Consider the following 288,358-nt stretch of genomic DNA (forward strand, 5'->3'; position numbering starts at 1 on the left):
AAGGCATTTCACTATATGATCAGGAGAGCCATGCCTCAAGACCACCCTTCTCCCCCAGTTTTTGCTTTTTCTTGATTATCGCTGCTTCCAAGAAGGTATGGTCCTCTAATTGAAGAAACTGAATTCCCTCTACTCAAGGATGCCTTGTGCCAATTTCGGTTGAAAATTGATGTTCTGGAAAAAAGTTCAAATATGTGAAAAGTTTACATTGACAACAAAGGACAAATTTCAATCAGAAAGGCTCACTTCACTCTTTGCTTCAGGTGAGCTAAAACAAATGAATGCTAAAAATTACTTCAAACATGCTTTTAAAATGTAAAAATTAACTAATTAAGTTCTCTCTGGACTGCAAATCTCAGGATAGGGAAATTTGATATAGATTGGCAATAATCTGAACGGATGAAAGGAACTCCTCGCTTAACAAAGCACATGATCCTGAGATGAATTCCTGCACTGCCAGCTTAACCAGATGAGCAAAGGCCTAAGGCAAAAGTCTGTCTACCATTGCCAACCCGCTACTGGACTTTATGCACAAGATATAGGTCCGTTTCTGAGTGCTTCTGGGGTTGCACACATGAAACGAAAAAACAAAACATATTAAAGCATCAATCACCCTCATTACTAAAGAAATGAATGATAATATTTAAGAATTTTTTACTACAGGAAATGCTAATCATAAATTATCCATTCAATATTCTAACTTTCTAAGCTGTATATTTTGCTTTCATAATCAACAAGATGTTCAATAAATTAAGATTTCTTCTGCTTGAAGCCTTTTCTAACTTTATAACCTAATTTAAGATTAAATTCAAAGATTAAAAGAATAATTTCACAAAGCACTTCATTTATTCGAATTAGAGTCTCGTGAAGATTGTTATTTGCATAATATAAGTGACTCCATTAACATGTGTAGTGAATATCAAGACTAAAGTTTTACCATCCTTTGTCTTCAATTTGATTCTCCTCCCAAATTATTGCAATGGTGGCATTCTCACCCTCTGCTGGAATCCAAGCTGACCATTTACCCTGCATTAAAACACACACAATCCCGAGCTTACTTTGACCTCAATATCAAAAGGAATCTTTTGTAAGTCATAGGTAATGATTTAAATCTCACATTAAAGCTAGTTTAAGAAGACTTTTAGAGATATCATTTAGAAATTCAGGTATTATATATGTATATATACATATATATATTTTCAATTGCAAATGTTTTCCTTTGTTTAACACTATTTGAACAAGACATACTACATATGTAGTACTTAATTCTGTATACAAATAGGTTTGTCATATGACCATAAATTTTAAATTGTCATAAAGGATTGACATAATTTTACAGTGATGTCATAAGCAGTCAACTTGTTCACACATTCAATTTATGCTATTGAAGTTTGAAAAAATAAATCATTTCATGGATTTAAAACTATAGTGTGCAAACAATTGTTATAAATCGGTCCAGAATGTAAAAATAAGTAATAAGGTATCATTTTAAAATTTTTATCATGATGTAAATACGAGTTGGTATATGATCAAATCCACCATAAAGGATTTGATCACATGACCAATCCATATTTACATTATGATGAAAATTTTAAAACAATGCCTTTTTCTTAAGTATAACAGATAGACTGACAGACAGATGGATAAACCCATATTAATATGCAATGCTTTCAATAAAATCATGTGACAATTAGCTGATTTTAATGGCCTTTTCAAAGGTATTGCTGGCAAAAAAGAACCATATATTAGACATTATTGAATCTCAATTCAAATCATGTTCATAAAAAAGATTTATAATATCATGATGATACTTTTTTTTGAAAATGATCATCAAATTGTCTTAAGTGCAATAATTTCATTTTTAAAATAGCATCAATAAATTTCTAAATAGAAAGCAATTGGGTAATTTCTATAGTAATACTCCACTATAGATGCCAAAAAATTATTAATATGTTACTATATAATTATGTACCAGTAATATGTTTTAATAATCCAGCCTTGTATTTTCCCCAATTTTTAGATATTGGATTGAATTTTTATGCCCCCGGATCGAAAGATCCAGGGGGTATATTGTTTTTGTCCTGTCTGTCTGTTTGTCTGTTTGTCCGTTTGTCTGTTTGTTTGTCTGTTTGTCTGTCTGTCTGTTGTCAACTTTAACCTTGCCCATAACTTTTGATTGGTTGGAGCTATGACTTTCATATTTCACATGTGTATTCCTTGTGACAAGACCTTTCTTTGGGTACCATCATATTTGACCTTTTGACCTTGACCTTGGAGTTTGACCCACTTTTGCAAAAATTTTATGAGACTTTAACCTTGGCCATAACTTCAGAACAGTTGGTGCTTGGGGTTTCAAACTTCACATGTGTATTCTTTGTGACAAGGCCTTCCTTCGGATACCAACAACTTTGACCTTTTGACCTTGACCTTGGAGTTTGACCTACTTTTGAAAAACTTCAACCTTGGCCATAACTTTTGAACAGTTGGTGCTTAGGGTTTCAAACTTCACATGTGTATTCCTTGTGACAAGACCTTCCTTTGGATATCAATCACTTTGACCCTTTGACCTTGACCTAGGAGTTTGACCTACTTTTGAAAAACTTCAACCTTGGCCATAACTTTTGAATGGTTGATGCTAGGGCTTATATATTTCACATATGTAATCCTTGTTACAAGACCTTCCTTTGGATACCAACCACTTTGACCTTTTGACCTTGATCTAGGAGTTTGACCTACTTTTGAAAAACTTTAACCTTGGCCATAACTTTTGAATGGTTGATGCTAGGGCTTTCATACTTCACATATGTAATCCTTGTGACAAGACCTTCCTTTGGATACCAACCACTTTGACCCTTTGACCTTGACCTAGGAGTTTGACCTACTTTTGAAAAACTTTAACCTTGGCCATAACTTTTGAATGGTTGATGCTAGGGCTTTCATACTTCACATTAGTAATCCATGTGACAAGACCTTCCTTTGGATACCAACCACTTTGACCCTTTGACCTTGACCTAGGAGTTTGACCTACTTTTGAAAAACTTTAACCTTGGCCATAACTTTTGAATGGTTGATGCTAGGGCTTTCATACTTCACATATGTAATCCTTGTGACAAGATCTTCCTTTGGATACCAACCACTTTGACCTTGACCTTGACGTTTGACTTTTATTTAAAAAACTTTAACCTCGGCCATAACCTTTGAACAGTTGTATCTAGGTCTTTCAAATTTTACAGGTGTATTCCTGGAGACAAGACCTTTCTTTGGGTATCAACATTTTTTATCTTTTGGCCTGGATTTTGACTTGCATTTGAGAAACTTTAACCTTCACCATAAGCTGCCATACGGGGGCATCAGTGTTTCACAAACACATCTTGTTTTTTCTGTAAATATACTTTCTTTCTTTATTGAATAACTTTAAGCCATACGACCCATCAGCATAAGCAAAATGAACAATAATTGTGAACACATGGCGAGAGTCTGCATCTGTCCAATCTAGGATGAATTGAATTCATATATTAGTTGCCTTTGAATTATGAGAGTAAACTGTGCTTTGTAAGTTGTGATTTGGATATTTTAGCAACTTACATCAAAGGAGAGGTTTTTAGGTCGACATAGTCATTCCCTCCATTACAACTGTTTGCAGAGTATGCAAAACTCCAGCTCAGTATGAGGACCTGGAGAAAAAGGCATAATTCATTAATATGACAATTTTTAGTGAACTAGTCTTGGAGCAATAGGTCACCATTCACAGAAAACTGGATTGAAGAGATTCCTGTGTTTTGATTAAAATGTTTGTCAATTGCTATGATTATTTTACCAAAAATGGATGAAATAAGTTCATTTTTTTATTAGCAGCAAGTGAATACAAAAATTTGAAAGGTGAAAAATTTACATTGTACTTTGTACTTGCCTATTTATCTTTACATGAACTTGCCAACATTGAACCTAGTAAAGGGGTCCACATCTATGGTAACATACATGTATGTTACGTCTTCAAAAAATAAAAAGAAAGAAATAAAATTTTAAAAAAATATAATAAATGTTATTCCTCAGATTGATACATGTAACTAATATACATGTGATATTACTTAGTTCAACAGCTAGTGTCAACATTGAATTATTTATTAATAAAATAAAAAGAGATAAAAACAAAATTATTCATTGCATTATATATGTAAAACACTCTTTTGCCAGATTTTTCACCAAGAATTCTTTCCTAACCCTTTCTTCTTCCCCTTTACATCATCCTAGCTTTTTACAAGCCCATAGTTTGGGGTTGTGTGTGTGTAGGCCTGGGGAGGGGGGAGGGGTCATCTTCACTCTTTTTGAGAAAAGTTAAGACATATTTTCACTATGTAAATTTTCATTTAAAATAATTCTCCCCCCCCCCCCCCCACACACACACACTCAATAGGATTTAATACCTGTATTGTTTTCAATAACAAATATATTTAACGTAAATAAGAAACGATTTTACTGGATAAGAAGTAGGAATTATTCACTTACAATCAGTCTAAGAAGAGCACACATTGATTGATTGAGCTGGACCCGGACCACTATTAGATTACATATAGACTTATATAGTAAAAACACGTGTTCTATTTTGTTTGTAATATTTTTATAAAGGAGTATTCAATAAAAAACAAGTCAGCATGTGCTTAAACAATCTGTCCATTACACATACATAATAAGAAAGGGGGGTGTTCATAGGCATTTTTCTTCTGTATTAATAAATTTGTGACGTCATGTTCTTTAATTAGCTATGCACGATGAAAAGAAGTGTAAACAAGCCTGATGTCCGACCTCTGACGCGATAATGCAGCGATCTGATTGGTCAAAATTAACACACCCACATAAGAAATGGATCGGTGTATTACTACCCAATTCAATACTCATCTAAGTGCATAGTTTATCCTTTAAAACCATGTTATTGCATATCATTGTAAACTTAAATCAATAAACAACCATTCTATGTTAATTAAATTTCATTTATTTGCCATTTGTCCTTCCTGTCCTTCCTGTAGTCAATGAAAATGAGACATGTCAATTTCCTACATGCAATTTAAGGTGGTTGACCTTCACCCTTTTATTGTGGACCGGGTCCTAGCTTTCTTCTATTCATGGACGCAGCCATGTTGACTCAGGGTCAATCTGATTAAAATAAGATCTTTGTTACGCTCCGAAATTCTGATGGTCGCTGTACAGCGACTCTGGGTAATCATTATCGGTTTGAGGTTTAGAATTTTGCGCATGCACACTTATAGTTCTGGAGAGAATCTAGCCTTAGTACATAAGTCCTCGAACCGCTTCATGCTTCACCGGATATCGCAGTGGAGTAGGCTGTGACGTCATAGCTAGAGTGAATCTATATCAATCTTCTACAATACCTCATAAATATTCATAACTGCGCTAGCCACGTGATAAAGTATGCAAAATACTAGTATGGGAAAACAATAGTGTCACCTTCTTTTTTTCATTTTTGCGAAAATAACAATATACATTTATCACTGTTTATTGCATTGCTGGAAACATGAAGATTTATTCAGCAAAGGAAAATCACATTCCCCAAGGACTTCGCCCGAGACGAATATGATATTTCTTGGCTGAATAAATCTTCATCATGGCCATAGGAACCGGGAGGGGGCACGGGGGGCGTGTCCCAATAATTTTTTTTTTTAAATTATTTTATTTTTTCAACACAATTCATTATATACAAAATGTCCAATATCTTTTCTTTAGCAGAATTGTGTGTGTATATAGAGAGAAAGAGAGGGAGAGAGAGGGGGGAGAAAGAGAGAGAGAGAGAGTTACAAAAATAATTGGTTCTACCTGTTCCATTGATTGTCAAATTTCTCTTTTTCACCATTTTTATATGATATATATTTTTGTGTTTGGTAAAAATAACTCAAGTGTGATATCGCAGAGTGCACATTTAGAGGTTTTTCAGTGCATCTAGAAGTATAAATATAATATTTCAAGTGTCCCAATAATTTTGGCGATATATAGAATACTATAGAATACATAGCTACTATATGCTTGTGCCCCCTCAATAATAACGTCTGATGACTTTTTTTTTTTTTTTTTTTTTTTTGCTTGTCAAGGAATTTTTGTTGATAGTGCCCCCTCCCTCAAACTGAAATTGCTTCCTACGGGCCTGTTCATGTTTCCTGATATCAATGCAATAAATTGTTAATTATACCGAAACAAGCAAAAACTTGAAGTTTTATGGCCCTGTCACGTGATAATCTAGAACCAACCAGATAACGCGTTGTATAGAATAATTATAATGAGGTATAATAATCCGAATATGCATCCAATTTCCAACACATGCATAACTTGAATAGTCATTTATAATTAAAAAAAGTTGTTAGTTGGTATTAACGTTTATAGACAGTAAAACATCCAAATAGGAAAAAAATGAAGGAGACTCTTTGGTGTCCTTCATTTCGAGATAAATTCGTTGGGATATAAATCGAGTTGACATTCCAAAGAAAATAATTAATGTGAATTGATAAAAGGTTGATGCAAAGAAAATGATTAGTGTGAATTGATAAAAGGTTGATGATATATCAAAATATTGAATTGAAAGCCATATTGAAAGAATTGAATAGCAAGAGTTTTCTTCTTTTCATGTAAAAGGTTTGGGATAACCTCTGTTTCATAAAAAAAAGATGTATACAAATTATTTTATATATTTATTATACATCGGAAGCAAATTAAAAGTATGGAGATAGGGGAGCGTATCTTCGTTGATCAGTATATTTTTTTTTTCGTCAATTAAACAAAGAATCAGAAACTTATATAAGTGGAAGTGAGGCAGTCTAGAAGGGGTTAGTAACTATTTCCTCCTAGACAGCCCACCTCCACTCACCCCCCCCCCCTCTTTCCCGCTTAGAGGTACCCATACATTAGCCGCTATATATTCACCTAAAAATTATAAAAACATAGGCGTAGTCACAGGGGGGGGGGGGCAGCGGGGGCACTAGCCCCCCCCCCACTTTCAGATATGGGGGGCAAGAGTATGTCTGTCCCCCCCCCCCCACTTCATCTAGAACAAAACCACAGCTATATATAGAATACTACGGAAAACATAGCTACTATATTGTGCCCCTCCATAATAACGTCTGATGACCTTTTATTTTTTTTTTTTTTTTGCTTGTCAAGGAATTTTAGTAATTGATAGTGCCCCCCAACTGAAAATATTGATAATATATGGTTGTGTCCACTCAAAGTGAAATTGCTTCCTACAGGCCTGTTAATTTCTTTATATTACACGTTTTAGATCTTTCTTGGATTTGAGCCCCCCCCCCTTTTAAGTTTGTGACTACGCCTCTGAAAAAGAACCATTTCCGTACAAAAACTTCGATTTCTGGGTTGTTTAATTGATAAGCATATCTTTTATTTTCCTGAGAGTATGTTGCATAAGCAATACTATAGTCTGTAATCTGGTTCCCTTAAAAAATTGATTCCATTAAAAAAAAATAATTGAAGCGAAACGAAATTCAAATGAACTGTAACTCAATGTAGACTGACAAACCGGAAAATGAGCTAAATATCCACAAGTGTGTGTGTGTGTTGGGGGTGGGGTGGGGTGCGGAAAACCATGTTGGACAAGGCAAATACGCGTATTCAAAGAAACACCATATATAAACAGATTTAAAAAAATGAATTATCATGTAAATTACAAGAAAGAGAACTTCTATTCCAAATAAATACACCAAATGTTTTAACAATTTTCTAAACGAGCAATCTTTATTTTGTTAGTTCTATTTTTTCCTGGGTGAATCAGGGGGGTGGAGTAGGGGTAGGTGAACCCCACTCCTTCTTCGGATTTTCAGTGTTATTTTGAAATATTTTTTCTATTTTAGATACTGACCCTTCGACCCATCTGCCATGGATAATAGCCCAAAGACCGTATAGATTGTTACACAGTTTATTTTTTAAAGAAATTTTGATGTTGAAAGTTTATTTTTACTTGATCAGCTGTTGATATCATGCATAGGAAATAAAATCGGCCCTTGAGGGTAAATATGGATTTTATGAGGGGATATTCATTTTTTGACATTTTTTCTCTCCATACTTTTTATTTGTGTGTAAACATGGAGTAGCGGACAAGTTTAATTGGTAAATTTGATATTTTGGAGTCAGACAAAACCATGAACAGGTAATATTTCTAACTTAATTTAAATAATAATAATAATAATAATAACCGTTTGATATCAATCAAAATGACAGAACGATCGAGGTTAGTGCACATGAATAAGGACGAACACACGTGGATTCAGGGTTGTCCTGTGTCGCTGTCAGTTTTGCTGTAGCCGTTAGGTAGTTGTAACTTGAGTAAAAATTTTTCAAAATTCTATTTTGACGAAGGTCTAATTAGGGATCTTGAAGTTCCTCAAATGGTACATTGGCATGCATGTGAATTGTTCAAAATGTGAAGTCTCTGTACACGTGCCTGTCTGTCACTGTCTATTTGGATTGTTTTGTTTGGTTGCATGGTTTTTTTAAAATCAATTTTACATATTATTTAGTACTTGTTTTTAAATCAATTTTACATGATATCATCTAGTACTTGAGAAAGCCCAAGATATGTAACATTTTGTTTTGATACAACGACGGCAATGTAAAATTTTAATGCGCCAGACAGAAATGTACCAGAGCCTATTTAAATCAGGGGGAGGAGACATTTAAATCGACAGTTGAATAATCTGATGGTGGATCGTAGGGCGCGTTTGCCAAATGGTACTGAATGCGTTTTTATCTATAAAAAAAATCGTTTGTAATATAGATGAAGATAAGTTTCTTTATCATTTAAGTCAAAAAATTTTAAAGCTCAAGAAGGTATTGATCTCGAGATGCAAAAGGGCGAACTGTTTTACTCAAATTACTGTACACAATTTAATTTTTTGATATCAATGAAACTAGAGAGCTGCATGTGTCGGTAACACTAGATGTGCAAATCATTTTCATTTGGTGCATGGTGTTGTAACGAAGCGAATCGGTTTGTTGTTACATCGTGCACTCAACCTACATGGTCAAAGTTCCAAATGTTCTTGGTTGTTGCTTAATTTGTATTCCTATGCTTTTCAAATAAATGGTTTCAAAATTCCCAAAATATGAATGGTACTGGCACACAGATGTCAATTACAACACCTCCCTATTTTCCTAGTTTCGAATTAATTTTTCAGTATCGAATCAAGCCCTCCGCTATTGCTGACTCAATAAATTAGATCGATGGATCGAAATTATTGTAGAAATATGCCTTCAAGAAAATTCTACCTAAAATATATAAACATCACTTGCTGATCTAAATGATTTCTTTTTCTCTAAAGCTAAACAGTATGAAAAATGTGCATTTTATGATAAACTTTTCGTGATATGCAATATCAAAATTAAATTGACCATCTCTGAGACACAATTTTTAAGGAATATCGTTGCTTGTGATTTGTTTTGGTAGTATATTCACTTCTGCCAGCTTTTCAGGTTTTTGCATCCCATAATACGACATTTCTCCAACATCGAAAATTCATGATTCGAAACTAGGAAAATAGGAAAGTAATACGTGGTTAGTTAGGATGTTGTAATTTCATTTAAAAGTCTATTATTGTTTATTTTAAAAGTCTAACTTGTTGCAATTATCCTAAATATTGAAGGCATACTCAATCTGGATCGACAAGGCACTGAAAATTTTTATTTAGACGCATTTGTTTACACACTTTCGTTTAGTGGAGTGACAAAAATTTGAAATTAATGCACCACAAGTTCAAGTTCAATTTATTCACCCAAACCAAAATATTGGTACATGGGGTACATTAATAACATATATACAATATATTCAAAACTGGTCAGAGGTACATATACAAACAAAAAACATGACAGAAGATTGAGGAAATAAATAAATAATATAAGAGGGGAAAATATGCCCTACCCTACAGATGATTTGTGCTTTTTTTGACAGATATATTATCAAGCAATTATTTTCGTCCGGTCGTAGAAAATTCTATGGTCAATTTTAAAATTATAGGACCCTAAAGATCAGTGATTGAAACCTGACCATAATAATGAACATATATAAGGAATTCATAAATTTTCTCGGATTTTGCAATCTATATCTAAGGAAATTTGATTTATACATTGAATATATTGATTTCGTAGGAAAGGAACAAAAATTTGAACGACACATGTATAATGTTCGTTTGTCTGTCTGTAAAATTAATAGGCTTAAAGTAGATTTAATTCTAGAGGTTCAATGCAAATGTACACCTTTTTTTTAAGTACAATCAGGCAATATTAAGACACATACATGTATATACAGTAAGGAAAATCAAAATTGGACAATCCCTTTCACTTTTATTCGCAATTTAAAAAAAAAAATTGACTTGAGAAAAGTCTACGACCGGGCAAAAATGTATGAGAAGGGGGGGGGCTCTTTTATAAAATATAACTTTCAGCCGTAGGATATGTCGGTGCATTAAACTCGAAAAATAAGCGTCGTTTTCTAGGTTTGTCACTCCACTACGTTTTCTATGGCTTGCATTTGTGCGTGTTCAAATCTGGGTCATTGTTTCAAATACTGTAAATACTGTGGAGAACAATCATGCAGATGTTACAAAATTACTACACTGGGGTAGAATATTCATCCTTTTATTGTATTTACCTAGTAAGAAATTTTTAAATCCGTCAGTATGCTTTTCAAGAATATTTGAATAAAAAAAAATTATTCGATACTGGCAAATATTCGTTACTGGTAAGCAATTAGAGAACATTGTTTCTCTCTCTCTCTCTCTCTCTCTCTCTCTCTCTCTCTCAATTATTACGTTTTACATAAAAGTCTTATTAGATAAACATTAATGGGTAGTTCTAGAGGGTATATTAGGAATTCATGTACACATCACCGTTGTAATGCGAGGTAACTCGTACGCACTTATGGAGAGATAACTCCTGTCCGCCCTCCCTGCAAGCGGTACCAGATAGCTCAACCTCCGTGTGCACCACTGACGCGACGCGAAATTTCGTTCGCACGCGTGCTTACTGAAAAAAAAAAACAATGTGACAAAGAAAACACATGTCCATTGCTAAAAATAATTTTCTCTTCTTTTGAATTTCTTTTCCCCTCTTCAGAAAAATTAAAATTGTTGAAAATTGAATTCTGGAAATTCAAGTTCCAGAATTTGATGATTGCTAAGTCAATTTAAAATGATCGCCAATTCTATTGGTCAGGAGCGGAACAAAAAATGTTAGAATTATTGCTGATCAAAAATGAATAAATATAAAGAAAAAATCCATGAGTAGAATGTTTCTGGTTGACCTTAGTTGCTTACAGTGTCCCGTGAAGGAAGATACACTATAAAATATACTTTTATCTTCTTATATTTTTAGTTAGTTTTTTGACATAAATAGGGAATAATTCAAGATATAAAGCCAAGTTAAAATGCTTTTATGTGTTTTAACCATAAGTATTGGACTATAAGTCTTGCACAATTTTGTTACCACTTGATGTTGCCAACACTTTTTTAAATTTTTGTGTTCTATCACTTTGACATATCCATGGTATTCAAGATATTGGTGTTCGAGATACCGAAGTTCAATTGTACAAGGAGGGTAAAAAATTCAAGCGATTTTGGTGCCTGTGTTGGCAATGCATTAGCCATATTGCCAGATTTTACCCTATAATTTTGTGTGTGTGTGTGTGTGAGGGAGGTTGTGAGGGTGTGTGTGTGTGTGTCAAAACTTTTGCAAAAATGTCCCAAAACACTGATATTTCTACTTTGTGTAGTCCTATTTTTGCGATTCTATCAGTGGTTTAATGGAGTTATCTATGTAATCTACACAGTCCATAACTGTTGTAAATTTAATGTGAATTTATTTTCTTGCGATCAAAATATGGGAAAATTGAATTATTGTTAAAATAACCCATTATGAGGTAATTCTCATCTCCTGAGCATAGATTATGCTATTGTAAACGTATAGATCTTGACCATAAATGATACAAGTCTTTGGGCAACTTTTCACTTGTAATTTATTACTTTTCATCAAACAAGTCAAGCCATACATCATTAGAGACATCTGGTTAATGTTCATATTTGTATAGAATGATGTATATTATGTTTTTTTTATGTGGTACCTCTTGTTTTCTAACAGGCTAATATTTACCTCCCTTGTTTTTGGAATTGTCATTCCTTCCACAACAACAGATCCAATCAAGGAATTTATATATGATACTTTACAATTTGTTCCCGACAAAATGGATGAGTATGAGAAACTATGCCCACATCCTCTGACACCTCATGTTGTTTTGAATCAATGGGGCAATGCTATTCTCATTGGTTGTTTCATTAGAAAACGAATTTCGGGATATTGTTTAGAATACAATGAAGGGATAAAAACCATTCAGGAGCATTATGGGAAATGTGGGGATTGCACCAAATTTTCTCACCCATGTCCCTCTGTGTATAACTCAACTGACAGTTACCTGTATAGAGAGTGCTATACTGGATGTGGGGTGTTAAAATCTTCAAAGGAAATGTACCTGTTGCAGCAAACTCTCACTCATCAGGTGCAAAATCTCACTCATCAGGTGCAAAATCTCACTCAACAGCAGCAAAATTTCCTTCAGCAGCTAAAAGAAAAGACAAAGCAAATTGAAAGCCTTAAAAAGAAAAATAAATCCTTTCAAGATGGACTGATTGCAATGATAGTGCTGTTTGCTATACCAACAATAGCATTAGTTGCTATTCATTAACTTTACTGGTCAGAGACCTGAAGATCTTATTCAATGGCAGAGTGTTCTATTTTAGGCGCGTAATGATTTTGTATCATTTGTTTTTAAATATTAGCCTCAAATTTGGAGTTGTCAATAATCAATATTGTTTATGCCGAATGGAAAAGAAGACCAAAGATATAATTTGTAATAACATGTCATTGACATATAGCAAATGTCTAATGGATTGACTATGACTAAAAAGGCTTAAGTTGTGATAGGTTAGGAACAATTACATGTATATATTAAATGTACACAATTTTATTTATATTCACTTGTGACTAAAATTCAGTTGTGCAACACTTTACTCAATATTATACCTGTATGTCAATCATTACCTACATAGTACATGTTATAATGTTATTTAAGGAATACAGTTTTTATTTAAGGAATGTTTTTAAAAGTTTTGTGTGAGTTATTCGTGTGTAAATCACACAGACTTGCACGTAGGCATATTTCATGAAGCGCGCTAGCGCTTCATAAAAAATATGCCTACGTGCAAGTCTGTGTGATTTACACACCAATAATTCACACTAAACTTAAAAACATTCCTTATATTTACATTTTACAAGTTTAAAAGAACCAATGATATTATCAATATTTAAATTCCTTGCTGCCCTATATCGTTACATTTTTATTTACATCTCTGTAGCCTTATTGTGACGTCACTTTAGCGCGTGTTTCACCATGTTTATTTCTACGCATGAGTATACACAAAAATGACTTTCAAATCAATTTCACAGTTGGCTTAGTAGAAAACACAGCAAATGTAAATATTGATGTATAAGAGACAATATTTATCAGTATCAATATTGTTTATTTAATATCAAAGTTTTTTGAATATGATTTTGGAAATAATGTGGATAGCTTCAGGATTTTACAACAGGGTTCACAGGAATAAGCATTAATTAGGTCACCTGAGTCATTCAGGTGACCTATTGCTATCTGCTTTTGTCTGCTGTCATCTTGCATGAACTTTTACACATTTTCAACTTCTTCTCAAGAACCATTGAGACAATTTCAATCAAACTTGCCACAAAGTATCCTTGGGTAAATGGGATTCAAATTTGTTCAAATGAAGGGCAGTGCTCCCTTCCAAGGGGAGCTAATCAAGAAAAGGCAAAAGTAGCATGGGGTCATTTGTAAATCTTTTTCTCAAGAACCACCGGGCAAGAAGAATGATTATGGAGTTCTTTTCAAACTGTAAAATGTATGTGTTATAAGATGAAGCCAATGCCAAGTGGGCCCAAAGTGGTCATAGCTTGAAAAAAACTCGTGATATTCAGGTGACCGTTAAGGCCCATGGGCTTCTTATTACATATTTGTACACTCTTGATACATGTTCACCTCCTCCTCCTCCCCCCCCCCATTTTTTTTTTACCATAAAACTGTTTAAAGATTTTGAAATCTAACATCTTTGTTCTTTGTTCTTACATTAAACATTCTTTTCTATTTTAACAAAGGTTTTTACTGACTTGTGTGAACTCTTGTTAGTCTTATCACATGGTTAGTTTTATATACTGTAGATTCCTAAATATACGCGAGGAATTTATTATCGCGTAATTACGTGAGAAGCCCACTCGCGAAATAAAATTACACGCTTTTATATTTATGGTGCTGAAATCAATGTAAAATCTCTTGATTAACCGTCCACTCACGAATTATTGTTCTCGTGATTTGACGTCAAAGAGCCATTTTGCGAAATTAAGTAGGCCTACTCACGAAAAATAAGAAATCTACAATATTACTTTGTTAACAAATCCAACTTCATAAATGTACCTTTCGCATATAGGTCAATTTCTAGAGTCGAAAAAAAAAGTTTCTTATTTAGAAATGGCAAAGCAGTAATGTATGTGTTTGTACATCACAGAAAATTGTGTCCTTTCTTATGTTTACAATTGGTTTTATAATTCCCTTGCAACAAAGTTGAACTGGAATATAGTAATGTTATTGTGCTTCTGAGTGTTAAATGGGTGAGTGAGTTCTTATGTAGAAGTAATAATTTATATCTAGATCAATGTGCTTTGTTATTGGGGATGTTCTACATTGCCTTATTAGTTAAGAATTTTTTGTTTGTTATGTCTTAATTATACATGCACATGTATATGGTTTTTTTTTCCCAGATGAATTTGAGGAAGCTCTAAACACTTCTCACTGAAGTATTCCAATTCTGTGGTAGCTTTATGCTGTTGAGTGATCTGCCCTTTAATGTAAAATGAAATAAACAAAAATATATAGTAAAAAAATGAAAATAGATAAACTTAATCTGTGCATCTTTATATGATACATTTTCCTCAAGTACAAAAATGTAAGTACCAAAAAAAAAAAACAAAACATTTTTCAATAATGTTTAGAGACCGATCACTTTGCTGTTGAAAGAGGGGTTGTAGGTGACGTACATTCCAAATTTGTAAAATAATGTATATATCTGTTTTCAAAACAAATATTTAGTTTTTAAAGAGTGGATTGATAGAATAACATTTAAGTATATAGATTTTCCATACATTATGTACATAGCAACACAATTCAGATACTGTTTTAGAAATTTTTATCATATATGCAAAAGCTACATACATTATTTGACATTTTATATTCATTAGTATAAATTGCTTGCATTGCTTCATTTGTATAAAATATATGAAATTAAGTGAACATGCATCATCAAAGATATCTCCATATTCTTTTACTTCTGAATGAGGATTATAATCATAAGTATATGTCTTATATTTAATAGGATCGGACTTTTCAATTTTTTTTGCTTTTTCCATGTCTTTCTTTAAAAGCTGGAACAATTTAATTGTTGTGGCTCTTTATTTTCTTAAAATTTATATTTGTACGTATGCACTGATTGCAATATTCTCCTAATGAATTTACAGAGCTTGCATGTGACAGATTATATTTTTAATCGGATTATTTTATATTGCTTTTGTAGATTTGACTGTTACTCTATAAGAGGTGCATTTTGACTGTTATACTATAAGACAATTCATGTATTCTTGTTCAGCAATAAACTTAATCATCTCAAATTCACATTTTGTCTTAATTTCTCCTTCATGATTTTAATCACCTGCAACATATACAAAAAAATTCTTCTTAGTTTCACATTCCATAGGTCTTGTTTGCTTTATAATGGTGTAGGAGAGAGAGGGGAGGCATAATTTGAGTTAATTTGAGTACAGTGTAGGAGGGTACGGGTATAATTAATCATTGAATAGGAAATGAAGATATATTATATTAAGAAACTTATAAGGATACTCGGAATTTTGCCTGGTACCGTATTCAATAATAAATATTTGTGTTAGTTATGCTCTTCCTTTAAGATTCTTTTCCTTCTGCAAAACACAATATTGGGACATCACAGTCAACCAAATAAAAGGAAATAAGATGTTACCATAACTTCTTACTTAAAAAAATATAATTTATAAAATATATAATCCTTCAACAAATTTTTGTGGTTCGACAAAAAATAAATGGTTCATGAGGAATAAATGTCATGGATGAAGTTGTTTAGTTATGAAATATTTAAACTTTTACAGATCGTTGGGGACATGAATTCAGGGGTCTCTTCGTATCACGAAATCCCCCCTCCCTAAGTACTCATTATAATCCTGCAGAAAATGTGTCTGCTAGATGTCCATGCATGAAAAAGAATGCATGTTAAATATAATACCAACTTGCCCCACTCTTGCCCTGAACCCTGTCATAATTTTTGCAATATTTGTAGACAATTTCATGCTAGCTTCCAAACAATGCATTCAGTTTTCCTTCAAAATATGCAGGAGTAGAGAAAATGATTTTCTAATCTTATGTTCCTTTTTACTGTATGACCATTTAGGCCCATCTTTGAGATAGAATCCCTGATCAAGGGTTAAAAAAAAAACTATTTAGATAGAGAGTTTCATGCTCTTCCTAACTACAGATTCATGTTTAGCTCATCTGAGTGGAAACCGCTTTTCCGATGACATTTTTTCCAGAGCAGTCTCCTGGGGGTATACAGTAGGCTAGAGCATATCATGATATATCATGATACACTGAGACTGTATCATGTTACATGTGAAAATATTTCACCATTAATATTTTAATAATTAGCTACCGCGCTTCATGAAATATGCCTACGTGACAAGTCTGTGTGATTTACACACCAATAACTCACACAAAACTTAAAAACATTCCTTAAATATTTTCCACAAAAAATTAACTTTCAGTCTTTGGTGGAGAAATCTTTAATCATTTTCAAACCAGGGAGATATTTGCAGACTTCAGACATCATATGTTAAATATGATGTCAAGAAAATGATGCAAATTCAATTTTTCAATGAATTTGAAAGAAAATTGTGTATTTTACAATATTTTGATTGGAAAATATGGTGCACGTCTGCTCAGACAATTTTTTTTATTATGCATTGAAGAATACGTTAATATTGTACCTGAGCAAGTGTTCGTCGTTTGTGCACATTTTAAGCGATTTTCAAAAACATACAGTATTACGGGGGCAGGAATATGCTTTTACCAAATATCGTTCTTTGGTTATTTTTAGTTTTGCCCATCCATATTCCTAATAGGCTCCACATCCACATAAAACTATTAATGAATGGCAGACAAAGACCAATCATAAAAGGTGACCCAATAATACACACTGAATAACCTTCAGATAAACAGCAGTGGCAAAGTGGCTAAGGGATTATACCAACTGAACAGCTCTCTCAGCAAATGGCTCAGGTGAGCTAAAACCATGTTCTCTACTTTATGGATGTTTTCTGTTTCATATATAATTTGCACCAATCCTTCTTCATCATTTCATGGTAATAAAGAAGTGTTTGAGAAAAGCATTTATTTGCAGAAATGTTAGTTTGATCAAATTACATCATACAACAGTGAATTTGCAGAGACAACAATTTTAATCAGAACTGCATTGCTTAATGGTAGCATACTTTTATCCCAATCGAAACTTCTCGGGCCTTTCCGACAAGCGGAAAAACAACCTCGAATGTGTTACGTAGGTGTCCATTACAACCCCCCTTTTCATAAACTTTGCAATAAATGGAAGGAGGCCTCTTATCTGTAGAGTTTGGAGCTTAACATTATTGAATGTAGAAATATCACCTAAAATATACTACAGGAGTGACTTCTCTGTCTTTCTAATGCTTTAATAAATAGGAAGCGACTCCATCTTGTATAAATTTTTAACATCCGGTGATGTTAATACATTCGAGGTTGTTTTTCCGACCTCTGACGGAAAGACCCCGAGATGATGCGATTGACTTTTATCCCTCATATAATGTCCAATTGAATATACATTGTAATTTCACTGATATCATTACACATGCTATTTTTCAATAAATTTCATAGACTAGTTTTGACTTAATGTTATGGTATAAAAGTTGAGGATTTACAAATTTTACCAAAATTTTGCTTTTTCAAGATTGTTCATTTAAACATTTTAAACAACTGTATCAGATTTACACATTTTGCAAACTAAGACTATACAATATACATATGAATGTATACAATGAAAATCAATCTATTGTTTAATCATACACTATAAATCAAAATACAAAAAATCAAAACAAAAACAAACATATAGCACAGCAGGGACCTACTGTAAGAGAGAAAGTCTTATTACTTAATCTTTCTAATTAAATTTTCTGAAAAGCTGTTTAAGCCATGTAACTTCCATCAGGGGTAACTTTAGCCCTGTTCTGAATGGCATCCAACACTTGGCTGATGTTGCCCTCTTTTTCCTCCAGGAGGCGCTGTAACCATCCTCCCTCATTATGGAAACCCATCCCCAGCATCTGCTGCAGGGCAGTGGCAATCTTGGGATCTGTAAGTAATGTTAGATTTTTGTTTTCAGTATCTAAACATAAATTTCCGTCATGCATTATTTAACCTGTAAAATGCAAAATCATTCCTTATTTTGTTGAAACCAATTTAGTGTATTTAGCAAATATTTTTAATTACCTGTCGGAGGATAGATCAACTGGGCAGGAGGAGGCTGCATGGGGGCAGTGGCCTGAGGGGGTGGAGTTCTCCCCGACCCATTACCATCCTCCAACAGGGTCCATGCCTCGAAGTCCTTGTTGACAGCCTCTGTAGTGTCTTTGTTGACGTCAGTGTCAGTCTTGTTCCCACTGCTGGTAGAAGGGCCATCAGTCTCTGGCTTGTCGGCATTGTCGGTGGCCATGGGAGTCGGTTCTTCTGGTGCTTTCTGGACCTCAGGCTCAGCCTCTGGTTTGTCAGAATCCATTTTCTCCTCCTGGTTTTCCTTCTTTCCACATTTCCCTTGACCACATTTCCAACCTTTTTTCCCCCTACATCCACTGCCTTGTCCACGGGCTGGGCGTCTCTTTCCACCGTGTTCCACATCCACTTGAACATCTATTCCTGAATGAGATATTCCAAAGTCATTTTTTTTAAGGTTTACCAGGTACTTGCACATTTTTGCTATAAAATCAGATTTTGTCCCCAAGGAACATAAAATTCCTGCTCCCTCCAATCAATGTTGATGACCTTTAGTTTACATATTATACACTATTTATGGCAAACACATAATGAATTCAAGCTTACAGCAAAGTCATTTTCATTTCCAGTAGTTTTTATAAACAAACTTATGTACTTAATTATTGGATTATAAAGGATTATGTTTAATCTGAATCCCATGTACTTTGCTCATGCAAAACATGTTTTACTGTAACATGAATTTGTAAACAGAAATGTATTGATGACTCACCAAATGGATCCAACATGTCAGCCACAGACTGACCAACAGATTGCAGGAATGCTTCAGGGTTGGTTTCATCTGGAGTGGGAGCCTCATATTCCTTCTGTCCATTCCATGGACAACCAGCATTCTGTCTGTTCTGTTGTCTTCTTGCCATTCTCTCCATCCAGCGGAAGAAATGTGGTGGTGCGCACTAAAATGAGGAGGCATCATCAATAAATGGTAATGTTGCTAACTCCGTACACATACAATCAAACTTTGTTACTTCACACTCGATGAAACCAAGAAAAAAACTTTGAAATATCCAAGGATTTGAGATATCGAGGGTAACATATACTGAAAGAATAAGTGGTTGGGATTTCCAAATCAGTTTGACATATCCATGGTATTAAGATATATCAGTGTTAAAGATACCGAAGTTTAACTGTACTTCTAATCATCATGGTAAACCAAAGAAAATTTTCTACTTTCACTGTATTACCAGTACCAGTGATTTTACTTTAACCTATTTTGCCATCTTACTTGAAATGCCAAATTAAAATTGCTAATTATCACTGAAAGGTAATTTCTTTGGGACACACTTACTGGTGGCCCTTGGCCTTGAGGTCCATGGGGTCCACAAGGTCCATGTCTTGGGGGCCCCCAGAAGGGGAAACCAAATCCTGACTGGACAGGGGTTTCATACATGATGAAGTTATGCTCAGAGTGAATACCCTTGGACTCGCAGGACTGACACAGGTCATAATCCGGACAGATGGTACATTTGTATCTCTTTCCAATCACTTTTCCATCGCAACCATCACAAATGATACCAGGGTGTTCCTGGGGTGGGACATTTCCACTTGGTCTGCCAGTGGATTGGGAAGCTATAAAAATAAGTTCACCTCTAAACATTTGTCTGGAATAATACGATTAAACTATATGAGTAAAAGACTTAAAATTCTTCAAACATGCAATTTTTCTAAATTAAATTTTACTACTATGTTACACATAATAATTTAAGCAAGGGCATACACTCCTTAGTAATATTTCTAAAATAAATCAATTTTGGTTTATAAATACTCACTAGGCTTAACATATACACGGAAAAGGCCATTCTCAACAAATCCCAAAGCCTCCAGAAGTTCCTCTCCAGTAGAAAAGGCAATCAAATCTCCATCCTCATCTAAAAATATTTAAATTTCCTTTCTCAAGTTTTCCTCAATATTGATTCTATATATAGCTGTTAATGTTATAAAACAGATGTCAAAATTTGGAACTAGACATTCTGCCAGAAGAATATAAGAAGATTATTTCCTTGTGATGAAGACTTGCACTAATTATATATTCAAATTGCAGATTTATTTTCTATATTATAGAATAAATAATTTATAATTTGAGATCAATTTTTCTGACTGAATACATAAAAATTCAGAGTTAGTTAAGGACGTAAGGGAGATCGATAAAATATGGAAACAAGGTAAAAAAAAATCGCCAGGTAACATTACACAGTTAATTTTGGGTTAAAATTTTAAAATTTGTAAAAATTCAAAATCTTACCTTTCCAATACAAGGAAAAATTGCCACGGGCAAGTCCTGGGAAAATGTCGGCAATTTTTTTCTGCAGGTAATCAAAACTGTTCGATACATCTGTCGGGACTGTGAAGCGCCTGATCTCGGCCTTCTCGTCTCCTCCTTTCATCAAAAAGGCTTTCACTGTCAACGACATCTTGAGTCGAGATTCTCTCGAAATCAGCGGATGACAACTGGTGTGTTCTCCACAACAGCTTCTTTGGACTTCCTTGAACGTCTTCCAATATTCTACTTAGCGGAATTTATTAAATATGGTGCGCGTTGAGCTTTATATAGGAGCCGTCAAAATCACAATATCACGATCATGTGACACTTTGCAACCAAAACATTTCGTCATGTCATAGCTATTTTTAGAACTCCGAGAAAGTTCCCTGCATATCAGCATGACGAGGGTCATTTTGGGAATTCCGTTTCCGCTACAGCTGCATATCATGAAACTTTCTTGTTCGGAATTTATTGAAAGTCTGTACATAAACTATTTTGACTGACACCCCCCCCCCCCCGAAAGAGAATTTGATTGATGCCAGAGACAAAGTATTTATGTTCTGTTGGTGCTACAGTGTAACCATGGTAACCCCCTACACAGAACAGAGTTTTAAGATATACATGTATATTTATTGCTTGTCATATTATTCTAGTGAAGAAAGTCAATTAAATATTCTGTCCTTTGTGAAGGTATGACACAATAAAATTGGTTCGAAAAAAGTATGCCTTGCAGTCCCATCCACAGGTGCTTGGGGACGGGACCCCCCCCCCTTCCCCCGTGTTCCGTACCCCAAGGGTTCTTTGACTTTTTTTAAATAAAATATTTTTTTAATGACAAATTCACAAAGTATTACAACTGAAAAATCCAAAATTTAACCAAAACTAGCCTTCTAAAAAAATTCACTTTCTCTGATACTAAAAGAGAACTCTTTAAAAAAAAAAGTCAAAGAACCCTTGGGGTACGGAACACGGTGGGAGTGGGTGTCAGAATCAAATGGTCGCCCCCCCTGACTGTCCATGTTAGGGCACTCACATTGGCACTTGCTGTCAGGCAAATTTCAATTATAGCAGTTAACGTAAGAAAAAAATTACCACAATATTTGACATCTTTAAGGACTAAACAAGACAATTACATGTGTACATACATAAAACTATGAGATACACCTCATGTGATGTGAACATCTAGATGTACATGTATATATATGCATTAGGTGTGTTGTTTCTGTCTGAAATGTTAGATTTTGCTTGGGAAATTACACCAGAACCACTAAATTGAAAACAGTATCAATTTATTTTAGGGAAGGGGGTATCCTCTCCAGACTCTCCCTCGTACCCCCCCCCCCCCAACTTAGTGACGACCCTGATTTCAGTCAAAAAGCACGAAAGGTTATTTACACGGGTTTGTGCATGGAAGGTGTTGATAAAGGAGGGGTTTTTCCCCACAATTTATTTTCAAAATCTTAAGGCAATTTGAAATATAAAATTTTAAAGTTTATTATTCAAATGTTTGAAAAAGATACCTGCGTGTTTGCTGGCTTTTTCAAATTATGTTGACATGCGCACCTATCAGCTAGATACATGAAAAAATACTTCATTCTTTCAGTACATTACGTAATGTGGTCATTTTTTTCACTTTCATCAATCACCGGTTGAAGGGTAAATTTTAAAATATTTACTTCTTCCTCAAATCTTTTGCATGCTTTTGTTCATGATTTGGCTGTATTATAATTGTTCATCACATCCCTTATAAATACGGAACCAAAATTTGGTTCATGAGACTAGATGGATTATGTACTTGTCTGGGTTTTCGAGAAAACCAGAGTGTTTCTGTGTCGATGTACAAGTCGTGACAATTTCAAATATTTTGGAAAAATTCCAGTCGAACATATGCCCTCTATATTTGTATTTAATTTGAAAAAAAAAATGAGTTCAAAGTAATATAAACATATGCAAATATTTCTAAAACAAGTTAAACAGTTGTCACTAGTATATATACGTATGATTTTAGCCAAACACAACAAATATAATTCCACTTTAATTTCCTATCGCTTTTCCTTTGTTGACAGTCTATTTACATGCATATATTGATAAAAATACATTTTATAATTTTCATCATGATTGCAAACTTATATAATAAGAGGAAATACTGGGATTTTTCAGCTATTAAAGCCTGCGTTCATCAATAAATAGGGAAACACTTCATTGATAGACACGGTCAACAAGATATCTATCAAGTTAGCAGGGTGAAATGGCGTGCTGGACGGTGAAGGCGCAGATGCTGGGAGGCGATGGAATGCCAGAAATACGGCGATTTTCGTGTTCGTCAGCCACTACCTTCCATCAACTGTACCAAAAGATAAAAGTCATGTTTCCTGAACTCCTCAACAGGCATTTTAGTCTTCATTGGAAAGGTGACATTTTTTTAATATAAAAGTTGTGCATGAGAGAGAGAGAGAGAGAGAGAGAGAGCAAAGGCCTTCAAAATACCCCGGTATGTCAGTGTGATGAAAGCTATGTGAAGTATACTAATGGAAACCATCATTTTTAAACCTCATATTAATTAGAGATTCGGTCAATATACGCAGTTAAAGAAACTTTATTACATTTACAATAGCGAAATACCATCATTTGTTTGTTGAATAAAATCGACATTTTCAATTTAAGGTGTTTAGATTTCCGAAGTGTGAAAATAACAACCGTAACCTTTTTCTATTTCTTTCACATGTATTATCAAATCACTTTTTTATATTGTAACGTTAGAATATTACCATATAATATTATAATTTTAAAGCGTCTAATGTTCAAACTTTTAAACTCATTGAGTTAGAACTTTATCTTCTGTTACTCTTATGAACTTACACTGCTCGATATTGTTTTGAATTTCAATTTAAAAAATCTAGAAACCGAAGAAAACGTAAAGAGTAATAAACAGAAAATTTAATGCTTCGCAGTCATGAAAAGATTTATTTTTAAAAAAATTAGAAAAAAAGATACCCATAATATATTAATTCCACATCCAAAAAATTAATGTCTCAATGTATTTGATAAATGTGAAATTAACTTTTGTGTACTTCAAAATCTTACTGGCAAGCGACACAGTAACAAAACTTGCAAATCTTAAAAACGATACACAATTTTTATTAGCTAGTTAGTTAAAACTGTCAAATCACAAAAATTATTATGTCAAGCTGTTAAGAACATTTTTTGATCTCTACAAAACTTGTGTCTTGCAATTAATCGTTGGAAATACATGTAACAGGCACGTAGTGTCGTTTTTTGAAAGGGAGGCGATATCTTTAATATCTTACCTGAAAAATCTTTGACAAGGAGAAAACAAATGTAAATTGTCCAAAATTCGAAAATCTTATTTTGCGCGCGCGTGTATGGGTGTGTGTTTGTGTGTCGGGGAGGGGGGGGGGGAGTGTTTGTAGTTTGTAGGTTCCAACTTTTTCCACAAACAAATTTATTAATACATTACCATGGAACGATTTGATTATATTGCAACAAAAAGGGGGGCTGCCCTTTCAATGAAAAATTTTCAGCAGTAAAAGGTTACGTTTGGAAAAAGTGGGGGGGGGGGAGGGGTCCCCACCCCCACCCCTTCCCGATACTACTTGACTGATTATTTAATAATATTCTAGTACAATTGCGACTTTACTACAAATATACGCATATGATATGAAATTATGGATTTAGAAACAGAATAGCAGGGAAGTATTTTTCAAATGAGAAAGGAAATCTTCCTATCATGAAACAACTAATTGTAATACAGGATATTTGTAATGGAATTCACAGATTATTTTGGTACTTCATGTAGCTAGATATGGCATTTGAAAATTACCAGCTCAAGTGGGAGAGAACACTTTACAGTCGTTGTGCTTAAAAACCAAACCGTGTTGGTAAGATTTTGTAATTAAGTGGGATGTAGTCCCTATGTCAAGGAGTCGCTGTACATATGCATATTCTTACAAATAATCCCGTGTATTTATTATACCTGCAATTTCCGAGGAATGTTTTGGGGTACATGGTTGTTATCCACGTCCGTCTGTCTGTCTGTACGTTCGTCACACTTCCTACTGTATTAGAAGCAACACATTATTCCTGTAATATGTAATATAATTGTATGTATTATGTAATTGGTTATATCATCTAAAATTGAAATAAGGTTTTGAAAATTCATATTCAACCTCATGGATCCCTTAGGGCAGAAAGAGGAGCTTTGTTTAACAAATTACCTCAGCAATGGTATACTCCTTTTAATATATGTATTAAGGAGGCTGGGGGGTCAACAAATTAACCATCAGATATAATTTAATTTTTTAGATATTATATCTTAAGCTGTCAACTATCATTTGGCAAACAAAAATTTCATATATTTTAGTTTTAAAATTTGATCATTTTTGTATATCTTTATTTGGAGCTCTTCTTCTAAAGGAGATCAATATAGTCTGAAAATGGCCACAACCACCCAGCCCTCTTAACCATATGATTATGGTCATGTCGAGTAAATGGACAGTTACAAATAATTATTATCACTCAAGTCCTAAATAATTCGAAATTAAATATTTCCTGAAAAACAAACCCTTGTTATTCAAGCAAAGTAAAATATAAAAAATTATATATATTAAAATATAATTTTATTTTTATGACTCCTGACACCAGATAGGGTATTATAGCTGTTATTCTTGAGTTTTAAGTTCCAATTGGTTTCTTCTCCAATCATACGCTTGGGGGGATATTCTTGGTTTCCGATTTCCGTAAACGTCTTTTAAGTATCTGACTTTGCAGCATTCGAAGATTTAAGCTGAAGTATGAAAACATTGGTATTGATTGCCTTCATTGTTGTTTATATATTTACCGCATTTCTTCTTTTATTTATTTTTTTATTTATTTATTTATCATATAGATGTATATATTTTATTTATTAGATGAAGATGGGGATTTTGTGTCCTTTTCCTCGGACGAAGAAATGTCGGAGTTTTCAAAGAATCTCGTTGACGGTTACTTGAAGATATTCGTGAAAGGTACAGCCCTGAAGTTAATTCATTTCACAATGGAATGGACTTTCTGGGTGTTTCTTTTAAAGCTAGATTTTGGTTTTTCATTCTTCAGTACACATTCCGTTCACCCAGAAGCCAAATTTTGGGCCAACTGGATCAAAGCTGTCTGAAGTTGAAAGAGTAGAATTTATGCAATATGTTGCTGCCGGCTTAAAGATATTTCTTGATTATATGACAACACTTGGTAGTATAAATATACATTTACTTTTTAAAAGCTTTATTTATACAAATATCCTTTAATATCTCTGGGAAATGTACATATAAAAACGACATTCATAGGAAAGAATGGCAGCAAAGTTTCAAGGAACGGTGGTCAAATGGAATCTGATGACGTCATATTCCACAGTACTCCTGGAAACGAAAGCGAAAAATCAAATGAAGCAGACTCTGAGGCTGCTGTCCAGGATCAAGATACTGATACTTTGGAGCGCAAACACGACTCAGGTTCTGAAAGCGAGGAGAAAGAAACAATGAAACAACAGACAGACCACAAATCATCATCACCAGAAGATACTCCTAAATCAAGTAAGCTTTTCGAACGTCACTTTATATGAAAAAGTTGCATTTCAAGAGTACTGGTAAATCTATAGTTCCATTAATTTAGGTAGTCTGGGGAGTGTAGATAAATTTTACATTATTCGATCATTTTGTAATTTATTTGCTTGATTTAGGTGGTCATATTGACGAGGCCATGCAGCAGTTGATATCCATGGGCTTCCACAATGAGGGCGGATGGCTCCTTCGTCTATTAGAAGAAAAAGATGGCCGAATTGATGACGTGTTGGAAGACATTTTTTCTGAGGAATATATTTCGAGTACACAAAATCTTTATAATCCTTTCTTTTGATCTACATGTATGTTGAACATTTTAAGAAACGCTTAACAATAGATATTTTTGGGGGGTATGCCCTACCCTTTCGAAAATGCCTAGCTTTTTCTGCTAGAGATAACTTTTTTGTTTGTTTGTTAAAACTTCATGTATGCATAACGCATGGCTGCAGGCGCCAATAAATCTTGTGCTTAAAGCACTACTTCACGGAATGATTTTGGGATTTACTGATACAAAAATATATGACCCCCTCCCCTTGTTTTGCCGTTACTTGATATATTTTGCCCCCCCCCCCCCATAATTCATAACTCATCCCATGCGAACTTTCTGATGAAAGAGCTTCAAAGGCAAACAGTGTAGAACAAGAATGGTCTATAGAACAGTTATATCTTATATATATATATATATATATATATATATATATATATATATATATATATATATATATATATATATATATATATATATATATATATTAGGGATGGCAATCGATTACAGAATTTCTAATCGGTTAACCTCAAGACGTTTCGACCGATTAATCGGTTAATCGTAATATTATACACATTTTTTGACATTCTATTTTTTCAAGTAGCTCTTTCATATACACAAGAAGACTGATATAAAGACGCTAGAAGTTAGGAATATTCTGTTTATTATCTCGATCAGGAAACATAATATGTACCTATCTTTTATTTCAATTTCAATAGACAAGAAAAATTATAAGAAAAACATGAATTTTGCCTGAGAAAACATACGCAGATAATTTTCCAGTGCACACACAAGTTCAATCTGCATTGACACCATAATCACAACTATGCCTGAACTTTCACTGTCCAATCTTTTTCTAATACTATAATTTAAAAGATAACGGCAAAAGAAAGGCAAACTAATTAGCTCTACGTTGTTTTATTGAATATCATTAAAGGATTACAGGATAGTCTGGTTAAACGATTTGATGTTTTTAAAATCAGTAATTAACTCACCACAAACTGACCAATTAGCCGCGATCTCAATCCAGAAAGCCATAATTACCTCCTGACAAGCTTTATTAGGTGTGTAAAAACCGTAAATGATCAACTCTTATGTGTTGAAGTTTCCTTTCTAAAAATGAATTTTAAGAAAATTGCGTTCAAATTTGAATATATTTTATTTTTTTCCGATTAACCGATTACGGATTTTCTAACCGAGTACCATCGTTTCGACCGATTAATCGATTAACCGGTTACAAATTGCCATCCCTAATATATATATATATATTCGAAATGATTGAAATGTTACATCTAACAAAATAATTCATTGCAAGAATGCTCAAAGGTTATAAAAATCAATTTACAATGCATTCCTTATTCTTCAGCAGAAGTCAAGTTACATTACTTTTAGATGTAATATGGTTTTTTAAAATAATTCTTCAAATCCCTTACACTGTCCTGTGTTACTTATTATTTACCAATCTTAAGTTTTTACTCGTCTAAACATTCACAGTGTTGGACTGAAATATGCTCTCCTATGGAGAAATATGCTCTCCTATGAAGAAATATGCTCTCCTACTTTCTATTTATAAATCAGAAACAAGGCGACAGAATCAGTATAGATCAGGACTGATGTGTACCGGTTGTTCGGACCACTTGTCTGATGAGGAAGTTTGGTACCGATGCCCCCTGCGTCCTGATGTCAATCTCTGCCAACATTGTATGGAACGAGGAGTCCATAAAATAAACAAGTGTTTTTGGGAAAATGAGGTATACTTGACCGAGCAACCTAATGATCTACTTAGTAAAAGGTTAAATGATTTAATTTTCACTGAAATTTTACATCTTTAAGTTGTAAGACCAGGTTATTATTGTATATATATACTCGCCTATAAGTCGGTGTTTTGGGAGTTAAACTTTGGTCCAAAACTCTATATCCGACTTATACGCGAGTTATAAAAAGATTGTTATTTTAGCAGGTCAATCCCTCTAATTTAAACTTAAAAAATACAACCGACTTATAGGCGAGTATATACGGTATACAAGTGAATGTATATGAATTTTTTTTAACCTAATTAACAAAAACGGAATGCTCTGCAAAAAGATTTCAATATTCTTAAGGTGAACCGAATCGCAGGGCAAAAAGGAATTGGAGATGGACAGAACATTTGTATCATGAGGCTATTTTCAGTTGAATTTAGTTATACATTGTATTTCAATTTAACAGAGTATTCCATTTAAAAAAGTTTTTCAACACTTGGGAAAACACTTTGATGAAGATGGCGACAGACACAGCAAAGAAAAGGATGAGAGTCGCAGTTATGAGGAAGAATTCATGAAAACATTTAGCTATGTTTTTAAGAACATTTCAAAAGTATTTCCAGGTACACCCTACTGAAATATATACCGGTACTAGATCGGGCTTTGTGAAATTTTGTCATCGCTGAAAATGCATTTAAATATTTATTTCTCAAGTCCACAATCTTTTTGTTTGATTGGTAAGCAATTTCAAATTATCAAGTGTAACTTCAAGGTTATAAAGTATAACATTGCAATCATTTTTTAAACCAACATGGCCACCTCAGTTTTAACCAAGGCAAATTTGAATTTCTTTTCTTTCTTTCTTTTTCTTTTTTTCTTTTTTTGTTGTTGTATTTTTGATAGGAATGTTTGTATCAAAACCGAAACCCGAAAACGCAAAACCAAAATCAAGAGAAACCCCTAGATCGTGTTCGAAACAAAAAGATGACGACTCGGAAGAAGTTAAAATGGAAACAACTGGAAATTCTGACGTAGATGTTGACGGGCCTGCAGCAGGGACAGACTCGTCCAAAAATGACGGACAGTGGACTTTTTTAGAGGACGACATTCTTCAAACTGAGCCCAAACAGGAACTGGAAGGTAAAACGGAAACGGAAACAAATGCTTGCCAAGCCGACAAACCACAGAAGGCTGAACAATCTCCGGGTTTTGAAATGATGGAGCCACCAAGTGGTAAGCTAAACTATGTATTCATGATCATCATGTTTGTAAGTTCAATTATTCTAAAAGCATAAAAATCTAGAGATCAAATATTCTATTTTGGGTACGTGTATTATAGTACAGTTTTAGAGGCCAGTAGATCAATATGGACATTCATGCTTTTATCCTTTATCTATATGAAATTTGATAATTTTGCATAAAATAACCATGTTGAAGTATTCTGAATTACAGGATGTACCAAATTCTAAAATAGAAAAAACACTAAAATAAATCTCATGGCTTTTTAAATTATGTGGGCTTAATACATGTACTATATATAAAAATACTATAAATGACTGTATGATATATAAGTGCTAAATTAAGTAAATATTGATATATATATAGATCCAATGATTGCCGAATCCCTAACGGAAATGATGTCAATGGGTTTCCACAATGATGGAGGATGGTTACAGTGTCTGCTGGAAGAGAAGGATGGTAACATCGAGAAGGTACTGGACATCATACAGAAGAGTGCCAAAGAAAACAAATAAATGGATTTCATATAAGATTATTTTATTTCTATCTGATTATCTCGGTATGATATAAGTGTGATAAGTTTGGATATTAAGGACTTTGTTTTAAAGTACAATGTATTACATGTATTTTGTTTGCTTTATCTGGTTCTTGTTTTTAATTCACGTTGTTTTTATTTTAAAATTTTGTTTTGTGTTTTGCTGTTGTTGTTTTGTTTTCATTTTTTTTTTTGGCATTTATTTAAAAAAAAAAAACATAATTATTTTCCTCCGTCTTTAAACTGAGAAAAAAAAACAATGAAAAATCATTTTAACCAGATCTATAGCTCTTGAATTTTTTTTTTTTTTTTTTTTTTTGCGTTTACGGTAATATTTTTCTTTTCCTCCGTCCTTCTATTTAAAAAAAGCTATGGACTCCATTTGTAAAAACTAAATCTAGTTCCTGGAATTTATTACATTTTATTGAAAGAAAAATATAATTATTATTGAACGCCTACGAAAAGCAGATACAAATCAGGAGAAAATATTTGATATATTGACACAAAACAATCTAGCTGCTAACATGATTTTAAACGGGTAAAGGTCTGTATTGATTCCGAAGGGGTACTGTAACCGTATATATATATATATATATATATATATATATATATATATATATATATATATATATATATATATATATATATATATATATGCATTGTATATACATGAGATCGTTTTGTTTCAATTTTTGTACATATCTATTATTTTGTATTCCGATCCTTAATAAGCCTGATATTTTTATATAAATATATATATGTTGTACAACAGTTTAAAATCACGCTCGGAAAAGATCACGATTTGCTCATACATGTATATATTTTGTTTTGTTTCGTTTAATTTGATTTTTTGTCTTATGATATTCATTGTGTTATTAATTTGTACTGTTTCTGAATATACCCGCTACATTGAATATCAATTTTAAAAAAATCCGAATATGTGTATATGTTAGGATATAATTTGATTTTATATTAACCTGTTGATATTATATCTATGTCCTTGCTAACGGTATTTATATCATTATTTCGTTACGGTTTGTGATTTAAAATACTCAGTTTTCTATTGACATAAGAGCGGGTTTCGTCTATATTGTGCACTTTAATTTTTATCATATGAAAAAGAAAAAAATGCGAACACTCGTATGTTCGTAAAAGCATTTATATTTTAAAGGGAAAATATTTATTTATAATCAGTGTATATAAAAAAAAAAGTTTATTATAAATGTTAAAAGCAAGAAAGAACGTCTTGGTTCAGTGTAAAAAGGGGTAACCATTGCTATTATTTTCTGTTCAGTTTCAAGAATGTGGTTACAGCAATTCCTGTGCGAATAAGTAAGCTCTTTGTGTAGTTGAAGTGATCTAGAAAATATTTGACTTTCTGATTATTGGCACCTCTTTAACACACACACACACACACACAACTTGTCAACTTAAAATAAAAAATATTGAATATGAGTCCGTTTTGTTATTTTAGTGTTGATCACTGTAGCACAGTTTAATATTGCGTCATCTTTTCTTGGTTATTGTAAAGAAAAAAATTAAGTACAACCACACTGCTTACACCAAACCACTGATCTGACCGACGTATTTCAAATCCAAGCGATCTAAAGGCCTGTACACCAAGCTTTGATTGGTTATATTTATATGGAAGTATCCTCAGGTAGATTCAACTTTGTTCAACTGACGACCACTGGTGTAGGTGGGCTATGATATACATAGGAATACAGGGGGAAAGATCTGCTGATAAAGAACAGTGTCATAGTGACATGTGAGCGTTATGGCCCATGGGCCTCTTGTTGTTATCACCTAATAAATCTACACAACCTTTTATCACTTTATATGAAATTATGAAGAAAATTTGAATGAAAAATGAAATTGTATTCGGCTATATGCTTATTCAGTTTACTTAAAATCTATTTAGTTGTTATTTTCATGATTTTTGAGAAAAAAAAGTATGAAGCAACTGTCCTTAAGTTCAATTAACATCAATAAAACCTTACAAATAAATGGATTCGATACGATATATCCTGGTGAGCTTGAGATAAAAGATACTACAGAGTCTGACACGTCTGTTTCATTTTTGGATATTTTACTTGAAAAAGACGTTAATGGTAATCTAACAACCAAGCTTTATGATAAACGTGATGACTTTAACTTTTCAATCGTCAACTTCCCTTATACTTATGCATATATACCTTCATCACCTGCATACGGGGTATATATCTCTCAGTTGATTCGATACGCAAGAGCATGCTCTACGTATGTACAATTTCTAATTATACAATAAAATGCTTTCTTTGGTTGTTAGTACGGGAATTAATGTCGCAGCTGTTGCAGAAAAAATACATAACCCGCGTAAGCGGGTTATGTGAATTTTTTCTGCAGTAGCTGCGACGTTAATTCCCGTACTAACAAACAAAGAAATACATTTTATTGTTTATATTTATATCTTATTTTAAAAAAAACATTCAAAGTAAATTAAATATGTTAAATATTGTATTATAGATGTGTATATCATTGTATGCATAATTGATGGAACAGCCGTTGCTTAAGAAATCTATGCAGGTGGCTTGCTTAGTGTTGTTTATGGACTGATTAACGGCAATGGTTTTTATAAGAAATAAAGGAAATAATATCAAGTGGATGTAAATATAGCGGGGTAAATTATTGACAAACAAGTTGATGAAACAAGAATATCAGCTGTCTCGTTTAGTCATCATTTCGTAAGTTCTTTGGTCGATACCATGACCTTACCAGCAAATACAATTTATCATTGAGTCAAATGCTGACTGACGTTTTTCATACTAATTGTTAGGCCATTATTTACACACTGAATTGTCGACGGATTTTTCCATTATTTCCCGATCATGACAAGGAGCACATGGCGGGTGTGACCGGTCGGCAGGGGATGCTCACTCTTCCATGGCACCTGATCCCACCTCTGATGTTTGGAGGTCCGTGTTTGCTCTGCTCCTATTTTGTATTGTTTAATGGACTTTTCAGCTTGAATACTATTCGTTATCTCCATATATATCATTCGGATTCCAAAATTCGGGGGGGGGGGGGGGGGGGTGAGTGTTAAATTCTAAGATATGAAACAGCTAAATCACCACATTTCCGAAAGATTAATAAAATCTTGTTTTAGTATAATGTTGACTTAAGAGTAAATAAAAAAGTAAAAAGTAATTTGTAAGTAAATTATTTTTTTTAACCAAAAATGTTGAACTTTTCGAGGTTCATTATTTTAAAAAAAAATTGTTGAGCATGCGCGATTTGCATGAACAATATTCGATGGTATGTTGCCTCATATCTATCATGTGTTGAACGGATTTTTGAACCAGAGATATAAATAATTTATGTCTCTGGTTGAATTATTAAAAAAAAAACAACCGTAAATGCATGTGTTGCCAAATTTTAATTTAGCTCGATCACTAGCAACTCGTATGTGTATAGCCATAGGACACAGGCCTTTGTATCGCTTTATTCCCACTTACCATAGGCACTCCCCTGCTTAATTGTTAGAAAATATATATCTACTATACTATAAACATAGTATAGTAGATATATATTTTTTAACAATTAAGCTGGGGGGTGCCTATGCCACTTACAAAAAAAATTGGGGTGTGAAAAAAAGATATATTTTTTACACCCCATTTTTGTAAGTCGGACTAAAGCGATCTAAAAAACCTGTGGTAAAGGATGGGCTTTTTTCAGTTAATCACTACATATCATAAAGATTAATAAAATCTTTTTTTTTTAGAATAATGTTGACAGTAAATGAAATACTTTAAAAAGTAATTTGCAAGTAAAATATTTTTTGTATGAAAAATGTTTAACAATTTAACATTTCGAGTTGTGTTATTTTCCAAAAAACAAAACAAAAAACAAAAACAAAAAAAATCTTAGACCCATGTGATCAACATGCGCAATTTGCATGAACAATATTGGATATGGTATGTTATTTATCACGTGTTGAGCAGACTGTTGAATCAGAGACATAAATAATTTATGTCTCTGGTTGAATTATTTAAAAAAGAAAAAGTACTTCTATTGTAAATTCATGTGTTGACAAGTTTTAATACTTGCTCACTCGTAACTCGTATATACAGAACGAGCTTTTTTCAATAGTATCTGATTTATTATTTTCGTCTTGTTGATATTTTGTTTGTTTCCCTTCCGGGGTCATTTTGAATAAATTATGCAAATTACAAAAACATGCCATGACGTAAAATCAGCCCATCTCTTTCGTTGTTTTGATTGGTTATCGGTCTGTGGTGTTACCGTACTACATCCAGCTCATTTAGACATGGAGAACGTGGATGGCTGGACGATTCCAGCCGCAGATAGTTTAGTTGACCATGGAAATGATTTTTTGACTGCTAACGATCTAAACAGTGCAGCTCTTGATGATATCGATGGTAAGTCCTGATGGAATTTCGCGTTTTTGAATAGAATAGCCATCCTGAAAAGTCAGTGCATCTGACACATTTTCTGTAGAAAACAACTTGTCAAATAAAGATGAATACATGTATTGTTTATTAAAATATACTAAAAGTTAAGATATTCAACTCTGAATTCGTAAATCGTCGATTTTTTATTACGTTTGTATTTGACAGTGTTGGGGGGGGGGGGGTGGGGTGGTTGTGGCGTGTGCGCTATGGCTGTTTGCAGAACTGTAGCTGTCTGGAACAGAAAATCCCATCTCTAGGCCTATGTCTTTCCGAGTTTTCTGTCCCGGAGAGTTACAGTTTTGCAGATATGTAGAAGTGAATAGGTAAGAAAGAGTCATTTCATGTTAGGCCAAGATGATGAAAGCATTTAACTACATGTTTAGATAGACTTATTTAAAAATGAATGTTCCTATGAAACTTGTGTTAGTTAGTTGGAAGTGTTTCTTAAATTTTAATTGCCGATAGACATGAGGCTTGCGAGTGTCTATTGACATTTAAAAAGTTGAGAAACAAAAGGGAGAAAACCGGTAATGAATGAGCACACATTATGGAACCATTTTCTCCCTTTACTAAAATTCTTCAAAATAGTTTGAGCATAATTGCTGCATGAAACACAGATATTACTTAAGCATGTGAATCCATGATAGGTGCTCTCTAACATGTAAGAGAACCCAAAAAAGAATCGTTGTGAGAGGGTGATGAAACACATCGGTAATTATAGAACGTGTAATTATGTGGTGTATATGTGCCAAGCTATTTTTTTCCATGTACAAAATATAAATAATATGTATTGGGGGTTGACTTTTGTCTTGTTTTACAGATATTGTCCAGTATATGTTATCTGACACAAGTTCAACCAAGAACGATTTGTTTGATGGCCAGCTGAATTTGTTAAAACCAGAGGCAGAGGGTTTTGTGGACAGCCATCCCTTGCAAGACCCAGTGAAACATGAATTGTCCTTTGATGAGCAGTTGGATTTGTCAAATCTGAACAGTAATAACTCAAGTGTGTTATTAAATGATGCAAACTTTAGTGCTGATAGTTTAAATGGATTAGAGGGCGTGGACTTGTTAGAGACAGTGGGAGGGGATACTCTCAAATCACCCCTTGTTAACATTTCGCATTTCAATAGTGCTCAGAATCTTCAACAGGCTGCATTAAAACTTCAGAAACAAGTCCAACTTGTTCAGCAGCAAAAACAGTTGTTGCTACTGCAACAACAGCAACAGCAGAAGCAGCAACAGAAGCAACAACAAGCCCAACTTTTACAACAGCAGTTAAGACTAATTCTGCAACAAGCAGCCACAAAGTCACCACCACCAGTTGTTGCACAGCCCCAGCCACAGGTTCAACAGCAACAAGTGAGCTTACAGCAACTGCAACAGGTAATGGATCAAAAGCCATTTTAAAATCATGAACAGACCAAGAAAATAATAAAATCAGCATGTAAACATGATGTAAAGTTTTATTAAGAATTTTGAAGATATGATGTTTGAACTGTGTCTTTTATTTCAGCTTTTACTACAGTCACAAGCTTTGAACCAGTCCGTTATATCTGCCATCCCTGCTTCAACATCATCATCACCAGCGACACAGACTGCACAAGTCATCAAAGCACAGAATGTCACCACACAGTCACAAGTGGTATCCTCGACACCTAACATTGTCACTTTGTCCTCCCTCTCTCCAACCACCTTGACCCCCCAACAAACTGTCACCACCACTGTTCCCCAGGTACAAACTGTTGTAACTAGTATTCCTATTCAGGTGGTGGACAGTGAAAAAGTTCCTATAAATCGCCTCAACAACCCCAATAAAGTGCCTAAGAAGGGAGAGAAGAGAACATCTCACAATGCCATCGAAAAGCGTTATCGATTAAGTATAAACGACAAAATCACAGAGCTAAAGGACTTGGTTGCAGGCACAGAAGCCAAGGTAACAAATCTTTTTTTGCAGCATCATATGCAGGTCTGAAAGAAAAGTTCTTAATTAAAGTCATGGCTTATTAGCTATTATTTATTGAAAGGTTCATATGGGGATCTGCATAAAGTTATGTTGAATACTATGCAATGCCCATTTTCACTTTCTTGCAATTTTTTTTTGTTACAGTTGAACAAATCTGCTATTTTAAAGAAAGCAATTGATTACATCAGATTCTTGGTTAATACCAACAACAGATTAAAGCAAGAGAACATGGCTCTTAAATTGGCTGCCTCAAAGCACTGTAGTAAGTATATAAATCAAGTCATCCATTTCAAATTTTTGCAGATGGACCTATGAATTATCCAATCCACAATTATATGCACAATGATTCTTTTTAAATTTTAGACATTGAGGATTTGTTGAAACAAACTCCACTAACACCCCCAAGTTCTGAGAAAGGATCCCCTATTCATCTAACTCAGTTTGGAAGTGATGGAGAATCACCACCTAATAGCCCCATGTATGAATCAGGTCAGTGAAATTGTGAAACATTTCAGATGAATTATATACAGATAGATACCCATATCAACCCGTTTCTATATTGTTTGTAATCTGTGTTTCATTATCTTGTAGATTCACAGTCCGATTCTAGTCTTTCTGGAGGAAATGTCATGAATACCATGCGAGATCAAACCAGGATGGTGTTATGTGTGTTCATGTTTGCAGTGTTGGCATTCAATCCATTTGGAGCCTTGATTGGTTCAAGTTCAAACAGTGATGGATACGCTGGCCAACATGCTGGCAGAACACTTAAGAATATCAATGGTAGGTACAATACCCTTTGGTTTCAGCCATGTTAATGATACTCAACTTTTGCATGTTTAACAAATATTATTTTTCAAGAAACTCCTGGAAAAGTTACTTTTGGTAATATTCACGTTAATTGATCTGACAAATGGTTCTTGTAGATGGAGAGACAAATGGTTGGTGGGACTGGATGTTCCCCACTCTTTTGATGTGGGTTCTTAATGGTGTCATCTGCATTGGTGTACTGATCAAACTTCTGGTCTTTGGAGAGCCTGTAGTGAAAAAGAATACAGAGGCAGCAGTGTCCTTTTACAGACACAAAACTCAGGCAGAGGCTCACCTTGAAAAGGTAGCACATTGTTAATTTTTGCCCTTACCATATTAATGTGAATGCTGTTTAATATAATTTGTAGGAGAGAGTTGTGTGACAATGACAGTTTGATTCATTTCACAGGGTAATTTTTCCTGGGCAACAGATCAGCTACGGAAATGCTTAGCTTGCTTGGGAAGACCTTTGCCAACTTCAAAACTTGAATTAGTATCTGGTCTCTCATGGAATTTTCTGAGACATCTACTACACCGACTTGTTGGGAAGTGGTTGTTTAAGCCCACGACAGTGTGCAGCAAAGACGATGCCAACACATCAGCCAAGAATGCAGCACTTGTTTATCATAAATTGAACCAACTTCATTTGTCAGGTAATTTTATGAATTGTTGAATTTTCATACAGTTGGAAAAGGTTAATATCATTACTTAACTCAAAATTAACTTCTTATGCTTAAAGAAAAAATTAACCATTTTTAGGTCATATTCCTGGTAGTCCTTGGTGGGGAGTGAATCTGAGTTTGAGTGCCATTAACATGGCCGAGGCTGCTGGAGAAGCCCTTCCTTTGACTCAGTTAGCCGAGATTTATGCCACATGTGCAATAAGAATCCAATCTACTTTACCATGGAAACTGAAATTCTTATCAGTAAGATATATCTTTGTCAAACATTCTTCTGTTAAAATATTTCAACGAGATCACATGGCAAAATTTTCTATTTTTTCAAGTTTAAAAAAAAATTGAGTTGTGCCCCTTTTCATACTTATAGAAAGACATTGTTATTATTCTTATTAATTAAAACAGTATTTTATGAAAGTGTTTGGAGTAACAATATATAAAGTTAAGTTATATTTAAGAGTACAAAAAAGTAAGAAGCGGTTGATAGCATCATTTTGTTATCTGACAAGAGAAGAGATAAACCTGCTTCCCCCCCCCCCCCCCCCCCAAAAAAAAAAAAATTTGAAATTTTTGGCTTGAGAAACAAATTTTTTTTTTAATTTTTGGACTAAAGGGTTCAGGTATCCAAACTATTGTTCAAGATAAAAAGGTACAGCTGCATGTAATCTCTTGTAGAAATACTTGCTGAGTTGTGCCAGAAAAGCTTGTTTAACAAGTGGAGACCGTCTACCTCCCAGTGTCCAGTGGCTTTCTCATCCAGAAGGTTACAGGTTTTTCGTCAGGGGGAAGTGGACTCTAGGAGGGAAGAATAGCCTCTTTACTACTCTAGGATGTGAAGGTATTTTAAAACAAATCTGTAGATGAGTTTGAAAGCTTTCTTATTGAATTTTCAAAGATGAGTAATGAAATAAAATTTTTGCCGTTGACTTTTCAGCTGATCCTTTGGAACATGTTGCTCAGATGTTTAGAGAATACATGCTGGAAAAGGCTCTGTTTTCACTAGGCAATCCAGCCAGAAATAAGGAGGGACCTACACAGTCTGCAGAGGTGTTATTGTACACACAGTTACTGACAGACAGTGCCACCTCCACAACCAAATCAGTCAACTTATCAGAAGGAGGCATTGGCACCACCGCAGGTAAATAATGTTGATAATGAAATTGATACAAAGGTCAAATTCTGTGTTTTAGGAGTATTGCACTTGACATGTGAATTGATCATGAGTGATTTGGTTTGATTACTGGGAATTTCAGGTGGTGATGAATTGGGTCAATGGTGGTCAGCTGTTGTTACGGTTGCTATCAACTGGTTAGTCGGAGATGAGGAAAATGCAGAAGCTCAGTACCCCATGTGTGACTCCTTCCCTCAGAAACTCCAACAGTCTGAGTATGTAGTGTCTCAAGTTTCGCAATATAACCTCGGCCAAATAATAGTTAAAACAAAAATGATAGTGCTAGCAAATTTATATCTTATTTTGCAGTGATCCTTTGCCAAAAGCCGTGCTGGTTGCTTATCGTGCCAGGAGAAACATGATGACAAATACTCATGGATATTCTCACTGTATCCGCCAGTGTGACAGAGCAGGTCGTCTGCTAAGAGAGAGTCTGAAGCTATCGTATTCCAAACAGAATGAACAAATTGTACAGGTAAGGCCATTCAACTATGTTTGTCTAGAGTTCTATTTCAGGTTACATTTGGACAAGAAGTGAATTGGTGTGGCCATAGTGCATTGTAGTTGCATTGCATTTAAATGAAGTGTGCAATGCATCTGCAAAGCAAATATGGAAATACCTTATGTCAACTGGTTACCAATCACATTAAAGGAGTTGGGATCTTTTAAACCTGTTTGTTAATTCTGTCAATTTTTTTTTTGTCCGGCATGTAGTAAAAATGATTAATTTTCTTTGTAGTTTCTTCAGCTTCTTGTTTGTGACTGGCTGTTGACTACAAGAACAGAGCTTTGGGAGAAGAGTTGTAAAGAGGAATCCACCACAGCTTCACAAACAGAAATGATAGCCTTCCAACAGGACCTGAACAGCTTGAGAAAACTGGCCCAAGTGCATAAAAACATTTTACCAAAAGTAAGTTAGATCAGTAACTTTTGAATCACACTGTATACGAGATCAAGTCTTGTGAGTTGATATGAAATATTATGAAAAGATGATTAAATTAAATCTTAAACGAGATGATTCCTGTTTTTAATCAGGTGTTCCTGCATGAAGCCACAGCTCGACTGATGGCAGGTGCTAGTCCCACCAGAACTCAGCAGCTCCTGGACAGAAGTATCAGAAGGCGACACCCAAGTAAAAATGATAAAGGTAATGCAGCTTTACAGGAGAATTTTTAATTTATAAAATTCATTAATTTTGCCTTTTAATTTCTGCAGTTAAGATTTCAATTTTATTGCTAGTGAATTAAAAGTAATTTGGTATCTAGTTACTTAAAAATATGATTGTATTGATTTGGTTTATAAAAATATGATTGTATTGATTTGGGTTACAGGAAGCACTGAGCACTCTGAGAGTGACACTCCAGATAGAGATCAGGCTAAAGCTTTAATGATGGCAGGCAAACACCTCCCAGAAAACATGCTGCCATGTAATGATGACAGAATAGCCTTGATATCTGAAGCCAGCAAAATGTACGAGTTCCTGGGTGACAAGAAATCCCTACAGAACTGTCGACAAATGATCATGCAGTTTGAGGACAAGGTGTCTCAAGCTACGGTGTTGTGTTAGTGAATGTAAACTGTGATACCTCCACTCCCCATTAGGATGAAAGGGTTATTTATTTGGTCAAAGATTTTGTGAAGAGTTTTGTGTATGAAGTGCTTTTGTTTCATATTTCATCATGATCATGAATTCATTGAGTATTTTTAATTAAAAAAAATACAAACTTGATTTAAATTGTTCATCTTATTTGCTGTATGGTATGGTATCTGATTTTAGATTTCTAATTCAGCAAGCCTTTGCAAACTTGAGTATTCCTCATTTCATTAGTAATTACTTCAACTTGAGTACAAATTTAAAACCAGATATTGCACCATATACTGAGGAACTGATTAATTATGGAAGTTTTGAAGGAAGCATTATTGGCATACATAGCCAGTGTTATATAATTTTCAACACTTGTGGGTGGAGAGCTGCAAATTTTAGAGCTATACTCGGCACTCGGGGGGTATTGAGCAGTGAGGGATCTTTATTGTGCCAGAACCTAATGCGACATGAGACATTGGTATATCTGGTCTCGTCTGAAGGACCGGTCTCCACTTAAGGATCAATTCCTTCCCCTGGGACTCTATAGCTAGAGCAAATGCCTGCGCCATGCTGGTGACCCCAAATGAGAAGTGATTTTTTAATCAGGGCTGATGGAGTTGGTGAATGGTTTCATATCCACATGGCCCTTGGATATTTTATCCTCCCTGAGTGATGGTCTATTGATTGAATTGATGAAAAGGCACAATTCTTCTAGACATGAACTGATTGGTGTAATATTGAATAACTCGATAAGCTCCATCAGTTAATAAGCTGAGCCAAAGACTTGAAGAGCTAATGCTATGGCCATTTGTGCTGTGTGGTGAATTTTTTAGAATATGGGCCATATCTCAAGAACCTTTTCACAGAGTATCCTTGACCCAAGGGCCCTCATTTTTAGCTCACCTGAGCTGAAAGCTCAAGTGAGCTTTAGTGATCACATTTTGTCTGTAGTCCCTCTGTCTGTCTAGCTGTCCGTCCGTCTGTAAACTTTTCACATTTTCGACTTCTTCTCCAGAACCACTGGGCCAATTTCAAGCAAACTTGCCACAAAGCATCCTTGGTTGAAGAGGGTTCAAGTTTGTTCAAATGAAAGGCCACGCCCTCTTCCAAGGGGAGACAATTAAGAACTGGTGAAAATTTGGTGTCATCTTTTAAAAATCTTCTCAAAAACCATTGGGCCAGAAAAGTTAAACTTATGTGACACTTTCATTACATAGTGTAGATTCAAGTTTGTTCAAATCATGACCACCGGGTGTAGGGTGGGGCCACAATGGGGGATATAAGTTTTACATAGGAATATATAAGAAAAATCTTCTCAAGAACAACAAAGCCACAATTAGTCATATTGATATGGAATCATCCTCAGGTAGTGTAGATTCAAGTTTGTTCAAATCATGACCCCCAGGGGTAGGATGGGGCCACAATGGGGGATAACCTAGGAATATATAGAAAAAATCTTTAAAACTCTTCTTCTCAAGAACAACAAAAGCACAATAAGTCATACTGATATGACTTGGTAGTGAAGATTCAAATTTGTTCAAATCATGACCCCCGGGGTTTGGGTGGGTCCACAATTGGGGATCAAAGTTTTTCATAAGAATATATAAGTAAAATCTTTAAAAATCTTCTTCTCAAGAACAACAAAGCCACAATTAGTCATATTGATTTGGAATCATCCTCAGGAAGTGTAGATTAAAGTTTGTTCAAATTGTGACCCCTGGGGTTAGGGTGGGGCCACAATGGGGGATCAAAGTTTTACATAGGAATATATTCATGTAGGTAAAATCTTTAAGAATCTTCTTCTCTAGAACAACAAAGCCACAATTAGTCATATTGATATGGAAGCATCCCCAGGTATTGTAGATTTAAGTTTGTTCAAGGCATCCTCCAGTGGTAGGGTGGGGCCATAATGGGGGATCAAAGTTTTGCAAAAGAACATATATAGGAAATATCTTTAAAAATCTTCTTCTCAAGAACAAAAGCCATGGTGAGTCATATTGATATGGAAGCATCCTCAGGTAGTGTAGATTCAAGTTTGTTCAAATCATGACAGGCGATCAAAGCTTTACATATGAATATATAGGAGAAGAAATCTGCTGACAAAGAACAACAGGGACATATTGACTCAGGTGAGCATTGTGGCCCATGGGCCTCTTGTTTATTAAGTCTAGGGATGTGACCCTTAAACAAGGGGAGATAATTAGGAAACTAAAAACAAAAGTACTGGATGCTAGAAAAATCTTCTCAAGAACCACTGGGCAGATTATCACTAAACTTATACACAAGGATGAGGATATGTTGTAAATTGAAATTATTCAAGGCATCACCCTGTCATGTGGCAAAGGCTGTGACCTCAAGGTCTCTTCAAAGTTGACCAAAAATTATGTTTTTGTTAAAATTTTATATTTTGCTTACTATAAGAACAAGGATCATCAAATCTTGTCAGTTGATGCATCTTAGGACCTTACATCGTTGACTCAAAAATATGTCATGGTGACCTACTTTAAGAATTTTACATGTATTCATTTTCAATCTGATTTTGATGCATATCTTGGACATTTTGAAACCTATGATCATCAAAACTTGTCAGTTTATGCATTTAGGGCCTTGAAGTGTATCAACAAAAAAAAATAGGTCACCATGACCTACTTTGTGATTTAAGGTCATTATTTCAGATACTGAGGGGTTTAGAATTCCCAAACCTTGTAAGTTGATACATCTTGGGGCCTTCAAACATATTTATCAAAAAGAAGGTCATAGTGATCTACATTATTAATTTTGTAGGCATTCATTTTCGAATTGTTTAAGACGCATATTTTGGACATTTTGAAGCCTATGATCATCAAACCTTGTCAGTTGATGCATCTTGGATCCTTGGAGTACGTATGTCAACTGAAAAGTAGGTCACCATGACCTACTTTTGGAATTTTATGGCTATATTAACATATTTTCAGATAATGATTGGCAAAGAGTCATCAAACTTTATCAGTTGAAGCATCTTGGGCTTTGGGAGTATGTCAACTGAAAAGTAGGTCACCTTGATCTACTTTTGAAATGTTACGGCTATATTTAAATATTTTTCAGGTACTTATTAGCTTGGAATCATTAAACTTTGTCAGTTGATGCATCTTGGGTCCTCAAATGTGTTAACTAAAAAGTAGGTCATAGTGACCTACTTTTGAAATTTTATGGCTATATTTCACTATTTCAGACTCTTATTGGCTTAGAATCATCAAACTTTGTCAGTTGATGTTTCTTGGGTCCTCAGAGTGTGTAAACTAAAAAGTAGGTCACTGTGACCTACTTTTGGAATTTTATGGCTATATTTCAATATTTTAGATAGTAAGGGGCTTCAAAACATCAAACTTTGTCAGTTAATTCTTTTTGGGGTCTCAGAGTGTGTTAACCAAAACGTAGGTCAAGTCTTTATCTAAATATATAGGAAACTAAGAGGCTTCAAATAGAATGATAGACTGCACAATTTATCAGAAAAGCTATTCAAGGCCCTATGGCATCAATGATAGCAATGTGCTATGTTGACCACCAAAAGGGCTAGGTAAATTAAATACATGGAGATTAACAGTAGATTTTATTAATTGTTTTCAGTTTAGTTTTGTTTTTTTAAATTCCTTTTGCTACCAGTGCATGAATGTTGTATCTTTTGGACTTGCACCCCCCCCCCCCCCCAAAAAAAAAAAAAAAGCGAAAGCAAACTCACTAGACATATAAACACTTATGAAGTTGTTGTAAAATTTAAACATAAAACTTCTAGGGTATTTTTGGAGACTTTGCACTCAAGTTCTGCTTCAAACGGGCGCATCGATTTGATCGGGTGTGAAATACGTTTATAGCGAACACACAAACGTCTGCATCACCTTGATCTGACATACGGCGCCAACTTGAAAACGGGCAAGGAGCAGAAGCTAAGAGGGAAAATGTTAAAACAGGTGATTTTTTCATTCATTGTGTAAACATCTTTAAAATATTCATCAGCACAGAATATTATCTGTTAACTTGTACATGTGCAGATATCTGTGAAAATTGTTTTTCCTTTGACAGAAGATTTGAAAACTTTTTCCTAAAAGAAAGTTCAACAAATCTTATATATTTTCCCTATTGTTATTTGAATGTACTCATACATCGTCTTAATAACTCGGCAGTTACATTATTACTATACATATATAAACACTTCTCAGTTCTTTTGCCATTTCATTTCATATTTATAATTTTCATAATTGATGCAATGATCACAAGATTCAGGTGGGTCTTTGACAACTCAATAGAGACAACTCACCGAAAAAATTTACAGACACAACAACTCATCAGTACGAAAACTGTAGATAACACAAGTTAGAGAATGGACATCTCATAGATGTGACAACACACTACACTCATTGAACAGTCTAGACTAGTTAGAATAATAATCTAACTGTGTCTCGGGACAGGCCCTCACTACAGTTAGAATGCCTCCCATATACCCGTAATGTAGCAGAAAATTGCAGAATTGCTCCGAAACGATTTTTGAGAAAATTAATAAAGTTGCATCGAAAATAACAGTCAAATTAATCATAACAAACCTTTTTGAGACTGTAAATACCTTTCATCTAAAAATTTAATCCATATAATGGAAGAATTCAACACTTTTTCACCACCGTTTTTTACTCGTTTCAAATTTACACACCGTGTTGACATTCGGAACTCTTGGGATTTTTCATAGTAAATGCACTGAGTTAGAGTTATCTCCCGTATTTTCTTTGCTACATTGAATACACGGAATGCATTCTATCGTTAAACTTGTCCATAGGACATTTATCATTTTAACGATAGAATATTCTATCTAAGTTTAGACAGACTCCCAGAAACAGAGTGGAGTGAACACCCAAAACAGTCATTGGTTCCATCGTGCATCGTACATGGCATATCTGATGTAAACAAACAATCATGGATTCTTGTAAGCTTTCTCTAAATGTATGGCCACATCATGGCTCTATTTAGTACATTGTGCCTTTATTTTAATTTTTGTTGAATAAATAAATATTAAATTATATTTATTATAAAATGTGACGTTTTTGGGATTATCCGGATTATTCTCTAGGAATCGGCCCCTAATAAATGACTGTGCACAACGTCACAAAATATTGTGGATCCTGTGTTTTAAAAAATGAACTCTATATCTTTATAGATCTAATACAAAAGCAACCCCCCAAGTTTGTTTCAGCAAGTAAATTAACAGTATCCAAGCATAGTTTACAAATCAAGTACAAACTATCTATATTTGTTCATTATCTCTCTCTCTTTATGTACCCTTTCTGACACCTAATGTCATTAGGGCACCTGTTAGGGCATTAGGCTACATAGTTAGAGCACCTGTTAGGGCATTATGCTCCATAGTTAGAGCACCTGTTAGGGCATTAGGTTCCATAGTTAGAGCACCTGTTAGGGCATTAGGCTCCATAGTTAGAGCACCTGTTAGGGCATTAGGCTCCATAGTTAGAGCACCTGTTAGGGCATTAAGCTACATAGTTAGGGCACCTATTAAGGCACTAGGCTCCATAATTAGGGCACCTGTTAGGGCATTAGGCTCCATATTTAGGGCACCTGTTAGGGCATTAGGCTCCGTAGTTAGAGCACCTGTTTGGACATTAGGCTCCATAGTTAGAGCACCTGTTAGGGCATTAGGCTACATAGTTAGGGCACCTGTTAGGGCAGCTGTTAGTGCATTAAGCTCCATAGTTAGGACAGCTGTTAGGGCATTAGGCTCCATAGGTAGAGCACATGTCAGGACATTAGGCTCCAGTAATTATGGCACTTGTAAGGGTTTAGGCTTCATAATTAGGGCACCTTTTAGGGCATTTGGCTCCATAATTAGGGCACCTGTTAGGGCATTAGGCTCCATAGTTAGGGCACATGTTAGGGCATTAGGATCCATGGTCAGGGTGCTTGTTAGGGAATTAGGCTCTAAGTATTAGAGTAGCCACACCTTCGTTAGGTGTCAAGACACCTAATACATTTATGGCATCTGTTAGGTGCCATGTTTAGGGCACTAATTAGGCTCCAACAAAAACATTTCATTAAATTATTTTTTGGATGTATTGACTTATTTATCGTTTCTGACCTTGGCATAATCATGATTTAGATATTGAATTCCATACTTTTAAAGAAATGTTTTCATAATTTTTTGTCACCTTGATTTGAATTTTATGCAATTTCTGCAATAAAGATGTCAGACTTTATAATGTTGTAGACACCCAGAATGTAATTTAATTTAAACAGAAAATGTGTGGGTTTTTTAATTTATTTTTTTTTTAATTTTTTTTTTTACCACAGAGCAGATACATTAACAGGTTCAACTTTAGAAGACCTGTCCAGAATTAAGATATTATAATATATTTTTTTCTTGTTATTTACTTGTAGGATGAAAAAGTGTTCAAATTGTTTTTAAATTTTACTTTAAATTTATTCAATACATGTGACATTAATATTGTAGAGTTGTTGTCATCCACAAGTTGTCTTTCTGTGACTTGTTGCAGAAGCATGAATTTTAGGGAAAAAACAAAACACTGTTCACTCTGACAAATCAAAGAGTGAGTTGTTGAAGTAGCATTACTTGTTAACTCGGCAATCATGAGATTTGGACTGTATAGCATCCTTGCATGAGAAAGAGCCCATACAAGGGATTAGTACATTACTCTAAATAGTTGCAGTTAAACATAATGAACATCATGTGTCAGCGGAGGTTGACAATGGTTTTCTGAGGGGTGTCAATTTTGACTGGTACCCTCCAAAGCACTATGAATACATGTACTGCAGTCTTTAAAGTCAAAATATAGGAATATCTAAGTACATCTTTATTACAGTTTTCAGAAAATTTTTATGATTGTTTATTTTAATAGTAAGGCCATTAGTGTTTTCTATGTTTAGCGTCCACCCATCTTTCAAATACCTACCTACCTATTCGTTAAAAACACACAAACCAAAAAGTAAAACACAAGTCTTTATAGTCATAAAAATGATGTCATCCAAAGGATTTGATTCCATTTATCTATTTTTCTATATCTATTCTATAGATATATCTATTCTTCAGCAAAATCAAGGTAATAAATGCATAAAATATTCCAAATATGACATATTGTAGACAAATACTTAGAGAAATTGACAGAATTCAGTGATTTCGACCAGGATAAACATTTTCAGAACTCCTGATTTTGTTTGTTTTTTCTGATATGGAGTGTCAAAAACCAAGGTGCACGCGGACGCTAAGCATAGAAAAAACTTGGAATGGCCTGATTAAATATTGCAAGTAAAAAATGGGATAGTTTCAAAAATGAGAATTTAGGTGTATTTTAGAAGGAAACTTTGCAAGGCTGTTTTTGATGAAAGGATGTTAAAATTAATTATGTAATCTGACAGAGTGACCAAAGAGCAGAAAAACTTTTGAGATATCGGTGTTTGTTCACAAGAGTTTTATTCACAGATTCAATTTATGGAGTGGAAATACCTTTTACTGGGAGTGTTTGCTTTTAATTTTTAAATCAATTTTTACCTGTGCTCTACTGATACACGTGGACTATGGTCACAGCAAGACCTAGTTGTTTTAGAGCTGGCAGATATAGTTGACTTTAAGATTTTTGTAAAGAGGGGAACTTGATTTTTGTAAAGAGGGGAACTTGAAAGATTAATCGAAAAGGTAAGCTGAAAATAATGAATTTTTAACTGCATTAAATCTTCTTTGTTTAAGAAAATTCAAAAACAAAGCAAAAAAAAAATCCCCAAACTCCAGGAGAACCAAATCATTTTTATCGACATAGACAGGTGAATCAGATTAATACCTGGAGATAAACAGCTATAGTTGCTTGCAAACATCGTTTTTTTTTTGGACGGAAGTTTGCAATTAACAAAGTTAATAAACACCGATAAACAGATAGATGCATCAGCAAGGAATTTGTTGTTCCAAAAAACTCTGACCTGCTGTGTATAAAAGGTGGCAAGTAATAGTCATTGTTTTTCCCTTCTTGATGTTCAAGGTTAAGAGGTTGCTTTTTTTTTATTTGATGGATATTCCAACAACTTGTTATCTGGAGAAATAGAAAGAGGGAGCAAATAGGCCGTGCAGTTAGTTTTAAATAGGAATGATACTTCAAAGTGACTTTATCTTTTTCTGATCATTTAATTCAGTAAGTATGTCATCTTTATTAGGTCTTTCCACCTTTCTGTGGAAAGACCTATTGAAATTGTTCTGTTTATTATTATTATTATTATTTTTCCGCCGAATGGTTTTTTGTTTCAAAAGTTATCGAAAAGATTTATAGTCCATAAGAATGTACTTCATAAAAGATTTTTGCAGTTGACCCTGCGTATATGAACTTTGACCTCTTAAGGAGTTACAACCCCTTTCGCAATAAAACCTTGTTATCGCTACTCCTTCAAAACCGTAAACCATAGAGGTACAGAACCTTCACCAATGTCTTCGACTAACTGAGGGGACTCTTCAATCTTTTCATTGCGAAAGTATTCGTGGACCCCTTTTATGAGTTATTGCCCCTGAAAGTTTTTGATGTGTACGAATAATTAAAAATTTTCAAAACGATAAGTCGTAGAGACATGGGACCAATTGCATAAGATTCACTGACCTTTGACCTTAAAATATATGCAAAGGTCAAAGGTCAAGGTCATTCAAAATGTGAGAAATTAAGCTCTTTTTATATCTCTTTTGTCTTTCAACATATACTAAATACCTTTGCATCATTAATATGTCCTCTTAAAACTATTTCAAAGATTTCATACTTGTCCCCTAAAATTTACCCCTTTAAAAGTTATTGCCCCTTTTACTGAAAACCTTGTTATCGCTACTCCTCCGAAACCGTAAACCGTGGAGGCACAAAACCTTTACTAATGTCTTCAGGGTCTTTAGACACAACTTCAATCTATTCAGTGCGAAAGTATCCGATGACCCATTATATGAGTTATCGCCCTTTAACGTCTTTGTGCTTACTATTAAACCTTATAACTTTAAAACGAAAGGTTGTAGAAGCATGGGGTCAAGTGCAATGTGACCCTTGGCCTTTGAACTTGAATATTTGTTCAAGGTCAAAGGTCAAGGTCATTTCAAAATTTTTTGAATTTTCATTTTTTTCTATCTTTCAAGCCATTTATGGATTCTTTTTGTATAAAAATTAAATTTAGAGAGTAAAATATAAAAAAGTATTTGAAATTTAAAGAAGGTGGAAAGACCTCTAATTGTTCGAGAACAAAATGATTTGTCGATCCTTTCAATGAGTTATTGCCCCTGAAAGTTTTTGAAGTTTACGTATAATGAAAAATTTTCAAAACGATAAGTCGTAGAGACATGGAACCAACTGCATTAGATTCTTTGACCTCAGACCTTAAAATTTTTGTCAAGGCCAAAGGTCAAGGTCATTCAAAATATGAGAAATTAAGCTCTTTTTATATCTCTTTTGTCTTTCAACATCTACTAAATATCTTTGCATCATTAATATGTCCTCTTAAAACTATTTCATACTTGTCCCCTAAGATTTACCCCTTTAAAAGTTATTGCCCCTTTTACTGAAAACCTTGTTATCGCTACTCCTCCGAAACCGTAAACCGTAGAGGCACAAAACCTTCACTAATGTCTTCCGGGTCTTTAGACACAACTTCAATCTATTCAGTGCGAAAGTATCCGATGACCCCTTATATGAGTTATCGCCCTTTAACGTCTTTGCGCTTAATATTAAACCTTATAACTTTAAAACTAAAAGTCGTAGAAGCATGGGGTCAAGTGCAATGTGACCCTTGACCTTTGACCTTGAATGTTTGTTCAAGGTCAAAGGTCAAGGTCATTTCCAATTTTTAAAATTTTTCATTTTTTCTATCTTTCAAGCCATTTATGGATTCTTTTTGTATAAAAATTAACTTTAGAGAGTAAAATATGAAAAATATGAAATTTAAAGAAGGTGGAAAGACCTCTAATTGTTCGAGAACAATTAGTCTACTAGTTTTTGTTATTTTTGTTATTTTTTATTTCTTGTTTAGATTTAAAATAGATAAAGTGTTAATTAAATTTAATACTGGACAAAATACTTTGATCAGATTAGCCCTTTTTTTTCTTTTTTTTTTTTTAAATGAATTTAAAATGTTGATGTAACTAAATTTTTAATGTATGTCATAATTGGAACTTATTAACATGTATAGGTTTCTTGAAAAAAGTTCTGATGCAAAATCAATGAATTAGTCCCCTACCAGAGACTAGGTTTCCTCCTCGTCTGTCCATCTGTCTGTCTCTCTCCATCTGTCTGTCAGTCTCTATCACTTAGTTTTCTGCCCTTTTATTCTAAATGCTTGGAGATATTGAACTGATTTTTGGTATGTGAGTGTACTTTGAAGATATAGAGAAAAAGTGTGCATTTCTTTGCACTTTGATAATTTTTGAACAGAATTGCAGCCTTTTAAAATTTTTTAAAGGGAATCACAGATTCTGTTCTTTTCCCCTAAACGCTTGCATATATTGAGCTGATTTTTGATATGTGCATGAGTCCTTGATAAAAGTTATAGTTAAGTCAGCATTTTATTCCACTTTGATGATTTTTCTATGGAGTTATGGACTTTTTAATTTTTTAGGGGTATCAGATTACATTTGCCAGTAAGGGACAAGTATTGCTCAGAATGCTTGTTTAAATTGACATCCAGTTGTAAAATGTTTGGTCCAAATATTTTCTTTGCAAATAATGCTAAGGTATCTACACTTTCAAGATAAAAGCAGCTTGTTTATTACCTGGATACAGGTTAGAATCTTAAAGTGTTACATGAAAATCTGAAAATATATGTGTCTGCATTTCCCCCTACAATACAGTCATAAAAGCATGGATAGATTGATGTTTAAATTTTGAATGTACAAGTATTAATATTAGCTATCTGTCAACATTTTAATGTCATTAGGCACAAAATTGCACAAGTCATTGGTAAGTTAGGTAGATTATAATATGAAATCAATACTAGTAGAGCACTGCAGTTCACACACTTTCATATTTGGGAATTAAAACAGAGTTATATTATCTGAATCATATTGATATAGAGATAGCTAGATTAAGATAAATGTTCTCAGTTTGGATTTGACCTTGAAAATCTGTAAAGAGAGGGTTAATTAAAATTAAATGTAGCTGATTTCTACAAGCTGTAAATTTACAGTATATACCGTGAATTATATAACTGAAATGCAATTTTGGAAATGAATTAAATTTCAAAAATATCTTAATTTTTATGCACTTGTATTTGAAGATTTAGGGGCATATAGATTTTGGTCTGTCTGCCTGTGTGTCTGTCCTCAAAAACTTGCCCATAACTTTTGAACACTTGGTCTTAGGGCTTTAGATTTCACATGTGTATTCCTTGTGACAAGACATTTCTCTGGATACCAACATTTTTAGCTCACCTCAATGAAGTTGGGGGAGCTTATGTAATACCCTCGGCGTCGGCGTCCCAGGTTAAGGTTTTTGGAGCAGTTTTCTTTTCAAGTACTTGTATGGCCTATATTAGTCAGAGATGCATGGAGGATGCTTCTAGTGTGTTTCATTGTACCAGTCAAGGTTTCAGATGTTGCAATTTCAGCTAAAGAATGACCAGGTTAATGTTTTTGGAGCAGGTTAAAGTTTTTGGAGCAGATCTCATTTCCAAGTAACTGTAAGCCCTATATTGACCAAACTTGCATCGATGATACGTCTAAGGATGCACACTACTGGACTTGCTTTGGATGCTGAATCTGACCTATATTTTCCAGATGAGTGACCAGGTTAAAGTTTTGGAGCAGATGTCATTTCCAAGTATCTATAAACCCTATATTGACCAAACTTGCATGGATGATACATCTAAGGATGCACACTACTGGACTTGCTTCGGATGCTGGATCTGACCTATATTTTCCAGATGAGTAACCAGGTTAAAGTTTTTGGAGCAGATCTCATTTCCAAGTAACTATAAGCCTTATATTGACTAAACTTTTATGGATGATACATCTAAGGATACACACTACTGGACTTGCTTCGGATGCTGGATTTGACCTAAATTTTCCAGATGAGAGACCAGGTTAAAGTTTTTGGAGCAGATGTTATTTCCAAGTAACTATAAACCTTATATTGACCATGGATGGATGGGCATGGATGATACATCTAAGGATTCACACTACTGGACTTGCTTCAGATGCTGAATCTGACCTACATTTCCCGGATGAGTAACCAGGTTAAAGTTTTTGGAGCAGATGTCATTTCCAAGTAACTATTAGCCCTGTATTGACTAAACTTGCATGGATGATAAATCTAAGGGGGCACACTACTGGACTTGCTTCGGATGCTGGATCTGACCCACATTTTCCGGATGAGTAACCAGGTTAAAGTTTTTGGAGCAGATCTAATTTCCAAGTAACTATAAGGCCTATCTGAACCAAACTTGCATGGATAATGCATCAAGGGACGAACAATCTCAAACTTGCTTTGGATGCTGGATTTGACTTACATTTTCTGGATGAGTGACTAGTTTTAAGTTTTCAGACAAGTCTATTCCCAAGTAACTGCAAGCCCTATCAGACCAAAATTGCATAAATGTTGCATCTAGGGATGGACACTACTAGATTATTAGTTTAGTGTGGGACTTTGCCTTACTTAAAGACAACATTCGTTGAGGTGAGCTCTGTAATCTCTGATTACCTATGTTTTATCTCATGACCTTAACCTAGGAGTTTGACCTACTTATGAAAAATTTTAACCTTCACCATAACTTTTGAATGGTTGGTGCTAGGGCTTTTATATTTCACATGTATATTCCTTGTGACAAGACCTTTCTTAAGATACCAACACTTTTGACCTCATGATCTTGACCTGGAAGTTTGATCTATCTATGAAATTTGAACCTTCACCATAACTTCTTAATGGTTGGTACTTAGGGCTTTCATATTTCACATGTGTATTCCTTGAGGCAAAACTTTTCTTAGATACCAACATTTTTGACCTCATGACTATGATCTTAGCATTTGACCTATTTTTGAAAGACCTTATCCTTGGCCATAACTTCTGAATCAATTGTGCTAAGGCTTTCATATTTCACATGTGTATTCCTTATGACAAGACTTTTCTCTGGGTATTAACGTTTTTACTGCTTGACCTTAGAGCTTGACTTTCATTTGGGGGAAAAAAAACTTAAATCTTGACAATGAGCTGCCATATGGGGACATCAGTGTTTTGCAAACACATCTTGTTTTTTTTTTCCTTTAGATTAAGTCTTCAACTTGATTTGAAAGTTAACTTGCATTCAGCAAAGTAAAGGAGGAGGAGATATTTTCACCAATTCAATTCAAAGAGTTGTGCCAGTAAATGGATCTCTGAATCCATAATTGTTGAAATAATTGTGCCCTGACAAAAGAAAATTTTATTTAGATTTGAGGTAGACCTAGACAGAATTGAAAGACGAGGATGCTATAGCTTTTTTTAAGTCCTCCAAATAGGTGTTGGCAAAAACACTCAAAAAGGTAGTTTCCAAAAATATTTTAGGAAAGAGAGTTCTTCAGGGTATTAAAGAGGATTTGTTAGATTTGCAAGTGGAACAGGTAAAATATATCAATACAGAGTATATAATACACTTGGTTTTTTTTTTCTTTTACAATTCCTTGAATGTTGCATTTAAATCAACATGTCACAACTGAATTAAAGAAAGATAACTCTAGCATGCACAGTCAGATTTTAATCATAACAAAGATATAAGTGTTGTTTAATTATTTTAAATTGTTTTTCATGAAAATGATAGGGAAAGAAAAACAGGATGTCTATGAAATTTTGGTAAAAAGCAAAGGATAATTTTTTCACCATGCATGTTTTTTTTAGGGTTAGTGAATCTCCATTATAACCACTAAAGAGGATTAATGACAATTGAATTTATGACTTCTCAAAAGAGAAAAGGTCATTATCATATTTTTTTCCCATCCACCATTTTTGGATAATTTATGTTGCAGTCACTTAAGATAAATAGGGTGAAAGAAAGGAGAGATGCCACTGCATGTATTATACTATATAGTATGTGCATTGTAGTAGGAATTTCTTCATTCAAATTTTTAAAAAAAAAGTTAATTAAATTGACATTAAAACAGTTCCTTGCTTCCTACAGTTTGCAGCATTCCAGAGTAATTGAGAATAATGGAGAAGTAAGTATGCCAAGTCTCGGAACAATTAAAAAAAAGATGACCACACACACAATGCAACAAGTAGGGTTTTGAGGTGATTAAAAAATTTAACTCCAGTACATTTCTAAAATGGGACATGATCAAAGCTTGATAAATAAATGAAAGCTCTTATTTACTCTCCTAAGTATGAACTCTTGCCAAGTTTTCCTGTATAATGTTGATGCAATGGTAAAAAAGAAAGGGAGTAAAGATGTGCTTGCAGGTAAACAAAGTTAATGAGGAATGAGAGATGTACAATGTAGTATGTACTGTGGAAGCATTTAAGTAATATGCTGCTGAGCTGTGCTGGTATTTAATGCAAACTAAGTGAAAATCCATTATGGTGTATAACTGATGGTAAGGTGTTTTACATTTTGAATTTTTAATAATTATTACTTCTCAAACTTTCAGAAAAAAATTAGTTAATCGATCTTATGTGGAAATAAGTTATGGCATTTTTTTTTATGAGGAAGATTAGCATTTTTGCGGATTTTTATCTATTCATTCATCTGTTGTTTCCATACTACACTAGCAACCACTGTCATATTAAATCATGAGATAAAGGGGAGATAAGTCATGTGCATGCACAACAATGCTTCATTAATGTTATATAAGATTCTTGTATGTATGTTTAATATCAGATGACACAAAGGATCCAAACTGAAACACTGAGGTTTTTCAATGTTTTAGGATTTAATAGTATATCTGTGACTATTGTGATAAAGGGAGATAACTTAGACCTTTGAGAGCTATACTTCTTAAGGTGTGCTTAATACATTTATGGACTATTTATACCACAAAGATAATTGTTATTTTGCATGCAGTTTATATATATTTTAGGCCAGTCTACCTGTCACCTGGCCTGGTGTGAAGACAGGTGAATTAAGTGAGGTATGGTGTTCCTTTCTGTGTATAAATTATCCCAGCTATAGCTCTCTCTCTCACTCCATCGTGGCCTGCTACTGTGTGTGAGGAATGAACCCTCTTGTGTCCTGGTCTACATGTTTAATATGTTTTATAGCCTTTCTCTGCCAGGGGCTGACACGACATTCAGACATATAACCTACTGGTTTTTCACTGGTGTTAATTTGAAATAAGTCATCCCACCTCATTGCAACAACAGAACACCTACTGTGGAGGGATAGCAATGACACAATGTTTAAGTGTGGAAATACATATTATATGTATATATAACTTCTGTCACTTTGCAGGTATGTTTTTAAGTTGAAACATTGAATTTCCTTTTGAATTAATATAATTTGATTTTAAAATACAAGCTTCCATATTATTGAAGTAATTTTTTATCTAATTTTTAGGCAAGATCCTAATTACCTTAATTATTATTTAAAAAAAAAAATTCTCTTATATTACGCAGAGGATGTTAAAGTAATTAACCAGATTAACCTATGCAACAGTAAATAGAAATGTTTATTTCTGGAACATGGGAGCTGACAATATGTTTTTTTAGTGAAAACACCCTTGTAATGTTTGATTCTAGTATTCTTTCCAAGTTTATGTTACTAACCATGTTAACATTCTTTGTAGCTTAATTTTGAGTCTTTACTTGTTTCTTTGGTCTTTGAAAACTATAGTTTTCATCTGTGTGTGATATATAACTAGATTTGGGGACTGTTAGATCTACATGTATGACTCATGAATTAGACTGGTCCAGAATTGCAGTGTTTCTATTTATACTGGATATACTTGCTTCTGTGGACTATATTGTCGGTCCTGTATTATAAGATGGACTTAAAGTAGACCAAAAGCTTTTTGGGGGGTTATTTTATCTTAATCAGAAAACTTAAAGGAAATCATTTATTACAAAATTGGCTAAATCTTTAAGCTAAGAGAGAGCCTTACTCAAGGTTTTCTGATCCACCCAATAGACCAATATGCCCATTTAACAAGCCCACTTGCTCAGAAATATCTGCCGATTACAAATAAATAAACACTGATACCTGTATGATTGACAAGATTACTAAAGATCAAATTGGATGATTATAGTAAATGTTGAACTTGTACTGCTTTGGAACATTAGAATATTGATCAGAGAAGATATTATATCAGCTAGCTGTGAGAAGTTAACATGTTTCCATTGTTATGTGTATTGGAGTCAAGACAGATCATATCGGAAGCACCTCTGTCATATTAAATGCATGTGTATTGGAGTTCAAGAGATCCTATCACATCTTGTTGTAAATATTTTACACTGTTGAAAAATTTATTTAGCTTAGATGATTATGTGGTTTTCAATTCAATACAATGGGATCAGAGATCAAGATATATTATCTGAAAGAAAAACATGAACTGCAGGAACTAAATTTAATTTGAAAGACACATGTTAGGTGTTTCTGATCAAAAAAAATAATTAAATGTTTTAAAATGATCTACTGATTTGCTGTCACGAGAAAGATTTGTATTGTTAACATCGATCAAATTTCAATGCTCTATTGGTATGACCAAGAAAAACAATGATGTGTAGTAGTCCAAAAACTTGAGATTTAAGCAAACACTAATTGCCTGCCGAATATTTACATTGGTCACTAAGTCTGTGGAATAGCCGTGGATGTTGGAGACAATTAGTGTATTCCCTATGAGAAACTCTTATGATTTTTTTTTTCTTATTCGTAATATTGATCATTTGTCAAGAAATCAATACCAATGCGCCATCGTTACAAGAATGTGAGGTCTATAGCCATTTCGTCATGTGCATCCAAAGGAGAGATACGTGTTGATTTCGTGGTGCAATCTCCTATAACATGGATTTGCCTTTGTATCTGAATAATACTATGTTATCTCATCAAGTAAGGTAGAAAAAAAGGCTTAAATTGGGGACAACCTCAGAACACAGTGGATCTATTTTGTGGAGACTTTATTTTTCTCACAAGAGTAGTTGGATAATTGTTAAAGTATAATGATGTGTTTATGAGATGCAGAATTTTTCTTCAGAAGGGATTTTGAATTCCTCAGTGGGTTTCATGGAAAGTTGTTTACTGTTTATATAAGATTTTATGTGGATGCATTCACTTCGATGAAGAAAAGTAAGGTGTAACGTTCGACAGATCAATAATTCACTTTTCTGGCTGTGCTTGTGGGATATATGTAACGAATGTGAAAAAAACATTTGTAACTGTTCAATATGGTAAGTTTCTTTTCATTAATTTATTTAAATTTATTTATTTCATTGCTGATGTGAATGCAGCCTGAACTGCCAGATGCCAATGATTCTAAAAGTATTTCATAATTTATGTAAAAAAATGTGTTCAGTGAAGGAATATGCCAAGACAACTTGATGTAAATTTAAAGAGCAAGTAATTAATTAAATGTCATTTTTAGTCTGACAGACAGGTATGCCTGTGTTGTACTGTTAGATGAGGTCAAATAAGAGTTGAGCTTTAACAAGGTATATTCCTCATGTAATGGAAGTCATATCCTGTCCACTGACACAAAACAGTTGATTTTGTTAGGTGTGTCAATGTAAATACACATTTCAGGTATTTTTCCATTCAAATCTGTTTATTTAGCAGATATTACATAGGTTCTCATCTCAAGCAGTAAGCAAATATTTGACACTATCTAAAACAGACAATTGTCTATCATTATTGGACTTCAATATGAAACTTTATAACCTCTTCAATGACAAGCACAATCAAGTATCAAGTTTTTGATCTGTAGATTAAATGAATTGATTCTTGGATCCACTCATGAGATCTGTTATGTATGCACCATGTAATTTGCCTGCTACATTTGTTTTACTTTTACCAACAGAAAAATCAATGTAGATGCTGCATTGGAGATGGGTTGTTCCTTCAGTCTATACATACAATGTCTATTAAATTTGATAACACAGTGCTGCATAGCATCTTATTCTTAGATGTTTGTGAGATGCAACTTCTTTCAAGAATAATTATGTCTTTGTATATATCTCTTTTTAAAACTGCTTGTACATTTTGTGTAATAATTTGACAGGTTTTGAAGATTAATGGTATCCCATTATCACATCTGTAGACTTTGTTTGATGTGCCAATTTAGGAAATTGGGGGGGGGGATAATTTTTTTTTTTGATTGTCTGTTTCCAGCTCGGGAGTTTTCCACAATTTGAAATATTGTCATCTTTGTTAAACTTCTTTAAGTTTAATACCATTTATCAAGTAGGTGGATATATAATATTTCACTAGTGACTGATCATTACAAGGATAATGAATAGCCAGAGCAAACAAGAAGTGGGGAATTGCATTTGATTGATTAGGTAGGGCTCAAATGACATGTCATCTGAGCAAAAGTTTTTTTTTTATCAATCAAACCAGAGTATAACAAAATGTGACTCAGCCTCAAATCCATTTTAATACAGCATATTTGTTGCCAATTTTTATTTTGATTATTACTGCCCATTTTAGAACTCAAGGGTAATTGAATCTTTGAAATATCATTGTTTATTAGAAAAAGAGGTAGTTATTTTTCTGATCTTTTTTTTCTGGCCCTACCCTAACTCCCTGTCCCATTCTAAATCCCTGCCTTCTTCTACCCCTCCCTTTCTAGCATAGCTTTTCTGCAGATATTTTTGTGAATTATAAATTATGGATATTAAAGAAGCTGTTCTTGTTTAGTATTCAGATTATTGTCTTAAGACGTGTACAAATGAAGCCAAAGTATATATATAATAGGCAATACATCAATATAGCTCTTACCCACTTAGCAGCTGTTGCTCTTTTATTATTACACTAATGTGACCATGAAATGTGTTACAGTATCAATACATCTACTGGTCATTCACATGTATAAATATAAGTTATACCCCCATCACCTGAAGAATGTAAATGTTACATTAATTGATGTACTTCTAAAGAGTTTTTATTGACTTAAAACATGCAGTTTACTATTAGTATCCTTTATGATATAAAATGATGATATAATTTTATAATCAAGTCTTAAGATATGAAGGCAAAATGTTCATTTAGATATTGTTGAGAATTATGAATTTTATCTATATGGCAAGATTATGGCCTGATGTTCTGTATAAATGTGTGGATGTTTAAGGTGTGATTATATATGCACATTATGATGCTAATACATCTCTGCTGTTGTTGGTTCAAAGTGATCTCATAGTATTGATTCTTAGCACAACATAATGCTTCTCTGAAAGGGCTATTGGAATTGATTGTCTTCATGGTGCAATAAAATCTAGTTTATTTGTTGTGGTTAATTGTATACATTTTCCTCTTTAGAGCACTCCCATCTGAAAAATCAATTCTTGTTTCAAATTCTTTTTACCGGAAATGAATCAATGGGTAAACTGTATCCTGAAATTTTGATAAATATATAAATTATTCAAATATAAATAATTTTGAATTTATCGAATTTGATGTATCTTTTCAGGCAAATTTTGAGAGAAAGCTTCCTGTTCCGGAAGGAAGGCATAAAGAAAAAAGACGCTCCTTCCTTCCAACTCCAAAATCCTTCACATCAGCCCAAGACGTGGGCCAAGACCACACTAAGGCATTTTCGATACAGGAAAAAACAAAACCTCACCTTCAAGTTGGAGACAAAATCTGTATTGGGGGAATCAAACTTGGTGAACTGCGATATTTCGGAAAAACACACATTGCTGCTGGACTATGGTGTGGAATTGAGTTATATGAAAAGGAAGGGAAACATGATGGTGAGGTGGAAGGTGTGAGGTATTTTACTTGTCGACCTGGACATGGAATATTTGCACCTGTTGACAAAGTGTCAAAAATAGAACTTGTACCTCATGACCTGCATGGGGACGTAATTGAAGAAGAAACTGAAGTTCCTCCCGAGGATGTACCTGAACAAAAAACTGTAATTACTAGACCACAGCGACGTCTGCTTCCTCAACCACAGATTTTTGCAAGAAAAGATCCAAAAGAAAAAATTGCTGTGCCTACGAAAATTGATGAACAAAATGAAGATTTCGATGAAGTAGACTTTTTGGGCACATCTGCTTCTCAGGAACCTGTAGTGATTCCTGGAAAAAGGAGTTTACCAAAAATCGACCCCAAAATTAGAACACCGAGCTCCAAGCTTTTCCCAGAACTCTATAATGAACAGGTGTGTAATTTGTCTTCAAAAGATTCAAAGCAAAGTGCTATTTATACAACTTCTTTAAGTGCAGATGCTTTAAATGAAAATAAAAACTTAAACAATTGCATTCCCCATGAAAATAAACTATCATCTACCTACACCTTGCCTCAATCTTCTGCTGAACCAGGGTTTGCAGCCTTTTCCAAACCTAGCAAATTACCTGCTCCTTCCAAACTTCCACAAGCACCTACTCCTTCTGTCACAGAAAAAAATTGCACAATGTCAGACAACAAACAGTTAACCACTGAAACAAGTGTAACAGAGAATATTGGAAACAATACATTTTTGAGTGGGAATTTGAACAAGACATACAATGTAGGTGAAATTCAAATACCTGTCTCCACAGATATTCACATGACTACACAAAGTAGTGGGGAGGACTCTATCAGTGGGGAGGTCCAAGAATGCTTATCATCTGATCATCGCCATTTCCTAAACTTGACCTTTGACATGGAAGGTGGTGGTTCACCCCCTCAACCCACCAGCTCTACCCAAAATCCCCAGAAAGTTTTTGATGACCTCCAACCATCATCCTCAGCAGATGCCACTTTTGATATCAGTCATAATTCTAGTCTAGGAGTGTTGGACATTCATGATTCTCAGCTTAATTCTGATTTGTTGCAGGGAGAAACAGAAAATGTGTTGGCTGGTGAGAAAAAATCACTGCTAAATCTAACCGATTTGGAGAAGTTGTCAAAGGTTTCAATTTTGTCCAGAAGACAAGACCATGTGGCATCACTCGGGGAAACTTTTGAGGCTGAAAATGCTATTACTTCAACTCCAAATGTGTCAGGTGGTAGACTCAAACCCAGTGTTTTAAGTTTCAGTGTTCAGGCAAAAGAAAGTCAATCCAAAGACAAGAATGCGCTTGGAGATGAGGATGTAGATTTTGACATTCCTCTTAACTATGATTTGAATGCGACATATGAGGTGTCAGAGGAAGGAAGGCCAGTGGAAATGCTGGGGGCTGATACTCTGGACTGGAGATCAGAAGCTTCCGATGGGGACGAGCCATCTGCCAGTTCTGAGGACAGTGCCGAAAATAAACAAATGAACCGGACACAAGACCAAGATCAGCTCAGGGCTGCTGCTCAAAAAGAGATCAACCAACGGGTGGATAGTCTGACGGAAAAAATCAGCAGTTTGGGGATTACCTCAGATACTGGACTTTCTCAGTCCTCCCTCAGTGCACCCAAACCAAAGCTTCCCATGGTCGACTCTGGAATATCTGAGCAGGGTGACATATTGACGCTGGAACAGGGTAGGATGGCCGATTCTTGTGAGATGAGACAGTCAATGACAGATGAGAAGCAAAACTTGTACAAACTCATGGAAGAGAAGGAGGAAATTCAACTACAAGATGACCTTATTGCTGGACATCTGAAAAACGAACGGCCATTGTCTCTTGTGTCTTCCATTAGTGCTGATACAGGTAAGATGAATGGATGATTTGGTTTATGCTTGGATGTTTAGAGAGAGCTTTTTAAAGATACAGTAAAACACTCTTATGACGAAATGCCAGCAACAAAACAATTTTGCTTCGTTATAAACATAGTTTATTAAAGTTTATTACAATATGTTTTAAAAACCACAAGGAGAATAAAGTTCACTCCTCTGTAAACATGAATTCAATATATAGCTTGTACACTATAATAATTGTGTATAACTGTAATTTGGTAGGTGGATGTAAAATTTTACTCATGAAAAAAATACGATCCTAACACTACAGTGAGCTTTGATGACTTTGGCAATTTGAATATTTGTACCTCTAAAGATAAAAAGCATTTTTTTTTTTTAAAACTGTGTTTTAGACCAATATTAGTTTTAGCCATTAAATAATCTTTACTGAAGTATTAAGCACTATATCAACAAATGAAATAACATGCTATTTCCAGAGGAGGATTATGCATGTTTTCTGTATTTAACCCAAAATTTGATAGATATGCTTTATTTCAACATCTGCCTCTTCACACCTGGGATTATCAGATGGGGTGAAGCTCTCAAAGATGTGCATATATCTAAACAAAAGGAATGTATTAATACAATGCAAGCAAGGTGGTACTTGTGTTTGTAATTGTTTTTGCAATAATAATACATAGAAAAAATTGAGAACATTACAGTTGTATGGTGTAGGTGTTTATTCTGACATGGGATTGTGACCTTGAGGGATTATTTTCTTGGAATGGGTTCAAGGTTATGCAGACATAATTAGAAGTAAGAAATTTGGAATCCACTTTGATGCATTTTGAATTATACATGTATAAAATAAGCAAATTATTTTATTTTTACTTGCTAGAATATTTTTAATTCATAAGGTCCTAAATTAAATTAAAATATGAATTATATATTTTGATTTTTTTTTTTCACATACTGACATCTTTAATCTTTACTTGTAAAAATACCAGAAATATAGCTACCAGGTAGGTGTATTTACTATATTAAGTAAGTTTAAATGTGAGATCTAGATAAGTCAGGTTGAGAAATTTTTTAAAGTGTGTATCCAGGTATATTTACTTATGACTTGGGCAAGATCTTGCATTATCAATGTTTGCTATTTAGGGCCATTTCACCTCTTTAAAACCTTGCTAATAGCTTAATATTATTGAGAGTAAATAGGATACATTTTCACTTTTGAATTTCAGATGACTTTAAAATTAAAAACTTTAGAAAATTGAAACTACTTGAATTTTTTCTTTGTGAAATGACATTCTGAAAAAAAATTAGCAGGTGAAATGTTTTAATTAGTTGAAAGGTTTTTATTTAAAGGGTGATATTTAACTTTAAGTTCAGTCAATGGACAATAAGTGGCTTTAAATTTCACCTTTGAAAAAATAATGGAGAGTCTGTAATGAACTTACTGATCCAAAGCCACAAATTTATCGAAAACAGTAGTTGTCAGAAACGGCACACTCGGTGACACCAATCAAATTTCTTACTTATTGGGAGGTAAGTTGCAAAGGTGTTTGAATGTAGACTGCTAAATTTGACAAGTGATATTGCATTATGGAAATGATTTCTCTCAGGTAAAAAAAAAACTGATAATTCGTTTATGCAAGGGATTTTTAGAGCAATTGCCATAAAGTAAACATTAACTGAAGTCTGCTCTTAGTTGGCATAGCACATAGTGAAAATTCCTTGCACTTGGTTGTTTAGAGCTTAAGACTTAGGAAGGTAACACTTTATTATTGAAAATGAAGGTGAAGTTTATTGATTAAAATGGGAAGGGTTAAAATTCTTTTGGAATTTTTAATTGTATGTTCAAAAGGTTTTGAAACAAATTTCATGGTCAGAACAAATCCAGGTAGGACATACAAGGAGTCACTATAGCTATCTGGGGCTGATAACAACGAATTAGGAAGGAATTGGGAATGACCAACAGTAAGATTAAAGCATTTACTTACTGGTCTATTCACACCAGTAATCGCAGATTTTTAATATTGACTTCTAAGGATTAAGGCTAATAAGAAATCTGTATATTGGAGTAAGTATTTGTAAGTAAACTAGGATATATATATATAAGCTACTGAGAATAGGATTGGTTAATTATGACCTGAAGTACAACGGTTTTTCTCGGGGACAGTATTTATCCCAGTCCATGTTTACCTAACAAGGTCACTGTTGGACAAGTCAGCACAATGGACATTTATTATTATTACTTATTCCTCTCTCTCTAATTGACTTTGATGGCTCAATCGGACTGTTAAGTCTGACCTATATTTGCAGGCTATGTTCCGGACACAGACTCGGAACGAGGGACCCTGACCATTAATTCCCCCTTGGACTGGGCCGAGAAAATGGCACAGTCGTCCGATTCCATGGCTGGGGTGGAACTGACTGATCTTGACGCTGCTTATGCACAGTCTTTTAAGAACTTCCAGACAGGTAGGTTATTTTCTTTATTTCTCTGACAAACTAACTGATCACTACGTAAGTACAAGTTGTTGAAAAATATTATATCTCTTTGTAATAACTTAAATTGCTTTTTCTTTAAATGCACAAATTATATAAAATGTACATGTAATATGTGTAATTTAAGGGAAAAAAAGTGAAGAAAAAATATTTTTCCAGATTTATTCAGTGTGTTTAAAAAAATCATCATGTTTTTTTTTTTAGTGAAGTATGAAAATTATAAACATGTGTTTGATATAAATAGAAAAACCAAAGTTCACTCCCTGAAATATGATAATACCCTGGTACATGTAAGTGCATGTGTGAATAATTGCATGCAAGTACGGTATACATATTGTGATACATGTAACTACTACTATGTAGCTGCTTCTATGACAAATAGAATGAGTCCAGGCATTTAATGGAACTCACGTTGTACAGAAAGATGGCATACTTGTTGATTACTCAGGATGAATGCTACAAGTATCTTTTTTTGATTCATATCAATGTTGAGTGGTTGTCTTGTGAAATATTCATGACATTATTCCATAAGATAGTGCTTAGCTGAGCTATTGTGGTGCCATAGTGGCAACAGTGCACTGGATTTTGCTCAATAATCCATTATTGTGTGAAGGGAATTTTTTCTGTCAATTTATAATCAGAATTCTCATTGCCTGTAATTTTCAGCTGTTTTGAGAGGGGCAGGGCAAGTCTTGGAGGAAAGTGATTCAGATATCTGTAGTGACGGAGGAACTGTTTTAGCGGACAACAATGACCTGGGAAAAGAAGATTCCGAATTGTAAGTATTTGTTAAGGAATCTTTCAGTGTATAAGATTTATGTGTTCTTAAAAAAATTGTTTGAGGAGGGAATACTGTACATGTGAATGGATCTCACATATGTTAACTGTTTTATCAGTTTAACCATGTGTCAGCTGATGTCTTCATAATATGCCGTAAATTTATGAGGATAAAATGCATTTGAAAACTTGCATTGCAGTAGGTCTCCTGTAGTTCTTAAATTTCTTGATGTTTAAAAGGAGGGATTACCGGCAACAACATTTGTGGAATTATTAATGAGATATCGATTTTGATGTAACACAGAGAGAGATTGACACCTAAGTGTTAACCCTTGACATTTAAATTAGTTTAAGCAAAACACAAAACATGGGATCTTTTATGAATTACATGAAATATACGGGTAGGTAGAGATTACAGCTGAATACACAAATCGGGCTTGATTTCAAAAGGCTCATTTTCACATTGTATAAACACTTTTTTTGTGGGTAACAGCTAGCTATTAAGAAAAACTCTCTGTTTCAAAATTTTACAAGTTTAGGGTGACAGCAAACTGTTAAGGAAAAGACCTTGCAATAGAATTTTGTAATTGAAGTTTTTGGGGTCCATTAGATTTTGTAATATGCTTCATTTGGATGATTGCTTTGTGCATTTCATTCTTGAAGAGGTGAAATTGTCCTTGAAATGAATATTGATGATAGTACATACTTTCTTTACTGTGTATGACAAATTTAAACTCACAGTATAGAGGCCCTGAAAGAATTTATGCAATTCAAAAACATATTGGTTACTCTTGCATATACACTGTAAATAAAATCATAAATGTTTGGTAGGTTTTGAACTCTTATTGTGAAATATTAGTGCCGGAGGACTTGTTTCTTTTACTAGTAGTGGACCTCCAATAGATAAATAAGTCTTGCTGAGTTGGAGTGGGCTGTATACACAGTTTATCTTGTTTTGTAGTGAAAACATGTCAACCCTGCTGAGAGACGTGAAAGGAATCTCTGCTGATGATATTTTACCCCTGAGTAGCGAGGATAAAGACACAGAGCCTCTAGTAATAGGGGTAGGTATTCTCAATTCAACGATCTGAGGTGTGAAATCTTCCCATAAGCTTTATATATAAATACACAATGAAATTTGTTTTTCTCTTTCCTCTCTTTTTATAGGGTAGAATTTTTATGGGGCAGTACACTGTAATAAGATATTCTGGAAATAATTATACCAAATATTTGAAAAGCAGAAAAAGTGATTTTCATCTGCCAAAAAGTCTTCCAAAATAAAAAGAGAAAATAGCATAATTTTGTTACCTGTGATAAATTTTGGAACCTTTTCTCTACTGGGCTGACTTGCTGTTGTTATCTCTTTATACAACATGACATGATAAATAGAAATGATGATAAACAAGTTGCTGCTGTTTGTAGGCTGATGTTCAGCAGACAGTGTCAGATACAGTTATTGAGGATGAGAGGATCGAGGCTGACCAGCAACTAGACAAACTAAATGTGACAATGGACATCGTCAGGGAGAGCTCCTCTGAGGAGAAAGAGGCTGAGGACAATGAGGAGAAAAAGGAGGAGCCTGATGAGGAGAATGAGGTCACTGTCAAGGAGGTTTCTGAGGAGGAGAGTGCAGATGAGGGCAGTGTCACCATAGAGGAGACAAAACCTCAAAAGAAGAAGAAGAAAAAGGAAGCTGAGAAAGTGGAGCATAAGAAACCTAACATTAAGGTGGGATCACGGATAGCAGACTACATCAAAGCACCAGTTCCAGTAAAACCTAAGGATGAGAACACAGAGGCTGCAAAAAATAAGCGTAACATGGGACCAAAAGGAAAGGCAGCAAGACTAAATGACTCAAAGACAAAAGGAGGGAAGGAGGAGGGCAATGAAGAAAGGAAGAAAAAGGAAAAAGTGGAAAAGGAGCCACCCAAGATTATAAAAAGGACACCTCCAAAAAGTAAATGGGACAGTATCATGTCACAAATTGAAGCTGATAAAAATGTGGCAAAACCTAAAAGTGAAGTGAAAAGTAAACTGGAATCTTACCTCAGCACTCCTCCACCACCTTCTTCCAAGAAAGAAACAGCTCCAAAAGAAAAGCCTAAGAAAAAACTGCCTACTGTGCCCACACCAGATTTTAGCAAAGTGAAAAGCAAGCTGAACCTGGGAGCACCTGTGGCCCTGATTAGGAGGGAGTCATCTCCAGCAGCTGGTAAGAAGGACTCTCCCAGAGGTGGTGTTAGTGGGGAAGTCATGAGGAGGCTGTCCTCTGTGGCTTCCAATGGGAGCTCCAAGGCCCCTAAACTGGATCTAAATGACTCAGCTAGTAGCAGTGTACTAGGGTCAGCTATCAGCTCTGTCCGGAGCAGCCAATCGGATCTGGCTGGTGTAGATGGGGGAGGGGAGTCTAGTGTTCCAAGTACTCCCAAAACTGTGCAAAAACCTTCCAGTAAGTGTTTATCCAGGCTATGTGTGTGAAAAGCTTTTTTTGAAGGAAAAGAATAATTTCTTTGTATCTGACAAATATCCTGTAGACATACTTTTTTCCGCATGGGATTAATTTACCCTATGTATGCAGTCACAAATCTTCCAAGGAAATTTGTCTCAGCATACTTAAGGTGCAGTTAAGACAAATAATGGCAATCCAAGAAATCTGCCTAATTTCCTACTTGCAGATTGAACTGAAATTGGGATTCTGCAGAATTATGACCCCACAAAAAAAGTACATCTACAAAATTTAAAAATTTTGTAATTTAAAATTTCATCCATAAATTATTCATGGTTCAGTTGCATTTGTTGATCAATAGTCAATATTTTGTTACAAAACATTTTGCAAAAGTTATTTTATCAAACCACAGAAATTTCGCAGCTTTTATGCTAGAGACAATCAATAAAAGTCTATAGGCGTAAAACGTCAGCTTGCTTAGCTGAAATCCTCCCTGGTCATTAAAAGCTAAGATTACCTACCCTTAAAGGGAAAACCTTGTTAAACAGAGCAATAAAGTGAAATTACCTCCCAGTAATGAGATGTCATTGGTCCGCATTTAGTCACTTTGTGATGGGTAGGAAATAACAGGGTATATCAAGATAATTAATGTTAAGTAATGTGTATGTGTAAAATTGTCCTCATTTCCCTGTAAACTTGTCTCCTCCCAGTCACATTATAGAATCAAGGTTTAAGAAGGGTTACATCTCTATTGGCCTTAATTAAAAGAGATCCATTCTTGCTGATACCATCAAAAAAGGGACGGAGACACTATTTGATATTCAACATAAAATATTAATTTATGTGAACTTCATTACTCCCGAGGAAAACTATAGTGATCAGCGGGGAGCAAATATATCTGGGTAATAAGTATTGATTCTTCACTTATTTCATATATAATTTGATTTTATTTGCTATCAATGTGCAGATGGTAGTTATTGACTTGTTGAATCAATGTTGTCACAGATAAAACTCTAGGAAGAATCTCCAGTCTTCAGGAACGAGAGAGACGGGCCAGTACATCCAGCACCATGTCAACAGCTTCTCAGGTACGAACACAAAGCAAAAATGTACCATTTATTTGAATTAGTTTTTTCAAGGCCTACAGAGTTATCTTCCTTAAACACATTACAGATACAGGTGTGTCTTTTTTCACTTATGAAATTATAGCAACAACAAAAAAATCTTTATAATAATAATAAAAATTTAATTGTGTCTTTGATTATGCATTTAGCAAAATGTACAGATTCCCTTTCTGTAAATTTTGTCAATCAAAGAACAAGATAGAACTCTTGGATTCTAGGAACTCTCTATAACCCCCCCCCCCCCCATTTTGGAGTAAAAAAAAATTTTTTCTTTCTCACAGGGATCTGTAAAGGCTTTAAATGCAAAGAATTCCAGGATTTCTGATATTGCAGCACCAAGACGAAAGTCTGTCCCAGCAAAGGGCATAGTTCCTGTAATGAGTCGTAAGTTTTATTGTATTATACTGTATGATAACAACTGATACTTTATATTTAGTGGGTTAGATTAGAAACTCTACACTTAAGTAATCGATGGTTGAAGCTTTCCTGCAACATGCATTTGTAGGTGACATTTTCTCTCAAATCATTTCCTGAGAGGTAGCTTAATTTTCATTGCTTCATCTTGGTTAGGGATCGAGTCATTCATCATTGATGTTCATCTATCCTAATATGATTTCTAATGTCTTTTGGTTTGTTAGCTTTTAATGAAACATTTGGGAAATTTATGCAATTCTTATAATATTCTTATGTTTTTGACATACACCAACAATTATTTACAAACATTGTTAAACTTTGTCAATGTTTGAAGAAGAGAATAATTGATTTTAAGAAAAGATCAGACTTTCACAATATCAAATATGAAAAAAAGGAAAAATGTATGAATAAAAGCAAATTTGCAAAGTTTAACAATAAATAATCTGCTATTTGAATGCATGTCTGCTATAATAAGCTGAAATTCACTCCTCACAATAGCATCTTGCATGCCTAATCTTCATGTTAACACCTCACAGCTTCTGTCAGAAGAACAACACAGGTTTCTAGGAGCCTGGACTCTTCTCCTGCTAACAGACCTCTCACAAAAACTAATCTCACTGGTGACAGGGCTAAAATCAGTTCTCCTCAAGAAAGTAGAAACACGGTCAAGAAAGATGGCAAAAAATCAAAGGGAGATAACAAGCCCAAATCTCCACCATCTACAAAGAAAATCAACAGTAAGTAATGTTGTAGTGTGCAAGCTGGATATAGCTGCAAGATTCAGTTAAAGTCCAGAAAAAAAAATTATTCTAGTTCTTGATTCAGTTGCCAACAAACTAATTTATGATTAGGTATTAAAAGTAAAGTGCATGTGCATCAGTATGGAGAAAAAATAGGAAAAAACTATAAAACATTTTGATATCACACCTTTTGTATTTTTTAACATTACATAATTCATATAATGTCAAAATAAGTTGGTGAGTCGTCATTTCAAGGTTATTTCAATGCTGATACAAGCATAAAATGTAAAGGATACTTGATTTTGTGTCAAAATTGATTTAACTGAAAATGAAGATAAAACTGCAATGAAAGATGAAATTTCACTGAAATTAGATTTTGAGAAATTATTTACTGCAGTGTATTAAAAACTCAGACTTTGATCTTGACATTGAGTGGTTCCCAGAACAGCTGTAGATATCTCGTTAATGTTGGGAGCTGGTAATTCTTTGTGTCAGAATTATAGACAAAATGGAAAAATCTTGTTTTTTCCTATAATTGATACTGGAAATAGAAAAAAATCTCCCTGTTAATTTGGGAGCATCCCTTTCATTTAATTGCAAACAGAAACCCCCCTTTGTCTAAATAGAAAGTTCATGGTTGGTTTTCATCCTAAGAAAAAATACAGCACTGCCTGAAAATTTGATGATCTTTTTACTGTGTGATGGTTTTTTTGTATATAAATCTTCATACACACACTGCTAGCTTCACCACTTGATTCCTTCAGCTATAGACATGTGTTATTAATTTTGACCAAGAAGTTTGGGGGAGAAGATTGGAGCTTCTTCACATTTTTCTGTCTGTCAATTTCATGCCTTGATTATGATGGGCACAGAAAATTGATGTTTCTATGGTAAATAAATGACTGTATTTAAGGGCTAATGAAGATTTAGATGACCAATTTATTCCATGTATGAGTTGCATGGAATCTCTGGTATGTTAATTAATTGGACACTAATAGCAAACAAACTGATATGCAAGTCATTTCCAATAATGTTCCTGTGTACATTGTAGTATTTGATCTAGTCAGAAATAGGAGTATTTTGAACTTAGGTAGGAATGGGACACTGAGGGATATTGATATGGGAAAAATAGTTCCTATTTTAAATATTTTTTTAAAATAAAAAATTATCAATATTTGCCCCCCCCCCAAAAATGCATTTATAAAGTTCTTAGAAAAGTACAAACCTGTGTGAGATTTGAACCTGTGACCCACAGACAAGTTATAATAAGTAAGTTAATTTTCTTATTTATTTTGAAAGGAAGTATGTCACATAATAAAGGTGTTACATTCCCTTTATGACACAGTGCATAGGTAAAACAGTTGAATATTGGATTAGATAAGGCATCTAAATTGGATTAATTAGGTTTAAATATTAAACTGGGATTATACATATTGAAACAATTACCAAAGTTTTGTGTATTGATAGTAGAGTTTGAAAAGCCTAAATGAAATTGATTACCTGTCAGTGAAGATGATTTATTGGTATATACACAAGAAAGACTGAATTGGTCTGATACCTTCTATAGTTAATAGTCACTGAAGAGGGTTGTTTGGAAATGCTCATTAAAAACTTCACAAATAATGAACATTCTTATGTCAATAAATCTCAGTTTCGAGATGTGCCACATGAATTTTGATCCAAAGATTAAAACACACATTTGCTAGGGCACCTTTGATTTTAATTTGAACTCTTAACAAGATATTTTGACAATATATCTTTTGAAGGACATTTTTTCGGTACATGGGATTTTGAACCAGGCATTGACAAAAGTTTCACCTGAGCAATCTTGAAGGGTTATTATCTCGAAGTATTGAGAAATTTAACACCCTTGCAGTGTTGCTTCGGGTTATAAAGGAGATATTGTCATTTTGTGTGATGTAACTGTGAAAGATTTTATGTGGCATCCAGGATGTGGTGGACCTCACTGTGGCTTCTGTGGCCAGCAGTGGACCCTGAGTGGCTACCTTGGCCTGTGGTAGATCATGTGGTGGTATTCTGTGGTGTCTATTTTGTGGTGATTTTGGTCTGTTACTGGTCTTCAGAACTCACCCTCTATGTTCTGTGGGTCAGTCAAAGTCGACAGTCAAAAGGTAAACATTATGAATATATATCCAGAACTTTATGTTTTCATTTGAGTGCAAACACATTAACCTCCTGTGTATTGTATTTTTCTCCAGTTTTAAAAGTAAACATCACCAGAGGAAAACGGATATTCTCTCAAGGGTATTAAACTTCCGTAGGACATGAGCCATTTATTAATTTCACTTGAGGACACTCTGTCTATTGAATTGGGATCAACCTTAACACCCCACCCCTTCCAATATATATATTTATATATATTGCAGTAAGGGTTGTAAGCTATTATTATGTTGAAGATTCACTACCTTAATTAGAACAAATGACAATATTAGACATATCTTTGAAGTGCTTTACTTAATGTGAACATGGCAAAACTTCACATTGTCACTGGACATCTCAGCATTGTTTATTTAAAAAACCTAAACCAATGTGAACTAAGCATATACACAAAGATTTGTAAGGTTTAGAAAATGTTAACTAAGAGATTAATAGTCTTAAATTGTGAGATTACTGTGAACTTTTTTGTTGGGATTACTTTTGACTGTAATATTGAAGGTTAATTTGTTTCTTGCACCACATGGTTTTTCCAAAAAGGTAACAAATTCATGGCCAAAATGCTGGCAGCAATGCTCAGGATGTGTCTGAAGCAAGGTAAATTTTTATTACACAGATGGGTCGATGTTTTAGGAAGTATTTATTGATAATTGTCATTTTATAATTCCATAGTTTGTTAGAGTTATTCATATATGCCAAACTGAATGTAATACTTTTACTTGAAACTCATTTTAAAATAGAACACACTCATCACTATTATTAATCTTAAAACTGATCAACATCTGAATTTTTTTTTTTTCATTTTTGTATAATATATAGTATGTTTGCAGCATTGATGAGGGTGTTATAGAATAGATCATATGTTCAGAGACTGTGTTGTGGTGATGGGTTCATACAGGGCTTGACCTTTTATAATAATAAAGGTGCTCAGTTCCTCGTCTTATTTTTATTTCCTGATTTAATCAAGTTTCCGTTTTCCTGCCCATTGAGGTTGTTACATGTATATTGTATAGGGAAGTATTGCAGTATTGCATACTTGTACATATGCATGAAGTTTGTTACCTGGTAATATTTCCATCAAAGCATTACCTCAAATTACATCGAATGTGCAAATCAAATTGGCAGAGAATATTCTCTTTGGGATGCTCAAATCCTTTCGAAACAAATCATCTATTAATCTCGGAGTGGAGATGGAAAGAACAAGCTTTTTTTTGTGTTCTTAATGACATTTCTTCAAACTGCAAATGAAGCAGCGAAGGCTTTTTCTGTGTTCTTAATGATATTTTTTTCATGTTCATCTCAACTCCTCTTTCTTCAAACAAAGGATCTTCTGAGAAACATTTAGAAAGACCTCCATTTGTTTTGATTTTGAAGACTGCACAAGAATGCATGAAGAGGGTTTGTTCCTGGCCATTTCTGCCACTTAATTTGCATGACGGAGATCTTCCTACCACATGTTGAAGTTATTTTACCTCATGCAGTTTTTTTGAGATGCTGTGAAAAATGTGAGGAAGTTGGCAATTAAATAGCATCTGCAGCAGTGGTCATCTTTTCCTTTGTTATGCTGCATTCTGAAGTCTGCCTCTCATGGAAGTTCGCTCTTCTTTGAAAAAAGAGAGTTTTTTCGGATTTGTTTTATATTGGGGGATTTTGTTTCAAAGAGGGAAATCTGAGTGGCAAGTACTTATTCTTTATCTGTTGTTTTGATAACAAATGAATTAACATACAATAATTGCAAGTTTTATCGATAATTGTAAGTTTTATCACATTTTTTAAAAATTGCATAAGGCAAGTTGAAGATAATTTTCAAAGGAATTTTCATAGTTTCCTCAATTGAAAATTGATGTCAAAATGAGCCAATTTAAAAGCTTTTCAAAGTTACTCCAGGTCTGCTCATTATCTGAAAAGTCTGCTTCATGGTAGCATTTAGTGCCCCTTGACTCCAGAAGTGGCAGACAAAAAGTTGCAGAAAAAGAAATGTACAATAGCATTTTCATTTTGATATCCCAGGGCGATTAGAAGTAGAAACGCCTCTCCTTTAACTTGTTGTAACTGTGATGACTGGAAACAGATGCCTGGGGCCAAGTCTCAATTTTTCAAAATTTATTTTTCTTACATGTATACAGTCATTTGGTGCTTGGAAGTTCACTGACTAGGAGACAGTCGTCATATGACTCGTAATCAATTTTGGGAACAAAATTGTATTTGCATCAGGGGACAGAAAGTCACAGATGTTTATTGGGGCAACCCCCAAAGAATCAATATGCTGATGATAGATCAATAGGAGCTGGTGTTTTGTATGCGTGATTGGGACAGGACAGTGGTCTTATTAGTCACTTTATTATTGACCAGAGGGAAATATTTTTCTCAATAATCAGTGATACATTTTAACAAGAGAGAGACTGGACAGCAATGTCGAACAAAGGCTCCAGGCCCAGTAGACCCAGGTCCCTTCTTGTTAGCTTTGAAAGGCTGTTCTCCAGGGGAGGTAAGCAGTGAAGAGGTAGACTTGATCATGTAGATATCTAATACGGGGTTGATTTTGTGCATTGTCTGGCATGGTTTGCATTTTGAGGTTATTTCAATATTTCTGCTCTCATATTGACAAAGATTTATTTAACATAACTCATTCACACCATTTGTCCTAGCTTGCTGGTTCAATATTGCTTATGTATGTTGTCTAAACTTTGATTGGACTGAATAAGTGCAGTTATAATAATTGTAATAATTAATGAAATCATAGATATATAATTTAATGGAAGTTTAGAGTATTGTTTTAATGATTTTTGTTTTTTGTTGTAAGACTTTTAAAAAAAATGAGAAAAATTATACAAATTCTAAATCAAGCTTTCTGCAAAAAAATTGATGAAATCTTGCATTGCATAATTTTAAGAACATGCAGTTTGTGCAGCTCTAAGTGTTGTTTTTTAATTAAAAACCAGTCTGCTATACTGTGAAGAAAATTAAACATGACTGGCACTCAGTTTTAAATCATGCATGCTTTATATATGAAGATTTAAGAAGCAGATCCAAGCAATATGGTAGCCATATGCATCTCCACAATTTGTTGAAAAAGTTTCTCTGCATGAACAGCAAATAGAATATCACACTAAGTTACTTTGAATAGTAAAATAGAACATCACATTTTAATGGCTTTATGATCAATATATTGGTGTCCAAAGGTAGTAAATTGTTCTTTCATATACACTGTGCATGGTAGCAAACTTTAATTTGCTATCTTTAAATTTTCTTGTTGTTGGTATACTTTTGTAAATTAAGATCCATTTCCAAGATCAAACTTGTCCTATGTCTTAATGCAAACATACAGTCAATTTTCAAGAGGTGTTTTTATCTGTGAAAAAGGTGGGTCCGTGTCTTTAAATTGGAAATCTCGAGAATATTGATTCTGTTCACCAAATTTTAAATGTTGAAAACAGCATGGTAACTTTCTCTTGCATTTATGCACAGTGATTACAAGCACAATTTATGTAAATCTGTGGTGATATTTAAGTTGGTATCAGATTTTACATGACTGTAGGGTAGGTTAATAGGTTGTGTTGGGAGATGATAACGTTGGCTTTCTTCATATTTCATACCTTTTCAATTTCAGGTAAGCTTTAACAATAAACCATGACAATTCATAAAACCTCATTGTATTTTAAATCAATGCTGAAATCCATACTTGTGTCTTGAAATTGTCATCCCATTTAATTGTACTCTAACTAGTATGTGCATTAACCCATTATCTATTTATGCATGTTTCCTTCAGTGTAGGTATATTGAGAAACAATCAGAATTTCTTTAAATATTTGTTTAAAAAGAAAAACTGATGTGTCAGTTTGTTGATTTTTTATTTTTGTTTTTTGTTTTTTGGCTTGATCTTGAAAAATTATACAACAATATAATATTGATTTAAGATTAAAACTATTCATTCACAATTCTTTTAATTAGTAATTTACCTTTCAAACTCTATCACACATATTGTGAAACATGTGCTTTCTTCATTAAGGCTTAATTTGCTGTACTATCCTTACTTTCCAGACCAAAACAGAAACAAGACCAAGACAAAGAACAACCAGAAACCAGCCAATCAGCAATCAGATGTCATCAGTCTCCACAACAAACAGGAAGTCACCCGTCTAGAGGCCCTCTGCGAGAGTCGGACTAAGGAACTCAACTATGCCAGGCTGCAGATGAAGAGTAATCTACAGGCTTTCGATGCCATGACAGTGATGGTGCAATATCTCTCTCAAGATGTAGGTATTCTGGACTAAGTCTACTGTCATGACATGCATATATATTTTGTTTTCTTGATGGAGCACTTTGCAAATTATTGACTTAGCTGATTTGGTGCACTACTCGATTGCAGTCGTTAAATGTACTGTACACTTCACTATGTTTTGCTTTTTCCCCCCCAACATTCTGAATTTGTGATTTCTTTCTCATAAATTATTAATTCATTATAGTTGTTCATTCTCCAATTGCACCATAAAATAAGGTTGTTTACCATATTCAAAACTGCTGAATTTCTTTATTACTTTAATTTTGGTTAATTTAGGAATGACTCTAATTCTTGGCCAAATTATTCGAGTATAACCTGGTTTGGGTCAGTTTACGCTTTATAATCCGCGAAGCGGATTATAAAACAGCGTAAACTGACCAAAACCAGGTTATACTCGAATAATTTGGCCAAGAATTAGAGTCATTCCTTATAATTTAATTCTAAAATCATTAAACAACTGTGGGTGTAAAATTTCGTTGCTTTTTATTAGTTCAAATTTGCCGCTCAATAATACAACCCTAGTAACGGAAGTGATGGGAAGCAAGGGGAGGTAAAAACTGATACATAGTCCTAGCAGCCATGTTTTTTGTTTGCATGTGGTAAGATCCGAGTTACTGTTTGAAGCTAAAGGTACATTTATTAAATCTGGAATTTTCCATGAATCCCGAGGACTGGAAATGAGAGCATTGCATGGATACAGACGATTCAGCTGGTTGTCAGGGGGGTGTGTCCCCATACCAAACCAGGTTATACAGAAATAATTTGTGTTCCTTTTTGGATATTGACCAATCAGAGGCTAGAATACAAACAAAATTAAATTATACTGAAGTATGCTTTTGACATTCCCTGATAGGTTTCACTATATTCATTGCAGTTGGATGCCTTTTCGAATCCAAAGTTGTCCTCTCAAGTGAAAACATTACAGACACAGCTTGAAGAAACCAAGCAGCAAATTGGTAAGATAAACAATATATAACCCAACATGATTCCTGTTTGAAAACTTTTGACAAATAAGTTTTTATAGATGTTTTAGTGTTTGCTTTCTAATAAAATTAAACTGCCTGAGTATAAGCAATTTGATCACAAGAACTGAATTATATATATGCATAGTATGATTTACTTATGTGATTATAGATTTGGCCAAACAAATTCAAACCAAAATACATTAAATGTTATTCTCATAAACAATTAACAGTATCTGATTCCCTTGTGTTTTATGTATTGATCATAACTTAAGTGATGGCTGCAGGTTTTTCAGCGGAACCAAAATATAACAAATTATATTTCAGAAAAAGCCCCTTGGGGGGCACCTGATATTTATCAGCTGATGTTTACTTCATTTTATTAGATTATATACAGAAGGTCTTTGATTACAGAGGAACTTCAAGCACAGAAGGGTAAATTAGATGAATCCATATTGCAACTGAATAAAGACCATTTGGACCAAATCAATGCCCTCAAAGTGGAACATGAGAAGCAGATATCCTGGGAAAAAGAAAAACATGAGGAAAACTTGACTAATTACAGACAGCTAGGTACAACACACAAGTTATTCCAAGTCAACAATGTTAAAATCATGCATGCACTGTTTCTTTTTCCAAAACAAAATTTGAAAGTCGGCAGTTTAAAAAAAAATGTTAATGTAGAAAAATGCAGGCATAATTTTGTTGAAGGGAAAGAGTTTTTAGGTCATTTTAGTCCCTCAAGTCACCTATTACTATGTGTAACTTTTTGAACATAAATTTCATCTGTTTCTACGACGCCACTTCAACCCTTATTTTAACCAATTATAGTGGAACCATAATGTTCATTTTTGGAGCATATTTATATTTAAAAAATTGTCTTTATATCCCAAGAAGTTTGAGGGACAAACATTGTATTGTGATAAAAACAAATGAGTACTCTAGAACTTTAAAAACATGCATCACCTGAGTGCAGAGATGAGGTCCAGGTTGGACAATTTTGATCATAAGAAAAACTTGCAGCAGTAATCTGGTGACTGTCTCATTCTATAGGACTCTTTTAGAAACTGTGAAATTGATTGTGTTTTATTCCAAGTATTGATTACAGTTTATTAATTAATATGACCTTATGTACAATTGTTAATTCATCATTTAAAATAAGTAGATGTTACAAGGATTTCAACAACCTTGTTTAAAATCAGCATTTCCTAAATTCTATGGTCGTTATAATGTTCGTGTTAGCAAATACAGCCTATCATTTAGTCCTATTTTGACTGACATATTTCATAATTGTTAGGCTTTTGTTTTTATACTAAAGAATGAGGGATTACAAGGTCAGCACAATCCCCCACTTTGAGAGAACATTACTTTCTGATTTTCAAAATTCATGGAAAAGTTATATTTTCAATAATTATGTTGTCAGTAATGGCATCTTTCACACATTTGATTCATTTATTGTATTGAATAACTAATTGATTGATTAATGTTTTTTTGACAGTTATTTAAGCATATTTAGTGGAAAATGGGTTTATTGAGCCATAAAATGTGATTTTTAAATACCGGGTATGAATGGTCAAATCTCCAGTCTACATTAACATTTAAATGATGGAAAAATGAATGTTAAAAGTGTTTTATGTGTTTAAAAAAATGGAAATCTGAACCTGTTCTATATTAAAATCAAATATTTCTGGAAAAAAAGTATGCTACAACAAACTAGTTTATTTAAACCACACTGACACACTGCAATAATAAAGAAGACTTCGTAGAGAAGTGGTTAACATGTTAAACATGACTCCTATGAGCTTCAGAAAGAGTTTGAATCATATATGAGGCTTAATTGTGTTTTTTTTCTCTCTCTCTTTTTACATACCTTAAAAACATAACTGAAAAAAAACCCACATTTTTTTATCAGTAAGTAAATCAATGAAATAAAGAAATCAAATGTGTGCAAAGATGATACTGACAACACGTTTTTTGAAAAATATAACTTTTTTATGAACCTATAAAATTGAGAAATATTTTGTCTCAGAATGGGGGATTGTCCTCACCTTGTAAGCCTCCATTCTTTGAGTATGGATTACTCAGTTTACCTGATCAGCACATATAGCTCATGGCGAGTGTGACTGATCGACAGGGGATGCTTACTCCTCCCAGGCACCTGATCCCACCTCTGGTGTTTCCAGTGGTCCATGTTTTTGTCTTGTTTACAATTTGTTTTGTTTACTGTATTTATGAGATTGATCACTGTTCATTATCTTCACCTATTTCATTAAATAACACAGTATTTGGGAAATACATGTATAAATAACATAAACATTGCAACACATTCTCTCTGGATTATTTTTATTTTGGCTTTTGAAAGACAACATTTTTTTTCTTTTTGCAGCTGAAGAATACCATTGTAAAGAAATAGACCATATAAAAACAACTCATGATGAAATGGTTAGTGTAAAAAGGGACATAACTCTTGAAAGTTTGTTTTTCATTTGTATGCCTCAATGTAAGTAAAATTATGTAAAATGCATGGATTTCTTTGTAGATTGCTGAAATGAAAGCCGACAATTCACTAATAATTCAGAAGCTCAAAAAGGCTCAGGAAGTTGACATTGCTGCACTCAGGAATAAACATGAGGAACAAATGGAAGGTAAAGTCAATTCATTGATGACAAATAATGGACACTCTGTAGTGCTTTTTTCCTGCAATTCTTGTAGAATAGATTCCAAATATTAATGCTGTAGTTAAATTTATTCCTGTATGTATAAAGAAAAAAAAAACAACCAGACTCTCTAGAGAATAGTATCTTTAAGATGAAATAAAAATTGATAAGGCTTAGAAAAGCAAAAATAACATTGCAGTAAAAATTCCGGTTGTAAAGGTATAATTTCATCATGACAAACTAAGTTGTGCTTTATTTTGCACAAGATAAACTTTTTTAATAGTGTATTCAAGGAGAGTGAGTAGGCTAGAGCTTTTTTTCTGTTTTAGAGAAATCTGTCTGCAATTTTTTTTTAAATTTATTTAATATTTAATATAATATAATATTAATATTTTATATATATATATATATATATATATATATATATATATATATATATATATATATATATATATATATATATATATATATATAATATATATATATATTAATATAATATTATTATTATTATTATTTTTTTTTTTTTTTTTTGGAAGATTGGAATGTTGCATATCTGGAATACATTGTATTTAATGAAGGACTAAACATTAGGGCCATACTAGTACTTTGAAAGTTATGAAGAATTTTACCTCCTAGAGGAAGTTTAAAAATCTGATGAACAATTGAAGTTATGATTGAATTATTTATGAACATGCAAACTATAATAATATTACCAAAAGAATTACCGTAAAAAATAAATAAAAATAATTTTCATTGTTATCATAAGGTTTATAAAGCTGAATTTGATACTGTAAGAATTTTCTACTGAAAATATTTGATAATTTGTTTAAGCTGATTAACTGAAGTAGATACCTGTACAAGTATACTTTGGACTAGTTCCTGGTAGGGGGATTACAAAAGCTAGTAATCTGGTTCCCAGTGTGGAGGGTTTTATTATGCCGTCTTGTGTTTGAAAACTATCAGGGCCCTTAAAGGAGATAGGCGTATTGACACAGGAATTTATATGTTATGTTATTTAACACTGTGAATGTCAAAATTGATTTCATTCAGGGCTTTTCACAAACTTCAAAGTTGTGGAGATTCTGATTTAAAAGATGGTTTTGTTTATGTTTTGATTTTGTTGTATTTAAAAGATTTTAAGTTAATGCAGTATATTTTAGGCAATTTATCCTGATTTCTAAAGAACAGTTAGTCAATTCTCATAGTTTGATTTTTAATGGAAATACATTATTCTTTTGCTATTGTATGTTAAATGATTATTTGTTCCGAAGTCATTATACCCAGGTAACCCTCTTGGTCCATATTGAGCTGCAATCAATAATTAAGCATATCGTTTTGTTTGGGGAGAAGAAGTGATCATAATGTTTCCCTTGTTTAAGTTATGAACAAGAGTAATATATTGATCCCATGCCTATTAGCTCCAAGAACTGATGAGGTTAGGCTAAAACTCAGGTGAACAAATGAAAAGGTTGTAGATGAAACCCAAACAGGCTTCAGTCTGTTGCAGTAGATGTATCGGCATGTCGGAAATCTTGTCTGCTCAGCATTACAGAGATTCTATTTTCAGTTTAGCTTTGTGATAGGATGTTTAGTTTTTTTTCTTTCTCTTGTCAAGTTTTACACTGCACAACAGCTGAAAATGTGCATCACAAATGGAAATGCTATGCTGTGCATTATTATACTGATAAAGATGCAGAAAATTCCAGTGAAAAGCTTGACTAATTTGCAAGGAGTTTAATTATTGTTTTGCGTATTCAAGTGACTAGTTTCCTCAACAAATCTTGTCTTATTAATACCATGTAATTAGACATGGTAGAGAATCAATATTAATGTATACCTGAGGCCTCAGGTTAAAGGAGCTAAAAATATTAGCAGTATCAGATGTTGATGGGTATCCAGAGGTCAGGTGAAATGTGAAACGCAGAGAAAATGTGGAAAAGGGTGTTCTAACGAGATTATTGGAATCTTAAGTGATTGAACTTGATGATTTGTTTGTAATGGAATGAAGTTTATTTGGCATTACTGGATAAATACTATTTGCATAAAATTATATATAGGTTCTTTGCTTCAGCTTTTCAGATTTTGCTCTTTGAAACTTCTTTCAGATGAAAAGCATTTATTGCCTATCTAAAGGTACCTGTAACCAGGTTAGAGATCGCAAAATGTCAGGAGTCTATATAAACAGTTCTGTGAAAAGGACAACTATTTGTCATTTTATTCTTTGAATCGAAGATAACCTTATCTTAAACCATAAGGATAGTCAACTTATTATTTTGGCAACTCTACAAGATTCCAAATCTTAAAGCATGCAATTTCATTTCTTGCGATATAAAAAAATTTAGTATTGCATTTCACCAGACTTTCAATTGCAAAGGTAGTTATTAAAGAATATGTATCGGAAACAATTATTAAATGTCTCCTTTATGGCATTCAATAAATTTTAGTTCTGTTCCAAAAGAAAGGAAAAATCAAGTTTATAAATTTTTTTTAAAAAATTTGAGTGCATTTGCTGTTTTAAAATGCATGTAATGGATTGAGGGAAGGTTTTTAGTTTTAATGTAGGTGTTGTTTTGAATTTCATCAAATTTTGTCTGCAAGGCAATCTCACGGCAGCCAACATTTTATGGCTAAGCAAATCGTGCAACCATTCAAGGGCCTTTTGAATTCATTACCTGAAATCATCTAGTAAATATGTAGACAAGTGATCTAAACTGATCAATCTATTCATGAACATTTCTTCCTTTCAATAAGTAATCAATGAGATTTTTATGGAAGAATTTGGCAAGGGTAAAAAGTAGCCGCCCGCTGTGGGATTTAAGGAGCCGTGAACACTTACATTATTGTCATTGTACAAGATTGATGACTTGGGAGACACCATCAGACCTAACAAGGCTTTATCTACCTTTTAAGACTACACACTGATTACAAGATACAATTCTTTGGGTGTGAATGTTTCAAGACTAGGGTAGAAATTTGAGCTGCTTTGGTTTACAGCTTAATAACACGGGAATAAAGATATTTGGATGGTGGGACACTCATTCAAGGATCACTTTTAGAGTCCCAAGAGTTAATAGGATATTGTAAATCCTAAGATAATGCACAATTACAGGATATTTTCATTAAGGAGTACTACTGCCAAGTCAGCTGATCAAGATCGAGACTTCTTCATAGAGTAGGATTACATTTTTTAAAGTTTGGAGTGTTTGGACGATATATTGACACCCCGATTGTAGACATTCAGAGATATTTATTGATGATTGCTGAAGACTTTATATACTATTGGTTTTTCTCAGTCATAGTTTGATCAAGGCTTTTCAATAGTTGATATTTACTGTGGGAGAATCTTGCTTACTTTTCTGTTATTTTGAAAATATCATGGAAAATCAGGAGTCTATAGTGATGTTGGAAAATAAAGGGCCGGTTAATGGAAAGAAAAAACGTTTTTCTACTATAATAGGTGCTATGAAAGGTAAGTTAATCGAAATCGGACATTCCTGTTTTGAAATAAGAAAAATCTTTCAAACATTTTACCCTTGAATGTTTATTTGTTTTTAGCTCACCTGAGCTGAAAGCTCAAGTGAGCTTTTCTGATCACATTTTGTCTGTAGTCCGTCTGTCTGTCTGTCTGTCTGTCCGTCTGTCCGTCTGTCCGTCCGTCTGTAAACTTTTCACATTTCCATCTTCTTCTCCAGAACCACTGGGCCAATTTCAACCAAACTTGCCACAAAGCATCATTGGGTAAAGAGGATTCAAATTTGTTCAAATTAAGGGCCACGCCCTTTTCCAAGGGGAGATAATAAAGAATTAGTGAAAAATTGATGATATCTTTTAAAAATCTTCTTCTCAAGAACCACTGGACAAGAAAACATAAAACTTATGTGGAATCATCTTCAGGTAGTGTAGATTTAATTTTGTTCAAATCATGACCCCCGAGATTAAGGCGGGCCCACAATGGACCATCAAAGTTTTACATAGGAATATATAGGAAAAAAATCTTTAAAAATCTTATTCTCAAAAACAGCAAAGCTATGATTAGTCATATTGATACGGAAGCATCATCAGGTGTTGTAGATTGAAATTTGTTCAAATCATGACCCCTGGGGATAGGGTGGGGCCACGTTGGGCATCAAAGTTTTACATAGGACATAAAGGGGGAAAACTTTTAAAATCTTCCTCTGCTGAACAGTAGCATTATTATGAGTTTTACTATATGTGGAACCATCCTCAGCCAGTGTAGATTTAAGTTTGTTCAATTTATGGCCCCAGGGTTAGGGTTGGGCCACAATAATGAATAATAATTAAATGAATTAAAGCTTTACATAGGAATAATTTTTAACTTTAGGCCACAAAAAATGCTTTAAAAAACAAGTAAATATGACATTGATTGATGTCTTCTTAATTAATGTATTTGAAAAAAAAAAAGAACGATAAATTAATCCGTAAGTTACAAATATATTAATATATATATGAAGAATATTATATTTGGATCGGGTTCGATATTTCGAATATGAAAACGAGGTTCTTTGTTACACGCCATATTGAAGAAAAACAAAGGAGTTAATTTGCCATATATATTGTCTACTTAAGTTGGGTTTAATAGAGTTGATTTCACAAGGTAATGTTATCCGATTATTGATGAAAGAAAAATGCACTGTCTGTTCTTTTAATTCTTTTACGAGATAATCATGGAGAGGAAGTAGATATTACCGAGCTCGGATTCAGACTACGCAAAAGTACGTAATGATCTGGGACGGAAAGAAAATCTGAAATCGATGGGAATAAAATTAAAATATTGCAGTTGAATAAAATATAGATATTTTTCTTTTTTATTTCATAAATTTTTCGATGTAGTTTTAGAAACAGTTTTTCAGCCAATTGAAATCCAGACAATAATATGCTGACGGAGAGTGGTGCAGATACACAGCGTGAGCGTGTAAAACGCGTTTACAGAGATAAATTTAAGAAAGTGTTTTCAGAGATAAAACAAAGACAGACATGCCATACATTGTTTTCTAGATAAATTTTCACATGAGAGAATGGGTTTACTACTGTGTTTTCTTCGAAAGCATCTGGAAGGGTGGATATTGTATTTAATTTGGAGTTAGACTATACTGTTTTTGCATACTCTGGGGTCAACAAAATATTATAGAAACAAGTGCCTCTAATAGTACCTAGTTGTAGTTAGTTAGGTTTATTTTTCAAAGTTCATCTGTGGAGATGTAGCTAAGTAATGTACAAATTATGCCTGGGAATACACATGAATGGCATGGCCTGTCAAGGAAACATGAAATGTATTTGTCTTGCTTGTCTATACTGAAGTAAAAGTGGAGACAAGGAATTTAAGATTTTTTTCAGTTTTGGAATGCAGCAGTTGTTGTACAGCAAACCTATCCCCTTAAAGAAGGAGAGGTTTATATGCTTTAATTTGCAAAACAGTAGTTTCAGAATATGATGCTTGTGCAGGGATTAATCTAGGTTTTTTGGGGAAACTACCCTTTCTGAAGAAACTGGGAAAATCAGCCGGGGGTCTGGGGGGCCCAATTGAATTTCAGCATTTTAATGACCATTTAGAGTGCATAAAATAGCAAAGTAAAACCATATTTCCCATTTTAGAAAAAAATTTACTTCAAATTTCCAGTTCTTATGAAGGGAAAAAAATCATTAGAGCTTTTTATTATTGTAAGGGAAATTTTTTACTCAACAAAAGGGGAAAAAGGGATATTCAGGGGAAAATTTCTCTTGGGGAAAAATACCTAACATCGGTAATAAATATGCCCTAGATTAATCCCTGTTGTGAAACTCTCAGTTTAATAAAGAAGATGAATAAACTTAAAAGTGTTTTGTGTGTTTTTTTTTTTAAAATTTGCATTTTAGATAATGTTTAAACACAATTGCATGCATGTTTAAAGAAAGTTTAAGCCTGCTGAAATCAGGCATCCAGTGTCCTTTACACACTCCAATATGGAGTACAGTGTGCACAAAACACTAGCACAATGCCCAAAAACGAGTAAAAATTTGGTTGAGCAGGGCTAGTAGAATGCAGGTCAGCAATAGACCGATTGGACTAGTATAATTTTCAATTGCATTTATCTATTACCTTCCCAGTATTTTAAATGATTGTCAAAAAAAAGATTTTTATGCCCCCGGATCGAAAGATCCCTGGAGTATATTGTTTTTGTCCTGTCTGTCTGTCTGTTGTCAACTTTAACCTTGCCCATGACTTTTGATTGGTTGGAGCTATGACTTTCACATTTCACATGTGTATTCATCATATTTGACCTTGACCTTGGAGTTTGACCCACTTTTGCAAAATTTTATGAAACTTTAACCTTGGCCATAACTTCTGAACAGTTGGTGCTTGGGGGTTTCAAACTTCACATGTGTATTCTTTGTGACAAGGTCTTCCTTTGGGTACAAACAACTTTGACCTTGACCTTGGAGTTTGACCTACTTTTGAAAAACTTTTACCTTGGCCATAACTTTTGAACAGTTGGTGCATGGGGTTTCAAACTTCACATGTGTATTCCTTGTGACAAGACCTTCCTCTGGGTATCAACCTCTTTGATTCTTTGACCTTGACCTAGGAGTTTGACCTACTTTTGAAAAACTTTAACCTTGGCCATAACTTCTGAATTGTTCGAGCTAGGGCTTTCATACTTCACATATATAATCCCTGTGACAAGACCTTCCTTTGGATACCAACCACTTTGACCTTGACCTTGACATTTTACTTTTTTAAAACTTTAACAGTCGCCATAACTTTTGAACTGTTGCAGCTAGGGCTTTCAAATTTCACAGGTATATTCCTTGAGACAAGACTTTTCTTTGGGTACCAACATTTTTTATGTTTTGGCCTGGATTTTGACTTGCATTTGAGAAACTTTAACCTTTGCCATAAGCTGCCATACGGGGGCATCAGTGTTTCGCAAACACTTCTTATTTTCCTTATTGAAATTTTTGACTTCTATCTTTGTGTCCTTATTTTTTTATTTACAATCTCCATATGGTGAACTATTATTACAGTGTGATAGATATTTTATATTAAAAGAGAATCTTCATGTACACAATTTAAAAAATAAGCAGTCAAATCTTTATATCCATATTGGCATTTTTTATTTGCTTCACTACATACATTTAATGATTCTGCAAATCCGGGGAAGGGGGAGGGGGTTCGACCCCCCAATCTGACAATCTTTCTCTTTTTTCCTTAAGTGGGGGACACAAAGAACTGCGAACGATAGTATTGTTCTCCCGCCTACCTCCAAGTCAATTTTCAAAAGTTAACACATATGAATGATTTTTCATATCTATATAGGTATTAATATGAATTAGCATAAAACATTACTTCTTTGGGAAAAAAAGAGAGATAACTCTATAATTTTGATGAAAGTTGTGTTTTTCACCATAGAAATCAACGGAAAACGGAAAATATTTTTAAAACATCCCCCCTGGTATTAAAATTATCAGTCAATTACCATTGAACCCTTCCTTGCATTCAACACAGATTTTATGGCCAAATTGCCATTAGTGTTGAATTAAATGGGTGTAAAATGTAGGTGGGAATCGAGAGTTAGCGTGCGTAGTTCTTCTCTGAATTAGCTTGTTAGAGATTTGATTAAGCATCGAATGAAGGTGGGTGACCCCTATTAAAGAGGCCTGAGCATAGTTGCATTGTTTACAATTTTAAATGTCTATTTTCATTCAAAAAATAACTTCAGTTTAATGATGAATATTTTAAGAATTAAATAACAACAACATTCTTAATCACTTGTGTTTGTAAACGGGAAAGGAGCTCTATGCTCTAGCAACATATATATCATGAGATTATTTAGAAAATATAAGATTCAAGTCTGTTTTCCAGCCCCTTTAATTTTTGGGTCTGAAAGGGTCATTTGTTAAACACTGCAATATAGAAAAATTATGGCTCTTTACTTGAGATATCAAGAATTTATACAGAGACTCTCTGTCAATGACAGATCTAGAAAAAGTAAGTTTTCATTTAAAAGAAAATTGCACTATGTTTTCATGTATTCATAGAGTTCTCTCTCTCTCTGTCTCTCTCTCTCTCCATTGCTATAAATGATGATGACCCTAGTGACATTTTTGGAACAACTTGGTACACTGTTTCTCCTTATGAATTGAGTAGATGACCCCTGTTAATTTTATGGTTAAAAGGTATAGGAAGAATTGTCAGCTTAGTCTCTTGAGAATCATTTGCTTCACAGACATCAGCTTTTGTTCACTGTTACCCCCTAAGAAGTAAATTATCTTTAATGATATTGAAGTCTGATAGAGATCAATCTTAGTAAAATGTTTGTCCCTCACTAGTCAATATTCTTGAAAGTTGTTTTGATATTTCCACATTTTTTGGGGGGGGGGGGGGGAGTTATATGTTACCCAAGCAATTTTTTTAATTTGCTTTGCTTTTCCAGAAATTTTAAATTTTCCTTGCGGATTTTTTTTTTTAAATTGTGAACCCACCAGTATTTTTTATAAACAATGTGATTTCTTCATCTTAAATAAAACATGATCAAAAAATTAATTGTTACCATTTAAAAGGAGTATTATAAATAATAATTTTCTTTCTTTAATCTCTGAAATGTTGTTTTGTAGATGCCACGTAGGAAGTACTGGAAGAAGAGTACGGCCAAGAAAGAGCTACAGACTGACGAGACTGAGGAGACTGGCCTCATGAAAAACAGTAAAACAATGTCTGACCTGGACTTGACTGAGGAGACTGGCCTCTTTAAAAACAGTAAAACAATGTCTGACATTAGAATGACTGAGGAGACTGGCCTCGTTAAAAACAGTAAAACTAATGTTGACCCTGAGGAGCCTGCCCTCAGGTTACAAAAAAACAGGAAAACCAAAGAAAGTTGTGAAACAAATTTGTGCAATGAACTTTGTGAGAAAGATTTGCTCAATGAACTCTGTGAAAATCTGCTCAATGAATCTGCTGAAATGATTTTGCAAAATAGTACTGTTGAAAAAAGTTTAGCAAGCAAAATTTCTACCTCTGAATCTTCACAGTATACAAGTGGCAATGTTGGAGATAAAACCTTTCAGAATGATTACAAAGGTAATGAGGTATGTACCAAAAAAATAGTATTTGGGTCATTCCATCAAGGGGACATTAGATTTTCAACGTTCTCGAGAGGTAGTCAATGTACTTGCAATGCTCTTACTATGCTGATTAAATGTTATGAAGGATGTTCATTTACTTCAGAATTCATGGATAGAACTTTGATATCAGGAGACCAAATTTATGGAAGGACTGTTAGAAGTTTGCAACAAAGAGGAAAGTTTCTCAACAAACTTTTAAACTTCGATGAATTACCAATAAATGTATCATTGGGAGAGAATCATCATGTTATTAAAATATTTGAAACCATTTGGGGATTGGTTGTCTCTGAGGAACAAAATGGGCAAGTTAAAACATTGCATTTGGCTTTAGAAGAGGCATTTCAAATTTCAAGATATTTATTGATAATGATGGGAGCCATTTGTTCTGCTATGTATAAAGGGTCAAACAATGAGTATTACTTCTTTGACTCGCATTCACATGATGGTGTTGGCATGTCTTCGTGTGATGGTAAATCTATATTAGTGCTTAACAGGAGTATTGATGACCTAGTGTCTTTTATGTACAATATGTATAACAGCATGCATATTGATCTTGAAATGCAGTTTGAAATTTTACCCATCTCAATCACTACTTTGTATCATAGCTTCCCAGAAAATGATCCATTGCAGAGAAAGTTTTACAGAATGGATGAAAAGCTAACAGCAGAGATAAATTTAAAATCCCAAATTGAAACCAGGAAAACATACATGAGAGAATACATGAAGAAAAAGAGACAGAATGAAGAATTCAAACATGTTGAAAGAAACAAAGATGTTAAGGCCAAACAAATTAAAAGACAAGATTGTGATACAAAAAAGAAAGAAAATGAAAGGGAAACAACTGCAAGAAAAATGAAAAGACAAAAAGTAGAAATAAAAGGGAAAGAAAATGAAAGGGAAACAACTGCAAGAAAGTTGAAAAGGCAAAATGTAGAAGTGAGAGGAAAAGAAAAAGAACTGGATAAAGCTGCGAGGAAGTTGAAAAGACAAAATTATCAAGTTCTTGAGAAAGAAAATGAAAGAGAAACAACTGCTAGAAAGTTGAAAAGGCAAAATGTAGAAGTAAGAGGAAAAGAAAGAGAATTTGATAAAGCTGCCAGGAAGTTGAAGAGACAAAATCATGAAGTTAAAGAGAAAGAAAATGAAAGAGAAACAACTGCAAGAAGGTTGAAAAGGCAAAATGTTGAAGTGAGAGGAAAAGAAAAAGAATTGGATAAAGCTGCAAGAAAGTTGAAAAGGCAAAATGTTGAAGAGAGAGAAAAAGAAAAAGAATTGGATAAAGCTGCAAGGAAGTTGAAAAGGCAAAATGTTGAAGTGAGAGGAAAAGAAAAAGAATTGGATAAAGCTGCAAGGAAGTTGAAAAGGCAAGATGTTGAAGTGAGAGGAAAAGAAAAAGAATTGGATAAAGCTGCAAGGAAGTTGAAAAGAAAGAATGTTGAAGTAAAAGAAAAAGAAAGAATAAAGGATAAGTCTGCAAGGAAGTTGAAAAGATTAAGTAATGAAGTAAAACAAAAAGAAAATAATATAAATAGAATTTCAAAACAAAAATATAGGGAAAACCCTTTTGTTCTTGAAAAGCAACGATTAAAAATACAAGCTAGAAGAAATGACTCTTCTTATAGACAATATGAAAGATTGAGCAATAGACAAAGGAAACAAGATAAAAGAATAAATGAAGAATATTGTAACAAAGAAAATGAAAGAAATAGACAAAGGCAGTTTGGAAACCACTTACAGGATTGCATCCAAAAATTTCATGAAAAGATTAAACATGGTCCAGTTTTTCTATGCTCATGTTGTCATCAAACATGGTTTAAAGAAAGCGTTTTAAAAGTGGAAAACACAAATTTGGATGACACAAGTAAAACCAGATATCTTACTGGTATTATTTCTGTTGGAAATGCAGAATGGATTTGCAATACTTGTTATTCATCAGTAAGAGAAAGAAAAATCCCCAAATTATCTGTTTTAAATGGAATGACATGGCCACCTAAGCCAAAAGAATTAGATTTGTATCCATTGGAAGAAAGATTGATATCACTTAGGATACCCTTCATGCAAATTAGAGAGTTGCCAAGAGGTGGACAATATTCTGTGAAAGGAAATATTGTGAATGTTCCAGTGGATATTCAACCTACTGTAAACAGCTTGCCTAGAAAGATGGATGAAAATATCACAGTTCCTGTGAAGTTAAAGAAAAGGTTGTCTTACCAAAAGTGTGATTATCATGAAAATGTACGACCAACAAAAGTATTGATGGCATTACATTGGCTTTTAAACAACAGTGACTACTATAAGAATGCAAACATCAATGTTGACGATAGTTGGTTTCAAGAAATCACATCTTCAGCAAATGAAATCGTTCAAGAATTCGTGCAAACACAGATGAGAAGAGATCAAGATAATGATAATCTTGAGACAGATGATGATGATGATGATAAATTCTGTGAAGTAGATGGAGTTGGTATGGATGGTAATTGTGATACTCTGTTAGATGACGTTTCTCGAGACATGAATCAGATATACACCTTTGCTCCAGGAGAGGGACAACGTCCCCTTAGTTTATATCAAGATCAGTCTGCAGAATATTTATCATTTCCAACAATATTTTGTGGAAAGGGAAGATTACAAGATGATGAAAGACAAGTTCGTGTTTCTTATGCAGATATAGCTAAGTGGGAATTGAGAAGTGTTGATAGACGTGCTGCCCAATCTGTTCCAAATTTGTTTTTCAAGTTGAAAAAAATACAAATGAAGCAAGTTACAGATAAATGCAATCTGGCACTTAGGAAATGCAAAACCAGAGGAAAATCCATGACAGCAAATGAAATGAAAAATCCCGAAAATGTGAATAATCTTGTTAGACACAATGAAGGTTTCTTTGTGTTCAGGCAGTTACGAAATTCACCTGCATATCTTGAGACTAGAAAAAAAGATGTATTTGCTATGATCAGACAATTAGGATTACCAACATGGTTTATGTCACTATCTGCAGCGGATACAAGATGGAATGATCTCATCAGAGCACTTGGAGTGTTAAATGATGGAAAGGAATACACTGATGAACAAATTGACAGCATGACATGGTTTGAAAAATCAAAATTAGTTCAAAAGGATCCTATTACATGCACTAGGTACTTTGATCACAGGTTCCGTTTGTTTATGAATTCAGTGTTGAGGAGTGACCACCATCCAATTGGTGTTGTAAAAGACTTCTTTTATAGAATTGAATTTCAGCAGAGAGGATCACCACATGTTCATATGATTGTTTGGATAGAAAATGCACCAAAATATCATGAAAATAATGAACAGGAGATAGTGAATTATGTAGATAATTACTTGAAATGTGAAAAGAATGAAGAGGATGATTTGACAGGCTTACAAGTACACAAACATTCACAAACATGTAAAAAGAGAGGTAAAGCTGTATGCAGATTTGGTTTTCCCCTTCCTCCTCTTGAAAAGACTTTGATTTTGGAGCCACTAGAGTGTGATGTTGACAAATACAAGAAAATGTATGATGATATTCAAAAACAGCTAAATGATATGAAAAATGGATGTGATTTGTCTTACAAGGAACTTCTGAGCACAGTATTAAAGATTTCTGAGGAAGATTACATTAAATGTATTAGAAGTTCACTGAGAGGTCCAAAGGTTTTTCTAAAGAGAAAGCCATGTGATATGAGGGTAAACTCATACAACAGTGTTGTTCTTGATGCTTGGAAAGCTAACATTGATATTCAGTTTATTTTGGACCCATATGCATGTGCAATGTATATTGTTTCTTATATAAGTAAATCTCAAAGAGGGATGAGTGATTTACTTAACAGAGCTGCAAAGGAAGCCAGAGAAGGAAATCTTGACATAAAAAGACAGGTACGCCACATTGGAAACCATTTTCTCAACAGTGTAGAAGTTGGAGCACAGGAAGCAGCATATTTAGTATTACAAATGCCAATGACCAAGGCATCAAGAGATGTTGTTTTTATCAACACAAGCCCATCAGATAATCGAGTAATTCTCATCAAAACAGATGCTGAATTGGAAAAGTTAACACCAAATTCTACAGATGTTGAATGTAGCAATGTAATTAAGCGATATGCAAAACGCCCAAAACAGCTTGAAAACTGGTGTTTAGCTGATTATGTCTCACAACTAGATGTTGTATTCCCTAAAGATAATGAAAAAGAGTTAACTGCACATGAAGTGAATGATGATGATGATGATGATGATGATGATCAGGACAAAATGCTAGATGACGGAGATAATTCAAATCTTGATTTTAGTGAAAGTGATGCACTTCTTACTCTGAGAAATGGCATAAAGATCAGACGACGAAAAGTACCTAGGGTAATTAGATATGTTCGGTTTAATATCAAAACTGATCCAGAAAATTACTATAGAGAAAAACTAATGTTGTTTATGCCTTGGAGAAATGAATCTGTTGACCTAATATCAGGAACTGACACATTTGAGAGGTCGTTTTCTCTGAAGAGGTCCTTTCTTACACACAAGGTCAAGGAGTATGAATTTAATGCTGAACAGCTTGATGCAGCTTTGCAAATGGCAACTGAGGATTTTTCAGAAGCTTTTGATGAATTGGCACCAAATGCTCAACAAAGAGAAGCAGAAGATGAAAGTGAGGGATCTCTTGAATCTGAAAACTTTTTTCAGTTTAATCCTGATAGACCAGTTGAACAGAGACAGTATGATATAGGGTCAGATATTGGCATTCCATCTACAAGACAAATAACTGAAGAAAGTTCTGTAAGATTACCAGACAGTGAATACTTGAAAGTGTTAGGAAGTCTAAATGTAAAGCAACGAGAATTTTTCAATCACGTCTTGCAGTGGGTCAAAACAAAGACAGAACCTATTTATTCATTTTTATCTGGGGGTGCTGGTGTTGGCAAATCTGTTTTGATAAGAGCACTTTATCAAGCTCTGCACAGATATCTATGTTCCATAGAAGGTGAAAATCCAGACGACATAAGAATACTTCTTTGTGCTTATACTGGCAAGGCAGCATACAACATTGGAGGGGCAACTATAGCATCTGCTTTCCATCAAAAAATTAATCAAAGTCAACAAAGCTTGCACTGTGATGAATTGAATACTTTTCGTACGAAGTACCAAAACCTAAAATTGATCATCATTGATGAGATATCGATGGTTGGCAATAGGTCATTAGCACTCATTGATAGTCGTTTGCAACTTCTTACAGGCATCAAGAAACCATTTGGTGGCATTAGCATCATAGCTGTTGGCGATTTCTTTCAACTTAAACCTGTGATGGACCGTTGGATCTTTCAGGATTTGAATCATGATGCTCAAGCTCTTGCAAACAATCTTTGGAAGGAGCATTTCTGTATTTTTGAGTTGGATGAAATAATGCGCCAGAAAGATGATCTTGAGTTTGCTCAACTTCTCAATCGTCTTCGCTACAATGCAATGACAGCAGAAGATATGAATGTAATACACAGATGCATGATAACGGAAACAAGTGACAATTATCCACACCATGCTCCTCATCTCTTTACACAGAATTCTAAAGTAGATGCATACAACAATCAGTTGATTGAAAAACTTGAAGGAGAAAAGATCACAGTGAATTCAGTGGATTCTGTTATTAAGGATTATTCAAAGGAACTTAAGGAAAAGCTGCTCAGATCTCTATATAAAGCTGATGATGTTAGCAAAACTGCCAATTTGATGCAAAAATGATATACGATATCTCAGTCAATGTCGATGTATCTGATGGTTTAACAAATGGGTCATCATGTAAGGTAAAATTAATTGAAAGGAGAATGGAAGGCATATCAAGGCCAAGCATTGTTTGGGTAAAATTTTTTGACTCCGCTATTGGAAAAACAACTAGTAAGAAATACAAACATTTGTTTCATGATGGAATTACGGGGGACTGGACACCAATTTTTGAAGTTCAGCGGTCTTTTGTATTGAATTACAATACTTTTCAGAGGATTCAATTCCCATTACAACCAGCTGCAGGGAAGACAGTTCATAAAGCCCAAGGTTGCACTGTAGATGAAATTGTAGTTGATTTGTCTCAGACTAAAGTAAGGAAAAATCCACATATTCACTATGTAGCACTAAGCCGGGTACGTTCAGTAGAACATCTTCACATCCTAAACTTCAATGAGCAGGCATTAGCTATGGATGAACAAGTGATAGAGGAAATGGAAAGAATGAAAAAAGATGTACCACTACAACTTTGTTATGTCCCATTATATCAGGTTGACTTGTGTTCTTTCAAAATTGCTTTCAACAATTGTAGATCCCTTCATAAACACTTTCCACAAATTCAAAATGAACCAAATATTGCCGCATCAGATGTAGTTGGATTCTCAGAGACAAGATTAACTAGTGCAGATGTAGCTGAAAATTATCAACTACAGGGATACACTGCAGTATTTAACCATGAGGCTACAGCTAATCTGGATAGACGTCCGCATCATGGAACAGCTGTATATGTGAAAAATGTTTACAAAACAACCTGCATCTCAAAACTGAACAGTGGTTCTATGGAGTTCATCATGGTAAATGTACAGTTAAACCAAAGTAGAGATGCCCAAGTTGTAGTTATTTACAAATATCCATCTTGCTCTTTTGGGGATTTTAAACAACATGTGGAAATGCATATAAAACCCTTGATTGATGACCAGAAAGACTTGGTATTCTTAGGAGATTTTAATTTTGATTTGTTTACTGGGCATAAAGAATTTCTAACATTTATGGAAAAAGGTTTCAACTGTAAACAAATTGTGAGTAAGAGTACTCATGACTCTGGTTCTCAACTTGACTTGATTTTTACTAACATATCCCCATGTGAAACAGATGTGATTGAAGCATACTGGTCAGATCATAAAATGGTGTACTGTGCATTTGATAAGACTATGCGTTAAATACAATGGGGCACCAAAGTAAAACATTTCAGAGGGAGATGCTTAAGAATGCCCCCTCCCTCATCCCTTTGTTCCAGTGTTTTATTATGCCCCTCAAACAAAGTTTGAGGGGTATACTGGAATCAACATGTCCATCTGTCTGTGGCTTTGTCAATATCTGAAACTTTTTAAAAAAAATTTATGATAATGTCATGACAATTAAGAAAGGTAATTTGAGAAAAGATCAAGGTCACAGAGTTCAAATGTGTATAATTCTGACAGACAAAATTTTGGTTTTGGATTAAACAAGGTCAAACTTTGGCAAATGTTGCTCAGAGGAGAAGAGGAGGTCTGTCATAATCTCATGCTATGATTGTATATATAAGGTCATTTTTCAATATGAAGGTAGAAACTATCATGACCCTCAGCAAATTGCAGTCATCTCAACAAGATTAAGGACATGGGATTTGCAGTATGATTTATGCAAGATTTCAGAGAAGCATGTCTCCACCTTACCTTGACGGGGGTATCAGTCCTATTTAGGCATCCAGTGTTAGTTGTAAGGCACCTTATAAAATATATATTATATTTTTTTATTATAACATAAAGCTTTGAAAATGTGAATTTTTTACTTAATCTTTGTTTGCATTATTATACAGTTGTTTTTGAGACATTTAAATTTTTAACCCGAGTGTCTTTTGCATATTTGTTTCTTATTGTGTTGATGTACATGTATATATGTTCACTTGGATAGGATTTCCTTTGTAAAAATTATTTTTTTTTTTAGCTGCTTTTACAACAAGTTGTACTGAATTCTTAATGTAATCAAAGTAAGGTCATATTCATACAATACATGTAATTACATTTTCACCAATTACCAGTACATCTACTGTTGAAGTCTCAGCTTATTTTTAAGATATGTAAAATTTTGAACAACTCTTCATGTATATATAAATATATATATAACAAGGTATACTTTCGAATATAATGTTTGTAAATTTGTTGAGATTTTTCTTTATACTTCCATTATTGTTACATGTAATCCTGTATATTCATTTTGTAGTTCATTTTATAGGATATATCTTATCTATTCTGAATACATGTATATGTATTACAATTTATAGGGTTAGTGTCTTAAATTACAAAAAGTATTGATGTTTCAGAAGTCATGCTCCATCTGTCCCTTGTGACATTTGGATTATATTTTATACTGAAAACTGAATTTTTCTGTTGGGAGCTTTTCATTTTAATACCTTGTGATCTTTCTGCAATTGAAGGATATTCTTTCATAGACTACAGTGATTGTGATTCTTAGACCATGCTATTAGCTGTGAATCTGACTCTTTTGAAGCTACTGTATGTGATTTTGACACTCCAAGCAGTAATTGCCAGATATAATATACATATATTACTGAAATGAATATGTGGCACCTTATAGAATCTGGAAACCACCGAGTTGGATCTCTTCATTGACAGACTTGTAACTTTTGCTCAAATATTTTGAACATTTAATTGCATGGATATATGTGCCAGTCAATCTTCTAACTTGTTTGCTAGAAACGAATGATAAAACTAATACAAAATAGTAATTATAGTTAGATTTCGTCTTATTTGTATTGTGAACTTCTTTTAAAAATATGCCTCTTGAAAATAACCTTTGTGAATAACAATTTTAATGCTTACAGTTTAATAATTACATTATACAGTAGGTTTTTCATTGTGAAACCTCAGATATGATTCAAATGAATTCCACCTACCATGGATCATGTAGATTTTTGTGATTATCAAGTAATTAATGATGACTTTCTTTAAATCAACTTTGTGTACAAAATGTATAATTTACAAGTAAGTATGGAAAGAGGAGGTCAATGGCCAGCCCGTAAAGGGAGGTAAACCTACCTCTTTCTGAAAAATATTGGAAAAAATGCTCTCAAAAATGATAGCACATGATTTTACTACAATTAGATTTAAAAACTGAAGAAGAAAAAAAAGCTACCTTATTTTTTCAATAAGATTATTTGAGTCTGAGGTTCTGGTATTGCAATTATCTATCCAAAATAAACATCATTATTGTCATTTAATATTACACAATTTAAGGCAAATTTTTATGTATATAGTAAAACCTGAAATTAAGCTTCTTTCTTTCTCTAATTCTCATTCAGTTCCACATAATCTTTCCCTTCTTTCGTTTTCGTAGGGAAAGGTTATCTATATTGAGTGATTATATTTCGTAAGACACACATGCATATTATGACTGAATTTTCATGTGAGCATACTCAAATTTTTCCATGCTGTTTACTTTTCATTTTTTATTTATTGTCATTTGCAATTTTTAAATTCATATTTAATTACAGTGATTACTATAAATACATGTTTTTGACCTATTACTTCAGATGTATATACATGAAAGTACATGTAGTTTAACAACAAATGAGTAATATATTTCAAATTATATTTACTAGTCTCAAATGTGTCAACATAATTTGATTTGTACCAGCTTGTCTAACATTTTATCTCCTATTTTTCCTAAAAAGTTGCATAGTGTTACATTCAGATTATCCTTAAGACTTGCATAAATTTCTTGTAAATGAATAAAGTTTTTGAACACAATCATAATTATGTGTTTTCCTTATTGACTGAAGGGAGTTAAATAACTGATCGAACTTCTTCAAGCAAAATATGTCTTGAAGAGTCTTAAGGTCATGAAAGAAATTATTGAATATGCATGTCCAAAGCCTTAAAACTTCTACATGTATGTATAAAGTACACATTTCATCACTAAAAATTATTATTATTGTGTGGATTTAATTTACTTGTGTCAGAACACATTTGGTCTAAATTTCGATGAAGCCAGGATATTAGGTCATATTTCATTTTAGCTGGGCCAAGATGACTCAGGTGAGCGATGTGGCCCATGGGCCTCTTGTTTGTTTGTTTTTTTGTTTTTTTGTTGTTTTTTTTTTTAAATTATTTTAATTGATTGATTGATTGATTTATTAACATTTTTATTATTTTTTTGTTTTGTTTTTTGTTTTCGGCTATTTTGTCAAGATTTGGATTCCAAATGAAACACTTTATAGTTTATAGTGCAGCCTCTCCCCCAACTACCTCACCACTGGTATAGCCAGGATATAATATAGGTTCTTGTTTTTCAAGAAATATGATTAAGTTTCACTAGAATTCGAGAACCCAGGTTTAATACAGAAATATTAGATAAATATGAATTTATAAATCAGTAAATGAAAAAAAATATGATAATAAAAAATGAATAATTTGGGTTTAGATGATGAAAGTATGAATGATGAAATTGATTGTTCTAAATATTCTCAGGTTTTTTATTGTTATATAAGTTTGTAAAACTGTAATGTGTATTTAACATGTTTAATAGCATCTGTTTAGAAATGGTCTTTGCATTCCTTTCCAAGTGATAGAGCCTTTAATACCACCAATGTGCATTCACTTGTAAATTCCCTCCTGAGTGAATTGAATTGATTATCTACATGTAGAGATTTAATAAGTATTTAATGGTGTCTGTTTAGAAATGGTCTTTGAACTTCTCTCCAATGGATGGAGCATTATCTTATACTTAATATCAGCAGTGTGCATTCACTTGTAAATTCTCTACCCAGTGAAAGGAATTGATTATCCTATAAAATAACTTATGAAAGGACCTGAAAGTTTCATGACTCTAAATGAGTTTGTTAGCCCAGTTATTGATTTGTTTGGAACACTTTATATGTAGGAGTTTATATTATACTCATGTCATTAACTTTCTATTTAGCTATGTCAGATAGTATCTATGTGTGACCTGGGCTAATTGTTTGGTCTCTGTATGATTAAGATCAGAGTAACTTTATATATATGATACTTAAAATCCAAACAAAACTGGGAATTTTAACAGTCTTAACATTTTAAGACATTTTAAAAGCAAACAGTGAAATTAAGAAAGGTCTGTGAATACACCCAGTAAATGTTGAATAGAATTGAAACTTCATTACATTAACTGCATTTAATGTTTACTATTTCACATCTTTTAAAGACACCCCCCTTCCCCCAAGATTCATAATGATTATTTATTCAGCCAAAACATAAGAAGGTGGACTTTAGATTTGGTTTAAGCATATTTGTTTTCCATTGCAGAACTTCACAAGCAACACAGAGACAGACTCGAAGAAATAACACACAGATTTGAAAACATTAAAATGGGACTCTCTGTAAGTTCAATTATGTTTAAAAATTTAAATGCTAATAAAAAATGAAAATGTTGAAAAGCGCATACCATAATTTTAGGTTACCTGATATGAAAGCTTATTGGTTCTGATCAGCTTGTCATTTGTCAAGCTTCTGATATGCTGTTGTTGTTGACTTTAACATTTCTGATTTCTTCACAAGAATTCTGGACCAATTTTGACCAAACTTGCCATAAATCTTGTTTTCAAGAAATCCAGGGATGAATAGTTGAATACATATGTGGTCATGCACACTTCTGTTTAAAAGGCAATGAGTATGTGCAATATTACTAACACAAACATTTGCAAGAATTCTATTAATATGTATATTTGCAGGAATAAATTGATACAAATCTATTCTTGTAATGGGATGTGACTCATTACTTATTTGTGTGAGGTGCAAATACACAAAGATAACAGGTACTTGATGTTTTAGACATTTTCTGTATAGGTAAAAATTCCCATTCTATAATAATACTATAGTATGGGATTTTTTTTTAATTACATGTACAGTATAAAGAAAATGTTTAAAACTTCGAGTACCTGTGATAAAAATAAACAGAACTTTATTATAAGATATTTACACAAAAATATATATTTCAGTAAGTTACTTAACATCACATTTTATATATTTGTGTTTTTTTTTTTAACTTTTAAAAATTGACCTTAACAAAAATCCACAATGCATTATTACCGGTACATAATTTATCTTACAGGAAAAAGTGGAGACCCTTCGTGGTGAATGTGATGATTTAAGAACTCGAGCTCGGGCCAGTGAGGAGGCCCTCTTACGGGACTCAGATGTCAAAGTTCAGGTATTTTACTTATTATTTAAGGCCTCAGGTCAAAGCTAATGAAGAACACTTTGTTTAAAAGGGAAAAAAAATTGAGTTGAGTTTTTCTTTTCAAAGTTATCTAAGGTTTAATTATCATCCCTCTGTTCAATCAGATAAAATTAATGACAATGATTTTCTATTAAAAATCTTATCTATAACTGAAATGCAAACAATATCAGCATATCTTAAAGGGCTATATTTGACAGAAATCACCTTTTAACTTGAATTTTTTCATAGGAATATTAATCAATAATCCCAGTAAGAGTTACTTCTCTTATCAGAGTACCTTCATATGGTAATGAAAAATGTGTGACATTAATTTTATTAAAACAATTTATATAAGAGGGATCCTGAGTCTAAAATCATTACATTATATTTTACAGATGGCATTATCTCCCTACAAAAACTTGCCACAAGAAATTGAAAGTCTGAAACTTGTCATTGAAATCAGGAACGAGGAGATACAGAAACTGAAGAACAGAAATATTGAACTTGAAAAACAGGTTTGTTCCTTAATACTGATTCTGATTTGTATATTGATAGAATGTTTTTAGTGAATATCTGATTATCTGGTCATAACAAATAAAGTCAGGACAAAAATGAATTAAGAATATATTCAAGTGATGTTTGACAATCTGTGTTTACCTGTTTATTGGCCTTGATTTTTATCTTAGGCATTGGAATACATGTAATAGAATGTGATTTCTATGAGAAAAAAAATTGGATGCCTTACATGTTTATATACGTTTTTGTCATTTTTTACTCAAAATCTTCAAAATGCATGTATGTATTTGATAGGCGGAAGAACTCCGGAATGCAAAAGAGAAGATTATTGCCCAGCAGCAGAAAATAGAAAACTTAGAGGCAATAATAAGCATGAAGACTGATCATGAAAAGTAAGATAACTAATGATCAAATTTTTTTTGGTGCTTTTCATTTAGAAGGAATTTTTCTTTTATTTCATCAGAGGATTGTTCTGAAAGTTACTAAGATGATTTAGATTATATAATACATTTATGGTGTTCAATCAGAAGTCAACTATTTAATCATCTAATGAACTATATGAATTCTGTCATAAATTGAAATTTGAGCAATAAGTAAATGTGCCCATGTCAACTGTTTATTGACTCTTATTGGCAGATTTAATTCCTCATATTCTGCTTTCAGAATGCAGTAGATTATGACCACTTATATTTTTTCCAGGCAACTTCATGACAAATGTCAACTGCTGATGAGGAAATGTGACAAGGAATCAAAGGCCAATAAGAGATTGTCTATGGATTTCGAAGAGCTGATCTATAAGGTGAATTTATCAGATCCTGGGTCCCTGGAGAATCTGTCCAAAATTGGAGGATCCCCCTCTCACAGTGCAAACAGTTCTCCTGCTGTGAGGCGAAAGAACAGATCACCAGCCTTTGGCGATGTAGACAAGTCCCCAGCAAGTCAGGTTTACAGAAGATCTCTTTCTTCAGTAGAAAACTCTGCTGAAAAGAAAATGAAAAGACGTTCAGCTAATTTCCTGTATGAGAAGGATGGTACTTCTCCAACAGGAAGCCCCCGACACAGGGTTAAGACTTACTCAGACTCTTGTTCCCCAACAAGAGGACTGCATACTCACTCAGAAAGTGATAGAATGGTGCATTCTTGTGAGGGGGTGCCTACAGACAAGCCTAGAGACAATGCAGCTCGCCTCATCCAGTCTTGTAATGATGCAGAGGTATTTGAGGCACCCCAGGGCCTCCCTGCACCAGTGACTCCTGACGATATAAAAGGGGGCATGGAGGAGGTCAACCAAAGCAGCAAAAGCACTAGTGCAGCAAAGACTGAACTTGTGTCAATGAATAATGGTCAGTCTCCTGACAATCTAGGACAAGGAGGAGTGGATCTTGAAGAATTTGAAGGTGAGAGTCTACACATTGACACAAAGGAGGACACATCTGACCTGTCTCACTCTACTGAATCCTACTGCCCCTCTGAAGTGACCTCCGGGACTGGAAGTTTGATTTGGGACTATGAGAAAATGGACTCCATTAAGTCCATGGACTCGAGTCAAACAAGCCAGACTAGTGATTCCATGCTGGACAGTTCCACATTAACAGATACCAAAGTGGACAATAATACTCTCACCAACATCAAAGACTTGACCACTGAGGAAAGTGACACAAGTTCTGGCTTTGTGGAAACTGGAGAAATTCTAGTCACTACCACAAGTCCTTCAGACTCAAGAAAGGAGTCTACTGTCTAAATTTTGTGAATGAAAATTTTTGTTTGGCATTAAAAGATTTCATTTTTTTTTTCTTTTGGGAAAAAAAACCTGTTCTTTCATTAGATTGTGGTAATTAAGTTTTGATTAAAGCTATTGTAAGCAAGTTTCTAGTCAGAATTGCCACTACATCCCATCTACTTAATCTCAGCCTATGAAATTATTTATTATCTACCTCGTGTATGCAAGGTAAAATTTCTGCCGAAGTCTTTGACACTGTATTCAAAATGGTACTTAATATTGTGATTTGAAAAAAGGATCGCTGGATTTCAATGTACATATTTATTGATTTAAAATGTTATTTTGATGTAATTTGTTCTGTGATACATATATAGTTCTAGATATTTAGGATAGAATGGGCTTTATCTCATCACTGTGATTTTTGTTTTGCATATCTTGTAAACTTTATAAAATTGATTTAGATTAAAGGGAGATCACTGACATAAAAGGAATAGTCTTCGCAAAATTTTATTGACATGCTGAATAATACTTACAGCTGTAATTGGTTAAAAACTATTGGCAGGAATTATCTGCTTTAGAGAGATGTCGAATTAATGAAATCCATACAATTTTGATCTCAATGAACAACATTTATGTTATATATCGGTTGTTTTTCACATTATTCTGTAAGATACATTGTGAACTTTGTACAGAACATCCTGTCATTCATGCAGTTAAATGTTGGTTCGTATTTATTCATTTTATGATATGAAGAGGAACCCTCAGGATTTAGACATCTCATATGAAGAATATTTTATCATCAATTTTAGAGATTTTGTCATTTACCAGTATATATATAGGATCATTTTGTCATCATATAAGCTGTAAATAGTTTCTTAATTGTTGTAACTGTGCTATTTCACTTCATCCTTTTTGCACTGCTTAGTTCTACTGCCATACATTCATGCCATATTGTGTGTTAATCGATTATCCTGTATGTTTGTTTGAGTTGTATTTTGTCATTGATATCAACATTTACTAGAATTTCTAAAAGCAATAGATGTACTGTTCCTCAGCAAGACATTAATATTTTCTATCATGAATATTACTTTAGATTTATATGGGATTTTAAAGTCATGATAGCATGATTTGGCCATGAAGGGTCACTTTCATTCAAACTAAAAGAATGGAAAATGAATGCCACCTTTATAAAGACATCTATCAAGAACTAATACATTTATACTACAGTAATCTTCAGGATTTTTACATAAAACATTTGACACAATAAACAGTGCTAAGAACTTTATTTGAAAAGAATTTATTTTTCTTTCGAAAGAAAATTGGATGCTTATTACATTGTGTCAAATGTATTCTCTCGTAGGAAAGATATAAATGTACCATCAATTCTTTTTTTTAAAAATTGGAAACTTACCAGAGGCTGAGTTCAGAATGAACCATATTGATATTTATGTATGTACAAATTTGAATCATTCCATGTAAGTATTTATTAATGTTGTAAAAGCAAGTAAATATGTGTTCAGATGACTGAAATGCCATCAGACTTTAATATTGATAAAAAGTGCTTTTTACAATGACTTGTTTGTTATTTTATAAACCAGGGGTTCAAATACAGAAAAGCAGGATTTTATTTTCAGGAGAAATAGATGGTATCAAATGGAGAATGACATAAATTTATACATGTATATAGTTGGATGTTAAAAGTGAATTATCCTAGAAAGCATTCAAATATCCTATCAAAAATATGGGGAGCTACTTAACGGCCTTTGTTACTTCCGTATTCATTTTTAGATTACTGAACTTTGGTCTTTTTCACTGACATATGTAGTACTACATGTTCATTTTATTGAGCATATCGGAATTTATTTTTCATGGTATTGAAAAAGATATTCTATTTCTATTACACTGGAATGAAAATAAATCTCTAACAAAACTTTAGATGGTTAAAATACGTTCAAAATTATTTGCTTTTATGCTCTGAATTTGAAATGGATCTGTCATTATTCTGTACTGGATTGACTGGAGTGAGCCAAAGAGACTTTCTAAGTAGATTTTATATAAGAACTCCTCGCTCATGGACAAAGTAGTTTTTGGAAGATGGGTTTCTTTATTGGCCCAACTGACTTTAGACCAGAAGACATGGTATACATGTGAAAGTGTCTATTCTGTCTGCGTGGTTTGTGTCGACTTTTTTTCATTTGAGTCACTCAGCGTACAGTACTCCTGCTCTCTTGACTCAGTGTGCTGAGAGGTGTGGCTAAAGTTTATGTAATCTTAAAACTTCTTTTTTTTTATTCTTCCGGACAATTCAATTCAATTAGTTTAGTTTATTTACCAATTAAGGGCCCTCATGGGGCAAAAAGAAAGTACATTGTAAATTAACATTTATATATAGTCATATACATGTAATACAATATACATACACACAAGAGAGAAAGAGTTGCATGATTGATAGGAGAAAGACATAAAAAGAAGGAATAAACCAGATAGTTTTTATACATATACATGTACATAAATTCTGCACAAATAATATCATACATCATATATATGCAAATTTACATATTTATATCATACACATATTAAAGTACATATTTTTTTTGCATAATTTATCATAAAACAGTTCACATGCCTCAGACTTGACTTATGGTAATGCTTTTTGTAAAAATCTTCCAAGAGAATTCAATATATCTAATTCCTCACAATTTAGAATCGAGAATTTTTTTTTTTTTTAATCAGGCAATTTTGTAAAATGTTTTACTTTGGATGAGATTAAGTTAAATAGGTCTTCTCTTTCCTTTGTGAATTTGCTACAGTGAATAAGGAAATTTTCTTCATCTTCAATTTGATTAAGCATACAATTTTTACATATTCTTTCTGTTCTAGGTGTGTTATTATATCTGCCTAATTCTATAAAGAGTCTGTGTGCTGATACACGTAATCTACAAATTGGCTTTCTGTATTCAGGTTTTAATAAAATTAGATATTTTTCTAGTCTAAAATTGTTCTTCAAAAACAAATAAGTGACAAGTTTACCCTCTTTTAGTGTTTCATTTAAGTACTGCCAATCCATAGAGTATTTCTTTTTTTTTTATCTGGGATTGTTTTAATGAAGTTACAAATTTAGTCTTAGTATATGACATAATGTTGGAATATCAAGAATTCTTAGTAATTTTTCTATTGAGGAATACCAAGTTGTTCTTTTGGTGAGAGGAAGTTCCTTACTACATATGAATGCATCTTTTAATAAAGGAAAATCTGATGTTAAAGTTTCTTGTCTGTAGCAGTATTTAAGTAATCTATTGACAATATCATAATGTAAATGATATCTACCCAGTTCTGAAAGAGCATGGTTCATACTTTTGCTATTTAAACCTAATATAGTTTTACAGAATTTGATGTGTAAATTTTCACCTATAAAGTTTTTGTAGCATAGTTGCATCAATACATCATCAGATTGCTTTATTTTTGAATTATTAACATTAAATATTCCCCATATTTCTGAGCCATAAAGTAATATAGGTTTAATAATGTGATCAAAGACATTTAGACTGGTGTGTGGCAACGCACTTTGAAAAAATTACGCACTGTGAAAAAAATTTCAAAGTGCGTTAAAATTGGGACAAAATCAACACACTTTGAAAAAATTTTTCAAAGTGCATTAAATTTAGGACAAAATCAATGCACTTTGAAAAATTTTTTCAAAGTGCGTTAAGAGTGTACATCAACATTTTTTTACCATGGAGACACTTAACGCACTTTGAAAAAATACGTATAAAACAAAAAAATTCTGGACTTAGATTTTAATAATAGACAGTATTAATTTGTTGTATTTCTTCCGAAAAACTTATGAATTGATCTACCCTCATCGAGAACGAGGAGAAGACAGGTAGAAAATCCCTCAGCCCAACTCTCTATCTTTCATACACAAATATATGTATTTACATAACTGGTATGATATTGATATTATTTCTCTCAATAAATTTGAGTTAATGTAAAATAGATGAAAAAAATTGAGATAAGCTTTCCTGAAAAAAAAAAATTACGCACCCTTTTATATTAAAGAAGAGAGCCGCAGAACCTTTATTCAAAATGTATCCACAACGATTCCTCAGAAAAAAGGCATTTACATGGTAATTAAAACTATTTGACATGTCTAGCGTTTCTATGATATCAAATTACAGATTTAGAAGTAATCTGACTGCATAACTATTTTGAGAAAAAAGTTATTAGTGAACGGGGTATAAATTTCAGTCGAGTGAGTAATGTGGCTAAGGTTTATTTTCTTACTAGCAAATAAATGAGTCAACCAATTTTTCATATATGTTCACAATAGATAGATAGATGAGTATGATAGAAAAATAGATGAGAGAGAGAGAGAGAGAATTTTCATGGTATCGAAAAATCATAATTGCTCTCTTTTCCCTAAGAAGTCACTTATCCTACATCTACCGAACTTATTAGAGACTGGATAAAATTTAAAAAAAGAAAAGGAAAAAAGAAACGAAATGCTGCCATAAAAAATCATTCCTATATTATTTCTAAGACCCATTTCCCTTTTATAACAGTTACGAGAACCTTTGGAAACAAGACAACTCCTAAAAATCTTTAAAACGTCTATATCTCAGATCCTGATGTCATCACCGAAAAGTATCCAACCAGGTTCAAATAATTATTTATCATACCTAAAATTTGCAAGAATATTGTCCAAGCCGTGCACATTTTTTTTTCACAGTGCGTTAATGTGGTCGATATTAACGCACTTTGAAAAGAAATATTTTTTTTTTCAAAGTGCGTTAACGTGGTCCCAAAATTAACGCACTTTGAAATTTTTTTTCAAAGTGCGTAATTTTTCAAAGTGCGTTGTAACACTGGTGGATATCCCAGGATTTAAGCTAGGGAAATCTTTTCGTAGTTTGAAGAACGCTTTTAGTCCTTTTTGTATAACTCAAGTTTAGCCATTGAGAAAGTCCCAAGGCTGTAAAATGGATGCCTAAGTATTTATAACTTGATACACATTCAATATTGAAATTTTTGTAATGAAATTTATGTTTATTTGTTCTCCCAACTTTATCAAAAATAATAATTTTTGTTTTATTACAACTTACTTTCATACCCCAGTCATCACAATATTTCTCTAAAGAGTTTAATCTTTGCTGAAGTCCTTGTGGTGATGATGAAAAAAATTACTATATCATCTGCCTACATTAAACAATCTATATTTTTTGAGTGTAACTAGACAGAGTCTATACAACTTTGCAAATATGATGGCAAATCATTTATAAACATTTTAAATAAAGTAGGGCTCAAGTTATCTCCCTGACGTACACCTAATTTGATAGGGAATGAGGAAGTAAGGTGATTACCATACTTGACACATGCTTCACTTTTCATGTACATATCATTAATAATATTATAAAATTTATTTCCAACATTATATTGTAGTAGTTTCACTTTCAAACCATTATGAACAACACTGTCAAATGTCTTATGAAAATCTACAAAACAGGCATAAAGTCTACCTTCTTTTGTGTTACAATATTTATCGATTAAACATTTGACAATAGCGCAATGATCTGACGTTCTGGCATGTTTTGTGAATCCAACCTGGCAAGGGTGTATTAAATTGTTCTCACTTAAAAAGTTATCCAGTCTTTTATTTAAAATATTATTAAAGAGTTTACCAAGATTACTTATTATAGTTATTCCACGGTAATTATTTGGATCACAGGGATCATTCGATTTAAATATAGGAGTAATATATCCTTTTGCCCATGTCTCTGGGTAATAACCATAAGAAAAGCATAGGTTAAATATATTCAGTATACAGGGTAATATTATTGTATGCCCATTTTTCAGCCTTTCATTTGATATCAGATCTAGTCCTTTGGCTTTTTTATATTTCTTTTACAGTTATTCTGTTGTCTAGCTTATTAAAGATGATGTACGATTCCATTTGTTCTGATAGTAAGGAGTCTAATTTTTAAAATCTATTCTCAAAATTTTTATCAACTGTTGTATGCAAAGATTTAAAATGATTTATCCATTTGTTAGGTTCAACTGAATAGTGAGTTGAGTCAACTTTTTCTGTCCATTTAGCAGGCAAACTGTTTGCATGAGTATATTGAGCAGTAACTTCTACCCAAATTTTGAATCAAGATGATCAGGTCCTGGGTGGCGCAAAATTTATCTTATATTGAAAAATGCTGTACACCTTCATTATTCACATGTGATATTTGTGAAATATTCATTAGCCCCACCACTTTTACCTCATTGGTCAACTCCAAATAGATAACCAACTACCAGGGTATACCCTGTTTTTAATTTTTCAACAATCCAGTTCTTTTTTTTTATTAGATACACCCTCCCCGTTTACACAAGTAGCAGTATATAACTGCCAGTTTGCATGCTTTCTTCAGCGTCTATAATAAATGATCCAATACCACAAGAAATTAATTTTCTTCCCAGTGTTCTTTCAAGTTACAAGGGTCTTGAATTTGTCCATTTACGGTACCACTTTCCTCTCTTAAAAAGGCCACATTTAGAATCCACTAAATAAAGAAAACCATCAAAATGAAAAAGGGCTGCATTTTTTTTTTCTTTTTCCTATTTTTTCTTTATCAAGACTCAAGTCCAGAAGTCAAATGGAAAATTCGAACGATTGTCCTGCAGTCGGTAAATATACATTTACACACATAGCTGTGCAAAACCGCGGGAAACCCTATTCCATTGAACAAAGTCAGTCTCTTATATATTTTAATTGCATTGAGTTGGGCTCGGAGAACTTACGTTGTTTTAACATGACATTTGTCAAAATGACCTTGGTTCACAGCATAAAATCTATATGACAAGCGTCAGGGTCCGAATAAGTTCCCGCATTCTAGCGTACACGTTTTAGTTTGCCACGTTCACGACACTCCCTCATTCCCTGTATTCTTTTGTTCCTTTCATTATAATATTTTTTTAATCATCTCGTTCAAATGAATTTGACCTTCATTATTTCCATCATTGACAAAGCATGTGACGGATTGGCCGGCAACAATTCCGCAACTTTTATTTTATTTGCGGGAATAAAGAAGGGTGCATGCCTGTGAATATTCTCTTTAGAGAAGTGGACAGGCTTTCGCCTACATCCACTTCTCTTCGCAAGCCTTCATGTTTTGAGTCTGGAAAACGTGTAAATCTCGAACCGGTGACGGTCTACACTTCAACTGACATTTCGTCTAAAATACGTCTGAATGTACGTAATAGACGTGTTATATTATCAATTTTAACATAAATACACACAATTGTCACAAGAAAACTGACCTTTAAGTATTGTTAATCCATTTTCACAAGTTCTCCATCCCGGATTTAAATTATGTGCAAGTAACTCTTGAAGTATTCAAAAATCTCTAATTCGGATAAAAATGGAAACTATTTTTACAAAATAATAATGAAACGAGAGAAATCGTCTACTCTGTTTAAACTAACGAGACAGTATTTCCTCAAGTTTCGTTCAAATTCTTTTGATCTTTGTTTTAAATCTTTTTTCATTTCTCGGGAAAGGTAGAGTTAATATCGTTTAAAAATAAAAGAAAATATTTTTTAGTATTGTCAGTGAGGAAGTAATGAAGTAATTTTTAAGCTCAAATTTACATTTAAATTGTACTAAAATAGTAAAAATAAGTAAAGGTAATAATATTAATTTTGAATAATATGCTAAATCAAAAGTGAATTGTCCAAAACTTTTTTTGAACATTAAAATACGTCTTCGCCAATTTTCCAAATTATCCGACTTAAAATTTTCAATTTTTTCTAATAAGCTGTGGTAGATAAACATTAGTTTAAATCCGGGATGGAGAACTTGTGAAAATGGATTAACAGAACTTAAAGGTCAGTTTTCTTGTGACAGTTGTGTGTATTTATGTTAAAATTGTTAAGACAACACGTCTATTACGTACATTCGGACGTCTTTTAGACGAAATATCAGTTGAAGTGTAGACCGTCACCGGTTCGAGATTTACACGTTTTCCAGACTCAAAACATGAAGGCTTGCGAAGAGAAGTGGATGTAGGCGAAAGCCTGTCCACTTCTCTAAAGAGAATAGCCTGTGAACAGTTGTCGGTAACTTCCTAAATAATATAGAAAAATATGAATATGGAAACTAAAGCTCAAAGAGACGGCCTGAATTTCCCACAAGTACATGAATATAAATATACCTATCAGGCCCGTAGGAATTCAGCAATTTCACTTTGAGGGGGCACAACCATACATTTTCAGTTGGAGGGGAGACTTTCCTTGACAAGAAAAAAAAAAGATCATCAGACGTTATTATTGAGGGGGCATAAACATATAGTAGCTATGTTTACTATAGTATTCTTTATAACGGCAAAATTATTGGGGAGGGGGGCACCCCCCCCCCGTTCCTACGGCCATGCCTATTAATAGATAAAACGAGGACTCTTTTTACATACTAGTATCATAATTGTAAAACAAAACCAAAGTACCTGTGGAATTTCCGAGGAGATTAAATATTTTCATTATAGATTTTTCATTATAATTGATTATTAGAGAACTTTAAAATCTCCGTGTTTTGATTAAAGAGAGAATTTTTACCAGCTGATCGCACAGTTCGCAACGAAATCAATCCTGAAAATTCATGCTACAAAAAAAAAATATTTAAAATTTATAATAAAAAATATCAAGCTATGAATTTTGACACTTTATTTGTAAAAGCAATGAACAGGAGTATTGTGTGACTCTAACGTATGGACATATAATATCTAATACACAGGTAACAATTTTCAACCAATGAAATCAAACTTAACCGCAGTTGTTGTATTTGTCCCAGAATCAACAGCCTCAACCTCCATTTCTGTGCCATCCAGAAGGAAACTCACGAGAAAATGTCTTTTGTCGTTGCACTGTGATTGAGACTTCGGAACCATGATGACTAACATACCCAAAGAAACAACCCCTTCATCTGTAACAAACTTAGGATTACTATTCTTCGTGGCGAAAATTTCAAGATCTAACTGGTCTTGGTCGTCTCTGTTTAAGAAGTACTTCTTTGGAGTACCCCGCTGTCCAACACGAACAGTCTCATTTGCTCGAATATGAATGTTAAAAACGTCTTTTGCAAGCACTCTCTGCCCTAAAACGATCTTTTTGTCTGGAGGAAAACGTTTTTCGTCAAAATCAACTGTTGTGCAAATACCGTATGTGTAACGGCAAACACGCGCCTGCAGAACTTGGGGATTTCTTCCAAATAAAACTGCTCCTTTCAGCACTGCAAGAACAGGGTCTTCTGGTACTATTATTCTAGTATCCGGAAATGACGTTCTAAACGTCGATTTCAAAAGATCGCTTTCTGCAAACCCACCAACTAGAACTATACTATCCACATGGAGATGGTGAGACTCTAATATTGCAACCACATGTAAAATGATTTTCTCAATTGTTCCTTTCAGTAAATGGGTAAAAGTTTCGTTGAAAATATACATTTTATCACGCTGAAATTTCACTTCCTTTGTTTTATTAATTTCTTCAATATGACTTTCAGGCGATTTACCAAGTTTTTCACTCATTATATCGCGAATGGATTGTGGAACCTGAAGAATTACCCGTTCATCATCTTTTGAGAAAACCCTCTTCTTGTTCTCAAAAGCAGACATGAATGAGAGGAAATCATCGGGATGGGTTCGCCTGATAATCTCCATAATCCCGGGAACAGTTAGATTCTCTAAAAAATTCACGAATTCTTCATTGATTGCCAAGGACCCCCAGTTTCCACCAGCCGCCGCCATGACTTCCTGTAAAGCCCCATTAGGTAAAATCTCGTGTGCGGTAATGTCCACCGTTCCACCTAGCACAAAAAGATGAAGATTACACTCTTTGAAGTAATAAAGTCTATATAGTTATGACAAGGAAAAAATTGTACTTAATTTTCAATTTCATTGAAATTTCAAATCAGTCAACCACATAACATACCCCCTAGGTCAACAATAAGATACTTTGCACCAGGTGAGAATGTCTTCAGTTTGGCTTTTCCGTCACAGTCCTCAGATCTGGTGAGTCTCTCAACCGGAAGATAACGGCAATAGAGAGCTGCCGCTTCCGGTTCCAATGCAATTGACAGTTTATTGTTTAAAATTCCAGTCTGAAAACATTCCATATATTTTTTCATATTTTTTTTTCAACATTAATCAAAATTAACAAGCTATGCATTATTTTAATCTGGATATTGATGATTGCTTCATATGACTAACCTCTTGTGCCGCAACTCTCATAAATTGTTTGGCTTTTTCATCCCAAATTGCAGGAACAGTGATCACCCAATGGATGTCTTCATTAACAGAGTCTGCTCCAAAATTACTTATTCTTTCCTTCAATCGGGTTGTAAAATCGTCCTTTAAGCCTTTAATGATCGAGGAAAATATTTTCAACGCTTTTTGAGGCTTTCCTTTCACATCGTGTAGAACAAGATTTCTGGAAATCTACAAAAAAAAGTTCAATTGGTAATTCAAAACTACTTTCAATTTATTAATACGAGATAACATTTGCATAAAGTTGAAGAATGCTGTGGGTTCACTAGCCCATAGCCCCATATAGTTTATCTGGACTCAACACTATGTCAGAACTACATATATTATATATAAATATTGCATGTAGCTGAGGGCAACAACATTTTCACCCCCCATGCAAGAAAACCATTGTTGAAAATGGTTTCCTTGAGGTGAAAATTTTTAATGTTTCACTCAACTATATTCAATATTTATTACATTATACTGAATGTTTTATACAAATACACATAACTGAACTGTGAGCGCATAAATTCTGCGCAGTCAACATTTTTTGGAATATCAGCCGTTGTCAAGCAATGTTTACTGTTGCTGGGCTGGAGGGTGTCGTTTCATCATTCAGAGGGTAATGGTGTTTTTTTTTTTAACAAAATTAATGTTTCTCGGGGAATCATATTTAAATAATTTACATAAAAGTATAATATACTCGAATGTTATCCTCATACTACAGAACTGAAAATCTTTATAAGGGACACTTTGACGGACCAGTAGACGGAGACATTTATTTGATTTTCATCCTTTGTACATTTTTAGAACTATGATTTTGGGCCACAGAAATGTAAATACTTTTTATTAACAAACATTTTCATACATATCAAGTAAATTATTTTCTGTCTCCACTCTACTTAATTCTTTTCAATCATATTAGAGCCGCACATCACATACATCTATCCTTTTATGTATTGTATCATCTACATGGGTTATATCTTATATTTTTAGAATTAATTTTGTTGAACACCCTAATAAAATTGCACAAAGTCATCCTAATTTGATAATGAAAATGAGTAATGCAAGACATTTAGAAGCTAAGGGGTCCTGAGTCCACTAACCCTGATGTAGATGGACATTTAAACGTTTCAAGATTGGTGAACTTCAGATCCTTTTACAGAAACCTTGGAACGTATGTTACACGTACAATACCTTTTGATCATAGAGCCTCATTTTGAAGTGTTGGAAGTAAAACCATTCCTGACGTTCGTCCTCTGACAAGGAATTAATATAATGATATTCAGCATCGTAACCAATGCTATGAAGCTCTCCTTTCGGGTTCAACAGAACAGCAGACAGTGTCTTGAAATGCTGGAATCCATCCGTTCTGGACCTCCAGCTGAAGGTACTGATTTGTAGAGGGTCCCTCTTGTATTCGTCGTAAACAGAGATCGCGTACCCGGAAGACGAAGTTCCGATATCTAGAGCAACTACAAATAACTCGTGCCTGATTCTTAAGTGTTGAATTTCCTCGTAGGTACCCCCAGTTGCCAAATTGGCATACTCCCCGTCATCATCTGGTTTCGAATTTACAGGTGTATTTTCATAATAAGTAGATTGGGTTGATCGGGGACGCCTGACATTAAGTCTATGGAAAAAAAATAACACACCTTTACAAAAAATGAATTAGGACGTGTATGCATATCAGATGTAAGATAATTGCTGTGGAAGGTTTTTATTAATGCCTACACAATCCGATAAATATACTGACCTCTTTTTGGTTTCTGTCCATCGCTGTTTTATGGGTTTGTTACCCATTACCTAGACAGCATACCAAAGTGTAAGTAATTAGATACTAAACCGAAAGTAGTTCTTTATTATTTACCTGTATAAAATATGTTACACCTTTAGAAAAGTTATCTATTACGCCCCTTGCTCGATGACTCAACGAAACGATTTATTTTGATACTTCGTTTCACATGCTTATCTTAAACTTGAAAGTGGAAAAAAAAATATGTACAACATGTTTATTTTTTGAAGAAACTATAAGCATTTTATTTGCAACTCGTGTCTGAGAAATTAAAAATTTTAACAAAGAGTGAATTGTCGGTTTGGATAGTTTAACAGTTATACAGTGGGGAGAGAGGTTATAAAATAGAATTTTCACGTAGAAAAAAAATGTTACATTTAATGGAAACATATACTTTTTATTTCCACTTTTGACAGGTGCAAAAGTCTAAATATCGATGTAATGTCTTTGAGAATTTTCTGTTTCCTTTTACAAGTACACATATTAAAAGTCAATTAACATGTTTAATAACTGAAACTTATAATAAAATCAGATACATGTATGTTCCTGATGATTGAAAAATGAATCTTGTGAGTGTCTAATTTTGTCAATTTTTGGAACCAACCTCTTTCCCAAAAGACGCAATATACAGGAAATTTCCATAGCTAAATGCATCATCATTGTATCACACTAAATAAATTAAGGGGGACTGTTCGATATATTTGGCTTCGAAGACTGACTACATTGGCACTCGGCACACCTCGGCCGATTCGTACCTCATCTAACGTTTGATGAAGGTGACGGAATCAGCCGAGGTTTGCCGAATGACTATATTGGTTCTTTTACAAACACGTCATCAAGTCCGGTCTCTCCACTTGGAAAGTGTCACCGAGTGCACTGGTTAGATCCCTTCCAAGCTGTCTTTATTTGGTAATATTAAATATGTCAGAAGGACAATACATTGCCTTGGCGCCTTGCGTGTGCCACAGCTCACGCATAAAGGGAAATAATTCTAGTTCAACTCTACTGTCTGTAGTACATTGTATCTATAGATATAGTGTACTGTTACCACTTAAATAATTAAAAATTTGAACACCGTGCCATGATGTACTTTACAACAATTCGTCGCCTAAGAATTTAAAATGTTCTAAGTGCCAAAATGGTCAAAAATGAGTTATGCATATCGTTGGAATCGGCTCGCTGAGATCTATCTACCTATGAAATGGACAAAAATAAAGAAGATATTAAGAGTAATTGGTTTTTCTATCTCCACTTGTTGTGAATTTATAAATATTAGAGTGTTCTATCTTCATAATGTCCAATCATAATGCTAACCTTTGGTCACATGATCTGATCAATGAAAAACTTGAAAGGGGGGGGGGGGGGAGGGGGTTCACTGTGAAAGTAATTAAACTTAATCACATTTACTCTAACAGTTTAATAATATTATAATAAACAAAGAAGTGTATTTCTTAATTTAGTGCGAGGATTTTATAAAAAGGTTGCTGAAGCATGGGATGACGGTCACCTGCGTATCATGAGTTTCTAAAGCTATTACCATTTTAGTATAAAAAAAAATGGACCTCTGGTCTCTCAAAAATAGTTTTGAGAGGCTTTTATAATCACATGTATATAGCTTTCCTCTTAGAAAATCAAATCCAGGCACACTATAATAAATTTCAATACGTGACCAACATAGCCACCCTGGGGCCTGCGAGCTGGATACAGATGACATTGATTTTAAAATTTTAGGAAAGGAGTTTATTACTTATTTTAATGACAAATGGCCACAGACTTGGTCCAAATGCTGGGACCATGAGCCATGAATTTTACAGTTTTGGTTAAGATTTACATGTGCAACATTTGTCTTGTACATGTACATAGGTAAAGAAGATTTTTCAATGTGATGTGCAATGCATTTTCAATTTACAACCAATTTAGTCCCACCCTGGGTTCTGAACCAGGGGGGTAATATATTCTTTAGGGCCAAGTGTTTATCATATTGAAAATCATGTAAAAAGTTGCCTGTTGATGCTCATCATGTAAAATATTTTCAAAATATGACCAATTGACAACCATAAGGCCTGAAAACATGGACCTATGTGACTTGGTTTCCAGAGTTCTGATAAAGGACTGAGTACGAATTATAATTACAGTAAGCAAACATTTGCTTGGTAGATGTCAATTGGGAAAGAAGAAAGGTTTTGAAGATTCTTTAAAAACCTTCTCCTTCATCCATTCCCATCGGACCCAAGGATGTCAGAGCCCATGAAAATTCGCAATTATATAAAAATATGATTCAGTATACATACATGCAAATTATTTTTTATTCATTAATGATATACTAATACACCAAAATTTGTTGAAATTGGTATGGCTGTTTTGGAGTCATCGTCGGAACCCATGAATTTTCTCTCCGTTACACTGAATTCAATTTTCAACGTAGTGTAACGGAGAGAAAACCCGTGGGTTTCGACGATGTTCTGGAGTAGAAACTGAAAATGTTTAACAGTTTATGTTTGGAAGTTACGGAACAATGGAAACAGCAAAACGTTCCTAAGAGTCTCAGGTGACTTTTTTGTTGTTGTTGTTGAACTTACAGAAATTATCCATTTTAAAATTACTTCTTTAAAGGTACTTGTACACAGATTTGAAGTTAATATTTTCTCAAGTTTTCGGTATAATATCATGACTTATATATTTTTATAGCATTTCACATGGAAATAAAATAAAAAAAATATTTTATCTGGAAATTATTGAAACTACAAATTTCGGGACGCGTAATAAATGTTCTATATCCATTAGCATTTTAATTTTAACTAAAATGCACAAAAATATTCGATAGAATATTCTATCTCCATTTTCAATGTCAATTTTTTTTACCTCATATTTCTACTCAAATTCACTGAACATTAAGTTTATTTTACCGTAGATTAGCATATTCTAAGTTTTTATGCCTTATGTCTAAGTCCAAAAGGCTATGAGTAAAAAGATAATCGACCCCTGAACTTAAACTTCAATTTCCCAAAATTTTGCAAAATTCATGATCAGTTAGGACATCATAATTCTCAGGCGACGAATTGGTAAAGTACATGTACCTGTAAAGAGTCAGTCCAGGGGGGCCTGGGCATATGCACTAAGTCTTGTTTCTCTAAATAATATTTCAACCCATAGCATAATACAAGGTATCAACTCCGAATTTCATCAGAAGCACAGTCATATACACTTTCAGAGAAAGTGTACTGGAAATTAAACTGTTCTCTTCTACGATCATTTATCTACACAAACATATATGGCATGCTTGTCTTTATTAGGGTCCCGCTCTGCGGGCGCCCTATAGTAGTCAGTCTGTCCGTCCGTCCGGCTGTCCATCTGAGATCTCTTGTCCAGAGCATATCTTCTCTCTCCTTGGCCCAATCTGTCCCATACTTCACCCACAGAGTGTCTTTGGGTAAAGGGTGTGCAGTGACCTTGAACCATGTTTCTAGGTCTAAGGTCAAGGTCATAGCAGAATTATATGAAAAATCCTTGTCCGGAGCATATCTTCTCTTCTCTAAGTCCAATTTGACTCGTACTTCGCTCACAGAGTGCCACTGGTCAATGGATGTGCAGTGACCTTGAACGAAGTTTCTAGGTCAAGGGTCAAGGTCAAAAATAGCCTCTCTGTTTAAATTCTTGTCCGGAGCATATTTTCTCTCTCCTTGGCCCAATCTGGCTCATACTTCATCCACAGAGTGTGTTCGGGTAAAGGGTGTGCAGTGACCTTGAACCATGTTTCTAGGTCTAAGGTCAAGGTCATAGCAGAATTATATGAAAAATCCTCGTCCGGAGCATATCTTCTCTCCTTTTAGTCCAATGTGGCTCATACTTCACTCTCAGGCCAACATTTTTTTATTTTCTGTTTTACGGGAATTTTTTTCAAAAATTTGAGTCGGGGGGTCGAAATAAAAATAAAAGCTCGAAATTTAAGCAGTCGGTCAGAAAAATAAAAATAAAATGAAAAAATGCAATAAATTTTTTTATTTTTAATTAAGGTTGGAATTTTATTTGTATGACCTTAATTTGTTAGAAAAACAGTGCTATTTGAAAAACTTATGTACACAAAACACAGAATTGGTACTGTTAATGGATCAATGAACTATTTAAAGTTTAACTTTCTCTTAGATATTTGGGGCAGGGGTGCATTTCTAGTATAAAGCTTGCAGTTTCTAACATTAATGCAAATCAAACATACAAATCTATAATCTTCTCTCAGTTGTCAAATATCATATTGTCACCACAGTAAACCTATAGGACTTCTGTCACACCCCTCATAAACTTTTCAGAATCTTTTATTTTTCGGTACTGGAGTATTCAGCAAATTACAAGATCTGAGGATTTTGGACTAGTTCTGGCAAAGTTATGGAGAAAATACAGTGAGACATTCAATGGATCAGCTAAAATAAATTAATTCACAGAAGTGCACATGAGACATGAAAAAAAGAAAAGTTGTATAATATTTTTTTTTCAGCGCACTTCCAATTAATATATACGTAGGTGGAAAAAACGTACTACAATATCTCTATTGAAAACATATTCAAACTTCCTCAATCTGTAGTATATATATCTTTTTATCCTTATGTTTTCTTTCTGAGCATGCTAACTTTCAATATAGAAAATACACATCTTTCCCATAGTATACACATATAAAATACACATGACAATATTCTGTTTACTGCAGAATTTAAAAATTTAATTGTTGAAAATGGTTCTAATCCACAACTGTTGAATTCGAGACCTGCATTGAAATAATATTTGTAAGGGCGTATCATTTACAACAATACTTTTCCCTAGTGGTAACAGGGACCTATATACTAATATATAGTATATAGGTCCCTGGTGGTAAAAAAAGTTGATTTACTAAACAAGAGCTACACATATATACACTACATCAGCTGATATGAATACGCTGATTAATCAATATACATTAATTTGTTACATAGCACGCAAAATTCCATAAAGCGATAAAAAAGGAGATAATGTCTTGTATCAATCAAGCATATATACTGATATATCTTCGTAGGTAATTCTGAATTCCAATATTTGTCATAAAACGAGTGAAAGTTGTGACTCGAATTTCCTCAGTCACGCCACTTTCTACCAGTTCTACATAGTTCTAGTGTTCTGTCGTTACCTGTAAAAGAAAACATTTCTGTCTTAAAATTAAGTTTAAAACTAGAAATATGTCCATAGGACATGAATGCCCCGCCGAGGGTATATTAGTAATGCAACATTTTAACACAAATTGAGAAAAGTGAGGTCAAGGTCAAAGGAAAGGTAAAGGTCAAAAAACATTGATGCAGTTGAATAGCTCTCATCGGTATGTATCAGCATATGAAGTTTGACACTAATTTAAGAAAAGTGAGGTCAAGGTCAGAGGAAAGGTCAAGGTCAAAAAATGTTGATGCAGTTGAAAAGGTTACATCAGAATGTATCAGGATATGAAGTTTGTTAAAAATATCTTGAATGGTTTCATTAAAACTGAGCTTAACACTAATTTAAGGAAAGTGAGGTCAAGGTCAAAAGAAAGGTCAAGGTCAAAAAAATGTTGATGCAATTGAATAGCATACATCAGTATGTATCAACATATGAAGTTTGATTACACTATCTTGAATGGTATCTTTAAAACTGAGCTAAACACCAATTTAAGAAAAGTGAGGTCAAGGTCAAAAGTAAGGTCAAGGTCAAAAAATGTTGATGCAGTTGAATAGCTTACATCAGTATGTATCAACATATGAAGTTTGATTACACTTTCTTGAATGGTATCTTTAAAACTGAGCTAAACACTAATTTAAGAAAAGTGAGGTCAAGGTCAAAAGAAAGGTCAAGGTCAAAAAATGTTGATGCAGTTGAATAGCTTACGTCAGTAGGTATCAACATATGAAGTTTCATTACACTATCTTGAATGGTATCTTTAAAACTGAGCTAAACACTAATTTAAGAAAAGTGAGGTCAAGGTCAAAGGAAAGGTCAAGGTCAAAAAATGTTGATGCAGTTGCATAGCCCTCATCAATATCTATCAGCATATGAAGTTTGATAAAAATATCTTGGATAATTTCTTTGAAACTGAGCTTTGAACAGAGCTAAACGCAAAGTGTGACGGAAGGACAGACGGAAGGACAGAAGGACGGAAGGACGGAAGACGGACATGACAAACACTATATGCCCCGGCCATATTCATGGCGGGGCATAAAAATCTTCAAGACGTATTTCAATGTATTGAAGCAATTGTCAAAGATAATACGTACTCACAACCTTTCAAAACAAGCGGTTGACAGAACCTCGATTTCCACGTGGCCCTCCGCATGACATTTGATCAAGATCACTGATTCGTCTATTTCATTCAATCTTTCATTAAAATTTATACTTTTTCTAATATATAACATTGACACGCCACTTATCAAACCGACTAAAAACACGTGAAACCCGACGATTCTGACATTTTGGCGCTATGCTGTGCAGTGACTCTTCACGCAACGAATACTGTGATTGGATGAATCTATTTACCTCAGCCAATGACAAATCGCATTTTGAAAGGCTTGTAAAAAGGTTATTTATATTTCTTTTATTTTTTCAGAGACTATAAATAAACTATCGGCGGGAGAAATAAAAATAAAACTTGAATTGGGGACTTTTATTTTTATTTCATTTTAGCCCAAATTAGGGTCGGCGCTCCCGTAAAACAGAATATAAAAAAAAGTTGGCCTCAGAGTGGCACTGGTCAATGGATGTGCAGTGACCTTGAACGAAGTTTCTAGGTCAAGGGTCAAGGTCAAAAATAGCTTCTCTGTTTAAAATCTTTGTTCCATGCATGGTTTCTTTCTTTTAAGTCCAGTCAGCCTCAAACTTTACCAATTGGCTTAGGGTACAGAACATTTCTGATTTTCCTTCCATATTTTGATATATTTGCAACAGTTTTCAGAGAGGATATGCAACATTTGTGATTTTTGGGCCGCTTTTCGATAGAGGGTATGGAGCACTCGTGATTTTCGTGCCATTTTTTATTGTAACAAGGATGACATAGAAGCCCTTTAGACTCAAACAACACATCCCTTAATAGTATACAAGTGTTCCTCTTCAAAATAAACCCTTTTCAGCTACCTTACATTTTCATGTTCGTTGCTGAAAGCGGGGCCCTTTGAGATGGCCACCATCTCAATGATATCTAGTTTTCTTTTATCTCCGTAAACAGCATCAAAACCCTGCTCGCCGATTGGAAAATTTGTCTCACCTGAAGTGGTATTTCAACCACATATATGCAGGAATGGAGTGTTGTTTTGTGAATGGGTATGAACTGATGAATAGATGTGGCAAGTTTCTTTGTAATGGTTTGGGCTGTATGATAATGGATCGTGGATATCGCATTCGGCCTGTACGTTACATGTTAGAGCATTGGTCTCAGGTTTGATTCCCGCGGGCTGCCATAAATCTATTCCTTTCAATTATGGAACACAAATTAACATATATTCAAATATTTGAACCTATCTTTAAATAATTGTACTTATCTTCAAATATTTGAACCTATCTCCAAATGAATTGAAGATAGGTGCAATATTGAATTAAAGATAGGTCTAAATGTATTAAAGATAGGTGTAAATAATTATACCTATCTTAAAATAATCAAACCTAGGTTCAAATAAATTATACCTATCTTTAATGGAATTATACCTATCCTTAATTCAATTAAAGATAGGTTCAATTGAATTATACCTAGCTTTAATATTCATATAAAGATAGGCACAAGAAAGGATTGGAAGATAGGTACGTTTTGTTATTAATAGAAAATAATGAAAGCTTCCTTAAAGAGCGACTTGAATATGGAGGGAACCGAAAAAAGCAATTTTATGGGGAGTAGTTGTTATTGTCAGTGTCTTTATAATTAAAGATAGGTTCAATTCAATTGCACCTATCTTTCAATCAATTATACCTATCTATATAATTCATGGCATTTGTACCTATCTTCAAATCAATTGTACCTATCTTCAAATCCTTTGTACCTATCTTCAAATGAATTAAAAAAAGGTATAATTGAATTAAAACTTTAATTCATTTAGATTTGAAGATAGGTACAATTGATTTGAAGATAGGTACAATTAATTGAAGATAGGTTCAAATATTTGAATATATGTTAATTTGGCGTTCGATCCATATCCAATTCCTATCACATTTGGTGCCGTGACCAGGATTTGGAGTGTATTTAGTGGATTTGGTCGTTTGGACCGCGGGGATACCGGCCTTGGTGGCTCGGTGGTAAGAGCACCTGATAGTAATCAGGTAATGCAGGTGTCCCGGGGTACGTCCGATTACCAGTCCGCATGGATTTTCTCCTTTCCTGTTACATTTGGTGCCCTAGCTAGCTGACCTAGCTCGTGATTTTGCAGGTAAAGTTCTACCAGGAGCAAAAGAATCTGGGCTGTAATTGAACACTGTTGAAGGGGGGAATGTAGTGGTTAGTACTTTAATTATAGACGGGGATATCGACCTGGGTCCAGATCCATCCATTAATTAATTCTCTCCTTTCATTTAAAAAAAGAATCTGCAATAAATTGATTAAACATACCATTATGTTATAGCAGTAAGTCACCATTACATACAAGATTTTCAAGAAATATCGATAAATTAAGAAACGGGTTCCTTAGTCCGAAATATCTGACGTTTTCCAGGCTTTTTCACGATTTTGATATTTTACGTGCCAGGAAAACGTCAGAACCGGCGCCATTAGGAAAACTGGGAATTCGCCGCCTCCAACCGGAGGCGGCATTCTCGGGCTGATTTTCGATACTTCCGAACCGAATTGAATTTCAATCTCAAAAGTTATCAATTGTACAGTACTTTTAATACTCACCAACATCGTTTTTATGGTTCGTTTATAAAATATACAGACCGATGAAAACATTTTATCTGTCGAGATTTTTTTTTCATTTCGTGCATTTTAAAATCTTTCAAGTCCTGTATTCGAAATGTGGATTGATGTTTTCTTTTCATCGATATTGATGAGTACTGGAAGCATTGTACTATTGATAAATTATGAGTCCGGCATTTAATTCGGTTTGCAAGTATCGAAATCAACTCCGGTTGGAGACGGCGAAATTTCCAGTTTTCTTAATGGCGCCGGTTCTGACGTTTTCCTGGCATGTAAAATATCAAAATCGTGAAAAAAGCTAGGAAAACGTCAGATATTTCGGACAACGGGTTCCTAAGATAAAAATTTTAGAATTCTCCCCATTGGTGCCCCAAATACCAAGTTCCTGCACGGTAGATAACTCTATCATCAAGTTCGGACTGGTTTGATAAATTTCACTTTACATGTACAAATTATAAACAGGTAGGTATATTTTCTGCTAGTATACTGTATATGCATGTATTTTTTAGCTTTTGTAATTTATTCGAGTGATAAACAGGGGGATTTTCAATGGTGCCACATTTTTTTTACTTGGAGGCGAAATAATTATCAAAATACTAACTTTAAGGAAGTGTAAACAAAACATTGATCTTTACGTATGTATCTCTTTACAGCTGATAAAAATGGCCGCTGCCAACACTCCAAAACAGTCCTGCTGTACGAGGCTTTTCGTGGCTGCCATCGATTTTGGCACCACATATTCTGGTTATGCATTCTCTGCAAAACATGAATGGACCAAAGTGAAAACCAATATATGGCCATCATCGAACCAGATGTCATCGAAAACTCCAACTGCCCTGTTGCTGAATCCGGACAAAACATTTAACTCTTTTGGATATGAGGCAGAGAAGAGCTATGCTGATTTGGCCGAGGAAGATGAAGATGAATACAAAAATTACTATTATTTTCATCGTTTCAAAATGCTTCTGCATAACTGCAAGGTGCATACATAGCTAACCACGAAAACGAAAGTAGAAATATTTTATCATTACAGTGATTTCTGATAATTTTTAAGGGTGTATTTTTTTTAGTCTTTAATATACAAATATACAAATTTTTCAGTAGAAATATTTACAATAATATTTTTTTATTGTATGTTCAGCTCCAATTTGACTATTTTAATAATTTTAGAAGGTTTTTATTTCGTATCACTTACTGAATATGCAAGTGATAATAGACTAAACAAAGGGCTGACTGAAACAGAGCATTGAAAATTTCACACAATAAAAGTGATACTATGATTTCAGAATCTGCATCGGAACATCTGCATAGATGATATGACAAGAAAGAGGATGGAGGCACACATAGTTTTCACTAAGTCCATAAAGTACATTGTAGACCATTTGTTTGAGGAACTGAAGAAAGCTTACCCAGACATAGTCCTAGATGATGTCCAGTTTGTACTTACAGTACCGGCTATCTGGGATGACCCCTCCAAACAGTTCATGAGGGAAGCAGCAACTGCTGTATGTGTAAACTTTGACAGTATTTATTTACAACTACTGTAAAAGCAGAAATCAGTTTGAAAAAGTAATATCATTGAAGTGATCTCAAGACTGAATTTTAAAAATTGATATTAGGATGGTGAAATGATACGAAGCAATATATCACTGGTGATAGACTGAATTCTCTTTTATGTTTAGTTCACCCAAGCAAAAAACTCAAGTGATGTAATTTTTCATACTAAAATCCATCATGAATCTAAATTTACATGAAATACTAAACATTCTTCATAAATACACGATTAGCTACATGGTTCCGGTGAAAAATATTGACAATGAAAAGAAGTTCTTGCACAGTCAAAAAAAGTTGGTCGACATTAAGTGAATATCTTGAAGTATGTGTTAAAATGTAGGTTAGGGAGAGGCCACAAAAGAGGTTCATATATTGGGTTAAAAACTTATTTTTGAATTCAGCTCAGGTTATAATTAATACTGTAAACCAACTCTTACCCATGTGCAAGAAAGATTTATTACAACCTTTTTATGATACTCGCTAATATTTCTCACCATAAAACAATTATACATGTACAATATTGTCTATTTGTGGAATGTTTTCCAGTGGTGAAAATTTATTGTAGTCACAGATGAATTTTAAACTGATGAGCAGACCAGCCCACTCTCCTGATTTTTCCTGTAATTTTTATAAATTTTGACCCCAAATTATGTTCTATGATTCAAATGCCAAATCTTGAGATTTGGGAATTTCCAACATTGTCAGTTTAAAATGATTGCTAAGAATAACAAAGCAGTACAAATGTTTGAGTAATATTAGAAAATCTACATATGATTCTCAAGCATCTAAATTATGAGTAGCTGTCCAATGGTCATACATTCACACAAATGCCAAGACTGAAATTTACAGACAGGGTAGTTATTGAAATAATTTGGCACCTCTACTCCTTGCTCAGTTGTTATGTGTATGTTGAGTATCATATTAAGGTATGTCATCAGAGTACAATGGTACATATCTGTTTTATGTGAATTCAATGATAAATTCTGTGTTGAAAGTGGAATATCTTCTGCATATTAACTATGGATAACAATTGTATGGGATAGACAGGTCTGGATTAGCTACAAGCAATAGCCACTGAAAAATCACATATTTTAAGGGGGGTGGGGGGGGTGGGGGGTAAATTTTCGTGGTTTGAGGAAAAACTGTGAGCTTGTGGGGATTTGATTTTGTGGATGAAAAATTGTTGAGTAGTTATGTATGAGACATTTTGCATTTGGTGGTGGACACAAATTCGTGGGTCTCTTCATACCTTAAAATCAAAGAAAATTCAACCCCATGAAAATTAGTGATTCCACAGTATTGCAGATAATAGTTAGTTTTACTGTATATAAACAAGCATCTCAAAGCTGTGTAGAATCAGTTTTGTTGAAATACAGTTGAACTTTGGTATCTCTAACACTGATATCTTGAATACCATGAATATGTCGAGATGATTTGGAAATCCCAATCGCTAATTCTTCAAGTATTTTACCCTCAATTTCTCGAACCCTCAGATATCTCGAAGTTTTTCTTGAACTCCATTGAGTTCAAGATAACGAGGTTTGACTGTATGAGTCTAGGGGTTAGGAAAGGGGTAGAAAAATTTTGACTTTGATATACAGAAAAACAAGATGCTTCTAAATAACAACAGTGTAGCAATTATATGTGCTCTACATTTTGGCTCCTGGGGTAAGGTTTGGGCAACAATTTGAGAGTAACGAAATTTTATACAAAAAATATACCAACATTTAATAGAAAAAATCACCACAGTTTGTAGTGTGGACACTAAGCCTCCATTGGTATACTGTAAATGATACAGCACAGAGAGCATTGCAATAAAAAGTTGTACTTTGTAATCTTTTCAGGCTGGAATCAATGCCAACCAGTTGTTAATAGCCCTTGAGCCTGAAGCAGCTTCCATCTACTGCCAACACATACCAACAGAGGTGGGCGTGGTAGGCACCAGCTCATTCCTAAGAACAGCCAAACAAGGAACCAAGTATATGATTGTGGATCTTGGAGGTAAGGAAATTTTGTTTCAAGAATTATTTCAGTTCCCCCCTTCGAACATGACAAAGCTATTGACCTTTTTCGACAAACCTATGAAGACTTAAATTCAAGCCTCAGGGTGGGGCTAATTTGGTCATATACCAGATACATGTATATACTGAAAATTCATTGAATCTCAGAAAAATTTTATTCTTTACTCCAGGGCAACAAGTAGTCAAACTGTTGGAATGATTTTAATAGGCAATGAGCCTTTTACCAAAATTGTGAAGTTCATATTTTTTGTCCTGGGGGGTTCAGGCAAAGTGTTTACATGATTATAATGAGTACAAATAAAAGTGAAATTCATGATTTTATTAGGTCACCTGAGTCACACAGGTAACGTATGGCAATCTATTTTCATCTGTCGTCATGCAACGTGTGTCGTCAGGCTTCCATGAACTTATGAAAATTTTCACTTCTTCTCTGGAACCACTGAATCAGTATCAAGCAAGTTGGCATATAACATCTGCATGTATGGGTGAAGGGGAACAAAAATATAAATTTCATGGTTCCACTCCCTAAGGGATGGGGCAAAAACCATTAAAATAATTACAATCTTTAAATCTTCTTCTTTACTCGTGGACATCATGCAGTTAACTGTCGGCACGGTTGTAATAAGCACTGAGCCCTGTACCAAAATTTTGAAATTAATGGCACAAGGGTCAGGAGTTCTGGAGTTAGGGTGGGCTGTATTGATCATATAGTGAAAAAAGCACAAGTTCTTTAAAAAGCTTATTCTCTCCCCCTATATATAATCATTATGCAAATTAGCTGCATGGTTATAATGAGCAAGGGTGATTCTTTCAAAATTGTGAAATTCCTGGCCCATGGGTTAGATGTTATGGTGTTAGGGGCGGGACTCTATGGATTATGTGGTGAAAATGCATCAATTCTTTGGAAATCTTCTCTGCTCAGGGTTGTATTATACTCAGGTGACCTTTAAGGCCCTTGGACCTCTTGTTATTTGAACTGATAGTAACATTTTCTTTATTAAGGTGGCACAGCTGATATCACAGTACATCTCAGGTCTGGAGAGGGGGTATTGGATGAAGTGAGGCCGGCCAGTGGGGGGCCATGGGGAGGAAAATCAGTTGATGACAAATTTGAAAAGTTCATGAAAGAGATCCTTGGTGAAGAAGTAATGGACAAATTAAAAACAGAGAATATGGAAGATTATCTGGACCTCTTTCGAGAATTTGAGAGCAAGAAAAGAAACATTTCAACTGTAAAGACTGGGAAAGTTCACATGAAAGTACCCCTGACTGTAAAGAGTCTGGCAGAGAAAAAAATGAAAAAAAATATGACAGAAATATTGAAGGAATCTAACTATGGGGAATCAGTCCATTTTGCAAACATGAAACTACACATGGCAATAGATGTATTTAAAGACCTTTTCAAACCTACAATTGATGGCATTGTAAAACATTTAAAAGAGGTATTCATGGAAAAAAATGTACATGATGTAGAGACAATATTAATGGTAGGTGGATTTTCTGAATGTGAACTAGTTCAAACCGCTATAAAAAATAATTTTAAGGATAAAAGAGTGATTATACCAGAAGATGCAGGACTTGCAGTTTTAAAGGGAGCAGTGTATTATGGCCATGTTCCCAAAACTATTGGGCGTCGTGTGGCAAGATACACATATGGCATCCAAAGCTGGCCTGAATTTGATCCATCCAAACATCCGGATGCCAAGAAAGTCATGATTGGAACTACAGCACGATGTAGAGATGTATTCTTTAAGTATGTGACCAAAGGTGAACTTTTGACCCCTGGATATCGGAGGTCACAAATCTTCCAAGCTCTTAAACCAGATGAGGAGTGTTTGGAATGTGCTATTTATGTGTCGGATGAAGAAAATCCAGTTTTTGTGGATGATGCTTCATGTAGAAAGCTTGGTACTCTAAGGGTACCATTGCCAAGGGTTTCAGTGGGTTGTTCATTGGAAATTGAGGAAACCATGATTTTTGGTGACACTGAACTAGAGGTGCAAGCTCGGGACATATACACCAACCAACAATGTGAAGTCTCCATTGACCTTCTAAGTAACAATGTCGTTCAAAATGGAAATTAGTTACTAACAAAATCAAAACACTTGCTTTCTTAAGATTTTTTCATTTTTGTTAAAAAAAATGTGTACAGTATAATGTAATATTCTATTGTGCCATATTTGTAAATTGGTAAATTAATCTTTTAATTGTTTAATAGGTCATGATTTTAATGCAAAAAGTTGGAATGTTTCCTGTAATTCGAATTGTTTACAATGATAGGTTAGATGATAACCATTCCATGTTCTAAAAACTGTGAATATCTATTACTGAAGATACTAAAGTATTGTAGATTTTTAATTGATTCTATTTAGCAGCTGATTTGTTCTAAATATCGAATGTCCTTGTTTTCAGTCTAGCTTAGAGTAACTGTTATTTTTGTTATGTGTATAATTGTCAGACACTTATGTATAGTATGTGCTAGTATATTAGCACACTAATCTTTAATCTAGTGTTATATAAGAACATACATGTATATGTAGTAGATGAAAATGAGAACCAATCCTATAAAAATCGTGCAACTTTTTAATCAAATAATACATATGTACAGTGATAAATTATCTGAAGATAACCTGACATGAAGTGCTATTCTTGAACTAAGAATATTTAGAAAATGAAAATGCAACCCACGGTATAATACATTTGTGTTCACTGCTTAGCTATGGAAAGTTTTTTTGAAATTGTTTTCACATGTCTTTTTCTCTTCATTTTATGAGAGTCACTTTTCTTTGCATTTTCCCCCCAAAAATTTTGAATTTCTAATTTACTTCATACATTTAAATTTGGCTCAAATTTTCCTTACTGATACTTTTTCATATTCTTTTTTTTTTTGATATTCTTTTGAATTTATTATATAGAGTAACCAAGATTTGGACATTTGACTGCCAAATATGATTAACGGTTAATTTGATCAGCATTAGCTTTCAGCTAAAATTATCATTGTGTACTTTTTCTGGTAATTGTGTGGTGTGTTTCAAGGTAGTGGCATTTTATTGTACTTTGATTGTGTATGAATGACAAACATAAATTTTGATTAGAATTTTCATTCTAGTGTATGTAACATACATTGAAGTTTATGAATCAAAAATTGTGAATGTTTTCTTTTATATTTGATCTTCCTATTCCAATGCTTTCTTCATTTCATGTTCATACACAAATGATAATAAAACCCGAGGTTTTAATTTCCTTGTAATGAACGAGTCAGATGGGTTCTATTGAAATGTAAGGGATACTGCTTCCACTGATGGTCCCGAATCTCTTTGGAATATTTTTGCCACTGGGAGAAGCAGATAAACAGAGAAAAATGCTCATGACAGGAATGATTACGAAAAATCAAACATAATTGATTCCCTTTTCCAGCCTTAATCTAAGATTTTGTATCCCATGTCATTTATAACAGAACTTTTAATTAATCAAGACACATATAATTTACATGTATTGGACAAGGACTTGAAAAATACTGAAATCATTCCAGTAAAGGATTGCATGTGTAAAGTCATGACATGAGTAAAATTTTTAACATGATCATAATTTCATGGAACTTCGACCCATATTATGAATTAGCCATAGTTTAGGTCACGTTTTGAGCAAATGATCAGGATGAATCCCAATGTTTTAAATTGCCAAGCTTCAGACATATGACAGCAAGTCTTCAATTAGTTCAGTTGAAATGCTGCACTAACTATGTAATATGGCCGATGGGGCAAGGGTCAGATCACACAGCTCAAAAGCTTATGAACGTATAAGAGCATACAGGAAATATTTTTTGTAAGTCTGAAGGACGACGAAGCCATATTACCTCTTAACTTAATGCAAGCTTGTTCGTGTAGTGTAAAAGCCACATTCTCTGGATGGTACCGTAATGGGTTTAGTATAGGAATTAAGGAACTGTCATCGATATGCAAAAATCATTAAAAATAAGTGATCATTGGAAATGTGATTCATATCTTAAAATAGACAGTGTCAATCTTCTGTAAATGGATACTTGATTCAGGAATCTGATAAAGGTGAAGATAACAGACATGGGCATGGTTTGAAATGGTGTTCGTTTTGCTGTAAAACATCCGTATATGCCCTTCGTAATGTATTACCTTTAATATTCTTAGTAGTATGAAGACATGGCCAGTTCAACTCAACACTTCCAAATGAAACACGGTCACCGCTGATCTGTCTTTTTGATTGTCTACCCTAGTGTCAGTTGCATTTGTATCTTGCAACACTCTTTTTCAGCTTCCCGCATCATCATAACGTTAAAGGTGTCCTGTGTCAACTCGTTGCCGTAGGACCCCTGACAAATTTCATTCGATATCTTCGGGCTTGCTTCTCTCAATGAGAAGCACCAATCAAATTGAGGTAGACAGATAATATAAACAGAAAGAATCAGTTGACACCTAAAATGCACGTGATACGAATAGGCTATTCAAATGTATTGGTTGAGAGATAAGAAAAACTATCAAACTTGTAATTTTCCCGAAAGACGTCGCTGCAGTCAGCCCGCAAAATGACAGAGGACCCCTGACATTGTGAGGATGAGCTTCCCGAGAAGCAAATTCTACTCTTTTTTTTTTTTTTTTAATTTTCGAGTAATTGTTACGATTATTAGGCTTTTCAATAGCTTATTTTCATAAACTGTAACAAAAGTATAGAGAGAATATTATAAATATGAAATATTTACAATAAAGCATACGTGAGAAAAAAAGAAAGGCAGTGGAAAAGACAATAACTCATAAACCAAGAGAGCCAACTCTTAATTATAATCCCAATAAGATTACACAGTTTACTCCTTCATGGCACCTGACCCCACTTCTGATGGTTTTTTTGGAGGTCCGTGTTTGCCCTGCTTCCGATTCGTATTGTTTCAATGGACTTTTGAGCTTGATTACTGTTCGTTATCTCCATATTTTTTTTTAAATTTAAATTCAGTAATAGTTCAAACTTAAAAAAATTAAGATTCGTATGATAATATTTGGACAAACATGCGAGTCTAGAGTTTTTAATGTATGGATCAGTGCATTTAAATGAATAATGAAATTCATCTCCAATATGAGCACAAATTGGAACTTTCGGAAGAATCTGTATTTTAGATCGACTGAGACATAGACAAGCGCGGATGCCGCACAAATATCGGGAAAAAAATCTTAAAGCCCGTATTGTCATGTTTAGTGACATTGCACACATAAACTTACAACAACACTTATATTCGACTTTCCTCTTTTAGTTTGTCGTTCAGCATACCGAGTTTGCTTGAACCGTTCTACCATCCTACTACCCATAGGATGGGAAGCCGTGGTACGTAGCTCCATGATGACATACCTGGTAAATTCCTGCCCTGGTCAATATGTAGCCTGTTGGAAAAATCCATAATGTAAAATAACTCCCTCACCAGCTGCAGGGTTCTGATTTAAACAAACTTGAATCTGCACTATGTCAGGAAGCCTTCACTTAAGTTTCATTTTTTCTGGCCCATTGGTCAGTATTTCTTGAGAAAAAGATTTTAAATGACTCCACCCAATTTTTACTTTTTTTTTGATTATCTCCCCTTGGAAGAGGGTGTTGCCCTTTATTTGAACAAACTTGAATCCCCTTTACCTAAGGATACTGTATGCCAAGTTTGGTTGAAATTGACCCAGCGTTTCTGCAGAAGAAGGTGAAATTGTAAGAAAAGTTTACTACAATGACAACAACAGAGCTAAAAAAAAAAAACTCGTGAAGATTTCAACAATTCTCATTGACTGAAAAAATGCAACATTGGGTTTATTATCTTGTAAAAGAAATTTTTGGATACCGTACTTAACTATTTTGATAGTGCCATATACATATACTGTATCCACAAATCACTTATGGCATCCGTTTGGATAACAGTTGAAATGCAGCACTGATTAGAATGTAGCTAATTTTTAAGCTATGGATGTTGCAAGACAAGAAAAGAAATACATGTAAGCACTCATCAATAGAAGGGAAGACATCACCAATTAAACCTTAAAACACTAAAAATGACCTTTGTATGTAAAAGGTTTAGGAATGACCAGTACAAATGACTACTGGCTCAAATGATGCTCATCTACTGAATACAGTATGTATATGCCTTCTAAATGCTAGTGGTTAGAGAACAATGTGGAACTGTCCAGAGATTACAGTCTTGAAAGATCTTTTCCATTTGTATTGTATAATTTTCCATATGTATTGTAAAATTTTCATTTGTATTGTAAAATTTTCCATTTGTGTTCTATGATTTTCATTTGTATTCTACAATTTTCATTTGCATTGTAAAATTTTTATTTGTTTTCTATATTTTTTCATTTGCATTGTAATTTTTTTTAATTTGTATTCAATAATTCTTCATTTGTATTGTATAATTTTTTATTTGTATTGTTTAATTTTCATTTGTTTTGTATAATTTTCCATTTGTATAATTTTCCATTTGTATTGTATATTTTTTTCATTTGCATTATATAATTTTTATTTGTATCAAAGTTTCCATCTCTGAAATTCCATAGTTGGGAAAACAAAGATATGAGCATACTTTCAGTGCTATGTGAGAACCCTTAAAGATGATTAAAACTGGTAAACACTTATACAAAGACACATTCCCAAGTTCCAGAGATCTACGCTATGGTCAGAGCTTCTCGACCAGGCAATCGTTATCGTAAATACATGCAGAAACTCCTGCAAAGAGGACTTACGGGCAAATCATGTAGACGCAGGTACATGAGTGAAGGGTCACCGTGGGGACTAGATATCGAAAAGAAAGACCGTGAGGGCAGGAGTAAAACAGTCGAAGGAGGATTGAAATTACCAGAGAGAAATAATGAGACAAAACTGAAATACACGAGAAACACAAATTAAAACAAGATGTGTTTGTGAAACACTATGCCCCCGATGATAACACAGTTCTGGAGTGGGACGTTGACTACAGTGCAATAGTAATGGCCAATGTTAAAAGTTTTTAAAATGTAGGTCAAAGGTCACAGTTGAGGTCACATGATCAAAAATTTCTGTACCAATGGAAAGGTCTTATCATAATGAACACTCATGTCAAATATTACAGCCTTACCCTTGACAGCGCAATAGTTATGGGCTAGGTTAAAGTTGACAACAGACAGAGAGACAAACAGACAGACAGGACAAAAACAATATACCCCCGGGATCTTTCGATCCTGGGGCATAATAAACATAATTTTCATGTATTATGATGTGTAAAGAACTGTCACTGAAGTATAGACCTTTACCTGATAAAATGGAATAGCAAGGAAATTTAGTCACTGTAGACCTGCTCTAAACATTAATCCAAGCATATATCGGAAAATGTCCGTCAAATACAGAATCCGCAGCAACGCAGTAAAGTTCATCCTTTTGGATAAATATCTGGGAATGAACTTCCTCCAGAATTTAAACTGGCTAGAAAATAGAGGTCAGTTATAGCAACCAAAGTAAGACTGGTTTGTTCACTATTATTTTTTTTAAAGATTTTTTATCCATGGAAGTTTGACTACCTGGGAATGGACCTTCTCAATTTTTGAAACTGATCACTAATTTAAAACCACTGGTAAACCTACGCATCCTAATGCCTACTGTATATATGTAGCTTAGCGAGAAGTTTCCGGGAACTTACTACAGTTCTCGCTGTTACTAAAATTACAAAGTAAAGTAAGGGTTCTCCTTCTCTAAGAAAGTGTAATACGCACACACACCCTCTCCCATCTTAGCTATTCGAGACTTCATCAAGATGAGTTAAATGTGCTCAGTTGGAAGGTATATCACTTAAAAAAAATACATGGCCATGTATTATGAACGTGTGAAACATATCTTTTCTTAAATGATGAGTCGAAATAAGAAACTATGGGTAGAGCACTATGTTGACCATCACTTAAAAAAATACATGGCCATGTATTATGAACGTGTGAAACATAGCTTTTCTTAAATGATGAGTCGAAATAAGAAACTATGGGTAGAGCACTATGTTGACCTGTGCATAGAAGTTTCAGAGCTGAGGAGGCACTCGGCAACATCCCAGCACTATCAATACACGAGGAACTGGACAATGAACCAACCAAAGCAGACCTTGAGAAAACTTTCTATCTTTTCAACCGTGTGAAAATTCTTAAAAAAACTAATATCCAACAAAAGCATTAAAAATGGGGAATCAGCACTTTTGCCTCATCTATATAACCTTTCGGACGTGCAGGAAGGAGAAAAGCAAAAATTTGCAAAATTTATGTGGGGCTCTCACTTCTGTCATGATTGGAAAAATATTTGCACCACTGTACTAGCTAGATTACACTCTGCGGAAAACGAATACTCGCCAGGCAGATCCTAGCTCAGCGTTAATTTTTTATTTAAGAAATACTCAAAAATTCTATAAAGCAGCCCCAAGCACACCTTGCGTTTTTTTTGTAGAATCTAATAAAAAATCGATCTTGTCAGCCGAATAGGACATTTAAAAGTTTTAAAAAGGTTTTTTGGTAGGTTGTCTACTGCTTCTGCAAAGCATGATCAGGTCATTTCTCCACCGACACTTCGATTTCGATTCCAAGCCTTTCAACAACTGCGTCATGCAGTTACCAGATAGACATATGTTGGCTTCCGAGCTCCAAAAACTTTTCCATAGATTGCAGGAAATTTACTCTTACTATCAACAAGAAGGGGGAAAAGGACACGACCTATTACTCTCTATTTATCGTCATTTTACTTCAGAGTCTTCAAATGTGAGTTCGATCTACCCTACCTACACTGGATTGCTAAACTTAAAAATCCATACAAACAAAGATACATTGCCGGGTCCAGCAAATGGTCAACTAAGCCCCTATCTTTATACTCCTCGCAAATATATTAACTGCTGTAAAGAAGAAACTTCAGAGGTACTGCAGCATATTCGAAATGTGGAGATCAAATGTGGACTCTCAAAAACTCCAAAGAACTTTTGGAAAATCTAAAATGCCCAAATTTTTGAAAAGTCAGTAGCATCAAAACGTATGGTGACGCTCAAGGTCAACCACCATGAACCGTGCTTTATCGGAGTACAGATCTCGGGAATTGTACCCCTTTATAAGCAGAATTTATTCAAAAACTTCTACATCAGAACAAGAAAACACTTGGCTTTCAACTCGACATTCAGATATATCGACGACTTTTTTCTAAATTAACAAGTTGCTTCGATCTTCCTTTCATATGTCGACTCGATATATTCCAGTGACCTCGAGATAAAAGACACCACAGAGGCTGCCACATATGCTTCATATTTGGACTTTAGGATAAGATTGTTAAAGACGTTCAAGGCAATAACGTTTGTATCCTCTGCTTGTTAACCCTCAGGTACAGGGATTACTGAATTTTTTATGCATCGATCACTATACTTTCACTCTTCGTCATCTTCACCTTTTTCACTCAGTCACTCCATGTTATTTTTTTTAAAAAAAAATATTTAAGTTGATTTTTCAAAAAATTTGTTCCTTAAGTATTTGGAGACCAATTCTTGAATCGGTAAATTAAACGAGCCACTTTAATATCAGAAGACATAAGTAGTGCCCCTCAGGCCTGAAAATAAACATCGAGCTGAATATATAGAAAACTTGCTTTTTCACGCTCTACTACGTGAAAAAAGGAACACGGAAAACTAACTTCGAGACAGGAGACAAATTTGACTGTCTACCACAAGAAATCTCTTTGCAAAATATTGGAAATAACTTGTTAGAACAAGGTTACAACTATGAAGTCCTTACTATGAAAGCACAAAAGATTGGCATATTTACAATGGTTTGAGCACGGGGAATGACGAAGATGGGGAACCACATAAACAAAAAAACCAATTTCTAATGCCAAGGATCAACATACGGTCATTCCGAGTTTGGAGCTCGTTCAATAGATAATCCCTTTTTGAAATGGAGATTCATGAGAACACGCGCAAATTGCACACGTCTTCTAAAAAAAAGATGCAAAATCTCCAAGCTCGCTGATTAGGTAATCAGTTTCATACAATACTAAACTGTAACAGACAGTACTAATACTCAATGTCAAATGGAGTAAATTTTGTAACTGGTGTTTCAGTAATTTAGTTGTATCATTTTATTACATTGGCACCAAATAATGTACAATAAATATTCTTAGCCCATTTCATAAACAGATCATAACTGAATTCGTGTGAACATTCCAATAAAATGATAACACTCAACAATCTCAGTTGTCCAGAAAGTTAAAGAAAGCCTCATAAGTTCGATTATGAGTAATATCTTTTGCTCTGACATGGAGTTCAGTTTCTCCAAACACCATCGTTTCCTCTATTTCAAGCGGTTCGTTTGACCGTCGCTTTGGCAAAGGAACTGTAAGTGTCCCAAGACGAAAGCAAGACTCGTCCGTGACGAATCTTGGATCCTCCTCAAAAGAGGCGTGAATTGTGCATTCGAGAGTGTCTTCGTCTGGCTTCAGAGCCTGGAAAGTTTGGGAACATTGAAATCCTGGCGTGATTTCCTGTCCTATTGTGCAATATTTGAAAAAGACGTCTTTACATCGTGCGACACCATTAATCACAACTCTCTTCGACGGTGGGTGTTTTTCTGGATCAAACTCTGGCCAACTTTGAATTCCGTAGGTGTGTCGTGCCACTCGGGAAGTGATCACTTGTGGCATATGGCCAAACAGAACAGCACCTTTTAAAACGGCGAGTCCAGCATCGTCTGGTACAATTATCTTTCTGTTTGAAAGAACGTTTTTCAGTTGATTTTGAACAAGTTCACACTCGGAAAATCCCCCAACCATTAAAATATTGTCCACTTCACCGGATTTATCTTTTAATATTTTCTGAATGTGACTTCCGATGCTATCAAGGGTTGGGTGGAACAAGGACTTAAAAACTTCATTAGAAATTTGAAGCTTTTGTTGTTTAACATTCACTTTCCCTGCATACTTAGCATTTTGGCCGATTATTTCATCGACAGAATTTGCATTTCTTGCAGTTTTTGCCAAGTCAAACAAAGACAGGGGGAAGGTCATTTTAACTCGACCTGGTTTTTCAAATGTTATCATGCGTTTTTTTGTTTCAAATTCTCTTTCCAGCTCTAAATAGTCATCCATATGATCTATCTTAAACTTGTCAATTACATCTTGTCCAAACAATTCTTTGAGGAAAGAGAAAAATGCCTCGTTGATGTCCCGCCCACCCCACGGACCCCCAGAGGCCCGGTGAATTTCCTTTAACTTTCCACCTTTACAGCGTTCGTGCAAGGTAATGTCTGTCGTCCCGCCTAAAATTGTAAAAAGAAACAAGTACAAACTGACAAAACGTCACGAAATTATCTAGCTTTGTAAATTATTTCTTAGAATTGTGATAGAAAAGTGTGTGTAACTCAACACCTTAGTTGAAAAATAAAACTAACTTTACCAAAACCCCCAAATTTATTCTTGATATTCGTGATATGTGTGATTGCGTTTCAAAACTGATAATATTATCATCATACAATATAAACTGCCATTTTGGTAGTTAGCTTTAAATATCTGATAACCTATAAACTTTCTAGAAGCTTTAATTACAATTTCGTGTTAAAAAAATAAAAAGACATATTGTAGTTTAAGACGACAACATATAGAAATTTTCCAGAAATGATGGGGCATTTCTAATTTTTTTAAACAGTAAATGTGACCTTATTTTTAAATGTTGAATTTGTACTAATTCCTACCAAAAAGATATAACACTGAAAAGCTGCAGTCCTTACCTCCCAGGTCTACTACCATGAACCTTGACCCTGATTTGGCGACGTCTAAAAAAGAAGTCCCGCTCTTTAATTTTTGGCGTTCAAGAGGAAGATACTGACAGTAAATGGAAGCTACTTCCGGTTCTAGAGCTATGGATAGCTGTTCCCTAGATATCCCAGCCTGTGTTAAATAAATTACAACATACTAGTATTTCTTTCAAATAATAATGGAAACTGTTTATATGATATTCTTCACTTTCTTAAATACATAGCAAATTCAAACATGAACATATGGCAAAAACAAGAATATAATATTAATTTGTAAGTTTTCCGCTTTAAAAAACAATTAAGACTAAGTTTAAAGTATAAAATATTTAGAGAAAATAACCACATTCTCTTGACATTAAGTTAATAAACTTATCATAGCCTTTTCAAAAATTACCCTATTGAAAAATTGTAATGTTTTCCAAAAACATGAGAACAAATGCTTATATTGTGAACTGAATTTGCTTCCTGTAGTCAACAAACATCAATTGGATTTTTATTGGCACTTCAAACACTTGTCTGTTGTGTTGGCATCCTTATTAACCTTGGAAATCAGATTTTTTTCTATACACAATACACTGTATTTCGGCTTCCATGCTATCCCCCCCCTCCCCATGAAAATGTATATCCAGTATATACTATAGATGACTTGCCTTCACCGCTGCTTCTCGCATAAACTGCTTTGCATTGTCATCCCATATCGCTGGAACGGTTAGTACAAAGTGTATGTCATCTTTTTGAATATCTTTGAACTTGTCCGACAGACTATTAAAGAGGTGGTCTCTAAGAAATTTAATGGATATGCTGAAAACTGTCATTGCGTCCAGGCTTTTCCCTGTTGCGTCTGTTATCTCTGTATCTCTCCGTAATTTCTGGCAAATAACAGCACATTATATGAAACGTTACGAAATATGCAGTAGAATATATATAGCAATGTGATTGCATGTTCTTCATTTATGAAGCAATAAATTTTCTCAACTATGGACTATAAGAGAATGTTATTAAGTATACGAAATGTACTTGGTGATTAAATTTTTCTTCACACCAATTAAAAAAACATTTTACTACAAAGAAATTTTACACATCGCCATATTTTGTGTTTTATCTTTGTGTTTTACTTTGTTGTTGTGAAGCAACATCTTGAAGCAGTGGAAATAGTAATAAGATTTGTAGTCTTCCTCCTCGTCCGCCATGTCGGAATAATGAGTTTCGGCTTCATATCCAAACGAATGGAAGGTCTTGTTGGGATTCAGCAAAAGAGTTGTGGGAGCTTTTGTAGATAATAGACTTTTGGTTCCGGAATTCCAAATGTTTGCATTGATTTTAAGAGGCTCTTTCTCCCAGTCGTCTTTTGATGAAAAGGCGTAGCCAGAATATGTGGTGCCAAAGTCAATGGCAGCCACAAACAATCTGTGTTTCCGGGGTGCCACACCATCACTTACACTTGCCATAAATAACTAAAAGAAACTGAAAGTTAAGAATAATTTATTCATGGAACAGATGTTAACCATTTTATATAATATCACTAAAGATAAAGATACAATTAAAACATTTACTAGGCATTTCAATGATAGTTATAACATTATTATACCAAATGTGCATTTCATTCATTTAAGACATTGAAAACATAGATAACAATTATAATGATATACAAATAATATTATGCCTATATTAATAAATTTATCTCAAAAAAAGTGACATAAAACAATGTAAAACGATATTTTTGAATGGATGCACATGCAGGTAAACATTTTCAAACATTTTTTTAGAGGAATTACAAAACGTATCCTGCCTGTAAAAATTTACCTGAACCGTGAGTGAACAATCAACTTTCGGTTTGTGTGTTTACTTTATGAAGTTATTTCCGGTAACAATCTTCAAGCGCATGTCCTTTGTTTAAAAACACGAAAGTAGAAGTTAGTAAAAAAAAACTTAGCATAATAAAAACTCTTGAATCTGGAAAATGGACTCGAATATAAGAAATGTAGGTGTCAAATATTTGACTTGTCCTTTACCCCTAATTTAAACGAAATTGCACGTTCCAGAAATTCAACAATAACAAAGCCCCTAGATAAAGATATCCTCTAAGTACCAGGCAGTTATAATTTAGTAGGTAATTGACCGTTGTGCAATGTAACCCGATCCCACACCTGCTACAAAGAGTCTAAATTCAAATCAAAGCATTGTATTTGAAAATGTAAAGGGGTTGCTATGTTTGTGCTGCAACCTTTGTTGAATGTTGAACTTAGAATTATGAAGTTATCACAGCCTAAAAAAGTGTGAGAGCTGTGTGAAACTCTTTCAAAACATGCATATTCATTCACCAATTTTAAGAATTCTATAAATAATACAAAAAATGTCACATCTATATAGATCTAGAAAACATACCACTATAAATTTTAGAATGTAATAAAAGAAGAAATTCATGTTCCGGGCATGTACTTTTATATATGCTTGTAAAATTTTTCTTTGTCCTTCCATTCCATTTGCCAGCATGCTCCACCACGTTGTGAAGGAGAAACCTCAGACCTTCTTTGATACAACATATTCAAGAAGTGATGTAAATCAAATATGGATTCTTAAATACTCCAAAGAAACTTTAGAAAATGTAAAACCACAATTTTTTCCAAAGTCAGTAACATCAAAAGGCATGATTTTTCAATACTTTATACACCATTCCTCACGATAAATTAAATATCAGGCTTTTTATAGCATCAACAACTACCTCTTCAGTAAAAATGGAAATAGGAAATTTTCGTACTTCCATTCATATGTCGACTCGAAATATCCCAGTGAACTTGAAATAAAAGATACCACAAAGTCTGACACATCTGTTTCATATTAGGATATTTTACTAGAAAAAGACGTTAATGGTAACCCAACAACAAAACTTTACGATAAACGTATTGGCTTCAACTTTTCTATCTTCAACTTCTCTTACGTATGTAGCAATATAACCTTATCACCTACATATAGGGTTTAAATCTTCCAGTTGATTCGATACACAAGAGCATGCTCCACGTACGAACAATTTCTAAAACGAGGCAAGCTATTGACAAACAAGTTGATGAAACAAGGATACCAACAGTCAACAGGCATTAACGTGATCATTTTTCAAGTTCTATGGTCGATACAACTACCTTGTCAGCAAATACAATCTATTGTTAAGTCGAATACTAACTGACGTTTTTCATACTAATTGTAAGACCATTATTTAAACACCGAATTGTCCAGGGATTTTTCCGTTTGCCCGATTATGACAATGGGCACACGGCGGGTGTGACCGGTAGACAGGGGAAGCTTACTCCTCCATGGCACCTGATCCTACCTCTGATGTTTTTTTAGAGGTTCGTGTTTGCTCTGCTCCCGATTTATGTTTCTATGACTTTTGAGCTTGATTAGTATTCGTTATCTCCATATTTCATATCTTGTGATGGTCATAACTTTGTTATAAATCATTCTGATTCTACACGCAAGTAATCTGAAGTAGATATTAAAAAAGATGCTGGAGTTCCTCATTGACAGTATCTACTAGTATGTAATCTTTAAGGACCAAGTCCAAAAATCTGTCGGAACGCCAATGGGCACTGATTGTGTTCCTTTATTAGGCGACTTGTCCTTATATTCTTATGAAGCAGAATTTATTTAAAAACTTGTACTTGAGAAGAAAACTCTTGGTGTGGCCTTTAATTCGACATCGATGACGTTTTATCAATTAAAAATAGCTACTTTCATTCATATGTCGACCCGATATATAGCAGTGAGCTCGAGATAAAATATATCAAAAAGTCTGCCTCATCTCTTTCATAGTTGGATTTTTTTACTGACTATAGAAGATAATGGCCAACTAACAATTAAACTATATTACAAACAAGATGATTTCAACCTTTCCATCGTAAACTTTCCTTATTTTTGTAGTAATATCCCGCTATCACCTGCATATGGTGTTTATATCTCCCAACTTATTCAATAGGCAAGAGCATGCTCTGAGTACGATCAATTTTTAAAGCGGGAAAGGCTATTAACAAATAAGATGATGTTACAGATATTTTAAAATTCTAGCATTTCGAAAATTCTATGGCCGTTTTACTGAACTAGTTTGCAAATACAACCTATCATTGGGTCGGTTTTTTGACTGATATGTTTCATATCAATTTTTAGACTATTGTATTATATTAAATTGCTTAGAGTTTTTAGACGGGTGTGACCGGTCGAAATGGGGGTGCTTACTCCGCCCAGGCGCCTCCCTCTGGAGTTTCCAGGAGCCCACGTATTATGCCCCGTTTATTAATTTAAAAGAATTTTGAGATCGATCACTGATCGTTATCTTCACCATTTTCATCTTTACCATTGTTTGTTTGATATTGTCCTTTATTGCTTTCATATGTATTTCTCTGGCCTCCGAGAAAATACACTTGAAGGTGACACATTATGTAGAAAATAAACAATCTTACTAACTTAACACACGCCAGTTATCCTTACAAATATACTGAGTTAGGAAGAAATGAAATTATCTGCAAGTGCACACATTTATCTTAGATGTTCAAGACGACGAAGCTAATGAAAAGGATTCAAGAAGATCTGAGGTTATGCATTTCGCATTTTATTTACTTTGAAATACTTTCCCTTGATCAACTTTTTTTTTAAAACCTGCAACGACCATCTCTATATCTAATCGTATTTACTTCTGTATTGCTTCTCCCGTGTCAACGTTTGAAACCTATTTCCCATGAATTTAAAACGAATACATGTATATTAAATATTCTCCGTGTTTCTTCTTTTTTCAAACGGGTTAACATGAAGCTTTAGCCATTCTTTACGACTTCATCTTGTTTACATTATACTTTGCTTTTTGTTGTTGAAAAATCATAAGTCAAGTTACTGACATTATTTACAATGTTGTTTATGAATGCAAGTTCAAACTAAGGACATGCACGTACCTTGTTTATTAATCATCACGACGTTTTTTCCCATCACTTTTATTTTAAAAATAAATTTATACAACTTCCTCATTGAAAAGTTATGTCGACACAAGCATTGCGTTTTGCAATATTATTACATATATTATGTATATGTAATTTACTTTTTAAAGTGATATTGCACAAAACTTTGAGTATATTTCGATAGAGAATAGTACTTGGCATACATGTTTATAATTATATGCCATTGAAATACTTTAGTCTGTTTAAAATAAAAAGGATCTTTTCAATTTTTTAAACTGGGAATAAAATATTAAAGTATAATATGCAGCAACAGTTGATTTTAAAGGTAGCTTTATCATATTTCCAAAGAAAGGTATCAAATGAGAGGTACATAGTCTGTGACGTGAGGATATTACTCATATTAACCTACATTCAGAATAGAGAAAAGAGACTAAACTCTAATACTGAAGTGGCAATTGCCAGTCATACAAAAAACTTTTTCAGGCTAATGAAGTCCAATCCAATTCTGTGGAATAAAACATTTATTAAACGTATAACGACAGAATTTTTAAAGAACTTATTGAATCATACGTATTTTTTTTTTCTTCTTCAAGATTTTAGTGTTCGCAACTCATTATCAGTTCATCGAGCTCTTACAGTGCACAAACTCTTATATATGTCACCCGGTTGATCCTCCTTCATCAAGTATTCTTTGATGTTACTTTTTCTGTCGATTTATGATCACTTGAACGATAAAGAACTATAAGGGCAAAAACTGGAGATTCCACAATGCATCAAAACAAATAAACTTCATAAATATTCCACAAGCGAAAAGGTTATTCCCCGTCACAAATAAAAGTGAAATGTCGAAATACCAAAATGTACCTTTAAATTGAAGTATCCTGATTTATATTGAATGTGTCATTTAATAAACATATGGTTTACTTTCGAAATTGTGCAAGAATTCTTACACAAACATTATATTGTTTAAAAAAAAATGAAGAAATCTTTTAAAATAGCAGTCTAGCTTTTAATGAAAAATAAATCTGTCAAAAAATGCATATTTATTGCAACTGCATGGTCTGTCTAGCTACACAACGTGGTTCTCACTTTTTAACGATTTACTTTCATGTACATTATTGTCATCGATGATTTCAGTTTCACAACAGGATTCCCATAAGCAAGCGACATCTTTACTCACTTGACTAAATTCAACTTTATTTGGTTCAGTGAGGTCCTCATTTTCAAGTCTATTCAAAAATTTCTTCACCTTGACTTTTAAATTATTGGTTTGTATTTCATTCATATTTCCACAACAATATTCAACCAGTTTCGGGAACAAAAATACGAAGACAAACATCGCAATTTTGTCAATACTTGCAAAATCAAAATCACTTGACTTTTTCCAAAACAACATGGTTACTGATATGGTTAAAAATAAAAGTGTTCCAACGACTTTCCCAAACAGTCGAATACTTTGTTCTTTGATCGGAATGACATGTTCACATAACAAATTAAAGTCTTTCGTTGATACAACTATTTCTTTCTCAGAACTTCGTTGCTCTACATCCACATTTTCGCTTTGCTGTTCCAACTTCTCTTTCTTGATCTCAAAGGTAATGTCCAGGAGGTCTTTGTATTTCCTTGTGAACTGGTTCCAGTAACGAATTGTATAAACTACGATCGGAATAACTTGAGAAAGAAATGGAAAACTTTCACTGCTAGCTTCCGGTACGCCGATCAAGCTTGTTATCAGAACAACATTCAAAGAGAAGACTAAATTCTCTCCAAAAACAATCTGAATAAAAAAGTGAAGCAAAGTTGCTATCAGCATTATTTTCAACAAGGAGCAGAAACTTTTTATTGAAGATAAACTTGTGAAAAGAAAACCAAAAATGGGAAAGAGACCCCACAATAAGTTTACAGACAATGAGACAACGAAACATAAAAAGCTATAAAGAAGACAAGGAATAAACAATAAAATAGAAAAGCAAATCCTACAGGCTTTTATCTTTGCAAGAAGAGAGAATGAAAGTTTCATAAGAAAACTCCAGAATTTTTTGCTAGTCAGAAGGAAACATCTCTCCATCTGAATCAACAACAGTTGCCGACCAGTTTTTCTCGCCTTGCCAATTTCATCGCTTGGAATTGTTACAAATGAATGCAGGCTTTTCTTCAAAAGATTAAAATTACTTAGTTTACCAATCGGATTCACGAAGTACACAGTCGGGTTGGATACTGCTTCGCTCATTTGTAATTCATGACAATTCTTTATCAAAACAAGGAACACAACAAAAGCAGTCGTGTAAAACAGGGCGAATAAAAGTATTTTTATTTCCTTGGAGACCCAAGAACCTGACCAAATCTCAACATTCTCCATTTCAAGTTCATCTTGCTTCACTGAAATATGACTCCACATATTTAGACAGTATAGGACAAGGTTGATGAACCAGACTACGATACATGCTTTTTGAAAAGACCGATCCGATGTGCCCAAGTTTGGTATACAAACATCAAACAATTTAGACAAAACCATAAAACTCCTATTGATACTATATGGTACGTCCCCATCTTTGTAGAAATTGAATCTGTTATTTCTTAAGTCCATCAAATCAACGAGCAGCAACACAAGAACTGGAGAAAATACAATTATAACATAAGCAGTCCAGTACACAACAAACACATATACCCCTTCCTTTACCTTTCTCGAAAATGTGTTGTTTTGATCATCAATTCCGAAGCACTCGATATTGTATCTTTTCCAAGTCGGTGTCACTATGAAATATTTTGCGATGTCAATATGGATATCGCCTCCTTTGAATATGCGGTCACATATTTGATATTTTCTTTTAGAATTTGACCCCTGAACTAAGTTCAACACAAAACTTCTCATGTACGAATGTAATTCTTCATGGTTACATTTACCTCCATAAATTGAAACTGTCAGGTTCGCCATACCGACTTTTCGTTTAAGAAGTCCAAACGTTATAACATCATAGTTTCGGGGTAGAGAAATTAAACACTGCCCATTTTCATCAATTATTATCCAATTTAAAATTCTATTGTGAAAAGCCAATAAATGTGTTTCGATGATTGAGAGGGGATCTATTTTCACATGGATATGGTAAATATTTTTATCCTTAGCAGAAAGCAAACTTTGGATATGTTCTTCTTCCGTTGTGTTATGAACGATAGAAATGTTACAGAAAGATTTGGTGGCAACAGAATGGACCACGGATGGAGTTCCAGAAGGTATGCGGGGTTCAACAGTACCAGCTATCGAAACTCTGCAACAGACGTCTAGGAATAAGAGAACTGAAATCTTTTTGATAGTGGGAATGCCCGCTCTCCAAAGAGAAGAAGCTGAAGGTAAAAAAAGTAACTTATGGAAAACATCACAGATTTTAAAAATATTATTAACAAATACCGGTTTAAGAGATAATATTGTACTTACATAAAAATGTAACAAACCGAAGAAAAGTGTTCACAAACATTCTCAGATTTATGAAATATTTTAGAAGCAATTCTTATATTTGTACAGGCATTCAGAACAAAGTACCATACCGTATTTAATAACACCAAAGCTATGGTGTAAAAACAAGAGGCTCATAGGCCACAATGCCCACGTGAGTTCCCTTGGTCCTGCTATTTTGAAGATTTTTTTTTTAAAAACCCTCTTTATCCCACGAACAATGTTGAAGATTTATAAAGACACCCATCCTACTTTTACTTTTTTTTTTATCTCCCATTCCAAGAAGGTGTGACCCTTTATTTTAAGAAACTGAATCCCCTTCACCCAAGGCTGCTTGCGTCACGTTTGATTGAATTTGGTCCAGGGTTTTGGAGAAGAAAAAAAAATGTGAACGTTTACAATGACGACAGACAACAGACAAAAGCACACTTTAGCCTATGGCACAGGTGAGCTGTAAACTTAGATTGACAAATGAATCGGGAAAATTGACAAAGGGCATTAGCACAATTGAAACTCAAAGGTGACAGATTTGTGTAATAAGCTTCAAATTCGCAATGAAACTTAGATCGCCACTCAAAGATCGGGGGACTTAAGAGGATCACAAAATAATTTAAAATAAAAACATCACCCTCGGGTTCAAGTTGTATTTGAATCTCCTTTTTTCTGTTTAAAGGATGTCAAACCAAATTTCTCAAAGATCTTCAATAACTACAGGTATTAAAACTAAGATTTCAGGTATTAAAACTAAGATTTAAAATGCAAGTTTAACTTTAAACATGTCCATGTTTATAATCACTTACGATTGGGCATTGTATTAATTAGTGCAAATGAATTAGACAAACATAGTTAGTTAAAAATATAGACAGCATATTTTTAACGTAAAAAAGATTATCAAGACGATGTTTGTACTTAGCTTTGTTTTTGTGTGTTTGTTTGATTAATGCCCATTCGAGAATACATGTATTTCACTCATATTGGGACTCCACAATTGCCAATTGAAGGCTGCAAACGTGTAGACCTGTACTCGGCACTTATTGTCACTGAGCAGTGAGGGATCTTTTTCGTGACATCTATTGTGAAACGGTACCTTGACCAGTTCATACAGTCTCGTCCGACTAATGCAAACTTCTCACAACTTTTACTTTTGGAAAGCAAATTTAATTAGCGCATACAATCTAAATATAAAATTAAGGTTGAACTGTCTTAATTCGTATATCATACGTTAATAAAAATTAATCACAGTGTCTTATTCAGGTCATGTATGATAAATGTTACATACTTTTGTAACGAAAATGTCCGGAGTTTATACTTGGCAAAAGGGAAGCGGGCTTCTATTTTTCAGGATGTTTCATGATATTGACCCAAATGTCATTAAGACAAAGTCAATGTTAAATAACTGAACCACCTTTGAAAACATTCTTGTTTCAAAAAATCACGTTGCGATTCAAATGATATATGCTCAATATATATCTCCTACTTCCTCACATTCTTTGCCCCCCCCCCCCTCCTCCTCCGAATTGTGGTGTGCAATGATATTCCATTTTAATTGGCGATGTCCTGTTTTAAAGATGACAACAAAAATGTAGGTCACAGAACAAAACCAGATAAAATTTAGTTAATTAAGTCAGGCCTTATAGTCATTAATTTTATCTGTCTTTCGGATGAGACTGTATGAACCTAGGTCTCAAATCGCAGCAGATATTGGCATGAAAAAAATCTCTCATTTTTCAATAGCTATAAGTACCTGGTACACGTCCAATTTGCAGCCTTCCACTGGCAACAGGTATGAAGAAATCAAGTATTTTCACTTTTTGTAGTTTTCTTTCGGACAAAGAAATTTTAAAATATAAATATTCAGTCATATGCAGTAAACAGTTGGCCATTGTCTTGTCATTTAAACATGCATCGTCTAAATACTCTTCGTACTGTTTTTATAATATTTAGTCTATCGAAAATGAACATTTTTTGCCAAATATTTGCTGACAGTCAATTATACCAGTTGAAATTAATAAGTAAGTCAATTGTTTTTCTTCAAAAAATAATAATATTGCTTAGCATTTTATAGTAGAATCCATACTTTGCAAAAATTACGTCCCTTGACCGCCATCTTTGGGGAAAAAAACCCATAGAATTCTTACAGTAGCCTTTGTAGTTAATTGACAGAAAAAGTCGTTTGCATCTTGTTTTTCATTTCCCCAGAATGGGGTTACCAGTAAAGTCGTTTGCATCTCGTTTTTCATTTCCCCAGAATGGGGTTACCAGTGACGTAGCATCGTTTTTGAAAAGGGGGGCAACCCGAGGAAAAAATTTTCAACTTACCTGAAAAAAACTTGACAAGCAAAAAAAAAAAAAAAAAAAAATAAATAAATAAATAAATAAATAAAAAAGAAAGAAAAAAATGTGCAAACTCGAAAATCCTATTTCGTTGGGGGGGGGGGGGAGGTTCCAATTTCTTTTAGTACCATTTTTTTAAACTTAAAAACTGCATTCCCCTTATATTACCCTTATTTGATTTGACAATTCTGCAACCAAAAGTGGGGGGGGGGGGCAACCGGACTTTCAATGAACATTTCCTATAGAAAAACTTGTGTCTGGAAAAAAGGTCCCCCCCCCCCCCCGATACTACGTGCCTGGTTACTACCCATACACTGAAAGAATAAAAGATTAAAGTCAATGGTTTCAAATGTTTGTTAGCATAAAGAAGAGATATATGGTTTCTTTTCCTTTTGACCCTTCGGTTGACACTGCAAAGGGAGAAAACTTTGCCAAGTGTGGATTGGATTAAAGTGTACCCTTATGTTTACTTATAAAATACGTAACTCAAATGCAAGTTTACAAAACAGACTTAATTGTACGATCTGTGGAAATTTACATGCAATGAAAACCAGTTTCTTCAACCATACTTCTGAATATAATTCCGCTGGAAACAAGAGATGGAAACATTCAGGAATCCATACACCGACTCCTTAGATAGATAATGTTGGTGTATTTATGAACACATGACCCATTAACTTCCCCAACAATAATTTTAAAAGGAAGAAAAAAGTCAAAAAGAACCACTAACCTTATTTAAAGGTCACATAAGTGTCATGAACCTATTGTAAAAGATAAAGATACGTCTAAACGAGAATGGACAAAGAGAATCTCTTCAACTGGAACCCAGAGGTAAGGGCTTTATTTAATGATCTTCAAATAAACATACGAAAGCGGATCATCCTCAGATGATTGTTCTACTAGTATTTAAGAAGACTCTGAAATAAAAAAAAAGATCATTGAATTTGATTTTTATATTCTATTAAAAGGTCTCATCTATTCAACACATTTAAAATTTGAAAGAAACAAATACGAGGACATAACCTTTCGTTATACAACACAAAAACAGCATAACGCAGGATATTACTAGAAGCAGTCAAAATAATTCAATTCCAACATCAAGCGTACACTTAGTATTTATTAGACGGTACAATTTATTTCATTGAAAAAACGTTAAGCATTAGAGAATTAATAATAATAAAACAATTAAACTCATTAAAGCTGACCCTTGCCACATATAGTAATAACAACTAAAGCTTCATATTAATTTAGTAATCTGTAACCTCGCTATTTTCATTTTGTTTAGTAAAAGATTGCATCTACAATATACCAAAAAAAATTTCAATATTGTATTTACATTTAATTAGACAGTACTAGTTTCAAGTGATAGCAGTGAATTTTTCATAAAGCGCGTTACTCAGTTTGTTTGCACACACAGTTGTAGTTAAGAATGCCTCTTTAAAAAATATAATAATACAATGTAATTAATTAAATGCTTTAATATATACGTGAAGAAAATATTCCGTCTACTGGTTTCGAATCGTCTTACAGCTCTGATTACTCTGCACATGTTATATGTTAAATTGTATATCATGTTTTCTTTCAATAGCCTGGAAATGATAAAGCAGTAAATATGACTATAGACAGTGGAAAAAAGCAATATCGAAAAAATAGCAATCTTGAAACATTTTACGATGTCCTTCGGCTTAAACATGTAATAGCTTTAGCATGAATTTCATTTCCATTCGTTATTTATCAAATGAACAAGATCAACAAAAATGATGCAAATGGAAAAATCATGTCACAAATATGAATGAAAAAATTATCAGCATTCAAAATGATTTGCATCATATCTTTATATATAAATTGTAAAACTGGCATGAAAAAGCTGTAGTAACACGTCTGTTTTAACTCTCTTGTAATGCATCTCCCATGCCTATATATTGACGCTATATGTCCGATTGTCAACAATATAAATTAGGTAAGAAAATCTTTTATGTTCAGCAGAGATCTCCTTTTGTAGGAATATATTACGTTTATAACCTCGCATATTTAGTAAACTCAAAAGTGATATCTATTTTAAGAACTTCACAAATGTAACCTAACCTAACTAGGTCTGGTTAAACAAACATTTTCAGATCTCTACTTTTTAAGAAGTTTACTCTTTACTTCCTTTTTACTTTAATTTAAAATTATACATGTACCCATATACTTACCATTTCTTCTTGACACATGATGTTTTAATAGCTTAATTTTTATGAACTAAAACCTTCATCGAAATACAAATCCATATATAATCAAATATATTACCTGTAAAATCGGCTTGTTTAAGCGAGGCAAACTGCAATTAAAACCACTCTTCAGTTATACACAGAAAAACATGCTTATAGCGAACACGCTTATAATGAATTGTTGCTTACAGCGAACTTATTTTCATTCCCCCTGGCTTTAAAATATATTATTAACTAAAAGGATATAACGAAATACGTTTATAACGAACCAAAATCATCCGTCCCCGGGACTTCGTTATAAGGTGTTTTACTGTACATCACTGAATTCCATCATCATTATAGAGGTTTAGTTACTCATATTTAGTAACTTGGGATCCTGACATCAATCCATTCAAGTTTTGCAGTTAGTATTGATCAACATTAATATAACCTTGCTAATATCAAGAAGCCCATGGGCCACAAAGCTCACTTCAATCACTATGGTCCTTCTGTTATTCAACAGCGGACACCCCCCCCCCCAATCCTATGTAAAACTTTGATAACATATTTTGGCCCCACCCTATTTCAGCGGTCCTATGTGAACAAAAATCAATCTACCTGAGGATGCTTCCGAACAAATGAAACTAATCATGGTTTTGCTGTTCTTGAGAAAAAGATTTTTCCTTATATACCTATGTAAAACTTAGGCTGTCCATCGTGGCCCCACCTTCTCTCCAGGAGTTATGATCTGAACAAATTGGAATGTACGTTACCTGAGGATGCTTCCATATAAATATGACTAACCATGGTCTTGCTGTTCTTCAGAAAATGATTTTTAAATGAGCATAAAATGTTTCTTCAAAACTGTGTGAACTGTCCCCGAAGATATGCCTTACTAACTTAACTATTTGTCTAACAGGTAACAAGTTTTTGGTAACAAGTTCGGTAACAAGTTTTTGAATTTTAGCTATCATTGCATCAGTTGTTGTTCTTGGACGTCCAGGACCGGATTCATCTTTGATCTCCATTTTACCATGTCTAAATTTTGTAATCCGCCTGTTCATTTGTCTATATGACAAACACTGGTTTCCATAAACATCACGCATTTCAGTAAATATTTCTTTGGGAGTCTTACCAAGTACAACACCGGCTTTTATGAATCTTCTTACTTCAGTCCTCTTTGCAGATTCTTTATTAGTCATTTTACATGCAGTGTCTCGAATAGTCTTTATCTTACAGCCTCTCAAAATAAAACTATATGATAAAACGTGGTCATATTACGGTTGTCAGTTAATTAAAGATCCATTCATGCGAAAAAGCATATAGATAATCATGAATTGATCCTTACTTTTTATGGCAAATAGTTCAGGACATAATATATTGAACGACCCTCGTATGTTCAAAGAGACTGAACTTTGTATAAGTCTCGTCACGTGACTCACGAGATTTTTCGAAAGCATTAACTTCCGGGTACTTACATACCATATCGTCTTGGGAGCAGTTGTTATTTCATGAATAATTTGAATAGGCGATATCACCTATTCGAATAAATGACATCACCTTTTCAAAATGAAGAGGTGTTATCACCTATTTGAATTGTTATCACCTATTTGATTTGAATAGGTGATATTACCTATTCGAATAAGTGATATCACCTATTCAAAAAGAATAGGTAATATCACCTATTTGAAGAGGTGATATCACCTATTCGATGATATCACCTATTTGAATAGGTGATATCACCAATTCAAATCAAATAGGTGATATAACTTAATGGCAGTAAATACCAAAACGGCGCCTCATAAAAAATACAGATCACATGACGCCTTGACATTTTCTAAATACCTCTTTAAACATCACGAATTCAGGTTAAGATAACATCTCGTCTTCTATTCTGTGGCAAAAGACCCTTTTATGTGCACCATAAATTTTCTTCTTGTACCATTTTTCCCAAGTATAAAGTTTCATGTCTTCTTAACTATATTGTGTAATATAAAAACAAGATTTGTAAACACTGTGTATAGACACAATACAATTTACAAAACAATTGCGGGATATCTCTCTCTCTCTCTCTTTCTCGTGCTTTTACTGTTTAAAATGATGTCGCACTTCTAGGTATATATATTCATATAACAGACCGGGCTTAAACATTTAATGGTCAAGCTTAAATAACTTTAACTTAAAGTCAACAAGTGGGTTACTTTATTCAGCATCAAGACGTCACGTACTAGGTGCTCCTTTGTTATATAAAAGTGCAGAACAACTGGTCTTTGAGTGTCTTTCAATTTAAATTTATTCATATCCAATGCAAAACCTTGGTTCATATTGCCCCCCTTTTGCAGTCCCGCAATAATCCTGAGGCCCATTGATACATTATTTTCACGCTGTGTAAGAAATTCACCACAGAATTGTTGTCTGCTGGCCTAGTGATTTTGTAAAATTACTGGACCCGCCTTATTTCACTTCTTTATTGTCTCCTCTTTTTAGGGGCATGGTTCTTCATTTCATACTTTGAAAAAAATCTTTAAACAAATTGCCAAATTCAAAAGAAAATGTTCCAAATGTAAATTCAAATCTGTGTGCATCATTGCACTTGGACCAAATAGCGCTCTAGTTTTAACCAGAAGTCTCTGATAAGACAGTAGCTCTACTGGTCTGTTCGTATAACAAAGGAAAAGTAGCACTTGGAATTGAAACTTTGCAACATGCAGCAATAAATAGAATTTTATACCTTAATGTAGTCTACTTGTGTGCCAAGTTATATTGAAATCAAACGAAAACTCTAGAAGGAGTAGCGTTTTGAAAGTATTCAAAGAAATTTCTATTTTAGTAACCATGGCAACACCATTCACTGAAATCAAACACCGATATACACTATTATGTATCATAGTGTAGTCTAATTGTGTGCCAAATAAGATTGAAATCAGACCAAAACTGTAGCAGAAGTAATATTTTAAAGGAATTTTACAAAAATTTCTATTATTAGTAACCATGGCAAAACCATTCATCAAAATCAAAATCCAATTCATCAAATTATGTATCTTAGTGTAGTCTACTTGTGTGCCGAGCTATATAAAATCAGACTAAAACTGTAGGAGGAATTACGTTTTGAAGGAATTTCACATTTTTATATTTTAGTAACCATGGAAACGCATTTCATATAAATCAAATACCGATGCACTAAATTATGTATCGTAGTGTAATCTAATTGTATGCCAAATTAGATTGAAATCAGACCAAAACTGAAGCAGGAGTAGCTTATTAAAGTTATTTCAAAGGAATTTCTATTTTTAGTAACCATGGCAATATCATTCATCGAAATCAAAAACAAATGCACTAAAATATGTATCTCAGTGTAGTCTACTTGTGTGTCATTATAATGACATCAGACAAAAACTGTAGGAGGAGTAGCGTTTTAAAGGAATTTTACAGAAATTTCTATCTTTAGTAACCATGGCAACACCGTTCATCGAAATCAAAAACCGATGCACTATATGATATATCTTAGTGTAGTCTACTTCTGTGCCAAGGTATATTGAAATCAGACCAAAAATGTAGGTGGAGTAGCGTTTTAAACGAATTTCACAGAAAAATCTATTTTTAGTAACCATGGCAACACCGTTCATCGAAATCAAAAACCGATGTACTTAATTATGTATCTTAGTGTAGTCTACTTGTATGCCAAATTATATTGAAAACAGACCAAAACTGTAGCAAGAGTAGAGTTTTGAAAAATTGTTTACAGTCAGACACACGGACGACGGACACCTTACTATCGCATAAGCTCTTCTGGTCTCTGACCAGTACAGCTAAAATAAGTAGATGAAATGAAACACAGGTAATCAATGATTTCAAAGCTCACCTTGACATACCCAGCATCTTATCTATATTTCACACTAAATAAATGATCTGGTAATGTGCATCCCTAGATGCACATCTTTGCAAGTTTGATTTTGTTTAGTATTGATAGTTTCTTGGGAATGGATCTGCTATACTCGTATATCTTTGTTTCGTACACCTTAAAATGTAGGTCAGATCATCAAGGTTAGTCAGATGCTGCATGCAAACAATGCCTGGTAAATGTACATCCCTAGATGTATCAATTGATCCATGCAAGTTTGGTCCAAGTAGACATAATAGTTAATTTGGAATGGACCTGCTCCATAAAAAATCTAATTTGCTCGATTCTTCATCTGAAAATGAAGGTTAGAAACAGCATCTGAAGCATGTTTAGTAGAATACATCCTAGGTGCATCATCTTCGCAAGTCTGGTCAGCATGTGGCTTAGCTACTTGGGAACTGACCTGCTCCAGAAACTTGAACCTTGTCACTTTTCCGGAAAATGTAGGTCAGACCCAGGGTTAGAAAAAGTGGCCTATTGGCACTGTGTAACACTGTTAAGACCCATGGGAATCTTGTTATGTAATGAAACAATTTATACAAAATTTAGAACACAGAGGACTTCATTTGTTTGTTAAAGATTGGAGGAGTGATTTATAGCAGGGGAGTTCAATGCAATATGCGTTATCACAAATGAATGTTAGAACAAGCAAGGAACGAACAAGATAGAGTTCTAGAACCAAGCTATACAATCATCAATTTTCTAGTTTTTGTGTTACTACACTAATAAAAAGGTTATTGTTAAAACTATATGTAAAACATATATTATATGTAAAAACTGTTAGTTCCTAAACCTGTCGTTAACTTAAATGAATAAAAAAGATGTTTAATGTAGTCAGCCGAAACTGGAAACATAATTTTGTACCAATATATCTTTTCTTCTCGTATTGAGTTTTTAACATTGATTTCCAGTAAGTCTAAATTCAGCATGCAAACATGTAAACACTCCAAGTAATGATTCATGATAAAAACTGAAAATTTGGTTGAAAATTTTTTTTCCAGTAGTTCCCAATTTTCATGAATATTTTTTTTTAATTTCCTTGAGAATGAACCCCTCCCCCAAATTTATTATCAAAATAATACCATTATCTAACTAACTATTGCATACGATATGCATATATTGCCTTGAACTCCACATCTTTGACAGTTTTAGGTGTATGCAAAAGATTTAGTGTCCCTGTGCACTTTTCTCAATAATCTATGCCAATCTTGGGAATTATATTTTATGTATACATCAAAGAATTACGTAAATTATGTTGACCGTCTGACAGGTCTATGTACAGTCATGAATTTTTAACCATTGAATATGAATATATTAATCATCTACTTAAGGGTGGTTACGGATGGTTGTGCATGTTTACTTAAAATTACCATTTGAATATGGTGAAAGGGATTCAATACCACAAGAGGCTTTCCCTCAAATCGTATTTAAACTATTTCTTCCAAGCCCTTTCTTTGTGTAGGCTTTCTTTGCGTGTTATTAACGACACTGAGTTTGTTTTCGTTTAAAAATCCACTTCGATTTTTATGTTCCTTGGTTGGTCAGTTTTAGATGAATAACAAATCTGGCTGACCGAGGTCGCACAAAGCACTAACAATACTGGTCACCGTTAATGCATTCCGTCAACAACATCGATTTGAAATAAAAATTTCTACGAGAAAATTAAATCTACATATAGACTCAACATTAATTTTTTTAGTATCTCCCCATTCTTTTCACTGTGCACCTATGTGTCAGTTCTGCTTGATGGAAAATTACCACACAATTTGTGTATCCAATAGGTAATTTTTTTTACAGGAGGGTTTTATGTCTTTTAAATAGTTTTCTACTTTCCGTGGTTAGGCGTCATATAATCACGTGACTCTATGTAAATTTCTTACTTTTTTGGTTACAGGAGGTCGGTCGCTTAACCAGACATATTAGATATCTTGTGGATAATATATGTTATAAACATATGTAGAATTTGCTGTTCCCTAGGTAACAATACTACCGCACAATTATGGTAAGTAATTTTTTTTAACTTCATTTTTTTAAAAACTATTTCTCAGCTTGTTTCTCTAGGAGATATACAGACTTCCAACCACATATTACGTGCATGAATTTTATGCATATACAATTAACATATTGGAGTGTTTTTAATTTCATCAAAAGCACATAGCTTATAATAACGTAATAAGATTTATTGAAAAACACCAACACACGAACTCTTCAACTTTGAAAAGATATATGTTTTCGGTTATTTTGGGTTTCTTTATATTCACAATATACAGGTTTTAATAGGCGCAAGAAAATATTTCAGAAGAAGAAAAATAATTTTGACACTGGGGATATTTTTATACTAGTTTTAAATCCATACAAACAAAAAGCAAATATTTACCTAGTGAATATAAACAGCATAAACAAATACCAATCAGTAAGAAAAAGCTACCGTTGTATGTTGGCGAAAATGTCCTGTTCATTGATGTGAGAAATATTCTAGTATGCAACATGTTAGAACATATATCAATCTTACAGTTAATAAAATGGCACAAGTGCAAATCTATTAAAGAAAATACAGTGATATGAAGAGTAAAATGGACGAAATAGAGTAGCCACATTGCGTGTCTGTGTTGTTATTTACGGTTGATTGAGTACATATTTATATATTAATATCAAAGTTATATAGTAATTTCGGATCGAGTTGGACGAGGGATGATTGAAGAGTAGCAGGTTATAAAATAGCATCTGATTTTTCCTTCCATTTGTATCTTGTAGACAATTTTAGATGGGATCATCGGAAAGAATTTTTTTTTCATATTATCGTTTACTTTAAAAAGAGATAAAAAAAAAAAGACATCCCCAATCCACTCTTATCATATGAAAAAATAAGTAACTGTTGAAATATATCAAAGGTTTTTTTTTTTCGTAAACAATGCAATCGAACGATGTAAACATCTCACCAGCATATGGTTGCATTAGCATTTGACCATGAGGAATAAACGTTATAGTGATCTATAAAGTCACAGCCGGTTTACATCCTAGGGCATAAGTCAAACTAGAAAACAGATGAAAATAAATGTAATTCATCAACATGTCCACGCATTTGGATGGACTTAGATTGTCACCGGGACACGATGAATCATTTGACCACCGAACGAAAGTAGCCATTGACAATACTTTACAACAAAAACACCATCGGTAGTTGCTCCATATTTCTTCGGGGGGAAAAGAAAGTTCTAATTACTTGACGAAGCAAACATAATGTTTATTTTTCAACTTGAACTTGAAATGAGAGAAAAACATGTAAAAATTCCTTTAAAGATTTTTTTTTCAGAAACACACCATATTATAGTATTAAAGAAATCAAATAATAAAAATAATAATAATAATAAGAAAATAAATTATACATCTCTCTTGGTATTCTAGAATTAGGTTAACTTATAAACCAACAGGACTTATATCAACCACAGAAAAATTTCCACAAGAAATTCATTTATCTACGCACTTAACGACTTTATAATGCAGGTAGCGTTCCTTCAAGTGCTGTGCCTTGTTGATGAAATGTGCAATGAGAATTTGTTTTATTCTTATAAGTATGGAATGTAAATATAGTCACAGGACAAAAGTTAGATTTTATACGCATCTTATACAGAACAACAATCCTTCATATATAGAAACATGAATATTCATTTTATTCCAATTTTATATATTTCTCAAGCAGTTAATATAACAACAATTTTTGGTTTACAAAAGAGTAATCCTAGGTTCATATTTATTTAAATCATCTTCAAATTCCCGAGGTAAATGAAATGGTGCTAGCTTAACTGGAGCGGATAAGAACCTTTCAGACGTACAAAGAAGGTGTATATGTGCAAGTATTATTTCTCAGAGGATTGTGTTCAATGATCCGATAAACTCTAGTACCGGTTTTGTACATGTGTATAATGAAAATGTTCCCGTTCCTTTCAAATCCCAACGAAGTTTAGATCTTGATATAAAAGGTGAAGATCAACAAAGCAAGTACTCGACACTTAGTTGGCCGTCAACAATCAATGGGGAAAATATCTGTAACATAATAACCACGGTATATACACATTAACAAAAAGGGGAAAAAACTGTCTGAAATGGAATATGCAACCAATTGTCAAACGCAATGTTTTCCTAATAGTCCCTAGATCAGAAAATACATAAAAATGTAAACAAGAGATCCATGGTCCACAACGCTCACCTGAGTAATATGACCCTGTTCTTTATCAGTGGATTTTTTCGTATATTCCTATGTAAAATCAAGATACTGTTACCCCGTCCTACCCACAGCCTCTCCCTACTCCCATGTGTCATGATTTGAACAAACTTGAATCAGAAGATGCTTTTTTAAATATATGATTAATCATAGCTTTGCTGTTCTAGAGAAGAAGACTTTAAAAAAATTTTCCTATATATTCTTATGTAAAACTTAAATTGGCCATTATAGATCAATCCTATCCCTGAGGGTCATGATTTGAAGAAATTACAATCTACATTACCTGAAGATGCTTCAGTATAACTTTAACTAACGACTGGTTCGCTGTTCTTGAGAAGAATAATTTTAAAGATTTTTCCTATGTATTACTATGAAAAACTTTGATCGCCCATAGTGGCCCCACCCTACCCCGGGGTCATGATCTGGAAAAGCTTGAATCTGCACTCCTTGAGGATGCTTCCATCTAAATATGACTACTCATGACCTAACTGTTCTTGAGAAGAATAATTTTAAAGATTTTTTCTATGTATTCCAGTTTAAAACTTTGATTGCCCAAAATGTTCCTACCGCTAGGGTTCATGATTTGACTAATCTGAATCTACATTACCTGAGGAAGCTTCAACATAAATTTGAGTAATTATGACCTTGTTCTTCTTGCGAAAAAGAATTTTTAAAAATGTTCTATGTATTCCTATTAAAAACTTTGATTGTCTATAGTGGCCCTACCCTACCCACTGGGGTCATGGTTTTGACAAAATTGAATCTACACTACCTGAGGATGCTTCTTTATAAATATGACTAATCATGGCTTTGCTGTTCTTTGGAAGAAGAATCTTAAAGAGTTTTTTTAAGTATTCCTTTGTAAAACTTTGATCTAGAAAGGCTCCACCCTATCCCCGGGGGTCATGATTTGAGAAAGCTTTCACATAAGTTTCAATTTTTTCTGGCCCTGTGGTTCATGAGAAGAAGATTTTTAAAATAGCCCACTTAATTTTCACTATTTCCTATTTATTTCCCCTTGGAATAGGGCGTGGCCCTTCATTTGAACAACTTGAATCCCCTTTACCCAGGGATACTTTGTGCCAAGTTTGAAATTGGCATGGTGGTTCTGGAAAAGAAGATGAAAATGTGAAAAAATTACAACGACAGACAACGGACAAATTTCGACCAGAAGAGCTCACTTGAGCCTTCAGCTCAGGTGAGCTAAAAACAACCTTTGATCGGTTTTGAATAACAAACACCAAAATTATCAATAATTATATAGTTACATATTGTACTGCGAATAAGATTTCAAAACATGAATTTTGAGCAAAAATTTGGAATTACTCCATATATATCGGCAGTATATGAAACTCCTAAGAAATATAATCAAAAAATGATTTGGATGGACATTTCAATAAGTTTCAGTAGTTTTATATAGTCATAGGCTTCGTAATTGTTTGAGAAAGTAATTCAGAAATATAGTTCGTACCGGTCAAATTGAACTTTCTCAAAAATATCACGCAACTTGAGATAAATGCACTATACAAGCATGGTTTATTCAAATGACCTCGAATGTTCATGCATGACATTTCAATGAAAAGTCGAGAGGTGCTGGACGACCAAGCTTCTTCTTTGTGGCTCGAAACCAGTTTTAAATTCAAACTCGGAATGAATTTTTGTTCAGAGCATTGTTTTGCCTCGCTATTTGTGGCTACATGTATGTTAATTGGCTATTTTTCCAATGACTGCCAAGGTTTATGCAGTTTTTTAGACCCGCCAAAACTTTGGTTGAGGTCAAATGCACTCCTTTCCAAGTTCTTTTTACCTATATCGAAATGTAGGGAAAAAGTTATGGACCATTATGATATCACATTCATTTCCCAAAAGGTTGCTTGGCCATACAGTTTGCAGTGCACTGCCTTGATATTTTACTTCGACAATGCAAGGATTCCATATATGCATCTCAGAAGCCGTTTTAAATACACGATATTAGGGACAGAAATAGACCATGGTATGCAATAACAAATTTGTAATTGTATACTATTCGGATTTAAAAACGGGGACTGAAAAAGTATAATCCTGCGTTATGCTAAGAGCGAATAAAAGGAAACGATCAGATGAAGGGACTTTTTAACCCCGTTCCCTCTTTAAGTGGTATTCAAACTAATCAGTATCTCATTCCAACTTCTTCATGAAGAAATAGACATCGTTTCCTTGTTCTCATTCTTTCTCAAGATAAGTTCATAAACATTTTACATGTGATCAAAAATTTGACTTAAGTGTAAATCTGCTTCAAGATCCTTGTGATGTCAAGTTGCCTAAGGGTCGTATTACAAATTTTAAATACCAGTATTGAAATGAGATGCGTGGCTGGTGCTTACAGAATCGTATCACTGACATGTATATATATTTAATAATCATATATTTTCTTCGTTTCTCCCCCCAAAAATATTTTAAACATTTTTAATGAAAAGTTATGTTGATATGTTAAAGCCGTTATGATAAGCAATGCATAAGAAAACCAAGATTTAAAATTGAATGTGTTTTATACAATAAAAAGCACACGCTTTTACCTACATTGTATTTATTCATCCGTACCCTTGGCAGGTTTATATAGCCAGGGAATGACAGACTCAAAGTCAAAAGGCATTCAGAAGTCTGTCAAGTTCTTTTATCCGAGAACATATCTGTATTTTCTCCATAAATGGAAAATATCAGCACAGGTATATAATTGACCCCTTTTGATATAGGCTCCTATACCCTTTCAATCACATGTATAATAAGGATTTAAAATTGTAAAAAAATGAAATATTATAATATGAAAATTCAGATTTCTGATAACAACACACTGAAAAATTGAATCTGCTTGTCATTTTGGATTTTTAAAGCCTTAATTTTGGAAAGAAAAAAAAGATCAATTTTCAATTTGGAACGAGTAATTTTATCGGACCTGTATATTAAATATATTGTCCCCTGCAGCATGAAATGCCGAGTAAGTGAATCTACGAAAATTATTTACTCAAAACATCTTTTATTTGGTTACAATCAACCAGGAATGGTGTGAAATTAGGTAAAGTTTTTTGAAAATCTATTTAATTGGTTACATTGTCCCTTGAGAATTACTGTCCACGGCAGACCCTTTGTTACCCTAATATACTGTATATGAAAAAATAAGGAGTCACAAAAACATCTTTGATATGAAACATTTTTTCTCTCAAAATAACAGTAGAAATCGTTTGGAGGTAACAAGAACTGACACACCACACAAAAGCAATATCCTCATTCACATTTGTCCTCTTGCAGATATATATTTTTAATCCTCTAATTTTAGGGGCAGGAGGAAATAGAGCGTGGCAACTGGACAGGACAACTGGACTTTATTTTGTCCTGTATTGGTTATGCCGTGGGTTTGGGAAACGTTTGGAGATTCCCATACCTTTGCTACAGAAATGGAGGAGGTAATACGTATACCAATTTATCTTCTGACAATGCTAAAAAATGTAACATGATAAAAAAATATACTTAGGTTAAGCATTAACTTTTTCTTTGCTGAAGACTAGTATGGTTGAATATAAATTTGCAGGCGCCTTTTTGATTCCTTATGCAATCATGTTGGTCATCGCTGGAATTCCACTGTTCTTTTTGGAACTTTCTTTCGGCCAATTCGCCTCTGAAGGTCCCGTCACAGTATGGAAAGTCAGTCCATTTTTCATGGGTAAATAAACACTGTGAAAGTTGTAAGACTTTTCTGATTAAAAAAACAAATTCATAGGTTGCTTTGAAATTCTTCATTATACTTGAGTGTAAAACTATTCTATATCTCTGTTTCCCCTTGGATTCCAGGTATTGGCTGGGCCATGTGTCTGATTAGTGCTATGGTCAGCATTTACTACAACGTCATCATCATGTACGCAATCTACTATATGTTTGTGTCCTTTGTCAGCATAGACACAGTGTTACCATGGCAATCCTGCAACAACACATGGAATACAGACGATTGCAGACTTAAGCCATATCCAAAATTATCCGAGATGGACGAAGGCAACAAAACAGCAAGCCTTCTAAGTAAGGAAATTAATGAAATAAGAAACATGAAAAGTTAACATAGACACATTTGAACCACCTACCCACTTACACACAGGACACTTTCTAACATAAGACTAATGTAAGCATTGCTTTAAACAAGAGTCCCATGGGCTGCAACGCTCATCTGAGTCAATATGGCCCTGCTGTTCTTTATCAAATTTTTTTCTATTATATATCTCTGGGTAAAACTTTGATTACCCATTGTAGTCACAACCTACCCCCCGGGGTCTTGATTTGAACAAACTTGAATCTGATTTGAACACACCCTGAGGATGCTTCCACATCAATATAACTGATCATGCATTTGCTGTTCTTAAGAAAATTTTTAAAGATTTTTTCCAAAATATTTCTATGTAAAATCCCCCATTGTGGCCCCACCCAACCCCTGGGGGTCATGATCTGAACAAATTTGAATCTACACTGAGAAAATTTCCATATCAATATGACTAATCATGCATTTGCTGTTCTTGAGAAGATTTTTAAAGATTTTTTTCATATATATTCCTATGTAAAACTTTGATCCCCCATTGTGGCCCCACCCTACCTCCAGGGGTCATGATTTGAACAAATTTGAATCTACACTACCAGAGGATGCTTCCACATGAATATGACTAATCATGGCATTGCTGTTCTTGAGTAGTAGATTTTCTTCCCATATATTCCTATGTAAAAATTTGATCCCCCAGTGTGACACCACCCAACCCCCGGGGGTCATGATTTGAACAAACTTGAATCTACACTATCTAATTAAGGTTTAACCTAAGTTTCAACTTTTTTGGCCCAGTAGTTCTTGAGAAGATTTTTTAAAGATGCTACCAAATCTTCACTAATTCTTAATTATCTCCCCTTAAAAGAGAGCGTGGGCCTTCATGTGAACAAAATTAAATCCCCTTTATTCAAGGATGCTTTGTGGCAAGTTTGGTTGAAATTGGCTTAGTGGTTCTGGAGAAGTCGAAAATGTGAACAGACGGACGACAGAGAAAATGTTATCAGAAAAGCTAAAAAGAAACCCTTGGTCTTCGAATAATTTAGACTATCGTTTTCTTTCTGACAGCACTAAATTTTCACGACTGTCTGAACAATACTGTGGGAGACGTAAATAGTTTCTATGGTACAAACTTTGCGAATTACTCAGGATTCAACTCCACAATCCTACAATCCAACTTCACAGAAGCATGTAAAAGAAAATTTAGAACAGCTAGTGAGGAGTTCTGGACGTAAGTGATCGGCATAAAACTAATTTTCTTTCATGCATTATTAAGCTACATCTAAACCACGCGAATTTTTTACAGCAAAATAAAATCGAACTCCATAGAAGACTAAAAATATAATGGTAAAACAATAAATCTAACTTGGAGCTTATACTAGTAATTTTTGATAGATGATTATAAAAAAATTGATAAAAATACGAAACATAATGCATTTTCTCTTCTATGTGAATTACAGAAGACAAGTGCTTCAGCTGCAAGATGCACCTGAAGGTTTGGATGACATTGGAGATGTCAGCATTAGAAATCTTATCTGTTTACTGTTTGCATGGGTTTTCATTTTCTTCTGCCTAATGAAAGGAGTAAAATCATCTGGCAAAGTAAGTTCACTATATTATATAAACATATGAAATAGATAGATTTTGTTTCATTATAATGCAGGCTGATTATTATTTAGAATCATCTGTACTATCTTTACGAAAAAGAAAGTATAAAATAAACAAATACAACAAATAAGAATACAATCTCTAAAAAAATATTTACAATACCGTAGTTTACATGTACAAATGACCAGAGGATACTAGAATCTTCCAGTGAAATGTCTAACATGATCGAGTGATGCAAAGATAATAGCCACCTAACAATTCAAAGTGATTAAAAGAAATTCAAACAAACTAAAATGAAAATCCTTCCTTATAAATATTCACTGAAGTTCTTTCTCTCAGCAAAATACACACAGCACTTTTGGGATTGCAATTTATTTACAATGGTGAAACATAACATAGTTTAAATTAAGCTATAGGAAAAACATTAAAATAGAGGCCCCTGGGCCACAGCGCTCTCCTGAGTAGCTTTGGTCCTGCTGTTCTTCACCAGATTTCCCCTCCCCTTGTAATACTTACTGTGGCCCCACCCAACCCCAGGGGTCATGATTTTAACAATTTAGGATCTACACTATCCCAGGATGCTTCCACATAAGTTTCAGCTTTTCTGGAGGAGGAGATTTTTACAGATTTTTTTTCATTATTTTTCAATGTAATACTTTTCTTCCCTTTTGTGGCTCCACCATACCCCTGGGGGTCATGTTTTGAACAATTTAGAATCTACACTACCCCAGGATGCTTCGTATGTATAACTGAAGCAAATCTTAAGCTTCTGTACAAATTACGTATAAATGATCACATAGTTAGGGATGACAACGGTAAACCGACTAATCGTAACCGGGTTGTCGATATTTTTGTAGCAGAATTTTTTGAATATTTTTTCTCCTATAAAACTCTTAGGTATCGTGTTTATATCTATAACAATGAATTAGACATATTAAATAATGCACAAGAATCCGCCGCCATCAAAAAAAAGTTCCTGTGATATAGTGCTTGTAACCCTGCGTGCATACTAATAAAAGTTTAAGTACCCCCTCCCCCACCCCGTATTAATAAAATTCTGGTTTTGTTCCAATTCATGCTTTAAAAACAGCAACTGATTGTCTACTCAGCAATGTTTTACAAAGTATTAGTTCTAGTTGTATAAATCATTGCGAAACTTTGCAATACCTTCAGCAAAATGTCACCACCCTTGGCCATCTTTTTATAGAGAGCGGGGCAATGAAATTTTACTTCCATGAGTACAAAACCCGAATCCAAACAATAGCTACACTTCTTCCCTTTTCTTTTTTTTTTAAACATCCAAATATCCCTCCGAAGCGGCAAGATAATAATGGCGCAAACTTCACTCTACGTTCAATTTTGCACGAAAGTATCTTCATATTCCTTGAACGTATGTATGTGCCGTAAGAGTGATTTTTGAAACAAGTTGCGAAATCACCACTCATGATCAGTGGTTGATAAAAAATAATTTTTAAAAAAGATGCATAAACATAACCACGAAGAGAAAACAGTAAGATGTAAGAATGCCGTTGAAAATGTAATTTGATTCCGATTATCATGCTAAATATCTCTTTCTACTTCGATTGAAAAGTAAAGAATTATGACTATCATAGCTCAGATTTTTTCTTACAAATTGCTTTCCATGAATTTAACTTGTCTGTCCAATTAATCGGTTACTCGGTCGGAATTTACGACTAACCATTTACAAAAATTTATCCGATTGCCATCCCTATTCATAATTGATATTCTTAAGCATATAGAGCATCATCTCATGAACATGAAATATCATTTCTTATACTCGTGTTTTTTTTTCTGCTGTACAGGTTGTATACTTTACTGCCACTTTCCCATATGTTGTATTAATTATTCTCCTGATCAGAGGTGTGACTTTGGATGGTTATTATGACGGCATACTCTTCTATATCATTCCAAAATGGGAGGAAATTAGCAAGCCAAAGGTAGTCAGTTAAACATTATTTAAAGAGTGTCAATAGATTTCAGCTAGCAAAATTATTTTCATCTAAAAAATCCTGCTTGAATATTCAAATAGGTATGGGGAGATGCAGCAACTCAGATTTTCTATTCTTTGGGTGTAGCCTTTGGAGGCTTGCTGACTATGGCCAGTTACAACAAATTCAAAAATAATACTTTAAGGTAAATATTAACAACCAATTCAGAGGAAATTTCATTTCTTATTTAATGTTGCAAATAGCTAGCATTTTTAATGCTAAAACTAATTTATTTTAGAGATTCCCTGATTGTGTCCTTAATCAATTGCTGTACCAGTGTATTTGCTGGCTTTGCCATATTCTCATTGCTGGGCCACATGGCTTACATCACAAACAGGAAAGTTGAAGATGTAGCAGATTCAGGTAAATAAACATAAAAAAAAATATCTTCAAAAATAATAAGGGAGACATATACACTTATACAAATGATTTTCCTCAATGTGATAAAAATTAACTGTATGTTTGGTTTTTTTTTCTAGGACCTGGTCTTGCCTTTGTTGCTTATCCTGAGGGAATTGCCAAATTAGCAGACCCATGGCCACCAATTGTTGCATTCCTCTTCTTTTTCATGATTTTCACCCTTGGACTTGACAGTCAGGTAAAGACTAATTAAAGCAGTGCCCTGGCACTGTGAGAACATTTTTACTAAGAAATTAAGTTCAAATACTTTTTATCTAAGTAAAATTTATACAATGTTGTTTCTTTTAAATAATCAATGCATATTGGTTTGACAGTTTGCAATGATGGAGACAGTCATTAGTGGGTTTGCAGATGTCTTTCCTCGGGTCCTCAGGAGACATAAGACTCTCTTTACTTTTGCAGCATGTATGATTGGATTTGTATTGGGAATTCCCCAAGTCTGTAAGGTACAGCAGATCTCTTCTCCTCAAGATATCTACTATAAAATGGGACTTTATTATCAACCTGCATAACTTATTTTGAAATTTTACGAAGGAAGCTTTAAAGCATGAGAATATGGTATTTTTGTCTTGTTAGGGAGGAATTTATGTATTGACGTTAATGGATTGGTACTCGGGAAGCTACAACCTGATGATAGTCAGCTTGTGTGAATTGGTAGCCATATGCTATGTATATGGTAAGTAATGAAGCTACACAATATAATTTGGTAAACTCATGGTTTCAGACATGTATTTGTATATGTTTATCAATTTTTTAACATGATTTTTTTTTAAACTGGCACATCATATAACTTAATTCTAATGATTTTTTTTAAATGGATTGCTTAATTATCATGGGATATTTCTTCCCATTCATTCACAGGTGTAAACAACTTCAGGAAAGATATAGAAATGATGTTGGGTGGATTCCCCAAAGTTTTCTGGGTATACTGGTTTGTGACTTGGTGCTTCATCACACCTGTCGCAATTATCGTAAGTAGCAATGATATCTCCTCATTTTCCACATATTTTAATTCTGCACATTGTTCCCCCATATTCAGTACAATTTATAAGCTTTGATGTGAACAACTTATCAATTCATGTTGCAGTTTATTGTGATTATGTCTGGAATTACATATGCTCCTGCATACTACTCCAAATACGAAGGCAAATACATTTTCCCATCATTTGCTGAGGGTCTTGGTTGGCTTATGGTAGTATCACCATTGGCACTGATATTGGGAGGAATGATTGTCCAGAGTATCCGATATGGTGGAGTAAGTTTAAAAAATTCAGTCTTCATTGAAATGATAATTGTTTCATTTGACTATTGTTCCTGTTCCAGTCCTGCATCTTTAGGAATATTCTTCCATAGATCACACTTGTGCTTTCTTGTTTTGAGATTTAATATGTATTTTGGTGTTTCTTTAGATTCTAAATGCTTTAAAACCTCAGGAAGACTGGGGACCTGCTTTGGATGAAGACAGAGTTGGCAGATACTCTCCACGACATGCTGCAGAATTTGGCAAGGATGGACCAGGGCCTCAAGGGGCAACTAACATGGGATATGTCTCTGAGAAAGGCAAACCTTACGTTGTTGAGAGTGAAAAAAATGGTTATGATCAAAGACTGTGAAAAAAAGACAAGAAAATATCATTTAGTGATTATCTCAATATTTTAGATACTTTACTTTTTTCCTCTTTATATTGCTTTTGTTTTCCCCCACCATTTGTATTATATTATATCCTTTAAGTGTTGTGATATTATATCTATAAAATAAGCTCATTTCAGGGTTCTAGCTTTGTTCTAGAATGAGGTGACACAAAGTCAAGTGACTCAAAAACTTCACAAACCATCTTATTACAAGTAAAACATTTTTTTGCATTCTATAATCATAATTAGTTCTAAGGCATTAAAATAACTGTGATGGATTTTTTAAAACCATGCAAAACATGGAAATCCTATTGACATTTGCATTATTGCAACTTTGATAAAATCCTCCAAATATTTTTGAACAGAAGAATGTTTAGTATAGCATGACAAAAATGATCTTCAAAACATGAACTTCACCAATCCAGGAAAAAGATTTCTAATGTGATTGTTCTATGTAAATAATTCTTCCGAGTGTGCAATATATGTTGATGACAAGAAGGGTATATATTTATATATGAATAGATGTTACTGCTCATATCTGCAAATTATACATATCAATACAGAAATGCTGAGTCTCTTTTCACCATTTTTCATCCTCTAAATATTTAGTACTACAGCAATTGCAGTGTTCCAACACCTTACAACTGAGCAATTCAGCAAAGGTGTTTATAAATAAACAGTTTTGCTTCTGGAACAGACGTCTATAGAAAATCTGTAGAAGATGGGTAATGACACGTATCTCCTGGAATACTACTTTGTCTAAATGCTTTTATTTTTTATAAATTCGAGATGATGATATTTTTTATATTAAAAGGTATATCATAAAAATTCCACTGATTTCTCAGTGTTTAATATTCAGGTTTTAAATATCTATAACATTGTAGTTGTAACTTAACTGAGGTTGCTCAAGTCTTAAAAGTAAGTTGTCTTAACCAGTTGAATTATATGTAGCTATGATATATATATATTTTTATATATACCTTTTTAAAATTGTTTTGAATATTATATATTGTAAAACTTATCTCTCTATATCATAACTTTTTATATAAAACACTTTTAATAAAATAAATACTTAAAAGAAACTTTGTTCTAATTTTTTTGCAGTGTAGAAAACTTTCATGGAGCATTCAAAATATCATTCAACCCATACAAAAGACCAATGAGCCAAACAACTCACCTTAGTCACATTTTTCGACAAATAAAAGTATAAATCTTCACACAGATACCCACCATTATTATCAACCATCAAAGAAGAATCATATTGCATGCAGATACTTGATTGGTAAAGAAAAAAAAATGTTAAAAATTACCACACTCAAAATTTATCACAACATTCCTCATCAACTGATTAGCTTAATCATGAATTAGTGCATGCGAATCTTAAGTCATGTTATGTTTTAGTTTTAATCATGTATTAGCATGTACATGAGTTAACAGACAAGAAGCAGTGCAAAAAAGTTCTTTAAAAAATTGACTTCCACTAAGGCCATAAAAAATTGATTAATAGTTTCTCGGGCCAAAAATTTCAAAATTCAATGCAGCAGGCAGGTTTTTTTTGGTTTTTTTTTTTTAGCAGGTATCTTTCTTTCATGTCCATCGTTCAACAAAATGATGATATAAACTGATTCTCACTTTTTTGTTCTCTTAATATACTAATTATAATGTATTCAACTTTAAATAATGTTATTCTAAACATTTCTTTAAAAGTTAGTTAATAAAGGACTGTATAGACTAGAAGAATATTGTTTATCTAATAAAAACGTCTATCTATTATTGTTATGAAAAGGGAAATAACTCAATTTTCTTTTTGAACTTGTAGAAATAGAAAATTGAGTTATTTCCCTTTTCAAAATGTCAATAAAATTGATCAATGCGGCCGTTTTTGACCTGATGCGGCGGTGCCTGAGAAACTATTGATTATTTTTTTTTGGCCTAATAGAAGTACTTTTACAGTAGTACATATTCCACTATCCAAGAAAAGTGAAATCAATAAGTAAGGATCTAAAACTTTACCAAATCCACTCCACATTAATACAAATATCATCATTCTTCATGTCCTGGGTGCAAGTCACCAAATTGTTGCAATCTAGCTTTGAATCTCTGTAAGACAGATCTGTTTTTCTGGAATAAAGAAAACAATTTTCTGCAAATGGCTTTAGTGTCTTACCAAAAGTTAAATGGACCATTTAAGACAATGCTGGAATAAAATACCTGATTATCTAGGTAGTCATCAATGAGGTCTCCTGGGATATGTGGCAGAGGAGGAACACTTAATACTGAGGGACCTAGTTAGCAACAAATATATCAACTCTATCAATTTTAATAAATCAACATCAACACAATAAACACTCTTTACTTTTTACAATATAGTAATAGTAATGTAGTTACTACATGTACCAAACATGGCAGTCAAAGATTCCTCATACAACAGAATTACTTCAAGTGCATCTTCTTCTTCTACATAGCTTTTAAGACAAAGTCTTGCATGACCTTCTGCCATAGATATTCTACAAATGTTTACATATGAAGTTTAATAAATCTACCACAAAGTACATGACTATTGTGCAGTGTGTGAAATCCTGTAAAAGTTTTATATCACAAGATGGATTGACTTTTCCCCTACATTATAGTCACTTTCTTTTAATGTGTTTTCAAAATGTACAGGTACTTACAGTGCAGATAAAGCACTAGATGTTATAATGCTGCCATTAGACAAGTTTCTGGCTTTCCTTGTTGCAAGGTAATATCGATGAAGGAGTTTTTCAGCTTCTGAGCTCATTTTCACTTGAAGATTTTGGGAGTGCTTTAAATACTGGAATCATTTATTAATTAGTTTTGCATGTATTCGAATATAGATGCATGTCAAATAAATGATTATGTAGACTTCACAGAATTCTCACATTCTTAATAGAATGTTCTACAAAATCATTTAATTGTATCTAAAATGTGATATACTTGTTTAACATAAAGTCCCAAATCCCTGCTTGACCTTCAACCTCTAAACATGATTAACCTTAAAAAAGCTAAGACCTCAAGCCAATGTGTGGTCAGAATCAACGTCAACGTAGAGTTGAAAAGTTACATGTATGACCAAAAATGTTAATTAAAAACCGAAGTACAGAGGATAGAAATATGATTAATTTGACCATGAATACTCGAGTAAAAGAAAGAAAAAATAATGAATTTACTTTCTCGATATCATTGAAGGACACAGGAAAATGGAAACTGTTCTCTGCTTCTTCCATTGACATTTTCAGGGTTTGGTAAGAGGTGTGGAAATCCACTTCTTCACTGTGTGAGAGCTCATCCCCATCTATAATCTGAACAATGCTAAAACCTCTGAAAAATTATTTGGTTAATTAGAATCCCTGCATGGTTAATTTTTACTTTTTGAAACCATATTAATCGTCAGCATTTTGAACCCCACAAAGTCTACAGAAACCATATTGCTTGCTTTATGTCCCTTCAAGAATATTTTACCCGTGTAATTTTCCAAAATTAGATCTTTATTTGGCATTTATGGCCATTTAGCAGTGTTGTACCAGAATATATCATTGTGTCACGAAATTGTGGTTAATATGTCTTATCCAATGGATAATACTCAAACATTAAAACTCCAAATCGTAAAATAAATTACTCTTGCAAAAGGTAATACCTGCAAATAATGTTTTTTAATCTCTAGCATCTTACTCTGACAAGGCTCTCAGAACAGAGCTCGTTTCTCCATCTCCGAAGAATTCTTCTTTCAGTCTACTCTGGTGTAACTTGTCAGTATAAGCCCACACACTACACTTTAATGGTTGCTCAATGGATACAGCCAGCCCTTTTGTAAATTTACTGTCTATATCAATCAGCACTTTTCCACTCGATAATGCTGAAAATCATTTAAACTTCCAGAAATTTTAGATGAAAAAACCACATTATATTTAATAATAATTTTAATAATTTAGTATCATTAGCATTCTTTCAAGACTACTAGTACAAAGTATATACAAGAAAGTCAGAAACATGTATATAAAGTTTCACCAGATTGAAGTTTCTCAAAGGTTTGCTTTTTGAATTTGCTGACATCCCCTAGATAGCAAATACCATCACTTGCTAACAACAGTGTACCTCCTACAATCAAAATCTTTATTAATCAATGCTTCAAATTCAACCATGTACAAATATTCTTTTAAAAAGTTAAAGTATACATGTACCTTCAATTAAATAACTGGAACTGTTGTATCTATCTGGTATAACCTTGGATACAAGATGGTTTCCAGAGGAAAATACTAAACTCCTGTTAGTAAATTGCACAGAATACTGGAGCAATCTGTGCAGAATTTCTGTGTCTCTACCAATGGCTAGCACATGTACATGCTGGACCTGTGTAACAAATGGTTGTCCTATAAAACCGCCGTTTTTTGAAATATTTCATAAGCTACTCGACCAATATCAGATCCCAGCAATGCACATTGCTGGGATCTGATAATTTCGTTCTTGTGAAATGATACATTTTTAACAGGTTCTAATGGCAAATGTATATTTAAACGGCATTTAAATAGTGTTTTATATCAATGGTCCGTGCACCGCATTTTTTTTCATTTTGAAAAATAGTATCATCGGTATTAATCGAGTGTACCAAAATCCAACGTGACAAAAAAATTACATCGATCTGGAATACGAATATCTGAAAATTCATTTATTTAACATCATAATTGGCAAATACATGACGTTATCCGAAGGTAAAGACGCTTGCAAGACCAAAAATATGTCAAAAGTCCGGAGCTTGTCGTCGTATATGGAGGCCGCCGTGTAACTTCTGGAGAAGTTTATGATCGGGTTTGGGAAGTTTCCTATTCAAGACTTTAATTTCGCGATCTCTCTACATGTGTATGTCTCTAGTATGTCCAAGATGAAAATTTTGATTAATTGAAAATCAAATGTAGTATCAATTTTTTTAGTCAATCAAATTTTTCAAACTCTAGAAATAAAGACCCACTTCTTTACAAATTCACAAACGCGACGATCTACATTTTAACGTCGTCGTGTCGCGCCTACAGCTACATGTATCATGTAAGATTCCTTAAACTAAGAGTTATTTTGTTATGTTATTTTGTTAAAATTTCTATGTAACATTAAAAGTGATAATGATAATGCATGGCAATTTTTACCTGATTTATATTAATGAAACAAAAAATATTAAAAATGTCTCGTTTTTCTGGGACAACCCTCAAACATGTACCCGGTATATGGTGTCAAATCTCAAAAAGGTAGTTTTTCATTGTATATTATAGTATATAGCATTAGAAATTTACTAGTAATTTGTCTCTTGCATACTGAAATACTCAAGTTCTTCAACAATAATGATGTACAAATTAACAAGTCTTTCAATTATTTAATGAATGTAATAGCTTCAAAGTCCAAAAAACATGCACAATCAACATTCAACATATACAATCTATAAAAGCAAGGTGAAGTATCAAACAAAATAAATATTCGATGTGTTTTAGTTACACATCTTAAAAAAAACACATAGAAACAATACTAAAGTAGAAACATCCCCAAATGCAGCATTTTATCCTTGTGTTCGTGTTAGGCTAACAAATAACTGGAAATGCCTCTGCTTTAAAACGTTGACCTGCATGGCTACACATTTGTAAAATATGGGTACAATGGAGCATCCAATACTTTAAAAAAAATCAACTTCGCTAGCCAAGTATGACGATCTGCTCCTCTAGCTACTCTTTTCGTCGCAGAGTAGCGAATCGTCACCCTTGGCTGGCGAAGTTGATAATAGCTTAGAACTGGATAAGCTCTTAAACTCTATCTTGGGATACCTGTAGATGTTACGAATTTAGGCATTAGCTCAGACATCTCAAGGTTATTGAGGTGAGCGATTACGTCAAAAGGCTCTGAATGTCAGTTTGTATCAAAATGATCTATATATGCACGTCTTGTAAGCTTCTCAAGTTTCTCTATAAAAATGCCTAATATAAACTGATTTTCGTGAGGCTAACAAGCACATCTATTCATGTTTTAACATTCTTTTCCGATATGATCTCTTATGCTTCTCAACTAGAGTTATGACTCTAAAAGGGATTTCTTTCTCAATGATCTAGTGTTATTGTTATGTAATACAGACAAAAGCTGCTTTAAACATTAGGAGACCAAAATAATACAAGAACACTGCAACAAGAGGGCATCGTGCACACACTTTGTCAGCTAGGTGTTAGTAAGCATAGAAGAAGATAAGTCTAAACAATACTATTGTATGCAAGATCTCAGTCCTTATGAGTTTTATGTGTCAACGTCACAAGATCCTATGGGAATGCCTGATACTAGTATGATACTAGTTCTTAAAAATATACATGTAACTAAAGAAATTATCCACTGACTAGAGGTTACATAAAAGTGATAAAACCCATGTTGTACCCTTTAAAGACAAACATTAATAAAATTAATATAATTCAGTTCAAAATCAGTACCTGTGTCTGTGATGCTGATGCTAGACTTAGCAAACATGACAACTTGAGCTTCATATATGTTCCCGGAGGACAGATTTGATCTAGAAATATGCAACATAAGTACATGTTTGATTAGACATTCGTTTCAAACATAGATTATACACGAGTTCAATTCCATAAAGGAATACCGAAATGCATGTATATAGTTCAAGGTATTTGATGCATAATTAACCCAAAATAAATTCTTAACAGAACTAAATCAAGGAAATTGTGCCGATATTTCAGGGATCAAAGTAAAAGACACACTAGCAAAAAATTTCTTTTATAAACTAGTTATACACAGAAGCTTGATGCATTACCATGATAAGTTTTAGAGAAATTTATTTTTTTTCCCCAGATTTTTCAACAGGAGGTAACTCTTATAATTAAAACTGAATAATAATCAAAGGATTTAGTTCAAACATTTTATTCAATAGTTCATGTTTGTTTTTTATCTTTTCAACTCATTTTATTAGCATTACGTCAAATATATACTGAAAATAGCAAATACAACTCTATTATACATCGAATCAAGCTTTGTATGGTCTAGTCCAATATGTTTATACTTTATATATCAACTAAGCTAACACTTTCTACATTCAATTTATATTAGGATATATATAAGGGACAGCAAAAAGGAGATGGGTGAACATGACGAGCGATAAGCCTATAGTGTGACAAACATGAAGATGAAAAATTAAATTTCAATTATATCAAAATTTTCCTTGATATTTCGTCTAACATTAAATTATACTTTATGTAAAATCTCTATAATTTGCAAAAATCCCTCAAAGATTGAAATTATTTGCCTGTGAAATATCAGACACACACTAAAGCGAGCAAAAAGTCATTTTCTCATACTATAATACTATTTTTCGATATGAGTGGGTCTTCGCTCCACCTTTTTGAAAGTTAATCCTCAAAGTTTGCATAAAAATATACATTTTTTGGTTACCAAAAATATGGAGCAATGACCCACTATACCTCAAAAATATACTTTTATGACATAACATTCGCATCTTTTCGAGAAATACTTGAAGTCCATTAAGTCAAGGGTCATATCACAAACATGATTTAAATGCCACTATTCAAACAGGACTTGTGTAGTCTAGTGGTTAGCGTGCTAGTCTCGAAAGAAAATAATACTAAGGATTTTTATTGCTAGGGTTCGAACCCACGAATACCAAATTAATTTTTCAATAAAAGAATAAATTTTGCCGAGAAAATTTTCCTCAGAAAAGTGTTATCACAATTTCATAAATTTCAATAATGAGAACTTTACTCTAAATACTAAATTCACAAACTGAACATGATTTTTATATATCTGAAGCTATAGGCTTTCTATACGCTATGTTCGCCCATCTCCTTAGGTATTAACGTTTACAGGTTTAAGTTTTAAAAGATAAATATTTCCTCACAGACTCTATTATACATACATGTATCCTTATAAAAATTTAAAAAATAATAATAATAATAATAATAAAATTAAAAACAACAACAACAAACAAACAAAACAAAACAACTCAGTTATATCTTTTTTATTCAAATATTTATTCATAAGTTAACAAAGTAAACGAGATAACACACAATAAGCCAGAAAACAAAAACCGTATCTCGAAGTAATTTTACTCCAGGTTCGAGACAATGAAAACTAAACTAAGGTAACTCTCCAGCAACCACCTTCCGGTGATGCTTATTTTTCTGTGGAAAAATAATCATAACGGCGGAAATTATTAAAAATCAATTATTTTATCATTATCCATGTTACTCTGGATTAACATTCCATGGCCGTAGGAACCGGGGGGGGGGGCGTGCCCCCCCCCCAATAATTTTGCCGATATATAGATGACTATAGAAAATTTAGCTACTTTTAGCTTGTGCCCCCTCAATAAAAACGTCTGATGACCTTTTTTTTTTGCTTGTCAAGGAATTTTTGGTAGTTGATAGTGCCCCCAACTGAATATGTATGACTGTGCCCCCCCTCCCCCCCCCCCCCCGAAACTGAAATTGCTTCCTACGGGCCTGCATTCCTCTACAATCTATAAACAGTTCTTTAAAGACAAAAATTAAACGACAGAGTAGGATATGGCAGTTATAAACTGGAGCGTCATTCCTCTAGAAGGCTATGAACAGAACTGGTGAGACGAAAAATTAACAACGGAGATGTATTCTTCAAGAAGACTTTATCAAGTTTTACTGTGTAACATTCCTATCAAAGGCTAATGAAAAAACGGAATAACATTCCTTTAGAAGATTATAAACATGCAGTTATGCTAGTCACATAAAAACATGAAGTTAAATTCCTCTAGAAAGTTATGAACTTCTCAAGAAGCAAAAACAAAACAATGTAGTGTGTACATACATACATACAGTAGACACATTCCTTTTGAAGGTTATTCTTCTTGGATCCGGAATATTAACGCCAATTAAAAAATAGTATTAATGACATGAAATAATCCACGTACAGAAACTGATCTACGGAGTAATTTAGAGGAATGTTGCTCAGTTCTTACATAGTCTTCTGGAGGAAATTAACTCCAGAGTAAAGGTTTTGTCTCAAGAAAACTGTTCATAACCTTTTAGAGGAATTTCTTCGTTGTTTAAGTTCATAGCCTTCTAGAAGAATGTTACTCCATTGTGTAGTTTCTGTACAGATAATAATATTGTCTCTCATACTAATCTTTATTATGATAGTATAAGGGACCAAGAGGGGTGTTACTCCATAGTCCAGTTTCTGTACTGGGGTTTACTAGTATTTTGTTTCTTATATTACTTAGTTTGGGTAAGTTCTGGATAACTTTACCCCATTACTTAACATTTTTATGTTAAACGTTAACGGGGGGGGGGGGGTAATGATAAGAATCTCCCATAATTGTTATTTTCACAGAAAAAGAGCATCAGACGAAAGTGATTTGCTGGAGAGCTTGTTCTATGTCATATTACTCCGCATTTTAGTTTCAGCTCTCTGGTTTATTGTATATTGGCTCTAGTAGTTTGCTAACTTATGAAGGTATTTTTAATGAAAAACACACTGTTCAATTGCTCTTTATTATAATACCGTATTTTCTATCATGAAATACATATCGGAAATGTACTAGTATACCAAATCCGTGAAAGTTAAGCTGAAACACAGGAACTTTTTCCCATCTATTTATTTCTCTAAACGTAGTATGTAAATGTACCTCCAAAGACGTAAGCCAACATTTTGGGCAAATTGTACTTCCTCTTATCTAAAATAAAAAAAACATGGTTAATGATAAATAAAAGTTCAATCAATTTCAATCATTAATTAAAGAAGCTAGAACGGAACATTTGGATAAAATGCTTGAAGTACGATTAAGATATCTTTAACATATTTCTTTAAATTTTTAAATACATACATTTACAATATACCTCAATACTTTTTGGTATACTTGTACATTCTGAAACATAATCCTGTAAATTTTAAAGATGTATTTAAAAAAAAAAATAGAAAAATAAAAAACTAATTTAAAGGAATATTATGTACTATGTCATATCTGAGGCACTGAGGCATTCAACATTTTAATTTATATGTAGAGGAATGTAGAATACAAATGTCATAAATGAGGCATCCAATTTTCCAATACTTACTTCCAACGCATTGTTCACCTGAAAAATAATATAATAATGCATAACAAGAATGCGATAGTGTATTTTTCAGCCAACCAAAAGATATCCTAGTCATCCGACCATCAGTTTAAATGTGATTGAGGTATAAAGGCTGTTTCAGCCCATTTGAATCCAAAATATCACTTGTTGATTAAGTCTAAGAATTCATCAAAATAAAACACTTTTGAGTCTTCGACCAGTATACTAAAAATTGGTGATCTGTTATAAGTTCGGATATCTTACCTCTATGGCTGTGATGATTCTATCAGAAGAGGAATCCTTTCTGACTATTCCAATGAATGTGTACTTTTGTCCTATTTTCAGAGCCACTGTGAGTTCATCTAAAGTAATAATTAGACAAGGGGGTTCATGGGCCACAACACTCACCTGAACCACAGTGCTAAAGCTCATCCTTGCATTATCAACACAATTACCACTATATTACCATTGTAATCTGCATTCCATTCCGTCATGATATATTTCTTATAAAATAAAATTTTCACAAATTTGAAAATTTACAAAGTTCTTAAGAAGATTTTATATGGATTTTTTTGCTTGTATACTATGGAATACATATAATTAATTAAAATTCCATTGTTCCACCCTGCAGCTAACTCCATCCTGTGCATGTAATTATGATATGTACTGGCATATTCCTTGATTAACAAAGCTAAAAACTTAAATTCCCCCTTAAAATCATTTTTTTATGGCAGACTTGAATTTGAAAACTAGTGTCCAAAGAAACAGGGTTGCTGCAGTTAATTTCAGTGAATTGTGAATCCTTCCAAAAGGAAGATGACAAAAGCTATCCCTATGTGTCCACCATGTTTTACTTGACACAATAGCTGCAAAGTTTTGCTAAATAAAAGTTATATCTGCTAACAGATAATGGACAAACTTTGATAAAATGAACAAAAAGTTTACTGAGCTATAGATTAGATGAGTTCCTTTCGTACTTGTTATATAGATGTTCCAAGCATAAACAGTGGTAAAGACATTTTTAAATCTTAATCAAATACTGTATAAATTTTATTTTAAAGTCTGTTTTCATTTTGTTGTTTTCATAAAAGGATATATTCATCAAACATAAAAATAACACAGTTGTGTAATTAATATTAATTAAATAATTATAGTACTAGTAACTGAAAATGTGTTTTCATTAAAATGAAAACACATTTTCAGTTACTATGATTATTAATATTTCAAAGCTAAACTAATACTGATATTCAGAGTTTTTACCTCTTAACAGCAATGTTATTATTTGCTGCTTGAATCTTGAGAGATTGTTGCATTTCAAGTAGCTCTCTGGGATCACTTCTGCCATCATTTTATCTATTAAAATTGTAAAATTTCTTATACCATACATTCCCAATCACTAAAAAAAATGAGCACCATTGCAACATCATCTTTCATAATGACATATATATCACAAAAGCTTCACCAGACTGAAACTAAACTTTGTTTTCTAAAATGTGCTGCAATGCCAACTCCTTAAAAAGTTGCTAGGAATATACTTTAATAAAAAATATGAAAAAGGAGATTTTTCTCACCCGATAGGTGCCTACAGGAGACAACTTCTTCTAAAATCTGTCCACAAAATCTGCATTTGAAATCTTTCCTGTAAATGTTTATTTTTAAAGTAAAAATTAATTTGCAGTTTGTTTGTATTGCATTACACGTGTCATGTGCTAGGTACATGTATTTTGATGCAATAACTAATTGTTTTAATTGCATCCCCCCCCCCCCCACACACACAAATTAATATACCAGTACATCCCCTTCTGCACTGCACACATACAATTGTATTATTTTGATCAAACCATATACATGTATTGTTTAATTAAATGACATAACCTTAAAAAAAATTAAAAAATTTACCCTCTTTTCCATCAATTAAAAAACAAAATACCTCTCACCTAATGGTTTCAATTTCTAGAGCTCCAGGAACATGTATTCTAATGAAATGATTTTCCTCACTTCCTTCACAAGATTTATCTGTGCAAATGTACTGTGTACTTTGACTGAAAAATAAAATTTCTGAATCAATTTATGTCAAAGAGCATAAATTATGTACATAATTTTAAAAAAGAAGAAAGAAAAATATGTTAGTATAGGATGTACATATTATTCTAATTCTTACGTGTATTTTGATGTCTCGGTTTTCCCAACTACAACACCAGTGCAGCAGACATATCCTTTTCCACAAGTGCTCAGTTGATTGTATGTTTTGACTTCTGTTGCTGATAAATTAAACTATCCATTTTTAACAGTTATGCTCAAAGTTTCTCAAATTAAAATATATATTTGTATGAGAAGATAAATATAAATACATTTTTCATTACATGTAACAGTATACCTCTGGATCTTGGTAATGATGTTAGCTTTGTTCTCACAGTGATCTGGTTTTCTGAGATGCATGGTAATAACAAGCCTAGCTCTTTAATGATTATACAAACCACCTAAAATGGAACAAATATTAATTAAAATCCTCACTTTAAATATTTACTCAAAATAAATTTATTTCTCTAAATTGTGTATGATTATGAAGAATCAATTTTTTTTTGTCTAACATGATAAAGAAATTATGATCAGATAACATTTACCTTTTTAAATAATGCATCTGCATTCGAGGGATGAAAGATAAGGAGATTTCCAAGGGAAGCTGTTGAAATAACAGGTATTAAGTTCTTAACTAAGGATTATTTCTGAAGATAATATGACCAGTTGACCACATTTATGAACATCGCACATAGCATTTATCAAAAGACTTGGTGCATGTAAACATCTTCTCTGGTAGTATGACTACTTTGTCAGCACATCTTCTTATTATTTACCAAATGGATCGAACTACAAGTACTTTTAAAATTCATACCATTTAAGTCCATCAACTTTATGGCATCAACAACAACTTCAAATTTGTAGACCAACAATTCCTGCAAAAAATGAAATTAATCCTTGAAAATAATTTATTAAAATGTCAAGACAAAAATTTCTACCCTCAAATTACTATTATCAGACAGTGTTAGGGTCGTAAAATTTTTATTTCGCATTTGATGCGTGATATATCACCGCAATGCCTACAGATAAAATTATTTTGAAATTATGTGAAGAAACTGCAAAGAATTCTATGTTATATGGTGTTTTATATAAAAAATGAGCAACATATAACAGTGCAATAATATTTTAGAAAAATGCATTTTTCAATGAAGTAAATATAGATCTAGGCCTAGTGGAAAAATAAAATGCCAGCAACAGTCATGGATTTAGCCTTTAAAATTTTTTTTTAATGAAATATTAATTTTTTAAAAATGATTGTGTTTCCATTTATCTAGTGAACTTACCTTTGACATGCTCAGAAATTTACGAGCTGTGTCTCTGATTCGCTGAATGTTTCCAGTAACATCCAAAAACTGTACGGCATCTTCAATAAGGGAATCAGTGAAACATTCTTCCATTCTCCAGAAATCCAAAGTGGATAGGTCTAAACAGCTGTAGGCCCTATAACGAATGAATGGATATTTTTTCCGTTTGATCATTTTTTTAGCCAATACAATCAGCAGGTTGACAAAACAACAACAGATGAATGATATTAATGTTAAAGACTCCAAAATGTTACCTAGATATCCCCGTTCCTTAAAAACAAACGTTTGAATGGAACACCTCTCGTCTGCGACATGCATACAATGTAACAGCAGTTGCAGACGTGTTTGCTGTTTGCAGACGAGTTTATAATTTTCCCGCCATTTTGACTACGTTTACGAATTGTTGTACGTACGACTTACTTAAATGCTTGAAATGGAATTATTCGTAGTACGGAATAATACAAAAATAGACGCATTTTTTCCATCGATCATCCCTTTTTAACGAAAACTGTTTTAAATATGTCTACAGAGGTAAAAATTCATACGAATTCATTTCATGTCTGATCCTTATATTGAGTATAATCTTTTAAGTGCAGATTTGTAACCTTCTTTCCTTAGAAATTGATTTGCGGTGGTTTTGAAGTGATTCACTCGAATTTCCTTATGCATTTTATTTTTTATGTTTTTAAACTGCATTTGTAAATAACTAGATATCCATCTAAATACAATTTAATTGTATTGTAGCACGCAATGTTATTTCATTTTTTTTTAAATTACAGCCGAATATCTTTGAAATCTTTTTTTTTAAATTTTAAATTAAATGTTTAAACAAACTTCTACCATCAGGTCCAGTACAATCGCTAGCCTACATTTAGCTACGTAGCTAGAATTACCTACCGTACCTTTATCTAGCTACCCCAGTAAGGTTAATGTAGCTTTTTCAATGCAATTTTTCACAATTTTGCTTTTTATTTAAAAAAGACAAAAAATTGCAACCCGTCGAAATTGCCCCTACCCTATCATTTTTTCAGCACTTAAATTTTTTTTTTCTTTTCTGGTTTTGGGAAATACAGATTGTTCGTATCATTTTTAAAGTTAAGGTTTATCATAGGTTTATCCCTAACATGCTGTTTAGATTGAAAGTAGCAATAAATATTAAATCTGTCTAGTTGTGAGATGTATAATTGAAAACATCAGTAAATTTTATGACTGTAATTTTATAATTTATATTGCATAAATTTATGTGTTGAATTTTTCAAAAAAAGAAAAGAAAAAAACTATACCTATCAACCTATCCCATATTGAAAATCATGGGTCAGAGTACATCAAACAAAAAAAATTCAGTGATGTCCCAAATAGGCATAACATACAACATATATATTATTACAGACAAAACACTATAAAGGGTAATTCTTTGAGTATATAATAGATGGTACATTACTGATGCCTGAAAGTATACAAATGAAATGTTTTACTTCTTAAGTCATTATAATTAAATAGATACTCAAAGAATATCTGACTACACTGATTATCAAGTTGTTTATTATTTGCAGGAGGTACAGAAGCATTCAGTACATACACTAGTGTTCAGATCCCTGAAGAGGACTCATGATATGTTTTTATCAGAACAGGGAATCACACCAGCCAGAGACCCCAAAAGGTATGTAGATTGATAGAGAAGAATGTGTGCTATGGAGTCCAAGTAGCAAGTTACCGTGGAATCATCATTGTTCGTGGGGGACCAATGTTCGTGGATTTCGAGGGTCACCCTTACCCACCAAATTACATCCCCACGAACATTTATTTTTAAACATATTGATTCATTGAATATACCGTATAAATGAGTAACCCATGAATTTACATTCCCATGAAAAAGTAAAATTTTGCTTGCGCATGAACATTGACCCCCATGAATTAAAATGATTCTACAGTAGTTTGTCCAGGAGATTTGAGAATGAAAATTTTGAAAATAAAAATTTTCTTTAGTAGGAAATGCAATCAAGAACATATCTTTATATATACCATAGATCTAATTTGATCTCAGTAGGTATAAATATTTGATGAATTGTATCATGTGGACAATATTTCTGAAAGCTGGCTTAAAGAACCCCTGATAATTAAATACATGAAATGTAAAGATTCATAATATACATTGATTTTAACAAATATTCAGTTTTCCCAAATTTTTATGCCCAATGTTTAGAACAAATATTTTTTTTTTTATCAAATCAGTGAAACTTAACACCTGCCACACACACAGACAGTCTGACACACACACACACTCACACAAACAAAAACTGCAGCTAGGTATTTAATGCTTGTCCAAATTTCAGTGAAGATATAAGAAGAAAAATAAAATTATCAGATGAATATGGACTTGTTAAAGACCTTCCAAAAGAGGGGCAGAGAAAGAGTCATGGCAATGTTGTAGAGCCATACAATGACCATCAGTGGCAAGGTAAGTAAATGTAAACGTGCTTGCTAGTCTTGAAATGATAAACCCAGGCAGTATTATTCATAATATAGAGTAAAACTTGTTTAGTCTTCATGTCGTATAATCCAAAAATCTTATCTATTACATGTACGATGTAAATTTGAAGTTCCTTTCAGTAAATTCAACTGTATAAATTTAAATGTTGTATAATTTGGAACGTTGTCTAATCCAGCCAAATTCTGTGGAACCAGTGGAGTCCATATTAGACAAGTTTTACTGTATTAATATCGTAAACGCATATTGTTTCTTAAATGTAATAATTATTATGGCTTTATATCAAGTGATTAGAAAGACCATCATTCACTTTTATTAAATGATTATTAGACATAGTAAATGTTTGTTGTAAATTACTTTTATGCTTACTACTTTTCCGTATTTTGGGTACAATTTGAAAAAAAGGAATTTTCTGCTTTTCTTCCAGAAAATGGAACATCTATTCAAGGAACACATCCTTATCCTTCAGGACCAGGTAAATTTTGAGAGATGATTTCTCTCTCTTGCCCATGTTTTAAGTTTTCTTACCTAGTCAGTTTATATGTCTGCATCATTTCATATCTGAAAGGATAATGAGGATACAATGTATTATTTTATAATGTGTTGTTGGAGGTCATGTACATGTATGAGTGATTGTGTCACAATCATGAAGCAAGGTCAATTAACCTGGGTCAAGTCCATAAGTTCACAGCATAAATTTATTTTTAAAGAATTTTTAAAAGGTAGGAAGTAGAGATGAAAATCAACTTAGAACAATTTTGATTTAAATGTTATATTAGACAACTTATCATCCCACAAAAAAAAAATTACTGCTTATAAATGATAAATTTTAATTCATTCAAACATGAAACTAGATGGGAATATATGCTGAATAAAAAAAAATCCTCATGAGAGTACAGTCTTATTATTTATTGACAGGTGTGCAGTTAAGTGATGGTACAATGATGCAGACAGATCCCAGTCACACAGGACAGATGGAAATGGCTATTTATGAAAAAAACAGGTGACCAATCATAACTTGAAATGAAATCGTATTCAAACTATAGTATTAATTAACACATAGATTCTTGATACACATAGAAGAAGAAAAAATCCTGTTTCATGAGTGAAGTAAATTCAATATCCAAATACAAAATCTTGAATTTTCTTTTTATTACATTTTCTTTGATTTTCTCTTTGCTTCTGTCTTTTCATAATGTCATAGGCTGCAATTTCATATTTTATTAGTTGAGATGTCACATCTAAGTAATTAGGAGATTAAATATTGTAAACATGGATTTTAACAACGGATTTGGAGAAACTTTAACAGTTTAGGTCCCTGTCAGGATGGTTTATTACTCCTGCTATCTTATAAAAGGCTAGGGAATAGTTTTTAAAATAACTCTTTGTAAAGAGAAGGAAAATTGAGAGTTTTGCTGCACTTTTGATATATGTTCACAGTGTGAAAGAATATTATTTTGATATTTATTCAGAGAGTGAAAGAATATCACTTTTATTCCATTAATAAATTACACTATTTCACTGTTAAAAATGTAATAAATGTATTAATTCTCCACAATAATTTTATAGTAAATGTCATTGCTTTAAAGACACTTAAGTTGTGAGGATTTTTCTTTTCAATAGAAACAAAGAAGTTCCAAGTGGGGCTAGCATGCATGATATCAGGACACATCATGAAAAATCTGATCCATCAAAGGTATGCAGAGTTTCAATATATTTTTACTGTTAATATAATTGATGATTTAAAATTTTTTAGCATTATGATATTTAAATCCTCTGTCATGATGACATGATTTACACATGACTTACTGTTCTGAAAGTCTCTGATTTTCACTCTAGTCTAATAAGAAGGTAGAGAGCTTGAAAGGTTTAGCCTTAGATTTTTTTTTGGAATTTTGTTTTCAGATCTGAAATTTATTCAAAGCAAATGGAAATGTAAAATAAAAGTATCTTAGCATAGAAGAAAGTAACAGATTTGATTTGGGTTTTTTTTCTCCTTTCAGGCATTAGTTTCAATAGGAAATCAACAAGCACTTGTTCCAAAGAAAGCCATGACAATGCCTAAACCAGCCTGGCATCCACCATGGAAACTATATAGGGTAATTTATACACTCAATTGTAAATCTTTATATAAATCCAGATAAATTTCCATATTTATTTTCAAATTGTGTGCTGTTTATACAATTTAGTACATTTCATTGAATATGAGTAATTATAGCATAACATGAATTTTTTTTATACAAGTGTTTTTTTTTTTTGTCTTAGATATAATGTTTTCTTACTCCTGCACTCTGTGTTGCTGGTATAGTTCATTTTTATTTCATTTAAATCAGGTTATTAGTGGTCACCTTGGTTGGGTCCGGTGCATTGATGTAGAACCAGGTAACCAGTGGTTTGTAACTGGAGCCGGTGACAGGGTTATTAAGGTGTGTTTTTCTTCCTCTAAAATGAAAACTTCATAATCGATATCTAAAATGTGGAAAATATAATTTTGAAATATTAGTTTTAATATTTATTACAAGAATATGTTATAAAGAAGATTCACAATTTATTTTAAATAATTTTTTGGAGAAAGTCTCAACAGCAGAATATTTTTGTAACCAAAGTGCACCAAGGTTTGGGAACTGCTGAGTTCTATCCATTTTAATTTTTATAATGTGTAATAGCAGTGCATTGCTTTCAACATTACCTCAACCATGCACAATTATTGTGCAAATGTTGAGGAAATGCACCTTCTCTATTGTACCTATTTGAGTCTTTGGTCTTATCATGCACATAAATGACTGATTAGTAAATATGTTGTAATATTTAGTTGTTAATTAATTATAATAACTAGATTTGGGACCTGGCCTCCGGAACTCTCAAGCTCTCTTTGACTGGTCATGTCAGCACTGTACGAGGGGTGAAGGTCAGTCATAGACAGCCATACTTGTTTTCCTGTGGAGAGGACAAAATGGTTCGATGCTGGGATTTAGAGTATAATAAAGTAAGCATTTCTTCAAAGGAAAACAGTATTGCCTCAATTTGATATAGCCATAATTTTAATTAGGTCATTCCACAATTTGCTTATTTATCATCTCTCTATACAGACAATCAGACATTACCATGGTCATTTAAGTGCTGTGTACTCAATGGACCTCCATCCCACAATAGATGTGTTACTGACCTGTGGGCGGGATGGATCTGCCCGTGTGTGGGACATACGGACCAAAGCATGTGTTCATACACTGGTGGGTCATAACAACACAGTGGCTGAGGTCAGGTGTCAGGCAGCAGAACCACAGGTGAGAGAGATGTCTATAGTTATCACATAATACATGATAGACTTCTGAATTACTAGGGGGATAATTTGTGCTATTTGGCTGGACTACTAGGCATTACTGATTACTAGGGAGTAACTTGTGGGTATTTGAATTCTGTTTGTTCATAGTTTGAGTAATGTAAAAAAAGTTCAAGAAACAAGGGATATTTTACAAAGAAAATCTTTTCAGATACAAAATTAAGGGTCCATGAAATGTTTGATATTCGTACAAATTTAAGAATGAAGCAAATTTGGATTTTGACTAAGGCAAAAAAAAAAAATCTTTTATCACCTGCAGATTTAAACATTGATATACAATATCAATCATGTTACAAAAACAGGTTGCCATCAGACTGATGTGTGTGAACTTTTTTATGTGACAAAAAAACTACAGTTTTCATTGCTTTTGCACTTGAATTTTTATTTTCACAAAATCAAAGCTGATATCTCTACAAATAATCTTGTTGAAGGTCTGTTCTTGGTGTGCTTTTCTAGGTATAATGTATACATATATACAAATAAATGAACATCAGAGGCCTGTTCAACAGGGGAACATTCACGAGCGCTTGCCTAAATTCCTTATCCCTCAAACAGAAATGTTCACAAGCGCTCGCGAACGTCTGCTCTGTTGAACAGGCCTCTGATTTTTGAAGTTTTTGGAGGTGACCTTGTCTTTGACTTTTTAATCTTGAAATTGGTAAATAAAAATTATTCAAGTAAAGGATGATCTACATATTTTGATAATCATCATCTTTAAAGTTAGTAAATCAGAATGAGATTTGCAAATGCTGGCATGGTAGCTCATTTGGCAGAATGCCTACTCTATAGTTTGAAGGTTTGTGCTTCAGCTGCAACAGACCTAAGTTGATCTTAAAAAAATACTAGTAGGTAACAACTGTTCCTTCACCAAGCACTTGAAGTTAAAGTTGATGGTCTTTTGGTGAAATCTTAGAAAACAGAGGCCCTATGTGTGGCAGGCATTAAACCCTCACTGCTCATTTGCCCTGCATGCCAAGTAAAGGTTTAAATTTAAAGCTCTTAATGTGCATTTGGTTATGTCTTGTATGAATGAAAAATTCTCGCAGGAGGTGTACATGTAAAACAATAAATAATCAAATGCATGTACATGTACTGCTATCAAGTTAATATTGGTCTTCGATTCTGACCTTTGAAATTGTTACCAAAAATATTTATGAGAAGCTTTCAATGCTGTCCTTTGCACTGATATTGGCTTTTTAACAAAGTCTTTGAAGATGACCCTGACCATTACCTTTGAACTGATACATGTTTCTGCTAAGCAACTGTCCTTTTTTTCTCAGTGGGAATTTAGTTTGTAAATGATAAACTACAATAATTTCAGCCGAGGATTGAAAAGAGAAAGCTGCAGAATATACGTATGTCCATTGTTGTACTTATTAGTGTTTTTCACTGTTAGATATCATTGTCATGTAGCATAGAAAAGATTTTTGTCAAAATGGAAAATAACAAAGAAAGGCATTTAATGTCCTTAGGCCAATTAGAACTCTCTATATAAAACAGAAGTGAACACTCTTAACTGCAATCATCCCAACAGAAAACCTCTGGTATCCTAGAGTTCATTGTTAAATCAGATCATTCTGAGGCAGCATGGAGATCTTAGACCATTTTGATTTTCTGAAGGATCCTTCAGGGGTACACATAATTTTAAAAAAGAGATCTATCAATTTTTTTTATGGCTTTTGATTTTCCAAAGTAAGTTCAATGAATGTACATTGTGTAAAAACATCTCTTTTTTTTAAGGTGATTACTGGAAGCCATGACTGCACAATCAGGTTGTGGGATTTAGCCATGGGGAGGACAAGGGTCACACTAACCAACCATAAGAGGAGTGTCAGAGCACTCTCCCTCCACCCTAAGCTGTAAGTTTGAACATATGTGTTTTTGAAGCCCCCCCCCCCCCCATTCAAATAAAATTTACAAAAACAAAAACATTTTCACTTCTGACTGGCTGTTTTTTAAATCAAGTTCTTTCGAAAAACTTCTGGAATCTTTGGAATTAAGATGGTCTTTCCCATCAGTAATTTGTACTTCTTTTCAGGTATACCTTTGCTTCAGCATCACCAGATAATATCAAACAGTGGAAATTCCCCAATGGAGACTTTATACAGAATCTCTCTGGTCACAATGCCATTGTCAATGCTCTGGCAAGCAATGCTGATGGTGTCCTTGTGTCTGGAGGTATGCACATTTTGAATTTACGCCAGAAATAATGATTCGAACTTTTCACCAAGAGGAAATGCTTTTGTATTTCAAGTTTCTCAAGATATTAACTGATACAGTCCACCAAATATGTGTACATGTATATTTAAGGATAAATTACTGTCAAAGCATACATATGATAAGGATAAGAAGCAGTGATGTCATGAAGCTTTCCAGCCCCCCCCCTCCCCCCCCCGGGGAATGGGGAGCTAGCTCCAATATGTGCCTATCTTTGAAATTTAAAGCACATGCTTTTTTATTCTAACTAGCTGACAATGGCTCAATGTACTTCTGGGATTGGAAAACTGGATACAACTTTCAGAGAGTCCAAGCAGCAGCCCAGCCTGGATCCATTGATTCGGAGTCTGGAATCTTTGCTATGACCTTTGACCAGAGTGGCAGTCGTCTGCTGACTACAGAGGCAGACAAAACCATTAAAATTTACAAGGAGGATGATTCAGCTGTAAGTTTCTGTTCTTTTAAATTTGGGTTCTGGTTTTTGCTGTAACCATTAAAGTTGTAACAAATGTGAAAAATATAATTGCATTGTACAGCAAAATAACAGTAGTCAGAAAGCAATAATATTATGATTTTTGTGGATTTATAGGTAAAAATTCAATAATATCTAATATTAATTATACTTGCATGATATGTTTTTCAGACTGAAGAAACACATCCAATAAATTGGCGTCCAGACATTGTGAAGAAAAAGAGATATTGAGGAGTGAGGAATGAAAGTGTGAGGATGAGGCATGAGGAAGGGTATAGTCACAATGAAGGATCAACACAAGTGTTCTCCATTTAAAAAAGAAATGAGTAGACATAACAGAGAAGAAAAAAGAAAATCAATGAAAATTGACATTTCCAAAGATCAACTTTCAAGATTGAAGGATAGTTTATTGAAGAAATCTATTTGTGCAGTAGCTACATGTACATGTAGTCCAGAGAGCATTTCATTCTTTTGCGGAGTCGAAATTGATAAAACAAAACACAGCAACATTTAACAAAAGGATTTTAATATCAACATGAAACAATAACGAAAAAGACATAATTGGCAAAAAGTGAAATTTTCATCATTTTATAATATTGTCATAGACAATACTCATCAAAAAATCATCACTCATGTAAAATTGTCACGTTCATTTAAATAAATATATACAAAAGAAGACAAAAAATGATTTCTTATTGTGGATTTTTAATACTGCAGAGTTGATCATTCTATGAAGTTTAAAGATTTTTTTTCTGCTGAAGTTCCTGTTGTCCCCTCAGCAAACATTAGGAATGTCCTGGACTGTTTTCCTCCATTTCTATAATTTTTATGATGTCCTCAATGTCAATATCGTCATTGTTTTCTGTTGGCCTTGTCATTTGCTCAAATTCTTCTCCTTGGCTCTGTAATTTATACAGGTACGTGTGTACCAACATGCACACTTTCTACTCTACTAAAAAGTATTTTGAAGAAAAAAAGAGGGTGTTATTACATGTATTTAAAAGACATGTAGTAGGGAAAATAGGAAACTGTTGGAAATTTACCAGAATAAATAGATGACATGCCATCTGTAGGTGAGCATTTTATTAGTAATAGTTAATGCTCACATTTAAATGCAAATCTAGACTGAAAAAATCACAGTAACAATATTTTTTATCTGTGCATACATGTATACTAATAATCTTTGATAAACAACATTTTTTTGGCTCATTTAGTATGATTTACTTGTAAAATCTTATTTGTTCTAGTTTATTTCACTTTTACTTACTTTTTCCTAGTCATTTCTGCTACATTCTTTAACTCTTTACTGTTGAGACTAAGATGTAAGGAAGAGTTAAGATCAAAGAAAAAGTAGTGAGAATTATTTTTAAATAGTAAAATAAAAGAATGAACAGTAGAATAAATAGAAAAGTGTGGGAATAGAATATAATCAGAGCATGTCTTAAACAGAAACATGCAATAGCATAAATTTTGCATTTCATTTTAAAACTACAATTGTAATATATGACTTTTTTTCCCAATAACTTTGTTTTTATTTGCATTGAATACTTTATCTGAGATGATTGAGATTAATGAGGATAGGAATGGTATATTTTCCTTATTGCTTCTTTTTTAATTTATTTTAAAATAAAATTAAGCAGATATATGCATTTACATTTTCACATGTAATCCTAATGTGTTTACAAGTAATTGTTACCGTGGAAAGTGGTTGTCGGTCAAATTCGGACTGAATCAGTCGCAGAACTTGCTGGACTTTTGGGTGATTGTGATGGTGATGTATTGTGGCAGGGTTGTTTTCAATTTCAGTAAAAATCATTTGAACCTCTGGGTCCTAAATAAAACATTAATAAATATGACATCAGTATCACTACAAATAAAATATTCTCATTTTCAAGAAAATATTTTGGCTCAAGAAGAATATTAACCATGCAGTAAAGTATGATTATAATGCTTCTGTTTATTTGTCAGGACTCTGCAGACATGTGCAAGTCTGCTTTATATACAAGTACATGTAAATATTGCAGCTGAAGTTTGTCCCTTTAAATGATCGGAGTCGTTATGGTAAAAACAGCTAGAAGATATTACATGTATATATCGTACTTGATAGAGACGCCTGAGTTCCTCATTGTTCAGGAAATCCTCTAGTTTGGGTAACCGCTCCTCTCCTTCTTGTGGCACTCCACCCTCTGAAAGAAAACTCCATTTATTTTAATGTTAAAAACAATTTCATTCAAAACCATTGTAAGCAATATAATATTGTTGCAGACACTTTTTTTGCAAACAAAATTGACGTAGTTTCTCTATATCTAAGTCTGAGAAAGAGAGAGAGAGATTCCGTAAGTTTTACTATACCTGCCATGTTTACACAATATTCAATTGCGGAAGTTTTCCCTTAGTGTTCACAATACCAAAGTATAGATTATTATAAACCGAAAGTACGTTTAAAAATTTTCTAATCCCATTCTATTTTTAGTAAACCCTGTAAAATACCGAGTAAGCTATGTGTCTCATAAAATCACCCGTAATATCTTTTTTAACATATCTCAGATTTACTTTGGTGGTATACCCCCCCCCCCCCCCACACACACACACACGCACTCCACATAATGAAGGTCGCTCAGCAAGTTTCACCATGTTGTCAGGTGTGGTCATACATTTGTGGCTTTTCGATAATTAAATACGCGAACATTTTATTTGCCACATACTCTCATATAATGCATGATATCTCGATATATATGGATGAAAATAAACTCGTACATGTATCATCTGAACATATTTTATATATATACATCAGCCATATTTTCTACCCAAACCACCCAAAGATTTTGCCTCGGGAGGGATCTAGATTCTCTCTCTTTCTCTTTCTTGAGGGGTAGAAAAATACATTAACAAGCGAGAAAAATAAGAGAAACGTATAATTATGATTTCTTTTTCTCGTCCTGTTGTTCAAATGATGAGGTAAGGATTATTTTAAAAATAATAATCATTTTAACTGTTAACGAGAAGATATCCATTTTTTAAGCTTAAGCCAAGAAAGAAAAGGGGGATGGGTGGTTAATATATATATATATATATATATATATATATATATATATATATATATATATATATATATATATATATATATATATATATATATATTTGGATAGGACGTGACGAATGCCCCTTATACATGTATGTGTCATACACTGTATATAGTAAGGGTTGTGCAACAGTCAGCAGAGAAATTTTGCTCCGATTGCTTACTTAAATGTCATTCTGCTCAGATAAGAAAACTTTTGAAAAGCTCTTTCTTGTGCTCTTATTTATACATGTATAACAATAAAATATTTCATAATGGCTAAACAACTGGGAAAAAAAGGTTCCTATTTATTGCAAAATTTTTACGACCTATTCCTTCATTAAAAAAAATGCTAAATAAGCTTTTATTACTCCGAATATATTGCAATTTTGATTTCGCAGAAGAAAATGAAAAAGTGTAGCAATCATTAAAGTTTTGATTAAAACTGGCGTCGATGTTATTTAGAGATATATGGAGTATTTGTTCTTGTAGTATTGTTCACATCAAACTTTAGGCTTCACGTGTAAGCAACCATTCGGGGTAAGTTACTTAAAATTGTCATTAGTTCAATAGTTGCTTCCTCTCTCCCTTTTTTCATTTTATAAATAAAGACGATGGCCAGCTTCTAGAGCGACATAAGCTCAAAATCCCAATCGAAGTACCATTTCATAATGTAAAGTACAAGAATGTTTTACACTTGTTGAATGTTCTCTTACTGACAGACTGAGCAGCAACCACTTCTACGGAATTTTGAACAAGAGTGGTATTCTTTTCCAGACATCACGGCATAATGACACTTCAAACTTTTGCAGCCATTCTTATTTTTATCCTTTCACCGATGCAATCAACTGTATTACCTCTTTTGAATACCCCAACTTCTATACCAAGCAGCGAGGAGGTATCAACCGATGATCAGCAGACAATCATTGCAGTTGCAAGTGAAGAAAACCTTTCGATAACCACTTCTGTTCCAGTAGAATCAAACTCGGTGTCTTCAACCGAAACGGCATTTGATTCAACTATGGACAGTCATGACATATCATCATCGACAGAAGAAAATTCGGGAAATGTGAGTACCACAACCGCGCAAGAAGAAAGAGTTCCCTCGCCTCTCCCAGGTTACACGTTTCCACGGGTGTCGGAAGTTGGCAAAGTTGATTTCATTTACGGACCAATTGTTATCGGCTTGTCTTTTCTGTCTACCATTATTATTGTCATTACATTTATGAGGAAGTCAATGCGATCCCCCACGACCATAATATTGACCGGGATAGTAGTTTCAGATACCCTAAAGTCCCTTCTAAGGTACGGAAACTATCTGTACATTTACTTTACATATGGATCGGGAACCGTAGACATTGTTCTGCCATACTGCATCTTTTTGTTCTACAGTGATTTCGGCGAAAACGTCTGCTATTCCGTGGCGCAGGCGCTGTGGGCATGTCTTGCTGTTCAGAGAGTCTTGGTAATAAAATTTCCATTCAAAAGTAGAGAGATTTTGACAACAAAGGCATCTCTTCTGACTGTTGTCGTGAGCGTTTTGCTGGCGTTTCTTTACCGATTCCCAGAGCTCTACTTTTCGGGTAAGTTCACTTCGTACCGAGATTATTTAATTTCTTCCGGTTACAGTCCTTCGGACTTCTATTATTACTACTACTATTACTACTACGAAGAAGGGTCAAATGAACCCGTGGGTTATGAAACCTATATTTACTCGACCATCGCCGGAGACGAGGATCTTTGTATGGTTTACCGAAACCCTGCTTTCACTAAGGCTTTCGATACATACCACCCAATTTGTTCTCTGGTTCCCTTCTTGGTGTACCTTATCTCTAGCATTTACATTATCTACTCGGTGATCACCCGAAACGAGTCCACCGACATCCACGAAAGCAAAGGTCGGATGCAGAAAATTGAAATGATGACGCGCTCTATTCTCATAATCCTATTGGTCCAATGTATAAAGAAATCAATTGGCCTTTTCAATCTCATCATCACTTTCATAACCAAAATGGAGATCTATGACGTGTGGGGCAAAATGGATCTGGAGGCTATGAAAGTACTGTACAAATTTCGTGAAATTGTGTCCGCGGCTGCAGCTTTGATCAATTTCTGGATCATTGTGGGAGCATGTGAGCAGTTTCGCAGAGAGATTTTCACCATGTTCACAGTTTGCTGCAGATTTAGAGGCGTCTTTTCCAGAGCTAGGACCAAGAAGCTAGAGGAAAGTTCAAGTAGCACATCTACTAAAGCGTCTAGTTTAGTGAACAAAACTTAGGATAAGATTCTTAGATTCCTGTGGCATTAGTTTTTCTTTTTTCTTGCAACAATGGCGGATGCTATGCAAACATCCATTAATTAAGGTAGACTAAACCTCTGCTAATTATAAGAGATACAACTCCAAATTCAAAATATTTCCTTCTTTTAGCCATTAACAATGATTTAGCTCGAAGTTTACCAAGCATTGCACGTGTATTTGCAAAATTTTGTCTCCATTCTATGTTATAAAAAAGTGTTCATAATTGTAGAAAGTTCATTTCAGTGAGCAACCCCCCCCCCCCCAAAAAAAAAAAAAACCTTAATTGTTCTTATCCCTTTATTTTTTGACGATATATCCGGTATGTACAGTGGCTTGTCTCTTTATTTGTGGACGATATACCCGGTATGTAAAGTGATACCTTAATTGTTCTTATCCCATTATTTGTTGATATGCCCGGTATGTATGTAGTGATATCTTAAATGTTCTTATCCCTTACAGTGACTTGTCTCTATTTGTTGACGATATACCCGGTATGTATAGTGATACCTTAATTGTTCTTATCCCATTATTTGTTGACGATGTGCCCGGTATGTATGTAGTGATATCTTAATTGTTCTTTTCCCTTTGTAGATATACTTGCTACGTAGTGGTACCTTAACTGTTCTTATCCCTTCATTTGTTGACGTTATACCCGGTATGTATAGTGATACCTTAATTGTTCTTATCCCTTCATTTATTGACGCTATACACGGTATGTATAGTGGTACCTTTATTGTTCTTATCCCTTTGTTGATATACTTACTAAGTAGTGATACCTTAACTGTACTTATTCCTTCGTTTGTTGAAGATGTGCGCGGTATGAACAGTGGTACCTTAATTTGACATAATTTATTATAGATGTTTTTTTCATTTGACTTTGAAATAAGGTACTTGTACGGCATTAGTGCCTTTTAAATTCTTATAAATGGATAAACGGAGAAGGAATGTAATGTCATATTCTAAATTTTGAATTCACTGGGTGGGAGTAGTCCTGTTTTGAATTATTTACTTCCACCCAGTAAATTTAAATTTTAGTAAATGATAATCTATCATACCTGGACTGTCCTGGAGTATTCCCGCGGCATTCTAATTAATGTTATTTTGATGTTTCTTGTAATTTTAGGTATTCAAAAAATAAAGCATAACTTGCGATCATCTTTGTGTATTCTTTCCCGTGGATAACGTACGCACATAACAATGGCAACATTTCATAAATTTTATTGGCAATTACTAAAATGCATTTGTATTTAAAGATATTTTATGCAGCGAGTAACATTTGGATACTGCCTCGGAGTTCATACTCAACAAGAAAAAGATTCATATCTCATTTGAGAAAATAACATTCCCTCATATTTCACATAAAAAAGTTAACAATCAGCATTATATAAATTTAAACGATAACAAAAGTTCTCTCTTGAATCAGTTTTTTGAGAAAACCCTCAAAATTAGCACAATGATGACGATATCCTAATTATGACGTTGATCAACTCGTGAGATCATCGATAAGACTCTTCTTGTACAACTCCCAGTTCTCTTTTATCTGAAGGTTGTTTTGAAAAGTTTTTTCATCTGGGTACGGTCGGACTTGATGACGTATCAATTTTTTGACCTGTTCGTTCGCGTGTTTGGCAAAAAATTCCTTGTTCAGCATTATACATTCAGCTCCTCTGGATACCTAAGGAAAAAAGTTAATGGTTACATTACAGTAAAAGCAAATTTTCAAATCTTTTTTTAAAAATTCATGTGAAAATTTCAATTTTTTCATAGGTGTCAATTAAGATTTATTGACAAAGTTGTTGAAAGGGAGGATAAAGAACTTAGAGGGCTACGTTTCTGACCGACTTTTTATATACCTACATTGTACAAAATGTTTGAAGGGTTAAAAACGATCTGAAGAATAGAATGGTAAATCCTTACCAGAGTAACCACCGTCTGTGGATTTTCTATAGAGTCCTCAAACTGTATTGTCTCCAAACCCTGTAAAGGATGAAAAGGAAGTATATATATATATATATATATATATATATATATATATATATATATATATATATATATATATATATATATATATATATATAACCTTTCGGTAGAATCTTCGCTAGCGAAGGTTTCTGATCCGCTCCCTTCGTCATCATCAACACGTTGTTAGATGAAGGGTGGATCACAAAACTCTTCGCCAACAGAATTAAGTAACCATGCAAAAGAGTTTCGTTTGATTTAAATTATTTTTATCTTACGAAGACATCCTTGGGTTTGAGACTTCCGACTTGGACAAATACGGGAGGGGGTTTGCTAGGGGGCAGGTCTTTCGGAGGCTCCTTTGGTTTGGGAGGTTTGCATTTCTCCGGAACTTCGTATTTTTTCTTTGTGTCATATTTTGACATTTTTATGGGAGACTGAAAAAACAATTGTTGAATCTAAAATACAAATATTCAAACAAGCATGGACTAATAACTTATTAAGAGCTGTTATATATCCCATATTTCTGTTATTTTTAATTAAACCATAAGGCATCGTCATAAGTTATATCTTAGCAATAAAAATAAATTGTAAAATATTTATGTGAAAAGGACTTGATAACATTGGCTTTCCATAGTACCATTGCAGAAGGTGTACTAATTTGTTTATACTGTTAAACGAGCAATTTATTATTGAAGCAATAATTTCTTAAACACTACATCTTAAAAGATAATCGCCATTTTGAACCAGTACAAGGAAGACAAGGGCGTACCAGATGGGCCTTTTTAGTGACAGGGTTTAGTGAGTATTCAGCTTTTGAGAACTTTTTGGTTGAGGGACCAGGAATGGCTTGTGGCACAGGAGCAGGCTCCAGGTTTTCTTGATTTTCCTAAAATGAAATTTTTTTAATCAAAATTTTAATTTTTAAAATTCAATTTGTTGTGTCAGGTTTGGTATCATAAGAATTAAAAACTTACTAGCCGTCTTTCATCGCCGGCAGACTTTGTTTTTCTTCTCTTCCTTCTCCAGGTATCAACTTTTGGACCTGACAGGTAAAAAAGAAATATTAAAAAAAAAAAGCATAATTAAGGTAAGTTTACCTTTTTAAACCAAATTCTGTTTAGACTGTTTTTGTGGAAAGGGGGGGGGGGTTAAAACCACTGCACATCGTACCTGGTAAAGGAGTTTCCAGTGTTGGAAGTTCTATTTTACTTTGGTTGGATTTTTCTTTCCATCCAATCTTAGGAGTAACGCCTTTTAGCTGCTTTAATACTTGACAAAATCCCTGTTGAAAGAACAATAACCAAATTAATCACTGAGTTATCAAGAAGAATTTACTTTGCTTTGGATTGTGTATTATATAGTCAAATATCTGGATTTCAAAACTGCGTTCGCATGGATAATGCTTACAACTGAAATGGCAAGCTTTTAAATAAGGAGCTCTCCGTTTTTCACGAATTTCACTCAATCCGATACATAGGAAAAAATATGCATATTTTTAAAAATCAATTCAAGAAAAAAAAACTGAAAAAAAGGGGGGGGGGGCTTTTCGATCTTGTTACGATCTTAGTTTAGGTCATGGTACCATAAGATGAGCACTTTGTGTATCACCAAAGAAAAATACGATTTACCGATTTTACGACGTACAGCCATTCAGAATTTGTACTGTCTCTAACTATGACCACATTTCTTCTGCAAGAAAAATTAAACCGAAACTTAAATTTTATTTTATTGATAATTAAATATTTATAATTAATAAATAATCAATAAAGCGATAATAAATCAATGCCTAAATGCTGTTAAACTTACTTGAAGAAATGTAAGAGACAGTGTTGTGGATTTTCTAAAAGCTGTTCCAATGGCCAATCTTTCATAAAATCACAGGTACTAGAATAGATATTTAAATTAAATAAATTTACATACATGTACATTTAGATGTTATTTCAATTTTAAAAGCAGTTACTTTAAATGTAAACCACAAGAACGAACAAAACGAGAGAGAGAGAGAGAAAGGGGGCAAAAAAAAAAACGTGTACTGCATGGTAAAATTAAAGGAAATGGTAAAACTTCATTATAAGTGCAAAGAACTAGACGATCCACACAAATCCGGTTTAAATTAAAAGAAATTAAATAAATAAAAACAATAAGAAAAAATAAAATAAAAACAAAAACACCCCAATAAAATAAACGAAAAAAAAAAACAGTCCTAGAAATAGCTGTTTAAGTATCTTAGATGATAATCTAACCTTGGTATATATTTATAAAAATGAAAGTATGTAATCAATCTTATTAGATAGGATTTATTGCTCGTGCATGTTTCCGACATGCTGAACTAAGCTTAAACAAACAGTAAACTTTTAAAAAACAATCTCCTTACATACAAAATTCAAGTGTCTTAAAAGGATTGTAAATAATAGTTATTATTTCTAATGATACCAAAATAACATGACGATGCATTTTACAAATTAAGTTCCTCTATTACTAATATACATAAAGAGGTACTGGTTAAATATAACTCTAATTTTTTTTCAACCACAAGTATTTTTAAAACCATGTCACAAATTAAACTTTAATGCTCTAATAAAAAAAAGAAAGAAAAAAAACAGTGATAAATTCAGTACATAGTATGAAAATTGTATTCATAATATTTCATGTAATATGTATAAAGCCTTGCCATTTTAATTGTGACTTAAATTACTAGTAGCCTATGTGGAGCGAAGTGGATCAGAAATCCTTGCCTTGGGAAGATGTTTCAATCGTTGACCGTAAGAACAATATAGAATTTATTTTCTCATAAAGACACCATCCCCATCTTTAAACACCCCTTCCTCCTTTGCGAGACCTATTCATTTTTTTAATTTATAAAATTCCTTCGTTTTCATGATGGGTCACAGACCAAAACACTTACCTGATAAACTTAATGTGATCCGGTATTTCCCCTGGACCAGCCCCACTCATGAAGATATCAAAGAAATCAACCCGCCCCACGGATAGTAGCTGTACCTCACCCTGACTAGTGACGGTAGCAGTCCTACGAGAATGGTGGAGGAGGGCCAACTCCTAAAAAATAAAAATTTGTTTGAATTCTGTACGAAAAAAATCAACAAATTCCAAATTTATTTGTATTAATCTGTAAGACAAGGATCTTCGCATAGAGATCTACTAGTAATTGGAGTGGATCAAAGATCTAATTTTAATTAAATTGTCCATATATTTGATGTTTATTTTTAATGATTACATGTATTATGCTTCTTCAATACCTACCCCAAAACTCATTCCTCTTCGCATGATTGTGGCAGTTTTAACAAATGAAGCCCCAGTCTTAGGATCTCTAAGCAGAAGCGTTACGACCGCTATAAAGAAATAAAATTTAGATTTTTTTTATACATTTAAAATCGTACAAATCTTTATCATTGTGACTTTCTATGAACTCAAGGTTTGGCTGATATATATGTAAATTTTCATTGTATTAATATTTATTTTTAAAAGGTTAAATTTTATTTGGAAAAAAAGATATTTGAATGTACAGTTAGACCTTATTAGAAGAAGAAGTATACTAGTATATTGAAAACACACAATAAAGGTATTCATTGAAATTCCTTATTGCCAATTGTCTTTCAGCGCTTATTAATTCTACATTTAGCATTTGTCTTAATGGAAAATTTATATTAAGACAAAAACATGATAAAAGGCAGAGAGAATTATTGGTTTGCAATAACAATTACTATGTCATGACTTAGCATTGCTCACAATTGCAAAAAAGACACTTTCAGGCAATTTTCCACGAAAGCAATATGCATAGGATGTGTTCGTTTTACACAGTTAAATGTTATGTACAATTTTGGATAGATGGAAACAATTTACACCTGTATTTACTTTTGATTAATGTCCTACCTTGACCAGAAACGATGAAATAGAAATTTTCTGCAAAATGTCCTTGTCTTATGATAATTCGTTTTGGCGGAACCCTGTAATTAACACGAATTTGATTAAGGTGGAATTAAAATGTTATATTTTCTGCCAATCACTCCATAACTATATATTAGACTCTTTCTTGGAAATGGAATAGTATATTTGGAATAGGAGGAAAGTACATGTTTTTGTAGACAAAATAATAGCGAACACTCGTCCATAAGAAAGTCATACTATTAATTCTAAGAAAAATGTGGATTTAATTATCCATTACTGCTAATGCCTTGCTTAGATTCCCGGTAATTTTTTATGTTTTTTAACGGTGATTAGCAGAATATGAAGAAACATATGAAATGCATTGTTTTGCGCTTAAGCTTATAAAAAAGATCTAGATTCGGTTAAATATTTGGCAAAAGAAAAACAGAGTGACAGGCCTCCAAAGTTACTTGTTAGCAAATTTCTTGTGTAATATAGAGTTTCTTTTCAGTCACTGTGGTATTTTATTCACAAAGTACAACTCACACTTCAAAATACGCTACTTTGGCCAATTTCTCCTGCATATGGAGAGGGTATTCGGCAAAGGATCGCATTATTTGTAGACCAAACATTGCCTGTGAAAAAAAAGTTAATAAACTAGGAAAAGTTGGTTGGTTTAACATTCCCGTAATCTAATCATTAAAAGTACTTTTTCAGAAGTAATTTTTGTGAAAGCGTCGAGTGAATTAAACCATTGCTCAATATATTTCGCACTGTGAAAGTTATTAAAGTTGAAGAATTAACGGCTAGCAAGCCAATAATGGCTTTTTGTAATGGAGTTTAAAGGTAACTTTTAAATACAAAAGAAGTAATTATATTCTGGTCATGCAAAGTTGGACATAGAAAAAAAAGAATGAAGAGATGTTTTTGCGCAAATCAGCTGGCCAAATGATAAAAATTTCTGAACAGAATGAAAAACTTCCCTCCCCCTCTCTCTCTCCTGATATCAATTCAAGTAAATCAAGGACCATATTAATTGTTTTAAGTATCGTTCAGTATACACTCATACCGTTTGGACTTGTTCGGGCGTCCTTTGCTCTGATGGCAAACTAAGGATTCCTTTGACCTCGGTACTGAGATTTATCTGAAAAACAAATTTACACAGCCATACATCTAACGTTTTAAGGCCATCAAAGATCTATATCCCCATTTTTCGTATGGGGACGCGCCGCTTATGCGCTCTCAATATCAACAATTTCTTTCGCCATGAAGACCGTTAGGATCAAATTTTCTTTACAAGCTTGCAGAAAAGTTCATTGACAAGGTATCCATGATCGTGACTTTTTCCATTAAGAAAAACTGTGGTATCTTTTCATTCAAGAAACGAAAATCTGTTTTTGAATGCACATATCTGAACCATTGGGAAAACTGTACCTTCCCCGTTTTTATTATTTGGAGGGGCTTTTTTTTTTTTATGAAACAGTTTCCCTTCAGACATGTCAATTGGTCATTTAAAATACATGACCCCCAACCGAGTGATAACAAGTCCCGAACGTGGATACCTTGTCAATGAACTTTTCTGCATGCTTGTAATGAAAATTTAATCCTAAAAACCATCTTATTGGAAGACATGTTATGAATAGGAAATTGAATAGATGACAAATTACTTTCAAATTTGAATTAATCGATTGCTTAACTTTTGGAGGAATTTATCTATGGATAGGTTTTGATGATATGGTAACGTGAAAGAATTAACGAGTTCATTTTCAATATTAATATAATTTGCTATGTTGTATTCTGAAAATACATTTTTTTATCTACCTCTTTGTTTGCCTTGAAATAATTAGGATCAAATGAAAGTCCTGAACTTTTTAGGTTGGAGGATTCTACTTCGCTGGATATGTCCATAAATGTCTTCATACCCTCGCCTGGGTCGCTGTTTCAATTAATGTTCAAAATATAATATCGGATATTTAATGATTTTTTTTTTTCAAAATCGATAAAATAATTCTATGATATACTGATATTTCGTTTCAATATTATTTGCTAACTTTTAATGACCAAGAGCATCTACTTAAAAATTTAATCTGCGTACATGATATATATGGGGATAACGAACAGTATTAAAGCTTAAAAGTCCGTTAAACAATACATAATTATTTTGAGTTCATTAATTTCTTAAATAATCTGTAAAGACGAGCCTGTAACTATTGTTTTTTAAACTTTTTACCGATGAATAAATTTCTCACCTGCCTGAGGCTGAACTTGAAAACTTGAGAGCAATTTTCACCCAGAAAATAGCTTTACGAAATTTTTCTCGTAGCTGAAAATGATAATGCGGCTTTTTAATGCGACAGTAATACCACGTTTTCTATAGAGGAAAAAGACTGTACATGTACATCCAAACTACAGAGCAAGGCATAATGCGTTATTGTTAAATTCTAAATAAAAAATCCTCAAAAACATTGATTCATTGTTTTATAATTGTCCTTCTTTTTAAATGTTTTATATATTATTTCTGAATACATCCGTAGGAGATACAGTGCATGTTCTCAATCATATTTGCAATTATCACTCTTGGTCTAATCCTAAAAAAAAATTTAAAGCCAAACAAAACATTCTGAAATGCTTTGTCAATTAAATTTACTGAATATAAACTGCTTTTTTTTTAACCTAGCCATATCTCTATTCAGGACAAAGGTTTAACCTTTAAACGTTTTTGCTTAAAGACCTGCTCACGTTTTAAAATTTGATTTGAGTTTCTTTAAATCAAATTTTATCTGATGCAAACGCACCTCAGTCAATTATACATTATTTCTTTTAGGCATAAATGTTATTTATAAACTTTATAGTTCTGAAATTCCTTTCCCCAAACAAATGTAAATTGTACTCACGGCATTTGCACGTAGTTCCTTAGCAATTTGCTGCTGTTTTGTAAAACGCAGTGAAACTGACGATCGTCCCCCAGATACATCTTGTTGCCCCCTGGGTTTGGGGGGAACAGGTGAGGTACTAGTGACACTGTCTCGTGGGGATGGGGTCGGTTCGAATCCCGGTGGGAAAGGACTTGCACTAGAACGCCTCCTTGACTCAGCTGGAGATTTGGAAGGTTTGTCTCCAGAAGGCGAAACAGTCTGATCATCTTTTTCTTTCACATCCTTTTTCTCCTTGTCATATTCATCTTCTTGAATTTCCTCACTTTCTTCTTTTATATCCTCGAATTTAGTTTTCTTTGAGGAATCTTCCTTCGCTTCTTCCGCGCCTTCATCTTTCTCTTCTTCTTCGTCCTCCTCCTCTTCTTCTTCGTCCGATATGTATCCCTTTAAGATATGTTTGTATCTAGCAAAGAGATCAAATCCACTCTTCTTCTTTTTAGCTTTTACATTCTGATCACTTAAAGCTTTGTCCTGCTTTTGCTTGGCTAGGGTGAACTTCTGCAAGGACTGGAGATTGCTACCGGTGTAATTTTCGGGTCTGGAGTAATAATCGAGATCTGTTTCCGGCGGTTCACTCATCTCGACTTCATCCAAAATCTGGCATCATTCGACACACTTCTGCTTAGGAAATAGGCAATAAAACAATGTCATTATAAAACACTTACACAGAATATCGACAAACTCCGGATTCGTTTTTCAAGAAATTAACATTTACATCTCGGCAACTGCTAAGAGTGATATGTGGTCAGAACTTTTTTCTAATTCCCAAAAGTTGATAACAATTGCTTGTTTGCCGTAAAGATATGCATGAATTGGACGATCCGACGAATTTTAAACTGTGAAGTATCTTTAAGTATCACTCCAGTAGATTTATTCCAGCCCAATCTTACTGGTTGTCTCCTAGGTATTGCCAAGAGTCATTGCTCTCAAGCAGTTGACAATGTTTTGCCATCACTTTACAATGGGACAAAAATTATTGATCAGTAATCTGGAGTAATAAATCAAATGCGCATTCACACCTTCGAAACATCAGATAGCAAAATAAAACCTGGTCATTTTACCAAATCAACGGAAAATTTTTCTTGTGAAGTAATTGCAACACTATTTAATAGAAAAATATTCTCAAGATATATTATTTATCAATTGTTCCATCTCTAAGCACGGGGAAAATCGTGGATGCAATTTAATATATCAAAACGGTAAAATATCCAGTTTGATTGACCTAACGGGCGAGAGGATTAGACTGCGATTTAAATTGGTTTATATTGAAAAGTGAAAATATTGAATATGGGATACATAAAACCTAAAATTTCAGATGCCCGTGGTAAGATCTCATAAAATGTGAAGTTTATTTCTCTCTGGAAAATATTTTTAGAATCTAAAACGCTGTCAAGTGCAGGATTATCTACACCTTCAAATTACTAGTATACTGTTTTAATATCAAAATTCCTATTTCATTATTTTTCTACAGCAAACACTACAGTTGAGAAAATGAAAACATTTTAGGCTCCATATTCGAGGTAAAAATCTTATGTAGAGGGATCATTTTTATACCATGAAACAGACAGTCTTTAGTTTATTTTTCCTCCTTCTTGACTAAGTAAATTTACATATAAAGATATACCATGCATGTGTCAACATACGGAACGCACAAAAAAGGTGTGTATTCTGTTTTCGCGAACAGGTGTAAGGTCTTTCTGATTTATGCCGAAGTTAAGCATCATCTTGTCTTCAAAACCAAGACGACATCAATTGGTTACTTCATTTCTTAGTAACACATGATGGAGTAATGGGTTAAATTACGCAAGATGCAATTTTGATTTGCTTTTTTGAACACCAGTGTCAACATAAGAAAAGAGGAGTTCGATTGTACTCTTAACAGATAACCTACATCCATTTATATATAATAATTAGAGACAAAAAAATAAGACAAAAATATAAGGACTTACCTTTGCTTTTGTCCTACGAAGAACAATTAATGAAACGTCATAATCGGCATTATGACGTCACAATAACGCATCTAAAAAGCAATAAAGATACAGAGATTTTCAGCGTCAGAAATAATATTATACTCCCTCAATGTCACCTGGGGCAATGACTGACACACACTTTCATCTTTCGAATCTACTCAATACCAGATCTGTTTAATCAGGACAAAAACAGAACAAAAAAAATCTCACACTGGTTTCATTATTTGTTATATTTGCTATTAAACTCAATCAAACAAAGATTGCTGCGAAGTATTGCTCTATTCAACATTTTACAATAGAAAGTGACCAGCCTTGTTGATTATACTGAGTCAATGTTTCTATTTCATTTCTGTAGATTTTTCTGCATTTTAAAAGTCTGCAGGCCTTTTAAACTCCCCGTCACTCATTCCTCTGACCCAAGAGACTTCATTACGAGATCTTTATGCGATTGTCTTGAAGAAACACACAAACTTCAAAGTGCTTTCCTCTGGAGACGATATTTTCTTGTGTGGGTCAACTAAATAGCGGATTACATGGATTATATATTTACGCATTTGACACATTGGATCGAATTTTCAATATTTTATTATTTGCTTTACGATTGTGACCTTTTTATACTTTCCTCATTAAATGCCTCCCATTTTAATTGGTAATGTATCACATAAACATGGTATATTGCAGGCCCGCAGGAAGCAAATTCAGCGGGGGGGGGGGGGGGGCAGACATGTTCAGTTTAGGTGGACAATAACGAGCAAAAATTTTCCAACAAGCAATACATTTCCTGACAAGCCAGAAAAAGTCATCAGAAGTAATTATTGAGAGGGCACATCTATAATGTAGCTTTGCTTTAGACTATGTATACAATTATAGAAAGGGTGCACCCCACCCCTCCTTCGCTCCTACGGCCATGGATTATAATGACCTTGTTTCATAATTGAAGTAATGAATCAGTCATTTTCTTAAGCGTGTTTTGAAAAAAAAAAATGCGGGATGGGACAAAAAATAAATGAAGTATGAATTAATCTTTTTTTCCCTTTCAGTTTACTTTAGAAACAAGAGTGATTTGTGTAATTTTATTACTACTATCTTTAACGTATTTAAAGACTTAAGTGGCTTCATGTTCGACTTTTTATTTGTTTACACAGTCAGTGAGAGATTTAGCAAATAGTTATGCACCAGAACAAACTCCAAAAAGAGAATTCCTACGAACAGAAATATCAATGTCAGGCATTTAAAGTATAAGAAATTTAAAGGTTGGAAAATTAATGTAGAATTGAGATGACATAAACATAACATTTTTTAATATCAACCACGTTCTCTAACACTGTAAACCATTTTTCTTTTTTTTTTTTTAATTAAAGTTTGATAAACTTTATTCCGTTGTTGCGAAGAGCCACTTCCCGTCTTCTTTTGTGTGTGTGTGCTGTTGTTGTTCATCAACCAATTTTTAATCGTACAAGGTATTGGAATAATGTGCCATTCTTCTCAATAATAGTACAGCTTTCCAGTGACTTAATGTACTACACCGAAACACTTTGTAATAGACAGAAGGGCAACACTTCAATATTGTAAAAGTATTCGCGCAACTTTTTTTTTTCTTTGTACATATCTATATATGAAAAAAAAATTCAGCCTTCAAAGAAATCGATTTGATTCAAAACACAGTTCTTGAAACAAAATATGTTGCCAGGAAATAGTTATAACAAATATCCGAATTATTTTTTTTTAAATTGTTTATAGTTAAAAAAAAATCAACAGCAACATATAACATAAAGCATCAATGTAATTTTCAAGTACATGCATACTAAAGTGATATTTATGGTTTCATATTTTTGTGATTTGATCAGAGTAACAGTTTACATTAATTTCTGCATTCTCAAACATTCAACTGGCTACATCAGAGCTTAGATCTTAGAAAAATTTCCCGAATTGTGTTTTTCATTTCATTAAACTGTTTAATTCTGCAGCAACTAAAAATTAACAATGGCTGTAACTATATCTATATCACAAAACATTGTAGCATTTACAAAAAAATGTACACAATAAGATGTCTTGTTTAACTTATTATAAAACCTTAGCAACATTGCAAAATAAAAACTATGAAGATTTCAAACAAATTGAGCTTATGATTTGAAGAGCACAAATTAACATATAAGTATTGCATTTTGAGTATTATTATTATCACAGTCATATAGCTATGGAATGTTTTGTCGACTGCTTGAAGCCTGTGACTAAAATGGCTGACAAGGGTCTGGACAGTACTGAAGCCAGCTCTCCAAATGGCCAGAATTGACCTGCATCAGGGCAGAGTAGGTAGTCAACTGTAAAAATTACACAGAAGGCAAATTTGTAATTCAGTGGGTCACATTCTTTAATATCAATTTCTGTTTCTCACTTTTGATATAACAATCAATTTATCACAGAGATATTGGAAGTATGCATGTACCTTATTCAAAACAGGTTTTGAAGACAAAACATTGAACAATCCTTTAATTGACACATTCTGAAATGAACAAATCAAACTTTAATTAGCTCTGTTTTTAATCTTATATGTGAATTGAAAATCAATAACTGACAAATTTGATCTGTTTTTATTGGAAGTTTAGAAAGACAAATATCAAATCAATGAAATACTTTGCTAATTAGGAGAATTCAAAATTGACAACCTCATAATATGTATTTGTAAATCTAACACACATTATTCAATTAATCCATCCCAAGGTTCAGATCTAGTATTTGTTTATCTTTTATGTTTACTTTTTTAGACAGTATCAAAACAAACCTGTGAGGTAGTTTTCTGCATACACCTGTGGGCCGGAGTCCGGCGGTCATCTAAGAAGAGGGGGTTTTCCCAGTGGTCATAATTAGTCTCCAGAATGTACCAACTGTTGGCTTTCCTCATCTCCCATACATCAATGGCTGCCTCACGAGATCTTGTGATCACACAGCCCTAAGAGATATTCATCATGTTTGTTAGCGATTATAAACAAGTATTAATTTTTTTTTTTTTGGGGGGGGGGGGGGGTGAGGGTGTATGTGATGCATCACTTCATTCTCATTTTATAATCAATCTTTTTTTTATATTTTATAAGCAGGGTTGTCCCGAAGACCCGGGGGCTGGGGAATTTCCCCGCCTATAACATAATCTCGTGGTTATTCTGGTATTCCCCCTCAACCCCCTGTAAGGAGAGGGACCCCAGACTCTACTTTATTTAATGTCTGCTGCTATTTCAATTCTTAGGGACAATTAACCCTGATAAGTCTCTTTTTTTTATTGGGGGGGGGGTGATTTCTTAAGAAACAGCATAATTAATTTAAAACTGCAGAGTAATAATTTCACAAGTTAACATTAACATATTTTTGTGAATCAAAGCACCAAGTGCTTAAATGGTAAAAATAATTTAATAACATTTGAATTCCAAGGCATCAATTAAAAACAAATTATGGTTTAGTGTGTTATATTTGGTGAAAAATAAATTTCATAGATTTGAAACCAATCATATCTTTTTTTTTTCTTCTCTCCAGATTATACATATAAATACTGTTTGTTGAATGCAAAAACTTACAAACCTCCCCTGACTTATTGCCTCCCACAATGAAGTATGCTGGAGCCAGCATTTCTGTTTTGGACAGCATGCCTACAGCCTCCTGATAAGAACCAGCATTCAGCATTGTCTCCCTGGTCAAAAAACCCATCCATTTCCCTGTCCTGAGTCCAAGAATCCATTCAATGATTCCTACAGGTAAATAATGAAGTGTATGAGAAACTTAAGCCTTATGATTTGATTAAACCTTGTCTACAGGACCTTGTTTTCTTTTTTTTTCTTTTTACACTTTTTTTTTAAAGATTTATTCAATGGTCAGGTATTGTAGTACATGTAGTTCACTGCATCACCATCAAACTGCACTACTATTGATAAATAATGGAATTATTTGATAAATAAAATAATTATTTAAATAATTCAAATATCTTGCAAAATGCATGATAATCATACCAATATATCCACCATCTAAACTGAATCTCTCATTCATAGTTAATGTGAAAATTCCCTGAAATAACACAAAAAGAACTCTTATATCAATACATGTATGTCTTTCTCTTACACAAATACTGAATAAAGTACTGAGCAGATATGAATTGAGAGAAAGAACTTAGAAGGCTATTTCAGATGGCAGTGACAAAGTTCAGATTTGAGGGTGAGGAAAACGGAGGATGGAGAGGAATAATATTAGTTATGTAGACACTTCGAGGGGTAATACGGAAATATATGTGGTCTTTGAAAAAATGCATATTTTTCATTTTTTCAAGGACCCCATATTCTGTACGTCTACATAACAAAAATGTCCTGTCAAAGATTTTTTAATAAAGTTCATTTTCTCTGAGTTAAGGAAACAGTTCTGTAATGTTGTTGAGAAACTACTGATAATTTTAGGTGTGACATGAAGGTGGAACACTTCATTCCTACGGCCATGCTTAGGTAAGAAATACACTACTGAATTGCATTTATATATGATTATAAGGGAAACAACTGAATCTTATATGACATATCTTAATACATGTACAGTAAAAATTTGAAAATATGAGAAACATATATATATGATTAGTTGCAAATCTGCTGCACTCAAATCTAAATGTATAGGTCCATCACAAATTCGAAGGATGAAATAGCTACAGATATGCTGGAATAACCTTTGATCTGCATTAAATACTGACTGGCTTAATAGCTGTTAAGATTCCAATGTATCCTGCAAAGTTAACAGACTTGAACACAGTTTTCCCTCCTCTCTGGAAGTCCAAATTGATGATTGTAGGACGCAGGGCATCTGTTATCTCCCAAGTTTTTGTTTTGGTATCCCAACTACAACAGAGATCTACAAGATAAATTCTGGCAACTTTTTAAAAGCTAACTTTCTCTGCAGCCCTAAATGTTCATGATGTGCTATCATCTTGCTTGATATTTTGTATCAAAAATAAGTTTCCCCCTTGTATTCTTGTCCCTCAGAAATTGTACAACTGAAATGTTTGAGTGGCTATACATAGTTATCCTGTTTCTCTTTTCAACCTCACATAATACTAAATACTCACTTGAATTAAATGATTATCTACTTTTAAAGTTATAATTTGTAAAAAGAGGTTTTCATAGCCTTGTGGCAAGCTAAGGGACCTAACTCACATGCAAACTTGTGCACAGCAAGTCCAATGCTTTATCATATATGAACATTGAATTTATTGATGATTAACACTAAATAACATAGATTAATTTTCTGTTCAGTATATAACACTTCTAAATATGAATAAAACTGCAAGGTATAAAGTATATCTTATATTCCTTTCCTTACCCTAAGAACAGCCCAAAGTCAAGATTTCTCGCATGGAATAGTTTACCTAAAAATGAAAGTGAATTTTTAAAAAAAAATCTGTCACAGTCAGTATTCAATTGTTTTTCAGTCTTTTTTTTTGTTTATTTTGTAAGTGCACTACAGTATTGCGCAGCTTTAACAAAATGTAAAACAGCCATTTCATCTCTGTCAAAAATTTAGTAATAGGAAAAAAGTAGAATACTCTACATTTAAGTGGCTCATGAAAAAGAATTTAAGTGCTAGTATATTTACAATGTATCATGCACTTTTCTGATTGTTTGAAAGAGTTGTCTTTCCCTGTTCTTTTCACAGTATATTTATATAAACGGTTCATTATAATCAAAAATATCATCATAGAAATCAGTAATTAATAGATCAGAAAATAACCAACCAGATGGGTCCTCTGCCACAATGGATGTACACACAGAAAACAATTCATAAAATATGTTATACAGCACAATTTCTCCTAAAAAATAAAATGAAATCAATATAATTACACATATACATGTACTCATTTTAGAGCATGCACGTGCACAATATTGTGGAATTCTGATATTTATGGATACAAACCTAAGGGTATCCCTGTTGCATCAGCCAAACTTCTCATTTCATCAGCATAAGGTTGTGGAAGTGTCTCATCTAATTTACCCTATGGAAAATTTCAGTATTTTAAAAAAAAATCCTGTCTGACAACGCAAAATTTCAGAATTTAAAAAAAAAATCCTGTGTAACAAATATGTCTGCTGAAGCAGTATCATCTTTGAAAACCAAAAATCACTAAAACTCACCCCTTCATTGATCAGGAAGTTTATGACTTTTCCAGTTGCATTCTCACTCCATGCTTTTGCAAAGTCAACAAAAGTGTCCACTAGCTTCTTAATCTAAAATCAAAAGCAATGAATACAACACATACATCACTATACCTTTCAAAGTTGAAGGAAGTGAAAGTGGCCATGAATGGCCAAGAGGTATTGAACAAATCCACTGCACACATCTTTAAAATTCTAAATTTTGCATTTTCATTAGGCCAAATAAAAAAATATGTGTGGTTCTGGTTACATCTCCAAACAAATTAGGGTAGGTAGGTAGGTTTGTATTTTTTTTTTTTTTTTTTTTTTTTTTTTTTTTAAGTATAATAAACCTCATTGAATGTTCTTGAATTCACTATTGGTGATATTGGAGAGATAATACTATTGCTTTCTTTCAAGTGGTGATATTTGTAACTGACAAAACACTTGTACTGCGTGTTGAAACGATGTTGTCAAAGAGGGCCACCATTGCTGAAACTAAAACTAATACCAGAGCCAATGAAGGAAATCGGGGAAAATTCCAGATATTTGAAAATTGTCAAAAAAAAGTTTAGGGTCGGGGTATAAAATAGGGACGGTCGGGTAACTGGAACCACACATATTTTTTTATTTGGCCTTATATAAATGCTCGGCAAATCAATAGTAGTATGTGTACATATAAAAATTACTTTACTAATGACAGTACTAGTATATAATAATTTACAGCCGAAATTCAAAATTCAAATTTAGAGACATGCAATTTTTCAGGCCACCATCATTTTTAATAATTATTTATGCCAGATAGGCAGATACCATCTGGACTTTTGGACTGACTGGTATATGAGGCTATACTAACACCAAGTTGAGCATGTAGCATATGATATAGACACATGTAGATTTTATGTTGTATATATTAAAAACACTTTTTAATTAAAGATTTTATTTAAAACTTCCCTTCTATTACACATACCCCCCCCCCCCCCCCACAAGAAACTGTCACTGATGACTTAGGATTTGATACATGTACTGCTGTGTAAGTTTCCTACCTCTACTTTTTTATCTTGACCAACTTGAGTCCATCTTTGCTTTGCTGGTAAGTCTAAGTTTATGGTATACCATGGAACTGCATGACTATAAGATGAACACTCATAAATATATTTCACACATTAATTTAAAAGTAATAAATAATATCTTAATTATTTATTATCATGATATATGTTAAACAATACAATGAGAAACTTTTAATACAAATTAAATACTCAAACACCAGGCCTATCCAACCTATTTGTCACTTTTAACAAAAATAAATGAAATATATATACACATATTACACATAGCATTTTCTATACACCAAAGACTGCCTGAACATGCATGATAAATGTAAATATTTTAGGTCTGCATAGGAAAATTTGTTAGAGTGAAAATAATACTTTCTAAATTTAGCATTAATAAATTAGGGTTACTTCCAGTGCTAGTAAATAAATCTGTTCTATTATTCGAATATTTTCAATTTAATTTTTAATTTAGCAAAAAGTGACACTTGTCTTAAAGAACAAAAATTACGTACTATCAATAAATGATAGAACAAGAAGTCTGTGTGCCAATGCTCACTAGTAATAACCCCGCTCTCATGTGAATATACACTCTGATGTGAATTACACAAGTTCAGTTGTGGACAGACACAGGGATGAACAGGAAGTTGACATCAGATTCATACAAAAATGAATCCCATCATATGGCATATGCCTCAACAAAGAGTGTGAATAAAATTTAATGCATCTGCAATGAGTAGTTGAGAAAACTGCCATGAAAATTTATTATGCATGGTACGGACAGACGCACAGATAAACAGGAAGTTGACATCGGATTCATACAAAAATGAATCTCACCATATGGCATGCCTAAACAAAGAGTGTGCTATAATTTCACGCATCTACAATGAGATGCTGCTGAGAAAACTGCGACGAAAAATTTGTTATGGACAGACAGACAGCTACACACATAGACAGACATACAAGGGTAAAACAGTATATCCCCCTCTCCTTCGGAGTGGGGGTACATGTATAATTACCAATGAAGGTCCACTTAGTATACAGCTCATAGTAACTTACTTATCTCAAGAGATTTTTAAATCCAGGTTTACTGAACTTATATTCAGAAACAAATACAATGTAAAATACTTTTTTCTTTAGTGTTTGTATCTTCATCCAAAATCATTTCTCATCACCTTTTGCTTCTAAATTCTTAGAATCCATGCATTAAGAATGCAATAATTCTTCATGATTATAAACAATCTTACATGAAAATAATAAAGATAACAGAAGCCCACTTTTTGTGGTTATATCAAATCAAAAAACAAATGACAGTTATATGAATAAATACTATAATGTAAAATAGGTTATCATAATCTTTAGTATCAAGATTACTCTGTTGATATTGAAATCTGATAAGTTTGATTTTGAAGTGGCTATATAAATAGAGACAAGATCAATGTTTAAACAATGCAAGTTTATCTCGCACTATTTACTGTAGATAAAATTGACAGTTCCTGAAAAGGAAAACAGATAGATTAAAGAAAACAAATATAAATCAAAAGTTAACATTACTTATGGAGTTAAAAAATTGCTATTGAATGAACAATAGTAAAATTTGCAGTTAGATGATCAAATGTACAGTATATATAATGTTTGGGGAAAAGTGTCACCTTTTATGAAGGACTATCAGAAATAATTGCAATGAAATGAAATTTATTAAAACATAACTGATTATGCATTCATCAAGTGTCTGATACATTGTCACACTACCAGCCTCAGTTACATGTACTGTATTTCATGTAACCAGGTAACTATATAGCCATAAAATACTTATAGAAAAGTAATCTATATATAAACTTACGTCTTATTTGGAGGATATGCATTGAAAATACACGTTTCATTAAACTGAAAAAGAGAATATATTTTAAAAAAGTCGGGGAAAAAAATATATTTCAAAATAATTGTGATAGATGTTAATTTCAACTATTTCATGTTTCTGGAAGAAAAAGTAATTATCTACCGGTGGAAATTGACAAGTTCCAAAACAAAATATAATAGAAATGGTAAACACAACTGACAACCACATTGTTATTCCTTTCTCTTTGATGATGAACAATGAAAATGAATTGCGGAAACCAAAACTCGTGACTTCAGACAAAGTGAAAGTAAATAAAAATTGCTGAAATGTTTAAATAAAATATTCGGTTTAAAACGGAAAATAAAAAAAGGAAAAATATATTACGGTAAAAATGATGGAAATGAAATGCTCCTATATAACTGAATATTATGTTAAATAGTTTAATTATAATTTATGAATAATTTTTTAAAAACTTTTTGATTTTTAATAAACTTTAATAAACCAATAGATGTAAATCAAGAGTTACCGTTCTTGAGATACACATCTTTGACAGCTGCCGACACGTTAACAAGGAAGATGTCACAGGTGTGTGAGATTACCTGTTTTAAATTATTGTTTAAATTTGCTTTGATCATTGAGTAAATCAGTATATTAATACATGGAATCGATATATTTCAGACATACGAGTTTGAGATGGCGATGACTTGCGAAGGGTGTGCTGGGGCCGCTAAAAGAGTGTTGGGAAAGCTAGGTGGTAAGTAGGCCTACTCATCAAGTTTAGATTTTAATTACGTGAGACGTGAAATCTACATAAATAAGATTATATAATTATATACAATGATATAAGATTATTCTGATATTATTTTCTTGAAGTTTTTTTTTTTTGGTTTTTTGTTTTTGTTTTTTATAAACTTCAATATTGAATCATCAGCTAACTCCTACTTCAAGAATGTTTGATCCATCCAGTGTAATACAGTTCTAGTACAGTACTGACACAAGTACTGACTTAAGTATGATTATATAGACAGCTTGATGTCTTTAAAAAACAGGTATATACCTGTTCACCGCTACATTTTTAAAAGCTAAAATACTGAATTAATGTAAACAAAGTAAAAAAAAAAAAAATCCGGCACCACTAAGGTATGTTAATTCATTTTAGTAAAAGGTAACTCATCCTGCCAAAACATTGTAAAGACATTCACCAGGTAAAATCAGTGTACACTGAAAGTATGTCATGAACTCCTGATTTGTCAGACAGATACCTGTATAAATTTGAAATTTGATACAATTTATAAAGCATTGCATTTAAATAAATTTATTTAAATGCATCAACAGTGCTTTAATCAAACTCATATTTTGGTTGAAATAAACAACATTTGTGATCATTTATAAATTCGTTTGCAAAAGAAAGAATTGTTTAAAGAAAAATCTCAGTGTTTAAATTCAATTGTAGCCTCTTCCTTAATATACAATGTAAATTGTATGTTAATCATCATTTCAACTGGTGATCAAAATAACAAGGGAAGTCTATTATTCTGTTGACCTAATTTTTCATTTACATTGTAAAGATATGATTATTGCAAACAAGTATATATTTCCTATATCATAATAAAGGAAACTTATAACAATAGAATAATTTATTGGATTCTCCATTTTTGTCCTAAATTTTATTCCCCCACCCCACCCCTCCCTCTCTGGCATTAAACCCCTGCAATAATGTTTTAATTGGTTTTTTGGTTATAAAAAAATAATTAAATATTTCTTCAGTAAGTGTAACTAATGTGGAAACCAATGTTGAGACTAAGAAGGTCAAAGTGACATCATCACTGTCTTCTGATGAGTTGTTGGAGCAGCTTAAGAAAACAGGAAAGGAGGTCAAGTTTTTGGGAACAGTGTAGTTGGCATCATCATTGAAATGGTAGGTATTAAAAAGTGAAGGTGAGGGATAATCAGGCATCCTCAAACAAGAGCTAACGTAAAATGTCAGATTAAATCATTGTTTAAAAAAAAACACATATAAAGTAGTCAATAATACATGTACTGGTACTTTTAATAGTTAGAAGTAAGCTGGATATTATAATAGTAAAACCTCATGGGTTTTGTTTTTCAGATTTGACCAAGTTGGAATGTGAAAGGAGGGTCGTCAGACATGTTCTTCATTTGCTGCATCTAATATCATCATATCTAGGAGGAGGAATAATAGTGATACCATTCCATAACTGCATTTCATGTTTAATTATAATATACTTGTATGAACTCACTCTTTATGAGCATGGCAGTTAGTTATTAATTAATTTTTTCACTGAGCAAAAAAAAAATGTTAGTGAGAACAATGTAATGTTTATCTATAAATTTAGAAGATTTTTTTTCTAATGATGATTTTTAAAATTTACCATTTAAACTGATAATGAAAAAGATTTATATCAGATTACTTTTTGAAATTTCTTTGTATAAGAGTAAAGTTTGCTTGGGTCATCTTGTGTAAACTTAATGTGCAGATTTATAATAGAATACTATAAATAGATGCTTGTTCATAATAAATCAGATTTTATAAAGTTGTTTTAAATTTTTTTGGGTCATTTTTAAGCCCATTAAAACATGCTGAATTAAAGGTTTTTATATTGATCACACAAAATGTTTCCATTCCCCATTTTTCTGACATGAATTGCTGGTAACACATATGTACTAGTAATTTATCATTATACATCTATTAATAGCTGCAAATAAATTTGAATGCTCCTTTAAATATTGTGGAGGAATCAAAAGTTCACAATGTCAATGGTTGTTGCAGCTTCTGTTTGGCTAAAAGAAATAATATGCTACTTTATAAATACAATGATATCTGGATGCCCCTCCACATCATGAGATCATTAGCAAAACGTAAATTTGAATTAATTCCAAGCATCCTTAGTTTATGGCCCGATATTATCCATTAACTTAACCTTAAATTGCAATATGACCTTGAGTCGAGGTAATGACACACGTTTAGGTCATGGGCAACGACATACTAACTTATATAACTGCAACCACAGCGCAGCTACGTCCAAATGGAACTTCAGTTGGCTAAATGTGAGACCATTAGTTTATAATATAGAATCTTTGAGAATGTTGGTTTAAACCACAACTTTTATTTTTTATTCTTATAAACCGGAATTTATATAAATCTAGGATCATGGGTAACAACAAACTAACTTAACTCAAGAGTTATCTTTCTTCAAAATATTTTTAAGGGTAAAAATGTACCAATAATGAAAATTCTACATCTAGCACTTGATAAATTACTATCAGTGGCATTCTAAAAAAAATGTTTATTAAGAGATAGAAATATCTCAATTTTAACAGTTTAAAATAACTAAGTGCAAATGTTTTAAGTCAAATACTATAAGTAATGATCAAAAATATTGGAAAAGAAAATAGAAGTCAATATTTGTAACATAAACTAGATTTGAATGAGATATCATTGAGATGGTGTCCATCTCAAAGGGCCCCGCTTTCAGCAACGAACATGAAAATGTAAGGTAGCTGAAAAGGGTTTATTTTGAAGAGGAACATTTATGTACTATTAAGGGATGTGTTGTTTGAGTCTAAAGGGCTTCTTTGTCATCCTTGTTATAATAAAAAATGGCACAAAAATCACGAGTGCTCCATACCCTGTATCAACAAGAGGCCCATGGGCCACATCGCTCACCTGAGTAACTTTGGCCATGCTGTTCTTTACCAGATTTCCCCTTGTAATACCTATTGTGGCCCCGCCCTACCCCCGGGGGTCATGATTTGAACAATTTAGAATCTACACTACCCCAGGATGCTTCCACATAAGTTTCAGCTTTCCTGGCCCAGTGGTCCTTGAGAAGAAGATTTTTAAAGATTTTCCCTATATATTTCAATGTAAAACTTGGATTCCCTATTGTGGCCCCGCCCTACCCCTGGGGGTCATGATTTTTACAATTTAAAATCTACACTACCCCAGGATGCTTCCATATAAGTATCAGCTATTCTGGTCCAGTGGTTCTTGAGAAGATTTTTATAGATTTTTCTTATATATTTCAATGTAAAACTTGGCTTCCCTATTGTGGCCCCGCCCTACCCCCGGGGGTCATGATTTGAACAATTTAGAATCTACACTCCCCCAGGATGCTTCCACATAAGTTTCAGCTTTCCTGGCCCAGTGGTTCTTGAGAAGAAGATTTTTAAAGATTTTCCCTATATATTTCAATGTAAAACTTGGATTCCCTATTGTGGCCCCGCCCTCCCCTGGGGGTCATGATTTTTACAATTTAAAATCTACACTACCCCAGGATGCTTCCATATAAGTATCAGCTATTCTGGTCCAGTGGTTCTTGAGAAGAAGATTTTTATAGATTTTTCTTATATATTTCAATGTAAAACTTGGATTCCCTATTGTGGCCCCGCCCTACCCCCGGGGTTTATGATTTGAACAATTTAGAATCTACACTACCCCAGGATGCTTCCACATAAGTTTCAGCTATTCTGGTCCAGTGGTTCTTGAGAAGAAGATTTTTTAAAAAGATTTTCCCTATATATTTCAATGTAAAACTTGGATTCCCTATTGTGGCCCCGCCCTACCCCCGGGGGTCATGATTTGAACAATTTAGAATCTACACTACCCCAGGATGCTTCCACTTAAGTTGCAGCTTTCCTGGCCCAGTGGTTCTTGAGAAGAAGATTTTTAAAGATTTTCCCTATATATTTCAATGTAAAACTTGGATTCCCTATTGTGGCCCCGCCCTACCCCTGGGGGTCATGATTTTTACAATTTAAAATCTACACTACCCCAGGATGCTTCAACAAAAGTTTAAGCTTTTTTGTCCCAGTGGTTCCTGAGAAGAAGATTTTTTAATGACCCCACCCTATTTTTGTCTTTTCTTGATTATCTCCCCTTGTAAGGGGACTTGGCCCTTTATTTTAGCAATTTAAACTCCCCTTTACCCAAGGATACTTTCTACCAAGTTTGGTTAAAATTGGCCCAGTGGTTCTTGAGAAGAAGTTGAAAATGTGAAAAGTTTACAGACGGACGGACGGACGGACGGACAGACTCATCACTATAGGACGCCCGCAGAGCGGGGCCCTAATGGATTGACTTATGGTATGTTTTTAAGTTTTGTGTGAGTTATTGGTGTGTAAATCACACAGACTTGTCACGTAGGCATATTTCATTAAGCGCGCTAGCGCTAAACGTTAAAACATTCCTTGTAGGTTTACATTTTACATGGTTTATTTGCACCAAAAATATACTAAATGTTTGAATTTCCCCCTGCCCTATATCGTCATATTTTTATTAACGTCTCTGTAGCCTCATTGTGACGCCACTTAGCGCGAGTTTCTCGGTGTATATTTCTACGCGTGAGTATACACAAAATTGGCTTTCAAATCAATTTCACAGTTGGCTTAGTAGAAAACACACCAAATGTAAATGTTTAAGGATTTTTTTTAAAGTTTTGTGTGAGTTATTGGTGTGTAAATCACACAGACTTGTCACGTAGGTATATTTCATGAAGCTCGCTAGCGCTTCATGAAAAATATGCCTACGTGCTAGTCTGTGTGATTTACACACCGATAATTCACACTAAGCTTAGAAACATTCCTTATATTTACATTTTACATGTTAAAAGCACCAAAAATATACTCTATGTTTGAATTATTTGCTGCCCTATAGGGTGCAAAACACAGTTTTATGCATGACGTTATCATGGCGTTACTAAATGAGGGACATGCTAAAGTGACCCCCATAAAGAAATAATATGAAGACTTGTTACATAGACATCTATATATCAATAGAAAGATAAAATGGTGAATTTTATAAATATATAGCATTTATCACTTACTAATAAGGTGTATTTGACACATGAAACATGGGGGAAGTAGGGAAGTTTATGCGTCTAATTGTAGTACACCTATGCATTTTTAGCTCCCTTGATCACAAACAGCGCAGAAATCAGAAAATATAAGTGCTATGCATTTCACAGAACAAGTCCTTAGGTTTCTTTTTGTTGTACTTTTAGGGTACATTTTCCAGCTTTTCAAAGAGCTACTTTACCTGCTACTCAAATCAAGCTATTCGAATACGAAACTGTGTTTAGCTACCATATCGTTACATTTTTATTAATGTCTCTGTAGCTCATTGTGACGTCACTTTAGCGCGAGTTTTTCCGTGCATATTTCTACGCGTGAGTATACACGAAAATTGCATTCAGATCAATTTCACAGTTGGTCTAGTAGAAAGCACAGCAAATTTAAATATTATAAAATTTTTCTCATTATTAAAATCTTGCGAGTCAAATCACCGGACATCTTGGATTTATTTCCTTAGGAAATTATCTCTCTTATCAGATGGTTGTTTTACCTTACACTTATTTAGACTACGGATTATTCCGTTTACTGAAAATTACAGAGGACCTACGACCAGTCGACAGGAGAAGCTTCTTCCTCCTTTAAATCTGATCCCACTTCTGGTATTTCCAGATTTTTTTGCCCTGTTCACGATTCAAATGCGATGTATTTACAAAATTTATGAAATTGATCACTATTCGTTATCTATCCCCTACTACCCAAACTCCGTCACCATAAGCGGAAAACACGCCTGGTTACTCTCTCCATTATTTTTTGGATTTGTTTCTTGTTTGCTACACTTAGTAATGAACTTGAACATTGTTTTCAGAACTATTTAAAAAAAAAAAATCATTTACTGTGCTTATACAAAACTACTATAAATAGAACGCGTGTCACATCCGTGTACATTACGTTCTATGAACCCTAACTCCGTCACCAGGGCCCTCTACAATATGTCAAATTGATTGTAATTTTTTTTTTTCAGTTTGGTGTTTTCTCCCTTCATCTTAAACTTGTAAACATAGAAAATTAGTTTTGAAGATTTAAAATAGTATGAACTTGTATTTTAGGAAAAATATTAACAACAGAAAAAATAACGTTAATATAACGTTATTTTATATGTAATAACGTCACGCTACGTTATCTCCAATGTGTAGCGTATTAGGGCATAAAGAGACGAAAAATAAAAATATTTTTAGCCATATTTGATATAGTATGTCTTATTAATCCTTTGTCAAAGACCTTCATAAATACGACTGACATGTAAAAATGAGCATATTGACGCACATGTCGGACGTATCGATGGAATAGCGCATTAAGGAAAAAAGTGCTTACTGATTTCACATAAAATATGATAGATACAATAGATCACGTATAATTGTTATTTATTTTTGACGCATCCTTGAATTTGACTGTCAAAATTTCTCGGCAATTGATTGTAGATTTATAGCATGTTAAAAATGACGTCACAATCACATTCGTTTACAAACAGCGAGAAGTTTCCCGAAAGTGACACGGTTAGGGTAGTGACGGAGTTATGGGGTTTGGCGATATACCTTTTTTTTATTTTCACTAAAATCAGTAAAAACAATTCGAATGAAAAGTGACACCGTTGATATTTACATACGGCTTGCATGCAATAATTATTTCATTTAGGCTGGTAGTAGTATTTCATAACATACAATGCGCTATGACAAAAGTATTCGCTATTTTACACATCTGGAATTCCTTCCATGAAAACTATATCAAAATTGAAATCCCTGAACGAATCCATTCCCCGTCGACTATTAGCTGTAATCAAGTCTAAGGGCCAGCTCACCAAGTATTAATAAAGGTAACTCCGTTAATTGTTTCACAATTTATTGTTTATTTTTACGAAGCGCGTCGTTTTTACGTCCGCCATTTTGAAAAATCGCGAATACTTTTGTCATAGCGCTGTATGTCATATATAAAGGATGGTAATGCGTGTAACATGATATGATATTTAGGGCATTTTTAGGACAATTAAAAAATAAATCTGAATTGTTAGACGGTGTATTTATTTACAACGTAACATAAGTATGAATTGTTATACATCCTTTACGTACACAGTTGTTAACCAATACATTTGCTAGCAGGAAGGCGATGCAAAAGAGCAGATCGTCTGAAACTGTCACAGGAACACCAACATATATCAACACATTTTTAAATAGAATAATAATAATATTTCTTACATTTTCAACAGTAAAATACTGTAATTTATAAATGGAAAAAAGTGATATTTTCCACAGCGTGTAAAAAAACACCAAAAGAGCGACAAAACTCGAGATTTTCCATCCCTTCAAGAAGAACGTTAAAAAAAAATACTCCCTACTGCTCTTGGATGCAAATAATGTACAATATATTTCAATGCAAATTAGGTAGATATTTGAACAAAAAACACAATAAACCAATCCAAACAAACTCAAAAAATAAAGAAGTTTTACGTTTTCATTTCTCTGCAAAGCAAGACAGTTTCCGCACATAGGACCTTCAATATCCACATGTAGACTATCTATACCAAATGATGTATTCAGGATATGACTGATTCCTGTCATAAACAACAAATTCTCGTTGTGGGAAGTTAGCCACTACACTGTCATATGTTTCTTGATGAGTTGTGCAAATATTCGAGAGACATATTTTACATGGGGGTCTTCTGAATTGTCCTACTGACCCAGTCATGTACACATCCCCAAGACACATTCTGATAAGAAACATGGGGCGTTCTCCCTTCTGGTTTGGTCCTAATATATAAATAGATTATTCTTTACATGGCAGAATTTAATTGAGCACAGCACGTAAACGTCTATAACCTTCTAATCATGTATATGCTTATCATGTAGTTTAATACATAAATTTCAATAATTTTCAATATTTTTAAAAACTGAAATGGGAGAGAAATTATCTATACTACCTGAATATGCATGGGACTTTACTGCCACCTCTGCTCCATAAACACCACTACCAAGCAGTCCATTATTTGCCAGTCTACTGTCTAAGCCTTGTGAACATATCACATCTACAAGCTGGGCCTTTGTTGCGTGGAAAAAGTAATAATCATTAATTTCTGGGTATGTATGTCGAGTTAAAGAAGGGTCTAAAGTCTTCATTACTTTTACAGAGCCTGTCGAGTTCTTCATTTTTTCGAGGGGAACAAAGTTACCTTCAACACTTGCTTTGCGAAATAATCTTTGGCATTCGTCGCCATATTTTTGATAGAGACTCACGTTCTCTATTCGCTTTATGCTTACTATTCTTACAGTACCTAGTGTGCTTTTTAGAGTAGCGCCTATTGAATTGAAAGTCAGTTGGTCTACGGTTTCTAAAGAGTGGACATTTGTTCTAACATCCAAATTCCAGTCTTTCAATTTTTTTGTGTTTGTGTATTTCGTCCAGTATTTTGGTGTCCTCATGTCTTCCCTGTACTTCCAAGCTAACCAGGCTTTTGTTCCACGCGGTGGCTCATGGTATTGAGAAGACTGTCCGCTCGGTACTGGGTGACCGACAGCACTCACTAAAGGGAAATAAAGTTAAGTAAACGTAATACTCCTTTATTTGAAGTATGAACGGAATGCTAACAATTTGAACTATTTTGTCGAAATTCTTTTAATCCAGAAAATGATTTTAAGAGAATCATTCTTTTTATTTAAATCTACCTTTTTTCCCAGGACTAGACAATTCATCTTTATATGCCTGCAAAGATGGTTATATTGAGAAGATGTGACCTCACATATAAGCCTAAGAGCTTTTTAACATTCATATACGTAATTCAAATGAGTATATACAGTAACGTATTAGATTAGGAAACTGTAATCTAACCCACCTTCTCTAATTGTTTCAAGTCTGGACTACCACCGTACAATACGATTCGTACTTCAGAAATGCTATATTTGGCTGAAAACTTTCGAATTGCCGCCACAGTGCAAGCAGCTGCTACGTCCAACGGGAACTTCAGCTGTCCTGTACCGAGTGCTGGAAACGCTATGGACTTGTGTCCATGGGAATTGGCCGTTTTTAGACAATTATAAACAAATTCCTCCAATATCTGAAAGTGTCAAATTTAGTTCAGTTCCATTCAAAACCTTGAATATTCAATTTTCAAAAACGTACCATTAGAAATTAACACTTACAATATCTGGTTGGGTTGTATTGCCAGTAGCTTTAGCATACCACGACAACAAGGCGCCATGAAAAACTTCGGAACATTTCAAATTGTAACCCTTGGTAACAGCAATAAAACCGAAAGCAATGTTATTTTTAGGACATTTTTGATGAAGCTCTTGTACGAGGTTTGGTCCAGCAGCAGAGACCAGAGCAGAGGAAGACGCAGAGTTCATGTTGAGATCTTGTCCGATGGCATTGACAACAGCACTAACCTGGTAATGTAAGTCTTGCAGTTAGAACATAGTACTTCGTGTATTTAAGCCACATTTTTATTTATTCCACATGAAATGAATTTCTGAGTTCTCTAATATTACTGCAGGGAAACTATCTATGTTCTTCATAGTTTTACAGTGTATGCTCTTGTATAGAAATGGATAATTTCCTAGATTTTACATTACACAAATTCTGATATATTTAGAAATTACAGTCATACTATATTTATAGCAACAGATTAAAAAGGCTTACATTTTGATCTGGCAAACTTCCTACTATAACATTCACAGAAATTTTGCCAATATTTTTGCTAAATTTTGTACGCGACATTCCAGTGGACGAAGCTGCTGATGTTGCTTGGGAAGTCGAACCTGTGGGAATAAAGAAATATACGCTAGTATGTATTAATAAAGCATAAAAGACCAAAAAATGAATGTTTAGGATTCTAGACGAACATACCTGAAGCACTTTGACCAATTCCAAGTTCATTTAAAAGCTCCTATAAGAAGTCATAAATTAAATAGAAAATTAAACCCCCTTTTTTAAATTAAAAAAAAAGTATTAGAATTGCTAGAATACAACAGGGATAACTTCAGCAATTTATTCAAAATTTATTTTAAAAAAAGATAAAAATTTCTACATACAGATTGGACTAATGAAGAATCTTGGCTTCCTTTAAAAATCACAATGCTGACGTCTGTAAGACTAGATTGTGGATGATTACGGCTGAACTTCTGGATACTCTGTACCATAACTTTAATCGCATTTTTTGTAGGATATCCCAAAGCCCCAATACCAAGCGTTGGAAATGCTATCGATCTTATCGAGTTAAAGTTCGCCGTTTCCAGACAGCCGGTTACAAACTGTTCCAAACACTAGAAAAGATATCATTGTTGTGTTAGCCAATTATGAAATAAAATTAAAAAAGGCATGTTGGCACCACGTGCTCAGCATTCGAATTCTATTTTTCGAGAAACAAATGAACAGAAGAATGTAATATCAGAGTATGAACAAACTCCAGAAGGATCAGGCGAGGGTGTTCCCCATTTTGGCAAAGTGCCATGGAAGACATATTTGCATGACAGATTGTATCCATTAGTAATGACTAATCCACCAAAATTTATTCCTTTTGACGCTACGTTGTTGAGTTCTGTCTGCAGTCCAGGCCCTGCATCATTCAGTAAAACCCGTGAAAGAGCACCGGTGCTGAGGTTCAAGTCTTTTGGAGCACAATGAGCCAAGACATCAGCCTAAAATAATGCACATTTATTTAATTACCTTGGTAAATCTCACTTCTACAACACATAGTAATGAGCTATATAATATGTATATGTACATATATTTATCTTTGCTTTTAGGCTCTTAAATCAATGTCGCATCCAAATAATATTTTGGACATGAGTGTACATGTCCTCAAAAAAGTTTGAAGATGCCATTTAATTTTTAATTTTTAATTAGGCTCCTTAACTACTAGTAATGTCGCATCCAAATAATTTTCTGGCCATGAGTGCACATGTTCTCAAAACAGTTTGAAGATGACATTTGATTTTCTTAAATCTGTGCTAAAATTTACGCTGTTCAGCTCATACATGTTTATAAAAGCAAGCAAGTTCAATGTGAAATTCAACGTCATTAAAATACTCACGCTTTCCTTGTTTAGAGCACCGAGAACTACTTTAATATTTACAGACCCGAGTCTGACACTATTTCCAGAATGTCTGGAAACCTTGGAAGCACTGCCTTGTTTATGATCTGAAAATAAAAGATAAACATAATTTTCTGAGAAATAAAATATACTATATTAGGAAAAATAAAATGGAGACAGATTTTCAACTTACTCTGGTTTGATGTAGATGACGAATACTTTCCTGCTGCGTTTAGGAAGTCCTTGACAATAAAATGTATATAAAATATAACAGTGAAAATGAAAGGCAAAGTTTATAACATTCAATTTTTATTTTTTCTTATTACAGCCTTTGGATCTTAAAACATGCCTTAGTTTCTGAGCCCTGGTCAAGTTGGGGACAGAAATAAAACGTAAACATCCATATGAAATACATGTATACAAACTTTAAGAGTATCCGTCAAACAAATAAATTTCCTTCTTACGAAAATAAAACAATACACTATAAAGTTATTTGCAAACATATTGACAGGTGCATTTCTATAAACTGTTTTTTTTTTTTCAAAATTAGATCCTGGATCTCACACTGTAGTGATGATCTGATTATAAAAATGGTGATAATTTTAGATCTTTTTAATCTTTCACATTTCCTTGTTTGGTATTAGGAGAAAGACAATGGATTGTTTCCTAAATGTTTTGACATCCATGTTATGTCTAAATTTGGATTTCTTCTGATCATCGTATGTGAATTAGTAAAATAAGACTTCAAATGAGTCACAATTTTTATGTATTATTCATAAATCCAAGCATATTACAGATTTGTTTTGTAATCGAGAAAATTTAACATCTTACAATAAGAACAAGGCAATAATCTATACCTGGAAAGTGCTGCTTTCTTGTGAGTATATTACAATGGACACAGATGTTATTGTTCGTGATGTGCACTCTTTGATGCATTCCAACATTATTTCAGCAACTCTTGGAGAGGGATAGGACAGGTACCCGGTCCCTATCGGTGGGAAGGCGATGGACCTGTAACCGTCAGCATCAGCCTGATCTAGACATTCTGTCACTAAGTCTGCTAAGATCTGTGAACATGAGCAAATCTTAGTTGAATCGGACATAAGGTAACAGGCTTCATTGATAGAGGGAAGGACACTCTAACTCTTTAAATGTGCTCAATGGAACTTAAACTCGTATAGAAAGCACCAACAAATGAAATGCTTTTTGCTGAATTATTCACTACTCGACCCAGAATCCTGAAATTGGAAGACTCCTTATAAATTAATGAATTTGTAATGTTAATTAATACCTGTTCGTCTTTTTTAGATGAATATTTTGCCAGAACTCCATGATATATTGCCTTACAGGCGAGATTTCCTCCTGTTGTGACAGCTATTTCCCCTGTTGATAACGTGCCAGGATAGTTCTGACGACACTCTCTCTGAATGCCCCTCCCTGCTGCAGATAGGAGGGAACTGGACGCTCTCCCTTGACTCAGATCAAGACTAGGATTTGCACTGTGAACTATTACGTCAACCTAAATTAAAAAAGAAACCATCAAAATAAAATATGGAGATAACGAACAGTATTCAAGCTCAAAGTCCATTTAAACAATACAAATCGGGAACAGAGCAAAAAAAAAATAAAATAAAATAAATTCAAAGGTGGGATCGGGTGCCATTGAGGAGTGAGCATCCTCTACAGACCGGTCACACCCGCCGTGAGCTCCTTGTCATGATCGGGAAATAACGAAAAAAATCCGTCGACAATTCAGTAAAATCCGTCGACAATTCAGTGTGTAAATAATGGCCTAACAATTAGTATGAAAAACGTCAGTCAGCATTTGTTAATGAAAGGTTGTAATTGCTGACAAGGTCATTGTATCGACCATAAAACTTGCGAAATGATGACTTCAAACGAGACTGTTGATATCCTGTTTGTTAGTCAATAGTTTGCCCCGTTTCAGAAATTCTTCATACGTAGAGCATGCTCTTGCGTATCGAATCAACTGGGAGATAAAACCCCCATAAGCGGGTGATAAGGGTATATTGCATAGGTGCTACATAGGTAAGGGAAGTTGACGATTGAAAAATTAAAGTTATCACGTTTATCATAAAGCTTGGTTGTAGGTTACCATTAAAGTCTTTTTATAGTAAAATATCCAAATATGAAACAGATGTGTCAGACTTTGTGATATTTTTTTATTTCAAGCTCCGTGGGATATATTGAGTCGACATATGAATGAAAGTAACTATTGTTAATTGATAATATGTCGTCGATATATCTAAATGTCGCGTTGAAGGCCACAGCAAGTGTTTTATTCTCCTCATGTAGAATTTTTTGAATCAATTCTGTTTCATCTGAACACAAAATGGTTTGCTAATAGGGGGGCGCAATTGGTACCCTTGGGTATTCCAACAGATTGTTGGAAGACCTGATTTTCATATATATTTATATACATATATTTCTGATATTGTCAATCAGAAACTCAAACTTCTTTTTAATATCAACTTTAGAGTAATTCTGTGTACAATCAGAATGTTTTTTAGCAAAATAATTTTGCAGATGACCAATGACAAGGTACATGTGAGTATATTTACGAGTTCTATTTTTATTGAAAACGCAGCTGTTAATGATGTCAAAAAGCCTAGACTTTAATTTATCGTGGGGAATGGTTGTATAAAGTGTTGAAAAGTCGTATGTTTTGATGTTATTGATTTTGTTAAAATTTTACTAAAAGTTCCTTGAAGTTTTTAAGTATCCACATCTGATTTACACCACTTCTCGAATATACTGTTGTACAGTACTCCTAAAGTTTCTCCTTCACTGCTAGAAATATTTTAGTGACGAGTAAAGAAAGAGGCTTGTTAGAACATTTACTTGAACCCGTTATGTATCTTTGTTTGTAAGGATATTTATGAAGTTTTGGAATCCAGTATAGGTATGGGTATGTTAATTCAAATTCATTTTGATTGTTTGGAATATTAAAAATATTTAAAACTGACGTATGGTTTTGAAGAATTTCCTCCTTAGAAAGGGAGCTATGGGTATAAATTGGATTACCACTTGCAGAATTTAATCCTAGTTCCTCTAAAATTCAATTCTAATAATGAGCCTTACAAACAAAGACAATGCTATTACTGCTTTGTCAGCGGGGACCGGTACATACTGATCGTGTAATCTATCTACATGTAATTCTAGTTTCACTTCTGCATTGTCGAAGACATAAGTATAGATGTTTTCATGTAAAGCTTATACGGTACCAATTTTGATGCACCAGATGCGCATTTCGACAAATTATGTCTATTCAGCGATGCTCATAACGAAACATTTGAAATCCGAAATATTTATACTGCGCGATTTCAACACCCATCTGATACATTTAATTCATTCTGACAAAGTGTCAAGTCTTCTTATTCATATTTGGCCCATCGTCTGGCGTAATCTTCTATAGAATTCATAATATTTATGAAATTATGACGCCAGGTGGAAGATCGGGGTTCCCTAAACTTTGGCCCTCTTATAATAAGTGATTTAAGGTCCTCATTATTAACTATATTTACGTCACCAGTAATGACGTGTCCAGCAGGACTATAGTTGCAGGGTGAAGAAGAACATGAGCACGATGGAGGTTTATGTTTCAGATGCTCGATATCTAGGCACTGTAGAGTTTTTTTATCATCAAAAAGTTTGGGAGCAATTGTCGATGTATATTTGTAAGAAATACATAGTGTGGACTTCAAATTGAAATATGGTGGAATACAAGACTGGACCTTTGTGTGATTAAGAATATTACTCATATTAACTGCGTCAATTCCTTTGTTGGCATCTTGAAGTTTAAAGAACAAACGGGTTTTTTGAGCAGTATTTTCGGTAGCAGTAGTGAATCAAAAGAGACATCGTGTTTAATAGGTCAGACCGATGTCCATGACTACGCTTATGTCTCTGTGTACTGTTAAAATGTCCCATCATATTCATATTGCTACACTATGGGCTTGAAAGATTCCCATCACTATCGACAATGTCATTGCTACCATATGGAGAGGCCGTGCCTAGTTTTCTAATACAGTATTCTTCTCGGTGTCTACGGAAAGGTGTACTCAGTGGTGGGCTAGTATGATGGTAAATCTTTTCTAGAATTCTAGCTTTCATTAGCAAAATAGAATTATCAGGTAAATTAAAATGCTTGTATAGAAAAGTTAAAATAATCTTTCATGCTATTTCTTCGAATTTTGAAGAATCCAATCATTCCTTTCCTTACCTGTTGTCTGGTAATATCTCCTCCAACAATATCGACTGTAATATTACCAATCTGGAAACCCGACTTGACTTGAAAACTTGATCCTCGGGAACTGTGTTTGGGTAAATAAGTGGCCCCTACCAACTCGTCGGAATCGTCAGTAGATTCTACGGAGAGAATACACTTATTGCACATAGAAGAAGAATAAAGCAGCACAATGTCATATTGCTCTAGATCAAAACAGGTCTCTTCATTAGTAAGGAGAACGTTTACTTTTAGCTTTCATCTTAAATTTTTTAAATAGAATTATCCCAAAAGTTTCATTTAAGGATACATAACGCAAACAAAAAAAATGACGCATGGGTTGATATATACATATATTTTCTGACTGGTTTTGAATAGAAATGACATAAGTAATAAATCCCTAAAATATAAAGAAACCGTACGTTTTCTTTGCTGATTAAATATGCGAGTCTGTTTTGCTTTCTATGTAATTCTATATAAAATTCTGGGCACATTTTTAACATTGTCTTAACAAAATCTTACAAAATCCTCCCACTTTACCTGGCAAACATTAATCAAATCACCTATTTGAATATAAATCTATGAGGAAAATCGCTGATTTTTGATAAAAGTTTACTTGTGTTATTTATCCTTAAAGCAACGAAACTATTTTCTTACCTTCTTCATCAGATTCTGAGGATTCTGAGGATTCCGACAACGAAGAATCAGAATCGTCCAGTAACCTGCGATTTCTGTAACCAGCCATCTTAACTTTCTATGCGTGTCAAATAATTACAGCAATTTTACATAACAATAGGATAAAATTGCATATATTTATAATCTTTTATAATAGAGGAATTTTTATAATTCTTTGGTATCCTTCCTCATATATTTTACTATTTTTATTCAATTCTGGATTTTCTTCCTCGAGCATCTCGTGGAACCAGGAAGTTGTTTCAAGTATTGAAGAGGCTGATTGATAAAAATATATCTGATTATTGTATTAAAATTAATTTTGTTATAATTGTATTTTCATAATAAACCTTGTGTTTTTGCCCAAGATCTTTATTCATCTGATACAAAAATACACATTACCTATGATATATTATTTTATATTACTTTACGACTTTGCTGTACTATCAAAGCAGCAAAATTAAAAGTGCATGAATAGGAAAAATAAAGCTATATGCAACTAAGAGATAAGTAATGTTATATTTCAATTATATTATCAGAATCTTTTGAATCAGGTCCCAGGTCAGCCACACACAATATAGTATTATAAGCGATGCCGTTCTCTGCATTATTTGCTACTAGTATTTTTTGATATCTATGATTATCTTTAGTAACATAGCTTATTTCCGGTAGGTCAAATTCAGTTATAAGTCACTGCTTCTTTCTAGACAGTGTACGTTTTGAAAATATTTTACACCATAGATTAAATTCAGGAACTGACAAAAGATACTGTGAATTCACTAATTTTTGAGGTGTATAATCTTCCTTGTTTTGGGTATGATGAGAACGACGAATGTATGACCCCCACAAGGTGTTAAAATTATATGTATATATATTATATTATATATCTTATTTATTGTTTTTGCTGATAAATGCCAGCAAAATATTTTGCACAAACTTCAGTGAAAATCTGTTTTAAAACTGGTCCAAGTAAAATGTAGTGGAATGGACCCCGCATAAATTGCATAAATTGGAAGCAAAGTATAAGTATTATAATATATGATTGATACGTTACCACTCATGCATGCCAAATTTAAAAAGAACACACACACACACACAATTATTTTCAATTCATTTAATATCCTTCAAATTACAAGGTACTTTTTCCTGACCTTTAAATCGCATTTCTCCAGTGAAGTTAAAGGTAAAAAATAATCCTTTTACCCCCATGCATATGTCGTTCATCAGATATACCAAATAAGAAATTCGGGATAAGACTGATTTCTGTCATAAACCACGAACTCGCGATCGGAAAATGCTCCACCATTGGCCACTACACTGTCATACATCTCTTGATGACTTGTACACTGAGCATTACTGCATTTTTTGCACGGGGCCCTCCTAAAGTTAGTGTCTACATTTGTCAAAAAGACATCTCCGAGGCACATCCTGACCAAGAACATGGGTCTTTCACCTTTGCTATTCGTTCCTATGAACAAAACAAAATATTTCTGTGTAAAACATACCGATATACTCATTGTATAACTCTACAAGTCATCATGTCTCCCATAGCAATTAATTCGTTGTTTGTCTTTCTTGTCATAAACGAAAGTTAACTTCTAGAATGCTGTTTTATTATTCTGAATCACCAATAGTAGTATATTTACTATAATTTTGTTCGCCTGTCGAACCAGGCATCAAAGATTAAGATGTGCATAGTTTTAATAAAATCACAATTTAAAAAATAAAATAAGATATTTTGTATGTTCAATTAAATTTTCATACCTTAAGAATATTTTAGGAATGACTCTCATTCTTGCCAAGTTACTCGAGTATTACCTGGTTTGGGCCAGTTTACATGTCTGTAGCAACGATTTCAAAAGTGGGAGGGGGGCAACTTCCCCCTCCCCCCAAAAATGAAAAAAAAAACTAAACTGACCAAAAGGGGGGGGGGCAACTTCCCTAAATTATCTGCAAAGAAAAAACGAAAAAAAAAAAAACAAGCATTCTGAGAGTATTGCATTAGCAATACTAGTCCTCTACCGGCAAGTGCAATCTGGTTCCCGTTAAAAATTGAAAATGCCATATTTCGGTCAAAAATCAATAAAGTGGAATGAAATGCAAACTTGATCTATAACTCATCAAGGTAAAGTCACATACCAAAAATCAGCTCAATATTTGCAAGCGTTTAGAAAAAAAGTGCGGAAAAGCAAGTGGGACACACTGACAGACAGACAGAGGGTCAGACAGACAGACAGACAGACGGACGGACAGACTAAGAGGAAACGTATAGTCCCCTTCGGTTTCACCGGTAGGGGACTAAAAAGCAAATTTACTGTTCAAATCCTGAAATTTGCCTGTGCTTGACCTATCAACATCAAAAAGTTGGGGGGGGGGGGGACTAGCATCTAAAATACTACCATAGCAAAATCTATACTCAGAAAAAAGTGGGGGGAGCCCACTGGCCCCCCACCCCGCGTTCTACGGGCCTGGTTTACGTTTTACGCGAAGCATGGGGGATGGAAACATGCAGATTTTAACCTCTACACAAAAGCTAGGCTGTTATATAAAGACAACATGTAGTAGAGGTACTTTTATTAAGAATTATAAAAGTTGAAATGATTTTAAATGAAATAAAATAAATATTAAATATAAATTAAATAAACTAAATAAACTATTAAATATGTTATAAATGCATAAATGATAAGTTTTCTATTAAAGTTTCATTCTGTTCATTCTTTACTAACATGGGTATTTAGTGACATAGATATACACCCCTTTGGATCCACACCTGTACATATACTTTTACATGACCACACATATCTATTGGTCAGATTTTGAAACGGATAGATTTCATTGGTTGAAAGTTTAGTCTTTGTGGGGTACTGAGTTTTATTCAGAATTAGCTCAAGGTTTAGAATGGAGAAGACATAGTTATATAGCTGCTGACTTTATTTATTCAAAGACCTAAGACAGTTCCTGAAAATGTAAGTTTTACCCTTTTTTATGCCTTAAGATATGTTTTCCATAATTTATGTGAAATAGGTGGAAAACATAATATTTCACTTTTAAATGTTAACATATTGAATTATCTGTCTGTATAATCAGATGTAGATAAATCTGATGGAGTTTTCTTATTAATTAATTTGTATATATACCTAGAAATATTTTTATGTGAATATTTTGATAATCAAACTAATTTGAATATCTATTTATTATGAGAAAGGTATTTGTAAAGAACAAATCCTGATTATTTTATTTATTGTACATAGGTAACACCATAAGTAAAGAATTAAATTATTGCTTTGGAGAAAGTTCAATTCCATAAATTGGTATGTCTATCTGTATATATATTTTTTATGATTTGTACAGAAACATAAAAGAAAGATAACTCTTCACAAGACTGTTAAGAGTAATTATGTTGTAAGAGTTAACTCCCTTATATAGAATTTCTCTATTTTATCATATCGAGTGAAATTTATAAATATGATAAATAATTGTTAAAGGGAAGACAGATAATTTGTTATATTTTTATGATCAGAATATTAGATAATTGATATATTGTTTGTACATATTTTTATGACGCAATTTGTATATTGCAGGACATATCCATTTTCCATTATTCCATATATTCCATTAGTTCCATTTTCCATTATCCATTTATCATCAACTAGACATGTCACCATAATAAAATGTAAAATTTAAAAAAGCTACAAGTGTGTTTTCCATCATTGCCGGGAATACCCGCTACAAACATACAATGTACCTGTGTAACCGTGAGACTTTGATGCCATTTCTGCTCCATAGACTCCGACACCAAGCCGTCCGCCCCCTAGCCTACTATCTAGCCCCTGTTCACAGATCAAATTCACAGCATTTGGTTTCGTACCGTGGAAAAAGAAATACTCGTTTATTTCTGGATAAGTGTGCTTCGTTAAGGATTGGTCAAGATACTTCATTACCCTCACCGGGCCCAGCGAGTTCTGTACTTTATCCAAAGGAGTAAAATTCCCTGCCATACTAGCTTTGCGAAATAATCTCTGGCATTCATCGCCGTACTTTTGGAACAAACCAACATTTTCAAGCCGTTGTATACTGACAATCGTTTTGACTTGTACAGATTTTTTAAGGGCATTGCTTATGGAACTTTTGGTAACTTGATCCACCTTTTCAAAAGAGCTACCCCCCAAATTCCAATGTTTTAGTTTTTTGGTGTCGGTGTATTTTGTCCAATATTTCGGCGTCCTGAGATCTTCCCTGTACTTCCATGCCAACCAGGCTTCTGTGCCTCGCTTTGGTTCGCTGTATTGAGAAAAGTGTTCGACAGAAGCTGATTTTCCTGCTTTGCTCACTAAAAAACACAATATATGAAAATCCAAGTAAATGTAATTTATTGTAAGTTTTATTCACAATTTAACCTAAACACAATTCTTTGCATGAATATGGTAACTCTAAATGCACTTATTTTCATGGGACCCAACTTTTCACGAGGTTTGAAAAACAAATATTGATTTCATTTCGTGGTAAGTTGGTAGACATGACACTGTAGATTAAAATTTTAACCTTTCATGGAAGACATGTATTCGTGATTTTCTTTATACCATGAAAACAACGAGAATTAATGCTCATGAAAATAAATGCTTTCACAGTTTATTCTTTCATTACAAAGCTTCGATGGTGAAAGAGACATTGAAAAAAAAATCCTCTACCTCTGTGTCCAGGAGTGGTCATTTCATCCTTAAAGGCCTGCGAAGAGATAATGTCATAAAGCTATATATTTTTTCAAGATAACATTTCCATCTTTATATTTGAGAGAGTTAAAATGTGTTTGTTGTTTTTGTATGAAAAAGGAAGTCATGATAGTATAAAACCTTCTTAAGCTGATTCAAGTCTGGACTCCCACTATACAGTAAAATTCGTATTTCGGAAATGCTATATTTGGCTGAAAACTTTTTAATTCCTGCGACAGTACAAGCAGCAGCCACATCTGGTGGGAACTTTAACTGTCCTGTTCCTAATGCTGGAAACGCAATGGACTTGTGTCCACGTGAATTGGCCGTTTTCAGACATTTATAGACGAACTCTTCTAGGACCTATAATATGTTTAAGGAGAAGTTAATCTTTGAAAATCCTGAACCCTTAAAGACATATTTTAAGAAGAACTTACAATATCTGGTTGGTGTTTACTGCCTGTTGTTTTTGAGCTCCATGAAGATAAGGCACCATGAAATACTTCTTTACAATTTAAGTTGTAACCCTTAGTAACAGCAACAAATCCAAAAGGAATTTTACCAAGACATGTCTGATGAAGCTCTTGCATGAGATTTGGTCCAGCAGCAGACACTAGGGCGGAGGACAAGGCGGAATCCATGCTGAGGTCCTGCCCAATGCTATTGACGACAACATCTACCTGGTATTTATATATCGGTCATTAAATACAAAAATTAACCAATATATTTTTGCTTATGATTCCTGTACAGTTCTCCGAATAGGAAAATGATCAACATCGTGTAAAATTCTTTTGTTTCATAAGTGCTCTTGACTATCGCAAAAACTTGTCTTAAGTATTGTAGCATTGCCACATTGAGAAGTCTTACATTTTGATCTTGAAGACTACCAACTGAGACATTCACATTGATTCCGCCAATATTATTACTAAAGTTTGAGATCGAAATTCCAGGCGAAGCTTTAGATCCTCGCTTTTTATTGGAACTCAAGCCTGAAAAAATTTGAAAACGTGTTTTGGAATGTTGAAAAGAGTTATATTAATTTTTTTTTGTTTGAAAGAAAGTTTTGACAACATGAAAAAAGAATCTTTACCTAAATGTTTCATATAAAGAGTTCAGAACTCGTATTATTCTGAAAAGAAATGAACCCTAAAACTGTGACCATTTCCGAGCTTATTTTACAATTATTATTTTTAAAAAACTTACTCAGTTTTGAGGTTGATGACGAATATCTCATAGCTGCGTTTAAAAAGTCCTTTAAAAGAAATATACGGGAAATGATTCAATCCAGACAAAGTATTGATAGCAATTTTTATTTTAAATAATATATAATTTCTTAACTTTTATAAGGATGTAAATACGGATGATCACGTGATCATATTATATAAAGCCCAAAGGATTTTATGGTAGATTTGATCACTTGCCAGTCCGTATTCACATCACGATAAATGTTTAAAAGTTATTCCTTACATTACTTATTTACTTATTCTGCAAGAAAGACAGTAACAGAAATATGGCTGAAACGAAGCAAAGTAAAAAATATCCAAAATCCATTATTTTCTTATGGATCGAACGAACAATTTCATTTTTATATAAAAAGTGTCTTATGAAAAACAACTGCGCTACAAGCCATAAATTGAATTCCGTAACTGTTAAATACAAATACACTGTCAAAATTTCCATTCGACATATCTATAATACCGAAATTGTCAAACTTTAACCATTCTATATAACCATATGGACAGTTTTTTGTGTCTCTTAGACCATCCTGGAAGCTTTAAATAATGGAAATTTATATATATATATATATATAAAAGGTATTTTTTTTTTACTTTTCATTTTCTCAAAAAAAATTGATGTATGAATGCATAATTTGATTTTGATTCAAAATAGATCAAGAAGGGAAAAAGATAAAAAAGATCATGAGGGGAAAATAAGGTAAAAAATGTTAAGACAAAATTTAGAGAAAAAAATAACTAACTGATAATAAGTCTTTCATAATGTAACATTAACCAGTATTGTTGAAACATTCGTTAGCGATTACCTGAAAACAACTACTTTCTTGTGAGTATATAACAATGGACACAGATGTTACTGTTCGTGAAGTGCAGTCTTCAATACATTCCAACATTATTTCAGCAACTCTTGCTGGATTGTATGACAGGTTCCCAGTCCCAATCGGTGGGAAGGCAATAGACCTGTAACCGTCAGCATCAGCCTGATCCAGACATTCTGTCACCAAGTCTGCTAAAATCTGAAAAAAAATTCCAATCAAAAGTCTCATTTTTATATCAACAAAACCTTTTCTTTGAGTCCAAAATTGAGCTTCTTCAACTGTTTAATATATTTGCATGGAAATTTTATCTGTTTTCCTTACAACCCTTATTTTTATTGTTGACAAATATCTCATTTGTACCCTTATTTCCTCTGTATTTCTTGGAAGAAAAATGTTTTGAAAAAATAGCCCAAGGCAAATGTTTAAATAGCCCCAGGGATCTTGAAAACAATTCGACTTGCAGGAAATTCTAAGCAAGATTCGTTGTTCAGATAACTCAGTTATATATTTATTAACCCCAAGAGGTAAATACATTTGAAGAATATTTCATAATTTTAATATTGGGGAATTGTCATGCTTTTTTTTTTTGGGGGGGGGGGGACAAATATAGTAATTTTGAAAAATAGTAGCGATATATATTTATTACTTGGACATGACACAGAAGTGACAAATATCTCATTTGTACACTCAGTTTTTCTGTATTTCTTGCAGGAAAAAAGTTTTGAAAAAATAGCCCAAGACAAAGGAACAGAGATCTTGAAAACGGTTTGACTTGCAGGAAATTCTTAGCCCAATTCGTTGTACACATAAATCAATTATACATTTAATAACACCAAAAGATTATTACATATTCCAATTTGATAAACATTTCATAATTTTAATATTTGGGAATATTGTCTTCTTTTTTTTTTAATTATGGACAAATATAGTCATTTTGAAAAATAGTAGCGATATATTTGTTGCTGGGACATGACATAGAAGTGATAAATATCGTATTTGAAACCTTGGTTCCTCCGTATTTCTTGCAAGAAAATGTTTTGAAAAACAATGTTCAACATATGCTATTACTAAGAAAAAATTACTTTAATGAGTGGTGGTAATTTAAAAGTTTTAATTCGTAAAATTGTTCATCTTATTCTGGCAAGCACTGCATTCAAATTTTCAAAAAACAATGCACATTGATTATAATTTGATGCCGCTTCAAAAAGTATTTAAAAATGCTATTGAGAGAAATGAAGACAAAAACCAATATACGGATTTTATCATACAATTTCATAACATTTAAAAAAAAAAATAAATGTTGGGATTTTTTTTGGGATAAACTAGGATGTCTTGTGTTATGAATATTCATTTTTTTTACTCACATAAAGAGTAAGAAACACCACAAAAGGCAATCATGTAATTTTGCTCATTAATTCACCTAATACCCACAGAAATCATGGGTCCAACTTTTAAATAAAAAAAAAGAACCATAATGATACCCGTTCGTCTTTCTTAGATGAATATTTGGTCAGAACTCCATGATATATAGCCTTACAGGCGAGGTTTCCCCCTGTTGTGACAGCTATTTCTCCTGGATCTAACCTTTCAGGATAGTTCTGACGACACTCTCTCTGAATGCCCCTCCCTGCCGCGGCTAGGAGGGAACTCGAAGCTCTCCCTTGGCTCAGATCGAGACGAGGATTTGTACCGTTGACTATTACGTCAACCTTAATCGAATGATTATAAGCAATCAAGACAAACATTTCAGTCTTTTGTAATGTTATATAATTATATGTTATATAATTATATAATGCATATGATTCTACTCCAGTTATAATTAGAAAAAAAAGATATTCCGTCTAATTTTTTTCTCAGATTTTCTGAACACTTGCTGACATGTTTTTATGTAAATGAAGGAATCATCCATATTCCATGACGTAAGAAGCAGAACTTATATTTCATCAACATTTCTTCACATGCTACTTTATTAACTTTATTAATGAAATGTGAAGATCAAATAAACACAAACATTCAGTTTCTTAAAGATCGATTAATTTTGGACATAAATCCATATGACAAGGTTACTGAAACCTTTATTTATTAATTTATCTGTTAGATTATTTCTTACTTTTTGTCTGGTAATTTCCCCTCCAACAACAGTAACCGTTGCATTACCAATCTGATAACCTGACTTGGCCTTAAAACCTGAACCCCGAGGCCTGTGTTTGGGTAAATACGTGGCCCCTCTTAGATCCTCCTCTGAATCCTCAGATGATTCTGAAAGAAAGTGAAATAAAGTTTTTAAAAACAATTTTATTTTGAAATAAAAATCTTAACTTTTGTATGATTTAAAAAGATCCGTATAAAAAATTTTCACAGTATAAATTTGAAACGGATGCCTTGAAGCCACAATTGATAATATTTATCTGAGTCGGCTCACTTTTACCAAATTTGAAACCCTGCCGCATAATGTCAGTCATAAAATTTGACAAAATTAAGCACTGTAAAGAATTTTTTTTTCTTGTACACGGAATCTCCAAGATTTTACTAAGCTTGTATGTCACTTAAAAACACTAAACATATACTTTTTCACGTCCAAGTGCACGTTACTATAATCATTGCTTGCTAACCTACCTTCGTCGTCGACACTCTCGGAATCAGAGGTTTCAGACGACGAGGAATCCGAATCATCAAACAATCTACGAGATCTGTATCTGTATCTGTAGCTAGCCATTTTGACTTTTTAGATATTTTAGCTGGGGACAACAAATGGAAATCACACGTCAAAATAGCATATTCCTACTCTAGTTCAACATTTACATACTGTATCCTTCCTTGTCTGTCTCAAAACATTTCCCTTCGACTTTCTCTTACGCAAAGTGGCATTTCTTCCGTGATTATGCAATGGACTAGGAAGAAAGAAAGTGCATTAGGAACTTGGATTAAAATAGTATTCTTTCATATATATATATATATATATATATATATATATATATATATATATATATATATATATATATATATATATATATATATATATAATATTACAAAAATAGTAGGTTCCATCCGTTCCACCGAGTGTCAAATTTCTAATTTTCACCATTTTTATGTAATATTTATATTATATTACATAAAAATGGTGAAAAAAAAAAAGAAATTTGACACTCAGTGGAACAGGTGGAACCAACTATTTTCGTAACTCTCTATCTCTCTCTTTGTAATTCTATATATGCACAATTCTGTTATAAAAAAAAAGCTCTTGAATAATCATGATTCTTGAAAAAAAATTTATTTATTTATTTATTTTTTTCCCTCCCATTTTGAACAGTATAATATATTATATTGGTTCCACCAGGAATAAAGTAGATATGATTTCCTTACTTTCCTGTTTTCCTCACTGGCTTCTATATTGAAAAAAACGAACGCATCAACACTTATTGCATTTTTCGAAGTATTGACTGAAAAAGGCAATAATTGTTTTATTTGTGATTTTATGATTGAATGAAACAACCACATTTAGCAAACCACAATATTTTCTTGGTTGTTTAAATTTTTTGACCTCCTAGCAAAACGCAATGAGAAAAGGAATGGTGAAAATAAACATACACTGTAATCAATTGTATTAATTTGGAAATTTTTAATCGATTTTAAAATAGATGTCAGGCATTAAGCATTGAAGTGGAGAGGGGATGAAAAATCGACAAGTGACTTGAAAAAAATCTCTGACAAACCAAAATAATTAAAGAGGAGGAATCTCCAAAGTCCAAAATCTTATTTGGGGCTTGGTGTGAGGATGAGGGTTAGTGTCCATGGAAATATGAGGTAATTGACTATCGAATGTTATGTTCACCTGAGTGAAAGACGGATGCAGGTGAAATAACCTGTGTATCAATTTAGAAGTTCTTAGTCTTTTTTCAGTCAAATGATTTTAGTCCAATGTAGGAAAAATAAGTTCTTTTATTCACCTGGAAGGTCACGTGCAGATGAAAATAACATAGGTTTTTTCTGCAATGTTGGAATCAGCCGATCAGAAAGCTGGGAATAATTTAATCATATAATAAAATTAATTTTCTTTGATTTGTCTGAGTTCTGAGTCTTGATTTAAGCTATTTCCTGTTGCCTACATGTATGGTCCAAAACTTTGCACTTTTGCTCCCAGACCTGGTTTTTAGATTCGAATTTTAGCAGAAATGCATTGACAATCCTTGCTTGACTCTGATAAGATATGAAGACCAGAATAACAGCTATATTACAGGGCAGGGTGTTCCACATTTTCATTTATTGGATTTTTATAACTTAAAATCTAAATGTAGACATCTTAATGAATTTGAACTGCTCTATTTTCTTTCTATTGAAATATACTGACATTATGACAGAATTTTTAGATTTAACACTTTAAATTGCCTGAAAAAAGAGGACAAGAACTTTTTTCAACCTGACGATACAATCCAGATCAAACACCCATCCCTGTACATTAAGTTTTATTTTCAACATACAAATGAGAATTTTAGGCTGTAAAATATAATAAAATGAATCTATCCTACAAACTGCTTAGATATATCAGGTACGTTTTCTATCGATGATATGTCATTAACACATCAAAATGAGGTGAATTAAAATTAATTAATGTATTTTTCTGGAGAAAGTAATAGAGACTGGCATATTTGTTTTGTCTTTCAAGATCAAGACAAATTTGTCATATAAACAGACTACTTTTCAAATGCAGTGAATGATAAAGATGTCCAGTCTTGACCTTTTTGCTCTTGCACTTTGAACGTTATGCTGATCTTAGCTCATAAAAGCAACGATGGTTAAACCTTTGATTTTTACATCATAAAGTTGATTGAAAAAATTTCGTATGGCTTTGACAATCACTTAGCTTCATAGTAACAACATAGTCTTTGTTTGTAAGGCTCATTATTTTAATTGTATTTTAGAGGAACTAGGATTTAATTCTGCGGGTGGAAATCCAAATTATACCCATACCTCCCTTATTAAAAAGGAAATTCTTCAAAATCATGTGTCCGTTTTAGATAATTTTAATATTCCCAACAATCAAAATGAATTTGAATTACGATACCTTTACTGGATTCCTAAACTTCATAAAAATCCTTACAAACAAAGATACATAGCGGGTTCCAGTAAATGTTCTACCAAGCCTCTTTCTTTACTCGTCACTAAAATATTTACTGTAATGAAGGAGAAACTTAAGGAGTACTGTTCAACAGTATATTCAAGAAGTGGTGTAAATCAGATGTGGATACTTAAAAACTCCAAAGAACGATTTCCTCAAAATATAGAGGTCGAAAGAACTTTCGAGATTGAATACTGTTCGTTATCTTCATATTTCATTGAGCTGGCTGATCCAACAGCTATTTTAAGTTTTTTGTTTGTTTGTTGTTTAACGTCCCCTTGAGAATTTTTCACTCATTTTGGAAACGCCAGCACCTACCGGTGTAGGGCTGCAAATTTTTATCTATACTCCGCACTCAGAGACATCTAGCAGTGAGGAATCTTTTTCGCGCCAGCACCTATTGCGACACGGGACCTCGGTTTAGACGGTCTCATCCAAAGGACCGGTCTCCACGTCCCGCAGTGGATTCAAACCCGCGACGTAAGGATCAACTACTTACATCGGGAGTCTAGAGCAAACGCTCTAACCACTGCGTCACGCAGGCGACGGTATTTTTAGTTATCCCCTCCCAGTGAAGGAAAAGCAATGGTTATCAATTTTTCAAGGGTCTAAAATAGTGATAGATTTATAAATGATAAATAAATTATTAAACATATAGGTAAAAAAAAATCCACACAATTAAGGAAAAGCCACTTATGATCTACATTAAAGAAGGGTCGGGTTGGTGAGTTTCCCATACTGGCAAGGCTCCGTGGTATACAATCTTGAAAAGAAGTCCATAACCAATGTTGACTGCAAAGTCTCCGTACTCTATGTCATTTGCATACTTTCTATTCAATTCCTGTTGCTTTTCCTGTCCAGCTACTCTCAGGAGAACATCAGACAACACTCTGTCGGTGAGTTGTTAGCTTTTCGGTCCGTTATATACCAATACATCTGCCTTTTAAATTTTTGAATCATTTTAACCATGATGATTTGTTTTTTTTTTTTTGGTATATTTCGGATGTTGGATTAAAGAATTATTTTATTACACAAAGATCAAGGGTCCCTCATTTCAAGAAGATGAAAAACATACTTTATTTCAGGAGGTTTACACTATCATTAACATAGATTAAAGTTTACCTGAGTATCTTGCAGGGCGTCAACTTTTTTATATTGACATTTATTGTTCCTGGAGTTCTTGTGATTATCATTTCGTTAACCTTGTCATTGGAAGGAATTATTTGGAATCCCAGCTTTCTGATTTGAGATTGCCAAATTAAGGTTGTACAATACAATATTTTAAAAGAAAAATACTTGTACAATTTCAAATACCGTTGATACGAGGGGTTATCTAAAAGTTCGTGGACTAGCGCCATAAAATTCAAACCGCTTTAAGTACATCAATGAATTTGAAAATACACGGATTTTAGTTAGCATCATCTTTTCTATCTATAGAATAAACCACAAATCATAAGTTTTATTTTTTTTAATAAATTGGTAATGTCTTTGTAAGCAATGGTACGTCCAGGATGCGCAACCTCGAACATTCTTTTTTCGACGTGAGTGTAACTGAGAAAAACTCTTTTGATATGAGCATGTGTCACCCAAAAATCCCCTTAATTCAGGCATGTGGTGGGAAACAATTATTCCGTAAAATGTGCAATTTTTCCTCATTCATTGAGTTCTATGAAATTTTATTGTAAATTTTATATGGAGTAAAAACTTTTGTTGTTTTATGTTTCTTATAAATTTTGAGAGCACAGACTACATAGTACTAATTTTATCGCCTCAGTCCATGAACTTTTTGATAACCCCTCGTACTAGCATATGAAATTTTTTTTTATCAAAGTTTTATGAGTGTATGATTTCATAACCTACCTTTTATCGAATTTTTTTTTTTTAGAAAAAATGGCTCAAATGGCTCAAAAGAAAGTTATTTTATGGACGAACTATTTCTGAAAGGTAAAAAAACGATCGCAAATTCCACTATCACATTTTTTTGGTAAACATTTAATGGTTTCTTTAAAAAAATATCTAAGAAGTAAACTGCTTTTGGAACATTATGACTTAATTACAAAACATTCAGCGTTTTATAAAATTTGATGTAAATTCCTTCAAATAAATTACATTAAAGAGATAGCGATCTTTCTCGAAGATAACAACGAAGACCTCCTGCAGTAATTGTGGTGTGGTGTTCTTTATACAAGTGAACATGATTTCTGCTACTCTTTGGGCCGGGAATTCAAGCTTCCTGCACCAAACGCGGGAAAAGCGGTCGTCTGATCACCATCTGATTCTGCCTTATCCAGTGAGGCATTTATAAGGTTTTTCAAAGCCTAGAAGTATACTAGCATGGTTGTAGTTACTTTGGAAGTACTGTTTATCAAAGAAGACTGCATAACACTGGTTGGTCCATACTTAGGTTGGTTAGCAAACCCAATGATTTCCATTCAATATTAAGTTTTTCAAAACCCATTTCACTTGATACTCACAAATCTTTACAGTTTGAAAACATATCTGCAACCAAGATATTGAAAACCTTTTTACCTGATAAACACCAAAGGTAATTCTCTCATTTTAAGGTCAATTGATCTGATTTTACTTAATTTTGGCAATGTACCTAGTCGATATCAAATATTAAAACAATATTAAAAGAAATGTTAGCTTGATAAATAGAGTAACAATGAAAAATACTTGTCTACTCTAGTTTTCAGGTCATTGATAGATAATTAGCAAACATTATACATAATTTGGATAGGCAAATGTCAGATGGTCAAAGGTCAAGATGTTTCTTGATATTCTACATGTATTTTGCTGTGAATTTATAAAGTATATCTGTTCAAAGTTCTAAATTTCTAAATACATCTTTTGGAATACAATAGTTCACGGTGATCGGTTTATGTAAATTATACCTGTTTATCCTGACCAGAAGAGTATTTTGAGAGGGCTCCATGGTAAATAGCCTGACAAGATAATTGTCCACCAGTGGTAATGGCAATTTCACCGTCCTGTACTCCATTTGGATATTTCTGTTGACATTCCATCTGAATTCCAGAACCAGCAGCACTTAACAGAGCCTAAGAGGCACGACCTTTACTCAGATCAAGGTTAGAGCCATTGCTATTCACAATAACATCAAGCTTAATTTTACAAAGAAATAATAATCTTAAGAATAATCTGAGATATACCTGTAGATTCATCTGCTCAAATCGATAAGATTAACAATAATCATTTAAGAAGGGTGTTTATATTTCAGTTAATATTATATTTATTGAAGGTACATGTAGTTGGTGGTAACATTCTACAACAACAAAATATGGCTATCCATCTATTCACACTTGAAGACTTTTTTGAGTTACAAAATTTGTATCATTATTACTTTAAGTGGCAAAAAATTCTTAAACTCTATCAATGAATGTAAGCATCTTTTCTATGAATACGTACAAGCATTGTTAGGATTCCAGTAGGTATTAGTGTTAATGTATGAATGAAGATCGCCACAATACGACCGAAGTCGTGTTAATTCTTCAGAAAACTACTGAGTAAAAATCAAAGTTGGATGTAGCCTTCACTTTATCCTACGATACCGTACAATATTATATAAGAAGATTATTTTCGTAATTTTCATTGGCTGAAAGGATGTCACGTGATATTCGTCCTTTTGTTATATTGACGCGAAAGCGCGTCCGCTGAATATGATATCGCACGACTCACCGTAGAAAGTGACGTCATAATAAAATAAGCATGTGTTTACCATGTGACGTAATGAAGCCAAGTCTGTTCAGCTAGAATTAAAGATTATTCACTTTAAGTGACTATATAACTATTATGAACTTCAGTGAACGGTCAATATTATGAAGTACATAATTGTATAATACATGTATTTAAAATTCAATTTCAAATATTTTTGAAGATTTTAGTTCATTAAAAGTAATCGAAATAAGTTTTTTAAAAAAGCTGTGAAATTTATGAGAACATATGATTATTTCATATCTAATGTATTTCCACACACCCTCGAACAGCTTTACACACACATTAGAAGACACGATCTGATTATGCATGATTTATTTTATTGCACACGGCAGCAGATTTTCAATATAAAGAAGAGTCGAAAAGTTGCCTTTCTAAGCATATGACAATAAGGAAGATATGTATATTCCACTTCACATTGAAATAAATAATGCAAAGATTATTTAACACACGTTGAACTACTGTAAAATGACAAACACGTGATAAACAGTATGAAACTCTTTAAGAGAGAGAGAGAAAAGGGGGGTAATAATATAATATATATGAGTTAAATTTTAAAGATAAAGCAGAAGTGAAATACAATGATATGAATTTGATATATCAAGTTTATAGTGTCAATACTTTATATTCTGATGACCACTAGTATACTAAACTTCTTTAAAATATTATTTCTTATAAGAAATTTCCGTCCATTGCTTCTTTAACGACTGTACCAAATGAGATATTCAGGGTAGGATTGGTGTCTATCATAAACCACAAACTCGCAGTCTACAAAGTCTCCACCATTGGCAACTACACTGTCATGAATTTCTTGATGAACAGTGCACACAGAATTGTTACATTTTTTACAAGGTGGTCTCACATATTTTTCTTCAGTATCGGTCAGATAGATATCACCAAGACACATTCTTACCAGAAACATTGGAAAGTAGTTCCGACTGTTACATTCTAGATGCAAAAAAATGCTTAATGTTAAATGCAATGTATCAAGTTGATAACATTAAATCAATATAAAAATTTGTTTGTCTGAATTCGTAAATAAAGTTACTGTTTAAATCAATGATAACGTATGAGACAATTCTTATTAATTAACACTTGTTTGGAAAATACACGCAAATTTATGATGAATGGTATATTATACTTGTATACTATAGTATTAAAAGAAAAAAACTCTTTTAAACACGTATTGAGTTGCATTTTGGTAACTCATGATAAATTAAATATGTTGTAAATATTGATAAGATAATCCTATGTGTAATTATAAGGCTTGTAATCAATACACTTTTTAAAGCTCTTTTATTTTGCTAATTTTCAAGGGAATAAAAACATAATGATTGCAAAATACCTGCATATTTATGTGACTTGGAGGCAACTTCAGCACCGTAAATTCCTGGTCCTAGTCTTCCGGAGGCTGCCAGGCGGCTATCCAATCCTTGACCGCAAATGACATCAACATTCACGGCCTTTGTACCGTGAAAAAAATAATATTCGTTGATTTCGGAATGAATTTCTTTTGTCATAGACGGATCCAGTGCATGCATTATTTGTACAGGACTCAAGAACGATGGAATTTTGTCCAGTGTTGGGAAATTTTCTTTCTTTGCCTTACGGAATAACCTATGACACTCTTCTCCATAATTAAGAAACAATTCAGCATTTTCAAGTCTCTGGATACTTATATCCTTTGCGTTAGGCAAAGACTTTTTCAAAGCATTTGCTATGGAGTCGTATGTTATCTGGTCAACATTTTCTAAATGAAATGATTTTGATTTATCTTGCAAATTCCAATCCTTTAATTCTTGAGTCGATGTAAATTTGGTCCAGTAGGAGGGTGTTCTAAGTGTTTCTTTATATTTATATTCTAGGTACTCCATTGTGCCTCTTCGTGGAACTGTCTGTATGTTTCTGAATCCAACTGACGCTGGATGAATGAACGTAAGAATACACACATATATATATATATCATAAATACAAGGGTATGCATATTATGGATATATATTATGATTGATTGAGTACCTTTTGTACATAAGTTAATATTTACATATATGCAATTATCATCTCAAGAATTTGTTCTCCAAACTTTTAGATGCAAAGTAGAGTTATCCCTCGTTTATTTGTCTTTCGGTAATTAATTAATTAATTAATACACTTTGGAGAAGTGCAGATTTATTGAGCCTAAATAAAACCTTACCTGAAGATTTTCTCCGTTTTATTTTGTTCTGAAATGCCTGCAAATTATCAAAAGTACATGCTTTACAGATTTTCCCTACGTATTATGTTTAATAAACAGTGCTTTCCAAGATACGACATTTTATAAGATGCTTATCCATTTCACCAGGACACATCAGCCAATGGATAATTGTTTTTATATCCAACACTTTGCATTCCAGCATCTCGTGATGTCATGTAAACAAATATGGAATAACGGAATATCCAGAGAGAATTCATAATTTTATTATTAAAACAAGGGAATTAAAAATATTACTGTAAGAAATCAGGCAATATTTATCACCATGACAGGACCGGTGCAATTTTAAAAAAAAAAAGCCTTTGTCAAATTACTTACAGAATGAAAAAAGAATATATATCCCATCCTCATTTTGCTGAAAAAAGTCATTGAAATATGAAAAAAAATATGGCAATGACATGATTCTTTTTAAACGAATTTTTAAAAATTCTAAAATGATGCATTAACTTTCAGACACTATGGAAATGTTAAAGGTGGCAGAAATTAATTTTGCACTAAAGGCCAGGTCAAATCGTTGAAAAAGGGGAGGAACCTGGACTTTGAAGGTTTATTTCAGGGTAATAGATTACTTTTTATATATGACTGTAAAGTGTTGTTTCATTTCATTTTAGAATACAAGTCCCATAGAAAGGCATTATATTGTTAATATTGGTATATTAAAATACTGAATATTGTATAATTTACTTATTTAATTTAAGTAATTTAAGTGATAACTTTTGCAACAGTTTTCTAGAGGAAAAGTATGAATGTCCCATGTACATCATTGTTGTAAAACTATTGTTTGTCCCACCATACTGAAAGCCCCAAACTCTCTGCCCCACCACACTTTGCACATTCAGGTAATAAATACTGCCTGATTCTTAAAAGGGTATTTTCATTTGTTTCAGTGCACACTATTTTCAGTGAATTGTTAAATTCTTTATGCATTTTAAGGAAATCCACTCTTCAGCTAGAAACGATAACTCTCAAAATTATTTTTAATTTGAAAAGTCTCAGAATGAAGCTTGAATTTAAAATTCATTCAACATATTTCATTTAATACCTCTCAATATGATTCAAATTCCTTGAGGTCTTAAAAACGGTCTTGTGAAAGGATGACTTTTTATACCCCATAAAAGTACAAAAACAAATATATTTTTAAAGAAATCGATTTTCCTTTAATCTTGCCTTAGAATGCTAATTAGCATGATATAAAAATAAAAGGGTTCTGTGACGTCCTGCAATGATATCAAAAGCTTTTTACACTATGTATTATATATATTTTGTGAGCGTTTACAACCATTAAAAGGGAGTAAAACATTAAAAAGAATCGTTCATGTTTTGGGATTGGATACGATCTTTATCTTACTACTTGTGTGTTTTCTATCGATTCGCCAGTCTCGAGGATAGAAACATACAATTCATTGGATAAAAGGAACATCCAATCACAGAACTTGGGGGATTCTTAATGTATCGTACATGTACTCAAGGGTAGTATGAAATTGATAACTGTCATGATATGGACAATGAGTATACTTACTGATTCCAGTACAGGCAGATCACTATTTCCTTCATACAACACTATCCGTAAATCTGTAATGTTATGCTGCTGTCCTTGGTTTGAGAACTTTTCTATACCAGAAGCAATGCATGCAACAGCCACATCTATAGGAAATTTATGAAACCCCGTACCTAAGGCTGGAATGGCAACAGAACTGTAACCATGAATATTTGCCATCTGCAGACAAGCAAAGACGAAATCCTCTAACACCTGCAATGCATAGCTATTGACTTCCATAACATATAAAATACTTTCAGGAAATTGGTAAAGTGCTAATCATTAATATGGAAGTTAAATAAATACAATATCCATGCAAGTTTCATTACCTCATGAGGAAGTTTGGAATACTCAGAACGTTTCGAGTACCATGGTAGTAGAACACCATGATACACTTTGTCGCACTTCAGATTGTGACCATCTGATACAGCGATGTCCCCATGATTAATTCCGTTGGGATAATTTTGAGAAAGCTCAGTCTCTAGTCCATGCCCAGCTGCCGCCAATATGGCAGCGGCTGCCCCTTGCGTCATCTCAAGATTGTGAGCAACACTGTTGACAATGACATCAACCTGTTTAAAGAATCACAGTATATCGAATCAACACATCATTTTCTCTGAAGTAAAAATGTGATCGATACTAGCAATTACAATGTCATTGAATTTGTTTGTCACCCTTTCTTCAACTATACTCCCAACCAACACTCTGACAGGGATACCTCCAACTTGACCAGAACATGAATGTCGGGAAACAGAGCTCCGAGCTAAGATATAACATAAAATGTAAGGTTCAGAACATGACTTGTACATATTTAATGGTGAAAGACCAAGCATTCAATACTTTTAAGCCATTTACATTAAAGCAATATGAGCTGCATTTTTGAGAATTTTATTTTGCTGATACAATATGCTATAATGATAAATCTGTACGTAATTTAATCCTTTATGATCAATTAGATTGAAATAAAGTTTTTTTTTTAAAGAAAGATTTCTATACAATGTATAGATTTATATAAGAAATCCATATTGTACAGGATGACAATAATGTAATTTTGCTTCAATCAAAGCTTGAAAATAGTTCTTCCAGCGCAAACAGAAGAACAGAAATTTATAAACAACAGAAGTTTATAAACGTTCTTTTTTTTTTTATCTGCCATTGAAATAGTTACATGTAATCAAAATAATGCAACAAAAATTTCTGACATCAAAGTTGCAGCTCATATTGCTTTAAAATTATAAATAAATAAAAACGGATGGAAAGTGTGCATGAACCAACGAAAGATTTGCGTCATATAAAGTGGAAGAGAGTTACTAGAAGGAAAATAGTTTCTCACAAAGTTGTTCAAAATTTGTTATAAAAAAATGAATTTTCCAAACCTATGGCAACTTGGGCCCCAAGATATCCCCTTCCTCTTCTTAATTCGTTCATAAATACCTAGTATTTAAAATAACTTTTAATTTTTTTTTCGGTTTTGAAACATTTTTTATCTATATTTCGTATTCTTGTTTATCCCAAATAGGTTACAATATGCTTCAATTCAATGTTAAGGAAACAAGGTTACATTTTTTGTCTGCAACTCTAATCGATACTTTGCAATTGAAAGAGATAACAGAAATAATTATCACACTTACATTCTTAACACTGGACCAGTCATTACTTCCACTATACACTACAATGATAATTGTTTTGATATTCATAGAAGATTGTTTGGAACTAAAGTCTCGTATTGCTTTTATCATCAATTTTGCTGTTTGATCACTAGGATAATGTAAAAACCCAACTCCAAGCGTTGGAAAAGCAATGGAACTTCTACAATGAATGTTTGCTGTTTCCAGACACTTCATCATAAATTTCTCTAATGTCTACAATTATTAAAATACTGTCATGAATACCAATTCAATTAAAGCAATTTACTACAGAAAAAAATCTTTAAAGGGATAAATTTCACAATATAAAAATCTAGAAGTTAAATATAACTACTGCTAGATTTTAAATGTAATTATTTTATAATGTATCTTATTAATATAAACAATAACAATTATAATTCTAATTACTGAACACGGATCTGGTTGACTGGTTCCCCATTTTGGTAGGGCCCCGTGGTACACAAATTTGCATTGAAGCTTATGACCTTCACTGACTGCAATATCTCCGTATTCAACGCCATTATAATAATTCTGGTTCAATTCATCTTGCATTTCTCGTCCAGCTACTCTCAACAAAGCTTTAGACAATCCTCCATTGCTGAGTTGCAAGTCTTTTGGTCCACTACACACTAACACATCTGCCTGTTCCATTAAACAAAAAATTTTCATGATACCAGAAGTCATTTCTTTCATTTTTGATCGATATTTTTACACTAGAGTATTGAGATTGTTATAATTCTGCTTAAGGGCTCATTTTTAAAGGTTTCTTTGTACTACAAAGATTCGAAATGTCCGTGTTTACCTACGTGTACGTTCAGAGTACCAATTGCAACAATGACATCAACATCTGATTTCCCAATTTTTGCGCTACTTTGTGTCACTATTTTTGACACAGTTGAATGATGTTCAGTGTTTATGATGACATTCTCTAAATGTTTCAAGAAATACTAAAACTTTCAAATTCAATATTCGACTCAAAAAGTAATGAATGAAGGTTTTGAATATGTTGTGAATCCAGTTTTAATATCACTGTTTGGACGTTCAAGCCATGCTTAATTCGTGCAGGTACATGTATGCTAGATGATCAGTAAAAGAAGCTGATTGATATGCAGGTCAAAGGTCAAGGTAAAATGTATCAGGCTTTGACAAACGGAACGATATACATGGCCGTAGGAACCGGGGGGGGGGGGGCACGGGGGGACCGTGCCCCCTCCCCCCCAATAATTTTGCCGATATATATATTACTATAGTAAATATAGATACTATATGCTTGTGCCCCCTCAATAAAAACGTCTGATAACCTTTATTTTATTTTATTCTATATTTATTTTTATTTTTTTTCTTTTGCTTGTCTAGGAATTTATGGTACTTGACGACCTTTTATTCAACTGTCAACTGAAAAATGTTTGGCTGTGCCTCCCCCCCCCCCCCCAAACTGAAATTGCTTCCTACGGGCCTGATATACATTGTATAAGGAGTACCGATACCTCTCAAAAGCTGAATATTCAAATTTAGATGTAAAAGGACTATTCATTATGATATCAATAGTTAAGAGGACAGAGTTTCCGAATGTAAAATGTAGGTTTTAAAGTATTGTGGATATAAATTATATTTCAACAGAATATATGTATTGGGTAATCGGAGGGAAAAATCTCAGTTTTTCGGCCGAGTATTGTATTACGATCAAACCTACGGATGACTTCGTTACAAACAGTAAACATGTATTCAGATTACAGTTGAAGTTTTTAGACTCGTATTTTTCACGAAGACGAAAAATTGGGGCAGTAAAGAAACCTGTTGGTGGTCAAATCCTTTTGCGATAAACGTCAGGTAATTATATATATATATATATATATATATATATATATATATATATATATATATATATATATATATATATATATATATATATATATATAAAGCACTAAAAACCAACAACACTGTATATCCTAAGTGTCGGATCTACTAAGTAGATACAAGGTATCTTCACCAGAGTACACCCGATAGAACGGACGCAATTCATAGCGCTCCGGATTTCTTTGTTCACAACTGTTTATAAACTTCAAATTAAATATGCAACACTGAAAATATTTAGTGTTTAGTAGTTTAGTAGTAGTGCTAGTTGTTTTTGTTTCTCTATTTCCTTTGTATTTATGAATTCTTAACCTTTTTTCTTTGTCCTGAGGAAGGGACAGGTCGTCCCGAAAATTTGACAATTATTATTGTTCGTGTCGTTGGTCATTTTTATTGCTTATATATATATATATATATATATATATATATATATATATATATATATATATATATATATATATATATATATATATATATATTAAGCACAGAGAAATTATGGATATGTGGATATCCACTTTCGTCCTAACCCGGGGTTGAGATCTCGACCAGCGGAACCTGTTTCATAGCAGTGCAGGAACAGCGCAGGTTATAAGAAACTCGCTTTCGATGGCGATGGAATTCTCGCAGCGACATTGAAAGGTAGGTGTGTAGATGATCGAGAGGTCCAGCATGCTGTGGTCTGCACTGGTGGGAGACCAGGTTCCGTAGGTTGAGAGAGTTAAGCTCGAGGATGGGTTGGAAGTAGTTATCCTTGAAATATGAGAGAGAGAGAGAGAGATAAGATCGATCGATCGATAGATTGACAAGGAAGGCACTGAAAATTAAATAATAAGCTCGAAAATTTACCTGTTGGTCACAAAGGTTTCCCTTGATAATGCGGACTCTGAGATTTTCTATAGTAACAAAGTTGTAACCACCGTCTGTAGCCATTACCACATTACCTTAGGATGCTCTACATTCACTGGCAAACATCATTATTATATAACAATAGTCCGTTATTATCACCGAAATATAATTTAGATTAAAAAAAAGCTGAAGATTGATATACATATAGTGTTTATAATTCATGTATGTTTGATAAGCATGTTTGAAATTTTTGATTAGCTAACAAAAGGTTTTTTTTAATTAAAAGCCTTACCTGAAATCACTTACCTCGTGCTGTATCCAAACTGACGGAGTATTGTGTTTCTGAGAAATCTAAATAAAAATGTGTGTAATATATAAATGCCAAATTTTACGTACTTGTACATTTAAGAGGTACGGTATACTTTCAGAAAACAGAAGGCATGTCATTTGTATTTTATCTTCCTTGTTAGGGAAATAATGTAAGTATATACACTTAGTGACTTAACTTGACTATCTAATCACCTTTTCCTTTTTTGTAATGCGATGCGCGAAATGAAATGTTTTTATGATAAATATATGTATGAGTATGCAGAAAAAAAAAAATCTTTCAAATCGAAATTTGCAGACTGCTCACTTTTGAAGTAACCATCAACAATTAACCATCAATGAAACAAAATGTCACTATAAAAAAGAAAAAAAAAAGATTGATGAGGACCTGCAATAATTAGAAGACACTTTAGAGTTTATTTTTGTTTCCATTAAGATAAAATTAAAATAAGCATTCTGAGAGTATAGCAATACTAGTCCCATATCGGCATAAGTATTCTAGTTCCCATTGGCCATCAAAAATCTTTAAAGCGGAATGAATGCAACTTTTGTGCATCAAGGTATACTCACGTACCAAAAATTAGCTCAATATATGCGAGCTTGTAGAAGAAGTCTGGAAAATCAACTAAGACAGACTGACGACAGACAGAGAAACAGCTAGACAGAAAGACAGGCAGACAAAAAGGAAACCTATAGTCCCTCCGGTTTCCCGGTAGGAGACCTATTTCCGTTGAATATGATATTAACGTTTCAAGAAATCTGAAAATTATACCAATGACGTTGCATGCATATATAACAGAAAACATTATTATTAATTTGTAATTTTTTTTCTATATAAAAATATGACGAATAAACCAATTTTTTTCTAAACAGCCTCGACCGTAGAAAGTTTTTGTACTATTGGCCCATGGTGAAATAGTCATCGGACTATTCACCGGCAGCATTCCATTTTCATCGCGCTTCATTTCGGAACTCGTCTTGTTTTATTCAGATCGTGACTCAATGCGAGTAAAGTCTGCTTCAATATTATAAAACACTTATTTACTGATTATTCGGACAATAGCAAGTTTATTGTCCCCCTGGACAGCAACTATTTCCATTGGCTGTGCCTTGGGAGACAATAAACTTGCTATTGTCCTCATAAATAGGTATATATTGTTTGTGACGTCACGTCTATGGCATTTGACGTATAGCTAGATTCGCAAACGTACATATTTGGCTTTGATTTTAACATAGAATTAAAGTTTTGATTCAATAATTCAAGATGGGTAGTATAGTCTAATTGTTCAAGGGGCTGGGACACAGTTTTGAAGCTCATATTTTCTTTAAAAAAAAAATATATCATGACTTATATGCTGCTACATCATTTCACATTGAAATATGTTTAAAATATGACAACTATAAAAGAGAAAGTTCAGAGTAGAAATCCGAGAAAACATAACCAACTCACCAGTATTGTCAGTCTGTGCTCAGTGATGTGTGCAGACTAAACACATTGAACACATCCGGTAAATCGTAAACACTAACAATAACAGAGCTCGTGTCCCCCCCCCCCTTTTTTTTTAACAACAGTTGTTTGACCTGATATACGCGATATTATGAAGAATGTCTTTGGCATTGAATTCCTAGAATTTTCATGTAAGTTCAAATCATTAAACTGAAGTTGTTTTTTTTTAATATTATTATTAAAAATAGACATTGAATAGTATAAACAATGCAAATGTGTCCCGTCCCCTTTAATAAACAACACAGTTATTTTCTATAAATGTTTTGTAAAATGAAATGCCAAGATGCACGTGTGACGCTTAAAACAACATTTTTTTTTTTTTTTTTTTTTTTTTAAATATGCTTAAGAAGGGAAGATGAAACATTTTCTTGACATACCCGTCATACGATTTTGTCATCTCTGATTTACAATTTTATTAGTTCTATATAGAGACCCCTACCCCCTCGAATCATAGACCATCCCCAATATGAATATTTCAAAGAGCATGAGACTGACATGGATTTGATTGTTATAGATTTATAAAATCATTTATAAAATGAAGAATAGAATAAAAGTAGAATGTACCTCATAATAGTGTGTTTGAAAAAATGTCATGTGACATACATGTATAAAACAGGGGATCTCATCCGCTACTTTAATGCCTCTTGTGGGTCATTCAAACATTTATCAGATCAAACCCTGTGCTGAGTAAGAATATAAGTAAATGTTGATTTCTAATTATAGTAAAATGCATATTAAAACATCCGGACTGATTTGGTGTTTTAAAGAAACAAAGTCATCTTGTAATTGAAAAGATGGAATTTATGCAATACTTACGCATGATATTAATCTTTCGGTAGAAATTGTTTAATATGTTTCTCTCTTTGCACACTTACCTTCAACACATTATCAAAAATGTCTAACTTTACATATGTCCTTACCCTTGCAATGCAAACATAGTTCATCAAAAGAAAGAAAAAAATTAAAGAAATGAAATAGAATAAACCCCTCTCTAAGGAAAACAAACTGAGATTCGCCATGCAAACGTGGAGTATTACACTGGATGTGTCCCATCAGAAAGTTCTTGCATGCTTGTGCTCTATAAAGTTTGTGCAGAGTTTCAGTTTCTATTTTAATAGGTGTGTATATGCTGGTTATAGGAAAGGTAGACAGGACTTCTGAATAAACTGTTTGAATTCTAAAATAGCCCAGTAGCCCGATGTTATTCACTTCTCAGCAGATTAGACTCAGATATATTTCTTGATCTGCTTAAGTTTTTAAGGGATATAAAATCCCCGCGTTGGAAAGCATGTCAAATTAGGCATTTAATCATAGAAGAAAATTTAAATGAAAAGTAGTAGTTTAAAAAATTGACCAATTCAGATTTCATCATATAAATGTCGTTGTTGTACTGTTCTCAAGCGTGAACCAATGTATGCACAGGTGCTTGAGGACAGGAACCCCCCCCCCCCTCCGATATAGACCCCAGGGCGTTTTCGACGTTTTTCTCATAAATTATCTTTCAATGACATATTTGTGATATAATCTATACCAACAATTCGAAGAATTACCTAAAACAAACAATTTATAAAATCTACCCCGCTCTCTACATATAAATCTTATATATATATAGAGTGGAGTAGTAATTTTTATAAAATGTTTGTTTAAGCTAACTTTCCGAATTGATGATACAGATTATATTACAAAAGTGTCATCCATATATGATTTATGAGAAAAAAGTCGAACAGGACCGGGGGGGGGGGTCTATATTGGGAGGGGGTCCTGTCCTCAAGCACCTATGAATGTATGGTGCAGGCGCGGATCAAGGAATTGAATTTAGAGGGGGCGCCGAAAATAGGCAGGGGGTCTGGGGGCCGCATTAAGGCCCCAGTGGATCCAGGGCGAAGCCCTGGTGGGGGCCAGGGGGCGAATCCTCCTGAAGCTCCTGGATTCTAGAGATTTTGTAGGGTAAAAATGAGGTCTACCGAGTAGACATTTTTACATTTTCTCGACGAAACTATGATTTACGCTTACTTTGACAATCCGCCACCGTGATGCCATCAACTAATCTCCAGTTGGCGTAGAATGCACTTTCAGATGAACATTAATCATCACGTTATTAAGGTAAGTTATGTGCTCGTATAATTTCATTGGGAATTTTTATTGCCCTACGATGTAAAGTTACAAAGTAAAGAAAAAATGACATTTATACATGCAACAATGTCGTACAGCAAAATCGCTTATTGAAAAGCATAAATGATATCTAGAAATAAAAATATGTTTCTAAAAACTATTGTCTTTAACTATATATAATGAAATTTCATTAAGTTTTCAAGAGGCCATTTTTGATGGTTTGCAGACCTAGTTCATTGGTGAAAACAAACTTTTCTCGGGTGTTTCTTCGAATAAACTCCTTGACATGATACCTAATACATATATAGTAAGTATTGACGCACGCTTGAATCTGTCCTGTACAACTCTTAGATTTTGTATATTTTTGTACCAAAAATGTGCCGAAGGTATGCAGTCTATCTAGTCTACCTGTATCATCCGTAAACTGGAAACTTAAGTCATCTTCTCCAGTACCACTGGGTAATGTCAATCAAACTTGCCACAAAACCTCTTGATGAAAGATATATTAAGGAGGGATTCTTGTCTGGTTTCTGACTAGATGAAGTATTCAAAGTATATTTGCTTGTATGTCTTATATATTTAGATGTAAGGGATTTAAAAGATCGTATTTTCTTTCCTCATCATAATTGTATAACTTTAAATAGAAATGGTAAATTGAGTTTGAAATCTAGCAGGGACTATATTTTTGGCGGAATGGCGGCGTATGAAAATATCTTCTTTTCTACCTCTCAAAATTATTTTAGAACAATGAATTTAGTTATAATTTTTACATAATCAAAGAATTAAAGAAATTTTGAAATGTTAGTTAAATTAAAAAATAGGGACTAAAGTTTTAAAATACATCCAATAAATATGATTTTCCAAACAAACTACAATTATGTTAGCTTTTAAAAACTTCCAGTCTAAGTACAGATTTGAGCCAAAAATTTTCTCTATTAGTAAACGATCAAAACTTTTTGTTTTTATATCATTTTGTATTTTTATGTGACAACTTTACCATATGTGAAAATAAGAAAACTTTAAATATAGGAAGCATATAAAAATAACTAAATTATCCTAAAAATTTAGGAAAAATAGAGAAAATTCGGATCAGCCAATATCCATTTTAGTTAAATTATTTATGTCAATTTGGTAATATCATCTTATAGACCCTATATGATAATATGTCTTTATGCAAAAAGAAAAAAAATTTAATCTTTTGAAATAGAAGTAGGCATCACATGATTGGCAAAAGTAATTTTTTATTCTTAATGTCCAGGGAAAAGGTAATGACCTTGGCCTGACCTTGCCTCTAATATAAAACGGTCAAATTTAATCTATCTGATACCATCACTTAGTGATATTGTCTTCTTGATTCTGTAAAAATTTCATTGATTTTTAAATACTAGAAATATGAGAAGAATCCCTCCTAAACACTCTCTTCTTGGTGTGCATTTTTCCCTATTTTGTTTGGTTGATATTTGTTTCGTTTGTATGATTGTTTTTATGCGGATTTCGATTTCATATACAAAAAAAATCTTTTGAGATAGGTTATTTGCTACCATGTGTAGAATATTTTGTTAGGTATGTCCCTTAAACTTCGTGATGGTTTCAAATCGTTTCGTGATGGTTTCAAATGTATTGCAAGAGAAAATACCTTCTCTTCTAGCAAATACAAAACATTACGCTTTGAACCCATCCCTTTTCTTCTTGCAACAAAAAATGGTCAAAAATGTATTGAAATAATTATTTCCATTATTAATTCAAAATATGTATTCAGCATCAAACCATAGAAATATCGCCCGATTGTATCTATTTAAGTGTAAGGTTTTTTTTTTATCCTCTGATAATAGAGAAATTTTCCAATGAGATTAAGGACTATGAAATTTATGTAAAATTGTCACGTTACAAGGTGATTTCAACTAAATTGTGTATCCAAAGGTATGCTGAAATGGTTTCCATTCAATTACAATCCAGATTTCTTTTAGAAGATCATTATCATGTTAAATTAAGAACCCTCTAGACGCTTCACACTAAAGAGTTCTGATTCTGTGGTATTTTTATGCATTTACGTTATATTAATTGAACAATTCATCCGCATGCATTTTTCCCCCAGTAAACAAAAGAGATTTCTGTCAACAACTAGCTGTCTTTGAACATTTTTCCTTGGGGTAAAAGCCAGGTACGGTATGTTGAAAATGAAAGGTCAATAATTACACCTTTATAAAATATAATTTTCTCAATGTCCGAAAGGCATTTGCTTTAGTGTATAGAGGGTCCTTAAAACAAAATTTTCTATGAGTAACAAATGGATGACGAACCTTAAATAAAATAAAAAATCAGCAGTAAACAAATGTGCTATATGGCAAATCATCCTCTCCTGTAGCAAATATCGACGTACAAAACATATTACGCTTTGAACCCATCCCTTCTCTTCTTGCAACTTACAAATAATGGTCAAAAATGTATTGAAATTATTTTCAATATTAATTCAAAATATGTATTCAGCATCAAACCATCCATGCCATTAACCCTAACATACGAGGGTTGATTAAAAAATTCGTGGAATTTCTTTCGAAAATTTTATCGTGATTGATAAAAGCAAACAATAGGCATACTAGGGGTGATCAAAAAGTTCGCAAACTATCTCTATATTTACAAAACCACAATTCAGATCAGAATGAAATTTGGCACACATATAGTCATACACATGTTCTATAAATAACATATGTTAAATAATGTCTTGCTCCGTGTTTGTGACGCCACAATGTGAAAATGACGTCAATATGTATGTCACTTGTGACAAAAAATGGTTGACTCAGTCGTACTCGAGCAACGAACGGCTGTAAAGTTTAACGTATATCTTGGAAATTCCTTTGCAGTAGAATATGATAATTTGTACAAGGTTTTATGAAGACAAAAGACTTACCAGAAGTTCAATCATTAATTGGATTGATTGTTTAAGTAAAGACAGGGATACGGTTAAAAATGATGTTTGTTCTGTTGCCCAGCGAAAGCAAGCCAGGGAAAAGATGTGTCCTTAGTTGAGTAATTTGTTATGATACATCGTCAAGTAACAATTAGAAAAATGATTGTATCTCTTAACAATAATATAATTATTAAAGCTCTAAAATATCGTTTACTTTAGACTTTAAACATATGAGATATGATGAAAAGAAGGCGCCCATACTTTATCCACATTGGATAAATGACTCTCCCGAGACAGAGGACTCGGGTTTTGATGGGTCACCATACTAATTGTGGGAAGGGATATCCTTATCCACCCATCCTATCGCCGAGATTTGGCCATTTCTGACAGATGGACTGTTTTCGTTATAAAAAATAACTTGCATGGTAAGAAATATATGACTCGGACAAATCTTTTAGCTTCTCTGAACAGACTGCTTTAGAGCATGTCACGTGACTGCCTGGATCACGTGATTCGCGCATGGGAAGAACAATGGCAGATGTGCATTAAGAACATACGCAACGTAGGTTGAACTTTATTGTCTTTTTCCTTTGAGTTGAAGAGTTCCAATACTTAAAGGAACTGTGTGCTACATTTTAATGTCTATATATGCTGTTGTACACTTCTTCTAAAACAAGTTTGAATAAACAAAACATCTAGAATAAATTTTTAGTAATTTTTGTATATTTTTCTTTGAATTATACAAGAATTTTCGTCAATTGATATCTTTTCAAAACCCCTGGTAATACATGCTGATTTTTTGTCTACGAACATCTGATGGCACTATAATCTTAAATTAAGAATATCTTGAAAAACTATCAGTAGGTAAGGTACATTGCGTATGTCCTTAAAATCGGAGAGGACTACTTTAAAAAAAATTATAATAAACACTGAAACTTCATTTTATTTTTTTTAAAGAAGTAATTCAATTAGTTCGCGAATTTTTTGATCACCCCTCGTATTTATAAAATAGAGTTATTATGCAACAATACTGGAAAATTTCACCACGTTCCTATTACCAATAAGTTCACACCAGCTTTCTAAACATTTACAGTTGTAAAATTCGGGGGAGTCTTCCGACGTAACGTCAAGTTAGGTATGTCACGTCACGTTATAGGAGCATCTCACCCTCACTTCCAAATCGATTAAGAAATTCTACAGAACACTGCCTTTTTTCTCCAAATCTTTTCTCAAGAAAAGCCTGGGTATCCTCTCTTACCTACTTCATAATTCATTCATTTTTTAAAATACTCTCCGTCTTTCCATATGAAGTTTCGATTTTAGTAGCAATTTCAAGCACAGTACGTTGGCGGTCCACGTCCATTAACGCTTAATTTGTCTACGAGGTAAAAATGACCTTCCAAAAGGCTTCCAAAGCTTTATTCAACATTCATGGAAGTTCTATTTTCCTTACATTTCTCACGATACTGGAAAACCAGTTGCTTACTGCATTTTTGTCTAGCCTGTATCCGTAGTATATATACGTTTAGATTAGAGTGTTCCCGAGATTTTCACAAAACTTATAACTTGACCGAATTTCGACGTTGTCTAACAATGTCACGATGAACAACAAATCATCAACTGATAAACTAAATATCCAGTAAAATCAGTAAAACTCGCACAAATGTTTATAAAAGGTCAAGCAATCGTAATAATGACATCATTTTCGTTTTATATGCCACTTACCGCGATTTTTTTCACTTAAAGTATTAAGAATTGAAATGATAATGAACGAGTAAATGTCTCCCCCGCATTTTCAAACATCCGTTTCTATGGTAACAGCCAAAGTGTTTCTATCATCAATATTTAAAATATTTTTGATTAAAAAAAAATTCAACAAGTATATATATTATCATTTGTAATTTGCAATCACTATCACTAATAAATAAATAAAATATGAAGAAATTCCACGAGCATTTGGATCAACCCTCGTATTATACATTTATTGCATGAGGGAAATATGAAGATTTATTCAGCCAAAAAAAAATCATATTCCCCGAGGGCTTTGATATTTCTTGGCTGAATAAATCTTCATGTTTCACGAACATTCATGCAATAAATTCATGCAAAAAATTAATTATCATAACGAAACAAGCAAAAACTTTAAAAATAAAAACAAACTTTCAAATTCGGCACCGCTCTTAATTTAGGGTAATGTTACTGAAACAATTTACAGAAGTCCATCAGCAATTTTGTGATGTGAACCAGGCTATTGTGACGTCTACTACTCTCGTGAGTTTTCGTTCAACGAACGATAACTATTGCTGGAAACTGCTCTAGGTCTCCGAAGAGGTTAAATAATGAAAATCATGACGACACCAGGGAAATATGAAGCTTTATGGCCCGAGGGCTTCGCCCGAGGGAAATATGATATTTCTTGGCAGACTAAATCTTCATGTTTCCCGTGCATTTATGCAATAAATTGTTTATTATACCGAAACAAGCAAAACCTTTAAAAATAAACGTAAACTTTCAAATTCGGCACCGCTCTTAAATTCACTTTCAATTTTAACGTAAAGTTACTGAAACAATTTACAGAAGTCCTTGGACACATAACACTCCGATGAAACAAGCAGCAATTTTGTGACGTGAACTAGGCTACTCTCGGGAGGTCTCGTTCAACAAACGATAACTATTGCCGGAAAATGCACTAGGTCTCCGAAGAGGTTGAATACGATGAAAAGCAAATTCAGACAGGGAAATATGAAGTTTTATGGCCCTGTCACGTGATAATCTAGAACCAATCAGTTGTATAGAATGACATATATGGAGATAACGAATAGTATTCAAGCTCAAATGTCCCACGGACCTCCAAACATCAGAGGTGGGATCAGGTGCCATGGAGGGGTGAGCATCCCCTGCTGACCTGTCACACCCGTCGCGTGCTCCTTGTCATGATCGGGAAATAGCGGAAAAATCCGTCGACAATTCAGTGTGTAAATAATGGCCTAACAATTAGTATGAAAAACGTCAGTCAGCATTTGACTCAATGATAAATTGTATTTACTGACAAGGTCATTGTATCGACCATAGAACTCACGAAATGAAGACTTTAAACGAGGCAGCTGATATTCTTGTTTCATCAACTTGTTTGTCAATAATTTACCTCGTTTTAGAAATTGTACATACGTAGAGCATGCTCTCGCGTATCGAATCAACTGAGAGACATATACCCAGTATACAGTTGATGAAGGTATATTGGTGCATAAGTAAGAGAAGTTGACGATTGAAACGTTAAAGTCATCACGTTTATCATAATGCTTGGTTGTTAGATTACCATTAACGTCTTTTTCAAGTAAAATATCCAAATATGAAACAGATGTGTCAGACTCTGCGGTATCTTTTATCTCAAGCTCACCAGGATATAATTATAATGAGATATAATATTCATTTTCATTGCACACACGATTAATTTTCAAATCCATAAATGTAAAAAAAAATCTATCAATATGTACAGAATAAATTTTAAAAAAAAATAACTTTTAAAAATTGAAAAAAAAAATGCCGTAATAATTTAACATACAGTGAAATAACAACAGCAAAAGAGCAATCACACAACAAAATGTTCATAGTCAATATGAAATATTATCACTTCTAAAGTTTTGAACATCAAAATATTACATATATATGTAAGCTGTGCGTGTGTGTGTTTACACATTAGCACAGACTTCATCAATCTTAACACACAGAAGCATATTTTAACAACTGTACCAAATTAGATATTCAGGATAAGACTGATTCCTATCATAAACAACAAACTCTCGATCCGAAAAGGCTCCACCATTGGCCACTACACTGTCATGAATTTCCTTGTGAATTAAACATACAGGGTTCGTACATATTTTGCATGGTGGCCTCTTATAATTTCTTTCTGCCTTGGTCAGATAAATATCACCAAGACTCATTCGCACCAAAAACATAGGATAACGATTTTGATTATCACATCCTAAATGAAAGAAAAATAGTTCATAACAGATATCAATAAATGATAATAAAGCTTCTTTATACCCTTAGTGTCATTTTTTTTACTGACTACAGTATTACACTAAATATGTATTAAATATTATTTCAAATACAAAAGGTAAATTTAACGTTTTTCTTGCAATGCTTACATAAAATAAAAGACCAAAAGACCAGTAAAGTGATCATTACCTGCATATTTATGTGATTTAGAGGCTACCTCAGCACCGTACACTCCTGCCCCAAGTCTTCCACTCGCTGCAAGCCTACTGTCCAATCCTTGACTGCATATGATGTCTACGTTTTCAGGCCTTGTACCATGGAAAAAATAGTACTCGTTAATTTCGGAGTGAGTATGTTTTGTCATGGATGAATCCAATGAACCCATTACTTGCACAGGCCCAAGTGACTGTGGAATTTTATCTAATGTCGTGAAATTTCCTTCCACGCTTGCTTTTCGAAATAGCCTTTGACATTCTTCACCATACTTAAGAAGCAATTCGACATTTTCTAGTCTCTGAATACTGATAATATGTGCATTTCCTAATGTTTTACTTAAAGCACTTGCAATGGATCTGCGCGTTATCTGGTCAATAGTTTCTAAATGGAACGTTCCCGATTTTTGCAGCAGATTCCAAGACTTAAGGTTTAAATCGGCCGTAAATTTGGTCCAGTATGGTGGTGTTCTGAGTGCTTCTCGATATTTGTAATCAAGGTAAGCTCTTGTTCCTCGTTGTGGAACAGAATGTAAGTCCCAAAGTCTAATTGGAGCTGATCGGAAAACAGTTTGTTTACCTTTAATAGTATATAAATAAATGATAATAATGAAGTAAAAATGATTGCTAATTCCTTGCTATATTTGTCCTATATGTTTAATATAACAAGTAGATTAAAATATTTTCATTAATACTTACTTGAGGAATTGACCTGGTTTATTGCGTCCTTAAATGCCTATCAATAATAAATAAAAGTAACTATTAAATTAATCAAATGATGAATATCAGTATGGTGTTGATTAAATAAATGTAACACAAATGATCCTTTATACAATGTAGAAAATACAGCTAACTATTAACCTCTTTCCATACAGGATTGAAAACTTACCATTTCTAGTTTAGGTAAATCACAACTCCCCCTATACAGTACAACTCGTACATCTGAGATACTCTGTTTCTGTCGTTGCTTAGAAAACTTTTCTATAGACGATACTATGGTAGAAGCTGCCATATCTGCAGGAATCTTATGAAATCCAGTCCCAAGGGCAGGAAAGGCTATGGACGTGTAGCCACTTTTATTTGCTTTTTCCAGACAAAGCAAGACAAAGTCCTCTAAAAACTATAATACATATTGACTATCCCAGAGAACATAATTAAGCCCTTAATGCCGAATTTATTGGGAATATAAATGAATTTAGTAATGATATTGTTTTTGTTTGTTGATTGGATTTTGAGTTTAGATTTACTTGGAAATCAGCATTCAACCTCCAAGTAGCTTTACTTACCTCATGAGGAAGTTTGTAACATGCAGTAGGTATTGAGTATCCTGGTATTAAAACACCGTGATACAATTTGTGGCACTTAAGATTGTGACCATTTGATACAGCAATGTCTTTATAATTAATTCCGTTGGGGTAATTTTGAGTAAGTTCAATTTTTAGTCGATGCCCAGCAGCCGCCATTATGGCAGCAGATGCCCCTTGTGTCATCTCGAGATCGTGAGCAACGCTATTGACAATGACATCAACCTGTTAAAGGAATCACAGTACATGTTTATCAAATCTTACGAAATAATTCAGCAGTTTCTCCGGAGGGAATGTTTCCGTTTCGGATCGATACTGTTGCAAACAATATGGTAATTAATGTACGTTTTATTTACAGTATCATTGAATTGTCACCTTTTCTTCAGCTATACTCCCAACCAGTACTCTGAAACTGATGTCTCCAACTTGACCAGAACATAAAAGTCGGGAAACAGAGTTCGGAGCTAAAATATAACAAAACATGCAAAGTTTACAACAAACATGTATTTATCGTAATTGATGTCGGAAGACCAAATACAGTTTTAGTACTCTAAAGTCATATACAAATAAAATTAAATAAATTTATATCATGTGTTAATAAATGGAACTTTGCATAATCCAACAAAAAAATTGCGTCGGAAAAAATAAGTGGAAGAAAATTACTAAAATAATATCGATCAATCACATAGGTATTTGAATTTTTCTACAATGAATTTTCAAACCTATGGCGATTTCGGCCCCAAGATATCCTCGTCCTTCGCCTAATTCGGTCTTAAATACCTGAAATATAAAACATGTTCTATTTGTTTTGAAACATTTGTTATTTGTATGTCATTATTTATCTTTAAGGTACCAGAGAGGTGAGAAAAATAGAATGCATTAAATTATTTGAGAGATTTAGAGATATTATCGATATTTTTTTTAAAATCAGAAATATTTTTCTATTGTTACATGAATGTAGGATTAAACGAAATTCATACGAATGCTACTTCGTAAAATTCAAACATTTTTGATTTTTGGGTAAATGCATTTTGTTTTTTATTCGAGGAAATTATATGTAAATACTCAGCATACCGAAAGAAGTTACATAATTTTATGGAGACTCAAAGTATGCAAACATCCTTTAGTATGTATGTTATTTTCTAAGCACGTATGCGCAGATTCGACGCCATGGCATTCACAGGTACTGGAAGTTGCAACCACGTATTCAAATCGCAAATTTTATAATTTTCACTTAGCTTTTCAGTGGTTTTAAAATTTGTTTATATAGTTTTTTGCCGGCATAGTAGAAATCATTGCACAGACCTTGCTTGACTATGATACAGTGCTGGAATTAATTAGGAGGACTTCTAAACTAAAAAGCAATTCTATGATTATGTAAGCTTGTGAAACTTCAGTTAAATGTTAAGAAGTAAAGGTACATTTACTTTGCCTATTCCATATACTGATACTTTTCAATTGAAAAATAACAGAAATAGATGTTAGAACACTTACATTTTGAACATACGGCCAGTCACTGCTTCCTTCATACACCACAATGACAATTCGCCAGATATTCGTACGAGAATTTTTGGTGCTAAAGTCTCGTATTGTTTTAACCATCAATTTTGCTGATTGATCAACAGGATAATGTAAAGAACCAATTCCGAGTGTTGGAAAAGCAATGGAGAGTACAAAATGACTGTTTGCTGTTTCGAGGCACTTTATCATAAATTTCTCTAATATCTACAAATACCACATTATCATCAAGATCAATTAAATCAAAGCAACTAACTGTAAAAAGGGTCCATAAAGAAATAAATTTCACTGTATAAATCTAAAATTTAAATGTATTTATTGCTATTTTTATTATTCTAATAGTGGAATACTGTAATTTATCCCTTGAGCAAAAGTGATATTTTTGCAAGTGATATTTTAACTATTTTCACTATGGCAAAATATAAAAATCGCGGCAAAACTCGAGATGTTATAAAGAAAATACTCCTGTAGAAAGCAAGCTGAGAAAATAAATCATCCTGGTCGAAGATCCTAAAATTAAGAACTTTCTCCAAATGGTTGCTAAATTCCATGTTAACAATTTTTAATCTTTCAATCGCTTAGCTATGATGTCTCACAACCGCTCAGCTATGACAGCACTGCATACGACACTGCATTATGAAAAGTCAGTGACAAAAGGAAATAAAGAATTAATAATAAACATAAAATCTAATAAATTGTAATTATATATGGAATTTATTTCATTCGTGAGACAGGATTTTTTAAATATTTTCATTCGTATTTCGCACTCAAGAAAATATTTTAAAAAATCCTGTCCAACTCTTAACATAGATATATTCAAGATAGAGAGAAACAATTATGATTTTAAAGTTACTGAAGATGGATCGGGTTGACTGGTTCCCCAGTGGGGCAGGGCCCCGTGGTACACAAATTCGCAATGAAGTTGATGACCCTTACTGACTGCAATGTCTCCGTATTCAATGCCATTAGAATATTTCTGGTTTAATTCATCTTGCATTTCTCTTCCTGCAACTCTCAACAGTGCTTCAGACATTCTTCCATTGCTGAGTTGCAAGTTTTTTGGTCCACTACACACTAACACATCTGCCTGCATCACAAATCAAATTATTTTCATGTCTTGTCATTTCTTTCATATCTGATTGATGTTCTTACAATAAACATTGAAAGCTTTGAAATTGTTTTAATTTAAGATAATGGTTTATTTATTTCAGGTTTCTTTGATCCACTAAGATTAAGATTTTTATGTATCCTTAAGTGAACTTATACAGAACGCCCACAATACGACTTTCCCAATTTTAGCACTATTTTGTGTCACTTTTTTTCTTCGGCACAGTTGATTGAACATGGTGCTCTCATGATGCTTTAAATATACTAGAAGGTAAAAAAGCCTTTCAATATTGGAATTAAAAAGGAATATATGAAGGTTCTGACAACGCTGTGAACCAAAATTGAATATAACCGTTTTAACTTTCAATTTCAATTTTATGCAGATAAGAAAAAAAGCTGATCGATATGCAAGGTGTTATTTTTACAGTATGAAAATAACAAAACTGTTATTTTTCACTGTGTGTAAATAACCTCCTGGCCAAAACTATTTTCTGTCATTCACAAAAAGTGCTTTAAGAAATGCTAACTAAAGATAGCAAAAGAGAATAAATCAACCCAACACTTATTCAAAAAGTCAAAGTTTTTCCAAACTGTTCAATTCCGTTTTACGATTTTCAATCTCTCAACCGTTTAGCTTTGAAGTCATGGCCAACGTTACTTTGTTACGAATAGACGGTTAATAAATAGGCAAAAGGAACAAATGGGAAAAAAAACAAATAAAATGCAATAAACAGAAAATTCAATGTTTTATCATTAGTTATGGCATTTATTTCACTCATAAGACAGAAAACTATCACAAAACTATTTTATGACTAAGATCTATCGTAAGATTGCACCATAGCTGTTTCACAAAACTCTCATATCTTATGAAAATCTTAAGATCTATTTTAATCTTAAGACAACTAGATACCTGTCTTAAGTCTAAAGTGAACATGGCGACAGTATATCTTTTAGCTTAAAAGCGATTGATTTTTAGAAGAGAACGGTTTCTAGAGATAGAACAATCTTTTGGACTATATCAGGCTAGCCGGAACAATGACTACACCCCTCCCCCTTTCCACCTAATAATTTTGCCAATAAATACTATATAAGATAGACACAAAATGTACCTACTTTATGGTTGTGCCCCCAATATATTTTTCCAAGGCATTTTTATTTGCTTGTGCCCCCGCCCAACTGAAATTACCTCCCCTCCCAGAACTTTCCTCTTTCGGCCATGTATACATGTATGTAAGATCTAGATATCATATATAACTTCATTCAAAATTATTTAATTTTGAATTCATCATATTTTCATTATATTATAATATTTTCTATGACCAAGCATCGCTACTCATGCGATTTTGAAAATGGCTAAAGCAATTCCAGATACATGACGTTGATTTATTGATATGTTAAGTAAATACATATTGAATACATACAAATACGAAATATATACATTTTTATGGTTTGGACAAGTCCCGCCTATAAAAGTAAACAAAATCAAACTTTGGTGTAGCCACCCTGCTTTTGGAAGACGTTTTACATCAATTTATTTTGCTACATTGTGGTGAATTTTTTAAAGAAACTGAACATGTCTTTCAGTCTTACAAAATTAGATGAAAATCAAATAGTTTAAGTTACTGAGGTACCCCTCTTAATCTGCCGGAATGTTTATGAAAACTCAATTTAATTACTGCTGTACCATATGAGCTACGTATTTTCTTCATAGCATTTGAAACTGTTAAATTCTGATTGGAAATTGTTCTTTCGTTTCTCTAATTCGTCTGTTAGTGCTGTTATTTCGTTGCAGTAGGTCAGCGTTTCAGAGACACTCTTCATAGATTTTTATGAACGAACCAGGGGGATTTTGAACACAAGTTGCCGTTTCAGCTGAATTTATTGGAAAACCATTCATTATTTGCAAAGGCATAAATTCAAAAGTGGATTTAATTAAAAGTTGTATCGCATACATTTTGTCAGGATATATATTATTTTCTGAGCAAAAAGACATTTAAGCAAATTTTATTCAATACTTTTTGTAACGAAATTTATTCAAATAAGCTTTTCTAACCCCCACACCCATCCCCCACCCCCAAAGTACATCGAAGCTGATGCAATAAAATGGGGTTTTTTTTCTGAGAGTATTACTGCAACATAAAAAATATTTGAGAGACACTATTATTTGAGTATTTTTTAGAAAATGAAAGGGAGACAACTTAACTTCCTTGCAAACAATTTTCTTTTTAATTTCCTTGTTGCATTAAAGCATGGAATTTGTCATAAGACTTGTCTTGTCCAGGTTTTTTTTTGGTACATGTAAATCTTCAATCGTACTTTGCACTTTTTTTACGTCCCTACGAGATGTTTTCACTTATTTGAGACGCCACTAATTGCCGGTGGAAGGCTGCCAGGAAAAAGTCGCTTTTGATTTGGATTTGGTGGGAATCTGGGCGAACTAGAAAATTAAAAATTTCAATGATGCGACACATATTATTTTCAGCATTCTATTGAAGATTCGGGTCTTTGTGACATATGAAATAGAAATACTTTCCCGATTTTGTTTTGATTTGCATAAATATGCCTTGAAATATGGCTAGATGAGTCATTTTGTACAAACTATTATGTTTTTACACACATCTTTCTATAGCTTTGCTACCTCTGGGTTCTAGCTCAACGATTTTAAAAGGTCATTTGTGTGCATTTTTACCCAAAGAAACGGCCAAACGTAAAAAAAAAAAATAGAGAGAAAACCCAGAACTATAAAAATTACCTTTTTTTTTTTTTAAAAAAAACAACTCATTGTTTAAAATGTATGTAGCGATGATAGCAAGTGGTATACATGAACATGTATGTTAGCTGTCCATGACAGTAAGGAATTGATAAGTTTCATTTAGTTCGATCCTCGCTAGAATTTGAAATAAAGTTAAATTTTGATTCAGATGCTCCGAGATCAAAAGCAATTCTTCCGACTCACTGAAATTTTAATACATTTGCATTAAACTATATCTTATTACATGATAGCTGTTATTAATTCTGTGTAATGTTACATATGTTTTGGTAACTGTTAAGATGAACAGTCTTAAATATTACATTTTTGACAAGGTAGTTCAAGTTTTATAGTTAATCTTATTAAATAAGGAAAATCATCAAATCTCAAATATATTTTCAGGAAAACGAGAATAAAAGTACAGCTATTCATTTTCTGATTGAAAATTGATCAAAAAGTGTGTTTTAGGATAAAAATATAGGTATTCAGACATTCAGAGGAAATTGTTTGTTTTTTTTTTTTTTGAAATACTAAATGGTATTTTAGTTCTTCTATTTACTTCAATTTGTGTGATACATAATGTAGAAAGCTTGTACAATAATTGCAAGACATCGGAGATCACTTTTAATTTCTTAACATGCGAAGAAGCATTGGTATGTGTGGATAAAGGAAATTCGATTTCTTTTAAAATGATTTTATATTTGTACTTTTATGGGGTACAAATGTCAATTTTTTACAAGACAGTTTCTAAGACTTCAAAGAACCTTGCAACATAATGAGTTGCATGAAATGAAAATTGTTGCATGAAAAGATTTTAATTTCAATATTCAATTTGAAACTTTTTAAATAATAATTTTAAGAGTTATCATTCCTGACTGAAGAGCGGATATCCTTAAATTATGAATGATTCGTACACGTGATTCCTGCAGATTACACGCCAAACACGCATCTTCTTAAAACAAGTACACGGCATTATGCCATTAGACAGTGAGAGAGATTTCTCGTGCCAACACCTACTGCGACACGGAACCTCGTTTTATACCGTCTCATCCGAAGGTCTCCCGCAGTGGGGATCGACTCCTTACTAGGCGATTCTAGATGGAAAAACTTTTATCAAGGTACCAAGCAGGTGTCTACGGAAGCCCAATAGTGCAAACCAAAAAAATAAGAAACAAAAAAAACGAAATTATTATATAAAGAAAACGAAATTATTAAATAAAAAACGAAATTATTAAATAAAAAAACGGAATTATTAAATAAGGAAAACGAAATTACTAAATAAAGAAACAAACGAAATTATTAAATAAAGAAAACGAAATTATTAAATAAAGAAAACGAAATTAATAAATGAAAGACAAACGAAATTATTAAATAAAGAAAACGAAATTATTAAGTAAAGAAAACGAAATTATTAAATAAAGAAAACGAAATTATTAAATAAAGAAAACGAAATTATTAAATAAAAGACAAACGAAATTATTAAATAAAGAAAACGAAATTACTAAATAAAAAACTGAAACTGAAATACGGAATTTATAAATGTGCATGGTAAGGGCCTGAACCCATGAATCATTCCATAAAGCGCACGTGTTATAAAGCATCACTTAGTAATTCTATAGACCTGATTTTGTTTCGACATTGAAACAAGTGTGGGGGAAATGAAAAAAAAAAACTTAGATAAATGTCAAATTGACAAACGTAGAAAAACATTATGTGCTCACAGCCTATAATTCGCATTTGTAAAGTAAATGATTAATAACTGTTCAATTTTGTTTACGGGAATTTGATGCTGTGTCGTATCCCCACAACGTCAAAGTTTGAGCCTGTAAGACTGGACGTAACGTAGCGAGGATGGCTGTTTCTGGTTACATAAAATTAATGACATTCCAAAAGAGCTCATGAATCGCTGAAAGGTCAAGGCCTTGCGTATCGTATCGCTGAATTCCCCCCGAACTAAACCTAGTGCCCTATCTGTGTACCCATAAATCTTAGGTTGTTGAAACAATAAAGAGAATGATTTGAATACTTGCTGGATTTGTTATGCAAGTGTGTGCATTGTTTGTTCAAACTATCACTGACTTATAAATACAGACTGAGAATTTGTCATTTAGAATATGTGAGAACAAATAGTTAGTGCATCACTTCTAATTATGCTTTGATAAATGACCAAGAAATCACAGGCGCTCCCCATGTAATTCTGTAAATGACGAATGATAAGTATATATATATAGGTCTACCCCTCAATACTATAAAATCAACCTTGTTGATTTTATAGTATTGAGGGGTAGACCTATATATATATATATATATATATATATATATATATATATATATATATATATATATATATATATATATATATATATATATATATATATACTTATCATTCGTCATTTACAGAATTACATGGGGAGCGCCTGTGCAAGAAATTAGAGGTGTTTTGCTTAATTTTTAATAAAAGTAAGCAATCATTATTTAAAATCTACTCATTGTAACAACTTTGTCTTGTTTAATTTTTGCACTTGCTCTCTTTAAACAATAATTTATAATGGGTTCCGATCGGTAACGTATCATTTTACAGCATTTTTTTGTACTGTGCTATAATTGAAAAAAAGATGTATAACCATGGGAATTTCCTAAATGTTATAAGGTTCAGCAGTTGTAAACAACGGAATCTTAACAGACATGTATATCTTAAATATTTGTGCAATTTATTAGCATAATCTCTTTGATGTTTTTTGTCCAGATTCATTGTTTGCTAATAATTAGACCTTCTGTGTTGAGGGTTTAAGAAAGCTAATACTAACGTAAACTTGTCATCACTGGCCAATTCATCAGACTGGTCAAATTAAGTTCACATTAATCATGTTAATGTAAGATAAAAACATAGATCTAAGCATATTGGATAACCAAAGGTAAAATTCTCCCCTATTCATCTATTATGATTGTCAACTCCAACTGGTTATTATGTTATCGATACGGGAATAGCTGAGTGTAAATGCAAATATCACACTTGTTTTAATGTCGAAACAAAATCAGGTCATAGAACACGTGTGCTTTATGGAATGATTCATGGGTTCAGGCCCTTACCATGCACATCTATAAATTCCGTATTTTAGTTTCAGTTTTTTATTTAATAATTTCGTTTTCTTTATTTAATAATTTCGTTTTCTGAATTTAATAATTTCGTTTTCTTTATTTAATAATTTCGTTTGCTTTTTATTTAATAATTTCGTTTTCTTTATTTAATAATTTCGTTTTTCTTTATTTAATAATTTCGTTTTAGGGACGCACTACTTTAAAAGATAAACATTTCCATGTATATCTTGTAACAATGGTGGTTTTTTCCATCGAAAAATAATTTAGATGAAAACTGATAAAAATTTTGTAATATGATCGTATCTGTCTAATAGTATTACGGAGAATTTAAATGATACTTAATTATGGTATATTTCCTGAAAAATGTACAATTCCAACACTAAAACACTTTACCTTTTTCTCAGTTTTTATCAGTTTACAAGATGTTTCTATCACTAAAAAGTCTTACCTATTTTCACCAAGGTAGTGTTACATGTATATCCACGCTGATGAAACACCGTGTTAAAAAATACTTGTGTTTCTGAGAAAACTAAATAAAAAGCAAATTGAAGTTACATATGTATATGCATGTATATGCAAAAATGTTACGTTCATGTCATTTTAGCAGGTATACATTGTACATGATACGGTTTCAAATCACAATAGACTTGTCATGTGTATTTCATCTTCCTTGTTTAGGAAATAAAGGATATAAGTTACTTCGCTACCTGGTTACCTTTTCATTTCCTTGTATATAAATGCTTTGGAAATGAGGTCATAGAGAACCATGTAGAATTTAGAATGTCGCTTTCTTGACGGTTCGATGCACATGAACTGTAAATTAAGTTAGTGATATATCATACAATTTACCTGTTTTGTCATAATTTCGGTTTCAAACTCACGGTCTAGTGAAGTAAAAGGATCATGAAACCGAAACCATGGTATAAATATTATTGTAGTAGCCTCTTTTACATCTTAACTTTGAAACCTAGTTCAAGAAGTACTATTTATTGTGAAATCGGTTTACGTACAATGATTAATATCAAAATAGCGGACTTAAATATATATACATGTATACAGATTTGATGAATTTTGAAACCCCTCTTTTCAGCTTCATGTATATATATAGCCATGTCTTGTATTAGGATGTCAGCATGTAGTTTGCAGAAATTTGACAGGATGTTCACAAGATTTGCTTACGAAAAGCTTATCTTTGGCTTGCAATTATCCCAATCTCTGATTGCATTTATAAGGCTTCAAATTTTACATAGATCTCTTTATAATTAAAAAAATCTGAAGGTAAAGAAGCATTTCTGGTGTTGATTTAATGGTAGATTTAACATGATACTAGTAATGTGTTTAATGATATTTCCAGAAAATAATAAATCAAAATCAAAATAGGACATTCGGACTTTCATCAACCCACTTTTGTCACTCTTAATTTTGATTTTTTTTCTATGTTAAACCTTGACCATAATATAGTTTGTGACAATAGAACTTATATTGTGATAATTGGCGCGAGTTGGCTGTACAAATGCTCGAGCTTGCGAGTGCATTTGTACAGCCATCTGGAAGTAAAACAAAAGCTCACCAAAAATAAACTCACCTTGATTTAATAGATATTGGTAGATAAATCGTTCTTTGTTAAAATTTTGTTTTTGTAAAAAAAAAAAAAGTTAAAATTTGCATTTTTCAGACTGCAACTAACATACGATGTCATGTGACGTCAGAGTCTAGAGCTCCAAATGTCACGTGCTGTTTTAAGAGGCAGATCTAAATTAAAACTGAATCGGTCGCACCGTTAACATATTAATTTCAATTTTCAATAAATAGAATTATGCATCTTAGTGTAGTCTACTTAAGTGCCAAGGTATACTGAAATCAGACCAAAACTTTAGGAAGAGTAGCGTTTTGAAAGTATTTCATAGAAATTTCTATTTTTAGTAACCATGGCATCACCGCTTATCGAAATCAAAAACCGATATAAAGAATAATGTATCTTAATGTAGTCTACTTGTGTGTCAAGTTATACTGAAATCAGACCAAAACTGTAGGAAGAGTAGCGTTTTGAAAGTATTTCACAGAAATTTCTATTTTTAGTAACCATGGTAACACCGATTATTGAAATAGAAAAAAAAAACGATATACAGAATTATGTATCTCAGTGTAATATACTTGTGTGCCAGGTTATTTTGAAATCATATCAAAACTGTAGGAGGAATGGCGTATTGAAAGTTTTTCAGGGAAATTTCTATTTTTAGTAACAATGGCAACACCGTTCATCGAAATCAAAAACTGATAAAAAGAATTATGTATCTTAGTGTAGTCTACTTGTGTGCCAAGCTATATTGAAATCAGATCAAAACTGTAGGAGGAGTAGCGTTTTGAAAGTATTTCAAGGAAATTTCTATATTTAGTAACCATCGCAACACTGTTCATCTAAATTAAAAAACTTATAAACAGAATTATGTATCTTAGTGTAGTCTACTTGTGAGCCAAGTTATATTGAAATCAGATCAAAACTGTAAGAGCAGGAGCGTTTTGAAAGTATTTCCCAGAAATCTCAATTTTTAGTAACCATGGCAACACCATTCATTGAAATTAACAAACTGTAGGAGGAGTAGCGTTTTGAAAAATTGTTTAAAGACAGACGGGCGGACGACGAACACCTTACTATCGCATGAGCTCTTCTGGTCTCTGACCAGTAGAGCTAAAAACTACTAGAAGTCTAGAAAATTTTAGTGTTCAATATCTTGGCGTTTTATTGAACGCTGAGTTTGGATTTATTATATGAGTATGCCCGAAACATTCCAAATACGAGCGTTCAATATCGAAAACCCTGTTGTAAACAAAAAATGTCGTCTGGTCAACCTCTCAAAGGCAAATTCATGATAGGTGGTGGCAGCAGGTAAGATGTGTTTCTTTTTTTTTTTTACGCAAAATTGAAATTATTAATTAATAATTTAGTACGTATTAGCCTCAATAAAACCTCAATAAGCATATCATAACGCTTGGTAGGGTGATTGGAAGGATGCGATATTGAACATTTAAAGGACAGACGTTAATTTAACTAGTGCTAATTGTAACGGGAACCGTTACAGATGTTCCCCAAACGGCTCCCCAATCCCTTATGATGCCCCATTAATTCCCTACAAACTTCAATAAATTAAACAATACTTTTGTAATATAGATGGACACTTTATTTTTAAGGGAATTTCATTGGAAAACTACTCCGATATAGCCATATGGATATTAGCCAATCAAATTTCAGCGCATGTGCTTGCACATTTTTACTACATTTTTCACATTAATTTTCTTATAGTGTCTCACAATACATACATTTGTGTTAAATATTAAAAAATCTCATTGAAAAATAAGAGAGATGTAACCCTTTAAGTATTAGCCAATCAGAATTCAGCGTACGCGCATGCATGGCCTTGCATTCAATTTTGATAGTATCATAATGTAGGAGCTCTATGTGCCTATCCATGTCGTAAATTTCATCCTGTTTTGTTGAAAACCAAGGGAGTTATAGACATTTAAAGTTTCAACCAATCAGATTGCAGCACACCTGCATGCGCATGTTTTCAAGAAATTTCCTGTATAACATGTTGTAGCACCTTATAATATATACTTATATTCTAAATTTCAAAGAATTTCGTAAAAAAACAAGGAAATTATTGAGATTTTTGTATCAACCAATCAGAGAAGAGCGCACGTGCATGCGCGTGAGTTCACGCTAATTTGACCATGTTATCTTGTCTAGACTACTAATATATCTTTATATTTTGAGTTTCAAAGCAATTCATCAAGAAATATAAAAGTTACGGCTTCATCAAGTATATCAGTCATTTCACTCATTGCACGCGCGCGCACGTGCATGCATGTGCGCGCAAAATGACCTTCGTTCCGAACACCTACACAACATGCATATTAACCCTAAAAAGGTTTCATGTCAATCGGATGAGTGGTTCTATGAGAACACTCCCGGACAAAAAAGTACCGGAGAAGAAAGTAGAAAAAAAGAATAATAATAATAATAACTAGTTATAATTGTAACGGGGACCGTTACAGATGTTCCCCAAACGCTCCCCAACTCCCTTTTGGTGTCTTATTTCCTGTAAGCTTCATTAAATAAGGCAATGAAGTATATTGGTCGTTTTTTCCATTTCACGCGCGCGCACGTGCATGCATGTGCAGTATGACCATGTCATCCCGTCTATACTATTAATGTATCTTTATATTCTCAGTATCAAAACATTTCATCAAAAATATATAAGTTCCGGCTATATCAAGTATACTGGTCATCTTAGCATTGCGCGCACGCGCACCTGCATGCATGTTCATAATGACCATGCCATCTTGTCTACACTTATAATATGTCTGTTTATTCTTAGTATCAAAGCTTTTCATCAAAAAATATAAAAGTTACGGCTATATTAAGTATATTAATCATTTAACACATTGCACGCGCACGCGCATGTGCATGCATGTGCATGATGTCCACATCATCTTGTCTACACTTGTAATATATCTATATATTCTTAATATCAAAGCTTTTCATCAAAAAATTTAAAAATTACGACTATATTAAATATATTGGTCATTTAACACATTGCATGCGCGCGCACGTGCATGCATGTGCATGATGACCACGTCATCTTGTCTACATTTTTTAATATATATAAATATTTTGAGTATCAAATCATTTCATCAAAAATATAAAAGTTACGTCTATATCAAGTAAATTGGTCATTTTACGATTTGCGCGTGCGCGCACGTGCATGCATGTGCATGTTGACCATGTCATCTTGTGTACACTTTTAATATATCCTTGTATTCTGAGTATCAAAGCATTTCATCAAAAAATATAAAAGTTACAGCTATATCATGTATATTGGTCATTTTACGCATTGCACGCGCACGCACGTGCGTGCACGTGCGCGCAAAATGACCTTCGTTCCGCAAATCTACATAACACACTTAGTAACCCTAAAAAGGTTTTAACTCAATTGGATGTGCAGTTTCCGAGAACACTCGCGGACAAAAAAGTACCGGAGAAGAAATAAGAATAAAAAAGAACTAGTATTAATTGTAACGGGGACCGTTACAGATGTTCCCCAAACGCTCCCCAACTTCCATTTGGTGTCTTATTCCCTGTAAGCTTCATTAAATGAGGCAATCAAGTATATTGGGTTTTTTTTTACGCATTACACTCGCGCGCACGGGCATGCATGTACAAAATGACCATGTCAACTTGTCTACACTTTTAATACATCTTTATATTCAAATTTCATTGAAAGATAAAAAAAATTCGGCTATATTAAGTATATCTATCATTTTACGCATTGCAAGTGCGCGCACGTGCATGCATGTCCATGATGATCATGTCATCTTGTCAACACTATTAATATATCTACATATTTTGGGTATCAAATCATTTCATCAAAAAGTATAAAAGTTACAGCTATATCAAGTATATTGGTCATTTTAGCATTGCATGCGCGCGCACGTGCATGCATATGCATGTTGACAATGTCGTCTTGTCTTCATTTTTAATATGTCTATATATTCCGAGTATCAAAGCATTACATCAAAAAATGTAAAAGTTCTGGCTATATCAAGTATATTGGTCATTTTACTCATTGCACGCGCACGCACGTGCATGCAAATGCATGCATGTGGGCACTGATCATGTCATCTTGTCTATACTTCTAATATATATTTATATTCTGAGTTTCAAAGCAATTCATCAAAAAATGTACAAGTAAAGTCTATATCAATTGTATTGGTTATTTCAATCAATGCGCATGCGCACACGTGCATGCATGTGCATTCTGACCATGTCATCTTGTCTACACTATTAATATATCCTGATATCCTGAGTATCAAAGTATTTCATCAAAAGATATGAAAGTTATGGCTATATCAAGTATATTTGTCATTTTACTCATTGCACGCGCACGCACGTGCACGCACGTGCATGCATGTGTGCGCTGATCAAGTCTTCTTGTCTACACTTCTAATATATATTTATATTCTGAGTTTCAAAGCAATTCATCAAAAAATGTACAAGTAAAGTCTATATCAATTGTATTGGTTATTTCAATCAATGCGCATGCGCGCACGTGCATGCATGTACATTCTGACCATGTCATCTTGTCTACACTATTAATATATCCTTATATTCTGAGTATCAAAGTATTTCATCAAAAGATATGAAAGTTATGGCTATATCAAGTATATTGGTCATTTTACTCATTGCACGCGCACGCACGTGCATGCACGTGCGCGCAGAATGACCTTCGTTCCGCAAATCTACATAACATTCCTACTAACCCTAAAAAGGTTTCAACTCAATCAGATGTATAGTTTCGGAGATCACTCACGGACAAAAAAGTACCCAGGAAGAAAAATAATAATAACTAGATACTTATTGCCTAGGCAATAACAGGTCTTCCGTTTTCTTGACTTCTTTGAAAAAAAAAACCCACAATCATCTCAATAAGATTACTCTAAATAATAACAAAAGTTATCTCAAGGCTTCCAAAGATATGTAGATACAGATAAAAACAAACGGAATTACTTTTCTGTTTTCTTTATGTACTTTGTCATGAACGAAAGTGCTCCAAACGAATAAAATGTATAAAAATAATTTGCATGGTCACGGTCTATCTAACATCTGCATTAGCCAAACATTTCTGCAAAAAAAAAAACCTTTAAAAATTCACTTTTTTGCATCGCTTCCTGTCACGACCGGAAGTGACGACAACGTACGATTTTTACATGATGTAGATAAACTGGTAACTAACTATAAGTTCTGAAAGTTTTTGACTTCAGTCGTGTAGTGTTTTTGAGCATTTAGGTGAACAAAATCTCAACTTGAGGACAGAAAAACACGCGACCGGAAGTGCATTTTCTTAGGATGGTTGACTTCACACTAGACAATTGCAGTCTCAATAACATATGTAAAAATCATTTCAAAAACTTTATCAATAAGTGAAATTTTTGGGGAATATTAAAAATCCCAATAACATAGTTTCTCTTTTATAATCGGAAAGTGTCGTTTTTTGTTTCCAGTGAGACCAACAAATATAGAAACTGTGAAAGAGATTCAATTATATGATGCAAGTTTTATTTCAAAAGTGAAAAGTTTAAATTTTCGATTTCTATGATCACCTCCTGTAACGACCGGAAGTGACGGCTGACGCTATTAACCCAAAAAGTTTTGCCTACTCATTAAGTTCTATTACTCATATAAGTTTGGTGTCTTAATCTCTTACCGTTTCTGAGATCTCACTTTGACAAGTTCTTATTTTGCGGACAGTAAAACACGCGACCGGAAGTGAATTTTACCAAGATATTTGACGTTACTCTAGACATTTGCAGTCTAAATAACATATCTTAAAATCATTTCAAATACTTCATCTATAAGCGATATTTATTGGAAAGTAAAATACTCAAATTATGTAGTTTTTCTCTTATAACCGGAAGTTGACGTTTCTGTATCCGGTGGGACTAACATATTTCGAAACTGTAAAACGGATGCAATAATGTGATGCAAGATTTAATTAAAATAAGAAAAGTTGAAATTTTCGATTTATTTGATCTCCTCCTGTGACGACCGGAAGTGACGGCTGACAAATTTAAACATATTCTGCAAACGTACTTGTCATGATCAATAATCCCTGAAAGTTTGAGGTCTTAATCTTTTACCGTTTCTGAGATATCGTCCGGACATGATCTCTTTTGAAAAAACGGAAATCGGACATATCTGACGACTGGAAGTGAATTTTGCAAAATCCTTGAAAATGTTTTTAGTTTATTTTATTTGTCATAATCCCTGAAAGTTTCAAGAAAATCCATCGAGCCATCTCTGAGAAATCGCTTGGACAAAAAACGGGAAAAAAATAATAATAATAATAATAAACAGTAGAATCACTATAAGGTCTTCCGTCTGAAACGGAAGACCTTAATAATAATAAGAAGAAGAAACAGAGTAAAAACAATATGTTCCCAAACTTCGTTTGGGGAACATAATAATAATAATAACTAGATGCGTTTTTTGTTGCTAGGGCAACAAGTGGTCTTCCGACCGAACTTTTCTCCAGATCGCTGTGCTACCTCACTTCATTTAATACTTTATTGAAGGTATTTTTTGTTCGCGTTTATGTAACACAGTCTTTCAACATAGATCATGATTATTAAAGGATTTCTGTAGAATCTCTGTTAAAAAAGCTTTAAAAAATAAGCAAAAACTATCATACATGTCTTCACAGAGAAAAATATCATTTACAACTGAAAAGAGAGAAACAATCTCCCGCCCCAGCAGGATTCGAACCCGCAACAATACGAGAAAGTTTGGATCGGTCATATGAAAGATATGGAGATAACGAACAGTATTCAAGCTCAAAAGTCCATTAAACAATACAAAATAGGAGCAGAGCAAACACGGACCTCCAAACATCAGAGGTGGGATCAGGTGCCATGGAGGAGTGAGCATCCAATGCCGACCGGTCACACCTGCCGTGTGCTCCTTGTCATGATCGGGAA

General features: G+C 33.4%; 17 protein-coding genes and 1 pseudogene across 19 annotated transcripts; 7 read left to right on the forward strand and 11 right to left on the reverse strand.

Moving 5' to 3' along the window:
* Positions 1–18,419: 18,419 nt before the first annotated feature.
* LOC133192128 (sequestosome-1-like) lies at positions 18,420–21,263 on the reverse strand. Its single transcript, XM_061328006.1, has 6 exons — positions 21,024–21,263; positions 20,551–20,649; positions 20,070–20,350; positions 19,494–19,677; positions 18,725–19,147; positions 18,420–18,587 (listed from the first exon to the last, which is right to left on the reverse strand). Exons 1-6 carry the CDS (start codon positions 21,190–21,192, stop codon positions 18,421–18,423), a joined length of 1,323 nt encoding a protein of 440 aa, XP_061183990.1. The 5' UTR covers positions 21,193–21,263; the 3' UTR covers position 18,420.
* A 2,009-nt stretch (positions 21,264–23,272) lies between these two features.
* On the forward strand, positions 23,273–30,487 carry LOC133192941 (sequestosome-1-like). The gene is made up of 9 exons (XM_061328945.1): positions 23,273–23,452; positions 25,970–26,065; positions 26,154–26,285; positions 26,381–26,626; positions 26,773–26,916; positions 28,497–28,669; positions 29,127–29,283; positions 29,564–29,893; positions 30,266–30,487. The coding sequence occupies exons 1-9, from the start codon at positions 23,290–23,292 to the stop codon at positions 30,412–30,414; spliced, it is 1,590 nt and encodes a 529-aa protein (XP_061184929.1). The 5' UTR covers positions 23,273–23,289; the 3' UTR covers positions 30,415–30,487.
* Positions 30,488–34,693: 4,206 nt separating this feature from the next.
* Positions 34,694–41,238, forward strand: LOC133192129 (sterol regulatory element-binding protein 1-like). The gene is made up of 16 exons (XM_061328007.1): positions 34,694–34,852; positions 35,706–36,271; positions 36,402–36,821; positions 36,996–37,113; positions 37,215–37,340; positions 37,443–37,634; positions 37,778–37,965; positions 38,071–38,314; positions 38,421–38,587; positions 39,014–39,176; positions 39,273–39,476; positions 39,592–39,724; positions 39,819–39,984; positions 40,249–40,419; positions 40,545–40,656; positions 40,841–41,238. Exons 1-16 carry the CDS (start codon positions 34,741–34,743, stop codon positions 41,074–41,076), a joined length of 3,318 nt encoding a protein of 1,105 aa, XP_061183991.1. The 5' UTR covers positions 34,694–34,740; the 3' UTR covers positions 41,077–41,238.
* Positions 41,239–55,549: 14,311 nt separating this feature from the next.
* On the forward strand, positions 55,550–105,770 carry LOC133192130 (CAP-Gly domain-containing linker protein 1-like). 2 transcript variants are annotated; one of them, XM_061328008.1, is made up of 19 exons: positions 55,550–55,651; positions 60,671–62,831; positions 65,123–65,281; positions 65,975–66,086; positions 67,047–67,149; positions 67,508–68,534; positions 69,537–69,619; positions 69,937–70,039; positions 70,606–70,806; positions 77,026–77,240; positions 78,141–78,222; positions 78,643–78,801; positions 80,615–80,670; positions 80,768–80,873; positions 101,051–101,124; positions 101,856–101,954; positions 102,359–102,478; positions 102,774–102,871; positions 103,179–105,770. In XM_061328008.1, exons 1-19 carry the CDS (start codon positions 55,649–55,651, stop codon positions 104,218–104,220), a joined length of 6,003 nt encoding a protein of 2,000 aa, XP_061183992.1. In that variant the 5' UTR covers positions 55,550–55,648; the 3' UTR covers positions 104,221–105,770. The 2 variants fall into 2 exon arrangements, with proteins under 2 accessions (XP_061183992.1, XP_061183993.1); XM_061328009.1 differs by lacking the exon at positions 70,606–70,806 and having other exon boundaries at positions 55,559–55,651.
* Positions 105,771–112,897: 7,127 nt separating this feature from the next.
* On the reverse strand, positions 112,898–116,937 carry LOC133192133 (heat shock 70 kDa protein 12A-like). Its single transcript, XM_061328011.1, has 6 exons — positions 116,879–116,937; positions 116,236–116,285; positions 115,677–116,112; positions 114,444–114,671; positions 114,166–114,334; positions 112,898–114,040 (listed from the first exon to the last, which is right to left on the reverse strand). The coding sequence occupies exons 2-6, from the start codon at positions 116,280–116,282 to the stop codon at positions 112,980–112,982; spliced, it is 1,941 nt and encodes a 646-aa protein (XP_061183995.1). The 5' UTR covers positions 116,283–116,285; positions 116,879–116,937; the 3' UTR covers positions 112,898–112,979.
* An 8,868-nt stretch (positions 116,938–125,805) lies between these two features.
* On the forward strand, positions 125,806–131,969 carry LOC133192134 (heat shock 70 kDa protein 12A-like). Its single transcript, XM_061328012.1, has 4 exons — positions 125,806–126,135; positions 126,442–126,660; positions 128,554–128,710; positions 129,733–131,969. Exons 1-4 carry the CDS (start codon positions 125,818–125,820, stop codon positions 130,812–130,814), a joined length of 1,776 nt encoding a protein of 591 aa, XP_061183996.1. The 5' UTR covers positions 125,806–125,817; the 3' UTR covers positions 130,815–131,969.
* A 6,865-nt stretch (positions 131,970–138,834) lies between these two features.
* LOC133192135 (heat shock 70 kDa protein 12A-like) lies at positions 138,835–142,358 on the reverse strand. The gene is made up of 5 exons (XM_061328013.1): positions 142,323–142,358; positions 141,635–141,983; positions 141,170–141,388; positions 140,493–140,652; positions 138,835–140,024 (listed from the first exon to the last, which is right to left on the reverse strand). The coding sequence occupies exons 2-5, from the start codon at positions 141,965–141,967 to the stop codon at positions 138,961–138,963; spliced, it is 1,776 nt and encodes a 591-aa protein (XP_061183997.1). The 5' UTR covers positions 141,968–141,983; positions 142,323–142,358; the 3' UTR covers positions 138,835–138,960.
* Positions 142,359–159,234: 16,876 nt separating this feature from the next.
* On the forward strand, positions 159,235–172,360 carry LOC133192137 (sodium- and chloride-dependent glycine transporter 1-like). Its single transcript, XM_061328017.1, has 15 exons — positions 159,235–159,336; positions 164,870–164,996; positions 165,122–165,253; positions 165,382–165,603; positions 166,679–166,841; positions 167,071–167,212; positions 169,042–169,176; positions 169,269–169,372; positions 169,466–169,590; positions 169,707–169,825; positions 169,962–170,093; positions 170,224–170,323; positions 170,509–170,618; positions 170,735–170,902; positions 171,057–172,360. Exons 1-15 carry the CDS (start codon positions 159,334–159,336, stop codon positions 171,258–171,260), a joined length of 1,986 nt encoding a protein of 661 aa, XP_061184001.1. The 5' UTR covers positions 159,235–159,333; the 3' UTR covers positions 171,261–172,360.
* Positions 169,881–185,100, reverse strand: LOC133192136 (minichromosome maintenance domain-containing protein 2-like). 2 transcript variants are annotated; one of them, XM_061328016.1, is made up of 23 exons: positions 185,013–185,100; positions 184,738–184,894; positions 184,269–184,329; positions 184,000–184,058; positions 183,753–183,855; positions 183,537–183,636; positions 183,313–183,417; positions 182,947–183,014; positions 182,636–182,728; positions 181,640–181,737; positions 181,379–181,396; positions 181,147–181,201; positions 180,949–180,996; positions 177,749–177,828; positions 175,478–175,646; positions 175,305–175,394; positions 174,969–175,152; positions 174,467–174,617; positions 173,951–174,090; positions 173,676–173,785; positions 173,490–173,563; positions 173,292–173,399; positions 169,881–170,122 (listed from the first exon to the last, which is right to left on the reverse strand). In XM_061328016.1, the coding sequence occupies exons 2-22, from the start codon at positions 184,849–184,851 to the stop codon at positions 173,322–173,324; spliced, it is 1,998 nt and encodes a 665-aa protein (XP_061184000.1). In that variant the 5' UTR covers positions 184,852–184,894; positions 185,013–185,100; the 3' UTR covers positions 169,881–170,122; positions 173,292–173,321. The 2 variants fall into 2 exon arrangements, with proteins under 2 accessions (XP_061184000.1, XP_061183999.1); XM_061328015.1 differs by having other exon boundaries at positions 169,881–170,125.
* A 120-nt stretch (positions 185,101–185,220) lies between these two features.
* On the forward strand, positions 185,221–193,925 carry LOC133192138 (pleiotropic regulator 1-like). The gene is made up of 14 exons (XM_061328018.1): positions 185,221–185,289; positions 186,312–186,418; positions 187,092–187,216; positions 187,674–187,721; positions 188,165–188,249; positions 188,870–188,942; positions 189,250–189,345; positions 189,580–189,672; positions 190,083–190,232; positions 190,336–190,530; positions 192,327–192,445; positions 192,625–192,764; positions 193,055–193,248; positions 193,447–193,925. Exons 1-14 carry the CDS (start codon positions 185,278–185,280, stop codon positions 193,504–193,506), a joined length of 1,497 nt encoding a protein of 498 aa, XP_061184002.1. The 5' UTR covers positions 185,221–185,277; the 3' UTR covers positions 193,507–193,925.
* LOC133192139 (hsc70-interacting protein-like) lies at positions 193,869–195,688 on the reverse strand. The gene is made up of 4 exons (XM_061328019.1): positions 195,628–195,688; positions 195,376–195,461; positions 194,972–195,106; positions 193,869–194,177 (listed from the first exon to the last, which is right to left on the reverse strand). Exons 1-4 carry the CDS (start codon positions 195,632–195,634, stop codon positions 194,061–194,063), a joined length of 345 nt encoding a protein of 114 aa, XP_061184003.1. The 5' UTR covers positions 195,635–195,688; the 3' UTR covers positions 193,869–194,060.
* A 4,159-nt stretch (positions 195,689–199,847) lies between these two features.
* LOC133192705 (cyclic nucleotide-binding domain-containing protein 2-like) lies at positions 199,848–208,060 on the reverse strand. Its single transcript, XM_061328700.1, has 16 exons — positions 207,377–208,060; positions 206,732–206,805; positions 206,304–206,418; positions 205,552–205,626; positions 205,029–205,117; positions 204,489–204,562; positions 203,859–203,947; positions 203,503–203,654; positions 202,404–202,481; positions 202,226–202,286; positions 201,768–201,879; positions 201,572–201,639; positions 201,367–201,483; positions 200,873–201,031; positions 200,553–200,612; positions 199,848–200,310 (listed from the first exon to the last, which is right to left on the reverse strand). Exons 1-16 carry the CDS (start codon positions 207,995–207,997, stop codon positions 200,119–200,121), a joined length of 2,136 nt encoding a protein of 711 aa, XP_061184684.1. The 5' UTR covers positions 207,998–208,060; the 3' UTR covers positions 199,848–200,118.
* A 3,085-nt stretch (positions 208,061–211,145) lies between these two features.
* Positions 211,146–218,703, reverse strand: LOC133192141 (acid ceramidase-like). The gene is made up of 13 exons (XM_061328021.1): positions 218,592–218,703; positions 218,433–218,476; positions 216,584–216,668; positions 215,538–215,630; positions 215,320–215,398; positions 215,141–215,215; positions 214,729–214,774; positions 214,103–214,247; positions 213,384–213,438; positions 212,959–213,125; positions 212,171–212,338; positions 211,835–211,891; positions 211,146–211,709 (listed from the first exon to the last, which is right to left on the reverse strand). The coding sequence occupies exons 1-13, from the start codon at positions 218,655–218,657 to the stop codon at positions 211,620–211,622; spliced, it is 1,170 nt and encodes a 389-aa protein (XP_061184005.1). The 5' UTR covers positions 218,658–218,703; the 3' UTR covers positions 211,146–211,619.
* Positions 218,704–218,949: 246 nt separating this feature from the next.
* Positions 218,950–220,327, forward strand: LOC133192942 (copper transport protein ATOX1-like). The gene is made up of 3 exons (XM_061328946.1): positions 218,950–219,014; positions 219,108–219,187; positions 220,201–220,327. The coding sequence occupies exons 1-3, from the start codon at positions 219,006–219,008 to the stop codon at positions 220,325–220,327; spliced, it is 216 nt and encodes a 71-aa protein (XP_061184930.1). The 5' UTR covers positions 218,950–219,005.
* A 6,324-nt stretch (positions 220,328–226,651) lies between these two features.
* On the reverse strand, positions 226,652–244,718 carry LOC133192944 (uncharacterized). Its single transcript, XM_061328947.1, has 26 exons — positions 244,619–244,718; positions 244,113–244,261; positions 243,484–243,711; positions 241,991–242,200; positions 241,153–241,201; positions 240,817–240,938; positions 240,387–240,629; positions 240,091–240,312; positions 239,929–239,965; positions 238,986–239,570; positions 236,467–236,708; positions 235,226–235,322; positions 234,566–234,774; positions 231,614–231,841; positions 231,180–231,389; positions 230,516–230,564; positions 230,323–230,429; positions 229,694–229,927; positions 229,322–229,552; positions 229,137–229,176; positions 228,930–229,048; positions 228,431–228,676; positions 228,124–228,345; positions 227,957–227,993; positions 227,215–227,814; positions 226,652–227,044 (listed from the first exon to the last, which is right to left on the reverse strand). The coding sequence occupies exons 1-26, from the start codon at positions 244,716–244,718 to the stop codon at positions 226,809–226,811; spliced, it is 5,052 nt and encodes a 1,683-aa protein (XP_061184931.1). The 3' UTR covers positions 226,652–226,808.
* Positions 244,719–249,182: 4,464 nt separating this feature from the next.
* Positions 249,183–250,832, reverse strand: LOC133192945 (protein mono-ADP-ribosyltransferase PARP9-like; annotated as a pseudogene).
* Positions 250,833–251,468: 636 nt separating this feature from the next.
* Positions 251,469–259,065, reverse strand: LOC133192946 (protein mono-ADP-ribosyltransferase PARP15-like). The gene is made up of 10 exons (XM_061328948.1): positions 258,982–259,065; positions 256,690–256,923; positions 256,267–256,497; positions 256,012–256,069; positions 255,310–255,398; positions 254,965–255,207; positions 254,618–254,848; positions 253,042–253,078; positions 252,196–252,771; positions 251,469–251,798 (listed from the first exon to the last, which is right to left on the reverse strand). Exons 1-10 carry the CDS (start codon positions 259,063–259,065, stop codon positions 251,551–251,553), a joined length of 2,031 nt encoding a protein of 676 aa, XP_061184932.1. The 3' UTR covers positions 251,469–251,550.
* Positions 259,066–269,383: 10,318 nt separating this feature from the next.
* LOC133192140 (protein mono-ADP-ribosyltransferase PARP15-like) lies at positions 269,384–273,112 on the reverse strand. The gene is made up of 8 exons (XM_061328020.1): positions 272,848–273,112; positions 272,076–272,133; positions 271,729–271,817; positions 271,336–271,578; positions 270,939–271,169; positions 270,749–270,785; positions 270,027–270,629; positions 269,384–269,820 (listed from the first exon to the last, which is right to left on the reverse strand). The coding sequence occupies exons 1-8, from the start codon at positions 273,061–273,063 to the stop codon at positions 269,573–269,575; spliced, it is 1,725 nt and encodes a 574-aa protein (XP_061184004.1). The 5' UTR covers positions 273,064–273,112; the 3' UTR covers positions 269,384–269,572.
* Between the last annotated feature and the right edge of the window lie 15,246 nt (positions 273,113–288,358).

Source organism: Saccostrea echinata, unplaced genomic scaffold, assembly GCF_033153115.1.
Source record: "Saccostrea echinata isolate AGI-Se365-2 ecotype Australia unplaced genomic scaffold, CSIRO_AGI_Sech_v1 ptg000025l, whole genome shotgun sequence".
In the NCBI taxonomy this organism is placed as follows: Eukaryota; Metazoa; Mollusca; class Bivalvia; order Ostreida; family Ostreidae; genus Saccostrea; species Saccostrea echinata.

Excerpts from the sequence above, each read along its gene's own strand:
- LOC133192128 (XM_061328006.1), bottom strand. The coding sequence starts at position 21,192 with ATGTCGTTGACAGTGAAAGCCTTTTTGATGAAAGGAGGAGACGAGAAG. Across the intron at positions 20,650-21,023 it reads TTTTTCCTTGTATTGGAAAG|ATGAGGATGGAGATTTGATT; the intron begins GTAAGATTTTGA and ends AAATATTTTTAG. Across the intron at positions 18,588-18,724 it reads GTTGATCTATCCTCCGACAG|ATCCCAAGATTGCCACTGCC; the intron begins GTAATTAAAAAT and ends CATTACTTACAG.
- LOC133192946 (XM_061328948.1), bottom strand. The coding sequence starts at position 259,065 with ATGGCTACAGACGGTGGTTACAACTTTGTTACTATAGAAAATCTCAGA. Across the intron at positions 253,079-254,617 it reads ATCTGCCTGTACTGGAATCA|GCATTTCAGAACAAAATAAA; the intron begins GTAAGTATACTC and ends GATAATTTGCAG. Across the intron at positions 252,772-253,041 it reads AAAACGGAGAAAATCTTCAG|CGTCAGTTGGATTCAGAAAC; the intron begins GTAAGGTTTTAT and ends TCATTCATCCAG.
- LOC133192135 (XM_061328013.1), bottom strand. The coding sequence starts at position 141,967 with ATGGCAAGTGTAAGTGATGGTGTGGCACCCCGGAAACACAGATTGTTT. Across the intron at positions 140,653-141,169 it reads TGCGAGAAGCAGCGGTGAAG|GCTGGGATATCTAGGGAACA; the intron begins GCAAGTCATCTA and ends TATTTAACACAG. Across the intron at positions 140,025-140,492 it reads CATGGTAGTAGACCTGGGAG|GCGGGACGACAGACATTACC; the intron begins GTAAGGACTGCA and ends TTACAATTTTAG.
- LOC133192129 (XM_061328007.1), top strand. The coding sequence starts at position 34,741 with ATGGAGAACGTGGATGGCTGGACGATTCCAGCCGCAGATAGTTTAGTT. Across the intron at positions 36,272-36,401 it reads GCTTACAGCAACTGCAACAG|CTTTTACTACAGTCACAAGC; the intron begins GTAATGGATCAA and ends CTTTTATTTCAG. Across the intron at positions 40,420-40,544 it reads ATAAAAACATTTTACCAAAA|GTGTTCCTGCATGAAGCCAC; the intron begins GTAAGTTAGATC and ends GTTTTTAATCAG.
- LOC133192944 (XM_061328947.1), bottom strand. The coding sequence starts at position 244,718 with ATGGCTAGCTACAGATACAGATACAGATCTCGTAGATTGTTTGATGAT. Across the intron at positions 241,202-241,990 it reads AAGAAAGTAGTTGTTTTCAG|GACTTTTTAAACGCAGCTAT; the intron begins GTAATCGCTAAC and ends TTTCTTTTAAAG. Across the intron at positions 235,323-236,466 it reads AATTTCTTATTTGGTATATC|AAAGTTAAGATGGCTGGTTA; the intron begins TGATGAACGACA and ends TGACACGCATAG.
- LOC133192139 (XM_061328019.1), bottom strand. Across the intron at positions 195,107-195,375 it reads AACTCAGGCGTCTCTATCAA|GACCCAGAGGTTCAAATGAT; the intron begins GTACGATATATA and ends TGTTTTATTTAG. Across the intron at positions 194,178-194,971 it reads ACCGACAACCACTTTCCACG|AGCCAAGGAGAAGAATTTGA; the intron begins GTAACAATTACT and ends TATAAATTACAG.
- LOC133192942 (XM_061328946.1), top strand. Across the intron at positions 219,188-220,200 it reads TTGGGAAAGCTAGGTGGTAA|TGTAACTAATGTGGAAACCA; the intron begins GTAGGCCTACTC and ends TTCTTCAGTAAG.
- LOC133192134 (XM_061328012.1), top strand. The coding sequence starts at position 125,818 with ATGGCCGCTGCCAACACTCCAAAACAGTCCTGCTGTACGAGGCTTTTC. Across the intron at positions 126,136-126,441 it reads TGCTTCTGCATAACTGCAAG|AATCTGCATCGGAACATCTG; the intron begins GTGCATACATAG and ends CTATGATTTCAG. Across the intron at positions 128,711-129,732 it reads TATGATTGTGGATCTTGGAG|GTGGCACAGCTGATATCACA; the intron begins GTAAGGAAATTT and ends TTCTTTATTAAG.
- LOC133192133 (XM_061328011.1), bottom strand. The coding sequence starts at position 116,282 with ATGGGTAACAAACCCATAAAACAGCGATGGACAGAAACCAAAAAGAG. Across the intron at positions 114,335-114,443 it reads TGAGAGTTGCGGCACAAGAG|ACTGGAATTTTAAACAATAA; the intron begins GTTAGTCATATG and ends GAATGTTTTCAG. Across the intron at positions 114,041-114,165 it reads TCTTATTGTTGACCTAGGGG|GTGGAACGGTGGACATTACC; the intron begins GTATGTTATGTG and ends TTTTTGTGCTAG.
- LOC133192138 (XM_061328018.1), top strand. Across the intron at positions 188,250-188,869 it reads GCTATTTATGAAAAAAACAG|AAACAAAGAAGTTCCAAGTG; the intron begins GTGACCAATCAT and ends TCTTTTCAATAG. Across the intron at positions 192,765-193,054 it reads TGGTGTCCTTGTGTCTGGAG|CTGACAATGGCTCAATGTAC; the intron begins GTATGCACATTT and ends TATTCTAACTAG.
- LOC133192141 (XM_061328021.1), bottom strand. The coding sequence starts at position 218,657 with ATGTGGTTGTCAGTTGTGTTTACCATTTCTATTATATTTTGTTTTGGA. Across the intron at positions 216,669-218,432 it reads GCATATCCTCCAAATAAGAC|TCATGCAGTTCCATGGTATA; the intron begins GTAAGTTTATAT and ends TTCATCTTATAG. Across the intron at positions 215,631-216,583 it reads GTCAAGATAAAAAAGTAGAG|ATTAAGAAGCTAGTGGACAC; the intron begins GTAGGAAACTTA and ends TTTTGATTTTAG.
- LOC133192137 (XM_061328017.1), top strand. Across the intron at positions 165,254-165,381 it reads AGTCAGTCCATTTTTCATGG|GTATTGGCTGGGCCATGTGT; the intron begins GTAAATAAACAC and ends CTTGGATTCCAG. Across the intron at positions 169,826-169,961 it reads CCCTTGGACTTGACAGTCAG|TTTGCAATGATGGAGACAGT; the intron begins GTAAAGACTAAT and ends TTGGTTTGACAG.
- LOC133192140 (XM_061328020.1), bottom strand. The coding sequence starts at position 273,063 with ATGATAAAGTGCCTCGAAACAGCAAACAGTCATTTTGTACTCTCCATT. Across the intron at positions 271,818-272,075 it reads TGGGGCCGAAATCGCCATAG|CTCCGAACTCTGTTTCCCGA; the intron begins GTTTGAAAATTC and ends GTTATATTTTAG. Across the intron at positions 271,170-271,335 it reads GTTACAAACTTCCTCATGAG|TTTTTAGAGGACTTTGTCTT; the intron begins GTAAGTAAAGCT and ends TATGTATTATAG.
- LOC133192941 (XM_061328945.1), top strand. The coding sequence starts at position 23,290 with ATGGCGTGCTGGACGGTGAAGGCGCAGATGCTGGGAGGCGATGGAATG. Across the intron at positions 26,627-26,772 it reads AGAAGATACTCCTAAATCAA|GTGGTCATATTGACGAGGCC; the intron begins GTAAGCTTTTCG and ends TGCTTGATTTAG. Across the intron at positions 26,917-28,496 it reads TTCTGAGGAATATATTTCGA|AAACAAGGCGACAGAATCAG; the intron begins GTACACAAAATC and ends TTTATAAATCAG.
- LOC133192705 (XM_061328700.1), bottom strand. The coding sequence starts at position 207,997 with ATGAGTGAACCGCCGGAAACAGATCTCGATTATTACTCCAGACCCGAA. Across the intron at positions 202,482-203,502 it reads GATCACATTAAGTTTATCAG|TACCTGTGATTTTATGAAAG; the intron begins GTAAGTGTTTTG and ends TATCTATTCTAG. Across the intron at positions 201,880-202,225 it reads GGCTGTACGTCGTAAAATCG|GGATTTTGTCAAGTATTAAA; the intron begins GTAAATCGTATT and ends TTCTTTCAACAG.
- LOC133192136 (XM_061328016.1), bottom strand. The coding sequence starts at position 184,851 with ATGGAAGAATGTTTCACTGATTCCCTTATTGAAGATGCCGTACAGTTT. Across the intron at positions 184,330-184,737 it reads AATTTCTGAGCATGTCAAAG|GAATTGTTGGTCTACAAATT; the intron begins GTAAGTTCACTA and ends CATTTTTTGCAG. Across the intron at positions 175,153-175,304 it reads CTTTGAGAAACTTCAATCTG|CATTATCGAGTGGAAAAGTG; the intron begins GTGAAACTTTAT and ends AATGATTTTCAG.
- LOC133192130 (XM_061328008.1), top strand. Across the intron at positions 70,040-70,605 it reads CATAGTTCCTGTAATGAGTC|CTTCTGTCAGAAGAACAACA; the intron begins GTAAGTTTTATT and ends AACACCTCACAG. Across the intron at positions 80,671-80,767 it reads AAACAACTCATGATGAAATG|ATTGCTGAAATGAAAGCCGA; the intron begins GTTAGTGTAAAA and ends ATTTCTTTGTAG.